Genomic DNA, 218,997 nt, shown 5'->3' with positions numbered 1-218,997 from the left:
CAAACTTCACAGAAGAACCAGACCAAGCTTTTTCTGATAGACTGAATACTTGCTGGGAGAATAAAATTAAAAAAAGTGGGAAATTACACATCTTAAAATCATAAGCATGTAACAATAAACAACTTTTGAACATGTTAGTGACTATGAGTACTATGGAGGGAAAACCCACAAACCTCAAACACAATTTCTGGGTGAGTCTAATGCAACAAGGTAGAAATCTGCACAAAAAAATTCTTTGTTTGTGCTTGAAAAATTGAAGTTTCTGGTGCTGGGTGTCTGCATTGAGAAGTACTATGACTCTATCAGAACTATTATATTCTCTTACAGAATTATGCAATAAAAGAATTCTGTAAGACCCTCCCCTTCACGTCCAGAGACCAGAACTCTCAGTTCTAAATTTCATGGAAAAGTTTGGGACCACAAAGCATCCTCAGTGTGTAAAACACAGAAGGCCCAACATCCACACTTTTAAAGACATGTAACTGTTCTACCCCCTTTGAATTGTTGTCTTAAAATCTAAGTCCCCAAAGTTACTCAACTGTAAAAACAGATCCTAAGAAAGCTTCTTGACTTCCTTTCCCATTCACACTGACTGCACAGATTTTTCTAGAATTTGTGGGCAAGATAAATTCCCTAACTTTGTTTCACAGCTTGCGATCATGACTTTTTCCCTCCCACATCATCAGATAAAAACACCATCACCTGGTGTCCACCAAATGCCTGGCCGCCTTGGCCAAAGGTCCCCCATCCCTTCTTCTGGGTGGAAGTGAACTAAAACACTCTTCACAGAATTCTCATGGTTGGAAAAGGTATCCAAGATCACCCAGTCCAACCACCAACCCAGAAAAAACCCCACGTGCTCTACAGTGGATTTTTGAATACTCCGGCACGTCCCTGAGCAGTCACTTCACACTCCATTCGCATTTTACCCAACTGTAAAAGTTTAAGTGTAAAAATATGAGCATCACATGCCACAAGCACAAAGAACATTCGACAAATGTGTTTGATTTTGAAAAATATTTAATAAAGTCCATAATAAACCAATGAAGATAATCCCTATGGGGGCACAGGGCAGCTTCAGCTCTCCGTGCTCTCTCCACACCGTAACGCGCAGTTTCACAGCAGCCCCCTCAGGAGGAAACTTCCCTTTCAGCCCAAACATTTCACCGTGCTCCCTCTCCGCTGCCGAGGCCGGCGTGAAGGCACCCGGCGGCGGGAGCACCGGCGCGGGCAGCTTCGGGCGGCGCGGGGCCTCAGGCAAAAGTCGCGGGAAGAACCCTCCTGCCCGGAGCCTGAGCTTCCCTCAACCCGGAGCAGGGCGGAGAGGCGGGATAGGCCTCAGCTCCCCTGGAAAGCCCTCTCCGCGGCGCCAGGCTCCCGCTCCCTTCGGGCCCGCTCCCCTCCCCAGGCCGCAAGCACCGACCCCCTCGCCGCCCCGCACTCGCAGCGTGCAGCGCAGTGCGGGACCCTCAGACCCGACCGACCGCGACCCCACCCCCCCCCGCCCCTCCCGCGCGTACGGCGGGCGCAGGGACTCACCTGCATCGCGCCCACCTCTCGGTGCGCACAGCCCCGCGCATGCGCTACCCCCACCCAACCCCTCACGCCCGCCCAGCGACCCAGAGCCCGCCCGCCCCGGCGTCCCGGTCACCCCGGAGACGAAGCGGGCGGGACCGAACTGCCCGCACCCAATGCGAAGCCGCGGCCCAACCCCCGGCACCGCAAGCGCCCCGGCCCAGGCCGGACTTTTCCCCGGGGCCAGGGAGCTGTGGGACGGCCGGGGAGCTGTGGGACGGCCGGGGCTCTGGGGAAGCTGCCGTCCCTGCCAAGGGGTGTGCGGAGCTCTGGAAGGAAAAGCTGGTGTTTCTGCAGGCAGAAGTCCAAACAAGAGGAGCAGTGAAAATAAGATTCCTTAATGAAAGCTGCAAATTCGCAGAGAAAGGGGCACAAAATGGAGAAAAGAGGCACTAGCCCCACAAGGGGTTGAAGTTCAGCTGTATTCAACTGCAAACAGTGCAGGGCTCATCACAGAGGTTCATTGCTTAGTAATTTCTTTTCAAACAATAAATAGTTCACTGAGAGCATTAACACATTTAAAATTACAAATGTACAAAGACCTTGGGTATGGGACACTTCCAAAAAACATTCAATGAGCTCGCATCTTCCTGTTCCCCATGGCACACACACATTGCCTACTGTTCTGAACACCTAAGGAACAAGGCACAGAAAAGCAAATACAAAAAGACTTTCCAAGAACATTCAGACCGTTCAAAACAATTCTTTGTAACAGCATAGGGCTTAAGAAAAGGCAAATAATAAAGTATCTGAAAAAAATTAGGTAACTGTTAAATAAGGTAACTAATTTGATATAACCCCGCGAGGCACGTGTAACTCTCCTGTAAGATGCTGAACATGCCTAAATGGTGCCAGTTGAGCATCTTTCAGGATCGGGCCCTTGCTGGAAAGACAGACAATTGTTTAATTTCATTTTACAAAATTATATTTTTCAAATTAGTGCAAAGCTTCGTGTAAAACTGTAATTAGTATGGATGTAATGGAATGCTTCAAAAATTCCAAAGTGCAAATATTAAATTGGTTAACTTAATCACACTTTAGAATTCTTCCAATAACTCATGCTTATATATTTTTCCTTGAAAATAGCAAAAGTAAATATAAGAACCAAAGTAGAGAAAAAAGTATGATGTTCTGCGTCACATAAAAATCTGAAACTTCAAAAAGTACACTGGATGTCAAAAATCCCCAGCAGAAATCATTAAATAGCAGATTACTGTTAGCATAAGACAATATTTAAAATAAGGCTTTGGTTAAATAAAAAGGTTGCTAAACTAGGAATGATGATAAAAGTGCAAAAGATTCATCAAATACACAACTTCATTTCCAAGGAAGGGATTATGCCTGCCATTTACAATGGTTTGCATTGGTTCACCAGCCTGCATTGTAACAGCTCAGATATCAATAGCCAAACATGGTTATTATAGGCAAATTAAATATATGGGGTCCAATCCTGTAATTTGTTTCACCCAGAGATGGACTTAATTATATCTGTGGAAATATATCCATTTGCAGCATCATTCCTCTGCGTACTTGTACATCTAAGCCCTACATCTGTAACATTTGATTATTACAGCAAGTTCGCTAATTTCTCAGCACTTCCTAAATGGAAGTCCACTGCTGGCAACTGGCTGCTTGCAGCTGGTTTTCTTACAAATAGAATTCTTGTAACACAGGTACTTGTAACAAGGACAATTTTTTAAAAAAGTGCTTAATATTGGTCCATAAGAACAGCATGTACATGTTAGCTTGAGACCAAACACTTCGCTGTGGTAGGCATCCTGCACCTGGCTTTTATTGGTGCACTGGTAGTTTGCTTGAGGAAAAGAGAGATCTCAGTCCACAGAGGAGAATGTCACCTTCATAGAGAAAATAATTTACAGTTTTACAGTCACAACACACGCTCCAGCTCTTCCCAAGCACAATGGTGCGACCTGCAAGCAAGAAAAAAAAAAAAACAAACAAAAAACAAATCAACAAAACATCAGTGTGAAGTATTTTTTCCCCTAAAAGTATCAGTGTTTAATTAATGCTTGTAATAATAGTTGTACAACTGCAGCAGAGTGGCAATATCCCCCAGAATTGTTAATATGTCTTTAGAAAAAAGCTAATTGATCCAAAACTTGGATAAAAACCACAGGATAGGTGAAGGTATTTCATATGATAGAGTGAGGAACTTTGAAAGCAATAGCTAACACCAAGAATATGAAACAATTCTTATTGATAATTTCAGTCACTTGGTATTACAGAAACAGGAATCTTTAGTTATGGTACAAACTGGACACCTGAGCTAGACAGTCTGACACCTTGGCAAAATTATACCTTTTTCTTTCAAAACAGAAAATGACAGATGTGACAGGCCTCTCCTTTTTATTTGAAAAATTTATAAAATTCTGAAAGCTCTTGAAATTTCCCAGTTTCTCTCTCTCTCTGTATATATATATATGTCTATATATATATATATATGTGACAAATATTTGACATGGATAATCATAACCAGTACTGCCCCTGAAGGCCCTATGCTCTGATGAGCCTCCCAGGTGCCTTGTGTTCTTGTAAGATCTTGCAGTAGGATGAAGTGGGGGGAAAAGGGAAGCTCAGTTTTCTGTGTTAGAAAGATTTTGATAGAGAGTTCAGTTCCTTTTCTGGATTAGCAATTTGGGGCTGTTACTGGGATAGCATATTCAGGAGGTCACAATTCAGCTGCCTAAATACTGCTGTCTAATGTTCCTCTTGAAGACCTTGGACATTCATGCTGGTGTGCAACTGGACTCCAGAAGGGCCTTTGTCTCCCATAGATTCTGTGCTGTATCTGCCAGCCTCCTATGCATGTAGATGCTTTAGGGTATCTCATATGGCAGTAGACACCAAAGGAGAGCCTGTCCAGGATGTCCTTATGTGTGCTCTTCCCACAGAGAAGCACTTTCCTGGAGCCACAGAGAAGTAAAAGTAACCAAGCTTTGAATTGACAGCCGTGGTTTCTGGTCATGAATTGATTTTTTTTTCTTTTTTTCTCCCCAAGATGGTTAAAGAGAACAGAGAAAAGGCTTCTTTAAAGTTGCACACACTGTGCATAGCACTCAGATCACAAGGAGATTATTTATGAAAAGACAACCAAAACTTTGAATAAACTGATAAACTTGCTGTGAGACACATTAGACCTAAACCTCATCATTTCATCATTTATCTCCAGAACGGGAAGTCATATAAACAGGACCCTTTATGCCAGTTTGGGAAACATATCAATGTATTTTATTAACAGTAGCTGAAATTGTCAAAGAAAACAGGCATACTTCTGCCAAAGAAAGAAAGGCAGTTTATTAGAACAGTTTATTAACAAGATAATCTGCTAAAGATAAATTATCTCAAGATGGTAGGCAAAGGGAAAAAAAAAGGGATACTTAAAATAGACTAGTATGAAAGTGCTTTTTAGAGGAGTATTTGAATTCTCCTTGTAAAAAAGAGGCACATTTGAAACAACAGGATAGTGTATGGTATCTTGTATGGTCGTGTGTAACAAGTAGTGAATGGGCTGATCAGAAACTGTACCTGTGTCCATTCATTTGTCTGGGGGTCGTAAGACTCCACTGTGTTAAGGTATGTTTGACCATCATATCCTCCAACAGCATACAACTTGTCACCAAGAAGACATACTCCCACTGCATCTCTGCTAATGCTCATGGAAGCCACAGCAGTCCACATGTCTGTTTTTGGATCATACCTAAAAGATAATTTGTGTTATGCTCTAAAACTGTTGCCAAAATTCAAAAGAAAAAATGTACCAGAAATTATGCTCTCAAGATAGTAAAAACAGGAATTAGTAGGACTGTACAGATTTGGGTGTTAATTGCAAATTACTTTTTCCCTCAACTACTCTCTTTAAACTCATTTCTTTAGTCAGCTACTAATATAGCCAGTACTAGCTACATACCTACTTTGTGCTGCTTTCCATACAGTAATACACATATACATACAGCTGCTCTTGCTATGTTTCTTACTGCATGTTTAAATGTACCACTCCAGAAACAGTTCTGCTGCTACACTGCAGTACAGCAAGTGCTTGCTCTAAGTGGTAACTACTACAGGCTGTTAAAGAATTCCCATGAAGAGTACCATTAAAACCAAACCAAAACAAAAAATCACTTAGAGAAAATTACAGGGGAAATGCAAAACCCTTAAGACAATTTACACTGTTTCCTTAATCATAGCTCCATATGATGAGGAGCATCAGCACAGTAAAAACCAGTTTAATTAAAAACATTAAATGTGATTCTGGAGTATTTTCAACATTCTTTACAACTCAAACAGTGAATTACATAGAAGAGTTCATGCTCTCCTTTTGTCAAGGAACGTATTTCAGCTTGACTGAGACAATGTTAAGATTACAGATGCTTACAACAGAAATGATGTAATCACAGCTCTCTGAAGAGCTTTAAGGATATATATGAAGAAAATATTTATTTGGTTAAAATCACACTTGCTAAAAGCAAGTTTGGAAGATGCTAGTCTTAATTTGTTTGCATGAAGAGTGTAGATACAATGAGCCTTAGCAATTTTATCTGCATTTCTCTACAGATTAAACGTACTTGAGAAATGCATGCAAACATAATCTTAACATGAAAACACTGCCTGAAGCACTTGTTGGAAATAGAAGTATAATGTAGTGAAATAGGGTGATTAATAAGCTACAGACAGAATTTAATTTTAAATGTAAGTTGTATTATAATTTATAAACCAATGTCTTTATCTGAGAAAGCAACTTTTGTTGCAAAATACAGTGGTAAACAAATATTCAGTAACTCAGTGTGGTTTTATGAAATGTCTTTGTAACGGAACTATTTCCATGGAGCTGATGGTCCTCAATTTAATCTCACTTAGAGGAAGGACAAAATGCATCACCAAATTATTCCTATCCATTAAAGTTATATATTCTGTAAATTTGTTTCTGAGAATACTGATGCAGAAAAATACATTGCTTTCTCTTGGGCTTCTAATTATCTGTATTCCTCTAAAAAATTGGTATTTGCTAAGATGTAGTTTCCTATCTGCAAACCTTTCTGGGGTCTTTTTAGTGCAACTTCCATATATTAAGTAGTATGGGTTCTGAGGTGTATTAGGACACTGAAAGTTTGAAAACTACAACTCTGTTTTATGGTGGGATTTTTTAAACTTGCTTTCATGTCTTTTGTGGTTGGTTTATTTATTTTGTTTTGTTGTGTGGTTTTTGTTTGTTTTTAATTAAAACATATTTCAGAAATACTTGAAATGCCAGCAAAGAGTTAATGTAGTGCTTTATGAAGAATTTACTATAATTTTAAATTATTTTATGGATCACACATGCTTCTGCAATTCATAATACAGTCATTCATTAACAACTTTACATAAAGACATGACAACTGTGGAATGACTGAACTAGATGCCAGTTTTCCAGTGATACCAGGATGTAAAAGAAAGAATGGGATATTTAAGAGTGCACAAACCCTATAAAAGTTGTACTATTAACTGATACAGACTTCTCATGTGAAAGAAGTTCTGTTCCATTTGTAAAAGCATTCAATGCCAAGTTGTTTGCAGTAATCAATCATAATTCATTCAATAAGATGCTTGAAAAAAATATTTTCTAGATGAAGTGCATAAAGGAGAATTCACTTTAAATAATCTGTACTGGCAACATTTAAAATCATATTATGACTACACAGTGTGTTTTTATACACATACTTACTCTGCTCATGCTAAAAATAATATGGCTATTGTATTTGGCTTCTACTTACAGCTCTTCCATAAATCAGTCTATAGACTAGCACTACTAGAATACTAGCAGGAGATGCCTTCATCAGAGTATTACCTTTCTACACAGTCTGACAGCCTGGATGTTAAGTTTGATGCTGGGGCATCATGACCACCTATTGCATATAAGAAACCATTCCAGGTGGTTACACCTACACCACCTCTTCGTTTTGACATCTGAGCACAGAGGGTCCATTTGTTTGTATGAGGATCAAAACATTCTACTGATTTAAGACAAGAACTTCCATCTCGACCACCAACTGCATAAAGCCTACAAAGTAAAAATAAATAAATAAATAAATAAATAAATATTGTCTGAACAAGAGAAAGTTTCCAGTGATGTTTACTGGAAAGTTTACAACTTTTTTAAAAGGGGAAGTTTAGAGGGAGACTTTCAATAAAATGTTAGAAAACTCAGATAAGACTTTGTCCCAATCTTTTCCAACTGTCATGATCAACACATTAACAACAATATCTCTAACACAACATTTATATTCTAACCTATGCCTACTTCTAACATTTTCAAAAATTTTCAAAAGTACTTATGTGACTTGAAAGACAACAGTCCATTTTCAGCATGATCCGAGGGTCGAATTCAGTAGTGGATCTGTGCATGCAACAACTCTTCCCTTGCTTCATCTTAATCAACCAGGAACATTTAGACTTGTTATGAATGCCAGTACTATGTTCAGTCCCTCACACCCAGTAGGTGGCCTAGTTTGCTCATTCCTAAGGAAAAAGGCTCCAAGCATTTAGTACTGACAAAGGATTTCAACTTTTTGGAATGGCTAAAAGGAAAAGGCTGGTTAAAGGAGCACACCACCACTGATTTATCTTTAAAACTAGCCAAATCATCAAAAGTGATAAAGAGTTTATGAGCAATCTATGCTTAGAAACAGAAATAATGCAGCACTACTATTTGGAAAGGTAGAAACTCAGAGCCCATTCTAAAAAGGAAGAAATACAACAGGAGCAAAGTCCAGTTTGAGAGATTACCTGAAATACCATTAATGAAATCCCTTCATAGCCTAAGGCACATTATAGTATGGTTAAATAATCAAATAGACAGTAGATGCTATATACAATGACTGAAAAATTTACAAGTTACTATTCAAGATTTCCTCAGTTTGGGAAACACAGTTTTGACTTTTCAAACATACTGACTAACAAACTTAAATACAAATATCTTGTAAGCATGATTGATCAAGTGGTTCTAAGTAATAATTTTAATACTGTTTAAACCCCCTCCAAACATTTCCTTGGAAGTTTCAGTTTTAACAGAGCTTGTTTAAGGTAAGGAATGTACTACAGGATATTGAAAAGTCATTTTGCTGTTCCAAAAAGTTCATGACTAAAAATCAGCCCTTTATGCAATACAGCATTTAAATGAAAACCCCTACATTACCTCCACCCAAAATGTAAGAGTTTCAATCACTTATACAGTAATTTCACATTTTGGACATGGAGCAATGCTATTAACTTCTCTATATCATGGTTTTGAAAAAAACATCATATCAAGTTACAGATAAGGATTACATGGAAGTCCTGAAGTTACTGCTCCCTCCTACTGAAATAGTGCGTGCACTTAAAGTGTTTTAGCCACAGGCATCTAGTGTTGCTGCCTACATTAAGAGCCCAGGGAATGTTCTATAATAAAAGAGAAAAGCGAGGCTCTAATTCCTGTTCTTTTCATCACAGCTGGGTCCCTCCACTGAATATATAGGAAGCCTCAGATCTAACATAAGCATCTGAGAGTGCAGATCCAAGGCAGGATGAGGCAATCTGCTTGCTGGTTGTTCCAAGTTCTTCCCTCCTTCCTGCACCCAGTGAGCATTTCCACTCATTCCTGAACTTGTTCCAGATCTCACAGGACCCTTTGAAGGTGCATTTCAGCTGCACTAATTTAGCAGAAGACTAACATTCCTGTCCCTCCTCCCAGTTAAAAACCAAAATAAGTGTGAAAAGATTTTTGCTATCTTACAATATTCAAACAGCTCAAGGGAGATGCATCAGAGAGTACATCAGCAGGAAGTGAAAATCTGTAGCTGAGAGTGTAAATATTCTGCTGCAACCACAGTACTACACAGCAAATCAGGTTGGCTTTGTCTGCTACTGTATTCCTGTAGCCACTCTGGCAAAATATGGTTTAGATAAGCTCACTACATGGCTGGTGGAAAACTTCATGGGCTACTGGGCTCAAGGGGCTGTTAACAGTAGTATGAAGTCCAGCTGGCAACTGGCTATTAGTGGTGTTCCTCCCAGTCTGATACTGTGGCTGATAATGCTCGTTATGTTAATTATCTGAAAGATGTAATGGAAATCAGTTTTAGCAAGTTTACTGATAATATCAGATTAAGGGGAGCTGCTGATGTACTGGATGGCTTGGTTACTATTCAGAGACCCAGACATGCTGGAAAAATGGGCTGGCTGTAGCCTCATGAAATTCAACCAAGGCAAACAGAAAGTCTCCAACCTGGGATGGCTTATTGCCATGCAATAGTACAGGCTGGGATCTGACAGGAGAGGGGACAGCTTAGCAAAAGCAGATTTGGAAAGACTGGCAGAAAACAAGCGAACAGTGTGCCCTGTAAGTAATGACATCTGGTTTCCTTTATTCAGTACATACAAGGCTGCTTCTGGATACTGTACGTCAACTTAACTTTGGGCTCCCAGTACAAAAAAGACCTGTTCTTCCTGTACTGGAGAAAGACCAGCTGATGGTCACTGAGAGACGAGGGAGCCTCTCCATCCTTGGAGAAATTAATAACTCAGACATGTTCTATGACTCTATGATCTGAGCTACCTCAGTTAACTTTGAAACAAGATCCAATTGGCTTTGCTTTGAGGTGGTGACTTCAGAGGTCCAATACAAATTATTTTATGATTCTGTGATTCTAATCTTTACTTTTTTAACAGCTTGATTCAAGTACCACTTGTATTTGGGGAAGCTATTGAAAAATAACGCTTCTCCAAAGGAAAACAATGAAAATCACTCCAATTCTAGGAATCAGAGTCTAGAAATAAAGACTGAAGGAGCTGGAGTTGTTCAGTCCTGACGACAGAATACTGAGGGGACATGTGTCTTTATATACAGAAGGCTGTAGCAAATAGAAAACATGCATCTTCCATGTTCATTTGGGATAGTACAAACAGTAATAACATAAATAAAAAAAAGGTAATCAAGGCTTAGGATTAATTAGGAGAATTCAAATAATTCTCCTAATAATTAGAATTATTAGGAGAAATTGTCAGAGGTATTAATAGTTAACCAGACTGCTTATCAAGGTTATGGAAACTATCACTGGGGGTAATGAGCAAGATCATTCTGGCTACGAGTGGTTTAGATATAATTGATTCAGCTTAGGGGTAGGAAAACAGAATAGGGAGCTCCTTGAAGCAATTTCCAGTAACTGCAACATAAAGTGATCTGAGTTGTCTGAGTATGCTTTGTATTAGGAATCGCACATACTTGTAGGAATTTCAGATACCACTCAAGACTAAATTCATTCTGCCAGAGCCTACTGTTCTGAGTTAATGCAATATAGCATGAGTACTCCTCCATGACTTCACAGTAACTCTGGAAGCTGATTGTTCAAACCACCAGAGTAAGAGGAAGTCACTGGAAGTCTCAGTGAAAGAGAAGAATTTGTTCCTTTCTGAATTAAGGAGATGGTAAGTACTTATTAAACCCATAGAGATGGTGTTCTGTGTGCTATGCTGAGGGGCACTGCAATGCTGTGGGAAAGTTTGCTTGACCCAATACAGTATCTTTTCTGTGAATTAAGGAACTTGTTTCTTAATGCTATCAACAGATATCTACCTAGAGAAATTAATAGTCAACTATGATGATCCAGTAATTACATTAAAATAATGACATAGAAAAGAGAAGTTGCCTACACATACTTTCCACTTAATATTGCTACACCAACAGTGCTCCTTGGAGTCGACATACTAGCTACAAAGTTCCACTGACGAGCCTGGGGATCCCATCTTTCTACTGTATTCAGGTAGCTCCAGCCATCATGTCCTCCTACAGCATACATGGGACCTTCCAATACAGCTACTCCTAAAAAAAACAGATATGAAAAAATTGAAAAAAAAGAAAAAGCTCACATTTTCCTAGTGAAAGTCTAGTGTGAATCACAAAATATTTGAAAACAAATAAAAAGACATTTCCTCTTGGTAGCCAGTGATGGATATGATCTAAAGGAGAAGAGACATTGAGTAAAAAGTTGGCAATAAAAGTTTCCACCTCTCTAAGCTTAATTTCTGCATGTTTTTTGACCAATCCTAAACCAGACAGCCCTTTAAAAATATGCATTCAGCCTTTACAGAACTCTACATACCAAGACCATGACGATGAGTGGACATAGGTGGCATTACACTCCATGTTTTTGTTCTAGGGTTATAGCACTCGACAGTATTCAATGTTTTCAGTCCATCTCTGCCACCAACAACATACAATTTATCATCTAAGACTGCAACTCCAAACTGTAATCTTCGTCCATTCATGTTTGCAACAGGAGTCCACATGTTTGTACGAAGTTCATACTTTTCAATGCTTGTAGCTCCTGAATGACAACACATGTAAGTTACATACACAAAATCCCCCAAAGACTGAATTATTAGTATAGTTTTTATTTCAACAACATGCTGATCACACAAGACAGCATGATATCCTGCAGCATGTTCTTAATCTTTCTGATACAAATAGTAGGGTTTTTTTACTTCCCTGGGAATAAACTGCACCATTATAAAGGAGGACTTTCTCAGTGCTTTTAAGAACAAAAAACATGATTTCTAACTTCTTTGCTGAATCAAGCTTTTAGAAATAAAAATGTTAGGATTACAAAACAACCCTTATGAAATGTAATTATATATTGAAATCAACTGTTCAGTAACATTAGGAAAAAAAGTCTGAAGCTATATGACATGAAGTGCTAAAGTGCTAGCTTTAAATAAGCATAAGAAAATGCTTTCTCTGCCATAACTTTTTTTGACTTACCAGATTCTTTTTCTAACTTACCAGACTACCATAAAGTGGTATAGAAGAACCTATTAATAAGAAAGCCCAAGTAGCTCTGACCATAGTAAAAAAGCCTATTTTTTGGTTTTTATTGCACATGCAGGTCACCTTTGTGCCCTTTATGTAATTTCTTCCATTTCCAAATTACTTCCCACTTGAGTCAATAAAGATTAGTTTTCACTCAATTTCAATTTTACCCAGAGATCAGATATTCTCTTGATAATTTCAAATCAATCATAACTCCAGCTTCTAGAATGTTTACCTACTATGAAAGTTACATAGGATTTTTAACCCCATAAACAGTGTATCTTGAAGATGTTTCATGTTCCGTACTGCAGAATCTTTGAATTTTAGAATTAGCAGGTTGTACAAACATTGATCAAACATTTCTTTTTAAAAGAACAGAAACAGCTTATCAACCAATCACTATATGAGCAAATACCTTTTGTTGCATCCATTCCTCCAACTGCAAACAGCACGCCCACTGTAGATTTTCTAGGTTTGGTGCGAGGACTTTGCAACATAGGTCGTCTCTCTGGCAACAGATGGTACTTCATTGCTTCCATAATGAGTTTTTGACATTCAATGTCATCCCTGAAGAGTGCATTATTTTCCATATCTGCCAGAAACTGTGAAAAAGAAAGAAAATTAAACAGCTGCATTGCTATAAACCACAAAATATAAACAAGATTACAAGAAGACATTTTATCCAAAGACTTTCACTGCCTGTTTTAAAATCTGTGTATTTTCAAAAATGATAATATATAAAAGACTAGGGTAAAGATAAACTTTTAATAAGCAAAACATTCAAATTTTAAGCTATGCCATTAAGTTAAACAAAAAAAAATAAAAAGGCCCTCTGATCTTAATGGATGATTTAAGCTTAATGGTCCAAAGGAAGAAAACAATGCTCTAGTGACACTACAGGCAGTTCAAGGAAATGGATTAAAAATGGATTCAGGCTCTCAGTATGCAAGTCAGTTTAACCTTCACACTCTTAAGCTCCCAAATCCATCCAATGTAGAGCTCTGTAAAAGGTGCTTCTGCTTCAGGCACAGGCAGAATATTTTAATATACAGTCTATTCCTCACTCTGACAGTGACCCAGTTCTCAGTATATCAATTAATAAAAACCTTTGTTAAAAAATTTAAGATCAAGGATGCAAGCAAATTTCACAAGTGTTAATTTTTAAATCTAACTCAAATAAAATTAAAATTAAATAAAGGTTACTAATAAGGCTGTTAAGTGTGAAGATTCTGGAATCTTTTATACTCAAAGTTTGTCAGAGTGCAGGAAAAATATATTAGTCGACTGAGTGTCCTAACTGCACTTAATGTAAGACTAGACAACTTGCATTTTTCTGAGCTACAACACATGGTCTAAGTAACAGAAAAAAGCAAGTGAAGTGCCCCACTGGGACTTGTACGTTGTCAGAACAATGAGAAAGAGGCAAACGCCTCCAAACTGCCAACACAAAATCCAAACATTTTGTAAATATCAGAAATATAAGTCTACAAATCAGGATGAGATGTTATTGTTGATCTGTTGACAGCCAGCTGATAACTTGTATAAAATTACTGTGAAAATAGTAATCAGGAGTACTAAAGCATGTGTTTTCAGCTGTGCACAACAGTGTGCATATCCCTGGCTTACAGTAGCTTTAGGAATGCAAAGTGGCAAGTGTGACATCCATGGTGCCAGAAGAGACACAGGCAAATACTGCTAAGACTGAACATCTCTGTTTGAGACAAATAAACTGGTCTGGTACCAAAAAAGCCCTATAGGCTCCTGAAACTAAACCTAAAGTATTAAAATTTCCTGTAAACATTCTTCACTCAAAGAACTTGGAATGGGCTCACTTAAATGAAAGTATTTTTTTTCTAAGTCCTGTTATTTACTTGTACTACTTGTACTATTTTACTATTTCCTTGCTCCTTGCTGCGTTTATAACAGCACCTACAAATGATGTGTTAGCATGAAATTATAGTAACTGGATACCTGATGAAAAGAAAGTTAATGCAGATACTTAAATACTAAGTATTTCTGTCTCAGAGAAAGCTGAACTCAGAAATTGCTTAATCGTATTTTTCATTATTTTTCAGAGGTAGAATACTTGCCACCTTACAGCTTAGGAAGATGGCAGATATTAATCTTTAGCCTTTTTAAGAGCAAACAGTGACTTAAAAATGCTTGGGACACTGCCTACTTTAACCAAGGAGATGACAAAATGCTGTGTGCAAAGAGATGTTTAAATGCATAACCAATATAACTGACAAGTCATGATGATTTTTTAATGCCAATGATAGCACTTCACAGTATTTCTCACAGGTTTTTTATAAGTATATGAATCTAATATTCTTTGCATCTCTGCTTGTAACGTTATTGATCTCAGCAAGGTGTTCAATGTTCTAATTTAATATCTTTTGAATAGCTTTAACCCTTCAACCGTAAAATTGGAAACCTTTTCAGTATGTTATGTTTGCTGTCAGATTGCCTAATGCCATCTGATCATGCAGCAAAACATAATTCTTAAAATATTAAGACTGGTTTGGGCACTGCAGAGCAATTACTCAATGCACTAATTGTTGCTATATAAAAATCCCAGCTTTAACATTTTAATTTGTTAAAAAACACAATCAACAAAAAAGCTACAGAAAACTATTATGTTAAAAATACAAATATATATTTGGAGAAGACAGAAAAAACTAAAGATAAAATAATGAGAGAAATATTAACTTACTTCTATGTTTTTTGTTTTTTCCTTATCAGTTACTCAGTGGATAATTTTATTTCAGCATTTATTTCTGAAATAAATTCTGTACTTTCAGTTTCTAAAGATGTTTCAATTACAGCCAATTAAATGGAAGGAATACAGCTGTGGTTACTTAGTTATTTTAGTTAAATGCCCAACAAAAGAACTGTTAACTGGCTTAGACTATTATGTTTCCAGAAACAGTGAATTACAAAGTCAAGGCCCCAATGGAGAAAATCCTGTGATTGCATATATAGTAATCAGTATGGAAATATTAATAATAAAGTGCTTGCTAGTGAATTTTCCTATCTGGCAAGAGGATACGAGATTAGAGGGAATACACAGAATGTTGTGTATATGACATCACTGTGAATGAACTGAACTCATACTTTGCTGTGTTGATCAATTCTACTTATTATTCAGGTTCCATAAAAATTCTACTAAAAACTGTAAAATGTTAAATATTAATGAAGGTCCAGTAAGGAAAGCTAGCACAAAAGAAGAAAGGGGTGGAAAAAATAAAATCAAGCCTAATTTACATATATGCTATCAAATATGATAACAAATATAATGTTACACAGAACATTAACAACAGAAGACATTCCTATAAGACTAGAAAAATGGTAATTCTCAACTATTTAAACAAACTGAGCTCAAGTCTTCCTCAACATTGTGTATAGATGTCCAAGAACGAGAAAAAGTATGGATTGGGAAGAACAAAAATTACCCAAAGATGGCTTATCAAAAGTTAATGGAAGAAAAATTGCTCTACATAATTTATTCAAGTTATATTTCCTAAATCTTAAGGGTAGCTTAATTTCCTTATATGAAGGAAATTTAATGAGCCAAATAAACTGTGCTAGTTCCATAAATAGGAAATATAAAAGGACCCACCTCCTAGTGATATATCCATAATGAGCATTTTTCTAGGAAATACAAGCAATTTTTTCCTAGCAACCACAGCCCTTCCTGTGTCCTGACTGATCTCAGGTTAGGATTAGAATATCCTGCAGTTCACAGACAAAAACTATAGAACACAGAACATGCTAAGTCCTTATATGCAGACTCCTGAAGCTTTTATAATTTGTCACCATCAGCATATCAAAGCTCTAGACATTAAGGCCACTGTAACCATGATATAGCCAGAGAGGAATTGAACAATTTACTTGTGGAGCAAGAAGAGGCAGTCTAATGTAAGCCAGGAGTTTACTGAGATCTTTCCTTCTCTGTTCCAAATCATGTCGAACCCATGTAAGTAGTGCATTCAGTATAGTTTCTTCATTAGGAATATTCATATCATCACTTGCTAAAAGCTTTGCAATTTCAGTGGCTGGCAACAAAAGAAACTCCTGGTTTCTAATTACTTCCATGAAGTTTTCCTGAAAAACAAAATTATTTTTAATATAAGTAACACCACACTTTTAAGACATTTTATGGAACTCCTATTGAATCTTCCCCTCTTTTCCCTCCATTCACAGCATCTCTCAAGTTGTGCCAGTAAATACCACTGGAGAACTGACCTGGGAGAAAAAAAAAAAGAGTAAAATAGAAATGTACTGAGTTATCTTGACATCTGAACATTTCATCAGATCTCTAATTCAGTCCCACAGATGTGCTGAAACAAATGAGAGGGAAATGTAGGAGCAACAAAGGAGCAACAGGTTGTAGCAGTTACTATCTTGGCACTGCAAACTGAAGAAACTTTTTGAAGTATAGTTTAAAAAAAATAAAAGGTGCAGTTTGTTCCTGTTGACAATATAGAATAGAATACAATGCAAGATGCTTTGTCAAGCAAAGAGCACAACATACTACAACTACTGGACACATCTAACCATTTTCATTAACCATTTCATTTTCATACAGTGTTAGGATTTCAAAGAAAATAAACACCACTAACAATTTTATTGTTGATTTAAAATGGATTATTTTAAGTTTATTTTACTATTTGGTAGGTTTTATACAGCTGATCTGATCCACGATATTGTACAGACCTTGCTTTATTAACAATATTTACTTTAATAGGACTCAGTTGTCTTTCATCCTGTCACTTCCAGCGATAAATGCTGCTTTGAAATAGGAAAGTCACAATATATAACATTTCCAACACTGATATCTTATTACCTCATAATACTAGAACTTGCAAAATATTCTGTAAGGATTCTCATTAATTTAGGCAGAATTAGGAGACAAGTATGTAGAAACACAGTCAGCACTTTGAACTTAGTAAGAAAGCTGAATGTACCAGAAAAGGGTGAGATCACATCTATCCTCTTGCCCCATAAACCCTTACAAGGCAGCATAGGAAAGAAAAGTAAAAGCAGTCAATGAATCACAGTATCTTCTTATATTTTGGTAGCTCAAAACCCAGTTAACCTCATACACCAAACTTAAAATAACTTCATGACAATAAAACAGTATTACTATTGATTTAGTAAATGCACTGCTAAATAGTTAGCCTGGTTTTGCTGTCATCACGTGTAGCTCCAAATCACCTGTAGGATAAGTGCATAAAATCTACAGAGTGGGCCTAGTATCAAAATTAGACTTAGTACCTTGTTTAGTTATTTTAAAAGAAACAATTACATGCTAATGGAAAAACTCTGGATTAGAAGCATGTACATTTAGGAAAAAAATTGGATTTTTAGGTCAAAAAAACAAACAGAAAGGTGGGAGCAGAAGCTGGACCTGCACTGCAAAATAGTTATGAATTTAGCATACAAAATGGCAACAAACACATACAGTACAGTTTGGTATTGCATATGCAAAGGACAAAATGACAACAAAGCAATAAAGGTAACACTTTTTCCTTTTTATTGCTTAGTCTAATAATTCCAAAACAATAACTCAGTACCAGAAAAATATTAACTGATTAAAGAATGCTGAGCAAAGAGGAAAAAACTAATAAGGAGCAAACCAGTCCACCTTACATGAAAGCCACATATGTGCAAGATAGCTACAAGATGTAAGGGGAAATATCAAAGTGGCTCCACTCCACAGGTAACTCTGGAGTTGAAGCTAGGAAAAGAATAGAAAGTGTTATCTGTGTATGTAGTTGTATTCCTGGATAGAATTTGGAAAGGAAAATTTTGCATTTAATGCCTGAAAAGCTCTTCTACTAGGGAGATCCAATTGACTACACATAAGTAGTTCTTCCAAGTGAAAACTATACTAGATTACAAGGGAGATAGAACTGTCTTTTCCTCTGTCATTTGTTGAACTCTATATTACAAGACAAAAGTTAAGAATATGACCAAATACAGGAATTAAAAACAGCAAAAGGACTGTACCATTATGTAGTAGCACTACACATGCACCACTGTTTACTTTACTCTGATTTCTAATACTTGGGAGAAAAATGTGAAACTGAAAAATAATCACCCTTATTTCCACAGTTTAAACATGCAGTTCACAGAAATTCAAGTTCCACTGAGACCTTTCTTCCCACTGCTGTTTTTTTTTTGCAGATTCTCATCCTAGAGAGTGTGCAAGCTGGAGCTGTGCTTTTAGTTTTGCTGAATAAACAGGCAGTGAGCACTGACAGAGAGAAAAGCCAACACTTACTACCTTAAACTTTCCATAGTGTCTATCCGGATCACAGGAAGAGGAAGGGAAAAACATGGAAAGTTTCCTTTGTCTCTGAAGGCAATAAGCTGATCTTGAGTAAGTCAGTCAGGGATCCTCTTGGGAAAGCTTTTTTCCAACTGGATTTCATCACTTCAACAGCTGTTGTGTGTAAAATGCCTGATATTCCTTCTTGTTGCTTGCAGACAATTGCTTTGTGATGGGAATAATTTCAATTTCCTCTTGCTCCCACTCTATTTTTAAAGCAGAGACTCCTTTTGAGCACAGTATCAAAGCATTCCACTGGGAATACAGCCACAATTTGGCCTACGTTTTGGTTATTTTATAATCAGAATCTGACATCCTCTTCCTCTACAGACAGAGATTCAGAAGACAAAAAGGAGGAGCCAGTGTATCTCCTAGCATTCTTAAACTCCTCATTAGCCTTTTCTTTCCTTCTTCTTGTGGGAACTCTCTGTGGAAGAACAGGGTATTTCAGAGAATAAACTGTCTACAGTTTCAGTCTCCTGCTTTCTGGTCCTGAAAGTAAGAAAAAAAAATTCCCACCCCAAAATTCACTCCTCAAAGAGCTTGGAAACTTTATAAAACGAGAAGCCTGTTGTTTATGCCATTAGCTACAACAGGGACATGCAGTCCCTGTGCTCAGTGATGTGCATTGCTCATTCACATCGAAACCTTAAATTCACCCTTCAGCAACCACTGACTGAATGTTGCTGACACTCTAATCCACGTTTCTGTTTTGGTCTTGATACAGAGCAAAAAATATTAGGAGCACATAAGGCACCATGATGCTTATTTCTAAGTGGTACTCCATACTCAAACTGGGATCCAGTGAGATGGTTAGCTTCCCTCTACCATGTGTCAGAAGGATTAGAACCTCAGAGAGCATCAGGATACCTGCAGGCTGAGAAGGCTGATACACTGAGGTGGCTCAATAGGCAGGTCTAACCACAGGATTCTGTTTAAACTCCAAATCTGGGCAGTCAAAAAGCAAGAAGTGCTGGACTCATAGGACTGAATGAGAACAAACAGGAAATGCAGGTTTTTCTACTGGCTGCTTCAGTCGGGCGGTCAACCGAGGTCTGAATTCACAGGAACCTTACCTCCTCACAAACTGTGGTCAGACAGATGCCAGATACCAGCTACTCCTAGTCAGCTCTGACTACTGCATTAAGCAATAAACCAACCTAATGCTTTTGGTATGCCCAGGATTTGTTTAGAGCACAAGTATTGTAACCTGACTCTTCACAGTTCATAGATTGCAGGCTGGGCAGCATGCAGAACATACTCAGTTTGCCAAGGCAGTACTGATCTGCTGTATGGGGCAGAATCAGGAAGCCTGAATTACAGAAATATCTTGGGTTTTCACACATGAGAAATAGTGCATAAGTACTTTCCTAGTCAGATGATTTCTGAGTAGGACTGCAATTTCAAATACAGGAATATAAAATCCTTCCTTTAGGAAATAACACAATCTTTGGGTCTAGCCTACTGTGGGCAAAACATTACTGAATTTTCTCTCCTTTTCATGATCTACCCTGCAAAGAGAACAAACTGTCCTGGTTGTTGCAAGAAAAGAGACAGATTAGAACTATGATGCTACCTCCCAAATCATAAACTCCATATTGGATGTTTTGCCATCCAAATCCTGCCTTACAGAGGAAAGATGTTTAAATGTCCCACATCTATTCTGCCAAATTCTTATTCTCTATGCTTGCCCTCAATCCACGATGCTGTCCAAAGTTTTTTTTCTTATAAACATCAATTCTCTATGTGCTGTGCTCAGAAATCATACAAAGTCCAAAATAAACTTTATTGGAATCCTGTAACATTACCACCACTCACATACTTTTGAACACTTCTTATGAAAATCAAAATGGCTTTTCACTCTGCTTTAAGCAAGTAAAGCTGAGCAACAAATATTAGCAAGGTATCTACTCAGGTATTGACTCAGGCAGTATCACATATAACATTTACAATGTCTACTTTCTCTTTTTTTTTGTGGTAATTAAGAAAGTAAAAAGCTGGCTATTGAAGAAGCTAATGACTTAGCTAAGAACACCTATACATTATAGATATATCATGTTCAGGAAATTACATAGGCTAGCTTTTTCTCATCTGAAATGTTTAAATTCCCCTTGATTTACTTTTTTTTGTGCAAAACAAGTCATTAGTTTTCATTCAAGGTACACTATAAACTGTTCAAAACAAACAAGATGACAAAAGGGGTGTTTCTTTTGACTTTAGGAACACAGCAAGAAAAATGCCCTAAAGGCATTTTCACAGAATCATAGAATGTCAGGTTGGAAGGGACCTCAAGGATTATCTGGTCCAACACTTCTAATATTATTATTTATTGAGATGTCTCAGCACCACATCAAGCTGAGTCGGGTCATCTCCACTTCTCCTGGGAGACCATTCCAATGTCTGACTGTCCTCATAGTGAGAAATGTCCTCTTATGCTCAACTGGAACCTCCCCAGGAGCAACTTGTGCCCATTCCCTCTTGTCTTGTCCATGTGACTGCTTGTAAATAGGGAAATAGGGAGTCTCCATCTTCTTTGGAGCCCCCCTTTTAAGTACTAGAACATTACAATAAGGTCTCCCCTAAGCCTTCTCTTCTCAAGACTGAACAAAAACAGTTTTCTCAGCAAAAAAAGAAGAATTTTTCACAAATAGGCTTATTCTGTCAACTGTATTTTAAAACCCTGTTGCATAAAAATCAGAGCTGCTCTTCATACAGCATTAAATCCACTACTAATCACTTCAGTTTATTTTGTTTCACTTAATGCATCCTGAGGATTTTTCAAGCCTTAGTTTGCATTTTCAAAAGTTGATCTGTTTTGATGATCACCTTAAAAATTATTCTCATCCAAACTTATCAACTGTCAACACAGCGACAAAGTAATGCAACATTTAAGTCTTTCTAGCATAACATATGTGTATGGAGAGCACCCAAGTATGAAAAGTGCAGCATTCAAATCCTTCTTATTAATTAATTTTTTTAAATTGCACTGGGTTATGTGACTAAAATCATGCCATAAACTGGTGCTAATGCTTTTTAAGGACACTAATGAACATTATTCAGACAGAGCAGGTTTTTTTACCAGGGATGATCTTACTGGGAAAACCCACTGATTGGTCCTTCAGTTTAACCAAATGCTGGTTTCATGTGGATATCTAGTCTTCATGTAAAGAACTCTTTTTTAATGGAGCAGGTAAGTTGCTTATCAAATTATAGCATGTATCATAAAAGCCTTTAAAACTGAGAAGCTGTTTTAATTGCAGAATAACAATTATAAAGCAATTTGATTTTTTTCTGTCAAAGGAAAACTCATAGCAAATAATGTATATAAATTAAGATTCAAGTATTTTGTATGATTCATTACCTTCTACCTCAAGTGCTTTAAATGAATCAAAATTACATGGAAACACCAGAAGTATATACTATACTTGGTGTAATCCCCTACTGTTCTATGCTGCATAGAAGTAATTCCTTGTTTTAACAGAATTTCCAGGTACCATAGGTGTGTTTAACCCTTAAAGTGTAATACTTCTTAATATAAAGAGCATCAAGTGGCTACCTCTTAATACTGTTGAACATTTTGTTTTTTCAAACCACTTTTAAACAAATGAAATTACTTGGGGATTTATTTTAATTGAAGATTCAAATGTACTAAATATTTCTATGCAGTTTCCATAGCAACATTCATTTCAAACTAAAGAAGCTTCTTCTCTATCACTCATTATTACTAAAATTCAATTTAATGTCTCTGTTGGAACTAAACAACATTAAAAGAGGCCTTAGGAAGAATCCATCTAGCACAACTAATTAGTTTTCAAAATAGCTTTTTAAAATCCACTTAATTTAAATTTCATCCACGTTTTAGCCTTAAAAGTAACGATTTTGCCACTGAAGTAAACAATGGTCACAAGATACACAACTATTTTCCAGTGGTCAGAACAAACGAAAGGTAAGTGCCATGGCTTTTAGAAAGTTCATAGCCCCTTTCTGACACAAGTCATGAATTGCCAGTCAAAATAGTAAGACTAATTCCTAACTTTTATCTTTAAAGATGCATTAGTCTTATTACTGTTCTGATATTGACAGTCTACTCATAAGGCACATGACAATAGCACAGACCAAAATACACACTTACTTTGAAAAGAACAAGTAGGTCAGAGGAGGGAGGTTCTTCTTGCCTCCTTTTTGTATTGATCTCTTGCTCAACATGAATTCTAATATTCCTCAAAGGCAAAAGCTACATTTATCTTTACTGTGTCATCTGTCTACCTAAATGCAGTCTCCTTGTTTTTGTTTTAGTAATAATGAAGATTAAGGACAGAAATATGAAAGATACAATCTGCACATTATTTATTGACCTGTTTGGGTAAATTTCAGCATGTACACAATTTTAAATACAACGGAGATCCACTCACTGAGGAAGGCTGTGGTATCACATAAAAAAAGAGCTATTTGAAACTGTTAGACATGCTAAGCTGTTACTTTAATCCAAGAAGAAGTATTCTTTTAAAAAAAAATAAGATTTTAAACCAGCAAAATCCAAGGTGGCAAGAGGAAAAGCAATGGATTTGTAATATGAACTACAAGACAGAAATTACACCTCTTGGAACTAAGCCAATATCTTAATGACAATGCCATGCCACACTACACAAGCAAATTAAGTCCTATCTTCATTCTCACATCTCTTCTGCAGAATCTACATGCCCTCATTCAGGTCCCAAGAGCTTACACAGGCAAAATTTCATCAAGAAGAGAAACAAATGCCTTACAAAACTGCGAAGCACAGATGAAGTGGCCTGACTCAGAGATAATTTTCTTGCCTTCTTCTGCTGAAAACATTACTAAAATATACTTGTGGGAAAGAAAAGAAAAACATTTTACATTAAAATAAAAGGATTACTATTAAGGGGATGAAGTTTAATTAAGTTGGCAGGTTAGTCTTTCTATAAATTAACTCTGAAAATATCATTGGCACATCTGTATTTAATCACATATAGCCTAGTCTAAGATTAAATTGATGCTATTTTGACATTCCACTGATAAGAAATTAAGGATAATGAGGAATCTGTAATGATGAATGCCCACATTGATACTCCAAGTGTAACTCTGAAACTGATTACTCCAGCTCATAAGAAAAAAGTATTCTGCAGTTTTGTTTAGTAATGTGTTATTTTGGACTAGATCATGGCAGCTTGCACACTGTTGAGTTTGTACTTTTTGACTGATAGAAATGAGAAGCTTTTGGATTATTTTATGTGTTCCTCACTATGCCATTACTGTTACAGGGTATTAATTCTTGCCTATTTCCTTCCAACCCTAAATCAGCAACTTTATAGCTTTTTTTGTCATTTCTCATCGTGGGAACATATGTGCATTCTTGCTTGAAAGATGAGCAAGGCTTTGTGGGGGAAAAACATTAGTATTTTATTCAGGAAAACATTCAGCATTTGTCTTACTAAGTAAAGTACTTAAAATAACACCATACCATAGTGTAATTGTGAGCCACCTTGTGCAAGTCAGTGCAACCCTGTGCATCAGCAAAAGATCGGATTCCAAGGCAATTGGAGGGGTGAAGCTGCTTCATTAGGAATTTACAGCAGGCTTCTACAACCTGAGAAAGCTGAAGAAGGCAAGCTGTAGACAACAGGCACTCAATATTATCTTCTTTTAATTCAAGGCGACCTAGTAACATTAAAAAAGAGATCACTTTAGTTTGCTCTTATCATTTGTTAAATTCCCTAAAACTCAAGAGACAGCAGAATTATTTATAGATTAAATGTTAGAATATAAAGATTAGCAGATATCAGCCTTAGCAATACATAATCAGTTTTTCAAAATCAGTAGCTATAATGATGTAAGGAAAGGGAATCCTGTAAGATTGCTTTCATTGTCACTCACAACACACTAAAAATATTCACACAATTTGTTAACTAACTGAATATGGTATTATCAGGGAAACTATATCCTATCAGTTTGCCTCAGGAAATGGCAATGATGATTTATTTTTATTTATTTATAAAGAATTAAATAATGTGAGTAATAATTTCCAAAGATCATTTGAAATCTAGTAATGGAATATAATGCTCATAGGAAAGCAATGTATTATATGGAATTCCCATTTTCATTCTAATTACCTGTATATGCATATTGAACCAGAGCCCACAATGCATTTGGCTCTACACCTTCCATCTTGATTTCCTCCTGTCTTGCTTCTCTCACATCATTAGTGAACATTGCTGCAAAGTAGTCCGAAACAGAGGAGAGAACCAACCTGAGTCCATCGTGCAGGCGAAAAGGAGAGAGGCAAAGAGGAAAACAAATTAACAACCTGATGCTTTTAAATTTATGATACATTACTTTGCCCTTCAAAAGAACACTTGACTGAGAAAAATATTTTTAAATTGACAAACTGCTCAATGCTCTGATTTCCCTCTATGAATAATGAAGTGTTATTACTGAATCTGCATTTGGTGCTCAAGTAAATGAATTATCCTTTCAAAGCCTGATGACTTTTAATAGCCAACAGGAACAGCCCTCAAAAACCACATAAATGGGGAATGAAATATAAACATACATTATGGAAAAAAATAAATTGAATTGATTTCCATTTATAGTATGTCTGTTACTTTTTTTAAACATGAAAGAATGGCTTACTAGTCCTTTTCAAAGTTCTATAAAATTCCTTTCCTCTTGGTGTACATATATGCATTAATTTACTGATAACAGACACAGGTACAGGAAACATGGAGATGGTACAGACAGAGTAATTTTTTTTAACCTTTTGTTAGCAATTCTGTGAATTTTAAGACACTAAGTTATCACATTAGTGCACTTCACTGTTGCCTCACAGGGAATTAAAATATAAATACACTTGCATAGGTACTGAGCTGCACAAACAGCAAGTCCCAGAATCAAGCCTACTGTGAATACCCTACACAGTCCATATGTATATATTCATTAAGTCTAATACTTCACAAAAGGTCAGTTTATTCCGTGACAAATCATTATATTGGCTTGATGAGATGACAGAGGTCAGGAACCACAAAGCAGAGTGAAATTAATGAAAAAGGTTGAAATTTTGAATTACAGCTCCCTTCCAGAGAAATCAAACCTTTCAAAATTCATTTGCTGTTTCTGGCACTGAAATTATTATTACAATAAGCCCTTTAATAAAACTTTTCAAAATAACCACACAGTAGTATCTTTTTAACACAAAGCTGTCACAGATCTTCTTACTTATATGCTTTTACTTTAAAAAAAGACACTGTGTTAAACTTCTATAAACATTTAGCTAGAACAAAAACAAAGAAAAGGCTACAGTGAAAGATTTTCAAACTAAAGCAATAAAGACTGTCAAAGAAAGGAAATGTTATTAAGCCCTATGGAAAAGAAGTAAAAAGATAAACAAGCCCCAAGACAAAATATGACTGCAAATCAGGATTTGTGCTCTTTCAGACAAGCTTCCTATCCCCTAGAATACATAAACTTCCACTTGTCTTCTTTCCTTCAGTCCCGTATCTTTCATATTTCCATATTTCAGTATCAACAGGAAGAAAGTTACTCAGATTGCTGGTTAAAGGATGCAGAGCAGGACATAAATCCTTTCTGCCCAGGAATTTACACACGTCTCTTTTCTTATTGTAATGTTATTATATTCAAATATTATACGTAATACACAAAACAATCTTTTATTATGGACATAGCAGTTAGCTAACTGTAATAAACAGGAATATAATACATGACCTAGACATCTGAAATTGCAGTGGACACATAAAAAGGATCCAATATGAAACATTTAATTAAATTTAATTTAAAGTCTGGCAAAATTTCTTTATGAAGCTGTAGGCTAAGGGAGTGGGACTATAAAGCACTTTTTCCTTATAGAGAACTTTCCCCTTTCCTACTTGATTCTCAATCTCCAAAATAAGTTCTTAGCTATAATTTCAGCTCAGAATGAGTAGATAAACACTCTTAGAACCATGGAGATCCACACAAGAAAATCATGACTACATGTGATACTCTTATAGTAGTAGAATCAAAGCCTGAATTCTTTGAATAGACACAAACCAAAACCCATCAGAATTTAACAGTAATATAATACCTATGGTTATTACTACTGCAAGACACCAAACTTACTGCTCTTTTCTCTACAAATATAACATCTCAGAACTTTCAAGTATCATCAAAAGTAGAAACTGAGAATTAAGCTAAGAATACAAGAAATGTTAAAAATGTCAAGTTCAAACAAGAAAAACAGGAAGCTCCCCTCTCTCTATAGCATGATTATTTATAAAAATAATAATGAAAAATACTTCTTATCAATTCTATGTAGCCACAACTTCTACAACTTTATCTTTCCCAATATGGGAAAGTTTGGTTTTCAGTGAGGTACTTTGGACATGCTGAAGACTGTAGTTATTGCTATACTTCTCGGTGAAAACAAAACAGTAAGAGAAAGAACTTGCTATACAAAAAGCAAAGCTCCTTACACTAAGTTGCTCCAACATCATAGAGTGAATTAAGGGTAGTCATAAGCTTCCTATCTCCTGCTACAAGCACAAGGTGTGCTTTTTTGGCTTTCACTTTCATGTGTATTTAAAACACAATATATCAACTACCACAAGATGTTATTCCTCCTGAGAACAGGTGGTAGAATAACTAACAGGTGGTATTGTGTGTCTAGTGCACTACAGAAACACCAGCAGAAACTGAAGGAGCTAAGTCAGTTATCTAATTGATAAACAGGTACAAATCACATTAAAGACCTTCTTAGCATGCTTGCCATTTATCTTGTTAAAAAAAAAAGAAAAAAACAAACCTTCCAGCCTTTAAATGATATTCATAGGTGTCCTCTGCATCCTTTCTACACTTAACTATTACATAAAACATACTCCAGAACTGTCTAACTTAGCCAGATAAGGAAGTAAAATAATTTCCTTTTTATAATTCCCAGTTTTCTTGTTTACAGAACTACAAAGCTCTTTGACTTCTAAATTACTTCAGTGGGTGCAGACCCACCAGACCTGAGTGCATTCCGTCTGCTTTGCTCTTTCCACAGGGGCTAATTTGAACAAACTGAGGAACAATCTTAAGCAACTCTGAAGCCACAGGTAAAGCCAAATTATCTTGCTCAGCCTACTGTTTCTGCAAAAGGATTAATTATCGTCCACAGCTAAATGGCTGTGTTCACAAAGGAATCCAGGTCAGGGGTTGAGTGGGGAGCAAGACCACTCATTTTAGCACCAATTGCAGTAAGATTTGGTTAATTAACTTGGAAAAATCAGGGATAGTCTTGATTGTTTAAAAATGAAGTTTCATAACACGAAAGCTCTGAGACCAAACTTAAGTTATGGAGTACCAGGCTCTCTGCTTCTCAAGTCTGTTCCCATCCCCATGCTATCATTCCCTCAGCTGTCTCAGCACCACAGTGTAGATGATATCTAAATAAAAGCAGAACTCTGGCTTTTTATGAACCAAAAAACCAAACAAACAAACCCAAACCAGCAACCTCTATCTTTTTATTTATATTATTATATTAATAATATTCCAGTACTGAGCTGCCGTTTCACTGTGGAGGTAGGAATGAACAATTAAAATATGAATGCTTAAGGCTGCTATTTTTGATGTAGAACTAATCTCATGAAACCACTACTTAATTATACTAGGTTCCTATTTGAACTATTAATACTGTGCATTAAATACTATAACATGCTTCAGTTATTAATACTTTTGTTTTGCAATCTTTGATATTTTCTTAGCTTTTAAGCAGCATGTTATATGATCTAATTACACAGATGACAGGGTAAGGTTTGATTTAATTTAGCCCTCATAACACTTACTGTCAGTGTTTAGTAGTCTGCTATCAAAGGATCCTTCTCACTCTGAGAGAAAACTTTATGCAGACAGAAGACTGTCCTTATTGTTAATTATAACTCCAACAACTTGTTAATACAAATTAAAAATTAAATCTAAGATTTTCTTTTTACAACATTCTAACATACAGAAGCCATTACTAATAATTTTCTGATGGTGAATTTGGGACTTTTAGGTTCTTGTTTTGCTATGCAAATATCCTACTAGATGATTGAAGACAAAAAATAGAAAGTGAAAATATCACAGTTAATTTTTATGCTATATTGCATACAACAGACAGAAACCAACTTTTAGTTTCCAAACAAATGTTAAAAAACATAAGCATGTTTAAAGTACTCTAAATTGTTTAGGATGTTCTGCCTTTTATTAAACAAAACACAAGACGGACTTTGAAGATGCATTTGCAAATGAATATGAAGTTATATAAACTATAATAAACTTACCTGTGAGCTGGAATTCTACGATCACCAGCAACTAACACCACATCACAGAGCTGTTTGTGCCTAAGATAATTCTCCATCTTCTTAAAAGTTTGTTCCGCATGGTTGAGAGCCTGAAAAAATTCATCTGAGGTACAGGGCTCCATAGCTTGACACGATGATAAGGTATGACTGCTGCTGGAGGTTCTGATGAACACAACAATAGAAATCTTAGTTCACACAATATTAAGGTACATCAATTCCACCTACAGGTGGTAAAACAAAAATCAGGTGATTTTAAAATTACTTATCTGATTAGTTCTAATATATATTCTCTTGCTATTTTCTCTTCCTAATCATACTTCCTCTCTTCCTCCAAAGCTAAATCCTTGTTTAAAAGGTATCATCAGCTAATGTAGAACTCTTCAACTAACAGACACACAAAAATTAGTCCAGCAATCTATACTGTTATCAGATGGTTGAACAGATATCTACCAAGATCTTCAAACTGAAAAAGCAATGGAAGGATGCAATGAGGAATCAAGTCTCTCCCTGTCACTTATGTTAAAGTCTTACTTCATTAATGTCTTGCTTCACACTTCGCCTAAGGTGCCTAAAACAAAACTCAGCATATATTGAGCTAGTAAAAGTGTGGGCATGTAGGAGAAAAGAACCATTAAGAACTTGCCAATGTACCCCTGCTCCTACTGCAAGAAGCCTTATGTGTCTAAAATAAGATTTAGCACAGTAGAAGCCAACACAACAGCAGAGTGGCTGGGGAGAAAAATTCTTCATGTCCATATACTCAGCAGCTTGGGAGGAAATAGGAACAGAGAAAATGTAAAAGGAATGCCTAGCCTAGAACATAAAGGAGATTAATCCTAATTATATGCACTGAAGGAAGCACCTTTTTTTGCTCACAGTTCTTTAACCAGCTACAACTTACTTTTCCACAATGTAGGAAACTTATACAACACTCTGGAACTACCTTAATATTTGGAAGGACACAGATTCACAAGGTCTGTATCCAGATCCCAGCTTTAAAAAAGATGTGATGAACTCAGGCAGCATGGCCAGGGTTAAATCCACCAATAGATTTTGTTCAGTCCTTAACCTAGGGTATTGATTTCAAGACAGAGCTCCTCAAAACAAAATTTTAAATTTTTAGCAGGAAATGGTCTGTAACAGTTTTTTGTTTGGTTTCATCTTTCTTTCTTGTCCCAGATAGCTAAAAAGGCCAAGCAATTTGGCCCTTAATTCAAACTGAAATCTAGTAATGGATCAGAAATTAGATCCCTGACTACCTAATCCCCTGGGAAGACTTCATCTTACATGTGCTCTCTGTAGCTGTGGTTAGCTATTTATTTAAGCCCTGTCAACTTCTTCTCATCCCCATGAATCTCTTGTTCTGCTCTACCACTGTGCCTCTGATAAGCCGGAACAAGCATTCTTTGTGACCATTTTGGAAACTGAAACAAGAAGCTGGTATATCTGAAAAATGTAATTACATAACCATAAAAATGTAACCATAAAAACCATTTTATTGACAAAACCGGATGGCATCCTCACAGTGACTGAGCAAAAGCCACTCAGAAAAAGCAACTCTTAAATCAGCAACCCTGCCAAAAAACCCCAACAAACAAGCAAAGCAAAAAACCAGTGCTGGTCAACAAGATACTTAGGAAATTCTTGTTCCCTATCACAATTTATTACATTCTCAATTGTGTTGATACAGGTTGTTTGGTGTCTTTGGGTTGGATTGGGTTTTTTGGTGTTGTGGTTGAAACATATTTTAACACAGATTCCTCAAAATTACCTCATTAGTGATGATTTTTTTTTTTTTAATTTACACTATATCAGGGATTTGATTTACATTACAACCTCCCCAAAAGTTGCAGATAGAACTGAAGAAGCAACAGACTACCATGGAGAAAGAAAAAACTTTCTAAGCCAGCACTTTGCTAGCTAATAGAGCTACCATCAGCCACAAGGCTGCACCCACGTGCATTCTGCACAGAACCAAGAGGTCATCACAACTGCAGTGACACCTGTTTCCCACTTATTATTAAATAAAGCACTTATTCAAGACACAGCAGAGTCAAGCTGCTGAATAAGTTCAACTCTGTGTCTGTCTTCTAGCTGCTAACCTACAAATTATTTTCCATAAGGAAGGAAAAGGAGAAGGAAAGAAAGATAGAAAGATTACTTCGGTGGTCCATAAAGAGAACATGAAAGATGCAGTCTAACAGATGAGGCACATGCAAAAAATGACAAGCTATAGCTTCAAGGGCTAGTTCTGCCTATTAGCCAATGACTGGCTATGAAAAATTCAAATCTCTCCCCTTCCCTAAACGATTTCTGAACCTGTTTCCCAGTGCAGTTTGCCAAAGCCAGAATACACACACAAGGGAAGAACAGAAGAAGGGAAGGACCTGCTTTTCTCTCTCTCAACCCTTGTACTGTCTTTACTGTCTTAAAAAACTTTTGGCTTACATCTTGTCTACCTAGAGAGAGGAAGCCTGGTTATCTAATGCAGACCTGCAAATCCTGTGCTCATAGCAACGCCCCAGCCATGAGGGCCACAGCTCTGCACATCACGGGGGCTCTGCTCCCTCTGGATTTGACTCTCAACTCAAATTTAAGCACAGTATCAATTTCCCCTCCCACAGACAAGAGGTATTGCCACTTCTGTACAACTCACACAGACTAGTAGGAAAATTATGCTAAAGACTGGGCTGTTAGCACATGAGATGACCATATCAAAGAAGCCTTTTGGTACACTCCTTTAAAATTTAAGATAGCGTTTTTAATACATTAAATATAATAACAAATATCTTGGGATATTAGTCAGTAGGGTTTCCTTTTTATATTCTTGAATTTCAATCACACTTTTCTTGGTCTTTATTTTCCAATCTATTTATGTAAAAAATATCCTGTCTAGCACTGAACAATTTTATGAAGTATGGTACAATTTCAGGTTGATTGTAAAAAATCTAAGTTACTCCAATGACAAGATCTTTCTCATGTTATCTACACATTTTACTACCCTGATGACAAGGATGCATACACAAAAGATGCTCGTTATCTTCAGCTTCAATAAGGAATTTATATGACTGCCTTTTGAAAACAAAATTATGCATAAGTCGTGCTATAAACTCATTCATTTTTAAAGCATTTTATTTCCTGTTTGGTTAAGGATCTCTGCCCAATGCAAAGCAATGAAGCAATTAACTGGGTGGTAAAGTGGTGATAAGCAGTTTTCAAAAAGTGAAAGCATATACGATGATACATGATGATGATGGTGACTGGAGAGCTGAATTCCTTCTGGTGTTAATTCAGGCTTCATTGTTGAAACTTAAACAAAGCCACAGTGCAATTTTCAATGTAAAAACAAACAAACACATACAAGATTTCTCCTGGTTTTTACTAAACTCTCAAAAGAAAAGCATCAGTGTTTTTAAAAAAGCACAACCTGTTCCTACTAACATGATTTGTAATTTTAATTATTTTAAAGCATTGGGATTAATTTTAAAGGAGATTAATTTTACAGCAATTACACATATTACTTAACAACTTATAAATTCCAATAAGTATTAACCTTGGCTATCAGAAATGTTGCAAAACTTTTTAAAAGCCTTTTATTTTATTAAAAATTATTTATTCAATTTTTTTAGGAAGGCATCTTTCAGCTTAAATACCTCTATGTTTTGTCTTTGAAATACACGTGCATCAATACAAACTTCATTATGACTAAGAGGAAAAACAAATACAGATTTCAAACTCTGCATTTTGGAACAGAGATAGAGGAATCCCACCCAAAATTTGAAACAACTAACTTTAAAATATTTTTTTCTGAAAAATTGTGTAAAATTCTGTCTTAAAAAATTGTATCTGAAAAGTATGTGCAATCTCAGCCATAGTTAAAACTGTTCTATTGTCACATTCAGTTCACCTAATTTTGCCGCAACTTCACCTGCACTTCTAAAAAAGGTCAACTTCTCCACAAGATAATGTAGTTGTACTGTTAGGTAAGAGTGACATGGTTAGGTCAAGGTTATTTAGTACAGATACTGATCTTCTTGCATTAAGAATTCACATTTCTTTTGACAGAAGCAACGTGTTGCAGTGCAGCTGGTTACTACAGCCTTGATTGCACAAAGGAGTCAGGTAGCATTATGATGGGATTTCTATCTGCAAAATCTTGACGGAGAAAAAACCTCAAATAGTGCTATTATGTCTGCTCAGCCCAGCTGGTTCACAGAATGAAGTGAACAAATGAAGTCTGCTTTTCCAAAAGATTTCTATGCTCTGTCTCCTTTTCCCACACCATCCACCACTTCTCCTTTCCCCTCAATCCCTCAAGGCATTGCCTCACCAGGCAAGAGACAGCCAATAACTTGACTAGAGGGAAGCTGTGCTCTGCTTTGCAGCAGATAAATTCTGTCCTTTTTCAGCAAAGACAGCAAGCTGGGTTTCTCTCCATTAACTAGTTGCCATCTGCAAGAAGTGACATTATCTTTGAGATTTCTGCCTACCCTCAGGTTAAGATAAAAATGGCCCGTGGGTTTTAAAGTGGGCAATGGCAAAGGTGATGCAGGAGAACACAGCTGCAGGAAAAGCTGATCCTCTTAGGAAACCAAAATAAAAGCAAATGTTTTATCTACACTACTGAAATTTGCAGGAAGAAGGGTACACCAGCCCAAACGACATTCATAAATTCACTGAAAACAGAGCAAACTGGGAACTGGAACAAGAATAACGTGCATAGAATTGGCTTAAATTATATTTTACATACATTTCTCTAACAGAAACTGGGTGCAGATGAAAGCATTAGAAGTAATAAACACTGGAACATCCACAAAGGTGGGAAAAAACACACACTATACTACTCACTACTGTGTTTCCAGTAGTGAATGGTGACACAATCATTTAAATCTGAATTCATGCAGAAGTATTCTCTTTAGAAATATAACATGTAAATAAACCAAAAATCAACAAAACAAAGAGAGACGTTTTGACATATACAGGTATTATAAAAATCATCATGACATTTCAAGCAAGAAAAATAGTGAAAAAATGTTAGTTTTATTCACACCTCAAAGAGGTTCAAAACACTAAGAGGTTCAAAAATAAGTGATCAAAATTATTAAGTATGAGCAGGAAAATGGGTGTGACTTCCTGGTGTTTAGAGAAGACAATGAAAGAAAAAATAACGCATAGCACCTCTGACTATAAATTACATCTGCTGTTACATTCTTGTAAACACAAGGATAATGTCAATGAAATCAAAGGACTGCTTTTGACTGATCAAAGCAGAACTCTGCAATCACAAATGAAACATATGGGATTTACTCTAGTGAATCACCTGTAAGCTCTAAGTTCCACTTAAAACCCCAGCAAAGGCCTTTCTAGTTTCACTAGAACAGACAAACCTGCTATAGCTGGAATTCCTAACTAAAGAAAAAAAAAAGTCTACACAGTGAGCTAATTGTCTTCTTTGAAAACAGGGCACTGCATTTGCTAGACTGCACAGTAAACTCATCATCAAGGTTTTTTTTTTTGGTAACAATGTAAGTAGAGGAGCTGCTCCAACTACAAGTAATCTTTGCCAGGGCAGTCAATCGTTTCAGTCCCACACATTACAGAAGACAGACTCTATATCCTCTTGGGCAAATTAGGATACATATTAAGATACATCTTTTACATTTTTTAACCAATCTTAACTTTGCAACTTTCTCGCTGCACTAAAATTGCTTCCTGCATTGTAGATTTTACATACAATGTTTCAAATTAGATTTTAAAATACTTTTTCAACAAATTGGTGGCTTATACTGCTGTCCCCATGCCAGCTGACATTTTATTGCATGGAGATCAGAGCACAACCTACTGAAGTAAGAATATGCCAGTTTTTATGCTAGCTTCCATGATCTTGTCTTATACTGTGTAAAGAGCAAAATATTTCCTTCTTTGAAGTCAGTAAGACAAGAAACTTACCAGCAGAGAATGGAGTTTGGTGGAAAGAATAAAGCTGAAATAATTCTTGGAAAAAGCAAGCAATGGTACAGATCAAGACACTCTTCCCAAAGTCTGGGAAGAGCATAAACAAAAGGAGGATGCCATAGATGGTAACAACACAGACTGCTAAAAAACCATGCTGTATCATAACTCAAGACAAGACAACGGAAGGGGGACAGAAATTACTGTGGAGAGACTGTAAGACTACACATGCATGTGAACTTGAGGGCTAGGATTTACTCTATGCTTGAGAAAAGAATTGTAGCAACAGCCATAATTACAGTCTTGCAATCAAAAGGCACAGATTCAAGCAAACCCAAGTATCTTTGCAATAACTGTAATCTAACTGGCATAAATTACAACAGACACAAGAAGCTGAAGCACAGACTCTACTGTTACCTATGCTAGTTCAACAAAGACATGTACATGCAGCCTGCTAAGCCATCTTTGGTTCTATTATTTATTTGTAATTTTTATAAGAAATAATGTGGGCTAATTTCATTGTAGCTAGACCTTTGATTAGATCTCTGAGGTATCCTGTCTTCTAGGAGGTGTCTTGGATTTACTGGAATGAATTCATATACCCACACACACCACCAGTAACATTCATTCTCTCTGGAAAATATTAACTAGACTACTCCATGATTTATCTACATTGCAGTGTGATGGAGAAGTGCAGTAGTACAAAAACAGACCATGCTTTAAATTCATCAAAGCATGTGATAATTACTCCAAAAAGGTGATCATCATGCATGGAAGCTCATTCCATCCAAATAAGTAGCTGGAATCTCCTGTGGCTTTACGAAGTCCATTCTGAAGCCTCTTGTTACCAATCTTTTTGCAATATTTACTGTTCAAGTTTACTAGATTAAATCTGCCTCAGATTTACATATGCTATATGGTTGTGCTGCTTTTCAAACGTGCACAGACATAACCCAAGTGAAGACATAATAGGCACAGAGGAAAATGAAAGAATTTCATCTTGGCTAGTATCAGGAATAGTGTGGCCAGCAGGACTCGGGAAGTGATTGTCACCCTGTACCCAGCACTGGTGAGGCTGTACCTGCAGTGTTGTGTTCAGTTTTGGGTCCCCCACAAGAAAGATACCAAGGTGCTAGAGAGAGTCCAGAGAAGAGCAATGAAGCTGGTCAAGGGTCTGGAGAAAAAGTTTGATGAGAAGCATCTCAGAGACTGGGGTTGTTCAGCCTAGATAAAAGGAGGCTTCAGGGACACCTTATTGCTCTCCACAACTACCTGAAAGGAGGTTGCAGTGAGGTGGCTGCTGTCTCTTCTCTCTAGTGACAAGGAACAAGATAAACAGAAATAGCCTCAAGCTGCAGCAGGGAAGGTTTAGATTTGACTTGAGAAGAAACTTGCTCACTGAAAGGGTAAACACTGGAACAGGCTGTACCTGTGGGTGGTTGTATCACCATCCCTGGAGGTGTTTAAACAATGTGTAGATGTGGTGCCTAGAAACATGGTTTAGCACTGGACTCAAAGTCAGGTTAATGGTTGGACTGGGTGATTTTAAGGGTCTTTTCCAACCAGAATGATTCTGTTATTCTGTAATTTTAGCAGTAGCATCAAAAAATGGGAAGGCTCATGATTTTCTGCTGTAAAACAACTTTTCTTTAACGTTTCTTATTTTTGCCTAATTCATGCATATATCTAGCAAAAATTGCTCTTATTACAGTTTTTCATTTAATTTCAAGGATTATACTACTACCATGCCACAATCAGGGAATCTATCAACTGTCCTTATTTGACAGTTTGCATTATTTTGTGATAGGAGATATATAGAAATACACAGCACAACTGGAGTCCGAAAGAACTTGCAGTCCCAAAGATCAGTAAGACTGAGGTTATGAAAAAAAAAAATTTCAATCTTTCAGTGCATGCCTGGTTGAAATGAAGTCAGCACACTGGGTATTTTCTGCTTGTTATCCACTGTGCCTTCAAAGCCTGTAGACTTCTGCTAAGGTACCCACAGAAAGTTAGGAAAATGTTTCTCTTACTAATAGGCTTGAATTTGCTATACAGGAGTCTGCACAGCTCCTAAAAAATGTGTGTACAAATCCAAAGCAATGACCATTGCCTCAGGAATGCAGGAGAGTTAACAAACAGCATGATTCAGGAAATGTAGGAGACAAAATCAAGCAAAAATTTCAAACCTCACTAGCTCAGTAAACAATATTTCAGGCTAACCCTGGTTACAAACACTACACAGGAGCATGAGGTGAACAGCATTCTCCCTGAATCTGAATGATCTGTTTGCATTGCAGAAGCAGCCTTTGTCAAAGATCTGGTACTAAACTTGGAATTTGCTTAACCCTTGTGCCACCAAGCTCTATATTAGTAACAAATTACTTCTACAGAGGCTCTACTCTAAATGAATCTCATAGTGATCTAAAACTTTCATAATTACAAAGATGTGATGTAAACCTTTTTCTACCTGTTCCATGTGATGGCAATGAGGAAGGATGACTGATACACACAAAACAGTAAAGCTGCTTCTGTTGCTATGTGCTTTTAGGGCTTGTAATTGCACAATGAACTATAGAGGAGTAAAGAATAGGGTAACTCCACAGCTTCTACGAAAAAAGTATGAAAAAAGGAAATTTTTCATATACACAATTTCTTTTCAATGGAAGGAACAGGGTTTTAAAACAGGAGAAAAGCCCTTTGAAATCTACATTGATGAGGGTGTTATTTTTCTCTCGAGTCAATAGATAAGTTATATTTTAGACTAATAAAAAAGACTATTTAATTAAGTTCTTAACATCAGAAAAATTCCAGATGTTGGGTAGATTATGTAAGTCTGCCTAACAGCTTTTGCATTTGTAACAAAGGAACAAAACATGATTTAAGTACAGTCTCAACATAAGACTAGAGATACAGATAACAACACAAAGCAGTTTCTTATTAATATTACCATTAGTTACCTGTTAAATTGTACCAACACTGAACTCAAAATTTACCTAAAATATTTATTTTAAAGCATGAAAGTGAAGCTGATGAATAAAGTAAATGTAGATGCTATAGATGATTAAGCACATAATTTAAAAGATAAATTTGAGATTCACTACATTCAAATCCTACGCACATTTTCTGTAGTACACAACTCTGCCTGCAAAAAAACCAACCAAAACCCAAAACAAATCAACCAAACAAACAAAAGCACAAAACCAAAACACAATGAAAACCAACCCAAACAGTACAGACTTCTCACACCCCATAAGTATCTGCAGCTCCCCAGTCCTAAAAATTAAAAAAATAAAATCAAGATTTGTCATATGTAAGCTGTTCTCCTACAATCAGGAACAAATTTGTAGTAATTTCAACCTATACATTTAGCTCTTAAAATTATACTTTTTCTGTGGTGACTGCCTTGCAATGGTGAGAATATCTTGTTTCGGGTAATGCTGTCCATAAAAACTTCACATCACAAGCAGATGTTGCTGAAATGGAAGGTGATGTTACACCTATATCATACAGTGGATATATACTATACATTACACCTACATCAGCCAGTGACACAGCTATTTAAAAATTCATAGTTGAATTATCATTTAAAATAGGACCTCTTCAGAGATAATTATTTCCAGCTATATAGTTGTTGCATCATGATAAGACTGCTGATATGAAGCACAGAATGCAGGGTTTCCTTTTCCTGTAATTTACTTTTGCTATTCAGTGATAAAAGCAAGTACACTATGTTGACACCTAAGCACTTTTACCCTCCCTTCTTCCCTTGAATCTGTTACATAAACCATAAACAGGCAGTGTTTGTATCATGGACTACTTAGCACTAACTGAATTCTGTGCCCACAGAAGGCAAAACACAAACTGCCAGACTAGGTTGATCTGTCCTTAGTAGGCTTTATTAAACAGCTTACCCTTTAAAATAGTAATTTATCCTGAAATGCTGTATCCTTGCAAAGTTATCTTAAAAGCAAAAAGCGAACATCATAAAATTTACTTAAAACAGTAACTATTTTACACACTATGTGCACTATAAAACAAGAAAAATACTTCTAGTGAAGAATGGCTGACTTACACAGTAAAAGGAAAAAAAATAATTAAATTGATACTTAACAAGAAAGATTAACTTTCATAACTTACAAGTAGTAAACAACTTTAATTTAAGAACAAATTTTGCAGTTTCATATTTAGTAACCACATATGAGAGAGAAATGCCAAAACATCTTTACAGACAATAATTTCTTCTTTTTAAGCTAATGCACAGTTGAAGACACCTAGAGAGACAACTGCAATCGCTTTAGAGCACAAGTTGGTTGGCTTTCAATAGATTAAATATTTTTCAAGTTGCATATGCACAAGAAAAAAAAAATCTTTGCTTTATAGTCTAAGTATCTTTTACAGTTTCATCTACCTCATCTATAGAAACATGTGGCAACAACAGATAAATGAAACAAGAAACTTGCATTTCCATAGTTTTCTCATAGCAGGCATGTGACCAATTCTCAGCATAACTAAACCTTCACTGTCATTTCTAAATAATTTAGAAAGCACCCTGCAACATTACCAGGCAATGGACAGTACCTTGTTCAAAGCACCGTGTACCTGGTACATCCACATTTGGGCTTTATTTATCCACACTAACTAAAGGTGCCTTTTATAAGGTCCTAGTAAACACTTAGAACTCTGATTATAAGTAATTTTCTGTTTCTGATGCTCAGCAGCTGCTACATTTCTGAAGCATTTTAATCTAGAATAGAGGCTAGCCTATACATGCATGCTACCTGTGAGCCTGAAATTGAAATGCATTTCTCACAATAGGAAAGTAACAATTAACCTGCATGAACTGCTGTCCGATTCATTTTCTTCTTCACTTGCTCTACCATCTGTTTCTTGTCTGTTAAGCCACCGTGCCCCTCCACAGTCTTCTGCTGAGAATTCAAACGCTGGGATTTCCGAGGTGGATGCCATTGGCCAGGGAGGTGAATTCTGGAATTCCTGTTGGCTGGACCTTCTGTAACCAACTGATGTTAAAGGTAGGTTACCTGAATCTAAAAACTTTGTGCCACCAGTTGTTACATTTTGTCCTCTGTTCCAGAAGTCTCCCTGGTGGCTTTCAATTGCAGAATTAGGGGCTGATGCCTGATGACCGAACCACCTCCATCTGATTTTTAAAATCTGCTTCACGTCAAACTCTTTACGAGACCCAGACATCCTTAGCGAAAGGCAGCGATCGTCTAGGCAACGGGGTAAGAAGCAGCAAACATAAAAGAAGATTTGTGCACTCAACCAAGACAAGTGAAACACATGCTCTGCCTGTCTGTGGCAAGCAGATTTTCTACTGAAGGAGGGGAGAAAGCACTGCATTCGCATAAAAAAGGCTTCTTAAACGCTATGTCATTTGAATACAAACAAAAGGCAATAGACGTGAAAAATCCTGAGATAAAAAGAGGAGAAACAATCACCTCAATCAGGAAAGACGCTGATGAGTTTACACTAAAAGCTCCAAGGCTGTTTCTGTTGCTCTTCTCTGACCATTAGCTCTCAAAAACACCAAACAGTATTCATTAAAGCCCTTTCAAGAGCTGAAAACCACCCCCTTTTCTTAAACCACAAATGACAGAGAACGTAATTCCCATACTGCATCTTAGAATCTCTGCTTCTTGTTCTGTTAACTCTTGCTACTACGGAGAGGAAAAACCCGCAAAAAGCAAATTAAATTCCTCCTGCACTGCTAAAGAATAAATTTACAGAAAAGACTTTTGAATCAATCCAAAGATAATTGATTATGCGGGGGAGAAACTGAAGTGTAAATAATTCTTTTTCCCATTACAGGACATGCACCAACTTAAAAAGGACAAGAACAGCCTGGAAGGCTCAAGGGACTAGTACTGAGTTATAAAGCCTTTCATCTTGATATGCTTTGATTCAAATCTAGGTCTGCAGTAACTGAAAATTTCTATCTGAAATGCGCTAATGATTTCTATTCACTTACACATGACTAAAAGCAAAAGCAAGAAAAGCTAATTGGTCACTATCCAGGACACTATCACCTACAAAACAGACAACAAAAGATGACTTTTCAAAAGGTTTCTTTGTCATCACAATCAGCAGTTCCCTTTAAAAGTACCCTGATGGAACAGTGCAAAAAGAGAGATGCATAGTTTTGAGAGAGAATCCCCTGTAGACAGGTAATTTAGGTAATGTATTAAAATAGCCAACCAAAGTTTTTACTTGAATGAGGAAGAGGCAGCCAAAAGGATAAAATACACAGTGACAAATTTACATTTCCTATGAGAAACAGCCTGCTTCCTCTACAACATCTGGAGCTAGTTAAGTATAAAATGCTGAGACTAACTGCAATAACGTGCAAATAGTAGTTACAATTTTAGACCAACACAGAGGATCTGGATTTTATCATTCCTTGATAAAAAGATCTATGTTTTAAGTCTTCACAGTTCAGTGAGGCTGTTCAACCCTCCAGGATAAACGAATGAAAAAAAAACAATAAAAAAATCCAAGTGCCTCTTTTCTGCCTACAGTTTTCATCAGAAGTAAAAGTCTCTTTCTCTCAGATAAACATTATGACCTACAATGTATGTGATCTTGTAATTAGGATACCTGCAGTATCCTGTTCTTTGAAACAGGTTACACACTGAGTCCACACGAAAACTTAACCAGTGCCCAAATTTACCACCCCAAAAACAAATGCTTCATTTCATACTCAATGCCAGGAGTAAACCACACTATTTTCTTTAGAACCACAATGCTGAAAGGGCTAGTTTTAATCTGAAAAGTAACCATTACTACTTTGAACACAATTACTTATGAAAGTGTATCTCACACATGCTAGCAAAGCTCAATTCTAAAGAAATAGAATTCTGGTTGCTCTCTACAGAGAGTTGCTGCATTTCAGAATGTGTACCTTGCCATCATCCTGGCTTACAAGAAGCTATGTATCAAAGCTTTTGCAGCATGTCCAGAAAACAGCTGAAGATACCTGGGAGGTAATACAATTAAGTAGATAAATATATAACTGTATATACATATATGTATATAACTATTTCTTTGCTGGTGATTTCACTTAAACACAGACAAACAGGGAAATATTTAAGAAGGATAATGATTTAATATATCAGCATAAAAATGTTAACCAAAAACAGTGTGACACGTAGACCTCCAGTCATCTGGTACAAATTCAGCAAATTTTTAAAAGCTTGACTGCATTGTTGAAACCATCATTTGTGTAACTGCAAGTTGGGTAAAGCTAAAGTACAGCTTAAGAAGCAGCGACAAAATGGCATCTTTTTATTTATCCTTCCTAACATTTTGTGTTGGTATTCATCAAGGGTGGAGAACCAGGACAAGCAGTTTCTGAATTTATTAACATGCATAACAGCAGTAGTGGTTAAATCACCTAATTAGCTATGAAAAGCTTTAAATACATTTATTTCTGCTCTTATGTTAAATCTGTTATACATACAGACTGACCTGGATTCTGTTTCTTGTATAACAGACTCATTTAAAATTCAAACTACCCCAGCAGAAGCCTACTAAGACAAAGGCAGATTTGCCGATTCTAGTGCTTTTTCAGCACTTCCTCATGACTTACTGGGAAATAGTCTAATTACTGCTTTTCTTCAGCTGTGAAGCTGCAGGCTCAAACAAATTAGAAAACAAAATGTGCTATAGTTTTATGAGACCAAAACACAAAGCCATTTGTTTTCTTACATTTTTCTAGATTATACAATCTCTTGCTCCTTTATGCACTCTCCCAAATTACAGTTCTAAGACAGACTGCATAAGTATCTAAAATATTTCTCTGTTTCATCTAAACCAGATACAAGTTTGTATTACAAGTGACAAGATGAGACAAGCATCACCTCGTTCTTCAGTTCAAACTGAAAACATTGCACAGAAATAATTGAGGATCTCTTCTTGTTCTGGACAATCATTATTACTATCAATAATGTGATAGCTTTTATAAGGTCACCCACTAGGAGTTAACAGACTTCTGAAGATACCTTAAATGATGATGTGTAAGGACTTCCACTTATTATGACCACTGAAACCTCATCTTTGACATCTTTCTTGCTTGGCTGTTGGTGCTCACAAATCCTAATGCCCACCTCTAGGACACAGCCTCCCATCGTATGTCTTTCTAATGCGTTAAAACACATTTCTGAGAACCCTGCTAAGAAGATAAGCTGAACAGTACCATCTTAGTCCAGCACAGCATACATACACTTTGCAAGAATTATGATATTTTTTTCATTTACTAAGGCAAAAGTTTTCTTTTAATGAAAAACCAAGAGTGCTTATACTATTTTTCCTGTCCTTTGTCACTGCTGCAGCTGAATAAACATTTTCTGTTTTGTGGTGAATCATAACACTCCAAATAGAGGAACACTGTCATCTTTGGGAACTTAATTCTGTTCACATTAAGGAGGTTGTGTAAGCCTGCTGTTAACACCATTTTGAGATCTCCAATTTTGACTGAGCAGATTGATATTCCTATGAGAAGAGCACCTGAGCATTTTAAGTACATAACTTCTCCTATGACCCATTCCATAAAGTAAAAAATTTCTGCAGTTAGCAGTGAGGGACAGTTTCCCAGATTCTGCCTCGTGAACAAAAGGAAAACATTCAAATGCATACTGTATGTTAAACCTGCAATTGTGCAAACAGGTTAAGACAAAGAACATAGCATGACAGCTTTATAAAGTGCTCATTTCAAGATTTTCAGAACAGTTTACCTCCAGAGAGATATAAAATTGTTTCTTTTACTAGCCAGAAACCTTACTACACTGATATTCTTTGATGTTCTATAGGTTTATTCATACCAGTGTTAAAGAAACATTGCAGCCTAGCATAACTAGCTAAAATGTAGACATTTTGACTCCTACGATAATTCTGCTGTATATTTTGAGGGAAGATACACTCTAAATACTATTAACTGCATCACTTGGAAATGTGGAAAAATAATAATAATCAAGTCTAAGTACTTTTATTTATTAATTATGACTTTTCCTTTATCACTACGTAGTCAAATTAAATTTTCAAACAAATTAATATGTTTACGGAATACTTTTTAGAGGCAGTCTTAAAATTTTAATCTCAACACTGCTATCAACAGTAACATTTTTCCTGTCACTGCTATGTTTTCACTACAAAAAACTATCACTACTCATCTTCAGGGCAACTCAGATACAATATTTTCAAGGTATTTAGTCTGTCAAATGGATTTAAAATTATCCATTTTTAAAATTAAGATTAGGGCATAAAGGCTCAGCTAATCCTTAGAAGATGTTAGTGATCCTTTTAAGTGCCAGTAAGAATGAAAATGTCAAGATAATAAAAGTCTTTGTTTTGACTGCAAGAGTTGTTTTTCTTGTAAAAAAATACTGCTTAAGAAAAGCAATAAATATAAAAAGTTGTACTTTAGACATAGCTAGACTCATTAAATGATACAGGATATATTGCCTGTGTTTAGCAATCCCAGATAAGCATTTAAAAGCGTAACAAAGGTTCACTCACCACAGATGTTAATCAATTAATCAAATGTACACTTTCAGCAATAAAAGGCATTCAAAATACAACAGTTTTTTTAAAAGGATTTTTAAACTTTAAAATATTAGTCTGAGGGATTAAAATAACTGTTCGAAGAAAACTGCTACAGACTAACCCCAAATTGCAGTTCTGCTTATACCTATGATTATTTTAAAATAAATGTTAAATGTTTTCTTATTTCTTCCCTAGTCTTGTGTTCCAGCCCCCAAATTACAGCAACAGCACAACAAAGAATTCAGGAATATTACTATGTCCATGTTCTGATTCTGTGAAACAATAACCACTTCCTAAGTTTTATATAAGTGTGAACACTTTTGGCTCATGGTTATGTGAAAAGTCCATTATAGCATCAACACCAGAAGAAAGAGAAGAAGACTATAGTTACTGACTCTATGTGCTTAAATTCATTGTTCTGACTGGCAGAAATGAGCTGCAGCCAAGTTATTTGCACAACATTGCAACTTTCTGCCACTTTACATGGCACATTTTCCTTGAGCGGTGCAAGCCATATGTTTAGAAATGCTGACTTCAAAGCACTCAGCTTAACAGTAGAATGAAAAGACCTGTACAGAGCTGGTTATTTCACTCAGATAAGGAAAGGGGGGGAAAGGGAGAAAGATTTCCATATGCAATAGAAGACTATGCTGTCAGAGCCTAGATTTTCTTTTAGCCCACACATCATACTAGTTCACAGAACTATAGTTGTGATCCAAGAGATTTACATTTCTTTAACAATAAAACATTAACATTGATTTCTGATTATCAAAATAATAACCAAATATTATCAGGAACTGTACCGTATGCAAATAGAACTGTAATGCAAAGCTATTCCTAAGAATACTGAGCAGCAAGCCCCCTTAAGCTTATTCACCCTGAAAGAAAATTGCAGTCTGAGACCATCAGGTCAGCTGTGGTTTTTTCAGTTAGAACTCATTTATAACACTGAACGGACAACACTGTGAAAGGCTAATCCCCTAAAACCAGTTTTCTGTTCAAGCAGCCACACAAAGATTATGACAAGCAAAAGGTTCCCAGTTCATACACTCATATACAGGAATACTGATACCACCTATTCTAATGAAAGCAAGGCAAAGTCATCAATCTAGAGACAATGATACTGCAGCACATACCATCTTCTGTAGAAATGTCACTGTTAAGGAAGAGTGGTAACAAAAACACTGTTGTTCAGATATTTAAAGAAGTCCTGCCAAAAGTAAAGTTGTTTTTTTAGAACCAGTTTAGGAAAGTACTGCCTAATAAAGATATAAAGGCCATATACCACATACTGAAGGATCATGGCAAAACCAGTAAACATGGATATAATTTCCTTTTATCAAATTAATATAAACATGGCTAAGGTCACTTTTGCAGGCAGATTTGCAAGTCCTCTGGAATATATATTTTTACATTTTTCCAAGAGAGCAGCAGCTTTATTTCACCAGTAAAGAACACTTCCATCAAGAGCAGAGTTGATGTTTGTTTGGTAAAAATTTACAGGTACTCATAGCTCTACATTGGGCACCATATAGAAAACCACCAGTGTACCATGCTGTAGAAGAACAGAGAAGAAGTAGATTTGCAAGTGATTAGGTAATACAAGATATGCTACAATATACACCTCCCTGAGCTAAAAGTTAACACTCTATTTAAATGTCAAGCTATGCAATGCCACAGCTATTGAAGCAAGGTATTTCAAGATAGAGGCTTGAGCTTCCTAATGAATGATTTAACACCAAAAGAAACCTCAAGAGACTCATAATTTATCTGTCAATGAGAACCTCTGTTTAATTAAACGCCCTCACCCTCCAATGAGACTTTGAGCTGCGTAAGGGATAATATCTGATCATATATACTTTATTACATGGTTATGAAACAAATGGTGTGTCCTCATCTGGAACTCCTTGTGTGCAATTGATCATTCCATCTCAAAAACAGTGTCGCAGAAAACAGGGTTCACAGAAAGGCAACACAAAGGATCCAAGTATAAAACTAATAATCATCACACTAGGAGGCAGAATGCTTAAAAGAATCATATCGATGTTTGTAAATATCCAAGTATTGTTTAAAAATTATATTAATGTCTCATCAACACGAAAAACAGAACTTCTATGTAGTTTTAAGAATTAACATTACACCTATACAAAACACACATGACATTTTAGGAACCTAGCTGTGTGTAACATCATATATGTCAAAAAGAACTCAAAAAACCCCATGCAATATAAAGAAATCTAACCCCACATGCCCATCTAGAGCTGAATCTCACAAGGCATGTCAAAGACAACACTAAAAACTTCTATAGGTACAAAGGTGAAAAAAGGAAAAGTAGGGAAAATGTGGGTCTGCTGCTGACTGGGGCAAGGCCCTAGAGAAATAGGTTACAGAAAAGGCTGTCTTTACTGGCAAGATGGGCCTCCAGAACTTCATGAAGTTCAATAAAGCAAAGTGCAAAATCCTGCACCTGGGGAAGAAAAAGCCTTTGCCAAAAATAACGTGGAGGTCACCAAGTTGAATGTGAGTCCTTGGAGTATCTGAAGAGGGGCTACTAGAAAGCTGGGGAGGGACCTTTTATGAGGGTATGTAGCAATGGAACTAAGAGGAATAGCTTCTAATTGGAAGAGGGTACATTTAAATCAGACATTACAAAGAAATGCTTTAGTGTGAGGGTGGTGATATACTGGAACAGGTTGCTCAGGGAAGTGGTGGATGCCCCCTCCCTAGAGGAGTTCAAGACTAGGCTGGAGGGGGCTTTCAGCAACCTGGTGTAGGGGAAGGCATTACTGCCCTTGGGCAGGGATCTCTAAGGTCTCTTCCAACCCAAACCATTCTATTATTTTGGTAAGCTCAAGATCAGAGAGACAAAAAAGAAAACATTTTTATCTCTGACAGTTTGAGGACACAATCCTTAAAAGTACAAAAAATGACTGCCACCTGCCAAGCATGGTAACTAGATGTACAGGAGGTGAGCAATTCATTTAATCAGTTCCATGCAACTGAATGGAAAAGTTGCTCCATGACAGGTTATTTCATATGTCATGAAATATTTATTGTATCTTTTATACACATAGACAAAAATAGTTAAGTACTTCACTTTTTAAAAAAATACTTCAGAAGCATTTTGTTAGAACATTAACAAAAGAATACTGTACATGCACGTGTCCTTCTCCCACCAGTATGGTATTTAGATATTCTGTGCCACCTCTAAATATCTATGTTTAACTTGAATACAACAGCATGGTACAGAACAGCATTTCTTCATCTCAGCTTGACAGTGATGATTGCTCTTTATACAGTTAATTGAACACAGATGAAGCAATGGCTATGCAAGAAATGCCAAAGAAATAACCTCAATTTCTTACAAAATACATGTATAATAGTAAAGGTTTTTAAAAGACCATTTAAGGGTTCATATTCCACTTAAGCACTTGTAAGATGAATCATCAATCAGTATTAAAGATTCTGTTTATATTTATACATAGTTGTAGCTGACAGATACTGTTAGAAAGTATTATCTTGCAGAATAGAAAACCCAACTCTTTCATCTTATTTCCCCATGACAAGTAACATTCACAGCAATAATTGGATATCTGAAATTAAGCACTGAAATAAGATCAATACCAGAGCGTGGTATCCATAATCCAAATAGTCCCAGATATTTAGATTGGATCATACATGTATTTGTTTATATATGTACATATTGCATATATGTTTATATATATACAATAAGATGCCCTGTATTACTTGCTTTAATTACAAGCATTGTATCTTGACAATAGGTCTTTCATGTTACAATAAGCTTCAAAAAGTTATAAAACCAACATGATTAAATTAGAGATGTTAATTAAAGGCTTCAATTGATTTTGCCAGTGATTTGGCTCAAGGAAGTATTATTAGGAAAAAAACATGCAGAACAAATCACAGTACATTCAATTATCCCATTCTCTCTAAAACAGAATTAGTCCTCTGCCTAGGGTCAATGTTGCTTAAAATAATATGAATCTGAGGCACATAAGGAAACAGAACCTTTAATTCTGTTTTTGAATACTACTAAATCTCAGATTAAACTATTTATCAAGTCACCATGTATTCCTAAATATAATAAGAAAACTAGTTTCTTATGTTCTCCCTTCTGTGTCTGCAGTTACATAAAGAAGTAATCTCAGCTTCCCTGTATTATTTATTTTACAAGCTCTTCTAACAATAACTCCAGTTGTCCTGCATGCTTCATCTCAGAGTCTACACACACACACACACACCTCCCTACTAAGTACCAGGATAGGCAAGATGAGCAAATCCTTTGTTGTATTCAGACCCAGAAGCAGACAGGCTCATCAGCTGGCACATCAAGTAGTATCACTTTCTTGGCCTTCCCTACCCATCTGTACTTTCATTAATTGAAACACAATAAGGGCTCCACTCTGTCAGAGCCTGACTGAAACTGGCAAGTAGACAGAAGTGTTATTAGGGAGAAAATGATAAAACAAATGCCAAAAGGCAGCTTTTCCAGGGACTTTACAGCTTCACAAGATGCTTATCTACTGCTTCTGAGTATGCACAACTGCCTTAGCTTCAGTTATCAGCTAAGCCCGGGATTTAGAAAAAAAGTAGAACAGCAGTCATCACAGTATCTGACTGACCATTCAAAGACAACTATGAGCTTCTAGCCTTCCATAGTTGTATGAAAGTGAAATTGGCTTGAAAAATAAAGCAGCAAAGCTAGAAATCTAGACAACCTATTAAAACTTTAAATCATTAAATTACTTGCAGAGTTAACTGTCTGGCTACCCTAACAGGCATACTGATCCCCATCTTAGCTGCCTCACCCTTGTTTCTACAAAAATCCTAAAACATTTCCTGTTCTGCAGAAAGTGAGAAGCAGACAACAGCAATATTGATAAACAATCAGGAGGAACACAGGATACTAATCCAAACTGTTAGCATTCCCAGGGCATGAGGCCCACTACTGAAGTAGCATGCTTAAAAAAAAGGGAAACCTCTTGAACCCAGATGGCTAAACTGTCAGAAGAAGGAATAACTGAGAAAAATTTTTCACTACTTGCTTAACAATTGGGTTTTTTCTTCCTCTGTTATCACCTCTGGTTAAACCTTAATAGAAATACAAAAATAACACGTTGTACCACTACATGCTGGACTCATCAGATTTGGATGGTCTGCAATATTTGCCCATATATCCTTCCCAATAGCTCAAAATTCTAGGAATTCCTAATGTAGCTTTCAGTATTAATAAAAAAAAAATATCTAATTCATTAAGCTTGTAAGTTTTCAAATAATACTGTTTGAGTATTTACTGAAACTATAGTTTAATCTCTTTTAAGCACAATTGTTCTTTGGTCAAAACATGAGTCAATCTCTTGTGCAAAGGTGCAATTTAAATTTGCATTTGTCAATGAAAAAAAATAGGTAATGTGAAGTGAGAGGGGGTACAAAAGAGCAAAATTTTATTATTTATCATTGGCCTGTTTACATGTTTATAAATGCATAAATTATAGCTAAATAACTTGATTTACTTGGAAAATACTTCCAAGCTTAAAATGCTTTGATTCTTGGTGAAGAGCTTGCCAAGCCTTATCAAGTTTTGGTAGCATCACTACATGCCCTACTTTCTTAATGTTTTAATTATAGTTTGACGGCACAAGCTCGAGATTATACTTACAATCAAAATACCACTTCTCTTAGTGCATTTAAAAGATCAAGATTTAAACTCTAACTCTACCTTCCAAGCGATTATTTAATATACAAAAGTACTTATTTTAGAATATATTTTAAAATATCTACTAGGCAAATGCAAATGGGTATAATGAATAATCAATGTAGACCACTATACTTATCTGGAAGGCAATTGTGAGGTTAATAGGTTTTTTGTGCAAAACACAACATAAAATGTCTACCTGGTAACAAGTAAGAACTTGCTTACAAACAATCCAGTCACCAAAACCACTGACAAAAACCTTATCTTCCTGTGAGCCTTTACTATCTCCTTGCCACATACACACTACTTGTAAACATTTAATTAATTTGATAATTCAGCCATGTTACTATTTGTATTCTTTACAGCTCAGGTTAGTAAACCTCTCTGGGCTTGATTATTGTCATACTGTACACTATGAATATGTGCAGTATTACATAGCCAGGTGCTGCTAATATTGCATCTGTTCTGTGGGTATACTTTTGTCAGATTTTGGCAAGTTCAGTTGGCTCTGAAATTGAGGCTACAGTAAGTCTAAGATTAGCATGCATTTTTTTTCTAATAATGAATGAAACTAATTTCACTTAAATCAACCAAAATTTAAAAATTTATACTAGACAGAGTATATCATCATCATCTTGCCAACATAGCTCGTATCAAAATTTTATCAGTATTTCCTCCTACAACTTCGTAACATTTTGGAGAAAGGAGAAGACAGAGATGGAAGACACATCAGAAAAAACACCGGAATTGAATTTTAAAAATAGCCTAAGAGAGGCCTGAGATAATGTAGTTCTCTTTTTTTGTTTTCATTTGGGATTTACTGGCTTTTGTTTTCTTTTGTTTTCTTTTTTTGTTTGTTTGTTTTGTTCTAAATACCTACGACTGCACATTAGCTTAGCATACTTTGAAATAGATTTCTGAGACCAGGATAACAAAAAGATCTGAGCACAGGCTTTTCTCCATCTTCATAGCTATTTCCCTCTTATGAACCACATATACAGAAAACGGATGCAGAAATGCAGAGCCACTCTTCTTACAGTTCTAATCAGAACTGAGATTGGAGGGGAAACATTTCTTTTTAACCAAATACAGAACACTGTAGGAATAAAATGAAGAGTGATGGAAGAAACAATCATTGTTATGGCCTCATAATATCCAGCATTTCATAAAATGAATTTTTCATTTAAGATCATCCTTTCCAATGGTACTGCTATAGTGTTTTGCCAAGGTGAGAACTGTTTTATTGTTGGAGACAGAAAGCCTATCTACCTGAACAAAAAGTCTGCAATTTCAACTCCAAAGAAATAATTAAGGAAAGACTATTAGAAAAAGGTTTGAAAAGATGAAGTTGTCCACAGCACTCATCTTAGGCTTTCATTCTTTTCAGGTAAGACATGTTCTGCTGCTCCTTCTCTCACCCATATAAAATCCAGTGAGTGTAAGCATGAGAAACTTCTTACATTTTCAATATGTTTTTCAAAGACTTAAAAGGCTGTAATTATCCAAAACAATTAGGTAAGCTGTGGCTTTTTGAAACTGTTAGGAGTGAAATTTCTCAAAATTAAAAAGGTATTTATCCCTTAAGTAGGAAAGCACTTAAATGCTCTATCTAAAAACATGCCTAGAACAACTAACACCCAAACTAATGAATGTGTAATACAGGGTCATTAATATTTTCATATAATGAAAACAGAATGTTGATTTAATTGGCAAGTTATTGAAATTGAAAGCATTGCAAATTTTAAGCAAGTTGGCTAAACCTTTGTTAAATTTTAAATAAAATGAATACAGTGCATATTGGCTATTTTGACAAAAGTATCAACTGAGGCAGTTGACAAGGGACAAGTCTATCCAGACACACTTTACAAGAGATTAAGCTGTACCTTAAGTTTCTTTTTTTTTCTTACAAAAATCTCTCGTACAATTTTATTAACAGTTTTCCATTAATTCTGAAAATCAGGTGGATATCTTTGGAAGAATAGAAGTTACTAATAAAACAAATTCTTCTTTCAAATATATCCTGTTGTTGTGTATGAAGACATCAAGATCTTTCACATCAGCTGCATTTAGAATTGCCAGAAGAGGTAATTAACTGGCAAAGTATTCGTCTGAACAGATTGAAATCAGTTTCTCTCTCAACTTGACAGAAATTTGTTTTCTGGAAAAATGCCAGCACCATCCGTAAGTCATAATTATTAATCAGCAGCCATGCTTGATAATTAGCCATACTATCTTTTCAGTTCCTTCTGTTTCGAGTACATTTTGACATTTGTTTTCAATTCTTTTTAACTTCCCTGACCACTAGAGAAAAAGGTGCAGACCAAGTCCAAAAATTCTGACAATCTGAGGGAGGTCAGCTATTTTAGTAAGTGGAGGTACCACATTTAGAAATACTGCAAAATAATGAAAGCAAAAAGTCTGTTCTCAAAGTAATCTCTGGGGAACCTTAGCAGTTCCAGTATTTTTCAAAGCTCAGAAAAGTGCTGATGTCATCCATGGTGGAAGATACCAACAAGTACATAGCCTCGCAAAGAAGGGAAAGAAATGGGAAAAGGGGGAGAGAGAGGGGAGAAACAGGAGAGGGGAAAGGGGAAAAGAGTAGGAGAATCCTCCCTGGAAGTAACCTGGATGGGGCTTTGACCAACCTGGTACAGTGGGATGTGTCCCCCGCCCATGGCAGAGGGACTGAACTAGATCCAAATCTTTAAGGTCCCTTCCAACCCAAACCATTCTGTGATTCTTTAAACACTTCCTTAAAGCAGTATTTTCTCTTACAGATTCAGTAGCAGCTTTTCCTGGTTTTCCTATCAAAAGGGTCAAAGTTAAGTGATGTCTCACAGATTTCCAAAAGATTAAAATTGAGCTTTATAGTAATACTGAAAGCCTTCTATAAAGCATGATTTGATAAACAGCAGAAGTGATTAAATCACACAAAAATGTTCCAAACACTAGCACGTGAAGTCCACAGTCATTTCCTACTTCTCTACACTTACCACAAAGAAGCCCTGACAAGATGTATGACACAAAAAATGATTAAATTTCAGGTATAAGGAAGACCCAGTACTTTTGTGAGCCAAAATCACAGTCCCTGTAGTATAACTTACTGTTAGAATTGAGTAAATGCAATAATTACCTGTAACACTGGAATGATCACTACATGTTCGAAGAATCATGTAGTTCCATTTGCCTTCCTCTTTCCAAAAATTTGAGGTAGCAGAAAAAATCTAGAGTTAGAAAAACAAAAGCGCAAACAAATAAGAACAAGCCATTAAAAGAAAAAAGCTATTTTTCAAAGCAGACTGCCTACTCTCTTCAGAGAGAACTTCCTTTTGTTTGTCCTGTGATTACTAAATGTTTTGAGAGGAAGGAGCTAAGTGTGTCACTGCTCAACTGTCACCTTAACTCCTTCCACAACTGCAAATTACATATACACCAAGAAAGAATCCAAAGAAAGAGAAAAAAATATTAGGACATCTGAAGGCATATACACTCTCGAGAAACACGGGGTTACAGAACAGTTTTGTTTTGTTTCAGTGCACTTTGTCCCCTACCTTTGCCTAGCTGTAATTCCATGAAGGGAAGAGCACTGAAGGATTGCTCTACTACATGAAGCACTTAAACTGAACACTGTTGCCAAAGAGCAACATTGACTGTGCTGGTGAATAAAGCCAAGTGCCACCACTGAACATGCTTCAATAAATGGAGCAGCTCTGTAAGAATTCACAGTTACTGTTACAGTGGTTCTCAATTCTTTCCTATATACAGGTCACAAAAAATTTTCCACACTTCTACTTAGAAAACCTAGTCTGCTGAAATACTATGTCTGCTTTTGGCTCAGCACCAAGAAAACTGAATATGCACTTTAAAGTGAAGGAAAACAGCCCCACAGGACACCTGCATGCATAATGTGATACCTAACATCTGACCTCTCATGGTCTGATTTTTTTACAAGCTGCAAGAACCTTCTAGCTGTCTGAATAGTACTATCAGCTCATTCTTGCATCTGGATTATGTAACCTCATCTCTCCCATATATATATATATTTTAAAGCTATACAGCCAATTAGCGCATATACTTGTGGTCAGCAGCTGCTTTGTTGGTAATTTTGAATTTTTTGTTCTTATGAAAAAACCCAAATGGTGGATAGTTAAGGTTGGCAATTAATCCATTCTTCTATTTGTTAGCACTGCTATAACAGAAGGCAATTTAACAGACAGGGGAAGAAGGAAACTTTCCCATTTTAAGTGTGTAGTAAGGGAAATGTTTTTAAAACCACATGGTAATTTCTTAGGAGATGTAGAAACTTTCATTACTGGGTGATGTGATGTTATGTCTGATTAGGTAATCTTCTTTACCACATCATGAAACACTTAACTGCGTGACCAAAACCACAAGACAACATCACAGCTTAAGAACAATCTTAAAAAGCTCTGGTGATACAGAAGTCCAGAGAGATGGACACATTCATCAATATGAAATTTCATTGTTGGCAACAGTTTTCAATTATGTTTGACGATAATGGTCTAATAGGAGATCTTTTAGTCTTCTCTCATTCTTTTCTATTTTAAATTTGCAGTCACCACATTTCTGTGAAACACGTGTTAAAATCTACTGCCAAGGAGTAAGGATGCTGGCTTTGGTAGTAGACCTGCCCATCCAGAGGGCATACTTGAAGAATAGTTCAAAAAAGCTAATCCACCAGAGGAAGGCCCTATCTCACTCAGAACAGGACTGTCATTATTGTTACTTGGTTCTATCCTGCTTTATGCTCTTTATCATTATTCATTAAGTGGAAAACAGGAAAAACATAAGATGAGAACACAATCTTCTATATCAGGAGCACATCTATTAAGATTTTTTAATATTCATCCACACATCTCTGGAAATTCTCATGCAAAAATACCTTAAAAAGAAACGATCAGAGATCTTTTCTAGCAATAATAAACTGGTCCTGAGAATACACCTTGTGATCTGTTTTTGAAAAGGTTCCATCCCCACAACACATAAGAGTACAAAGGCTCTAGATACAAAAGCAACACCAACATAAACCATGAGTTCCAATTTTTATTCCTTTTCATGCTAGTAAGAAGGCTTAATAGATAATTACCTGGAAATATGATTGCGTTTGTAGTTTAGCTTATGTAATTTCAGAATTAATTTTTAAGTAAAAGAAATGAGCAAACTCAAGCCTACTGTTTTTGTGATTCTGACGCTGCTGGCTAAAAAACTGACCTTACTGCTACAACACCCTGTGATCATGGGCCATGGATGGTTTGACTTCAGCTGGACTGCGAAGCTCTATCATTGTTCACACAGTTAAACAGGCGCGAGTTCAAACCACAAACAGGCTTTAAGAAAAAACATAAACCAATAATACATCTGAACAGCACCACTCAGACTCCGGGTTTTTTCTCCTCTCTAATAATACCACTCCCCATTTTGGTGATTCGGCAGCCACTGCTCTACCTCTGCTCGTCAAGACTCAAAAAAAAAAACCCAAAACCCAAAATTACTTGTTCACCATTTCATACTGCGATCGTGAAGGTTAAGAGACAAACGGGCAAAACACCCGAAAACCCAGCGTGTTAAGTGCACTTTTACTTCGCTCCGAACCGGGTCCGCCACAGGGGTTACCCCGCCCGCTCCCCACCGCCCTGCCCCGCATCGCAGCCCCCGGCCCAGCGCCCCGTGCCGCGCCTTGCAGGGACCGCTACCCCTCCCCAGCGCTCCCGCCGGCAGGCAGGCAGGACAGAGCCCGGCGGAGGGGAAGGCGATAGCCCGCCTCTTGCTAGCCCTCTCCCTCCTCTTCCTCCTCCTCCACTTTCTCCTCCCCCTCCCGGCAGCCACAGGCCCCCTCCTCTCACTGCCAAGCCCCGGCCGCCCTTCTCACCTCTCAAGGTCCGGGAAGGGGGCGAGGTTGGGAAGGGGCGGGCAAAAGAGTAAATCGCACAGGAGGCCCCGGCACCCCAGCACCCCCCCTCCCTTCCCTTCCCCTCCCACTGCGCCCCGGCGGCAGCCAGCACTCCCGCTCTGCCGGGGGAGGCGGTGGCGGGCACTGCGCGATCCCTCCCCGCCGCTCACGGGTTCCCCGCGGGCCCCGCTCCCGGCCCCTCCCCTGCGCGATCGGGCGGCTCCGGCCCCAGGGCCGACCGCGCGCGAGGGGGGAGGGGCGGGGGCAGAGGAACCCACGGGGAGGGGGCGGGGCTTGATAAGGAGGCCCCGCCCCTCGCTGCCCTAGGCCCCGCCTCTCGCAGCCCTCGGCCCCGCCCCGCTGCCACAAGGCAACCGCCAGCTGCCGCGCGCCCAACGGCCGGGGGAGCTCGTGGCCGCGCGTGGGGGGGCGGGGCGGATCCCCTCAGGCTGCGGCGGTGCTCGCGCTCCCCCTCCCGGCGGGGCAGGGCAGGGCGGGACAGGGCAGGCGGGAAGGGCAGGGCGGGGCAGGGCGGGGCGGGGCGGGGCAGGGCGGGACAGGCAGCAGGAGGCAGCGTCCCTGTGTACGCTGCGGTGGGGTTTCCTTTCTCTGGATAAACCCCACAAATGGCCTCATGCTGGCCCCCAGAGCCCTTGCCTGTCGTCTCAATTCCCCGGAGCTGTAGCTTCCTGCTCCCCCATTCGAGTGAAATAAACGGGCAGTGACACACACCGCCGCCCTAAGCCTCCTCTGGGATCCCGGGATCTCCGTCTGACAGGCAAACGCGCTCCAGCCTTTCCCGGCCTTGATACGCAACGCCCGGCGGGTGATCTCTGCCACCCGAAGGCAGAATAATTTTCCAAGCTAATAGAGTGTGTGGCAGTCAGATGTGCCTCTGACTGGTAGAACTGATTTAAGGGTGTGCGAGATCATTGCTGAGGCGTGGCAGCACAGGACTGATGCAGTAATGAGGTACAAAGTGCTTCTTCCTTTGCCTGACTAAGGATATGTGGCCTGTGTCGCTCTGTGCTTTGGCTGGCTGCTCCTTCTTATCCCGCTTGACTTTGCCAATTTCAACTATAATGGACAAAAGGGTAGGGGTTTCAAAGCTACTAATGGTTGCGGCTGTCTAAAAATGAATAGCTAGGTGGAAGGAAGCATGCCACCAAGAAAGAAAACTGGGTTTCATTTTAGTTTTCACTTGAGGCCACACACACACGCTTCAGCTAGTATATACACAAACATATAGATATATATATGCTAAGGGCAACAGAACCTAAAGCTGAGGGTGTCCCTGGGATGTGTGGACAGACCATATGTAGGCTCCTGAACTCAGAAACTAAACTGAAATGTGCTGTCACATTAACTCTGAAATAGATATTACTTAATCTGCTTATTTAGTTATCATTATTTCAGGCTAAACTCAGGTGGGAACCTGTGGAGTGATATCTCTTCTGACCTTAGGCACTACCAACCACAATGAAAGTCTGAACGTATCAGGAAAAGTAGAAACACATTACTTGATAAAATCCTCCTTTTATTTTCCAGTATTTTTCCTATTCTCTCTGGCAGAAAGGGTGGGAGGACATGATGCAACTTTGAAAACAGGAAAATATAAAGAAATTGTGTGAGAGATACTTAAGGGGCAATCAGGTCTCTCACGAAGTAAAGCTAATTTGGTAACAGATGACAAATACAGACTGAGCAGTGGGTGTATTTTACTTCTTAAATTCGTACCTATGATTTTTGTGTCCTTATTCTGTTGTACCATGCTTTAAAAAAAATCAGTTAATATTCCCATTGTTCTCATTGCTTTCATTGCATAAAAGTGCTTCATCTGAAAGAGTGTATTAACAAATTTATGTTCATTATAGTCTATTGAGTATTCCTGTACAATGAATACTGTACTTGCTCCCACCTTGCTTACTCATCTTCTGAGGTAAATAGATGACATGAAGGGCATTTCATATTTGTAGGACATCTCTTGTTTTAACTTCAAGAGCACTGATTCATCTTGATATCATGCAATACTTAATGGCTTATGGGGAAAACACTGTATCAGAACAGAGCTTTTGGAATTAATTAAATCCTTCCTATTGTATATACTCTCTACTTGAATCACATTGTTTTTACATATGCATTATTCAGAGTACTTATATTTGGAACTACTTTTCAGCAATAGTCTTTGCAGTCTTATCTGTAAGAATGATTTTATGGAACAGAACAGTGGATGTCAGAAAGACTTGGTTTTTTTAACTGGGAAATTTAGCTGAAAATTGTGGCTACAATGTATAGGAATAGTAACGGCTATGTCTGTCTTTTTTTCAATGTAAAGGATAGTAACATACGGACTGAAGACATCTGCAGATTGGGAGAACATCTGCTGTCTTTTCAGAATGCATCAGCAATGATAATATGAACATCTCACATTCAGTTAGTTCATTGTAGTTATTGCATCACTTATTTGCCAGATCAGAGACAAATCAAAATAATAAAATAATAATAATAATCAAAATAATAGCCCATTAAAGTTTTAATGATTTTTTACTACATAAATTTTTCTTCCCCCCGGCCCCAATGTATATGTATATAATGCAATAAAACTCCATGTTTGACTCACGTGGTTCTGACTCATCTTTATAATGAAGGTCTGTCTCTTTTTTTTTTTTAAATCTTCTTGGCCAAATGAGAATAAAATTCCTTCACAAGGGTTCCTTTAATGTTTAGAAGGTTTATGGAACTGTTCACCAGGGGATGATGTTCCTGGTGAACAACCTTCTGTTCCTGAACAGAACAACCTCAAATGAATAAAACAGTTTCTATGCATGATTTTTCTCTTACTTTTGTCATGGTACATGAATTTAATCTTCAGCATGTTTATTTGCATCATCTTCATGCCAGTGTAAGAACGGAACTTGTCTCTCTGCAACTTAATGAGAAGTAAAAAGAAAAGCAATATTAGCAAAAGGAAGTGAATAGATGTTGTTTTGCGTAGTCTGCACTAAGTTAAAAGCCAAACCAGGAAGGAAGTTGCCACCACTGTGCTTGATGGGAGCTCTTCAGTGACATGTGCTTGCTTTTGAGACAATCAGAACTCTTCAAATTAGCACTAGGAATAATTACCCTGTTTATTTTGTGCTTACCTGAATTTTTCAAAATCCATGAAGGTGAGTGATCAGCTTTTAAAATAGCCTTTTATTTATTGTCTGATTGTCTTTTATTTATAGTCTGATTGCCATCCAAAATTTGGCACGTGCTTTCATAAAAGTGATGGTTAGGATGCTGAACTCATATGGACTCTGCAGAGTATATGAATTTTTTTCATTAGATTTTTAGCTGACATAATCAATATGGTAGTTTGAAAGGAATTTGTTGTGCATTCACTTACACTGCAGAAGATTTGTAACTACTTCCATGCAATTGTACTTCTACTATCTTCAGCATGAGGAGAGTAGTGAAAATGTATGCTCTTTTATACCAGCTACTAAATGTCTTAAAAATAACTTTTCTTACAATTTCTATGCTTAAATGCCTGTAAAACTTTGCACAATTACTATCTGGCTTGAGATACTGTTTGAAAGAAATAGGCAGTAGTAACGTGACAAAAAGTAGAGCTAAATACATGTAACTGGGTGAAGCAAATCTTTTAACATAAATCCCAAGAACATCTTGGTGATCCTAAAGGTCAATACTGGATTTATGATGAATGCAAAATTTTTGTGTGGAAGTTCAGTGCTTTCTTAAAAATCTATAAATAAATTAATATTAAAATGGTTTTGACACATGTATTCCTAACTCAGCTTTTCAACAGATAAATGTTATATTGCAAAGCATCCCTTTGACAAATGGTGTGTGTTCCCAGCCACCACAAAATAAATTATTTATGAAGCATAATTTTCTGGGGAAAAAAATAACCCAGTCTGAGTTACGTACATTTAATTTCTATTTTAATTAACCACAAAGAATAAACAGGACAGTAAGTAGAATATAACTTATAGATTTTAGTATTTTATAAATGAACAAACTTGGTAAGTCATAAGTTTCAAATATTATAGAATCCCTGAGTCAGTTGAAGCTGTTGGAATAATTAATATTTCACCTCTATGCAGGGAAAATGTCATCTTTTTGCAGCCCTGCTTACAGTGTTCAACAATACATATCCCTCTCTAGAAAGCCCACAGTCCTGTCAGATGGAATAAACCAATGTGTAGCAATGCTAGACTGTAACTTGTGTGGCTTTCTCAGTAGAGATCATTGCAGAGGATGGTAAGCACCCTCCCTAACAGGACAGCATTCAGACTTTTTCTGCTCAGAGAACGTGCCTCTTGTGTACAACACGGCTCGCAGGCAGCTCTGGATCCTGTTTAGCTGTGTGTGAAGTCCAAAATGGGCTTCACAGTGCTGTACATAGTGTGCTGTCACAGCAGAGTCAGGAGATTCTCAAGTCCCTGTACAAGTTCTTGGGGAAGGGCATGTGGCAGAGAATTACAACGAGCTGACCTGGAGAGCTGTAGCAGGGGCTTCAGAGAGGCTGCCCAGGTGCACACACACCTTGGCATGAGAGCAGCACAAGCATTCAGTTTCTGCACCTGGCTCTGCACCTCAGAAGCTCTGCACAGGATGATGCCTCCTGCAGCTGGGAGAATTTCACCTCAGGAGCCTGCTCTACTCCAGCTTGTGTGGGTTAGGTTTTTGGGTGTTTTGAGGGAAATGTTTTGACTTGCCTCAGGGAAAAATCAAACTATAAATTTTGCCTGACCTTCTTCCTTTTTGTATTAAAGTGAATTATTTTCTTACCTGCATGGGACTCGTATTTCAAATTTCAATTAATTCAATTTTTAAAGGAGTTTATGACTCTCTGATGCAGTGTTAGCAAAGTGAAGATAATTGACTTTGGCATTGGACTTTTGGATTTTATTCCTGCATCCGGTCTGAAATCCTTCACTGAACTGTTTCTGAGGTCAGCCCGTTGTGATGTGAGCTCTGGGTGGCCTCTTGAAGCTGTCAAATTGTGGCTGAGCACTGGCGCAATAATGGGCTATGTTTTTCTCTCTGTAAGATTTATGAACATATTACTCCAATTACTCATAATAAGAGTTAGATGCAAAATTTCCTCTTCATAGAGAGGCAAGGGTACTACTAAAATCAGAAATTCTGCTGCAAAACCATAGGTTGGAGCTGCATCAGCTCCAGAAGTGGTTATCTGTATTCATAAATGCATATTTCATGTTGGGGTCAGGATTTTTTATTTTTAATTTTTTTTCATATTGAAAAAATAGTTCCAATTTAACTGAGATAAAAATGCTACTTGCCAGAACTGCATTAATGTACTTTTGCTACAGTAATTTGATACTGGAATTTGACAATGAACACCAAACCAAATGGTCATAATGAAGACTGATGTTTGTTGACTGAATGTAAGAGAATATGAAGGGTGTGGTCAGAGGATGCAGCAGCGTTTCTGTGTGTTTTCACTGTGCCATTTCAATGTCATTGCAAAGAAAGTTTTTGTTCTGATTATATCTATTTCACAACAAAATTGTGCTGATGCTTTGTGTAGTGTAACAAGGCAACCAGGTGCCCCTAATTGCCAGGGAGTGGGCATGAGCTTGTGTGAAGCCCACCTGTGCCTAATTAGGGTGGGCCCCCACTGCGCATGAGCAGGACCAGGGGGCCAACGCCCTTAATAGGCACAGGTGGGCTTAATACAAACTCATGCCCACTCCCTTGCAATTAGGGGCACCTGGTTGCCTTGTTACATTACAGCTTTGAAACTGCATCATCCCAGGGCTAAGTGTTGGCTCCAAATGTGAGTGCTTTCATCTTCTGCTCAAGTACTATCAAAATGGAGCAACTTTGAAACAGGAATGTGACTAGATACCACCACAAATGCAAGTTAGTGGTATAAGAGATGTCATACAATTCAACAATAAAATCCAGCACTGAGACTGTGGGAAGACTGTGTTTGCTTTCTCTCACTTGTTGGTGCATTCAGTGTGCTGCCATAACCTTCAAGAAAGTGCAATTCTTCACAAGATGATTGAAGGATCTGTTACATGATGCTTCTACACATATATTTGTCCATGTGTCCTATATGACTGTCTTATTAATATAGTACTCCTCTTTTTACAGCTAACACTGTAATCATGTCATGCACGGATACCTGCTCATCACATAACACCACTTTTCCACTTTGTACATTTAACAATTCTTGCAAAAGATCAGTGCAAGAAAGAGATAAACAGAACATTTTACTGAAGGTCACTGTAAATCATTCAAATTTCCAAAATATCCCATGTATTTGCCAGTCTGCCATGAGGGAACAGCAGTCCCATACTAAACACACAGAGTGTGAATCCAGGAGAAATGTCAATGTGGATCATCAAGGATCAGGGTCAGCAGTTAAAGAAAGTAAGTAGATGAAGAGAAACTTCATTTTGAAGTAGTTAATTACAACATAAAAGACATTTTAACTTGGTAATTGAAAGAAAATTTTAATATGCTGCTGGTTCTGTGTAGTCTTTGCAAACCTATGAAGAATGTTTTTTTAGCTTGTCTTTACATGGCTAGAAAATGCAGGTTTTATGCCAGATTCTCAGTGGCATTCATTCCCAGCTGTCAGTGAAACATGTCAGTAGCAAAGCATGGTTTCTTTTTGTTGAATATCTTGTATAAACTGTGGTGTGGGCAGGTGTCATTATCTTCAGAGGGCTTTGTATTGGTCTGGAAGTAGGGTGCTGTGAGAAAAGAGTACCTTATCCAGCAGCCACCTAGAACAGTTTTGTTGTAAATTTGACCTCTGCCATCTGGCTCTTAGGAATGCTCTTATGTACCTACCTTCCTACAGATTTTTGTCTGTTACATTTGACAACAGACAACATAGCAACAAAAAAAAAAAAAACAACAAAAAAAAAACCCTGAAAAGCTCTAAAGCTGGTAGTAAAGCAAAAAAGGGGCTATAATTTGCAGAGGAAGTATATTTTGTACAGATATGCAATATTCTTCAGGCATGTTCAGAATAACTTTTCATGGTATCCTTTGATTCATTTATCATAATAATGTAAAGGCCTAGTGTATGTTTTTGCAGATTAGACCAATAACTTATTTTGTTGTTCTTTGATAGCTGTCTCTTTGTGTATCACAGGTTTTATAACAGTTTTGGGTTTTTTTTCTAATTCTTATTTCCAAAAGCTAAAGGGTCGTTTGAAGTGAAAACAGAAGATGCTATTTATTTTTATAAATATTTTAATTTCACTACGTTTTCTGAGAAAGAAGTAGAGCATACTATTTACTACCTTCTGGAAATCCACATCAACAGTTCTATAGTTGGAGGAAGAAATGCAACTGAAGAATACTTGAATCATTCCTGCCTAGTGTCAATGATGGAAGACCAAAATGACTGCATAAATATTTCACTACAACTCAAGTCCTATGTGGAATGTAAGTTGGAGTGGAAATCAAAACAGAAACAATATCAAAATTGAAAAAACAAAATTCAGTTGGTAGTTCTCTGTTTTCAGCAGCCATTTGGAAGTATTTAAGTATTTCAGAAGATAATACAATTTTGATTATCCCTAAGTATAAAAGCATCTCTAGTACACAACTGACAGTTTTAAGAGTGATTTAAAGAAGGTTTAGCTGGGCCTTTTTTTTTTTTTTTTCCTGGAAGCAACACAGCAAAGTGTCTGTACTTCTGTTGTTGTTGTTGTTTAGCAGTGACAGACTCACAAACTGCTTGTATGACAAACCTTGGAATTACTTTTTTCCTCCCCTACCTGATAATGGCATAACCCTGTTGCCTTGGAGGTAAAATAAAAAAATTCCTCTTAACTTTTGTGGCAGAAGAACCAGGAGACAGGTTTGACTTTTCTTAATGTCATACTGCAATATCCTATTATACAGCCTCACTACAGAAGGCTTAAAAGAGAAATCTTCAGCTGAACTAGGCTTAGTTTTCCCAGAGGACAGGCTGTCAGCTTTTAAAATTTCTCTTTGTGTTGTGGGAGTTTTTTGGCTGATTGCCTGACTGTGATCAGGGCTTCCAGCCCGTCTATATGCAATACTTGCCATCTGGGAATTGTTGAATTATTACACTCATTTAGTTTTGTATGGGAAATGCATTTTATGCTTTACCTTAACTGAAAAAAAAGGTGTTGTGGAGCTGGCTAAGCCTATGTTAAACAAGTCCAGGTAAAATCCTAGAGAACAGAGGGCATCTTAGGTTTGTTTTTTTTTTTTTAAATGAGTAGGTTGAGCTATGAGAGTATAGTTTGTAACTTGCCCTGCTAACTCATGTCAAAACTATGGTGTAACCACCCTTTGCTAATGAGGATATATCTAGGAAGCAGTTATCTCAAATTAGCAATAAAGATTAACAATGTAATTTTTTTCTATTTGCCTCGAAACAAAGCTAGAGAGGTGCTCAGGGCTTTCAATAGGCAAGTGATGTACAAGTCATTACAAGTCACTGCAAGATGTTTTAAAGGAGCCCAAATGTCTCTCTAAAAATATAATTTTAGTTCTCAATTAGGAGGGATGAGGTGTGCTTACCTCAGAGCCATGGGATCATTGGCAGATACCTCCCTCATGACTTCGCAGTGGAGAAGATACAAAAGGGACATTGATGTAGGTCTAATTATACTATTCTGAGTCAAGGAAAGGAAAACTGTGGTTTGGCTATAGTATGTAATTTTATTTTATATGAGTCATAGTAACATAATTGGGTTTTTTAATAGTTATTTGACAATGATAAGGTGTGCATTAGCATGCAGCTCCTGAAGAAATTTGAAAAGTTTTTCAGACAACCAGGGAGGAAAGTTCTTTTGCTGTGGTATCTTGTCCTGACTTGAACTAGTTACTGTGAACTAGGTTCACTGTGGAACACTTCTGCTGCAGTTGTTGTCCCAAAGAGCAGCTTAACCTCCTACACACAGCCCCACATTGGTTCTCACCCAGGGTAACATCAGTTAAAAAAACTCCCCAGAGGGGTCCTCTTGGTGGCATTTCCTCACCTTTTGATAAGAAATCTGAAATGTGTAGAAGAATCTTATCTTCTCCTGCATATGAAGATGGACCAGGAGGTTGAAAATGCCAATGTTGGACCAATTCCTTTTGTGCTGCAGCCAGACATGCAGACAAAGAGGGGAAGAATATTACCCTCGTTATATTTCAAATACAAATCTTGATCTTTGAAGCATTTGCTTCCTGGCTGAGTTCCACATAATAATTAATACAAATAAGAAAAGTTTCTATTCACTTAGCTATGTATATCTATTTCAGACATGGGAAGATAGATACTGGTGAAAATTAAACTAAATTCTAGATAGGAAGGCTGGAAAAAATGCATAATATTATATTTTATTTTAAATTTTTATCTAGGGGGATAAGCATGGTCCAAAAACCCACCAAGAATGAATGTTGTGCTTTTCTCTGCCAGAGTTTTCTTGTTTCATTTTATCTCTTCTACATTTTATGGGCAGATCCAATGTGTATGACGAAGATCATTTGGCTCACTATGATTCCAGTAGTATTTGTCTTCACTATTTCAATTGTCATCTACAAAATACTCCAAGAACATGATCAAAACTGTAAGTAACAGAGCATTAATCTGCATGAATTTAGATGCCTATGCAGTAAGAATTTATTAATTTACAGCAAAGCTGTTAATTATTAATGTGGTTCAGACACCAATGTTTTAATTGTGATTTGGTAAAATCTTCTTGCAGAGGGAGTGAAATACTCCAGTGATTGATACTGTCACCTCTCATCTTTGAATTGTGGATACAAATCTAAGCTTGTTGATGGTGAATGAAATCTGGGGATGTTGACTGGTCCTTGGTGGTCTATGTTCCTCAGTGATGTGAACTCCTGGTTTCATACTGATTCCAGTAGATAAAACAATTACATTTGAACCTCATTGAAGATCTAAAGGCGAAATGCCAATGACCAATACAAGCAGATTGAAATACCCTTTCCTTCCTGAAGATCATTCATCCAGGTCATGGTCAAGAGAAATTTCAGGATAGATATGAGGAGTTATGTGCTCAGCTGTCTGTCCTAAAAACTGGTTATCTAAATTCAGCAGTGGTGTGAGCTCATACACATCAACCAAGCTATGCCTTCTTAAGCCCAGATCTGAGTCAAGCCTGATAGCACTTCTCTTTACTGTTATTTCAGCAAAGAAAATATTACTGTAATCTCTGAATCATCAGTATTGACTATTCTGAGTGATTGAAATTTTGCTATGAAAGAACTTGTCCTTAGTTCAACACTTATTTCTACTGAATGCCTTCACCAAGCAGGACCTATGCAATTCACCTGGGATAAAGCCTGAAATCAGGATTTACAGTATTTCTTCTAGCAATACACATAGAAGAAAGCAAGAATAAAAGTGTAGTAGTATCCTTGAATAAGCTTGAGACTTTTGAACAGTTGAGATAAAGTCATCTGAACAAAACCAATGCAGAAAATTGTCTGCTTGTCAGGTGCCCATCCTTGGGTTTATCCCAAGTCAGAGGTACACGGTACAGGAAGCTCCCTTTCATCAGTGTGAAAGGAGTGCTACTTAGCCTCTTACCCGAGACAATAGCTTTTAGATGCTTTTCACAGCAATTTCCTGAGACTTTCTGCCTGTGTCAGCCCTGAGTGAGCAGGATGCTTCGGGGCAACCAGCATTTGATTGTTATTACAGACAGATACCCATTCCCCTTGTAGCCCAGAAATGCTGAATGGAGACCTCGGTCACTGGGGTAATGAAAAAGTGATGAGCTGTATCCATTCCCCTCATCATCTGTACTGTATCCACAGGCAGCTTTGTAACAAAAAAGCAGTAGGAGCCAACTTTAATCATAACTGAACAGAAGGAAGAGGGGTGCCCCACACAAAATGTTTCTGTGATTTTTTTTCACAATGTCAATATTTTATGCATAAATAAGCAAAATAGTTGCTTAAAATGGGAAATCTGTGCCCCCTCACCAACTCCTTAGAAGATTTTCTTGTTTAAAATCTGTGATTTTTTACTTAATGCTAGACCCAAATTCTGAGACCTATTTTATGTATATAAAAAACCCACAAAGTGTAAGTTAGGTCTTTATAAGTGGGCTATTAAGTGTTCTAATTTAAAAGAATTTTTTTTTTTGTAGTTTCAAAACTACCTATAAATGTCATGAGTATGGTTTTCTATGCTGTGAGTCATAGCATCTCATTTTTAATGCAGAACTAGTAGTAGTTATGATTAATTAATTACTGCCTTTATTATCAAACACATTTTTATATTAAGTGCATGTTTTTTGACAGCTGTCATGGACACAAGCAGGGCTTCTAATTACTCATTTGCCTCTAGAATACAGTTTCTATTAGTATAGGAATAGTGATTTTATTAGCTACATTTACAATAGATAACAATAATAATAGATAATATAATAATAGATAACAATATAAACAGTATCAGTATGCTACAGACAACAACCCAAGCCCATAAAAATCAGATTTAAGGGTTGTATTTCTTACAGGTATATGTTATGATGCTACCTTTAATTTTAAGTCTATGTATATACTGCCCTTTTCAGGGCTACTCAAACATTACTGTGTGCCTAAAAGAGCTGCTAAAAATTTTACAGTTATAATTCAGTTAGTAGTTTTCCTTTTAATTTCAGAGCATGACTGAAGCCTGTTAAGAAATATGGAATTATTCATTTACTCTTGAGACCTTCTAATACATTCTGTTAGTCAGACTCTAGGACTCTCTGAAACATTAATGAAGTTATTTCCATGAGTGCATAAACTAAAATATCCAAATAAACTGGGTGGAGGTCACAACTGATCCATGACAAAGCAACTAAATAAGAAATTAGTCCTTTTGCCTTTCCTCTTCCACTCTTTTCTTACAGCCACCTCAGAGCTTCCTTTGACACTGTTACTGTGGGTGCTTAGGCCTTCAGTACTGTAGATCTCTGCTGGACATTGATAAAAAAAATCATGGCCTAAATAATGCTAGTTTAATGAATTTCTTAAAGATTATGTTTTCTAGTGTTCTCAAAAGAAGAAGATAAAAATCAATCTGTTACTCAGAATTGGAAGGAATCTGTCATCTGAAGCTGGCTGGGCCCTGAACTGTTATCTTCATGTAACAGGGCTGATCACAACTGATGCACCATCAGCTGCAGCAACCTCACCAGAAAACAGCATTAACAGCAGAAGGATGAAAAGACTGCAGAGTTTGTGATCTGGGTGCTGATGAAAGTCAGAGGTGTTCAACCCAGCTCTATCTTTCTCTCTGGGTGGTGTAGAGCTTGTCCTCAAAATGTGAGGCTGCATTTCATTCCGGAAAATAAGAAAGATCTGGGCCTAGATTTCTGTCATCACCTTTTCCTGTTTTGTCATTAAAGATGTTTAACAGTTTAGAAAAAGATGTCTACCAGCCTTCTGTCTGATCAGTGCCATGTGTAGTTCTATAGTTGAGGATAATACATTTTGTTTAAAACAGATTTTAACCACAGACTAGCAGCAGTTTTTACTATCCTGAGAAGAAAGACATCCAGACGCACAAGAAGAACCACACTTGATACTAAAATTCATCCTTTTCCTGGTAAGTAATATAACAGTAAAATAAAAATCCAATGAATCTTGAGGCATGAGGTGAAGAGAGACCTTTTAAGTGTTTCCTGTCAGAGGATGCTTCAGGCTTGTTTTAGAGTTACCTTGGTCCTACACAGATTTGATCTGGCTTATGTTATACAAGCATCTTTATATCCTAAATAATTCTGATGATGAAACTACACAGAGATTGATTTACATACATCATGTGGGAACGCTGCTTCCAGTCTTCCAAATGTATTGCATTAATGACCCTGTGTTTTTTTATCACCCTTTAATTTTTGGCCATGTTATGTCCTACATTTTAGGTTTGGCAGCTGAGTGCTTTGTTTGTTTATAAAAAATATATGGACATGTACACACATGCTCTATATGTTCTATTTCTAATTAAAATCATTAGGTAAGTATTTGAGCTCCTGATTCTTTCAGTCTTGGGGGCTGCCTCTCTTGGGTATTGGGGTTTCTTATGTGAAGACTTCCCTGTTACTATCTGGTCTGGGGCTCTATGATTAGATTTTTGAAAAAATCTGCTATCAAAATATGGAATGGGTGGCTAGCAGGCTCTGCTGGTGCTTTTCCACAAAGTACAATTTTTTTGTCTGATAGGAATTAAAATGTGTTTTTCTGACAGCGTAGTATGTTTAGCATAGATAAATTAAATGTCATGGTTAGACTCTAAGTTTTGGTTCCACAAATCTCTGTATGAGGAGAAATTAGGAGCTGTAATTCTGCATGTTACTGATATTGCTGGAAGAGATGTAAACCTTCATAAATTTCATGAACTCTGGTTTCATTAAGGCAGCTCTATCTTTAAAAAGACCTATAGAATAATAGCTCTGAATGTCAAACCAACCTCCCTGCAAAACAAGAACAACTACAAAGCCAGAAAATGAATAAAAATGTTTAAATTTGGCTAGGCTTGGGTACCTTCCTATTTATTTTGTCAGCTCTTCAAGAATAAAAAGACACTCAATAATTTCTCTCTACAACTCAGCAACTCGTAGCATTTCAATTTTACCTAGGAAAGAGTGAATAGCTCCCTGTCTGTCTCAGCTCTCCTGGGAGTACAATTTATGCTCCTGGCTTCTAAAGCTCTGGCAACCTCCAAGATGTATTTATGAGCTCATTATTTTCATCCTGCAGGAAAAGAATTATCTTTCTGACATCTTTTGTATTGAGTAGCTTCACTAATATCATACGTGTTTTATCAGCATGTTCATAATGGCATTTCTAGAATTGCATAGCCAAAGGCATTTTTGATAATGGAGTTTAAAGGAAATTCAAATCTAGTTTACTAGATATTGCTGAAGAGAATAGATATCCCATATCGGTCTGTCACTCTTATTTCTATGTTCGTACCACTTCAGTCTATCCATTTAACCCAGGAAGATGCTTAGTTGTATGAACTGCTATAATGGTTTTTATTTTAATATTAAATTCCTGGTTTCATACAACACAATTCTAGTTAATCCCTACTCCTTTATTCTAGACTCCTTTGACAGCCCTTGATAGTATTTTCCCTGTCATTAGTCTATAGTTTGAAATCTTGACACAAACCATTGAGAACCATTGAACACAATACAACCACCCTGGAAATACTGAAATGAGACTAAATACATATATATATGAGAGGATGGCACCATATAGATGCAAAGGTGTATATATACTACTAAAAGGTTATTGAAAGTTCAGAAAGGATGAGGGAAGAAAAAGACAGAAAGCTATATTTTGAGAATGAGAATTAGTTCCTAGGCAGGCTCAGGAAATTGCTCTCTTAATATCACCTGTGGTCCTACAAAAATATAATTTATGGCATGGATGCTAGTTTTGTGAAACTGTTAGTGCCTTTATGTCCATTAATCACTACCATTAATTCCAGTGGCCAGAGGAAAGGAGGAAAAATGTATAATATGTTCTCTAGGGTAGGATTAAAGCTGCAGCCTTCCAAATTGATGGTGAGGATAAGGAAGCTTTAAAGCATTCTGGTCATAAATGTTGACTAAATGTTGTCTGTGCTGTTAAGCCAAAAAAGTATGCACTAGAGAGTGGGCTGTACAAAGCACATTTTCTAGACTTTGGATCTGTTCCTGCTGTGGCATTTATGTAAAGCAGTTCCTTGAATGGTATAAATTCACAAAACACAGCTGCTCTTAAACGCAGACAAAAGAGAAGGGAAAAAGTACAGGGTGCTTTTTCTTCAGTGCGAGAACCAAGCATTCTTTTAGGGCTGATCTGTATTTCCAGGCACAGGACATTTTTGTATCAAATAGGACTTGACAGTAGTAGCACATGTAAAATCATCCACAGAAGAAAAGTCAGTTCCTTCCCTTTTGTTCATGACAGAGAATCATAGAGAGATTCCCAAAAAAGAGATTTTTATTTCAAGAACTTCCTTTGGGAGCTTCCTCAAATTGAAGATACAGTATAAGAAGTTTTGGAATGATTGAATAAATTAATAATAGCAATTAAAAGGAATATACAGTATTCACCACAGTGTTTTAAAAGAACTTGGATAAAAACTGCTAAACTGTCATGTGCAGCTTACTGCTTATATTGGCCTCAGCTGCAGAGAAAGGGAAGCAGCTGCACTTACCAGGTCTTATACCTTTCCCTTAGTTCACTTTCCCTAAATCACTTTAGTACCTTGTCCACTAATAGCAATTGATTAAGTACAGCTATTCTCATATAGCTGTATCCTAAAAAAAAAAAAGCCTGGGGACATGGCACAGAATTACCTGTTGGAAGCAAGCCAGTGTGTCTGAACTTTACAGTACATTATTAAAACAAAGAAAAAAAGAAGTTCCACAGGAAACATTGCATAAATGAGGGCATTTAATACCTAGGCTGAATTGCCAAGCAGGGTCTTTTCATACTGGAAATTTCATTAATATAAATATACGAGTTATACTTAAGTGTGAATTTATACTGCTGCAAGTTTATAACTATATTCCTATTTAGACCTTCTTTTCCTAGCAGGAGAATGACATTACTCATTTTTATCCTACTTTCAAAGAAGCATAAAGTCATGGGGAAAAAAGGCCTGCTACCTTCCCTGTGCTGTGAGGGGACCTTGCAGTCAGGGAATCATTTTGCTAATATCAGCCTGTTCTTACTCTACCACCCATGTTGGGAACTTGAGTTCCACCCCAGTGCGTTGCTCTGCTCAGCTCCAGTGGAATACTCCTTGCGTTCCTCTCCCGTTTTCAGTGAGACTCCATTGGCTCAGGGAGTCACTGTTTGGTTCAATACATTTTAGGCTACAAAACCAGGATACCTGGACTCACTTCTCTGACTCACAGTAATGCAAATTTAATTCTGATGAATGCTAATTTTATAACTCACTCTGAAAGAAGAACATTGTTCTATCATGATAACAACCAGGACTCAGAGAATAAAACCTCAGGGTTTTCTGGCCTGCAGTTGTTTTCTGGACTGTTTAGACTTTGTAACATCCCTAGCTTGACAGCTACAATTTGCACATAAAAAAGAACAAGATGAATTTCCTCCCATTAATTTGAATTTCTGTTTGTTTTGCTGTGCTATCCTATTAAAATAATAGCTAATCTCCTGCAATAGTAGATGAAGTAGGCACTATTCTGTCATCTCTCTGTAATACTGCTACAGCATTAGGTTAGTTTGACATCTTGGAAATTGAAGCAAACACTGGCTCAGTAGTGTCAGGGCTGCTATCCCACTGAATTCAGACTCAGTCCTCCATGTATTCTCTGACACATTTTCTTTTTAGCAGAGAGGACAGGCAAGATACATCTTCCACAGCAGCAAATAGATGCAAAGCCAGGGAGAATTCAATCTTGGCCAAGTGAAGCATCATGAATTTGGTGCTGATCCTTTTCAGTTCCTGACATAGCTCAATAGCTTTCTTTTCCTCTGTAACTTAGATGACTAATGCTAGTAAAAGCAAAGCTTGTCACAGTATTCAATATTTAATACAGAGTTACATGTTTAGAAGACACAACATTTCCAGAGAAAAATGTAAAGCCTGATTACCACTTTAGGTCTTCTTCTATGTTTCAGAAAGGAGGACAAAATCTATAGGATTCAAGGCATTTTAGGAGTTTTCTCTAGCCCCTGTATGCTTTCAGTAGAGCATTCCTGTGAGGGGAATATCAGCCTACATTCCAGTCCCTTCCAGGGTCACCCTAAGGGTGAAACAAGACCCATTGTTATTTTGAAAACATAGTTTTATTTTTACTTTGATTTTTATATTCACTTGCTTATTTACCAGAATCCAAACTCTACTTTTTAATTGCATTTTTAAAGAGGGGAGCCAAAATTATATAGTCAGTGGAGAAGGGATGTAGCTAGGCATAAGTGCCACAGTTCATTCTCTGGTTATGAACTGGGTAGAAACCCTGGGCTGCAGAAGTTATGGAGTTAAAAGACCATTGTAGTCCTACAGTAGTGCTTTGAAAAATGTATTGGATCAGCAGCTCTGCCAGGGTAGATGGGGCTTTGAGGACCCTGGTCTAGTGGGAGGTGTCACTGCCCATGGCGGGAGGGTTGGAACTGGATGATCTTTAAGGGTTCCTTCCAACCCAAACCATGGTGTGATTCTATGAGATGTATCTGCACCTCCCTAGGCACTGAAATCCGACTGAAAATCTGGCTGTCCACCTACCTCTGCCATGTGTTCAGATAGATCTCAGTTATTTTCAGACTTGCAGACTCAGTGTTCAACACTCTGCAGGTGTACTTGTTGTTTAATAATATGCATAAAAATTATTTTAACTTTCAATAGCAAAAAGCAGCAAAAATGGATTCCACTGACTGTACCAGAGAGATAGTGCCCATAATTCCTGAACACAAGAACTGTCATGTGGGTGCATCAACTGTAGAAGATAAGTAAATATCTTACAACTACAATTATTCTGCCTCATACTTTTAGAATAAATGGTATGCAATGTCTGCTCAAAATAAATTACTATTTTTTCTAGCCAAGCATATGAGATGACAAACTGGAAAATGTGTTTTGAAAGGACAAGGTGACAGGGAAACAAAATCAGGTTTCTTTCTGCTACCAAGAGTCATCTGTAAACTAATGTATTAGTCTTTAAAACCCTGTGTGTCCCTGAAGGTCCTAGTGCAAATTTTAGCATTATTTTTCTGGTGTAGAATATTGTGTCCTGGATTTCAGGATTATGCTGACATTTGTTTCTGACAAGGGCCAAGGAAAGAAATGATTTCCACATGATGCTTGAAGAGAATAATGTGTTTGAAATAAATAATTCACTAATCAAATTCTGCAAACAAAAGAAATCGATTGTGCTGTCATTATTTATGTCATTAAAGATAGAGCTGCCTTATTCAGAAGGAATGACAAGAACCTGGTTTATTTTTTGTTAGTTTAATGCTTGGAATTAAAATTTAGTCTCCCACTTCTAACTTTCTCCAGCCCTTGTAGTCCAATATTTTTATTCAGGAAGTCCAGATGTAAGGAAACAAGTCTGAGAAGAAATGTTCAGTGCCTCCTCCTGGCAATGCTTGTAAAACCTAGAAATGGAACAAATGCTACTTGAATAGTAGTACAGATTGCACCTGCCTTGGAGGCTTAAGAAAATCTGTCTCAACGTGTGATTTCTCCCTGTGTCTGTGTCCTGCCTTGTGGCAGTCTGTCTTCCCCAAGTGGTGGGGCCATGTGGACTCTGGGCAGACTGGCTGGGGAAGTCTTCCCGGCCTCTTCCTCTCTGGAGGAGCACTTCAATCTTAGAGTGATCAGAGCAGACTAAAAATCCTGTGTGTGTAGCATGTAGAATAACTGTGAGCCCTCTCCTGCAGCACTTCTGTCCTCTGCCTGCTTAAGGGGAAGCAGCATTGTATTCTCTGAATCAGAAGGAGCATTAATGGATTTTGTGAATGTCTAGGGACATGAAACTGTTCTCCCTTATTTGTGGAAATTCGAGACAGATAGAGATACCTGGTAGTTCCTGCATGAAGGGATGCCTTTTATGAGGAAAGAAAGAAGGAAAATTCAGTGTCTTAAAGCCAACTATTGTGGACTATTTTTTTTTCTGTAAAAGGTGTCCAGTGTCATGCTCTGAGCTGCTGGTAGATCAAATGCACACAAATTGGTCACTTTTACCCCAAACACCTTGTTTGCTGCGTCAGTCTCTTTGAAAGTCAGTGCCCCAAGGACAAAATGAAACAATCTGTGTGTCCTGCCTCCCATTAATTCTCTTAATAAAACGAGTGAACTTGTCAAAGGCTGTGTAAAAGCTAATGAAACATCAGCAATTGCCAGTGGATTTCATTGCACTGCCTTTCACCATCAGCACTCCCATCTCTCTTTGTAAAGAGGTTTGAGACCCCTGAACACATGAGGTGCTTCACATTTCTGTCTTCCTTTCTGAATGACAGTGTAGCTGTATAGTTAGATAAGACAAGTAGTTCTCTCAGTGAATATAGAATGTAAGTGACCATTTTATATTCAGGTGAAATGAATTATAAAACTGGAACATAAGCCAGGTAACAGGTAACTGACAGCCGTAACACACAGGGGAAGCATGTGTGAGGCTAAAAAGGTGAAAGCCTCTTTGACAGAAATTGCAAAATTAAAGAAGTTAATGGGTCCCTTTCCTCTCTTATAATCTAAACACATGTGGACATGAAGCCTCCCATGTGAGGTGGTTGGCATAAGAGACTACTAAGTAACTAAATATACAAGAGGCTGATGCCCATCCAGTTTTATTCAGAGTATAATCACTGCTGTCATTTTCTAAGGCTGCCCTACCCTAGCAATTTAGAAATTCAGTTGCAGAGATTCCAGTCTAATACCAGGAAAACTCAGTGCAGGTCCACCTAGGATATTACCTGGCCTTTGACTCAGGCCCCTGCTGCCTTCCTGAAGAAGTCTTTAAATGCCATCAGTGCAGAACTTAGCACAAACAGAAAGGACAACTAAAAATATTCCTTGCCTGTTTTTCCTTATGTCATTGTGGCTATATAAAAATGTTTTCATATTTAAATAATCCCTTGCTCATCTGTCTTGGAGCAAGACACCCACGCAAACAAAGAAAGATACAAATTATGCAGGGAAAGCAGTGAAACTCACAGTTCAAAACATTCTAGCAAAGACACAGTATCCGGAGTGAGAAAGAGATTACAGGTAAACTGCTTTTATAAATCATGCATGTACTTCCGAAGAACAGTAGGTGTGATTTTAAACTGCTGGTATCTTCCCAATTAGCCTTTAGACACTTTTTCTGAAAAGCATCATTTCAGTGCTCAGAAGTGGTTAAAGTCTGTGGTTAAAGTCATCAGAAAACTGGGTGTGATGCTGCAGGCAGACTTCCCTACTCATGCTGACATACTGGGTTTGCCAGTTGGTTGTTTTGGTAAGACATCATTTTTTATGCTTTCATTAATTCCTGTAGATAACTAGGAAAAAGGATTTATACCCACATGCAGCTTTAAATTGTTTTCAGATCTGTATGCAGTCACTCAATTAAATATTTACTTTCTAAATATCACGAAAGACAAATCCTCTTCTGTTTCTGCTTCCATAACAGATTCAAGTCTTAATCATACAATAAAATGAAAACAACTCTCAGTAGGAAAGAACTCACAGAATCAGATTGCTGAGAACATTCCAGAGTACTTGGCACAATTACTGGGCTCTGTATAAAATGCATGCCAGGATGTGTTTCGCAGGAAAACACTGCAAGGTTTTTGAAGGGAAGCAGTCCTGCTTGCTTGCAGAACTGGACTCTAAGGAGCACTGTGCAGGCTGTGTAAATCCCCTGTTCCATTACCCAGCATCAATTTTTGATGCATTGTATTCTGCCTACGCTTGTCATTTTCTAGCTCACTTCAGCAGCTGCTGCCTCCAGTTTGATTTCACAGCCAAGGAACACTTCTTATCCCAGCTCTGATGATGTAAAGGAAAAGGGAGACAGATGTTGTTGCTGGGCCTGAAGCTAAATGAACTACTAGAATAGGTGACAAGCTTCATTTGCTTTTTCACTCATGCTGAGAGTAGAAGTACAGAAGTCCTGTGCTTCCCCCATCACCCAGCACTCTATGGTTCCCAAAAAAACTAAAGATGAGCTTGGTTTGGATCTGGAAATTTTCATATTTCAAGGTTTCTCACCACATGTTACTCTGGGGGATGAAATAAAAATTTCAAAAGTCTCACTGCTGATTACTGAGGATCATTTTTTTCCTTTTGGAATGTGGAAAAAACTGCTTCTGAGACTCCTCAAGGACACCCAACTGGTGCCTGCAGCCAGGTGGATGTCTTGCATGTGCCCTAGGGCAGCTCCTGGCTCAGCCCGCTCTTAGGTTTCCAGGCTTCTCTGAAAGTAAGGTCCAGTGCTCCTCTCCCAAATTCCTGTCTCCTGCCCTTGTGGGGCAGGTACCTAAACCACCATCCTGGTGGTAGGTATCATCCTTCAGTCTTTTGCTCTGATCATGTGTATCTTCTATTTTGTCTGCCTCTTAGGTACAAGGTTTTCTCGTAATACTGCTTTTTAACCTCCTCTTTTTTTTCTGATTCTGTTTTCTTTGGTTTCAGATGTCACCATATGAAGTATGATTACTATTGGATGAAATAAGACCCATTATGCACACAGAAGAAAGCATTTCCACTTTCACTTTGGGAACTACCATCTTTTCATGAGAATGCCAACCACGCCTTTTAGTGCAGAAGCTCCATTTTATCTGTCCTCATAACTTCTGGGTATTAAGGAAATATGAATAGTGGACAATCATGCTTTTAGAAATAACTTCAGCATGAGAGTATAGTCTTCACATCTGCTTTTACTTCATTCAGGATTCATACTTAATTATATGGTTGTGAGATAAATCTTGAAATAATTTCATTTTTTTATCAGAGAATAAATTTATTTTTTAATTCTCGATTGTAAGTTAAGTCTGTTTAAAGATGCAAATTATCCTCTATTTTCATGAAATGTGCATGTTTTTCAGCCTATGTAATGGTCCAGGTAACTAAGATGCTTAAAAAATGCAATTTCTGGCTGTTGAGGAAGGTGGCTGAAAGATCACAGAATTAAGAGAATTCTGCAGTACATTTTCATTTCTGCAGTAAACCAAGAAGACCACCATAAATTCTGCAAAGTCTTAGTGGCTAAATAAAAAAAATGTAAGAAAATATTAATTTGGCTTCAAACCACAAAATCATTATTATTGTTTTTTAATAACTCATTAAGACACCAAATAGGTTTTGCACTTTTGATAAATCACATTTCTATCTTTCGTACTAGCTTAGGTCATTAGTATTCAGACTCATTATCTCCTGGAACTTTTCCTTACTTTCCATTTATTACTGCTCCTCTGAGTGTTATGGAGCTGTTTGGGCTGAGCAGGGTCCCAAACTCATTTGGTGCAAACACATTATTTGTGGGTACAATTTCAGCATCAATTACGAGGCATAGACAGAAATTGCAGAGCCAGGACTTCAGGCTCCCTAGTGGTAAATCCATCAGGATGAACAGATTGTAAACTGCCCATTGCAAATATGATATGCAGCAATTTAGCACCACGTTAATACTTTTAACTTCCATCTCTTACATTTATATAGCTTTTCCCTCCTGAAGCTTTTTCAAATTGCTTGTCAAGCCATTATACTGCACCAAGCAGTTCAGATTTAATAGGAATAGTTGTGAACATTAGCTTCTGAATGATTTGAAGCCATATGGATTTTTTTATATTTAGTTGGGTAAGTACGAAACATTTGTTTCTATTGTTTGTTACCATCTTATAAAAGAATTAGAGAAAAATACTGACTTCCTTGATTTGGGGGCTTCTGCAGCTTTAATGCTCATCTGGGGTAATAACTTAAAGCTCTTCAGAAATGGATTTGCTAACACCATCTATAAAACAAACCTTTTCCAATTTGTTTCTGGTTGTGGTTTTTTTCTGATTTTTTTTTTTCTTCTCATGAGAGAACATCCAACTTACAGATGAGGAGACATACCTATCTCACATCACTGCAGAACTGCTAAGGCCATTCTTGTCAGTGTTTAAATGCTTCAAATTATGTTTGGCACCATCTATCAGTCTTCCCTTTCAGTCACCCAGAGGTCTTGTTGATAGTCCTGCCCCTTGTGACCTCGATTTAATTTCTTCTTTAATTTAAATCCTTTATTCTTGCTGCCTATAACCTTTCTCTTTTCCTTGAATGGCTAAACTGTGACTTACTATTTTATTACCCACAGGCATGCCACAATTCTCTTAAGTGTTTGGTTTTAATACCCTGAAAGGTTCCATCTTCCAAGTTACCTTTAGAAACACCAAGATAAGTAATCCCAAGAGGCTTTTAATAAGATTTTAATCTCTGTTGAGTAAAGCTTACCTTGTCTTGCAACTATGATCCAAACAATGGGAACAAGGAGAGAATGGGGAGATGTTGGTAAGAATGGTAAGAAGGAAATGTGATCCTAAAGCTAATTCCAACCGAAATGGACCTCAAGCAGCCTCCAGTCCAACCTCCTTACATTGGAGGAAGAAGGAAGGGACTTAAAAGCAACCAGTTTAGTGTCTTTCCATTTTGAGAGGCTTCCCAAGGTGTTTAAAGTTGGTTTGAATTACCCAGGATTCTGGCTTTCATATGGGTGACACCATCTGCCTCCCGAGCTGGCACCTTTTGTCAAATGCCTTTTAGCTTCCACCCTGGAGTGTGGAAGAGAAATTGCACACATTTGTTCGAGTCGTGTCTTCATATCTGCTTCTTTACAGCAGCAGAAAATTCAGCTCACTAAGAATTATGAGCAGAGTTTGCTGCAGTGCTTTCAGGTTCAATTTGCACAATACTGTAGTGTTGCACGAGAGTTATTCTTTCACTCCTTAGGTAAAATGTCTGAAATGCAGAACAAATAGCTCAGGCTCTGCTTTGAGTCTGTTAGAGCACCTCCTCAAAAAGACTGTCAAGGGAAGCTAAGAAAAGGAGATCAAAGTGGAGAGACTAATAAGGAGTTCTTAGCAGATCTGTGCTCAGGGACTTTTGGGGTGTGGGCAACAAAGGGAAAACGAGAACTGCAGATCTAAAGTGATGAAATTAGCTGTCTTCTTTCCTTTGAGCTCTTCCTCTTTGAATGTTCTTATCTTTGACTTACTTCCTTCAAGTTCAGGCAGATTTCCATTTTGCTTCCTAAGAGAAATTATATTCCAGTTCTGTTGGAACTAGTCAGATGTCATCTCTTGTTTATTCTGAACAATGCTGAAAAATTCTTTTAGAGAGTCTTTTTCCTTATCCAACCTTAAAAATTGCTGCAATTTCCAGAAAGCACATCCCCCTCCTCTCCCCCTTTTTTTCCTTTGAAAACCATTTTCCCTCTCTCATCTTTTTAATGCAACTCAATTTTTTGACATTTTATTTTCAATTTTAAAATTCTAAAACTGCACACCATCATAAATTTGATAAATGCTGAAGTCAGAGCATGAAAAATACACAGGTCAAACACTAAAAGCAGCTGGTTATGTTCTCATATTCTCAGCAACAAAGGTTGACCTGAGACAGAAAAAAAAGTGTTTAAAGTCCAGAGGGCTTTCCAGTCATACTAAGAATTTCAAAGTAGGTCAGACTGGCTGATGGTGTCACGTTCAGCCTTGCTCTGAGATGGTTTTAAGAAGAACCCAGGAAAGTCCTTTTCCATTCCTTATATTCTTTTGAGACTAACAGAAAGGACAGGGCTGTCATTTGAAATAGAAGTGGAATGCCTCAAAGATAATCCTATGAGCCGGGTGACTGCCCGTACGATAAAAAGCACTTCCTTTCACTGAAAAAGGTGAAAATCGGTATTTGTCACTCAATAAAATGTGGCAATTCAGACTCATTAAAGTTGTTTTGAACCCTGAGTGATGGGTGACGCTGGAAACATAATTAAAAAGCATCTCAAATTGCAATGGTTGTGATTTTGTATTATATGACTGAGGTACCATTTAGAGGAACACATTAATGGCTGCAGTGGGTGATGTAAGCAGCATGAAAAAACTGGGAGAGACATTTCTTTTGTTCAGCTGTCTCAGGCAATGGATGCTGGAGTGTAGGAGCAAATCATGGGGAAGAGATGTTTACACATGAATAGACTATACCCTGAAAAGCAGCAAACAACTTACAGCTTGCTTTGGTTTTTTTGCCAAAAAAAAAAAAAAACCAAAAAAACCAAAAAAACCCAACCAACCAAAAAAAAGGCATATACCTGTAACATTTCAGTACAGCAAATAACTTGTCTAATGGTTTATTCTAGCTCACCCTTCAATGATGACCTGTAATAGTGGATCATCTGCCAGGCTGTAGGCATGCAGACACTGTTTTAAGTTTAATCTTGATAAATTTCTCAGTTCAGTGGGTGCAAAATCCTGCCTCCTTTGTGTCTGCAGAAAAAGGTGTGTTCATAAGTGAATTGAATGTCATGAAAAACAGATCTGCTGAAGTGAACAGGTAATTTTCACAATCTAGGTTATTTTTTAAATAAGTACTTAAAACCTAGCAGTTTGACAAGTGGCAAGGCACACTTAGTGCACTGACCTGGAAAAAGGCAGTGATGAAAGGAAGAACTGTCTCCCTTAAAAGTTTGAGGCAATGTCTGTTTTTGTCAGTAAGATCAAACTCATCATCCAAAGGTAAATCACAAAATCCAAACGTGAAAGACTTCACAGAGTGCATCCTCCCATCACATTATTCTTCAGAACATTCTTTTTTAGTATACTGTCTCAGTTCAGTATCTCAAATGATTTATTTGACTGATGAAAAAACACAAACCAGTATAAGCAAAATATTCTTGTTACATCCATACAGCATTTTTCTACTGAAATATTATTTTCCTGAAATTGATTTAAAGATACCACATTCAATTTTCCTAGAACAAGATGATTGCATCTTAGACCAGATGCAGTATCTCTATGTTCATATTCTGCCCTGTTTCCCTTCCTACATTGTAGGGATTTAAATACTTTAAGCCCACACATTATTTTTTATTCTTTCTTTTCTTTAGGGTAAAGTACTTTATTCAATACATACATAATTTAAACAAAACAGTGAAACCACTAATAAGGAATACCTCCAGACAAGCAATCTTTGCCTTAAGAATGCCTTCAATGAGCACATTATCCCCTGAGGCTACTAATGCTGTATTGTTCAGCTGCTGCTAAAAGGCACCACTATTGGTCAACACACCTTTCTGTCAGGTTCAACACTATATATTCTGCACTGCATTTCAAAGAAAAAAAGAAAGATCCATATGAAAAAGTAAATTAATTAATTTGTGCCTGAAAACATAGTCTCAGCATAGGAACCATGTGAAATTGCTGTGTTCTATGACTATGACAGTAACACCATGTTTACAGATACCTGATGCAAAGCTCTACTCCAACACAGACAAAAAGGCTTCTTGATGAAAAATTATGATGAAATCAAAGTAAAAATAAATCCAGGACGTACTGATTAATACGTGAAAACACTGACACTTTTCTTGCAGGTCTTCATTTGAAAAATAAACAAGCTTTTAACCAGGTATTATGTTTGCCACAACAGAACAATAGACAAAAAAATGCTTTAAACAAATACGCCTTTCTAAAAGCTACCGAATGGTTTTCCTGATGTCCAGGTCTTTAAAACTTAAAATCACTTAGGATGAAGTGTATTGAGTGAGTACATAGTCCTCAGTGATCTGCACTGAGGAGCTGTTCTTCTGGGCCAAGTGTGTACACACGAATGATCCCTGATAGGAAGGGTGTTTATTCCCCTTTGAAGTGTAAGAAGCCAGAGGAGCACTGGGTATGATGCAGTGTTTTGCATCAATTAAACATTATTTTATAACACAAAGATATACCACTGATAGAAAGGTTGTTGGGAGCTGTACTGTACCTTTGGGCTAGTGAGCCTGCCTACCAGTCACATTTTGCCACGTGCCTCTGTCTCTTGTGTGGCAGCAATGTTAGCCCTTCAAAATGGCATAAATACCAATGAATGTCAAGCCTTGTTTGCCTCTTCAGCTGCCAAAGGGGTTTCCTGGTTTTGCTCACATTGCTCTAAGGTTCAGGTTACGTTCTGTGCAAGTGGATTAGAAGACTATACAAGATACCTCAAATCTGTTAAACTGCAAAGTGGCATAAAACTGATTTTGTGTAATAGACCTCATTTTAGGGATAGTGAAAATTTCATCTCTAAATAAAAAAGATGGAAAAGTCACAATGCATGTGAAAGTAGAACAGAGACCACAATGGTGGAAGATACAAACAAACCTTTCTGTCCTGTATTATTTGGACTCACAAACGTTTCCCTGTGCAAAGCTGACACATGGTCTCTCATTCAGGATGGTATGTCCTCCTGCTCTATTTCATTAATTTTATGATGCATGAACTATGCTTCTAGAATTAAACATATTCCGATGATAACTACAATTAAAAAAGCATTTAAATAAAATTCATGAGTCTGTCAAGAGGAAAAAAATACAAATGAAAGAAATGCAATACACAATGAAAATCCAGGAGAACAGGCTACATAAAATACTGGAAGGTTCTTCCTGCCTGTGAGGTAAAATAGCCTAAACAAACCCTGAGGTTCATAGCTCAGGACTTTAAGCTAAGGATATGGAAAAAACATCATGGTTGATGATGTTATTATGCAATGTCACTCCTGCTGCTCATTAGAGCTACTGCCTCAGAGAAAAGGTGATTGCTCTGATGTATGATCTTCCCACCCAAAGCAGTTGTCTCATAACTTCTTTTCACAACTTCTTTTCTACATCCAAAACCTGTATTTCTGAATTATCACTATGAGTAACTCCATTTGATAAAAAGGTTCATAATGTTTAAAGCACAAATTAAGCCCCAAAATGCTAACTCAATAACACACCTAAGAGAAGATTATTTTGGGGGTTTTTCAATTGCCCAACAAAAGTGAAATTTTCTATTCCTTGCATATTAAAAAGATTACTTTGGCCTGCAATGTTGTCCAGCCACTGGAATTAAAACCAGACATAAATGAATATAAAATTAAGGGTCAGCAAATACAGAGCTTTACCCATACTCTGAACTGGCTCAGAAAATTCTGTATGCATACCATCCATAACTTTAATTTAGCAAAATTAATGCTTATTACTGTACAACTCCTCCAACACAAAGTGTTATGTAACAGGTACAGATTATTATTATGTTAACATTTGCTACTGTAAATAATATTTAACAAGCAGAATACTACAATAATTTGTTCATGTTGGCTAAAATTAAGTACTGAAACCAACTTTTGAAATTTACATTCTTAACTAACAGTTATGATGCAAACAATAGACCTTTTTTAAAACTTTACATTCTAATTTGCCTCACATCTTGTCTCCAACTGAAAGGGTTAACATTTAGAATCCATGTTTAAGTCAATGCTAATATCAGTAAACTTGAGGTTAAATTAATGTAAAGGATATACTCTAATGGAAAAGAAATTACTCACTTTACTACTTCTGAAGTCTAAAAGTCCAAAAGAGCTTTAAAATGTTGTCCAACATTGTATGTGTAAAACTGTGTTTAGTGTCTTCAAAGGACTCTAAGTGGCCAGACAGCTCTCATCTCTCAGCATCTCCTCTATCTACATTAAAAACATTGCATCCCTGGCTTCTGTTCAGCCCCGTGGTGGCAACTGCTGGGACTCTGTCACTCTGGTGCTTTCAAACAACTGGTCTGGATATGTGAAATCTGCAGAACTGGAAGCAATAGCTGGAAAGCATCCTGAATATATGTAGTACTGTTGCAACCCTAATGGGAAGAGAAAATATGATTCATCAGTATAGCTGTCATGTATTTAAGGATTTACATTGTACATCTAAAATAAACAACATTTTTTTCCCCCCACATCTGCAGCATGCTGTATTAGCATATGTATTCACACAAGATTTCAGAATCTGGAGATAGCAAAAATGGGAAGTTACAACAGTTTACAGCTGATAAGCATAGCCTGAATCACTATGTAAAAATCTGATTTCCCCTCATCTTGCACTCTCAGAGAGTTCTGTTTGTAATGTGAGCAGAATAAATTGCCACAGTGTTCAGAAGCAGATCTGACTTTTTAAACACAAACCAGCTAGTGTCTCCATCAACAGCAAACAAATTTTGAATTTCCTGTAGGTGGGAGAAGTATCACTGATAGTGAATTATTATAATGGTTTTAACACATTTTTGGAATTTCTTACACTAAACAGTACAGCAGCTTGAAATATTCCATCAGCCCAGGCTGCATTAATACATAATTGTACACAAATACGAGATTTAAGAGATATAAAACATGACATTCCACAGTTCTGGACATTCTCGGATTTAGCAGTTCTTGGAGCACAGAAAGATATACCAGCTACAAAGCAAATTTACCCTATAACAAAAGAAACCATTTAGCAATCTTTACTACAGCTCTACTCAACTTGTCATGATTTTCCTTAAAGGTTTTGTTAACTGAGCACAAAATTGCTTATTCTAAAAAAGTTTTTTCCTCATTTTAAGGAACAGCAGCTACTGCACAAAGAATGATAATTTGTAGTCACTGTTACATGTTTATTTGCATTTAAAGAGCTGTGAACTAGTCATCAGGGTTCAAACAACTTGTGCTGCAGATAGTACACACTTTAGTACTTCGCAGCATATTACTCCTTCTTGACCTTTTTTCTCCTTAGTAAAACTGAGACACATTTTACTTACTGTACTCTTCCAATTAAAAATATCTCATGGTGCCCTATAGAAGAAGTCACTCATAGATCATGATGTCTAATAAATCACTCTTGAACATTCTGGAAATTTCTGACACATGGTTATCTATGCACTGACCAAGGGGCTGATAGACCATGACTCTGCAGAAACGTGGATGGAAAAACAATGTAACACCCCTGAAACTCAAATTTTAAAGAAAAGCATAGTCTGAAACTATCTGTGAATAAGAAATATTTTGCAAGATTTGAAGTAGGTAATGGAATAGTAAGAATAGTTATCCTAAGCAGTCTGCAAAGAGGATAAAAAGTGCTAAACAGCACACTGCAAATTGTCTGACCAAAACAGCAGCAGAATTTAAGAGCTGGCCAGTATCACTTCAGTCATTCAGTTCTTAAGAATCAGCTAATGCAACTGTGGGAGAGGCTGAACACAAAACCATGAGGTTTATAAGCTGACAGAAAAAGATACTGTCATTACTTGTTATATAGCTCTTTCTTCAGATATAAATGTGGCTGTTTCAAAAGTAAAGTCTTACCTCTAATTGCACACTGTCAATTATGGGGTTAAGAACCTCTGCCTTCAAACTGCTCTGTAAACCAGAAAATGAAATGAAATTTCAGGATAAGAAATACATTCAGCTGAAATATATTGATATCTGAAAAGCAGTTTTATGAACAGCTTCACCTGGATTCTTATTCAGACTTCATTCCAGTATCCCTGATAACTGTGTCCACATTTCATACACACTTCAATAGACCCTACGTATTTCTATAAGTGAGTACTAAGATGAACTAGGATGGGCACAGGGTTTTATTTTTTCATTAATTCATGTACCACAGAATTTCAAACTGCCTGGTTTCCTGCGGATATGAAATTTATGTGTTGATATTGGCTGTCCATTAGAATTTCTTAGCTTAGAATCTCTTAGCTGATTTCAGGGAAATTAGAAGAAGAAATAGAGGTCAGAAAGATAATAAAGTTATTAGAATCTTACTGAAAATCTGAAATTAGGTGGTAATGAACTGGAGGCAGTACACATTGAGCTGGACAGCACAGACTGGCCAGTACATAAAGCTCAGCATACTTGGCATTCTTCTCAAATGACAGGTAGGAATAAAAATGGGTACAATGAATTGTGACATTACCAGAGGCTAGAGAAACCAAAACCCTAGAAAAACAGAACAGGTCAGCTCTTCTGCTTTTTAAAATGGCAAAAGTTCTTTCCTTTTTTATTTCTCTCTGCCCTTTGCATTGTGGTGTTTCAGAAGGACATAAACCTCCATCAGGAGTTGCTTTTTTTCCAATACCAAACAATGGACCTTATTAGAAAGAAAAAAATACAGTATCATTTAATTTAACTGAAAGAGGTCCACTTAAAACCCTGTAGCTTTCGTATTACAGATTTTAAAAAATATGAAACACTTTAATTTTTCTTTTGGAGAAAGACGGACAACAAAGGGAATACAGTTAGAGAATAGGGCAATTTTACTGTTAGCTACTGGAAAATCCATTACAGCTTGCACTGTTTAGTTGATTGTCATTAAAGTGAAACAGAGAGCAGTATCAAATAAAAATCATTGACTTTATGATTCAGTAAGTTAAAGTTTGAAAGAAATTTTACATTGCAAGCAAAGCTAATATTTTTTACTTCTGCATTACTGCTCACTCAGAAGCATTGCCAACATCACGGACTATGTACAGCCAGCCCTACAACTGATGTCTGAATTACACAGATACAAGTACAGGTATGGCATTCTGTTTGGAAAGAACAGTATTTTCTGCTTTAAGCCATCCCTCAGTTTCCCACAAATTAAGGCATTTTCAGTATGCTGGAATGTGTTTGTGAACCAAGATGCTGTTGGCAGGTTAAGGAGGAAATGGAACCACAGGGACATGCAGGAAGATGTAACTTTTCTACAGTCTTGTGTGATACGTTCTCCTTATATTCCTACTGATCATAATAAGCAGAAGACCTGCATCTCCCTCCAAAAGCCTACAGAAATGGGACAGCACATAAAGATCTCCCCTACTAGAACTCTCTTGTAGACTGCTATGGCAGTAGGAAATGTCCCTGTGCTCTTATTTCTTATGTGTACCACATATATCCAAAACAACTGAGTACACAGTTGGTAAGAACAAAACCTCAGACAAAGCTTGTGAAAGCTTTAGTTTCCAATTTTATAACCTGGGCCAGCTTAGTATCTCATTTGCAATTTATTTTTATATGTCTTGTGAGTGTCATACAAAGTTATGCTAAAATACAGTACCAAAATGCAAAACAAGCAGCTTCTCCCAGAGTAATGGGAAAGAATGTTAATCATTCAGGAAAAAAAAGCAACCTAATGCATCATATTTTCTACAAATAACTCAAAAAAACACTTGCTCAGAAATGTGCTGGAATAGCTCATGGGAAAATTAGGGAAATTTCCTATGATGTACATTCATGTTTTCATGGGGTAATCAGGAGAGCCAGCTTTTACTCTTCTTTGAGGTTTACAGAGTATTTTCAGCAACAGCACAATTTTTGCCTGTGGATCCTGCTAGAATACTCAGATGTCAGTCATCTTTGAAACATCTTGAAAGGCAGGATACTATTTCTAGCAAAGATTTTCACAGATGAATGGTTGTTCCTAAGAGCAATATCTTGAGATACACGACAGAGGTTTGTTTGGTTTTTTTAAGACAGACAGCCAAACAGACTTTTTAATCTCTTAAACCTTTTGAAAGCACAGTGGCCCTAGGCCATGGGATTTAACAAAGGCTACAAAGACAGCTTGTGAAAACATTTTAAGGTACTGGAAGTGTTATTTCTTAATGACTTTTACACAAAGGCATTCAAAAGATATAGGCTGAGTAGGAGAAGACTGGGTCCCTTCCAGTATGAGAGGATAAGAAGTGCTGAGTGGTCATCAGGAAAAATGGAAAATGGAAAGAGATTTTACAAGGCAGGGGACATGATGCAATCTATCAAGGCTTATAAATTTTCTCTGCAACAGGGAATATGAAGTGAAAGTGCTCTGTGTGCTTTATCTGGGGAAAGAAGTGCCCTCTTTGCTGGTCTCTCATGTAAAGCCACCCATACAGAGTAGTAATTTCTGTTTCAAGAAGTGAACTATGTTTAAGAAAGCCCAAATGCTACAGAAAATGCTGTTATCTTACCCCAGCTGCTGTTAGAGAATCAGAAAACTTCTTTGTCAAAGTTGAAACTTCATTGCACATGGCACTTGTTAAGCTGGTTTTAAAAAAAGAGAGACAGATATAAAAATACATCCTTGTCCTGCCAACAGATAAAAACTCTATGACTGTACCAGGCATAAACTTCATCTTAGAAGCCAAGAAGGTTCTTATGGCAATTTTATTTCTTTTAAAATATTTTGGGGTAGATTCTCTTCATAATATAGTTTTTATATTCCTTCACTGACAAATCCATTGCTGACTACAGTAGCAAAATTATCACATTGGCTCAAAAAAGCAATGTTTCATTTTTTTTTAAATTAAAAGCTTCTGGTTTAACTATTGTTTTCCAGATGAATGCAGCAACACAACTCCTAGAAATATTGTTAGAAATATATCAAACTTTAGTGAGAACAATGAGAAGTTTCCTGTGTAAGCAACTAAACATCTACACTGTACTAAAAAAGGAAGTACCCCTGTGGTTATAACAGGAGATCTGGTTCTATTCCTAGGTCTTTCACTGTTCTGCTAAACATTCCCAAGTGCACCAGGTAGAACCTCATCCTGCAGGGTGCACCTTAGCTCTAAACCTGAAACCTTGTTCCAGGACTTTGTTTTAGACTGGAGTGTCCCTATGGAGTTTGTGATTGCTATGAGCATTCTTAAGGATAAACACGTGCTTAAATACTTCACTTACTTAGGACTGGAGTTCTTACATCTTAATGCAAAACCCACTGAAATCAGTAGAACAGATTATGAAAGAGTGCTTGAGACCTGAATTTTGTGTCCCACTAGATAAACTGACTTCTACAATTTATTTATGCTTTGGTGTGGTTTACTATAAAAATGCTGACAATATGGTCTTATTGTTTAGAATGGCAGATTGGCTCTTGTATATTTTTGGGCAGATAAACACTAAATAATGACACTATCAGCAGATAATAAGACTGCATTATGCATTATCAAAGCAAATCCTACTTATGCTAGCACAGTGTCTTTTGCAGAGGAAACAAGAAATGCAACCCAAAGTAGCATGGAAATTCACATGCTGGGGCAAAATCAACTTTCAGCCCATTAGTAGGCCATGATTTTGCAGACATACATGAGCTAGCCCTGCCAAAAAATGACAGGTAGACCACATAACTTAATTGCAATAGAAAATATAGCACCAGGTCCCCTAAAGCCAATATTGTTTGTTAATCCACATAACTTTTTTTTTTGTCACTATAAGTGACAAAAGTTGAATGGAACTTCATGAGTTTTAAACAAATGTCAAATGTTCACTATGAAGTAAATAATACTCACTTAGTCAGTACTTTTGCTTGATCTTGAGCTGTTTTTTCCACTTCCTGCCCATGCAGAATCAGTTCTGCTACTTTATGAAGCTGTTCAATACAGCGAGCAGTTATCTCAGCCAGACTTTCAATGGATAGCATGTAGATTTTCTTAAATTAAAAAAAAAATCAACAAAAACCCCCAAACCAAATATAACAACAGATATATACATATAAAAGAATTTGAAACATAGGAAACCTCTCTGCCTCAACTGGAAGTACCACCACATGCATAGAGAAGTATTATAAGCCATAATGTCATCCTCACAAACAATACTGGAAAATGAAATATCCACAGATTAAAAAATACACACTTCATACTCATCCTGAAATATCAGTAAGAACAAGTCTACCATTTCTTTGGATGGGAACTAGATCAGGGTCTCAGATTTTCTAACACAGCTCTTTTAAACCTAGTCCTAACAAATACAAAGACCTCTTCTAGAAGAAGCCATTTCAGATGGAGCCAGAAGTACCAAGTCATCCCTGAGCTGAAACTTTAGACCAGAAATGGATAATAATCCCAATTTAAAACATGGCTTTTATCAGCAGTGATAAAAAATTCTACCCAGCATTATGGAATTAAGGCTTTCACAAGCTGATTCCAAATGAAAATCTGCAATCACATAAAAATCTGTAACACATACAGTGTCACTGTGTCTCCTTCTTTGCACTATTTTTTGTAAGAAAAGATGACAAGTATTTTCTTAATTAGAATTCATTCAAAAAATCTTGACAAAGATACCAAACATATTTAATATTGTTGTAACTTGGTGTAAAATGTTAAATCACATTTAAACTTAGCAATGAGGGACTGTCTAAATGGACACAATACTTTTAGCCTTAAGAGCTATGTTTCATAAGGGAATGAACACTTGTGAGTCTGTTTTGCTTGCTGTGATTTAAACTGTTTAAGAGCTCAAATAAAATCTGAGGATTTTTTCCATGTATTGTTATAGAGATAAAGAGACACCAAAGTACACTGAGATGCAACTTTCAGTGTACTGTTGACATGAAACCACAGAGTCCTCCAGCTGATTCTATGCTGTGTATTCACATGTATAAACACAAAAGCACAGATTATAAAAAAAACCAAAACCAAAACCAATGCAGTAAGCAGAGGACCTGCTACATTTGACATTTCCTTATGGGAATAGGCTGAAAGTAAAAATATTTCTGTAAGTTATCTTCCTACTGAGTCTACAGTGAATAGCTGTATATTAGTATTTCTTTTTATTTATTTATTTATTTTATTTATTATTCTTGTTTCTTATTTATTTCTTTTTAAAAAATAAGGACAAAATATAAAACCAACAAAGATAAAGAAGTAATCTTATCAAAGTATGACAATTTAATGAAACTTATCCTCCAAAAGCTTTTTTACCTCCACAGTTTTGTTTTCATCTACTTCTGTTTTATCACTGTCTATTTCTTCTTTCTTAATCTTTTCTTCTTTCTTAATCTTTTCTTCATCAGGTTCTCCAGGTTTTTCTTCTAGTTTTTCTTCTATGTCTACTGGGGTGGAAAGAGTGGCTTCTTCCAGCCATTCATGAGCTTTCTTCCTAGCCTGCAAAACAAAAAAATGAACCCCAAAGTTCAGTTCAAACCCCAAATGTTCCTGAACATTAATTAACAAGATATTTAATTATTTCCTTTTTACATTCAGAGACCTAAACATATCAAGCCTCTGCCTGGCATTTAGTTAAGTGTTTAAGAAACTGTAGGAAGAAGTTATTTCTGACTCCATAAAGATGGATCAGCCAGGGATAATTTCTCTATAGGTGTGATATTTCTAACCAATACACAGAGTTGGCATTAATATTGAAGTTATTAGGATTTTAGCTTTATAAGGTATCTTTCAAAGGACTTTCCAGAGGAATAATTTTCCCAAATAAAAAAAATAAGAAGATGGCATAAGAAAATAAATATTGGAGAGGTAAGAGAGATATAATAAATTCTTAAATGAAAAATAAATAAAAAATCACTGTATCTTCAGCTGCCTCTCCAGGCATGAAAGTAGATCAAAGTGGAAAAGCCTTGAAATTTTCTACAATTTCAGACTACTGTTACGGTTAGTACAAAATTTATGATGTCTCTTTTTAATATACATTCAAATTAAAATGTTAAGACTTCAGCCTAAGCTAGTTATCCACACTCTATATATGTAGCTAAGAGAGAGGCAACCATCTGACCCTAAAATCAACAGATGAATCACATTTATAGGGGCCTGATGAAGTTAGATAGAATAAATACAAGACTTTGCTTCTAGCTAAGGTCTGGAGAAGTCCCTCAGAAGAATAAACATGATCAGCAAGGAAAAAATTCTGAACCTGAGGTTTTTTTCCCAGTGGGCAAAACCAAACTGGCTCTGCTGTTCTGCTGAGACAGGTTCAAGGCTTTCCACCACGGCCCATTGTGCAAGCTGGTCACTGCAGTCACTGCAGCTGTATTGCCTTACTCACCTCACTTCTATAAAAGCTTTTCCATAGTCATCTTTTTAGTCCCACCATGCTGCACTTTCCCTCCTGAACTGTCTGAACTGAGCTTTGTGTCAGATTTCAGAACAAAGCCCTCTCTCTTTGGCTTTGTCCAAGACACAGAGGGGAGCTGACTAATAATTGCAAACCTTATTAAGTTTGTCAGGTGTAGCAGCAACGTGCAATTCAAACAGCAGTTCGGTCAGCATGCTGACAAACTCTTCTCCCATATCTGCTGGAAGAAAAAGAAAAAACAAACCAAACCAATTCTTGTTAGGATATTATCACAAAAAATCTTACCCAATCAAATGCATCCTGTCAAACACCTTCCACAAGTACTCTAGCACTTGAAAACACTGACAGTGATACAAGAAAGGTGTGTGTGTGTGCCCTCAAATAAAGAGGATAAACAACAGAGATACCTGTACAACCAGACATGCTACCCTTCCACAACTTCACTTTGACTGCTCTTTCCACCCCCTTCCAAACTCCACTAAGTTTCACAAAACAGGTAAGAGGAGAAGCAACATGATCCCTAGCGACCTGATAAAAATACATGACCCACAAAATAATCAAAGACATACTAACCTATTCTTTCAAACCAAGGTATAAAAACTGCAGAAGGATCAGATACAAGTAAGTTTCAGAGGAAATACACTGGTAAACATGCTCTCCCTGTTGCTCTGTCTGCAAACTGCAGCTAAGAGGTGTGTTTTCTTTCTGTTTTGAGATTGAGCTTTGCTTAAGTGAATAATGTTTTCTGTTCTGCTTTGGAGTAATGAGCCTTAAAGAATCTGCACTTTTATTTCACAAGATTTGCAAGCAGAGATAAATAACACTAGGATTTGCACTTCATCTTTATTGTATATATTCCTTTGATTACTTGCAGTTGCCATCTTCTAACATGCTGTAAGTTCCTAAAATTTGGTATTTTGATTGGTTCTGTTCATCTGGACTTTCTGAGTTTGGAATCTTCATTAACATTTCCTGGTGAAATGTGCAAAATATATTCTTTTTAGTCTGATGACACTAAAAGGTCGAAGTGCCCATATAGCCCCCAGTAATGAAAATTTCCATTTTTATGAAAATCTTCAGTATTGGCCTTAAAAGCACAGGGCCATTAATCTTCAATGAGTACTGGGACTTTTTAGAATGGTTTACAGTCCACAGTACCTTGCAACATGTGGAAAGGTGGTGGAATCTGACACTCAGATCATCCTCTCCTTGAGCAAAGGACATCTCACCCTTGCTTGTAAATCCAGGATCCATCTTTAGCGATATAAAATAAAATTAGTATTTAGGATGAAGAACTCTTCACCTGCAATGACCAAGAGACTGAGCTTTTCTCTTAACACCAGGGCAACAGGTCAAGAAGATTGTATTCTGACAGGCCAAAGACATTCATTTCACTGCTGCCTTTATCAGTAAATTTTGGCAATAGGATTTTCAGCACCTCTTGGATACAATGAATTCACTTGTTCTTAAACCAATGCCAAATTGTTTTATAAACTGCAGCATGCTGAAAACCAATAAAGAGTTCACTGATTCAATGCAGAATTACCAAAACTGTCAATAATGGGCACATTCAATTCAATACTCACTTTGGTTACCATCTCCCTTAACCTCACATATGAAATTTTTGGTGTTAATGCTTTTCAAAATGTAGGTAAAGCTATTTTTTCAGATATTCTCCTCTCATTATTTCATATACAACTGAAAAGAAAAAAAGCTGCAGTGAAAAATACATGAAAGGGGTGCATAATCAAAGTGTGAGGAAACATTAGAAGGGAATACGTTTGTCTTTCTCATACTTGTGTCAGAAAATATCTTCCTTTTCTTTCTTTTCATATTGATTTTGTACCTCTCTGACTGTTAAGTAAAGGCACAAAAACCCAAAGATTCCAGGTTCAAAGTTGCCAAGAACAGAGCTTAACCCAAATTCTTTCACAAAACAGTCCTCCAAAGATCACTGCAGTAATTTCTCCTTGTATAGAACTGAAAGTGTTTATGGCAGAAACTAAAAGCAGCAATAATATATCTAATGAGATCCTGAGAGTCTAGGATGAGAAGGGATTCTGAGAGTTTATGTAAAACAAGCAGCCACCTTTTTCAATCCCTTGAAAGCAAAGTATTGGCCTTTCTCCCATCTAGTCTTTTTTTTTTTTTTCTGAATATATAAAGCATTGACAAATGACACCACACAAATAATATTACCTTGATGACAAGAAAGTGGTCACAAATTAGCAATAAGTGGTAATTATTTTCAAATATTGCTGAGTGGCTAGCTAAGATATATAATTTTCAAACACCATCAGTTAACCTCTACCTTTTATAGGGGAGTGGCTTCCTTACATAAAAGAAAAAACCCTTAAGTTTTATTGAGCTAGGAATCACAAATCAAAATCCTACTGAAGGCAAATTAGTTGTAGCTTTAAACTGTTTAGCAAGCAGGATTAAAACACAACATTCCTCCACATAGACTGCTACCTCTTGCTGGATTAGCTATCTTAACTAAAAATACATAATTCTGTATTAAAAGTATGCTATTAAAAAGAACATATGGTCTACTGACTTAATTTTATAAGTGTAAACCTATTAATGTGCTTAACAGGACCTTAGTTGTATTAACTAGCTTGAGCTAAGAACACAAATGATAATGAAGCCTTCTCTTCACAGAAAGACATTTAATCATGAGATGCATTTAATCCTGATCAGCCAAACTGTTGTTAAATTTATCTATGCTGGATGCCAAATCATGCTTAAGATCATTGGTAACATCAAACCAGAACATTTTATTAATGTAAATATTAACTATGCCACAGTAGTATGTTTAAGGTCCCAAGGAATAGTTTCAGGTAAACAGTTCCAGTTTAAAGAAAAAACAACCCAAACAAGTCAAACCTAGACCCTAGAAGATCAAGTGTGCTCCTAGGTGGATATATATATCGAAGCCTCCCTGAAAGCTGAACTTCTTTGTAAAATATGACCAGAATACTAAGCATAGTCAATAGTGAGTTACTGGAACTCAGCTTAAATTATTGTAAAGACTGGGAAAATAAAGGATCCATGAAACATTAGAGTGTTCAGTGGAAGTCCACTCCATGAGGGGAAACAGACATGCAAATCACATACAAGACTACATGGAAAGGTGCTGGATATTTTAAATCTAAAAATGGCAGACAATTGTCATGTAAAGGCCTATTAATGGAATTCCTTTAAGCTTTTCAACTTTTTACACATTTGCTGTGTAAATGCATGTAATAAAAAACCACTTGAGATCCTATGCAAAATTCAGGAAAAGGTCTGTTTTCCCTGACTCAGGGGGCTCATAAGGAGCCTTCATTCACCCTGATAAGATTTTGATGAAGATCACACATTTTTGTGTCTGGGAAAGGCACCCAAACTAGGACTCTGTCCAGAAGGAACATGTCAAAGCACTATACATTGTTGAGGGCACCATCAATGCAGTGTTGGCAAGTACACCAGATTCTAGGTGAGGGGCTGAAGGAAGAAGCAAAGGTCACATGTGCAAGGTTAGGAGACTGACCAAAGCTCTACCAGAAAGCTACTTTAGAGAAGTGGTTAACCTTCCTATTGTTATGGTGACCTTCAGTGGAATTTAAATGTATCCAATTTAATACTAATAAATGAAATTTATCTGTAGTTCATATACTAATAAATCTTGAACCTGACTGCACTGTGGGATGTGAGTAATTCTGAACTGCAGCCTGAAGTGACAATCATTCATCTGTAAGATGGAGAGAACACGTGTGTGGTTATTATTTCTGCTGCTCAGAGAGGAGGATATGTTCCAGTGCCTACTGGTTTGCTTTTGCAGGGGAAAACCTGCAGCACAGCCTGACTTGGTCTTTTTTTTGTTTGTTTTTTAAGGTGCTCATTGCCTTGGTTCCAGCCAGTTAATGTTTCAAGGAGCAGGATCAGCAGATATGCTTCCCTGAAAAAAGAGAACTTATGACCACCAGAGAAAGCATCACTTTGTGCAAGAAAGAGAACTTTAATTGGGGCTGTTTTCAAACAAGGAAATATTTCCCAAAGAAATTAAGGAACAACAGGCATCTCATGAACCCTCAAGCAGGTAATATGCTTTTTTTGACTTGTATTTTTTACAGTTCCACAAAGGAAAAAGGTGTGAAAAAAACCTACTACCATACTAAGACTTTACATGAACACTCACTGTGTCCCCCAAGAAGAAACAATAAGCTCCCTGCATGAGACATCAGGCACACTGAGTAAGCACTGCTAGAAACAGCAGTCTGAGGGGAAAAGACTTTCCAGTTATAACACATGGATGTTCACACTGTTTTGCTAACTTTTCTGAAGGCAAGAGAAATCATACCTTGTCTTGCAAAATGCAGATTTTCTGGACAAAGCATCCCTGAGAAGATCAAAAGGATATGGAAGAAATATCTTTTTATATTTCTGTGTTTCTGAAACACAAAATATGTCTCAATGGCATCAGCCAGTCTTCAGACAAGTCAAGGGGATTGTTTCTGTTAGCTAGAAGAGGTTGGGTATGGATCTCATAGGCCTGGAGACATGAACTATCATGGCTGTAGGCTAACTTCTTATCCTTCAGTTCTCAGCCTCTTCTGGGGAATGCCAAAATTTCTGACTTATTTAAAACACCTACTCTGCCCCTACCCAAAGCACACACCTGTTTTATTGTAACTTTTCTGAGCTGAGCTATGGTCCCACTCTCTTCATTGCTGCGCACTATGTCAGAGTGACAGCATGCTTCTGCTATTTTAATTGCTTTCCCACACTCCATGGGCCATGTCTTGCCAAGCAATACCAAAAAGCAACTTTGCAGCTATTTTTCAAAGTAATTTTCCTTCAGAAAGTTCCAGGTTCTTACATCTCTTTATAGCACTCAAATCTTTTCCCTATTTAGCACAGGAGGGTGCAAAGTGATGATGAAGTTGCTAAACAAAAAGTGCTTACCGGCTTCCAGAACTTTCAGAGTATTAATTTGAGTGACTACCTTATGAAGAGTATTAAGACATCAGAAACCATAGTTTAGATTGTAATTTTTAAAAATTACTTTGCACAGAAGTAACAATTATTCATATGGTTAAACCTTTGTATTTCTAATTACCTGTCTGTGCCTGCACCACTTCTTCATCTAACTCCTTTGGAACAAAAATATGTTTTATAGCAATTAAATCATTTTTCACAGTCTCCAGCTGCTCTCCATCAAGTGTTGCTAAATATGACTGAATCTGCAAAAGAAAGGTCAGTAAGCATTTCCAACCAATACAGAGCGTTTCTTAAATTGCTAATGTATAGTGATATGAAAATCAGTCAAGAACTGGAAATTTCCATTATGCTCAGATCTTGTGCCTAGCCTTCTAATGTGGACACACTCTTAGTTTTCATCAACAAAATTTGCTGAGTATCATAAATTTTACACCAGCCTTGCAAGATCATTGGGTCTCTACCATCTCCCAGAACATTAATTATGAATTATAAATCTATGGTTTAATTGCAAACTCTAATAAGCAATTTGGGATTGCTTGTATGAAGACAGTAGCAGGCAAAAAGAGCACAGGCAGAGTTCATGCTTAGTCTGAGCACTCACAGGAAGAGTGTGAAAACGAAGCCTGTTTGCCCTCCTTCAAAATGCAACCAAAATTATTGCCAGCCTACCTGTTGTGAAAAATGTATTTGACAGGTCTTTGAATGTCTCAGATATCTGCAAGGCCTTGTAATATCTAATCAGGGTGGCACACCAGACAGGGATGGGTTCTTTGAATCACTGTTTGCATTACAGTTGTGTGATGGCATGACTGTACTCTGCCTACTAAAGCCAAGAGAAATCCCTTTTCTCCCTCTGATGGAAAATTTCACTTTCAGGTCTGTTTCAAGGTTTCTTTTAGAGTTTGCTAGACAGACATGCAGACTGACTTTGTGAGAGACTGGGGAAAGACATTGTTTTCCTATGTCCCTCACATGTGGAGGGCATAAGATGTGTACAGCTCATATACTCAGAGTTAAATGCAAAATAAAGTTCGGAGACCCAGCTGAGGCTCTGAAGGCCTACCCAGGGCTTTCTGGCCCTCTCTGTAGCATTTTCCATTTCATAGAATCATCTGGGACTTTTTTTTAAATGAAACCCTATTAAGTAAAAGCTTTATAATGTTTATAAATCCCTGCTATTAGAAGGACATTAGCAATGCCTCCAGTCTCTCTTATGCTCCTCATCTGGTCCACCCAAGTGTGGCTTTTGGGCTGTTATTACAGGTCTCAAGATTACAGTACTGTAAGTGAGGGTTTTTTGTGTGTGTTAGTGTCTCTGGTAATTGGGACACATTCTGTGAGTCTTTTGGAACATGTATTAGGGAATTCAACTTATTTACACAGACATCTGCCTTCAATCCTATTGGAAAACGTAGTCCTATAAACCAGGGGCTGCCTAGGACATAACAGGAAGCACATCAGAAACCTCATGGTAACAAGCTGCACAACTCCTCCTTATCTTGTGGTATTTAACAGTGAAAGAAAAATAGTCTAGACACATACCATTAGCCAGAAGTTGTTTTCTACTCATCTCCTTCCTGTTTTGTGTGGTTTAATTTTATTTTTTTTTGCAAAAGCACACCCTTGAACCTTACATGTGGGTTTTGAACTTAGAATTTTGCATTTTGACATAATTGCAAATACAAAACCCAACATGAACAGTATGTACCTAGATGTTATTGAAATAAGCTGCTTTTAATTGTGTCAGTAAATAACACATTAAAAAGGGGATTATTTTTATAAAAAATAACCCAGGGGGTGAGAAGTGCTGATTTTAAAACAAAAAAGATGAAAACATGTATTTTAAGAAATTCATTCAGAAAACTGTCCACTCCAAAAGTTCTACTCATGCATTGTCAGAGGAATACTGATAGCTGACATGAAAAAATATATTTATCAAATACACCTTAGTGTATTCAGCATGCTCTTCAGAGGGACACAGAGCATTTGTATGCTCCCAGTAATATTTTTTGGTAATTTTATGTCAGTTTAAAAAACTAACAAAATAAAGAAGACTTACGAATTCAGTAAGTAATCTTCAATTCATTTTAATACACCAGACTCTAGATTAAGGTCTGGAATTCCTGAATATAAGTATTGGTGCCTGATAAAATACCAAAAGACATCAACCTCCTTGCAAATTATGGAAAGACATCTGCATAGTGTCACAAGCTGAAAAAGCCATACTACATATGGTCCTAACAAAAAATAACTTTCAGTTGTGAAGCTGTTTGTTTTGAGTTAATCTTGGAGTTAAATTTGTGTGTACTGGTACTGATTTCCTGAAGCCAAGGACTGGCCCATGGGAACAACTCATCCTTCTCTGACGTTGATGAAACACTGTTCATTTCACATGTACCTGCAGAGCCAAAATTTTTTACCAACCATTTTGATTCATACTGTCTGCACATGGTACCTGGGCTTCACTTTCATTTGACAGGATTTCCAGAGCTTCCAGATGAGACAGACCCTGGAACTCATCAAAGAGTAGTCCATAATGTGCTGTTCTTTCCACTGTAACTTGCTGGGCCCGCCTCTGTTTCTCTTTTTCTTTAGCTTCTCGCAGCAGCTGCAAAAACATACAACATTCCTCTTGTTTTATAGCTAGTGTTGGAGGTATGACAGATTTTATTACTTTCTGCTTCTGCCTGTCTAGGACATATAATAAAATTTGGGACTGTATCACACCTGCAGAGCTGAAATTTTATAGCCAAAATACCTAACTTCTTTTTTTTTATAAATGTCTCTAATAAAATATTTAAGTAGTATTCTATGTGTAGCTTTTCCCAATGGTAATTGCTAACCATTTTTTTCTAAAAAAAAAACCTGAACAAACAAATAATCTTGCTTACCTTCTCAAAAGCAGTGTAAGCTATGGGTACCATAAAATAAATTTAGCCACCAATTACAATGAAAGAAAAGTAAAAAGGAGTATTTCATATGCAGCTTTAAAGAACTATACAATCCATTCCACAGTCCATAAAATGAGAAGAAAATTATTTTTGGGACCTACCTACCCATGTGCATATGCACCTACATAAATACTTAGAATAAAATATTTTTATCAGACAGTAAAGTCAGTTTTATACGACAATAGGAATGACAACAGAGATTGGCCTAATAAGGTATGACCTCTACCAAAGGCAGGGCAGAACTATACCCTGTATACTTGGGAATACTTTGGATTGATCTCCTTATACACCTCTATACGTGTATGAAAAGAACAGAACAGTGTATGGAATAGGATCATCTATTCCTTCCTTCTGTTCCCAGAAAGGAACGGCCTCTCGTACGGATTTGCCACAGTAAAGCTTGTAAATACAGCTGAACTGCATCTGAGGTCACAATAAGCCTCTGAATGCCAGTCCATCATTCAAAATTTCTATGCTACTGTCTTAAGTTATTCATTTGTTTAAAAAAGGATTATGATGGCAGATTTTTCAGTCTCTACCTTCAAAAGTCACAGTACAAAATGACAAATGTACAAATGTACAAATGACAAAAAAGGAAATGCTTTGCTATGCAGCCATCAGAACTGACTTATGTCACTTTCTGTCTCAGATTTTTTTGTGGATATGGACATATTTTTTAGGAAGGTAGTCTCAAAAAGCTCTTTTTGACCCTCATTTTAAGTCCAACTAGAATTAATTTTGGCCTGCTACAACAGTATCAGTCTGTTTACACTTAAAATGACCAACATTAAAGAGGAATCATCTTGTTAAAAGAATACTCCTCTCTACAAGGAAATAAATATGTAGTAAAATTACAGTCTTTTAAAAATGTCTATTGATTCCACAGACTCCCTCCCCAGTGTGTCAGCAGAGCTGAAATTATTTTGTACTGACAGCACTTACACTTCTACTTTGTTTTTATCATGTCTCTGAATTTTTAAACATGAGTTACGAGTGTGTAAGGGTACCATTAGTTTAAATGGACATTTGGATAGAACTTTACACAGCTTTATTTCCTAATGAAAAATATGTCATATTCCAGTATTCATTTCCAATGAAAGTAGTGTAGTGATATTTATGCTGGAAGATATCTATCTACAGCTGTCACAAAACCACCAACTATTTCATTCTGTCTCCAGAGTGTAATGATTTATCACCACATATACTATCTTATAAAAATCAGTTACTCTGCATGTGATTATGCAGAAAATATGATTTTACATTATTTTTGTGGTTCTGTGAAGAAAAAGAAAGAGGAGCAAATATAAAGCATAATATTTATTTCAGACACCTAGACAATACCTACTGCAATAAATAAATTTGCTCCCTGAGGCAGCTGAAATTCTGGAAAAAACATCTGAAAATGCACTGACAGAGCTGTATTTAAATTAATCCAACCTGAGAGAGAGAAACTGTCCTTGCCATCAATGTTTTGGTTCTCTTAAATCCAGGATCACTTTCTGCAAGTACATTCATGGTTTTCTTCCCAATAAATTCCAGAGCATCTAAACCTCCAGATAATACACTCTTCCCCTGTATAAAAAAAAAAACAAAACAAAAATGTGGTTATTTTCTTTCCACTTTATGCTAATATGAACTGTAAAGAATATTGCTTTTGCCAACACCATCTCTGAACATTCAGACTTCTGGATTTTCTATAGTGTAATTAACAACAGTTATGATTGATAAGTTTATAAAATAATATAACTTTATTATTATGAATGCATTTTTAAAAAAGAAAAAAATGACAAGTATTTTTAGTTAATTAAAATACCCCAAAGGAAATATAACACGTGTTACAAATAAAAAGATTCTTAATAATACAACTTTAATTTTATCCAAAGTAGCATCTAGTCTGTGGGAACATATGGTAGATACAAATAACAAGGAACAAAAGTCCATAATGAACAGGGTGACTCTGCTTTACCTAACTATTTTCTAAGATGTTGACACTTGTTATGACTCTGAAAGTGTCTACTGAAATAAGCTTATACATTTATCAGATACTCACATGCTGATGTAACCTGATACATAATAGAAAACCCTACCAAAGTCTCAAATGGCATTACAGGCAACTTACTGAGACCTTAAGTTATTCTTTTTGTTTGGTGACATTCAGCACTGTGGCATAGTAGCCTCTCTAGATCTACAGAAGAGTATATTCTCTTATTTGAATATTAAGGTAACCTTAATGGTGTCCAGCTCTCATGAGCCCTACAATGCTCCAGACTCTGTAGTACCAGTCTTATGAATAGTTCATAGGAATCTCCCTCTGTTCCCAAAATCTTTGATGGAGGGCTCAGAGTGAACTAGATATGCACTAAAAAAGAACTGCTACTTCATAAAGCATGCATACTGGGGAGATAGTCTTCTATGTTTTCTTAGCTTAAAGTCTTTGGCAATATCAAGGGAAACACCACACTGAAAAGCTCAGAAAAAAAAACCAACAAACTATGGTAATAGTGTCTAAAAAATATTGGGGAGGAAGATGACACAAAAATTGATTTGGAAACAGTATGGTACAGGGTTTTCCAAAAGCTGAAACACAGAAAACCAGAAAAGGATGAAGTGCAACACACAGGAAATATATGAAGAGTGTACTAGGAGAGAACCATGAATAAAAGAATTTACCTCAGTGTGTCTACAGTCAGACCACCTTCTGGGAAGGCTAATATGAAGTGAGAGACCAGAAAAAGAAGTGAAGGTAAGGGTCAGGGACTAGCAATACAGAGGCTAGCAAAAGACTTAAAATTAGTAAATGCAGTATTTTCTTATTTTATCTGCCTTCAAAAACGGCAACAAGTTTAAACATACTTTCCCTGGAAGCACTTAACTGTAAAAAAATTAGAAAATGGTACCACCATTATAAAAAATACTTCCCAAAACTCTGCAAAATTCTATATATTTCTGTACAAAACTGTATTTTTCATTTAAACTGGTACCAAAGTAGCAACTTACTTAGTTGTGTTGTTTTAATTTGATAGTTATTTTGCCATGGAAGAGACTCCAACCAGACTTACAGCAGAACTGTTTTTACCAAGACCTATGACTTAACAAACTCTACCTTCAGTAAAGCTGCATGTAAAAACGATGAAGAGTAAATAGAGGAAAAAGGCTGCTAAAATGACTCACAGTGTTCTGCACAGCATTCGTGATAGCTGACAACATTCCACGAGATCCAGATGAAGGGGAAGAAGGAATAGTCTCAGAAGAGCTTTGATTCAGAGAATCTTCTGCTTCTAACAAAAGAAAAAACAGAGCTACAGCATACTTCCAACTTTACAAGTCCAAAAGTACAGTAAACTGGGATGTCTCATCCAAATTTTAATATTTTGCAAATTGGACTAATTTGGCAGTGCCAAAGTGTTTTGTCCAATTTCAGTAAACTTGAACTTACGTATCACTGGTGTTTCAGCTGCAGGAGGCTCTGCTGTTTCTGAAGATGCTGAACTTGGGTTATGAATTCTCAGAGTAGTTCCTGCTTTTTCCTTTACTGCTGTTATCCCATGACCTGTTGCAGGAGCATATTTTCAATGATATGATTTGAAAGCATATTACTAACAATGTGTTGTATTCTTATACTTCAGGAATTGTAACAATCAGAATAGCTATTAAATTTATCTCAATTTCTTAGTTTTTTCTAGGCTAATAATTCACTTTTCTACTATATCCAGTATATTAATTGACTAGAAAGTATAGATCTGAAATCTAATATGAATTACACTGGAACTGAAATGAAAAACTTGTTTCAGTGGAACCCATAAGTTTAGTTCCCTGCTTTTCAAAATGCTAAATTTTGTATTACAGTTAGTTTAAACAGAAATTTAAATTAAGAGGAATTAGACACTCCTAATGTCATAGGCTTTGGTCTCATCTAGTTTTCGGAAATCTAAAACAATTATCCCACAATTAAGGGGCTGAGTGACCACAGGGCTAAGCTAAGGAAACTGTCCTTCAGTCTGCTGCATAGGTTCTATGTTAGTTAAATGTTTTTGAAATACTGACTAAGGTCCTCAACTTATTGCAGGATTTAAGCTCCTCCGTTGTTCATTTGAATTTTAAATGCATCTCTCCTCAAATTTTAAAGTGTCTCTCCTCAAAGCTGCTGTTTAAATACAATTTGTAAAGTCTGTTGCTGTCAAATGTCATAGAATTACTGTTCCATTGGTAGGTGATCTCCTACAAAGACCTGACACATGTGTAGTGACTCCCTAACTCTCTATCCTATTAAAATGATCTAGTTTAATGTAAAGGATGTATGTCTGAATACTTTAGACAGAATAGGACTGCTCTGATGCTTTTCTACTCAGAGTTTATTTACAACAGAAAACCACATGGACTGGTAATACCTGGCTACAGGATAGGGTGGGATTGCCTGGTGGTCAGCAAAAGAAGGCAGTAACTTCCTAATCTGCATCAGCTCTAGCTGAAAAAAGAGTGCCCTTAAAAAGAGACTACCCTCAAATTGTCTACCTATTCTGCTCCTCAATCTCTCTCTCTCCCTCTCTATCTATCCTGTCTCTATCTTTCAGGGCAGACAGAGACAGAGGGGCCTAAAGGAACACTGTACAGAGACGTTTTACAAGGATGTGTAGTGATAGGATGAGAGGGAGCAGTTTCAAACTGGAAGAGATTTAGTCTGGATATTAGGAAGACTTTCTTCAGTGTGAGGGTGGTGAGACACTGGAACAGAAGCTGTAGATGCCCCCTCCCTGGAGGTGTGACAAGGGCAGGATGGATGGAACTTTGAACAATCTGGTTTAGTGAGAGGTGTCCCTGCCCATGGCAGGGGGGTTGGAACAAGATGATCTTTAAGATCCCTCCCAACCCAAAACCGTTCTATGTAAGTCCATTCATGATATGCCTCTCTCATCACAAGTGATGCAGATAGCACATCTTCCTTAGCTGGAAGTCTCTGTACATCAGCTGAGAAACACTAAGTAAAATCCAACCAGGCGAGCAATATTTCTTTCCAATGCAAAATGAAAGGGCTTCACTGACTCTACTTTTTCTTCTCCAGTACATCATTTCTGCACCTCACATAAGGGTAATCACTTCTAGCAGCAGGACAATACAGAGGAACTAAATTATCTGGCTAACTATTTCTGAGGACTAGAATTTCCTACTTCGTTGCTTTGGTACTTTAAACTGAACTGTAAACAGCTAAACTATTTCAGAAAAGCCATTAATACAGATGCTCAGGCAGGTACCTGGACATCTAAGTCATGAAGTCACACAAAACAATTAAACGTTTCTGTACTTTCCCACAATTGTGTAATCTATTAGAAAAGTTCAAAACATATTTTCTGAGTTTTATTAACTACAGCAAAATAGCCTATCATTTATCAGTTTTCTTCAGTGTTATGAATATAAATATATTTATACACATACAGTTATATGTGCATGGAGTCATACAAATATGCTTTTGAATATATGATTAAAGATACAGCAAAACTATTTGAAATGTAATTGAAAGAAGGAAAGCTTGGATTTATGACTCCATGATTTTCAGATGGGTTGCACATCAGGTGCTCTATGCATTCAATATTAAATATATTCTAGAAAAACACACATGAAGCAGCATTACTGAAAGATGACATAGAAGAAACTGGAGTACCTGGCAGCAAACAAGAACAGATGTCCCCTGAGGAACAGATGAGCAGAACAAGTAATATGACAGCATAAGCTGCATGGGGTACTGATGTTTTACACTGAAACAGAGAGACTAGCCAGGTGAATGTTTTCAGCTGTCTGAAGAAAATATGACCTTTGTCTATTTTATCTTGTCTTACAAAATGCATTGAAAACATCAGCATGAATAGAAAAAGGTCCAAAGAGTTGTTCTGAATGGAGTTAAATCCAGGTGGCAGCTGTCACAAGTGGTGTTCCCCAGGGTTCAGTGCTGGGACCACTCCTGTTTAACATCTTTATCAATGACTTGGATGAGGGGATAGAGTGCATACTCAGTAAAGGTGCTGATGACACTAAATGGGGTGGAAGTGTTGATCTGCTAGAGGGTGGGGAGGCTCTGCAGAGGGACCTGGGCAGGCTCCATGGATGGGCCAACTGCTGAGTTTCAGTAAGGCCAAATGTTGTGTCTTGCACTTTGGCCACAAGAACCCCCAGCAGCACTACAGGCTTGGATAGGAATGGCTGGAGAGCTGCCCAGCAGAGACGGACCTGGAGGTGTTGACCGACAGCAGCTGAACATGATCCAGCAGTGTGCCCAGGTGGCCAAGAAAGCCAACACCATGCTGGCCTGCATCAGAAGCAGTGTCCAGCAGGACCAGGGAGGTGATCCTGCCCCAAACTCTGCCTTAGTGAGGCTGCACCTCGAGTACTGTGTGCAGTTTGGGGCACCTCAGTATAAGGACATGGAAATGCTGGAGAGGGTGCAGAGAAAGGCAACCCAGCTGATTAGGGATCTGGAGAACAGGTCTGATGAGGAAGAGGCTGAGGGAACTGGGGCAGTTCAGCCTGGAGGAGGCTGAGGGGAGACCTCATGGCTCTCTGCAACTCTGGAAGAAGATGGTAGTGGGATAGCTGTTGGCCTCTTTGCTCTGGTGACCAATGACAGGACAAGAGGAAATGGGGTAAAGCTCCACCAGGGTTGGTTCAGGTTAGATATTAGGAAAAACTTCTTCACAGAAAGAGTGGTGAGGCATTGGAACAGGCTGCCCAGGGAGGTGATGGGGGCATTCAAAAGACAGGTAGAGATGAAGAGCTACAGTGGATGGTTTAGTGGTCAGGGGTTGTAGGGTGGACAGTTGTACTTGATGATCTTTTCCCACCTTGATGATTCCATGATTCTAGTATAGAAGAGCTATGAATGGGTATTCTTAACTTTTTGAAGAAAGTATTATTTTTTCCCTGTGTTGCTTCTGTTGTTTTTCTTGCCTTCATGATTTTTTTTCTTTCTGTTGGCTGGCAATTTCAGCAGAATATTGTTGTTCATCTTGGTAGCTGAAATCTTTCACTTGAAAAGGAAGATTTTGCAAGCAGTTTCTGAAAATGTGGCCTGCCTTGGCATTTGCCTGATCTGCTCAAGGCCACATCAACAGCACTCACAAATGCTTTAGTCAGAAACATCCCACTTGGCTTTAGGCACTCTTATCTCCCACCTCCCAGCTTACTAGCTATGGATTCCCTGTAGAACTGGAAGAGGCAGACAGACACCTCCGGAGGGCAGCTCAGCTCTGTCTGAGATCTAAACCATTCTCTGCAGGAATCTCTGCCACTTGTCAGTCTAGGACTCCCAGGCAATGGACTGCCTGCTGCAGTGGTATAGATAGGGAGGGTGAATTTGAGATCTAGCCCCTGGCTGTCACACAGTTGTTGTCACCAGTGTTGCACCATGGGGATGTTTCTGATGAACAACTGATCAAAATTCAACCTAGTAAAATGATGAAGCCTCGGGTGTTTCAAGCTAAGGACAAAGATCGAGGCCTTAAATTAGCATCTGACACTGACTGAGAAATAGAGGAATAAAAAAATGGCTGGTGTGAGAATCACCCCACTGGATGAAGTACAGGTATGTAGAAAAGGCAACTGTGCTCTGGTTTTGTACACTAAAAAGAGGGACCCCATTTTGCTCACTTTGAGGCTCTCCTGTCAGCATTCCATTCCCTCAAAGTCCTTAGAAAAACATCTGTTCCTTGCAGTTAACACTTATATGGAGGGAAGCACATCCATACAGTCTTTGCTTGGAAAAGCATAACTTTAGCACCTTACATGCTTATATATTATGAATGCCACAGTTCATCCATACAAAACAAATCAGCATAAGAAAGGCAAGGGCTGCAGGAGAAGGCAGTAACTGTCATTAAGCTAGCAGATAGTTAGTTGGAAAAAACCCTGAACAGACAAGCTTTCAAGCTGTTTCTAAAAACAGAAGTCACACGCTTCAAATACAGGCTGAGATTTTGACTCATTTAAGCCCTTTGGACAAAGGGTTTGCTGTTGCAGCTAAGGTGACTCAATGGCTTCTTGGTGCTGCTCTGCTCCTTTCACGTTCTATATTTGTCCCTACTCCTTGCCCTGGTGATTATCTCAGTGATTTGGTTCAAGGAACTGAAGAGACAGAAGAATGGATTTTTCTTCCTCTAGAGTTATTCTTTTGTCAGTTTTGCTTTCTGAACTGGATTGCTGGGAGCTCAGAGGAGCATGAGGGCTGGCACAGATAAGAGAAAGAAACATGTAAGGAAAAGAGAGATGCAGGACTGCACATTTCAGTGGCTACTAGCCATGAGACTGGCTTAGTTGCAACTGAATGGTGTAATTACTGATTTACTAAGAAATACAATTTTAAAGACAGTAAAATAGTGACAAAAAGTACAACAGGTTGTGTCTCCACACTGAGCCTACTTTCTCCCATCCCATAATCCCAGCAACTACTCCAGTGGATCTACTCCATTGTGGTTCCACAAGGAGGGAAACCAAACTTCTTGCACCTTTTAAAAACGAAAACAAACTCTTCATTTCATTAATGAGGCAGAGTCAGTAACTTTCTTAGTGTGACATCTAGTGTCAGACACAAAGCATGGTTCAGTGACTGCTACTAATCCAAACACATCACAGATTCTGTTGTGTAAAGGAGTATCACATCTATGTTGTGGCAGGGACCTTGATTCAAATAATGTCAAAATCAGTTCAAAGACAACAGATACTTTCTCTAGAATACAAAACCACCAAAACAATCTGGTTATATGTACACAGTGACTTAGAGATAAGATATAACTTACGTGGAAACTAACTCACCATTAGATCCTAAAATCATAGAATCACAGAATCCTAGAATGGTTTGGATTGGAAAGGACCTTAAAGATCATTTAAATCCAACGCTCCTGCCATTGGCAGGGACACCCACCACTACACCAGATTGCTCAACGTGGCCTTGAACACTTCCAGAGGGGGGGACAGCCACAATTTTCCTGGGCAATCTGTGCCAATGTCTCACCCACCAACATGAATCTACCCTATTTCAGCCTAAAACTGTTCTCTCTTTTCCTGTCACTCCATGCCCTTGTAAAAAGTCCCTCTACAGCTTTTCTGTAGGCTCCCATCAGGTACCTGAAGGCTGCTCTCAGGTCTGCCTGGTGCCTTCATTTCTCCAGGCTGAACAACCCCAACTCTCTCAGCTTGTCCCTAGCAGGAGAGGTGCTCCAGCCCTGTGATCATCTTTGTGGTCCTCCTCTGGACTCACTCCAGCAACTCCAAGTCCTTCTTATGGTGGAAACTCCAGAACTGAACACAAGACCCAGGTGGGATCTCATGAGAGTAGAGCAGAGGAGGAGAATCACCTCCCTCAACCTGCTGGCCATGCTTCCTTTGATGCAGCCCAGGACATGGTTGACTTTCTGGGGTGCAAGTACACAATGCCAGTTCATGAGTTCATCAACGAACAACCCCAAGTCCTTCTCAGGGCTGTTCTCAATCCATTCTCTGCCCAGCCCATATCTGTGCTTGGGATTGCCTTGACTCATGTGCAGGACCTTGCACTTGGCCTTGTTGAACATTACTCTGTTTGCACAGGTTCACCTCTCAAACCTGTTCAGCTCCTCCCTTCTGTCCAGCATGTCAGCCACAGCACACAGCTTGGTGTCACTGGCAAACTTGCTGAGACAAAGATATTACACAGCACTGGTCCCAGCATCAGCCCCTGAGGAATGCCACTCATCACTGATCTCCACTTGGACATTGAGTCATTGACTGGAACTTGCTGTGTGACCATCCAGCCAATCCCTTATCCATGGTGTGGTCCATCCATCGGGTCAGTGTGTAGTGAAATGAGGCAACCAGGTGCCACTAATTGTGCCTGATTAAGGGATGAACTCAGGACTGAGCTGAGCCTGTGACTCAGGCCTCACCTTTTATTGGCTCCCTAATCCTGCTCATGCACAGTGGGGGCCCGCCCTAATCAGGCACAGGTGGGCTTAACACAAGCTCATGCCACTCCCTGGCAATTAGTGGCACCTGGTTGCCTCATTTCACTACATCAGTGTCTCTCCTATTTAGAGACATGGATGTTGTGTGGAACAGTGTGGGACAGTGTCACTTACTTTGCAAAAGTCCAGCTAGATGACAGGAGTGGGTCTCCCCTTACCTACCAATGCCATAACCCTTACACAAAAGGCCACCAAATTTATCAGGCACAATTTGCCCATAAGTGAAGCCATTGTGGCTGTCACCAACCACCTCCTTATTTTCCATGTGTCTCTGCACAGTTTCCAGAAGGATCTGCTCCATGATCTTGCCCAGCACAGAGGTGATACTGACTGGCCTGTAGTTTCCTAGGCCTTCTTTTTTTCCTTTATAAAAAAGGGGGTTGTTTCCCCTTTTTCAGTCAGTGGGTACTTCACTGGACTGCCAAAATCAGCTATCCTGAACAAATTATAGCCATGCATTAAAAATGCTCATCTCTTTGGGAGTATTAAATCAAGGTTTGAAGGACAATTAATATGATATCCCTCGAACAACCAGTTCAGCTCAATCTTACAGAGAAAGGAATGTAAAAAAGAATTTTTTACAGTAAGAACAATCACTCACTGGAACAACCTCCCTACAGACATGATAGTGTCCCCACTGTTGGAGGTTTTCAATATGTGACTGGACAAGGTGCTAGATAATCTCATCTGGGCACCCTTTCCCACAAAAGCCTGGACTGGAGGATCTTTCATGGTCTCTTCCAAGCTTGGCTATTCTACAATATTTGTTAAAAGCTGAATGCATTTAGTTAGGCCTTTAAGATGTTACCTGGTGCACCTCAAACTGTTTCTGCTGTTTTTACAGAGTACAGTTTGGAAGGAAAATATTTTTCATACTTAACCAGACAAGCAGTTGTATCATACAAATTACAAATTACATACAAATTACAAATAACATAACAACAGAGCAGCAGAAAAATCACATACTGAGGTGTTGGTGGTAAGTCTAATTCCAAGAAAGAACATTTTCTTACACAATTTGTTATACTGAAGGAACAAGCACATTAAAATGGACTGGATTATGGCAAACCTGTTTTCTAATGTAGAATAGGAGATGAAGTATAAGTTCAACTGCTCAGATATTACATGGAATAACTTCAAAGGGAATAATAAATATTTAATAAAGGGAAGGCTTACAGAAATTCCTAATAGCTTTAATTTTCCCCTCTCTCTTTTGCTAGGAATTATACTGAAGCAGATATATCATATATGCAGTCTAGATAAAAAGTTATTAGAAAGTAATGTGGGAACTCAATCTTACCCTGACCTCAGGGTCAGAAGTCTAAGTTGTAGATTTCAGGAAAAATGGGAAGAAAAAATAGAAGTGCTGCTTTACACACATCTGGTTTCAGGTTCTTTCCTTCCTCTTTGTCACTGCCAGAAACTACATAGCAGATGGTTCTTCAGTTTCAAATAGTGCAACCATTCTCATGTAAAATTAAAATTAATTTAAAATTTTCTTCTTTCTGTTATACACGTGGATGCTGCTTTGCCTAGATAACTATGCCTGTTACAACTGTGTGCATTTTTAAATAATCATAGAAAGGTTTGGGTTGGAGGGAACCTTAAAGATTATCTAGCTATTCTTAAAATATTTATACATGGTGATGATATGGCTATTCAAAATAGACAACACCACACAACCTTATCAAGTCATGCTGCTTTAACAACATATTTGTTCCCAAATTTACTCTCTGTGAAGAAGTTACGATGTAGCTACAATGCTGATACAGTTAGATGTTAAAAAGCCAGTATCAATTAAGCAAAAATGTTTAATGTAAATGAACCAATTTGTCATATGGCCTATACAAAAATGAGATTACATCATTTAAAAGTCCATGGAAAGCCACTGAGATACAATGCTGGCAATAGGTTTTATAGATAAAGCAACAAAGAGCTGTAAGATCTACATAAGGACATTTCATACTGACATACTATCAGAAATGGGAGTAGAGGAAGCACAGGGTCCAGGTCTCAATATGTTGTTTTACTCTCTGAAGTCTGGTGTGATAGCTTAACAGTTTCACCAGGTCCCAATTAAAGCTGGAATGATTTATAAGAAGAGAATTCATACTGTACAGACATCAGTCATGGTGTATAAACCTCAATAAATGGATATGAATGAATCTGGGCTGGAGTGCTCTGCCTTCAAAAAGCAGTCAGCCTGTCTGATGGACATTACATCAGATTATGTTTTTTTTCTGTGAAGAAGCCACAATGAAGTAATTCACTAACCTTACAAACAAGCCTAATACCTTGTTCATAACCTGACCTGAAGAAATTTTTATGTGCTTTGACAGAACATTAGGAAGGTCTTTCTTCCTATGAAAAAAAATGCTTGCCAAACATATCAGAATAAAATTGTTTATGGATCTTTAAAATACAAAATTATGACTTATTTCCATTCACTTTACTGACTGAACACTTACCCACTGTGGCAGAAGCTGATGACAGGAGAGACTTCCCCCAGGTACCCCAAGATCCCCATCTACTTGCTTTAGATGAGGATTCTGTATCCTATAAGAACAAAAAATATTACTGCACTAAAATTTATGTTACCCAAAGGCAGGAGGAAACGCGAAGAATTTGTTAGGCAACAAAATCCAGCTATGTAATAAATAATGATATAAGCAAAAATGTTTGTGCCACTGCTTAGAAGGGTGTGCTATCTGAAAACAGGCACTTTGTAAAGTAATACCTGGCTTCCCTCCTCATGGTGATGCCTTCTGAAGAATGATTTTGGACAGACAGAGTATATATGGAAATAGCCCAGAATGATGATTGGCAAAGCCTGTACCAACCACCTCCCCTGGCAGATGCTGAAGCTCTTGTGCAAAGTAGTTCCTGCATGACAGGTGTCATTCTTACAGTACTCTGGGGTTTTTACTCTTCTCACCTCACCTTTTCTTCCTCCAGGAGGAAACCATGGTCATCAGCCTCACTCTGTGTGTGTGAGTTAAACTATCCTTGCAGGCTTTGACTGAAAGGCCCCATAGTAGGTTCTGCAGGCTCTACTGCAGAGCATAACTTCTAGCTGAGTAACTGGAACACCTGGTTGGGAAGGTGCTAATACTGGTGCACACATCCGTGTAGTGAACATATGAGCACAATTTCAATGTCAAACAAGAGCATACATATGGAAAATCAGTTAAGAATTTGGTGTCACACTAAACTAAAGCTTATTTCACATACAGTACCCCTGGGCAGACATGCCCTTCTCTAGCTTCATTATAATCACTAATTTGTATTTCCTTTGTGGTCGAAGTTTGGTCACTAAGGTGTCACTAACGTGTCACTAAGGACACGTTTTTTAAGGTCTTTTCATTCCTAAAAGTGCCACAGATTCCTAACAGAATCCTGAACACTTACAGGTGTTATGTGGAGTTGAAGCTTCTCTGCTCAAGAAACAGGATGGGAAGCTTAGTTCAGATCATCTATTTTTGAAAGCACCTGAAACTCCAGAGATATTTTACAGATGTCCTAATATTTCTTCAGGTACATGATTCTATAAAAACATACAAGTTTATTAGGGCTATTATTAAGGAGATGCAGCAACTGGACTCCTTCCTGAGTTCTACCAGGAGCTAGAGTTAAGACACTTCTCTGCCTGAGTCCCCTCAGAGGTGTAGCCCAGTAAGATGTATGTGCACAGGGAACTCTTAACAACTGAGTTAAATGAAAACAGAGCCACAGGAGGTGCTGGCTACCTTTACATTTATGTGTGGTATTGAGTACCAGTATTCCATACCTAAATCATAGTAAGAAACCATTATCTTGAGAAGAAAGTCTCTCAACTCAAAACCAAAAGCTGAAGTATTCCAAGACAGCTCTGCATTGTGCAGTGTGCAGATCCCCTGTCACCTTTTCTAGGTAGACCACAGTGTTTTAGCCTCTCTGAATTTGTGGATAACTTCTTGCAATTACTCATAGGACTCCCAAAGGTCTGGATCACAAATTGAATACTATTGGCCCAGAATAAATAAAAAACTACCAGATGTTACACCCAGCTTCATGAAACCTACACTGTTTTTGTAAAGTCAATATCTTGAAAATTAGCAAGTACAGGATTCAGCAATACAAATGCAGTTTCAATTATGGCCTCTTCTGTGAACAGAATGAAGCAGATTTGTACAGAAAGTCAGATAACAAAATCACAGGAGTATTAAGTATATAAAAAATGGACTACATTCTTTATAAGACATAGGTTTTGGTATAGTTTCATTGCATCCAGGCTAGAAATACCAAATTAGTATCATACCGGCAAACAGAAATTAAACTGTTCTTAGATTCCAAAAGCCTGGTGTTGCAATTTAACTTACTTCATTCCTTTCTTTTTATTCCTTATTTTTGTGATAAACAGGATGTACATTTTACAAAATTCTGGCTTTAGAAAACCAGGTAAGGGAGGGCTTTTAAGGAAAAGACGGTATTACTTACCTGACTGTTCTGTTCATGCAGTTTTTCTTCAGATTCAGGTTCTGCATCAAGGCTTACAGTCTCATTGCACTCAGTGGGCATCTCTTCAGGTCCCTCTCCATTGGAAGGCAGACTTTCAATTATTTTTTCAGTCAAAGGGTCTTTGTTAATAAATATGTCTCCTTCCTGACCATTACTGATACTCTGAGCGGCCTGTCCATGTTCATCATGTGGTGACTCATGCAAAACCTCAGTTTCCACAAGGTGTGGTACAGACTTGGGAGGCAGTATCTCACTGCTGGGCATTTCCATTACTTCAGGCTTTTCTTCAGATGGGATGCCATCACTTACGTCTTCAGACATTTTCAATTCTGCATAGAGAAAATAAATTAAAGCTTTTAGGTTCCATAAGTATTTCAAAGACCATAAAATACACAGCTTTTACTATAAGTTCTTGCTAAAAAAACAACACAGCCTTGACGTAAGGCTTCATGAAGTAGGGAACCCTGTGGCACATGCATCATGCCAACACTGATATCACAAGTATAGCACTCAAGTACGAAAAGCAGCATTACTGTTTTCCAAAATATGGCTTGGTGAAAGATAAAGGATGTTCATTTGTCTGGAGAAGTCAAATATAAGCACTTCCACATGGTTAATTCCTATGTTCCCTTCTAGATGTATATGAAAGACCACTGGAGAACAGGATAATCTGGGCTGCAACAGACAAACAGCTCTTGGTCTCCTTATCATTTCCACGTACATTTTACTACAGCCTGATAACTGAGAGTAGAATGACACAGTGTGACTAAAGCTGTGGTGATATTTATGTGTTGAAGAAAGGAAATAATTTGAGAACATGACAGGTTCTGGACCCTGCAGACATTTGATAGACAAAAATCATTCACTGCTCACACTGTTTCTGCATCACTTGTTTCAGAGACTTACTGCTAGGGAATAAACAGTAAGTAAACGTCTCACCTAAAAGTACAGACGTCAGTTCAGGAATTAAGTTGTGTGATTAAACTTCAATTCTGAAGTGAGAGTAAGTTTGCATGAGGTAAAGTTTCTGATTTGTATTTATTGTAAGTTACGAGCACAGATTCTCTTATTTACACCTTATCTTCTAATGCAGCTTTCTTTTTCTTAGTGTTTTCCACCACTGTGCAGTCATTAGGCTCACAATCCAGGAAGGGAAAGAAATGGCCATTGAATGAGCTCTGCAGATGATTAAGGAGTGGCACTGGCAGAGTCCAAAAGGACTACAGCACAGGGGTAACTTGTTGGCAACAATGGTATGCCTGTCACTCCAGTCAGATGATCCCTGATGTGAGTTGTAATTTCAAGCTCTTGTTTATATACAGAGTTGCACTGCACAAAATAAACTTAGAGCCTCTCCTCTGCAGATGCTGTATTTTCACTGACTCCCATATTAATTAAATACAGTTCAAAGTTTTGCACCTGTTAAGAGTGAATGATGTTCTAAAAGAGAATAAGAAACATAAAAAAAAAGCAAAAAAAGCATAATGTAAATGGGATTTAGAAGAAGCCTGTCTAAGAAATATGTATTAACATTAGTATTTATTAAAGTCTATAGAATCATGTACACTTCTGGCTTTAGCTGCCTGCTCATCTCATTTGAATGTTGATCAGCTGCTTGAACAGTTCCAAGAACAGCATTTGGGATCAGTGAAGAAGAAATTAATAAATAAGTACTTGGTGCTACTTATATTACTTAGCTTAGCCTATAGCTTAATGATGCTTAGAACACATGCATTTACAACTCAGAACCTTTATATCTGCCACATGTATTTGCAATTTGCCATTACAAATATAGCAAAGACTATAGAGTGCTTTAGTGTGGGTAAACACAGACACTGTTTTAACAGCACTCACAGTGTGATGGGCAGCACCAGCAAAATAATTTTTTTCTGTTTGTAAACCAAATCCCACCATCAGCTATGAGGATCCTCTACTAAAACCTGTAAAACCCGTACATCCATGCACTGTCATGTTGCGTGGGTCCAAAAAAGAAAATGCAATTTATAAAGGATCTCACATATATGTGCACATAAACTTTTGCAGGACTGGGTCATCTTTGGGGACCACTCAGGCCAAGGTCCTTGCAGTTGTCACCTGAACCTTCCTCACGGGTGCAAATCACGTAACCCCAAGTTACCACTTCCCTCAGCAACCACAAGCCGTGCTTGACCCTTGGGGCATGGCGCCGTTCATGCTGGCATCCTCTCTCGGATCTGGATCAACACCTACACTGATCAAACCCAACCCGGACAGCTCCGCCCAGCGGGACCGATTCTCCACTGGCGGTTCATGTGGCCGATGCCAAGGCCAGGGCCGGGCCGGGTTGGTTCTCTCCAGCCGCCCTCAGGCGGGCAGCGGCCATCGGCCGGACGGACCCGCCGGTCCCCAGGGGCCGGGGGTGGCGGCAGCTCCCGCCCAAGCTCGGTGGCACCTGCCAACCCGCCCTGTCAGGAGTTTAATCCCGTTTCGAACCCCAAAACCAGCCGCCGAGCAGTGCCTTTGGAGACGGATCAACGCCCCCGTGAGGGGTAACTCTTCCGGCCGGCCGGCCGCACCGCGCTCCCCTTTTTGCTCGACGCCTGCGGTCTCTTTTCCCGCCGCGGGACGCTGCGGGCCCGGCGGGCTGAGGCGAAGCCTCCGTCGGGTGCCCCTCGCTGCCGCCGGCAGCTCCCTCTACCCCGCTGCCACCTGCCCCCGGCCCGGGGCAAAGCGAGAGCATCCGGAGTGCCGCTCCCTCAAACCCGCGGCGGCCACAAATTCCCCCCTTTTTTTTTTTTCTTTTTCTTTTTGTTGTTGTATTTTTTTTTCTTTTCGCAATCCCCTCTGGGACAGAGTTATTACTGAGCAGCCCGCAGGCAGTTTCAAAAGCGGGAGAAAAAGAAGAAATATCGCTGTTATCCTTACCGCTCAGCAGTCCCCTTCCCGGCGCCCCCCCCCCTCGCTCGTTCCCCGCCCCGCCACGTCGGCAGCAGCGGGGGGAGGAGGCAGAGCGGGCCGGGCAGCTGCGGGCCGGCCGGGCTGAGGGGAGGGGGGGTGGGTTGACTCTTCTTCCCTCGCTCTTCCGCCGTCTCTCAGAGGAGGCCTTGTGGTGCTGAGTGGACCTCGGGCTGCGGGCCGCGGTGGTAGCGCTGACCCATGAGGAAGAGCCGCCCCGGCCACCATTATCGCCCCTCACGGCCCTCAGCTCTCTGCGTCCCCGCTCAGCAGCGGGGCGCTGGCTGTCGGGCACCCGTGGGACATGGGGGTCTTGTGGCGGGGAGGTTGTCCCGGCGCTGGGGAGCCCGTCAGAAGCGCCGGCCGGGCCGGAGCGGGTGAAGCAGGGCTGGCCGCCCCCCGCCTCCTCGCTGATAGGGGTAAATCTGGCAACGCTGATGAGATAACGTTCATTCAGAGGCGAGTTAGGTGTAAATGAGTCCAGTTTCTGACCTGGGGTCAAATTGCTATCTATGTATTTATTTAAAAAATGAAACTCTCCTGCTGAAGTGCGTGGCTGCGGAATAAAACAATTGAGATTTAGCTTTTTTAATGGCCACTTTCCCCCTTCGTTAAATCTGCGTTTACGGGAAATGCCGCTAAAACAGAGACACGGGGGGGCTGTCCGTAAGTCAGTGTCAGTGCCGGGCACCCGCAGCCACGCGGGAAATACGTGGCCGGACAAGGCTCTTGCCCAACAGCCTGTGGTTTTTTGGTTCCTCATACCTTTTCCTTTTTTTTGCCACTTCATTTTAAAGCGAAGCATGCTTTTTTTTTTTTTTTTGTGATAAGAGGCAGTTCCACAATCCATCCTGGCATCCTTTTTATCACCAGTCTTTATTTGACAAAGAAAGAAATACTGTTGCCACAGGAAGCAAAACAGTAAAGCCCCAGTTTTGACCCAGCGTAGTGCTTCACAAATACAGACTTACAGACATGCTTATCAGGCAAAAGGCTCTGAAGTTTCCAATTCAGGCAGGTGGTATCAGAACAAATGTGTGAGTCACTAAACAAGTTTACGTTGAAGGTGTTTCAATGGGAATTTACGTATCAGATCAGGCTGGCAGTCACTGCATCTTTTTAGGTTAATTTATTACTGTTTAGATGTCTATTGCAAATGAAATCTAGAGTGGCCTTAGGGTTGCCCTCTGGTTTTCAGTGGAGCATGTGGAAAAGGGCAGAGTCTTAGGAGGGATCATGACAGACGAAACTCAGTCGCTAGGAATTGTTTTTCCCTGTGGGTGGATGGTAATTTTGACTGTAACGTGGATCTTACACTGTCAGTTTTGCAGATTCTGTACAAGATGATGCATGATGAACTACAAGACAATATTAATCTCTTGTAATATAAAGGTATTACCTCAGGATGAAAGTATCATTGTAAATGCTTACATGTGTACATCTGTCTATTGAGATAGAAGGATATATTTGTTTCCTAAATTTCTGCCTTGAATTTAGCACTTGCATTTTCTAATTTTATTTCATTTTCAGTCATTAATTTCACTTGTATTTTCTCACTATGGTAATACTGCAAATGGTTTTGCAGTCAATGAACAACAGAGACTGAACACTCATATTTCACTCGAGTTTGTTATTACTCAGAGTTAAGTCTCATTGTCTGCCTAATGGATTTCAGAAAAAATGCTAGCCTTTTAATAAGTAGATAAATATACTGAAAAGAAAAAATACGTTTGACTTTTTAACAAAGCACAGAAATATGCATAACACTTGAGGAATGTATTAATTTTATTCCAGTGATTGCACAGGTAAATATCTGGCAAATATAAAGGCTAGTGGCATGCAATTAATGGTAAGATTTGGTTCTGTATTCATTAGAGTAATAGGTAATTTATAGTCAAGAACTTAAAATGCTTTATTCAAAATGAATTAATGTTTGGTAGAAGCAAGGTCTTACCTTAGAGTTTTATCTCATCCTAAGGATGTGTAGCAAAGTCTTTCCAGCTAATGCTGGAAAGCTCAGGAAGTTGAGAAATGAAATACGGTGTAAAGAATAAGCTTTTAAGTGAAAAAGTAATTTTTAAGGTATTTCCTCTGCTTCCTAAATAATTGTAGTGTTGAATAATTGAAATATTATATGTTATGGTATGCTAACCTAGGCAAGTGGATTGTAGTGAGACAGTTCTGTCTTTAGATCTCATCTATGATGGAATTTCTGACCAAATTATACAGAAATAAACACAGACTGGTTTATGCCTTTTTCAGAACAGTAAGCCAAATGTTTAGGCATTTGGTACTCAAGTTGCTGCTCTGTTTTAGTTTAAAAAAAAACAACAAAAAACCCAAAAACCCCACCTGCTGTTTCTATGTCCACTGTTTAACCCAGTCACAACAGTGCTGGAAGAGGAGAGATATTTTTTCCATGCCCATTAAATGCAAATTAAAATAAGACAAGCAGTATTTTTATAAACCATCCCTGATAAGAACTTGGCATCCTAATTGATGTAGGTAAATGAAGAAAAAAAAAACCAGAATAGTGCATACAGACTAAGATCATTATTAAGTTCAAAGAGGAAAATGTTTGAATTTCAGTGTAAACCTTGCCCAAAAGATGGCAATTCGATGAAGATGGAAAGTTGGTTAAAAGATTATTTTTTCCCCTGCTTAATCTGGTTCAAAGCACAAAAGCACATGATTTAATAATAACTAAATAATGAGGAAATTACAGTAATCATGTATGTGGAAAATACATCTGAAGGAAAGCAAATGCCATTTCATAAGCTGTCAGTAGATGGCACAAACATTTTCATTGAAGGTTTGGGCGTTGCTAAACAGTAGGATAGAGTTACAGGAAGTTTTCTTTTTGTATTTTTACTGAGTACTTTTTCGGCTTTTTCGGAGAGGAGGGATTTCTGGTGAGAAACTTTTCACTTCATTGATTTTATGTGGTTGCTACTTTGCTAAAACTGTTTTACATTCTACGTGTTACTTGCAAATGAGGCATGTTTTCCATAGAGGGTTACTAGCAAGTACTTTGAAGTGTATGAGTAAGAAATGAGAATAAAGTTGCTTATGTTCAATAAAATTATACAAAAAACTGCTCAAAGAGCAGTCTGTTTGTATTAGCACTGCCCCCATAGTTAAAGGGGTCACAGTGACTTAACAGAAATGTTTTTTATACAGTTCAAAAATGGGTCTAACTTGATATACTTAATCCATGTGAAAGACATAGTTTTAACATTTGAGGCTTGTATTACAGCTATAGCTTGTGAAGTGTGTGCCTTAATACTGAACTATCATAGCTCAATGAATTCTGTACATTTCTTATATGAAAGTTTAGTCAGATTATATTTGAAAATCTATTTTGATTTCTTTTCGAGCTCTTAAATGATGTGGTCTTGGTTTGCTTACCATAGTGTATTGCTTCTCTGCTTATACCTTGATAATACTTTTTTGTCAAGCTTGAAGACCTGAAGATACTTTTGAATTAATAAGGATAGGACTATAAAGGATAGTTTCTCCAGTGTTAGCTCTGAAATGGTGTGTCCTATGTTGTAACAGTTGTTAATTTTGTTAGATAGGATATTCTAGAGGAAAATTTGAAAGTACTCGTAAATTATTTGACTGAATGCCAGGATACAGGAAAGAGAAAAAAAAATAAGCACATGTGGAAGATCATACCCTTTTTTCACCTAGTCCCAAGATATTGCTGAAATTTTGTCCCAGAAAAAAATAGTGATTGGAAGACAGATTTTTTTTTCCTCCAGGTTTCTAATGAAGTTGTGTATTTTGTTTGATTATATACACATTACTAGTGTTGCCCAAACAACTGGAAAAGCAGAATAGAGGATTCTGATTATTGATTTTGTTTTCTGTATATGCTCAAATGCCAGATTCTGAGGGCTATGATGGTAAAGCTACATATAATTTTTCAAAATCAAAGTCTGAAAAAAGGCTAGAAAGGTTTTGCCATATTGCCTCACTAGTTTTAGCCAATTTCCAAGCTTAGTTTCGTGCAGTCTTTTGAAAGCAGAACTCAGTGGACTTTTTACTGTTGTACTGCTGAGTTTTTGCAGTAAGCTGTGTTAGATCAAGGAGAACGTACATTTTGGATCCAGTAATGCAGTTCTAAGAAAGCTTGTGATACGGAAGATGTAGTTGTTGAGGTTGTGTTTTATTTCAACATGGGACAGGTATTACTGTCTCGTAGACTCACTAGAAATCATTGTAGGGTCAATAGAAATGCAAACTCACAATACAGCCCTTTCAATATCAAGGGAAAATTGAAAGCCAGTGCAGTCATGAATAAGCAGTATGGAAAGCTTGCTTCAGACAACAGCCCCAATTTAAAAGTAATGGGAGGAAGAGGGGAAGAATATTCCAAAGGAAAAAACCCAAGATTTCAGAAATCTGGAAAACTTTAATTGAAGATCCACACATTTTAAAAGTTCTTACCAGTTTCTCTTTCAGAAGGGCAGTCTAATGGATTTGTGGTGATATCTAAAAGGAGATTTAAGGAGGAACTTACAGTGGCTGACTTAAAAGGGGGCTGGATACCCTATACTTCTCCATTCAGAAATTAAAAGTGTCCTCCATCAGGGAAACACAAAACCAAGTCACAGATTTTTCTCTAAGTTGTGTTTCAATAAGCCTCTCTTTCACAACTGTGACATTTGAGATCAACATCCTTTAGAACAGGGCTAGGTTTTGTGCACAGAAGTCCTGCAACTGCTATTTTTATGTGTAGAATGTAAATATTTTCAGTGTGTACAAATAAGATATGGGGAGGCCTCACTTGCAAAGTCTAAATTCAGAAGATGCTCAAGCCTAGGCAAGAAATGAACTCTTCTATGTACTTCCCTGTAGCATAAATATAGAACATTCTACCCCCCACCCTATTTGCCATAGTTAAAAAAAACAACACAAATGACCAGTCACAGCAACCTGAAGCATTCAGATATCTTGAACCTCTGTCACATGTTTCAGTCCAGGTTTTATAGTCACCAGTCTATTCTAAGTCTGGGTCATATCATTCAGGAGAGAACCTGAGGAACAGATGGCCGTACTCATCTCAAATGATAGAATGGAAGGGGGCTGGAACAGACCTGTGGAGATCCAACCCCATTGGACTGTACTTTCATTTCTTTACAATACTGTATTTTCTGATCAAAGTGCATTATACGGTTGTGGGAAGCCTTCATACGACTTTGAATCACAGAAATAATTGTGTAAGTAAGCAGCAAATTTTAGTCACCTGTGAAATCAGACATGTTTTGTAACAAACAGATTCATTAGATATTAAATAAGGCGTATTTGCCAAATAAAAATTTCAGTAGTGTTCTCTTAAATAACAATGCCTCAGCTGAGCGATGATCTGTGTCTCCATTGCTTTCTGGGTACAAGGGAGATATGAGAAATTAGAACCTTACAAGTTCAGTCCCTGTGATGATTCTTGCATAGCCACCTAATGATCCAATCTGCTTTTGGGTTTTGTTTGTTTTCTTTGCTACAGGATTAAACAGAAGATGGACAGATAAGAAAAGTATTGAGCATCTCCAGGGAATCAGAAACCAATATGAGAGAAAATAAGAGAACTCTCAGAAAATTTTTTATTTACAAGTGTCTGTTGGCATTGACTTTTTGGAACCAGGTCAGCCTGACTGTGGAAAATGAGGTCTTTACATCTGCTTCTAATGATTTTCCAGAAGATGGTTCTGACAAAAAAATCAAGACACTGCCTCTACTGTATGGAAAGAGTAATCAGTACAAAACTAATTTTGACTGGGTTGTTATTCAAAATACTACAGAAAGCCTGTCACTGTCAGAAATCACAAATTATAATGTAAAATTGTTAGTAGCTTTGTTATCTGGTTTCAGACAAGGCTCCAGCTTACGAAATCTGACACTGACCAATGTGTTGGTGGACTGGGATGCTCTTATTGAAATTTTTCAGACTGTATGGCACTCATCCATTGAATACTTCAATATTAACAATATAACACAATTGTCCGACATTACACAGTCTGACTTTGACTATTCAGGTACCTCTATGAAAGCACTGACAATTAAGAAAGTTTCAATCACAGATCTGTACTTCATACAGGACCACTTATACAAAATATTTGCAGACATGAATATTGCTGCCTTGACAATAGCTGAATCAGAGATGATACATATGCTGTGTCCTTCATCTGGCAGTCCCTTTAGATACTTAAATTTTTCAAAGAATGATTTAACAGATCTTCTTTTTCAAAAATGTGACAAATTAACTCAATTGGAGACATTAATTTTGCAGAGAAATAAATTTGAGACCCTTTCCAAAGTAAGCCTCATGACCAGCCATATGAAATCACTGAAATACCTGGACATGAGCTACAACTTGCTGAGTCACGATGGAGCTGACGCGCGATGCCCATGGGCTGAGTCTCTGACAGAGTTGGACCTGTCCTCCAACCAGCTGTCGGATTCCGTGTTTGAGTGCTTGCCCGTCAACGTCCAGAAAGTCAGCCTCCAAAGCAATCAGATCACCAGTGTCCCCAAGGGGACGGCTGAGCTGAAATCCTTGAGAGAGCTGAACCTGGCATCCAACAGGCTGGCCGACCTGCCGGTGTGCAGTGCCTTTTTGTCCTTGGAGTTCCTGAACGTAGAGATGAACGCGATCCTCAGCCCGGCTGCCGACTTCTTCCAGAGCTGCCCAGGGGTGAGGGAGCTGCAAGGCGGGCACAACCCCTTCAAGTGTTCCTGTGAGCTGCAGGACTTTATCCGCCTGGAGCGGCGGTCTGGGGGGAAGCTGTCTGGCTGGCCAGGGGCCTACCTGTGTGAGTACCCGGAGGACTTGCGAGGGACGCAGCTGAAGGACTTCCACCTGAGCGACCTGGCTTGCAACACGGCGCTCTTGCTGGGGACGGCTCTGCTGCTGACGCTGGTGCTGGTGGCTGTCGTGGCCTTCCTGTGCATCTACCTGGACGTGCCGTGGTACCTGCGGATGACGTGGCAGTGGACGCAGACGAAGCGGAGAGCTTGGCACAGCCACCCCGCAGAGCAGGAGAGCGTTCTGCAGTTTCACGCCTTTGTTTCCTACAGCGAGCGCGATTCGTTGTGGGTGAAGAACGAGCTGATCCCAAACCTGGAGAAGGGGGAGGGCTGCGTACGGCTGTGCCAGCACGAGAGAAACTTTATCCCCGGCAAGAGCATTGTGGAGAACATCATTAACTGCATTGAGAAGAGCTACAAGTCCATCTTTGTGCTGTCTCCCAACTTTGTGCAGAGCGAGTGGTGTCACTACGAGCTGTACTTTGCCCATCACAAATTATTCAGTGAGAATTCCAACAGCCTGATCCTCATTTTACTGGAGCCAATCCCTCCGTATGTTATCCCTGCCAGGTACCACAAGCTGAAGGCTCTCATGGCAAAGCGAACCTACCTGGAGTGGCCAAAGGAGAGGAGCAAGCGTGGCCTTTTCTGGGCTAACCTGAGGGCAGCTATTAGCATTAACCTGCCAGTGACTGATCGAAAGAGTTGTGGGGAAACAGATTATGAATCATTCTAATGGAGTTTCTGTTTTTTTCTTGGTGAAGAAATAAATGCTTTGATTTTCACTGGTTGTCAATGTATTTAACTTCTTGTTACATACCCTGTTTTCTACTCGGTTGTTTGTGCTGCCACCTAAGTCTAGGTAGAATTCTCCTCACCTTACCGGAAGTCTTTTGAGATTGATAGTTGAAACATAGGTAGCAAATCAGAAACTAGTTTGGATGTGGATTTTGAAATGCAGATTGAAATACTCTAGTGAAATTCTCCCAGCAGAATAAAATCTGGAGCAGTTGGTATAGTCATGTGGAAGAATGCTTAGGTGGTTGGAGAGTTTGCAGAGCTTCATTAATAAGAAGGCTTAGGCAGCTTGGTCACAGGACCTCTTTTGCTAAAATTAGTTGCAAGAAAGAAAATTACCCATCCTGAGAATGTGTCTATGAGTCCAGAGGCTGAGATAGTTTCTCAGTTGTGTTTTCACAGATTTAGTGTATCTTTAAAGGGCAGAAGTCAGATACAGAGCTTTGTGAACATGCAGTACTGGTGAACAAAGATGGCCATGCCACAGGAGAGGCCTGAGTGAGGAATAAAAGTTTGGGGTAAAAATAAATAAATAAATAAATAATAAAAAAAATAAAGGCACTAAATAAATAAAAAGATGACCTACTTCACCTTTTGGCACTGCTGTGAGGGAGAGGCACTGAACTGAAAATTTAGAGCTCTAATTCCCATCCTTTGATAGAGTCCTGGTACCATTTTGATCATGAGCAGTACCCTGACCAGAGGGACTGACAGGGGGTCTGTCTGCAGTAACATCTATAATACATCTGTCTGTCTTTATCATCACTGGCTATGTCTTGAGAAGCTCTTGAATTTTCTGCATCATGGGTGTTCTTTATCTTTCCATTTTTTTTTCCTTCTCACACGTGTATCTTACTTGGTTATTATTAGAAGAATCTGTCCTTTCCAAGCTGAATCTGTACCTTTTGCCACACAGAATTAGGTCTCTTGGCTTGAAGTCTTGAAACTTAAGCAACTGTTTAACGATCTGTAGGGAAAAGATCAAATTTAACACCTTTAGTTCTCTCATCCCACTTAGCCTCCAAATTAATATAACACATCTACCATCAAATTGCAGGCATTTCACTCAGAACTGTGGAAATAAATGTTTGTTGTGCTTCCTCCTTCCCCTCCAACTAATGCTTCAGTGAGTGACTCACTTAACCCTTAGAAAACTGAAGATGAGCAGACTTGATTTGCCTCTCCCTTTCACACAGCCAGAGACATCTGGATTGTTTTATAGTGGATAGTGGAAAGTTTTAAGTCAGTAATACAGTTGGACCTCTGCTGTCTGTGGAGCTATAAGGACTCATAGGCTTCTTCTCTTGGCTGGAGGAAAGAGAAACCTTCTGAAAGTCAGAGAGTGCACAGCTGCCAGAAATTAATGATTTCTTTCAGGAGTGGAATTTTTTAGTGGGGAATTACTTGGAAAGTATTTGGGAGCTATGTGACCTCTGGCAATGTAGCTGATGCAATCATAAGCAGAAACTCATAATTACAGGTTTCTGGTATATGTCCAAAACACTTTTATGATTAATATTGGAAACAGATGCTTGTAATGAGCATGGGGATCAATTAAAACTTGTTCTTTCAGACCAGAAGCCCACATATTATCAGTTTTTTGTCCATGCTGTGTGCCACAGATCTGAAAAAACAGGTAAACATGCAGTGAATTACTGCATTGAGTTTCTGTGATTCAGCAGAAAAAAAGGAGATTCTCAAGTGATGTGTATCAGAGTATTTTAAACATTTCTTTTAGGCTTTGCTGTACTCTGAACACTTTCTATAAAATCAGTTTTCGTCCAAGAAATTTTTCCCATGTGGGGAAGCCAGGGTGGGGGGGGAGGAACTGTTAAGTCTCTCAGCCTGTGTCAGGCACTTTATCTGCACATTTTGGAAAGTAGCTGTCCTTTTCTAGGCACCCTGGCAATGTGAGTCGGCAATTGGTTCTGCACTGAACACTGTATGCACTCCAGGCATCAGGAAAAGGAAGTGTGTAAATATAGTCTGGTGTTCGATACCGTATCAGAGCAGATCCCTGGCATTTGACAGTCATCCTGGTGACTAGCAGGAATGCTATTTTTATACACATAATAATATCAACATAAAAAGCTGATAACTTTTGTAGGACTCTGTAAAACCTAGAAAATGTGCAGAATGAAGTGAAAGTGTTTTTAGATACTTTTAATTAGTGTGTAGCTTAAAGAAATGCAACAGAATAGGAGTCCTGATGCAGCAGAGGTTGCCCTGCTGAGGACTTATCTCCTTTTTAAGCTTTAGAAACATTACAAAGCATCAGCACTGAAGCTCGGCTGCAGAGGGTTAGAGCAGGGAAAGGTGCTTGAAGTAAAGAACGGGATTCTGTGGTAGGTGTGATACTCTGCTGGAGGTACAAAACATCTGTGAAAGCTGTGTTTTCATTTAGGGCTTGAGTTTGTCTCGTTTTTCTTTCAGAAGCATTTACCAAGACTGACCATAACTCTCATTTGTAGTTCCTGTTCTGGCAGGAGGAAGCACTTGATAAATAAGAAATGAGAAAGTTCTGTATTTTGCAAGGGGCTCTGTCTTACCAGCTGGATCCCCACAGCTTTGTTCCTTGTGTCTATTTATGCCCCCCAAAAATAAGCTTGGGTGTAAATGCAAAACAATCTCAGCTCACTTTGACTCAGAGCAGCATTTAACACCTGTTTTGCCTCCTTGCCACACAGGGCTAAGCTGTGATAAGGAGAGTTGAGGATAAGGTCTTGAAGACAGGCAAACACTGGCTTTGCAACCTTTAATAACTGTATTAACTTCATGAGTGCTTGGATGAGTCTGTCTGCTCTGGCAGTGTTGTAACTCGGTGCTTCACACAGAGACGTTCCCCTCTACAGTTCCATCTGGAGAGATTCTTCACACCCTGGGGCACAATGCTGGTCCTGAATAGCTTCTGATACCTGGCCAAGTATAGCTGCAGTTCCTGTCTGGGTAAGTAACCAAAACATTCAGGCAGGAGTGTGAAATGTACCTTGAGGAAAGGCTGTTTGTGAAGATAGTTATTCATTGATAGTATCAGCTACAAAAAAAACCCCAGGAATGTGAACTTCAGAAAGGGATCAAGGTATATAAATGAGCGTACACCCGTGGCGTATGGAAAGTATGGCATTTAGCAGCTCCATTCAGCAGGCATGAACAGAAATAAAATGCTTTTTACTTTTTATCTATCATGCAAAATTATTTAATTAGTAAACTGAAACAAGTCCCAAGCAAAGTTTTGCTGAGCTGTTTGGTAAAAACATTATTCAATGTTCCTAATGAATAAACAAAGGTATTCAGGCCTATCAGTTTCATTTTAACTAGTTGCAAATTATTTTTTTATGTCAAACTGTTTATTTGAATGAACTTTAAAGTAATTTGTGACTGCCCCCTCCCTGGAAGTGTCAAAGGCCAGGCTGGATGGGGTCTTTGAGCAATCTGGTCTGGTGTAAGCTGTCCATGCCTATGGCAGGGGCATTGGAACTAAATGATCTTTAAGGTCTCTTCCAACTCAAACCATTCCATGATTCTGTGATAAATGTGTAGATACTTTTGTATTTTACAACTGTGTGTGCATTGGAGTCAGTTCTGCAGAAAGCTGATGGTGTATTTGATTTTAACCGTGCAACAAAGCTTTTCCATGGATTATATTGGAAGTAAAACTGCCAGTGGTTGACATAATTTAGTTCTTGGTTTGACTGTGATATTATTATTTTTTAAAAAGTGTCATAGCCTATTAATTTTCATATAAACAATAATATTAGAAGGGTTGGACCAGATGATCTTTGAGGTCACTTCCAACCTTGACATCCTATGATTCTGTGATTCTATGGATTAATGCCCAGCAGTGGGAGCTTCGCCTTTCATTTGAAGAAAAGACAGTGTCAGCTATGATCAGACTCTTGCTGCTAATTGTGAAACATTCATGATCCCCAGTCTTGTCTTAGGGCACAGATGTCTCACAGTTTTCTGTAACGCGTTACTCAGATTTTTCCGCACAGAGGAAATCAGAGTGGTTTCAGTTTCTGTTCAGACTTATCAATCTCAAAATGAAAACCAGACATTTTCTTTCAGCAAAGCAAAAGGTTAAATTCTTCTTTACAAAATTGAAAAGGTAATTGCAAAAGGAAGTCTGAAAGGGATCTAATGCAAGCTTGAAAAAAACTGGGACTGCTATCTAGAATAAATCATCATACTTTTCAATCTCTTTAGCTGAATCCCTTGCCTTTCACTCCCCTTCAAGGCTCTGTTTTACAGGGTGGAGTAAGCTCTGGACTGAGTCCAGAATGTGCCCAGGTGCCCCCTCTACCCCTACTTTGCTCATACTTGAATAATTTGTTACATACCTCATTAACTTAATCTTAAAACTAATTAAGATTAAATAAAACAGCACTCATTTATTCATCTCAGCTTCCTCCATGCTAATCAATGTTACTGAAGCATGTTGTATTAGTTCAGAGCCTTATGGGAGTCAGGTGTTGGTTTTGCTTCTTTACATCTGCTTTTGCAATGCTCACACTCTCTGCTCTGTTGATTTGCTCACCGGGCTCCTGTCCCTGTTCAAGACATGAACTGAATGGCAGCTTTGTTGGATTCCTCCATTCCCAGATTACCTTTTCTTGCTGTGTTCTTCACGGCTTCATTACAGCTTTCACATAATAGCAAATATTCTCTACTGTTCATTTTTATAATTTTTTTGAGGGAAGCTACAGCACTGAGTGTCCCTGATAACCCTCTGAGGTGTCTCTAGTATAAAGATGACTGATCTGTACAGGTTTTGAACTGTGCCAATTTGCCCCTATTATCAGCTTTTGAGATCAAAGTTTCTGCAGGTTGTCAGTGTCCTCCATTTCTTAGTCTGCTTGCTGAGGAAAATACCTTTGTGAGGTAGAACTCTGTGAGAGATTTTAATATGAATAAACGGTGGTTGTGAGGGTTCTGCTTCCTCTTTTTTGTGAGTGCCAAATAGGAGATGAAAAATTTCTAGAACTTCTGTGTAACCCTCAGAAGCAGACATGCAATTTGATACGCAGAATTATTTAAAAATTTTTGCCTTGGTGAATATTTTGTACTCCATCTAGGTTTATTTCTTCCTAAACTGTACAGTAATGTAAATATTAGAGAAGTAAATGTACTTTCATCTGGACTTTTAAAAGTTTCCTTTCATTGTGCTCTTAATACATGCACTGTAGGAAAATTCTATTAATTATTAGAATCATATAGCCTATATAAGAAGATCCTGTACTTTACACTTCCTGAGGCAGTGATTACAAAGGAATTAGCAACTCCTGTCAGATCCTCCAGCTTAAAAAGTATTTGTTTGAACTCTGTTAACAGAGTATGTAGAGGTTTTTTGCTGGTTCTTTGACTGGAGATGAATTCCACGCACAAAAGGTGAGTTATATTTTCTTGATTATTTATATTTTTTCTTTTTATTGTACTTATTTTGGACTCCATGAAATCTTGGGTGGTGGTGTGTCTTCACTAGTGAGAGATACTCTTTCATTTTGAAGCTTCAGTGAAAATGCACTCTGTGTGTTGAATTTGAATTAATTTCTACTTAACTAAGAAAATAATGCAATGAAAGGATGGGGTTGAGGAGGCTTGATGAGAACTTTGAAAAAGAGCATGTAAAAATTAAAATTTTTATTACATAAATCTTATATTTATTTTCATTTCAGCAATAAAAAGCCAATTCCACAGTTCGACAATTTTGGCAAAGTCCATGTGTTTTCTTTTCATAGGGCTGGACTCATCACTGAGACATATTGAAGAGAAAACAAAGATATGCCTCTGCATTTCTATAGGAAAACAAGATAAACCTGGAAAGCATAATGAGACCCCTTACAAATACCTATGTCTTTGCTTGTGTGTTTGCATCCATGATGTGGAATAACATCCAGACAACTATGGGAAATGAATTTATTGCAAATTATTCAGGCAGCTTGCTAACTAATGTTCCAAAAAACATTCCAGTACATACTCATGTATTAGATTTATCACATAATAGGATCTCTGGACTTAGTATTTCTGAATTTATTTTTCTTTCTGACCTTCAAGTGTTAAATCTTTCTTATAATCTAATTGCGGAGTTTGACTTCAGTGTCTTCATTTTTAATGAAGATTTAGAATACTTAGATTTATCTCATAATAACATTTTGAAAGTTTACTGTCAGACTCTTGCATATCTTAAACATTTAGATCTGTCTTTCAATAAGTTTACTGCCCTGCCCATCTGTCAGGAATTTGGGAACATGTTTCATTTGGAGTACTTAGGATTAAGTGCCACAATGATACGAAGGTCAGACTTTGGGTACATCACACATTTGCAGCTGCACACTGTCCTCCTGACCTTAGAGGACTTTGATCTGTATGAGCCTCAGAGTCTGACAGCCTTGAACACAAGGAGTCTCCACATCATTTTTGCAGCAAACCAGAACTTCACTTTTCCCCTCTTGTATGATGGAATGAGCACTTCAGAAAATTTAAAAATAGTTAACGTAATATATACTCTGAGCAACAAAGATTTTCCTTCTCCTTCTTTCACGCTTCTGAAGAAAATCAAGACAACAGCTCTGATGCTTGACACTGTAGACTTACAATGGCCTATCATTTTGCAGATTTTCCTGCTAATTTGGTATTCGCCTGTGGAGCATTTGATTGTGAGAAATTTGACTTTTCGGGGATCAGTGAAGGTGCTAAATGAATATGAATTTCTACCCTTATTAGACCCTCTGGAACAATTGATCTCTTTGGGCAACTCGATGAAAGTGTTAACGTTGGAGCACGTTCGTAATAAGGTTTATTATTTCAACCAAGAGATTCTTTACAGGGAGTTTTCAGAGATGAATATTGCCAGTTTGACAATATATGATGCATATATGCCTCATATGCTTTGCCCCAATAAAAAAAGCTCATTTCAGTATTTGAATTTTTCTCACAATGCTCTGACAGATGAATTGTTCCAGAACTGCAGCACTTTGACAGATCTGAAATTACTTATTTTGAAGAGAAATAAATTTGAGACCCTTTCCAAAGTAAGCCTCATGACCAGCCATATGAAATCACTGAAATACCTGGACATGAGCTACAACTTGCTGAGTCACGATGGAGCTGACGCGCGATGCCCATGGGCTGAGTCTCTGACAGAGTTGGACCTGTCCTCCAACCAGCTGTCGGATTCCGTGTTTGAGTGCTTGCCCGTCAACGTCCAGAAAGTCAGCCTCCAAAGCAATCAGATCACCAGTGTCCCCAAGGGGACGGCTGAGCTGAAATCCTTGAGAGAGCTGAACCTGGCATCCAACAGGCTGGCCGACCTGCCGGTGTGCAGTGCCTTTTTGTCCTTGGAGTTCCTGAACGTAGAGATGAACGCGATCCTCAGCCCGGCTGCCGACTTCTTCCAGAGCTGCCCAGGGGTGAGGGAGCTGCAAGGCGGGCACAACCCCTTCAAGTGTTCCTGTGAGCTGCAGGACTTTATCCGCCTGGAGCGGCGGTCTGGGGGGAAGCTGTCTGGCTGGCCAGGGGCCTACCTGTGCGAGTACCCGGAGGACTTGCGAGGGACGCAGCTGAAGGACTTCCACCTGAGCGACCTGGCTTGCAACACGGCGCTCTTGCTGGGGACGGCTCTGCTGCTGACGCTGGTGCTGGTGGCTGTCGTGGCTTTCCTGTGCATCTACCTGGACGTGCCGTGGTACCTGCGGATGACGTGGCAGTGGACGCAGACGAAGCGGAGAGCTTGGCACAGCCACCCCGCAGAGCAGGAGAGCGTTCTGCAGTTTCACGCTTTCGTTTCCTACAGCGAGCGCGATTCGTTGTGGGTGAAGAACGAGCTGATCCCAAACCTGGAGAAGGGGGAGGGCTGCGTACGGCTGTGCCAGCACGAGAGAAACTTTATCCCCGGCAAGAGCATTGTGGAGAACATCATTAACTGCATTGAGAAGAGCTACAAGTCCATCTTTGTGCTGTCTCCCAACTTTGTGCAGAGCGAGTGGTGTCACTACGAGCTGTACTTTGCCCATCACAAATTATTCAGTGAGAATTCCAACAGCCTGATCCTCATTTTACTGGAGCCAATCCCTCCGTATGTTATCCCTGCCAGGTACCACAAGCTGAAGGCTCTCATGGCAAAGCGAACCTACCTGGAGTGGCCAAAGGAGAGGAGCAAGCGTGGCCTTTTCTGGGCTAACCTGAGGGCAGCTATTAGCATTAACCTGCTAATATCCATTGAAGGAAATGAGGAACAGAGTGATGCTTCTTCTGCTAGTAGTGTAAATCAGTATGTGAATGACTTAGAAGTCTTACATTAAATTTCATTAGTGTTCCTCGTTTCTAGCTAAATGTAATTGTGATACATACAGAAATTGCTTATTCTAGTAATTAAAGTAGTCACAAGTCTTCTGTTTTTGTTTATCAACAACAAAGGGAAAGAGAGAGAAATTCCAACAGTGATTACACTGATTTTTTTTTAGACCTTGGTTGCCTTTATTTTGGATGTTTCTCATTTGTTATGGCCATATTCAAAAGTAAAAAAAGTAACGGGTGGTTCAATGTCATCAGGACTGTCCAGGCCTGCATTTAAACTTTGTTATGACATGGGTGTTGTGTTGTTAAGGTGGAAGAGATCTGCTTCCTTGGGTTTAATTAAATAATATGAAGAAGAAGAGTGCTGTTGTTTATATCCTTTCCTATTCATTGATATAGATGACAAGAGTACAGTATCACTGCACCTTCAGACCTCACTGGGCCTTCTTACAAGTCAGCTTTTCCCTCTTGGAAATCTTTCCCTTCATTACAGACAGAGGATTTTCTGGGTAAGAGCTGAAAACTTGAGCCATTAATCCCTATTTAATATTCCTCTTCCTTTGCTATACTAAAATTTCCCTCCTGTCTAGATTTACCTACCAAGTCATGATTTTGTAGACTTTGCTTTTTATTGTTTTCAGAATGGTAGTTCATATCTGAACTTGTAACATTTTTATAATTTTAGTGTTTTTTGCTATGATCCTATTAGGCTATATTAGGTTGCTTTTTTTCCTCTTTTCTAAATGGAGTTATGTATTTCAATACAGGGTTTCTCTTATTGAGAATTCTTTCAACTGCAAGTGAGCGAAGTAAAATGAGATGCCTCAATCTGTTACCATTTCATTACAAAAATTTCCCTTGCTTGTGCTATTGCAATTCTTCTGTTAAATTATAAAATATACTTTATTGCTATCTCTGTGCAGCAGCTAATAAGTAAGCTATATTAGAATGGAGTTTTGTAGGTATTTAGAATACATTTTACATGATAATAACAGGAAACCCCCTCATATTTCTAGAAAATATGCAGTGCTATAAGTGAGCAGTAGGAAACAGAACTTGCACAACAATTGAGAGAGTGGTATTACTAGAACTGAATTAGGTCACTGAATTAAGTAATGTGTCAACTGTTATAACTCAGAAGACTGATGTTTGGAGATAAACCTCCTTTCATCTCCTGACTTTCACTGAACTCTTTTTTAGCACATGCTGAGGGTCAATATGCAGGTGAAAAAGGAGTAATTTTCATTGGGAAGTAACTTCTTTGCTGATGTTAAATTGATTAGACTAATGGTATTTGTTGATAGGAGGCATCTAATAATATGCTGTTCTTGGATTTAATTTGACAATATGATAAAACTATTTGGTTTTATCTGTTATTAAATTTATTGGTATTATTTCACTGGTGATGAGGAGCTGTGTAATTATACTTAGAGCTGAATCGCAATCAATGCAAAGCCCTCTGGTTGCAGTGAGGAGCAGCACATGAGGTGAGGAAGCCAACAGGAGGATGTGATTCTTGCCACTTGCTGAAGTGGCTCCTTCCCAGGCCTTACAGTCGAAGGGCATGACCAACAGTCAGACTTAATGGCAACGTTATAATGGGCACATGTTCTGTCATGTTTACCAGAAAAGAGAAGAGGAAGTAAAGTTTCTCAAATCAGACGTTCTGGTCTCTGAAAATGCAAGGCATCAGCAGCCTGGTTTTTATGTACTAAGTAAAGTTCAGGGTCTGGGCCTTGGAACGGTCCCTCACATTTAAGACTGTTCTGAAAACTTAGTTGTAGGTATGTGTGAACGGAATAACTTGTTTTCTAAAGTCTGCCAACTAGACTGCTTTTGAATATTTATCCTTTAACATTCTGTTCTTCCTACCTCTCAAATCTTTTATACACATGGCATTTCAGTTATTTACTTACAGCACAGTACCCTTAACTCCTTAAAATGTGCTTCTGAGTGCCTTCCCTCACCTCGCCTCGCCTCGTCCCGCCTTGCCTCACCTCGCCTTGCCTCCTCTCGCCTCTCCTCTCCTCCTCTCCTCGCCTTGCCTCACTTTCCAGTAAGCATTTTACAGTGGTTCTCATGACTTTTCTGTTGAAAGTTCCATTTCCTTCTTCCTGAAACTCAGTTTCTTTTCAGAAGGTACCTTAAATACTATTTTTTTGTTTTGGCCCAACTCATAGAAGTTTTTCTTGAGAACTTGTCAAGACTCACAGGACATGAATACTTTTTTGAACACTTGTAGTACTGTTGTGCTAATGTCCATAATGTCCAAAATGATGTCAGGTGCTGCTCCCACTGAGCTTATACTCCTGGAAGCAAACATGAAAGCAATATTGTTATCAGCTTTGTTAGGATTTAGGCAGATTAGTGTTACCTGAAGAAGGTATGTTGAATGTTTCTATGGCTAAAAGTTGCAGTAAAGGCACAAAGATCTTGACTCCTTTGGAAGATTTTGTTGCATGACACTATCTGACTTAGTGATAGAAGGTAAGACAGGGGGAACAGCCTTATTTCTTAATGTCAGAACATAAATATTTTCTCACATTACAATCATGTAAACTTGAATTTTGCCAGTTTCTTAAACCAAGGATGACACCCAGTGGCCGATTGAATTATCAGCGATTATTTCCTGAAAATGACCACTCATGCTAGCATACAATGCATTTTGCCCCTTAGGAAAACAGAAATAATCACATTGGCCCAGCAAGTGCTGGAGTTTTTTTTTTTTGCAGGAGTGTGGGTGAGAGAAGACAGATCAGGATGAGCCTTTCCTTCTGGCAGCTCCTGCACTGGGTCAGGGGCTCTGCCTTGGTCCCCTGCACCATCAGCCCCTCCAGCAAGTGGCTGTGAGGCACAGGTTCACTGTGACTGGTTCACTGACAAATGAACTTTATAAAGCAGCATGATGTGAGCACTGAGTCTTGCTTTATGATGAGAAGTCCTTACTTTCAGGCAGGAGGCCAAGATATACAAGCCAGTGATTTTCTCTCATTTTGTTTGCTGTTTGTATGGTTTTATTTTTAAGATTTTGTTTTTGTTTTGTTTTGTTTTCCTCCTTCTGTACTTACTTTCCCTTCTGCACACCACTATGTCATTGTAAGGTGCCACCAGGCTGACCTGCTGGACCGCAGCAGGACACCATAATTCCAAAGCCATTACCTCAGCAGGAATGGAAGGTGTTAAGAGATGAATAGTGAATTCAACTGAACTCACTCTTTTAAGGCACTTGAAAAGGCGTGAAGAAATAAAACCCACTTCAGCCCACCCGTCACAGCATCATCTCTGAGCCCTGTGGCAGGCAGGGCTGCTGCACATGGATGCCCTGTTGTCTGCATCTGCTCTGACACCTCGACCTGGTCCTCACAGATGTTTTGAGAGTGATGAAGAGATGCAAAATTTCATGTCTGATGCTCAAGACCTGCCAACAAACTGTGTGGTGCCCAGATTAGGAGCAGGTTAAACTATTTTTTTGAGTTTGGCACCAAGTGCACTGGTGGGCACAACTCTTCTCCAGTGTAGGAGGTAGAAGTGCAGTTGCTTCCAAGGCTGGTGCTCCTATCCTGCCTGCTCCTGTCCTTCCTGCTCCTGCCCTGCCTGCTCCTGCCCTTGGCCCTGCCTGTGGGTACACACAGGAGGTGTGCATGGGCACTGCATGGCCCACCCAAAATCCCCAGGTCCTACCCCCCACCCTTGTACCCCTGTCACTGCTCTTTGAGCACAGCACACGAGGATGTGACCCCAAACAATATTCTGAGGGTTTTATTAACGAGTATGATACACATGTATTGTATACGAAATATAGTATGAGGACTGTACAGTACAAATGCATGTTCACAGTTTGACATGACAAAATGTCATTACTGAATTCCCATTGGACTACCAAAATAGAAACAGTGAAGGTACATTAAACATTCACATCTTTAGTAAGAAAAGATATAACCAGAATGTCTCCATATTTGCAAGTTATAGTAATGCACGCTAGAAACCTTTAATTACCCATTCTGTCTTATTAGCTTATAAAATATATTACATTTTATTTTAAAAATTCTGCATAGTTCATACAAGTATTGAAGTAAATATTTGATCCCTGCTGTATTTGCAGGTGAGAGATGCCAAGCAGGAAGATTATTTTGACCCTCTAATATTTAAAGTACATTAAAAAAGTGCTAGTATCTGTAAAATAGAATGAAAACTGGTGTAGCCCTCTTAAGATATGTAAAATGCTTTGTTGTTAACCTTGACAGAGACAACGTATTTGGAGATGTGGCAGTAGAAATGCCACTGCAGAACAGTGGTGTGGATTTAAATAAATCCAAATGGTAACACCTGCTTAGTTGTTTGTGATTATCTTGGGAACTGGTAATTTATTATAGTCAAATGGCTTAGGCAGGCACATTTTAGTAAAACAGTATTACCTGTTGCACACTGCACAGTGCAGTACTGCTACAGGAAAAGGTGGGCTTTTTTCAAATATACACAGTCTGCAGGATTAAGGTTTTTTAACTTTGTATTTAAACTGGATTCTCCTTAGGGCAAAAATTGAAGGACTGGCTTCAAGAAAGTATTAATTGTGTTTGTTTAAAAATTACAAGAGACCCCTCAAATCAAAATTTGCTAAAATGAATCAATGAGCCATTTGATATAAATTCACATCTTTGGCTGAAGGATGCAAGTGAATTTGTTCGTGACTTTGATATCTCACAAGACACCACAGACAATAATGAAAATTCCTGTAAGCAAGGCATTTCTGTGAAATAATCTCAAATATTTAAATTTTTTTCTTAAATCCCAATGCACATTGATAAAGGTATTTTAAATTTCTGTTGAATCTCCACTGTATATGTCCTCACCATTAGCAAAAATATTTTCAATAAAAAGGTACATAAGTTAATGAATGAACACGGCAAATAACTGAGATCAAATTCTCCAAAGTAACTCTTAATTACAAGGAAGTTCTGCTTGTAGGATACTTGATTTTAGATTTCAAATTATAAAAAAAAAAAAAAAAAAAAAAAAAAAAAAAAAAAAAAAAAAAAAGATTGTGCAAGTCTTAGAAACAGCACTGGGAAGAAATGTTCCTTAAACACCACAGATTTTATGCATTTGCATTTGTTAAGCTAAAAATGGAAGCAGTTACCATAAGCTAGTTATTTTTATAGGATCTCATCTGTTTTTTCCTCTTATCATAGTGAATTATTTTCATCCCAGGATCCTAAATGTCTATAGATTTGTGACTGATGCTACAGCAGCTCCATGCAGCCTCTCAAGACAGTGATGAGTCTGCATTTATGGAACTACCATTAAAACCTAAATAAAGCCTAATGAAGTTAGTGCGGGCAATAAGGATATCCAACAAAAATCCCCACTCTAGAACAGCTGTTCAGTGTTTTACTTCTTTCTCCAAGTTTCTCAGCATTACTAACCCAGCCAGTTAAAGACAGACCAACTCCTCTCCCAGGTTTTTCAGCCCCAGAGATAAGTGGATGAGGTCCAGTTACAAGTCAGGGCTGGTGCAGCTCTCCTCAGTGCTAGTGAAGTGGTGAGAATGTACAGTGCTGTAACAGAACACACAGGGACCTTCCTCACAAAAGCTTTGCAACATTCCCAGCCCCACTTTGCAAACCCCTGTCCTCTCCTTTGCTGAGCACAAGTTTGGGGCTACTCCTTAAATAAAACTGCCAGTTCTGTGTTCCCACATTTGCTTTGTTACACATCTGGAAAAATACTTTGTATTTTACAGCGAGCGCTGTAGGAACCTTCTTCTCTGAGGAGCACAGATCCTCTCCTCCTCTAATTCTACGGGTATGTGGATGTCAGCAGAACAGCTGGTAAACTCTATCACCAAGTGATGTCTCTTCATGGTCAAACTCTTATATCTGCAAGATGTTCCAGTTTGCCATTGGACTCTTTGGGGTGTAGAAGCAGCCTGCCTGCTCTGTAAGCTCGAACATACCCACCCGCAGATGGACACTCCACCTGCCTCCTCCTGGAGTTTTAGGGAACAACTTCCCACCTCAACCTACCATTTTCCATCAGGTTTTTCCAAGAGAAACAAAATTCTGACTTCAGTATGTTTAATTTGCTTGTTTGCTTGTTTAATGGTGTTTACCTAACTTAGGTGAAACAAGAAAAACACACTGGTACCTGAGAACCTGGAGAAATATATCCTGTTCCCTTGCAGTGCCATAAAATCTGACAGCTAATTAAGGCAGAAACCAGCCTTTCAGTGGGATTCTACACAGGAGTATTTCTAGGTTGCTAAAATTCAAGTTTATTTTACCCTATGGCATTTTGTTCTCTAATTGATATGGGAGCTGAGAATTGTTGATGTGATGTTTTAATGAACTAGACGCATCCACAAGAACTCTAAGGCTACCTAGCGTTGAGAGACTACCAGAGTACAAATGAAGAGTTACCAAATGGATGATTTGGTTTGTATTTATCCAAACCAGATCTGCGACCCAATTTATCCTTAGAAGTGCTTCATACCTGATGCTATCCTCTCACAAAAACGTACTGTGGATTAATAATTTTAAATACTGTAGTGTATTAAAAGTCACACTCGCAAGAATGCAGTTTGAAGCATTTTTAACACAATATTTGCTATTTTCTGAGGTACAATAAAAGGAAAAAATATTTTGAAGTAGAGGAAATGTAGGGGAGTGACTGTAGAGGGATACTCTGTATCCCTGAAATGAGGTGTGGTGGTTTTCTTTGAGTATCATTTAATGCCATGATGTAGGAGAGTACCGTGTGCATTCCATCCATACACTTGCACAAACACCAGACATTCAGCCTCACACAAGGTCTTCACTTAACCAATGCACCAGGGCTGTAAAAACAAGGACATATACTACACTATAATACAGAGGACAAATGACACTTGTGTAGATGCACAATATTATGTATAGACCAATTCCTGCCAATTTTTCTTCTTGGCTAGAGTAAATGACACTGTGATTCAATCTTTCTGTAAAGTAATTGTATTGCTTAGATTTATTTCTACAGTGTCACTCACTGTTCGCACAGAGGGGATTTATGAATCAGGTGCCTTTCTAAAACTGTTACATTAACCATACTGCAGAAATCAGCATGATTGGGAGCATCCATTCATTGCATTGTTGAGAATAAAGTGAGTGTATCCCCTACAGGACACATAAATAAAAGTCTCTGGCAAGGACTAGCACTGTGGATATTCAGTAACATTTACTACTTTATCAGTATATGCTGGGTTGATTATATGAAGAAACCAACAAAAGCTGTTAGTTTACAAGTTCCCTTATTCACAATGGAATACATTAAACATACTGTCTGCAGAAAGGGCTTACTTAGCACCCCCAGGAGGCAAAAATAAAAGTGTTCACATTCTTTAGGTCTGACCCGTGGCAAGGACATAGAAGGGTTAGATAACAACTGTTACTGACCATATGTAAGCTTTTAATGGTATAAACTCGGAGATTCAGACCAGCTGAATCCAAATTAAAATGTATGTGTGAAAAAAAAACAAAAATGTGACAGAAGTCAGGGACAGAAGACATTCAGACTAGCATGTGGCGTTTTCTGTGAAGGGCAAGATGGTCTGAACGTGAAAAGCTACGGTCACAGTCTGGGCACTGGAAAGGTTTGATTCCCGTGTGCTTGCGGAAATGCCGCGTTAGTTCATCAGAACGAGCAAACTTCCACGTGCATCCCTCCCAAGTGCATTTGTATGGCTTTTCACCTGGAAAAAGAAACACAGAAGTGGGGATTTAAGGCATAAATCAGTTAAATATTGGATACTTAATACCAGTTAAATATTTGACAGATCCTCCTGCCTTGTAAACTTGCAGGCAGTACTTCAATCCTTACTCAAAAAGCCTCCAGACAGCACTGGGCTGCAGAGAACCCTGCACCAGAAGCAGGGTTAACACAGCAAAATTGACACAGCAAAAACTTATTTCCTGCCACAACTTATATTTTTTATTATTTCTCTTCTCTCCTCTCTCTTTCACATTAGCATTTGCTTTGTGTCATCAAGCCCAGAAGTGTGAAAGTTTAAGCATTTGCTCAAGTATTTTCAAAGCCAGGGCCTCATAATCGGCTGGGGGAAAGGTCTGGTGCTACTGTTCTATCTGCACAGCAGATAGAAATCTGGTTGTGACCTCTTAAAGTTATTTTATTATAAATGACTGGCATCACTGCACAATTAACTCAGCTCTCTTCATCAATAATGGATAGTTTGTGATCCTCCTTCTCCTTAACACCATTATGCTGCCCATTTATGAAGAAATGTAAGACAGACATGAACTGGGCTCCATTTTACCTAAAAGTGTTCCATATCTTTGTAAAGGCCTTGGATACACATACATTTATTCAACGTGCCAAGATGAACACTTCTGCAGAGAACAGAGATGGGGATACGTTTCTTGGAACACTCACTCCGTAAAGATCACAATCAGATCAGTGGTTAGCATGTCCACATGAAACAGATGTGTTTATTTTTAGCACGCGGTTCAGACTTTTGCAAATGGGCTACTCCCATGCAAGTCTCAGTCAAATTTAAGAGTGATATAAGAGGTGAGTTGTTCAGTTTGAACTGATTTGGCGTTTACAGGGTGTGCAGAATGAGTAATGTGCAAGTAAGTGTACAGAAAAAGAGCAAAGAGCCAGTGAATGTAAAGTATATCAACATATGCTATGATCCTGCTTTGGCTTACAGTCTCTTGTGGGTCTTTCCTGCTACATTCTCTATCTTTTTGTTGAGCCTATAATTATATTCAGAACAGAGCCTATAATTATATTCAGAACAATGGCAGACCTAACTTCTGTCATTTTGTTATTTACACCTGTGACTTTCTGTCATTTGTTAATTACACCAGGTGATCCTGCTCTGGCAGGGGCATTGGACTTGATGATCTTTCCACCTACCTTCCAACCCCTAACATTCAGTGATTCTTCAATTCTGTGGCCAGATGGCCATTAGCACAAACTAAAAGCTTAGTCTACCATTTTTCAATAGACTTGATGAAAGAAAAGCACAGCAATGCACAAACCTGTGTGGGTCCTTCTGTGAGCTTTCAGATGGGAGCTTTTAGTGTAGACTTTGTTGCAGCCTTCATAATCACATCGATGTATTCTGCGTTTTCTTTGTGTGTCTGGAGATTCTACAGGTAAAGGTCTCTTTCCTGGCTGAACTATAACTGAAGGATGATTCCTGCAAAGTCAAATTGAATGTTAAGAACGAAAACCATTTGGCACCACAAACTTCAGCTAATGTGATTCATGACAGAGCCCTTTATTCACTACCACTCTGTCTCTTGGCAGAAAGAACAACATTACATACATGTCGAAAAATTCAAGAGGGTTTAGAAAATTTCTTGTACTCTAGCAGTAATATTTTTAAGCATTTACTCACTTTGTGGAATGATGTAGCCATTTTTACTACTCCCTAGGTTGTTTTTTTTTAAACTTGCAAAGGAAAATCTCCCTTCAAATTCCTGTTTTTCAGTCAAACCCAGATTACTCAACTTTGAGTTCAGAGCGAACTCTTCTTGCCTTTGTTGGCAATTTTTCTCTTCCTTCAAACGTAACTAATTTGCTTGTAATTGGAAACAGCTTTTCTATATTATTGAAGAAATTGTATCTTTAGGGTTTCAAAAGCAGAACTCAATCTTTATTGTTCCAGCCACTCCTTCAGCACATAATTAAGAATTTCCTGTTTGGTGCTGGCAGGAGGGTGCGGCCTCCCCATGCCACTGACGTCAATTCCTAAAAGTAGAGTTTAGCCCGGGTGGCACACCCACAGGATGTCAGAAGTTCTCCCTCCACCTTCATAAGTATAATTTTTAACTTTTGAAGCCCACAGGTACAGTGCAGGTAGGACATGTACTAACTGCATACGGGCTTCTACGACAAATAAAAATCTCAACGTTCATGCGTGTGGAAACACGCCCAGCTTCTAGAAAGGTGGCATCGACCGAGGATATTTAGCTTTGAACAACACCCCTCCTGCAGAGTTGGGGAAAACCTTAATTCTTTCTCCCATGCTAGTTTTATAAAAGGAAATAAATATGTTCTTAAAAAAGGTAAGCAGCATTACAAATCTTGCAACCTCACAAACTTCCATTTTTCAACCCATTAGCACACCCATATTGGAACTTTTAATGCATTTTTTAGCTTTTAACACTAACTTAATGTATAATGTGAAGATATTAGCATTACTTGTTGCAAAACCAGCTCCTCCATGTGATAGGAATAAGCTTTCTAGAACTCCCATCTGTCCTCAGCTACTGTATTTCACATTTCTTTACTGATCAAATTACATTTGGTAACACCAGGTTATACTAGTTCCTTAAACCAAGTTCCTTTAGGGCCTGATTTTCAGGAATGCTCAGAACCTGTATTTCTTATAAAAATAAAGGGCATGTGCTAAAGGTCTTTTGTTTAGAACAACAACAAAGAAAAGGACAGTTACAAGGCAGGTAGGTGTGTGGTTTAGCAGGAAAAAAAAATCTATTACTCTCCACAGCAGCAGGATGGGAATTACCAATGTGGGAAAAGTCTCATTCTGTATTAGAGTTACCAGCTTGAAATTTGGAGACAAATTCTCTTTCTTGGGTGTCTCTGTGACTGTTGAGTGTACTCCTTAGGTATGCATCAAATTTAGCTAAAAATATTGTAATGGCAGGAAATCCCAGATAGTGATGTTAGGCACAGGTGTATATACTCATAAATAAACAGGAGGCAGGCTTTTAGCTTTGAAAGAAATGCTTCCCTAAAGCAATGCTCAGTTTGAACACTGCTGCAGTTTGAACACTGCTCTTTTTGGAGAAGCTCTGGCTTATGACAGCACTAACTTGGTTGACAACTCTGTGTGTGTGTGGAGGGTAGTCTTGAGCATCATAACATCAGAGAAAAAAGATACTGGTTGTGCCCCATTTGTGATGGTTTTCAACCTAAGATCATGTAAATAATACACTGAGGTTTTTCTTTGTCATTTTTCCTTCAGGTCTGTAAAACTAAAGAGTGTTATCAATAATCAGATGGGGTGTGGCAGCTAAAAAAAAAGTGTCAAGGTGGTGTCAAAAAACAGAGGTAAATATTTATTAAGCAAGTGCCAATAATGAAAGCACAGCCCTAATTCTTTCATCCCTCTTACACAACCGGATACAAACTCATGTCAGTCTAACCATGTAAGAATCAGTCTTTAACAGGTAAGAGTGTCTTCCAAAAATCACATTATACTATCAACAGTTTTTTGTCCTTATTTACCAACAGACCACACAATGCTGGCAGCATGAATTAAGACTGATACTTGCACTTGCACCAATACAACATGAATGAGGCTTCTTAGATTTGTTCAGAGATTATTGCTTCAAGTTTGATTATAAAAATAACTGCAAAGTTAAGTCAATTATCAGATGTGTTAGAAAGTCTGGCAATCCCTATGGAAACATCACCATCACCATGTATGTTATGTGTATGCCATAAATCAATGCTAAAGCAAAATCAGTCACTTAAAACTGAGACTGAGGGTCTTCTATACCCCACCAATGTGGCTCAGGTATCTGAATAGCACACTTTAGGCAGTTGGAATCTATGAAAAATGATAAAAAATGCAGAGAGAATCTGATGAAGCTCTGAGAATGCAGTCATTTTATAATGGCATAGATTTCTCATTTGGAAACATGGATATTCAAATGTTTTTTTGTTACAATGCCACTTACACATTCCACTAAATTTTATATTCTTTGCTCAGAGGATGGGTTTCCTGTGGAAACTGCTCTCATTGGGAAGTAATTAATGCAAATCACTAATGCAGGTGACAAGTCTGCAGAAGTCTCAGCCCTGGAGGAAGGGTGTGGTATCAGCCAGGAACAGCACTTACTGGTTTGCTCTTGTTAAAGAGGCCTAACAAAAAACAAAAGTAAACTGCTTCATTTGATAATCCTGACCTAGCAGAAGTTGTTTCTATGTACACAAAGACCTTCTAATTAGTGGCAGGCTCATTATGAAGGTAAGTAACCACCTAGTAAACATGGATCCTTACTATTTTATGTTTATTATAATAAAACCTATGAAGTTATTCTTAAATAAACAGCATACTGTTTATGAAAGCTTGTTGGCAACTAGTCTAACTCTGTCATTGTGCCCAGAAATGGTGGAATTACTGAATTAAATGTCAATCATGGCTAACTGCAAAGAGCCTGCAGCCTGGAACCTGCACCCAAGCTGGTTAGAGACTTGAAAATGAGGTGGGGTGCCCAGAAGAGGCCATGCAGAAGGCAGTCAGCCTTCTGGACTTGATGATCCAGAAGCTGCAGTGTGTAAACCTGTGAAGAGTCACCAGCAGGAGGGAGAGACTGCCTTCTGGTGGGAATGGAGGAGACCTCCTGTCCTGTGCCTTCTCTCTCTGAATAACTCTGCACGTGAACACTGCTGGTGGGAGTGTGGCTTGGAGCCCTTCTTCCCCACTCTGGGAGGTGAACACAACCGTGCAGATGGCAAACAGAAAGAAAGGGCAGAAATGGGTTCTGATGCCAAGTACCATGAACCCAGCTCAGTCCCTGACTCCAGCTCCTGCCTGTGCCGTGCCAGCAGCCTGCCCAGAACACTGCCTGCTGAAGGATGAGCCAGGCTCCACGCTATTCCATGATTTAGCTGGCAGAACTTCTAGTAAAATGAGAAACAGCAGGGTGCTCAGGGCTCCTCAGGTGTTCCTGAGAAACTTTTATTATTTCCCATTAAAAAATTTCTGCCTCATATCTCACTTCTTCCTAGCCCTTCCTCTGTCTTCTGCAAACATGACTGTTTTAAACCCCATTAGATATGTGATCCAGTGGCCACAATCACAGTTGTACCAGCACAATGAATTGGCACTGGGAAGGAAACAAGTGGCTGGGTGGAGAGCAAGCTTCAGGAACTACCTGAGCTAAAAAAAAAAAAATCCCCACCCAGAGAACAATGGCCTCAGGTACACATGGAATTTCACTGGATATACACAGAACTTGTAGGCCTGTGGAGGTTCTTTACACCAAGTAGCCCAAATTTTTTACAAGATAAAGTGGTCCTCCAAGAAAACAAAGTCACAAGAATCTTTCTGAAGTGTGTAAAAACACAGATCCATGTGAAGTATCTTTACATTATCTTTCCAGTCTGCTGCTGGCTACACATGAACAGGTATCACTAGCTTTTTGGAAGCTCTAATTTTAGTTAATTGTAGGACTTGAAGTGGCATTATATAAACAGCAGATTTATGTGGCTGTGATGTATAAATATGTATCAATTCCTGTATTGCTGAAGTGTGAAAAAAAAAGTTGAAGTATTATATCTCAGTGCCAGTGGGGGGAAGGATGTTTTTCTATATTTTAGCACATGTCCTAAAGCACAGTGACCCTCTTCCCCACTCCTTAAAACTAGTAACTGCTGCAATGAAAAACATTTCATTCCTCTGCTGATCTTGGGACTGCTGTTTGTTACTTACTCTTGCAACATTACTTGCTGGGGAGACAATGAGGTCATCATTGGAGGTGACATTTGTTCAGGATAGAATTCAGTTTTCAATGGTTCACTTCCTGGCTCTACTTTGATTGATTTCTTCAATGTAGGCTTCTCGTAAGACTCAATGACAGGCACTGTATTGGGTAGGGTAGCAGTGGGAAGACAACACATTAAAAATAGGGAGAATTATGGAAATAAAAATATATGTAAAAATCTATAGTTAAAACAAAAGAAATCCCACAGCTCATATATATATATATATATGTTCAACAATTTATGATAAAATACATAACCTCCCAGTTTTAGTCTATCTTTTGATGAACTATCACTCAGGAAAATTGTATTCCTTTTCATCACTCCCATGTTTTTATCAGCTCAAATCTCAGCAGACAAACAGCTTTATGCAGGTGTAAATCAAGACAGGATATGACCTTCCTAAGTTTGGTATTAGTATTTAAAAGTAAATTCTATGCCCATGCATTTTAGAAGAACAGGAGTTGTTTCATTTCCTAAAACACAAAAAACCCACTAGGAAGTGTCTGGATATAGCTATTTTCCCTGCATGAGAGGGCATGAAAAAATAAACTCCGACCACACCAACCTTGCATGCTACTTGGAGTTTCCATCTCATCTGCAAGAACTGTGGACACCATGATGGGCTGCTGAAGATGGGGAGCATACATAAAAGGAACTGGCTGGACCACAACAGGCTGGATGACTGGGAGTATTCCAGGGCTTCTCAGTCCGTGGCGTGAAAGAGCAGCAGCCATTACAGGTGGGATTGTTATTGGCATGGAAATGGGCTGTACTCCTGGGGGTGATGGTGTGAATTTACTGAGAGGTGAGCTGGGTGAGGACAGAGTCAATCCAGGTGAAGTTCTCCTATGCACAGTCTGAAATTTTAGAGGGGAAGGAGAACTTCCAGTTGAAGGTGGTGAGCTCCGTTTGTTCACTGTAAGGTCTACTGGCTCCATCTGGATTCCATTTGATAGTCCTTCAGGGTTTGAGTAGAATTTATTGTGCAACATGCTTGGTGTAGAATAAATGACGCTGTATTTGTTTGTCTTCAGCTGGTCCATGTAATTGGATGGGTAGGACTGTCAAAAGGAGTGGAAAAAAAATTAAGAAAATCAAATAAGACACCATAACACAATCACTGCTGAAAAAGAAAGGTGGCTAATAAAGCTGAGGCAAAATGAAAAAGTTTTAAGAAAGCAGCTTAATGCGCTTTCTAAATAAAAGTGAATTAAATAAAGCCTAAGTTTTCACACAAAGAAGCTATTTAAGTACTGATTCACAAACTGTTTCAGAAGCAATGTAAAACAGGTGATGAAAACAAATCCTCGTGGCTTAGTCAACTTTTTTTTTTTTAGTTTTTTTTAAAGAATTAACATTCCTGTAAATTCTGCTGTCTTAAACATTCCTGTACAGAACAGTATGTCACTACAGTAGATCACTACAGAGATGTAGATTTGTATTTCACCACATATTCCTTTACAGTCTCCACCCAGACATTTTTTGACACAATCATTTTTCCTCTTTGGGCCTTAGAAAGCAATTAATTTACCTTTCCTTGCTATCTGTCTGCAATAAAACCCAAAACACTGAAGCTACTTCTAGTGTTTTATTCCATGCGGCTCCAACAATTAAATCAGTAAATCCAAAAGGCCAAATAATCACCATGCTTTTCTTCTTGACAATCTATCAGAAATAAAGACTGGTTAAGTATGTCACAAGCACACCTATCACCACCCAGAAGACTGCTGCTTCCACAAGGTGACATCATTCAGCACTAATCTGATACAATTTGCTAAATTCTGTTATATTGCTAATGTAAGGTGTCCCTACCCATGTCAGAAGGGTTGGAACTCGTTGATCTTTTAAGGTACCTTCCAACCCAAACCATTCTATGACTCTTTGTTTTACAGTTGAACTGTTTTTTTAAACTTTTATGAACTACGTAACCAGATGAATTTAACTTCAAAATTTAGACAGCCTCTTGGAAAAACAGAAAAAGATGAAGAACCTACTTATATTCTCACACTATTTGTCAAATCAGAATAGGATTTAATGCAAATAGCTAATACATGAAAAAGCACTCAATTTGTATTCCAGTACACTACTTAAGACTTCAAACCCTCACATAGCTATCTAAAAACAGGTGAAACAAGTAGTTTTGAGCTGATGGAAGGGCAGAGAAAAAATGTTTATTTAATTTCAAAGAAAGGTGGTAACATTAAAAAAAAGCAACTTCTTTCATTAAACTGTTATTGTATTTGTCTAAATGTTTATAAAGTCCTTGTAGCAAATAGGTAGGACTCAGATGACTCTGTCACAAGTTCATTGAGAACTATCATAATAAGTGTTCAATAATTCAGCTCAATAAGTACTGTGCACTGTTGGCAGTGATGAAATACTGTGGGTGTCAGCTTCAGTCATCCGAGAAGTCAAGTTAATCCTTCCAGCCACACACCCTGAAATACATTACTCCAGTGAGTATGCACTTGGGTGAGAGTGTACTTGGGTGTGTACCCCAGTGAGTGTGTACTGCACTGAGTGTGTACTTGGGTAAGTGTAAGCTCCAGTGAGTGTGTACTCAGGCGAGTGTGTACTCCAGGGAGTATCCACATCTTTACTAGTTGGAGGCTGGGGCCATAGAAGAGTCTTTATGCAGACAGAACCCAACTGCCTGGTTTCAAAATGCAGGACCTGAAGTATGCTGCTGTTATTCTTCAATTCTAGAGGCAGATAATGTCATCTGTAGGTATTTGATATAATTAATTTTTAAGGTAAAACCATTGGAACTGAGCACTGAGCAGCTTGGCTTCCACTTGCATTTCTGTCTTTGCATCTGCACTGGAGCAGACAGTCACCAGAGTGCAGACTGATCTGAGTTCACACTCACTTCAGTACAGAGTGAGTGTACACAGTGAGCACAGACTCACTGGAGCACACACTGAGCAGAGCTCACACTCCCCCGAGTGCTCACTCCCTGGAGTACACACTAGCACTGAGCACCTACACAGAATCAGCCACATCATCTTCATGATCTGACAAAAAGATAAGGGTATTCTGCCCATTCAACAAACGGATCCAAAGGATCAAAATCATTCTGTGGCCACACAATTGTTCTGCCTCATACAAAAGAAGAAGAAAGCTGGAAAGGAGGAAGGAAAGGCTGAACGTTCTCTTTCAGCAGCACTCTGCAGTTGAACAGGTAAAGCACACACAAAACTGCTTCCTAAAGCTGTATTACCCTGGCAGCCTAAACAAGTGTTAATTCCCACTGTCCCCCTCCCAGCTACACATTCCTGCTACTCGTGCTTACCAGACTCTTCTCTGAGCTGACCCTATACATCAAGTTGATGAAAGATGAATCCAACTGAAATGAGAAGTCTCCCCTTCCCTCTTTTCCCACATTCCTCCTTCCACTGCCCTGGTTATCCTCTGTTAACATGGTAAGACAAGGAATGCACCCACCTCACCCAGCAAAAAGCTATTCCCTTTTTTGTACATATTAATTTGCTGCTGTTTAGAGTGCCAAGTTAAGCCCAGGCACATGTTGTCAAGACCAAGACAGAAAGAGAAAAGTGGATGGTGGGAAGCTGTGCATCTAGTTCAAAGGTGTAACATAAAAACCACAAGCTCTTGCTGCTTTACTGTGAAGTCAGGCAACTTCATTTCAAGCCACCTCCATCAGCAGCATGAGCTACAGAGACTGCATTTGCACAGCAGTGGCTGGGGAATACTTGGATAGTCTCCCTTTGCTCTGGGGATGGAAGCACTGGCAGAACTAATGGGGTAGTTCATTTGCAGGCAATAAATTCAGAAAATACAGATTTTTTTTTTCCCAGAATGTGAATTTAACTACCCTAAAAGCAAAATACAGCTTCACAGCCTTTCCTTTCCTTTCCTTTTCTACAGCTTAAGAGAAATCTTGGTATAAATGTAAAGATGAAAAAATTATAAAGTCATCACAAGGGCTAAAATACTTTGTAAGTCTTACCACTGAAACTGGGTCCATGGCTTCTTGCTTGATAGGGACTGGGTCAAACATTAGCATCTTCTTTATTCACAAGCTCTAATGCCTCTGATGTCCTGGCCTGCAGGGGAAAGACAAGGTATTGGAAAGCTGTAGGAATTCCCTTAATCAACTTTCAGAAATGTATAGAACTTACTATTTGGTCAGATTAATGTGAATATCCATCTCTAACATAGCTTCTTAAATATTGATTTGGCTTCATTTAAATATTTTTGTTATTTTAAGATTCTTCTTTCCCAATTGCTACTGAAATAAAGGAATATCTGCTAACTTTCATTGAAGTTGAGTATTTTTTGTGTGTGCCAGCATATCAATACCACAGAATTGTCACTTTCATTAGCTGTCAGTGCATAAACACCTCACAGTTTACACTATGCATTTCTCATTAGCACTGTAACTTCAGAATGATCTTGTTTAGCAGTAAGTTGATTCTGGAGAGTATCTCTCTTGTCTAAGAATCACAGAATTATAGAGTGGTTTGGGTTGCAAGGGACCTTAAAGATGTTCCAACCCTCCTGCCATGGGCAGTACTGGCAGAAAAGTTTAAACTTTTGATGTTCAGTGGCACTGAAATCAATGCAAAAGAAAAGATTTTTAAAAATGGGACTAATTTGAAGAGGTACATTCAACACGCTGTCATGGCTTAACTTGAAAAATGTATCAGTTATTTTGCCCAGATGATAGATTTACTGACGATTCAACAAGTATTTCTGGTAACTGTATAAAAGAAAAGCACTTTAAAAATCTACTGTATAAGAGAAAAGCACTTTAAAAAATTCTGTACAAGTGGCAATTGTTTTTTTGACAGTGTTCAATATCACCCAATTTTAGCCCCACTCAAACTACCTGAAATGGAAGTATTTAGCATAAAGCATGTCATAACTTAACTGTCACAGAACACATTTGCCGTGAGCGACTTGGAAAGGTGCTGTGAAGGAAAGATGCAGATACTTTTTCTGGGGTAAGCCAGAAGGCATAGAGAAAGTTGTTCTCAGTGACCTTTTGATGCTGGCAAGCTTTTCTAAATCCCTTGAGCTTCTATGTTGTATGACTCACGTCAAAGGAGCACGTTCTCACCACACACTGCACAGAGCACAGCCTTGCCTGGAAGTAGTATGACCTCTATTAAGATGTGAGGGCAAAAAAACCCATTCACACAAATTTAATTTTGACCAGTAGATGGCACTGGAAAGAAAAGAATGGAGCCAGGATGCACTGTCTGGACAATTGCACCCTGAAGAAGTAGGTTAAAGGCCCAAGAACAGATATCCAGTTGTGGATAGAAAAATTCTCCAGGAGATTTAAGTGAAAATTTTATGATGTTAAAACAACTTTCATAAACCTACACTAATGAACAATTTTGCAATTAACTATCGCATTTCATTTTAGAAGCAGCTGTGTAAGATGGCACTATTTGCTACAAGTTGTGATAATTTTGTAAATACTTCAACTATGTCTGTGAGAAGGCTATTAGCTATAGCTTTTTCTTGGAATCATTGTCATGTTTCACAAATGAATATCTTTTTCAGGCTTTTTGGCATTTCACATAGCTAGAACTGTCTTCCCAGAAATATAATATGCACATATTACACAGATTATTATAATTAAATATATATCTTTATGCATGCATCACTCAAATTCCCACACATATATGTATGCTGTGAAAACACATAAAAGCTATACTTTTAGACATTAAAAATGTTTACAGTAAAATATAGTATTTCAGACCTCATATATAAGAATTTGGACCTACTTGCTTTCAGTTTTTCAGAAACTTTCAATTTCTAGTTTATGTGTGCATAATGTGACACACCAATCTGTACTTGGGGGAAGGAAGGTAAGAAATAGTGAGTGAGAAAGAGTGAGAGAATGAAAGAGAGTAACAGAGAGAAAGAGAGTGAGAGAAAAAGAAGGACGGGACAGAGAAATGGAAAAGAAGAAAGAACAAACGACAAATAAGGAGAGAGAGTGGAAGAAGGTAAAAGGTTGCTTTAAGTAAGCATTTAATGCTCCCAGGCTACTCTGTTTGTCATTTTTGTTGTTTTTAAAATTGGACTGCCTTCAGTTTAAGAGCTACTCCTTTTCACCTTTAACTTCAAGAAAGTGTTTGAGAGATTTGATACACATTTCACATGTTATGCTATACATGAGCATTTCCTGAGAGGGATCTAAATTACTGTGCAGGAATAAGACTGACACAGACAGCAGAAAGTGTAATGCCCTGAATAAAAAAGTAACTCTCAGTCTTTCTCAGATGCAGTGATCTAAGAACAGCAGAGGAAAACAGTACTTTTATTGCTGCATCATAGTACAGAAACTGAGCACTTCCTTATCATGTATACTCAAGTCATAAGTTTATTTTACCCATTTGAAAGTGGCTGGAAATAAATTTCCAAGACAGGAAAATTGATTAATAACTAACTCTTCATCCTGTCAGTCCCAATCAAAGGATCAGATTCTTATTTGGTGGAAACTAACAGAGCTGCTACAGAGTCAAAATAAACCAGCTTTGGGTCTGGCATTTAAAATTTAGCTCAGGACACTTCCCTAAGGGTGCAAATAACTTTGTGAAGTAATTCTCTTTGTATTTAAAAATAATGTTCCAAATTGTTTGGGTCACATTCACAGACAAAACACATTCATGCACACTCACACACAAATAAAAGTATGCTACTTCCAGTAAGAAGTTAGTAGTTCTTCCTGATTTATTTGTAGAATCATGCCTACCAATATAAACCCTCCCAGTCTCCCTCTCCTAAACATTTGAGAAGGGGGCAATAGGGAAAGTAAACAGCCTTATCTGTTTCTGTTACAGAGGAATGAAAAAACAGTTGGGTTCTACTTTGCACACTGATTTCATAATGCACTTGTTTGAAAGCCCACAAGTTATTTAGTAAATACAACTAATTTCTGGAAAATAGAAATACTGTTTCTCATTCCTGAGGTACCCTGAAAAGAACAATGAGAAGTCAACAATATACTCTTATTAAGCATATTAAAAAATAAGGGCATTTGTTTTTCACGTTATTAGATAAACCACTTTGCATTAAAGGGTTATTTTTCATGTGGGTTAAAAGAATTTAAAATGCATGTTATCTGAGACTAAATAATTAACTACAATCCAGTACCCAAACATTCCACCCTCTTTTTTTTTTTTTTTTTTGCTCTCCCCCTCTTTTTCTGCTAACAAGCCACCCAGTTTTACTTTCTTGCCTCCTCCCATACACTCCACCCTGTGGACCTCTGCCAAGTCAGTCCAACTTGTCCAAACAGGACACAGCTTTTGATAAGATTTTGCTCACACCCTCTACTTCTGAAAGACAAATGAAGCAACTGGGTTTTGTATGCAAATAAGGACAGGTGTAAGGTAAAGTCCAGGCAAAGTCCTTCAGTATTTTTCTATCTGAAGTCCAGTGAAGACAGCAAGCCAGAAAAAATACCCTGCCTCATGATCCAAAATGCAGCAAGTATCCCTTCCAGAAGGGAAGCTCATCATCAGTCGAGTTCTTAGCTTTGTGAGGATTGAAGACGTGATATTAACTTCCTGTCAGGTATGGTGTACTGTTTCAGAGACATAAATAAAAGTAAATGAATGCTTAAAGGTATTTAATGTGTATTCTCACAATAAGGACTGCATAGATTATTTACCCTGGATTAAAAGAGCAAAGTAGTTAAAAGAATGCACTGAGACTACATATCCGCACTACAGAACAGCTGGAGAAAAGCACTGCAACTACCCCTAGCAGCTCTGTACATCTACCTTCAAGGTCCACCAACTCTGCAGACCAGTTAGGAGAGGAAAGGGTGGGGTTGAGGACCAGTTTTGACTGTGCACTTTCTACAAAGCCTGCCTCTAACAGGGAACCTTTGCTCTCACTATCTGGAAGCACTCAGTGATCTGACTCTTGTTTCGGACAGGATGGTGGCAACCAGAAATTCTGCCTCTCTTCCTCCTGCATGGAAGCATGCATGGTGTTTGTTTGCTTTCTCAATCTTTGTGCCTGGGGGAAGCAAGGAATGCTGCCCCACGGTACAGCCTGGCTTTGTCTAAAAGCTTCAAGGAATGATTGTTATTGTTGGTGTAATTACAGAATACTGCAATGGTATCTGCTAAATTAGCACTGCATGAGTGCCCTCCATAAAGATACTGTAGCTCTTGCCACCCTGTTGGTATCAGGCAGCCTTGGTAAATTGTGTGGTCAAAGGTCTTCAATCCATGTCCTTTGGGACTTGGGCTGTCGCTCTGAAAATACTAGTTCTGTGAGCCTTGACTATAGCCTCCTCTGATACTAAGGAGAAGTGATAACATCAGAAGATTCCACTGATGAAATCCAAAGGGTAGGGAGGTTTTCTAAACCTGGGTGAGAAGTCTTCTTCATTGTAACCCTGGAAGAGAGTTTGACAGAGAAAAAACAGTTTCTGAGAGCAAGACTCCCTAGCAAGACTCCCTAGAAAAGGTAGAAACTGTGTTTTTCAGAGCTAGTAACACGATGTGCTTGCATTTACCACACCAGTCGCTCATCAAGACCTGAGTCAGCAAAAAAGTGCTCCTGAAGTTCCATTAACTTTAATGGGAAGTAAGCAAGAGTGTAACTGCTCTCGGCCTCAAAATAGCAGCAAACGAAGAAACTCTGCAGCTCAGCACAGCAGCCAAGACTCGGCCAAAGCAAGCAAAGGAAGGAGCACAGGCTCAGACACAGTGCTGGGGGAAGGGACTGGAGCAGCCAGTTCACAAAGAACAGCAGGGGGAAAATCATGAAGAACCACTACACCAAGAAAATGTTTTATTGATTGACAGCACTTTGTGTTTGTGTATTCACTGGATTTCCACTGGAAAATGGTAATAATTGTTGAAAAAGTTAGGATATAATGTAAAAGGAGATTAGTACCTGGGAACAATTCTACTTGATAAGCATGAAGAAAAATAGTATTTCTGTAAGATTCTGCTATTCAGTACTTCAAACTATTTTTTCTTTTTCTTGACATGAAAATCTTACCTTCCTTCTTTCAGAACTGCAAACATACTGAAAAATCTGTTTTTTTGCACAGCTTGTGCATCGTAACTCTGCTGATGTCACTTAGAACTGGTTTGACATAATCATTTATAAGCTGTGTAGCAGATTAATCAATATTTTCATTAAATTTACAGTAACATCATTGTAGGCTCTTTGAAGCCACATGTCTGGAAATGGCTTTCTTGTATGTAAAAATTTGGGGCAAAAATGTTCTTGTAGTGCTCATTATGAAAGTAAGTTTTCAAGGGAAAATGGAGCCAATGTAAACCCTGCTCAACCATCAGCTCTTACATTTACTGAACCTAAGGGAGAGAGAAAGAAAAGCTCTTGAGGCACCTCTATTAGACAATATTCTCCCTTATCAGCGCAGACTGCTGTTTGGTTTCCTGTCTCAACCTACTTCTTAGAAGGAGAAACAGTCTAGTAAGGATAAAAGATCAGCGTTTTGAAAACAAGTGAAGTATGTGGAATGGTATGATAATCTTTCCCTTCCAAACGGAACTTTGTTTTCTTGTTGTGTTTTTCTTAAGAGGTTAATTTTTAAGATAACCTAGAAGGAGAGATATAAATCCTATCTTTTTATTATGAGGGAAGAATGACAAAAAATCCTGTTTTCTTACATAAAGGGTTCTGCTATTTTATGCAACATTTATGAAACTAAGATTCAGTATTTGTGATAGTACGAAGAAGAAAAATACAATTTTAAACAAAGGAAGTGCACATCTATGCATGATAGCCTAAACAATTCATTTGAATGAGGATTTGAATGCAGGGCAAATGTCAATGAATTCCTGTGTACCTATGGACATGGGAAAAAAACCTCAAACAGCAAAAATAGCTGGATAGTGTAGTGGGTACAAATGAGAGTTACCAAAGCAGCATAGACTCTTTAGAAGTTCAGAAAGTCTGTCATGCCTTCATGGATCAAGTCAGTTTGTTGGTAACACACGCCAACTGCATGATAGGCCCCACATTTTTGTTTCTCCATTCTGACTTAGTTTACTATTAAAAACCTGTTGGAGCTTTATCTTTCCATTGGTTGATCTACACTTCCTTCCCCTGGGAGATACCTGCTACAGCTACAAAACCCTCAAAGGCAGGCTCTGCATCAAGTGAATGTGTAACAGGGAAGGGTTAAAGCTCTCCCAAACCCAGCTCTGCCAACTTCATATTCTGGATTGGAAGCAGCTACAGCCTCAGAGTGGAAACACAAAGCTTCAGTGCTGACAGCATAAAAGAATTCTAAAAGACCTCCTGTTAGTGATGTTAATTAATATTAAAAAGTTGGTTTACAAAACTATTAAAATTTTAATGTCAGTCCCTGATTTATGTAGAACTTCTGGCTACAAGAAGATGTGAACCGCAAAATTTACTGCATTTATTATACACCATTTTCCAATATTAAATGCAGTTAAATGCAACACCTTTCCTCTGCTATGGGAAAAATAAGATTAAATATGCTGGAAATCTTGTGCAAATAACAGGACCAGAATTAAGATACTTAATCAGGCTGTAATGGATAAAGTCATCCATGGTATTCTAAAATTAACAGAAAAACAACTAAGTAAAAGCAACTGAGAGTAAAAAATGATAACCAATAAGCAACTTACCAAAACTGTGTGGCCAAATACTTCTTGTTATCTGGATTTCTGGTCAGACAAAAAAAGAATTATGTAAGCATGTGCACATAATACAGTAAAAGGTACTTTCCACATATAATTAAACCTTGAAAGAAGTTTAAAGCACCTCTTTCAGATACTTTTTAACAGATACCTGCAATGATCACAAACAACTAATTTTTAGCATCCAGAAGAGCTAGATTACTTTCAAAATGAGTGAAATAAAAAATAAGTAAAATGAGAGGGTGGAAGTAATTTTAAGTGTACAGAAACTGCATATTCTGGTCCAGAAGTGACAGAGAATAAAGACCCAGCCTTGAATTTTTATCCAGGGCCTGATTCAAAATCTAACAAAGTTCATGCAAGTCTTTATTTCAAGGAGCTTTGGTTTGGGCCCTTAAGCTCTTCTGTCATATCCAAAGCAACAGGAAGATTTGTTCTTTTTCTCAGTTTCCTCTTAGTGTTTACCTATTTCTGCCTGCAACAGGGTGGAGGGAGAAGACAAATTTAAAAATAGGAGTAAAAAATTTATTTTTATGCCTTCAGAAGTGCAGAATGTGGCACAGCCATACCCATGTATTCCAAATTAATAAAAGTTAGTCAGTAGTGCCTCGTTTTCTGTACAGCTAGCCAGCAGTGCTTCATCTGGAAGATGGCAGATCTTTTTTTTTTATATGGAGAAAGTATCTACTCCTTTTGAGATCTGGAAATACCAAGTGTTTACTGTGGGCCATTCAGGTTGGGTAAGGTCAGAAGCCAAAACCCTCTTTAAGCATGAGCCTACAGATATGGACTCTCTTCCCATTTACACTTTTTTTTTTTTTTTTTTACATCATCTCTGTGACTTAAATGGAGCTATTCCAAATCAGCTGATGAGCAAGCAAGAGCAGAGAACTGGCTCACAACTTTTTGGACACTGGATGACAAGTTTTCAGGGAAGGGAGCAAAGCTCTCCAGTTCACCTCCCCCCAGAGTATACTGGAGTTGAGAGTGCACGTTAAAGGTTAACTTGGAAGCCTCGTTATGACATAACACAGGCATCTTAAGCAATCGTGAGTGTGTGGAGACATGATAACTCATTGGGTGGGGATTGGGAGTTGAGGGGCAGTGACAAGGGGCCTGGACGAAGCTACCGATCTGCCAGAAAAGAGCCCGAAACAGGAAAGAGCACCACATATGACACTTGGAATGTGTGACGCAAACCCCAGCCTTGAAACAAAGAACAGGAAACAGCTCTGCTGGCTGTGCTGGGGAGAAAGCACAGAGAAACATTTAGGCGGCCCTCCCTGACCCTGTATTCATGAGCAGCTGGAGTCTTTTAAAACAACAACAGTGGGTGGAGGTGTTTGTTCATTGGGTGTGAATAAAAACACTGTCCTTATGCCGGGGACCTGCCCTATTTACAAACAGGCTCCCTGAACATCAGGGAGATTTTTATACACCACAGGTCAGGGCGATTAGCTGAAACCTACCCCAGGACCAGTCGGCTTATTACTGAATTTACAGAACGCCAGGAGCTAGAGAGAGCTACAGCTGCACGGCACCCAACAGGCAGCAGCAACAGCTTCTCCGCGGGCAGAGGAAAGGCAGCGGGAGCGGAGCGGGAGCGGAGCGCTCCGTGAGGCGAAGGAGCGAGGGGGCGGCTGCCAAGCAGTGTCTCCCCGGTACTGCTCAGCAGCTGAGCACCAGCATCGCTCAGTGCACCCAACAGTGTGTTTCTCAGCCGTCCCGTTTCACATGCACTCGGGCTTCATCTGAGGACTTGATTTTCCGTGGGTATTATACTTCTATTTTTGAAAGCTGCACTGCACAAATGAAATAAGCTGGCAACACAAGGTGAAGAAAGGCACATCTTGTCTAGATGGCAGGCAACAGAACAACTTCAACATTCGTTTTCCTTCAAAGCTGTGGTTTCAAATACTCTCTCTTCTCTTACCTACTTTTCACTGGTTATTTATAAACCACGGGTGGGACATCTAATATTAACCAATATGAGAATGTGTGGAGGCAAATTACGTGGACAGGTACCGCAGTAACACCAATAACTGCTGTGGGATTTCATGGCTGAAGTTCAACAATGCACACGAGGTGACAACCGGCTGGTACAGCATCTACACAGCAAAGCGTAGGCAAAGGCTTCATGCTGATAGCATCAGTTCCTCAGTGTATTCATATTGAATATCTGGAAATATAAATAATCTGGTGGTTGTATAACTTCTGCCTTTATTACCTCAGAGCCTTTCACTAATCTCAGTCAGATTTACATCATTATTTTTCTGAAGACTTTTGCTTTTGGCTAAACAGGTGCGGCCTAGGTCAAATCCTCACAGTACCTAAGGGCTTCCTTGCAGCTCAGTTACAGGAAGTTTTGCTTGGTTTCTCAGGGAAGGGAGAGACCATTCAGTAACTTTTTTTCCCCCTGTCTTTACTCCCATTCTCCCTAGTGGTCTGTAACACATTGTACAAGGGAAAAAAAAAAAAAAGACGTTTTTACCAGCTTGGGAAAAAATTAAAAAGGTTGCTCAAGTCAAATTCAGGGTTTTTTTTGTAACTTGGTATTAGACAAAAGGAAAGTTAGTTTGAAATAAATTTCCTCTGTGTCAGGCAGGATTATCAAATCCAGGTGCAGTTCCTCTCACACTTTTTTCTATGGAAAAATATAAGTGGTCAGCCGTGTAATCCTCAGATTTCAATACAGGTAACGAAAATGTATGACTCTTAGTTCAATAGTTGACTCTTCGAAGCTCTCCTCTCAGCTACCCAAATTCAGCTTTTCCAGGAGTTCAGCCCCACAGTGACACTTCCTGAATTTTTAAAAGTGAGGAAGCAAACAACACAGCAGACAGTGTAGGTACAGAACTCAAATCACCAGCAGAGTACACAAATCAACTCCTATGCATTTTTTTTGTATAACCCTTGAACGACCACTGAAGAGCTATTCTGACATAGGTCTTTCTCCAAACCTCCAGTTAGGTGCTATGACCTCCAAACACAGGCTCCTGTTGCTGACCCTTTTCCAAGGCTCCCTTTCTTAACCTGTGCCAGGTGCCCACCTGACAAAGATCCAAAGCTAGTAACTCCTATTCCCATTTCGGCCTTAAAAAAAAAAACAAACCAAAAACCAAATAATGGTCTCCAGAAAAGGGAGGATTAATTACGGTCGTTATTTCTTTAACTCCACACTTAACTGCCGTGCTGTCCTAGGCGCTACGCCTTTTAACTTTGTCCACATCATGGCTAAGCGGTGCCAAGCTTAGATGACAATACAAGGAGAACATTTTAGCGATCCGGTCTCATCCTTGAGTTCAGCGGGAGTTAAACTGGGGACACGGCGCTGCCCATCAACTTCGCGCTACTGGTGGGACGCGGCCAAGAGGAGAGCCGTTCCTGCCATGGTACTTCCCCCACAGCCCTCGGAACCGAGGGAAGCTGCTACACTCTTCACCTCGGCTCGTCCTGCCGGCACCATATCCCGCGCGGGATCCGATAGCATTTCAGTCTCTCACAGAAGACGAGCCCGATACACGGCGGCGGGAAGCCAGGGACAGTGGCCCCGCTCAGCTGGAGGGCGGCTCCGAGGGGCGGGCGGGCGGCCAGCAGGCCCCCCCGGCCAGAGGCGGGAGGGATGGAGGCCCCAGGCCCCCCCCCGCGGGGGGAGCGCGGCCAGCGGGGGAGGGCGCCGCGGGGGAGGCGGCTTCGGCCCCGGGCGGCGCCGGCGGCCACACAGGTGCGCTGCCCGCCCGGACGGGTGCGGCGGACAGCGGCAGTGTCCCCCGGTCCGGCCACCCGTGGAAGTTTCACAAACCCGCGGAAGGAGCCCCCGAGACCGGTCCTGCTCCCCCCTCCTCGGCAGCGGTGGGGACAGATACCCAGTCCCCGCAGCCCTACTGCCTGGCCGCGGCTCCCGCTCCCCGGCTTGCCGGCGGCGTCCCACTCCCTGCCACCCTGAGCTCCGCGCCGCTCGCAGCGCTTGGAAACTTTCCTCCTCTGGCACCTCTATCCCGCAGCCGGCACATCCCGGCTCAGCCCTGCCCCCCCGCCCTCACACTTACGCTCGGCGGGAGGTGGGTAGCGCGCCGGGCCTCCGTCGGTTCCCGTAGTGCCGGGGGTCGCGCTGGGTGGCGGGGGCTGCGGGCGCTCCGGCAGCACCGAGGCGCGAAGCCGGCGTGTCCGACGTCCCGTGTCCTGAAGGCTGAGGCGCCTCAGCGGTGGCTCCGAGTCTGTGTGCGAGGAGGAGCTGCCCGCCCGCCGCCCAGCCTCCCGCCCTCCGCCCGCCTTCCCCCCGGGCTCCTGGCATCGGGCCGCGCTGTCACATGACGCCGGCGCCGTTCGCCCTGCCAGGCTCCCCAGGCCGGCGGGGTGAGTGGCGGTGGGAGGGTCACGGCGGGGAGCGCGGCCGGGCGGGCCGGGCGGTTCCCCGCCCGCGGGGTGGAGGCTTTGCCGAGGGGCCGGGGCGAGTCACCGCGCACAAACAGCCGGGCACGCACTGACTCCGCGCCTCCCGCCCTGCCTCCCGGGGGCAGACAGACTCGTACAGACACTAATTATCCTCAGCAGCCCGGGAAGGGGAGGGGAGCGGGGCAGCCACCGCCCCGTTGACAAACCTGCCGGTCCAGCTCCTCCTCCCCGCCCGTGTGTCAGGCAGAGGCGTGCGCCTGGCACCCGGCCCCATAGCTCAGCGCACTCCTTCCCCTCCCTCCCTCCGCGCCCACCCCGGCCGACCTGCGGCGGCGGCGGCAGAAAAACAACAGCAACACCCAGCACCCGGGGGGAAGGAAGGGAGGTGCTCACTCTGGGGCGCTGCCGCCGAGCTGGCTTCGCCGGCGGGGGCTGGGAAAGGGAGCGGAGCGGCACGGAGCCGGGCGGCGGTTCTCTCGGCCCTGCCGCCGCAGGGCTGCCCGCGCCGCGCCCCGTCGCGCCGGGGAGGTGGTGGGGCCGGGCCGGGCCGCAGCGGGCGAGGCGAGGCGGGCCGAGGCGAGGGCCGGCGGGCGTGGGGCAGAGGTACCGGCCCGCCTCCGCCCCGGCTTGGCGGATTGCCCGCCAGGGCCGCCGGGACTGCCGGCTGACTGAGGCCCGTGCCGGGGTGTTCTCTTAGGGCTGCGATCTTGCCCGGGTACGCTCCCGGCAGAGGCGCTGCCGGCTCCCTTCGGCTCGGCCTCCCCGCGGCGCAGGCGGCGGACCCGGGGCGGGTCGGTGTCCCCCGCGCCACCCCTGCCTGCCCAGCCCCGCGGCGGACACCGGCCGGGGGCACGTGTGTGTGTGTGTGTCCCCCAAATCCTCTCTCGCTTCGGGCTCCTCTCGCAGCGGAGGAGCAGCTGCGGCAGCGGTTGCCACCGAGCCCGGGGACCGGCTGGGCTAAAGAGGTCCGGCCCGGCCCGGTCCCGCTGCTCCCCGCGCTCCCGGGGCCCGCCGTGGAGACGGTGAGGCGGAACTTGCCCCAAGACTGCGCTTGATGCTTGGGACAGAGTTGTGAGGGAGGATCACTGCATGTACCGCCCGTGAAACGGGAGGCGCTTAACTCCATACCCAGGGATGGACCGAGGGACTTCACTCGTCGCAATGCTTTAAAAAAAACCACTAATCCTGGCCTGCTGCCTCGGCTCTACTGCTTAGGGAATGGTGCTGCCACTAATTCATCTACAGTTAAAGCAGAATCGTATTGAATGGTTTGAGTTGGAAGGGACCTTAGAGATTTTATGGTTCCAATCTCCCTGCATGGGCAGGGAAACTTCCCACTAGAGCCAGTTGCTCAAAGTCCCGTACAGTCTCCCCTTGAACACTTCCAGGAATAGGACTTAAAAGTCCCTTCACAGCTTTCCTGTATGCCCACTCCAGGTAGTGGAAGACTGCTATAAGAGCCTTCTCAACCCCAGTGCTCTCAGCCTGTCTACATAGGAGAGGTGCTCCAGCCCTCTTGATCATCTTTGAGGCCTTCCAATGGATTCCAGCAGCTCCATGTCCTTCTTATGTTGTGAACTCCAGAACTGGACTCAGTACTCCAAATGGTATAGTATGGCATATAAAATAATGTTTCCTGATTGATACATGGTACTAAAAAATGACACCAAGCAAGACGTAAATGGTGCAGTTGGCAAGGCCCTGTCTTGCAGTGCATACTGTGTGGATGGAGAAAAGCCAGGGATGCTGATGCTTCTTGTGGATGGAGAGGTGACCCTGCAGGACTCTGATTAAACGCTTCATCTTGCGGGCAAAATCAATGGTAGGTACTGAGCATCTCCAACTCCCTAGAGTCTGTCAGTTTATTTAACTGCTTGAATAGGACCCTAAGGTAACACACTGGGTTCTGCATATTTGGGTGGTTTCTATTCTCCTTAGCCGAATGCTATGAAAGCAAAACAATGAGGGGAGGGGAAAGGATTGGGGAAGTGTATTCAAATACATGGCTTTGTGCAGGTCCATGCTTGGTCTATGTTTTTATTTCTAGGATGTTTTAATGCATCCCTTCACTTAGCTTGCTAGTCTGTATGGCTTTTAAAAGCAAATTCAGGCACCAGTCTGGCCCTGAAGGGTATGACTCAATGACATAACAATAAATTGTAGTATTTCCTTCTAAGTAATTACACTGTAATATGTCACAGCAAGGTATTGTTGAAATACTATCGTGGAGCTCATAAGGTGTAATTTTTTTATTATAAGCCCATAAAATAAACAGAATTGTTGTTAGACCATACACACAGACACAATATATTTCAATAGGGCTGTGAAAAGATGCTGCTGTAGTTTTCTTGCACGAACATGCTCAAGATAAAGTAGTTACATCCCAGTTTTGTGTTCATGTATTCTGGGAACTAGCAGAGGTTACACAGCTAGCTATGTGAGAGGTAAAGCTAGTTTGATGTCAACTAATGAGAAATGCCAAAATATTAATAGTAGCTAGCATGCTGCTCTTGGTATAATCACCTTGCTTTCCTGTTAACTATTTTCTAGTTCTGGCCTCATGTAGATCTGTTTTAATCTGGTGTAATCTTACTGTCTTCTTGTGAAGTCACTTTGGATTAATATTGGCAAACGAGGAGAGAGAGGATTGTGAATGATGCTTTTGCAGTGCCTAGCTCAATTGTACACCTGTCAGCATTTCATTGCCTTCCTGTGTTTGGTTTTCATACTTCAACAATTCAAAAATTAGAGGAGATGTTCAAATTTTGAAGGGAGCAGGATCTCACTGATTTTAATGGGAAGTGAAAAAACAGGAGGGAGAAGCTGAAAATGCAAAGAATCCTTGCCATCTGGTTAGCAGACCCAGCAGTTTTAACCAGATCTGGAAGTGTTTTTAGATCAAAGGGCTGGCTGATGGCAGCTCTTAACATCTTCCAGCACAACACCTTCTCCATTCCTGCTCTGCCCATCATGCCCACAGCACTTTAAATGCTGACTTGTTGAATGACTTCTATCTCAAAACAGACAGAAGAGTAGTGGCATGTAAGTCCTTGCTATTGTAAGAATAAAGAACTCTTTGGGTGTTCTTTGGTTTGTAGCACATGGCATGAGTCCTTGCTATGAGATGGAGGATTTGACATGATGGGGCCTTGAGGATCCATACTCCAAAGCATTACAGAGAGATAATATACACGTACAAATTTCTGGTGTAAAGAGATAGGAGGTGATACATAAAGTGGATGGAGATGAACATACCAACTTTTGTCAGGGACAAATAATTATTAAACAAAAAAGTGTAATATATTCAGATGTGTGCTAAAGGACCAAATCCAGCTATGATGAAATCAACCCTTGCTATGTTCACCTAAATTATCACTGTGATTAATTTTACTTCAATTGTACACAAATTTTACTTTTAAAAGCCATATTCTGTTTCCCAAAAATCAGTGGGGAAAAAAAAGGAAGTAGTTAAGATTTTTGTATATTTTTTCAGTCCTTAATTTAACTGAGGGCTGCAGTGTGAAGTTGGAGTGGTTTCCTGGTCCCAAGCACCAAGTTGCTGTGTTACAGAATGTGCTATATAGTCAGTAAGTGGTATTTATGCAGAGGAAATGCCCACTGGAATCAGTGGACTTTTCTCATGTTCTACAGGTACAGGGTAAGGTCTAGAAATGTTTGAGGTATTTGAATATCTGTGTATAAATGTGCTGTATTCTGCAGAGTTTCAGGTCAGATACCAACCTGGTACATTTGTTACCCACTGAACTGCTTTGGGAATGAATGGGAGAGGTGGTTGTCACATAGCCAGCAAGTCATTATTTTTGTTAAACGCAGTTCATATCTTGGAAGAACCATAACTTTCACACTTAGAATAGTAATTACTTCTTGCACCCCAAGTGTTTAATCTCAGCAGTACAGTGAATATACAGGTCAGTGCTGTAATTCCAAGTTTTTAGAAATGTGGAAGTTTAGACACTAGGAGTTTAAATAATTTAAAAGCTTAGGTATGTCTACACTGCAGTCACAGACATACCTGGGCTGGTTTTAAACCAGTCAACTGGAGAGCTGGTAGCACTCCAGCTGTGGCAGTGTAGAACTCAGAGCTGGATGGAAAACATGCCCCAAAAGCTGGGTAAATACTTGAGTGTTTAGGCTGCCCTGAACTCAATGGCTAGAATACTACTGGTGGCCAAACTAGCTAATTTATAGCTTGCCTGGCTATGTTTACACTATTGCAATCAATATGACTGTAATACAGACATACCCTCCTCTGAATTCTGTGACTCAGCCCCATCTTTTAGCAAATTATTCTGGTGCTGTTCTGGGAGCTGTGTTGCCGGTGGCAATTCACTGGTGCTCAGGAAAGGCTTTTGCAGGTATTAAAATCCTTCCAGTATAGCACAAAACCCATTTTTATTGAATTGAAACTTCCCATATTGGAAAGGTGGGCTCTCATCTTGTGGTCACTTGGGCACCCGAGCCACCCCTGAGACAAGCCGCATGTTTGCATAATTGGAGCCTTATTGTTTGCTTGGAGGAAGGGCAAGGCAAGTACCTGGGCTTCCCAGCTCTGTCATGCTGGTGTGGGCAAGAGGAAACCACTGGAGGAGCCTGAGGACCAAGCCAATTGCTGTAGTTGCTCACATCTGACAAGAATTTTTATTTTGTGCAGAGACAAATTTCAAACACCACAACACAAAGCTTGTCTGTGTTCACAGCCTCACACAAGCAAAGGAGGGATGGCTGCTCTTTCTAGTGAAGACCATCAAGTCACACATGAATGACTGCATTTAATAAAAAAGCCCTCTGAGGCTCAGCCCTCAAGTCCACTGCAGCAGTCAAAATCACAGAGACAACATCTGGGGACTGGTGTGTGTGTGTGTGTGTTGAATTTTCTGTTACATGTTGATATTTTTGAGAACATGCATGGTTTTGTTTCAGGTGTAACTGCTCCTGCTGGGCTTGATTTCGTTATCTGAAGCATAAAATTGTTGTATTAAATATTGATGCCCAAGATGTAGTTGAAGGATACTTGAGATTTCCATTACAGAAGGAACAGCAGAAATTTTGGAAGTAATAACATATATAGATGTGTAAAGATTGTTGGGTCCAGAGACCAAATTCTCATCACATTTATGCTGACATGAACTCAAGAGGTGTGGATGTTGATGGAAACAAAGAGTCTTTCCATCTGTGTGGTTGCTCTGTCTCTTAAATATGTTCTTGAGCTTTTTTACTATAATGGCATTGTCCTCAGTACTGAGAATTTCTCCTGAGTGTAGAACAGGAAAGAGAAAGATGATGTGATTTGCTCATACCAAAAATATATGCAGTCAGTGCTTTGGTTCTGAAAGATCTGTTGCATTTAATCTCTGTCCACTCTTACTTACCATCAGAAAGCAATAGGAAACACATGGACAAGAAGTGAGTTACTCTGTTCACTGTATATAAAATGTAAACTAGTTTGCTTACATAGCTGTGGACTTACACTGTACAAAGATTTGCTCTGCATTCCAAAATAGGCTGTGAAAGTCTTGAAGCAATGGGAAGTCCAGAGAAGTAATTGTGCTCTTTGCTTTTTTAAATTGTTATGCTCTGGTTAGACAGAAAGGTGAATCATTAACAAATGAAAGTTGGCTTTGCTGTGCAAAAAGTGCTTTAATTGCATCTTTTTATATCTGTTGAGGGTCCCTATATTTTAAAAGTCAGATTGGCTTTGCTCAGTTAGGCAATTCAATGGATACAATGCCTAATTCCTCCTAGGATAAAAAGAGATCTTGGATCTTCCAGGATATAATTAAGGCTATCTAACTATAGCAGCCTATAGTTAAGGCTGTTATACCTTCAGTTAGTACTTATTTGCTTGACTGATGGAAAAATAGATAAATGTTAATATATTCTGTTAAATTTTTTTTGTTTAATCAATTTATTTCCCCATCTTGTCATGGTTTATTATGTATGGCTTCAGCTTTATATAACTTGATTAGGACTCAGATTGACCCTTGGAGGTCTCATATATCCAGAGATCAGAGTTTTTTAGGTGTCCTGGAATGAGGGAACAACTTTGGGTCTAATTTGGGTGACATAGAGGCACTTTCAGATATGGAAGACACTAAGACTCATTTTTGCTTTTTTTCCTCTCTTTTCACATTTGAGGAGTTTGTTTGCCTGTGCAGTGCAGGACATACTGTCAGAACTTTAAGAGTCCAATTCAGGTCTGACATAACTCCATTGACTTACTGGAATTTCTACAGTCACAAGTGACTCATAATGCTCAATATTAAAAAAAGTCTCCAAAAGCATGCGGTTTTGGAAAACAATATTTTTTTATTTGTTTTCTCATGTAGAGCCAGTATTGCATGAAAAACATACACTAGGAGAATTTGAAAAGTAGAAATGAAAAATGTTGTGTCTCTTCAGTGTCATTAAATACTTACTGAAATGTTAGCACGTTTCTTTGTTGATTTGTGAGGTCCTGAAATAACACATCAGACAAAGCACAGAATTTAATTCCTTTGTCTGAAGGCATGTACTGAAGCTGGAGTGATATTGGTTCCTTGCCCTGCTGTTTGAAAAAACTGCAAAATCTGAGCAGTTTGGACTAGCTATCATTTTTAGATAATTTTTTAATATTAAAAATATGTGTCAGTATATTAAAAACCCCAGTACATTTAAGAAGGATTTCAGTAAAGGCTGTGACAGCCTGGAGAAGAAATGGATTCAGGCTCTCCAAACAGGGTGTCCATCCCCTCCCTTCCCAGCACCTACAGGGAGGTTACTGAGAAGGTGAAGATGAAGCTGAGGAGCAGTGTGATAATGGGAGACAGTGGGCATAGAAACAAGGGAATGGGGGGAGTTCCAGCCAAAACAAGAAAAAAATTTGCATTGCCATGAGGTTTTGGAACAGGTTGCACAGAGAGTCTCTTAAATATTTTCAAAATGTTTTGGGGATCTGACTGGGCAAAGCCTAGTCAATCTGTTCTGAAATCAGAGCTGAACCTACTGTGATCAGGGGATTGCAATAAACAAAAAGATTGATGTTCTGGGTTATACCAGTTGTGGTGTGAAATATAGCACCATTATAGGAAATGTATTTCTTTACCTTTTACACAGACCAGTAATACCATTATTGCTCCACCTATTTTAATGAAAAGTGATTTGTCAGGATAGTTTAATTACATTCTTAGCAATACAGTTTCTGTAGTAATGAAAATATATCTTTCTATCAGCAGCACAAGATTCTACACTCATAAATTAATGAGAGGAAACATATGTTAGATGACTGTTTCTTTGACCACCAATGCCTCACACTTCCAACTACAGTATGAAGTGTAGTTGAAATTTCATGAATATAATATGGGCAAATACTTTGAGACAGTACAGCCAGCAGAAACTTGAGATGAGGATTATCTTGTAGGTCTGGTTTTTCATCCTAGCTAGGGTGTGTTACCTTAATAAGTAAGCCAAATAATTACTTATTTACAGATTCAGCAAATGGTAAGGTCACACTGGCATTTCTGAGCAAAGAACCACACTGAACTGATCAGTTAAAGGGGCCTGAATTTCTTTGAAATACTCTGATAGTAGCTGGAAATTAAGTAAAGTTTATGGCCTTGTATAAGAAAAGGTACTGGGATAGAAAGGGTTGTGGCATTCATAACATCCAAAGGCATGGGGGGGGGTGGTACCACATAGGTATCCTGCCTACAGCTCAGTTTATTGTTCAGGAGTTCAGTAAGAAAGATTGAGTGACATTAAAATGACACAAAAGCAAATAAACTTTTTCACAATATGTGCAAGTCTTCCATTTTTTCCCATACAATTTGTATGGGAAACAGTTTTTTCAATACAATTTGTACAGTGTGTTTCACCACCTTCGTAATTTTTCATGAATCGGATAAAACTAGCACAAGAAAAAAACATGTTACAGTCTAATCTTCAAGGGAAGATCCACCATTTCTGTTTCTTAATCTACAACACTTTGTGTTAGTATTATATTTTAAAAAATGACCTGGTCCTTTTCAAGTACTCAATTTTTCAATGTGTATCCTGAGACACTTGGGAGGGAATTGGATTGTCAAAAGTGGAGGAGTCAGTGCAGCCTAGAAATTGTTCTCTGTTGGCATTTCCCATGGACAACATTTCTTAAGGCTCAATTTTTCTTATTTTTCAATGTTTTAAATTTTGTTGCAGGTGTCTGAAGGAGGAAATCGAACTGAAATGTCTGCATATATATTTATGCACTACAAGCGAAGGACTAATGACCACCTGCTTGCCTTCTCAGTGCTGGGTCCCTTAATATCACTCTTTATATTTACATAAATATTATATTTTAAGTGTGCAAATGCAATGCATCTCTTTCCAAGATGCTTAACCTGATTTAGGAAAACCCTACCTACTTAAGTGGGGTAACTTATTTAAGTGGAGTATACTTATTTATAATGGTGTCAGAGACTATTTCAAGTACAGTACTGCAGAGTTAGCTTGCAAGTTAGCTTGGGTCATTGTAAAGTATCTAAATGGCCTTTGTTCAACTAAAAAATGTATGTGTGTTAAAAGCTCCAGTATCAGTATAACTGGCACTTGAGGGACTGTAGAGTGGTTTAAAATTGGAGTGGCAGGTATATGCAAAAAAAAAAAAAAAAAAGGTGAAATAGGAAATAGGGCTTCTGTTCACAGCATCTGCCTACTTGTATTGCTGTATGTTAATTAATTCTTACTCCCTTAAGGTCCTAAATGACTGTGTCTGATGTCTCTGTCTTCAGCTCTTGACTTGTTTCACTGAAGAAGCACTGGCAGCATCTGTACTTGTTGTAAATGGAACATTTGTAGTAGTTGTCAAAAAAGGCAAGTAGTTGTCAAAATTACAACAGACAGTAGTCTAAATGAAAAACAGTTGGGCATTTTATATGCCAGCAATGCAGGGAATCTCCATTTCAGCTGACTTTTTCTTCAAACTTTAGTGATAAGCATCACATACTCACTAAAGGAATTTCTTTTTGCTACACTCCCTGAAACAGGGAGGCATGATCATAATTCCACTCATGGAATACGGAGATATTATTAGCAGGGAACAGTGAAAATTACAGTGTCTGAATCAGTAGATTTTCTGTTAAATGTTCAAATGCTTATGTCATTTTGGAAATACAGACTTAGACTTTGATGTTTCAAGGAGTCAAGAACTGAACCTGGATTTCTTGAAAACATTGGGAAATCAGTGATCCATCCTTTGCCTTCTTACATGCAGGTGTTTGCTTGAAATTCAGTTTGATTTGGTGGAGCAATAGAGAACTGATAGGCTTTGAGGACAGTGTACTTTTTCAAAGTAATTTCAAAAATTGTGAACATGATATTGAAAAAGCAAAATGCCTTTCAGCATTTACAAGTTGGTTTAGAAGCTTCTTTTTTTCCTACCATGCAATAAAGAAATACTCATGAGCAATAGAAAAATGCCTGAGGCCATGGGTATGCCACCATGGATAGGTAACTTTGCCCTGAGTTTGCTCTGAGCAAGCTGGTGACTTTTGAACTGTGCTTATGCAGCCACTTCTGCAGGTCTTGGGCATGAAGGCAGTGATGACATGACAACTGTTTAGTTCTGCTTTTTGGGCTAGTTAGCAGGGTTGTGTGGCTACATTGGCACTCTGGGCCAGGAATTAGCTTTTTCCGAGGTGGGTTTGTTTCAATGCACATCCCTGTCCTGCGTGGCCTAGACAAATGCAATGTACCTTCTGGTTTCCAAGCTGTGGAATGTCTGCTTGTGTGTGTTGCTGTGTCTCAACATCTGAACAAAATCTGCTGTTACCCTTTCAGTGTTTGTCATGACTGTCCTATGGTTGGTTTCACCCAATCGTTCCCAGATGCTTCATCCATGTTCAGTCCCTGTGGGCCCGAGGGCAGGCACGCAGCCCCCCAGGCTTGGAGAGGGGTGTGAAGTGGATCCTTCCCTCCCAGCACCCTGGCACTGAATGCTCTGCTCTGCATAGGGTTCACACAGGAGGATGTTATGTCCCCCCTGATGTCCTTGCCTCTGCAGGAGCTGGTTGTGTAACTTTGCAAGGCTGAATTCCGGTATCTATAGTAACATTTAAACAGAAATAAAACAGTTCCCAAAACTGGAAAAAGTTACTGAAAACTGTCCAGAAATGAGATCTTACCTCTCCTGGGTCACACAGGCAGCAAAACGTGAGTTGCTGGATCTATATAAACCCTTATTAGGATATAGAGGAGATCCTTAGCCCCATTATCTCCTTTCACAATATGCAAGAGAGAAAGAGGTCTTTGGAACGGAGACAATTAATTGACCTGGAATGGGAATGGGGGAGGACAGCTGTGTGGCCATGTTCCAAAGATGCTTTCGGAAACTTGGTAAGAGGCTTTTACTAGGGATGGGAAGAGCCATGGAGATGTGAATAATGGCTGTACTTTGAAGTGTATTGGTGATAGGGAGAGCTCTGCTGCTCAAGTGCCAACTGGAGAGTCTGTCTGGGTTATCTGAATGGCATGGGACTGAGGAGAGCAAGTTTAGGAGAACATGAAGATGACTTTTCAGTCAAGTTTACTCTCCTTTGTCTACACTGAAGGCATGCTCTCTTCAGCCTTCTTTGGATCCCTTATGAACAGCAAAGCTACCCCTATGGTGATTACCTCTCAAAAGCACTCCCTCCCTTCTGGTGTAGCATGACCAAAGCAGGTTCACATCAGTGGAGAAATTCTGTCTTTGGTGAATATTTAGTGATACCGTTATAAAAATATCTTGTAGCAATTCTGAAGCTTGATTTAAAGCACTTGTAAATGCTCAGTATTCATTCTTGAGTACAGAAAGTTGTCCATTCACATTTCTTCATGCTTATCCTGTGAATATACTTTCAAGGGACACTTATGCTTTATTTATTACTTCAGGATCCAGTGTGCTCTGCCACCTCTTTTGGGCATCCAATATCAAAAATCTCCTATCCTGCTGCAATCGTGCCTGCATCTCTCCACTCTATGAAGCCTTGGCAGAGAGCATCAGGAGAGGACAATATACTGTGCATCATTCTTATAAAAGGCCAAGACAAATTGCTACTGGTCAGCCATGCATCCCATGAATAGCTGGAAATTCAGAGTTTGGGGCTTGTGAGACTTCCATTTTTGTACAGAAAAGATGCATTTTTCTTGGATAATCCTAATGGTTCTTGCTTTTAATGCAATTTAACAACAGTTTTTTCCTATCATGTCTGAATTCTTGACTTCTGAAAAGGAAATGTGATATTATTGTAGGATTATATCCTGGCACAAAATTACATTTCTTTATCTAGTGTGCTTATGGCAGGAAAGATGTGTACATTCTGAATAGAGAAGTCTCAAATAAAATTTTTTACCCATTGGATTTTAGTATAATAATAATATATATCACTTATTTAAGAAGTAAAGTGAAAATAGAGAAGATGATTAAACCTAAGGATCAAGCTTTAAGGAAATATTATTTTTAAATTACAACAGGCAAAATAGCATTCATATTCAAAAGCAGTTGAATTTCATTGCTTTGGGGAGAATAATCATATAATTAAAAATGCAAATCAAGGTTTTTCTAAAAAAGGGCTATGCACTAATTTGCCACTGAGTCTGAAGTCTTCAAACCCTCAAATCTTTCCAAAGAAAATTTTTGCTAAAATAAATGTCAGTCCTTTGGGGCTGGAAGTTCTCAGTACTTGTTTGTGCAGTACTCCAGAGACTGGTTACTCTGTTAACAAAGTGGCTTTTAGTTACACCAGTAGTTAGTAAAAGGTCACCAATCCATCTAAAATTTTTTTAAAGAGTTACGATCTGGGCTGGGGAAGAAACTTAGAGGTGGATGAGAAAAGGATCAGATGTGGAATATTTTGACCACAAAGGTCAAAAATCTGACTTCAAGTGTACGAAAACCCCAAAACTAACAACAGAGATTTTGGCAGGTACTAATGAGGAATTGGGAGGATCAGAAATTTGAGAGAGTAATATCAACGTACACACCCACTGAATAAAATTCACCCATGTGTAAACAGCCAGCAACAGTCTGTTTGTCATATAAACCCCATTTACATCCTTAAGCTGGTGTAAATGTTTAGGAATAATTTGAAAAGCATACTTGAGAAAAGAGAATTTCAATCTGTGAATGAACAGGTATCCTGGATTGTGTTACAACTTACCTAATGTACTGCAAATATTTCTGGTATAGTAACTAATAATGTGTAAACTTAAAATGTTGGCTCTAAAGGTCAGATAGAATTTAGACCTAATCAAAGAAATGTAAGACATGAAGAATAAATCTCTTTTAAGTATGTGTCAACAGTTACAGTGCAGTTAGAGTACTCAGAGGACTTTATATATCAAAAGTACTGTATGAAAAATGGTCTAAATTCAAAATGCCAATATTCATGTCAATGGTTCCAAGGAAATGCAAGGGGCTACTACAGTGGGGTTGCTGTTCCAATCTGAAGTCATCAACCCTTGTCCTGTCTCTCCACGCCCTTGTAAAAAGTCCCTCCCCAGCTCTCCTGTAGGTCCCTTTCCGGTACTGGAAGGCTGCTGTAAAGTCTTCCTGGAGTCTTCTCTTCCCCTGGCTGAACAATTCCAGCTCTCTCAGCCTCTCTTCATAGGAGAGCTGCTCCAACCCTCTGATCATCTTTGTGTCCCTTCTCTGAACTCATTCCAACAGCTCCATGTCCTTCCTGTGTTGGGGGCCCCAGAACTGGACATGGTGCTCCAGGTGAGGTCTTGTGAGGGTATAGCAGAGGGGAAGAACCACATGTCTAAACCTGCTGGCCACGCTTCTTTTGATGCAGCCCGAGATACAGGTGGCTTTCTGGGGTGCCATTGCACATTGCCAGCTCATGTTGAGCTTCTCAACAACCAACATCCCCAGGTCCTTCTCCACAGGGCTGTTCTCAATCCGTTCTCTGCCCAGCCTGCATTTGTGTTGTCTTGACCCATGTTCAGGACCTTGCACTTGGCCTTGCTGAATATCGTAATGTCTCCATGGGTCTACCTCCCAAGCTTGTCAATGTACCTTCCCTTCAGCATTTCTGCTGCATCACACAGCTTAGTGTTGTTGGCAAACTTGCTGAGGGTGTACTCAGTCCCACTGCCCGTGTTAATCCCACAACAATGTTAAAAAGCACTGGTTCTAGTACCAGCTCTTGAGGAACACCATTCATCACTGATCTCTACTTGGACACTGGGACATTGGCATCAGTTCTTTGAGTCTGACCATCCAGCCAATTCCTTATCCACCAAGCAGTTCATCTGTCAAGTCCACATTTCTGCAATTTAAAGGCAAGAGTGTTGTGTGGGACAGTGCCAAATGCATTGCACAGGTCCTGGTAGATGATGAAAGTTGCTCTTCCCTTAGCCATCAATGCTGTAACCCTTCCATAGAAGGCCACTATATATGCCAGGCACAATCACCTCCGTATTTTTCATGTGTCTTAGCTCAGTTTCCAGGAGGATCTGCTCCATGATCTTGCCTGGTACAGAGGTGAGACTGGCCTGTAGTTTCCTGGGCTTTCTTTTTTCCCTCCTTTTTAAAAATGGTTATTGCATTGCTTGAATTTGCATTGCTTGAATGTTGCTTTGTTGCCAAGCAAGGATCATTTGCTTTCAGAAACTGCTATATCAGCATTGTATTTTTTTTTTGTGACATGTTCTGTCATGTGACATGTTCTTCACCTCAAGTGGTGGGCAATTAATTGGACTGTTTTGCAAAATTCAATGTTTGAAAGCATAGTAAAGTCTATCTGCCCATCAGCACACTCTTTTCAGGCTAAATGATTCCATTCCAAATAGCCCTCTCCCAATCTTTCTCTGTTGTGTTTTTTTCATTATAATTTGATTTATTGCTTGAAAATCTGTCAGTTTTACAGGCTAGAGCTCCTTTTTCCTGTACAGATAGATAAGAGGAACACATCGAAACAGCATTTCTTTCAACCTTAAAAATGGTTTGTGCATCTCAGTGGATAGAGGAACACTAAGTCCCCAACAGATGAGTGGAAAAAGTAACATGGAAATAATTAAAATAGGGATGGTCTGTCTGCTTCAGAGGACTTCAGTTCTTAATTCTAAAATAGGCACAAATCCTTAAAAAACATTAATTACTTGAATGCAGAAATACAGGCTGAATTCCATGCTCACTTCAGCTGAGTTACACCAAGGAGTTATTTGCCCCTGCGTAAAGATGTACTGGGGTGTGCCCAGTGATAACTGGAATTGTGAGAAAGAAAACCAAAGCAAAGTAGGTCCTGTTTTATGCCAGTGGCTCACACGCTGAGGAACCTTGAAAACTCTTGTTTCTCAGGCAGGGTATCTGTGGAATTCCTGCCATCTATGTGCAGTGAATTCAGACAGATCTTAAAATTGGCTTCCTTCAATTGAGTTTTGTTGTGCACTTGGCATGCTTTCACACCCAGTCCTCCCATCTGTAGCCTGCACCTGCATTGCTCAATATTTAACTCAAAGATCTCTGAACTTCCTGGACTATTAAGGTGTCTTTTGGTTTGTGGCTTGCTGGCTGGGGCTGTTGCTTACTGTAAGAAAGAAGTTTAGATGCACAATAAATAATGTAATTTCTGGTTTCCTCAGTTTTGTTTCTGATTGTTGAAAAAAGCTTCTTTCTGGCATGCTGCAGCTTTTCCTTGGCATGAGGCATAGGACATGAAGAGCACGGTATAGCATTTACAACCTGAAATTAAAATGCTATTGATTTGCATTCTTATGTTTTCTCTTTCTGCACAGTAACAAAGTGCAGGATATACCGCTACCTTTACCACAAACAAACCCACTGTTTTCTGCTCTCAGTTGCTGAACTATTAAAAAAAAAGAGCGAATCCTTCTCTTTTTTTCTTGTGACTGTTTCTGATAATGTGGCAGTAAGAATTCAGGATTCCCATGCAGCCTGAGGGGCTCCATGGCATCCTCTCCCCAGACAGAGGGGAAGTTGGCAGCTCAAGGGTCACAGCAGGTGAGGAGACACAGCAGGTATTTGCTCAGTGACTTTACAACTCCATTGCACCACTAATTAATTATTCACCCTGTCTTTATATCCATATCTCTCCCTTCCTGGTCTTGAGGGTCTCTTCAGTGCTTTAAAGGCCAGGTCTAACTTGACAAACTGTAAAAAAATCTCTGCAGGATTTCCCTGTAGGTTCATACAAATTTCTGGTATACTTTATTACTAAGACCAAATATTTAAATATCAAAAATGTGTTCCATAAAAACTATAATATTGTATGTGTGTGCACATGCAAACACTCTTGGGTACACACCAAATATCCATACGTGCATATATTACTACAGCTACACACATAGATGTGTATTTATAGTGGCTTGGATAACCTATGGACTTGAAAGTTCATTGGCCTGAATTTTATGGATGGGAGATTATATAGCACCCATGAAGATTGGAGGTCTGATCCATACTAGAAAATATGCTCGGAGCTGGCAAGTCTTTCACAGATGTGATCTGCAGAAATACTGCTTTTGCTCATATACCATCTTTCCTGGGGGAAATAAAACAACAAAAGAACAACTTTTCTGGTACAACTGTGTTTCCACTGGACTTCTACCGATTCTGGAGTGGCAAAGCATCACTTGGAACTGCTCTGATGCTGCACTTGTCTTCTTTTTTCAAGGCAGCTCGAAGGGTCAGGGGACATGAACTAGACACCCAGATCTAGAGAATCCTTTGTGTGTGACCACTTTTTATTGCTGTTCAGAGGTAAGGCACTACAAGCAATTAATAACCCCTGTAAAACTGCTATTGAGATGTTTGCTGGCCACAGGTAGAAACATGTTTGTTGAAAGAGGCTTGGTTTAATGGGCCTAGCACAGCACTGTGATTGAGGATCTTCTGTATTGTTTCTGTGATTTTGACTGATCACCAGTCTGGCTTTTGAAGGGTCATAGATACTCTATGTGCTTCTATTTACCTTCTCTGAAATGGGCTAGAATGTTTTACTTAGCTTTGAAGAGCAAGAAATAATCAGGTTTTGTTTCCAAAATACTGTCAGGACATAAAACATCAATCTTCAGTCTCATCTACCTTTAGTTTTCTAAGTGTTAGGTGTCCTAGACAAGCTTTCCATTCAGTGGAGAGAGACCTCTCCACCCATGTGTGTGAGAAGTTTTCCTTCTGAAATGAGTTTCCCCTTTCTAGACTTTACAGAGGGAATGTAGATGGCTGAGTGAGGCTGACTTTTAGATGGCTGAAGAGAAGTGAAATGAATGCCAGCCTGGATTCTGCATTTAGGTTTGTTTGTACACTCTGCAAAGCAGACAGAGCTTGCTCTTAATGTCTCTGATCTCTGGAATGAAAAGATTTGCATGAACGAGAGTGTTTCATAAGGCAATGCATGCAAAAGCAAGATTCTAACCCAAATCAGAAATGGTTTAAGTAAAACCTTCCAGTGGAGTTGTTGCCATGTGTTTACATGAGTGGGTTACAGGGCTGCTTGGAGCTTCAGGAACAGAATGGGGACATAGGCTCACCAAGTATTTCAGTAACTCAGGTGGCTGCCTAATAGAAGATACAAGGCAAGAAAAATAGTAATTATAGATATTATCGTTGCTGTGGGACAAGGCCAGTGCAATAGCCCAATGGCAAGCAGAGTGTATCACTGGGAAGCTGTACAGAAGGAGAGTTTTAGGCTGTCCGTCCAAGTGGACCAGCAGACAGTCAGTGCTCAGAAATGATCTCAACTTCAGGAGGCAAAATGCCAGCCACATTACTAACACAGTCTCCTTTGCCAGATGATCTCTTTGGCAGTATTGGTGTCAGCAAAGCAAAACAAGGCTTGATGAGATTGCAGGAGGAATGGCAGGTGACAGCTGTAGATGGGCAAGGCTTCTTTTCAGCACCCAATAGCCACAGTTTTCCAGCTGTGGTCACAAGGCTGCAGATGGGCTAGAAATCAGCCCTTGGGTGGGACTACCCCCTCCACCTGAAAAGATGTTTTTTGATGAAAACAGGCTGAAGTCAAAAAAGCTGGGCTTGGAAAGCTCTGGGATCCATAGCTCATGTTAACAAACTGTCCTCTTGCTGAGAGACAAAATTTCCAAATCTTGGCTGCTTGTACACTGCTAGTTCCTCACACAGTCCTCTGGATTTACTGCAGGCTTCTGAGTGCCTGTGCCTGGCAGCTTGCAGCAGGGATATGTCACTGGGCAGGGGGGAGGATGAGACCCCCTGCAGACAGGCTGCTGTCACCTGTGACCTGGGAGGTGCTTTTAGCAGGGACAACCTCTGGCTGTGCTTCTGGAGCTGTAGTAGCCCAGAGCATTTGCAGGAAAAAAGTAAACATGAGTAGGCATTGTCTGAGAGCTCTCCATTTCAACTGAAAAGTGATTTTCAAGGGGTAATTCCTGTCGTCTGCTGCAGTCCTTGGAAGACTGGTGATGCCTGATCTTCTGCAGGAACCCCAGACAACCTGTGGGCTATACCATCCCTATAGGGTTAATAACTATCAGGTTGGAGGATAGAATTCAACAGGACGTTTTGGATGTTCAAGCCTGTGTCTCTCTGGTTGTGTCATACAATCACAAGTTAACTGAGTTTCTCTGTACTACTAGTCAGGTTTCTTTTCCCACTTTTCCTATTGTCTGTTTCAGAACCCCATCACATTGCTGGCTAAAAATATAAATTATGGTGTAAATTTATTAATCCAAATTTCCATCAAGTGCCACCATGATCCAGTGGCTGAAAAAGCTATTTTAACTTTCTGGTATTTATGTGGTATCCCAACTTGACCTTTATTTCACTCAGTTAAACAAATAAGGCTACTGTATTCTTATGTGGGGTTGTCTATCCATTCTTTGTCTCATGCCAGTCATCTGCACTGTCTTTGCATCCTGAATTCATCCCTCCTGAACACTGGGTGATCAGAATTATATACAAAATATTCCAAATGAAGATCAGTGCTTTTATTGAAATGAAGGTCAGTGCTGTATTATTTCCTAATGGAAACATTTTGCCTGAAATATCACAGGACCACATTACTTAATTCATAATTACCTCTGGATCTTAATGGGCCTGCTGTGGTCCTGGTATCCTCAGCCTTCTGTGTTTTCAGTTGATAACCTACACTGTGCTACAGAAATTCTTGTTTCTAATCCCTCAATGCAGGTATTAATACTATTACATTTCATTTAATTCTAACCTACGGTAACACTTTGTTCAATGATGAATTTGTAAAGAGTTTATTGAAATGTCAAGTGTTTGATATCAATGCAGATATTAAATTTTTTTATTACATTTCATGCAAAACAAAGAAAAAATTGGATGTTCCCAGAATTTATGTTGCTCAATTTATGAGAGCATTTGGGTGGGTAAAAAAAATATTACAAATAATATTGAGTAATAAAGGGAGATCTTTAGTTTAGATTTCTAAATTCTTGTCACAGCTGTGCACAATTTAATACAATTTAATTGTATTTCATAGTTTGTCTCATTGCAAAGAGTACATTTGCTTCATTTTTTGTTCTCAATGAATTAAAAACTTTTCCTCAGTTATGGCACACCTTAACTAAAGATAGTTGAGCATTAGGACAATTTAACCAAACTTGGCTTAATTGATATACCTTTGTAATTAAAGTAGGACAGGGCTGCAGAAAACTGGCTGAGATGAAGTCCTCCAGTCTATAGATCTATAAGGGCCAAACATTTCTTTTAGTAGAGTGTATAATGTTGTATTGTACAAAAAATGGTTTTAATTATTTGCGCTGTTAGAATCAGTTATATTTCTTCAGTTCATTTCTATATTATATCCCATGTCTTAGAGTGGGATATCAGGAGAATAAAATTCAGGAAGGGCATTTTAAGACTACATTTTTCTGCCTTTGAAATGTTGGATTTCTCAAGACTGTTATTTGCATTAATGGCATTCTTTTTCTTGACGTCTCTGTGTATTTGTTTGCATGTGTACTTTGTATATATTACATTCATGAAGATGCAAAATTATTAGATACATAGTGCAAGAAAGAGTCATCCATTGTCTTGTTATTACTGGCAGTTCTTGAGAAATGGAAAACAGTGCTTACTTTTTTTTTCTTTTTTTCTTTTTCTTTTTTTCTTTTTTTTTTTTCCCTCTCTATTTCAAGCCTACAGAGATGGGGCCTTAGGGAACTACAACATTGTTTTTCCTACTTAGAGGAGAATGTAACTGTCATCCAGCAGTGCCTTATCTGCCACATTTTCTCTGCTTGAAGTAATGTTTTATAAAAGTACTTGGTTATAAGTGTAGAAAATCTTTGGCTTCCACATGCCCTCTGGCTTTAATAGTTATTCCTAGGAATCTGACCAGTCATACCTCTTTAAAAACTAAGGTGGCAGGTCATTTTGGTGCTAACACTGTTTGAAAATAATGATAAAAAGCTTTACATAAAGAAATATTAACCAGAGCAAAACAATGCCACAGTCTTCAGGAGCATTTCATGCTCCATGTGAGTTTGATGTTCACAAGGGAAGGAGAGGCCTGTGAGTAAATAGAGGGGTTTTTTTCCCAGCTCTCAGTACAGTGGGTGGCAAAAGCCATGATCCTGATGCCCCAGGTGTCAGCCCATGTCTTTCCTCTGGCTCCAGTGGGCTTTGGGTTTTATTTTTATATTGGGATCTTTGGGATCTGTTATATGCAAATACCACTTGTCTCTCTCAGGTATTAGAAGATTTGATTAATCTGTTTAAAGAATATTAAAAGCTGGTATAAGGGTTGCTGTAAAAACTCTTACATATTAATATTGGTTTGGATTTTCTAAGGTAGCTAAGGTGGAGCTACATATGCTAAAAGTAACAGGAAATTTAGCTGTTAAAAATGTTTTTTTTTTCTCCTGGCTATCATTGCTGCTGTATGCAGAGTGCACATGTGAATTAAGATATCTCACATATAGTATGCTAACAGTTAAAGCCATAAATGTCAGCTGGTACAGCTCACAGGAGAATAAGGAAGCTGTGGGTGAAATATGGTTATGCCATTTGATAAAAATTGAAATTGTATCAATTCAAAAAGAAGGACTTAGGAGGAGTACATATTGCTAAAGGATATTTTCTTCCATAAAAATCTCACCTCATCTCAGAGACAACATGTGAATAAACACAAACTTTGTCTTTCTCCTGAGTCTCTTTCTTTTGTTAGTGAATGTCTGATATGCCATGCCAAAGAGGATCACTATGTCTTTTAAAAGAGGAATAGGATCAGAGGCAGAGAAAAGCAGGGGCTGACTTGCCAGCTAACCCCTGCTGCTCTCACGGTGTGCAGCTTTAAATTAAAAAAGTGTCTTAGAGTTGAAATTCATACTGTAGTTTGAAAAGAAATAATGAAGAATGTGTTGGGGTTTTTTTCTTATCTAGTGACAAATCCAGTTTCTCCAAGTTTGAGCTAACCTGTACTATTTTTACAGGGAAAACATCACTCCTTACCCTCCAATAACCTACAAGCAACCCCCAATCCTGCTAGCTACTCTGGGGGGCTGAACTCTGATGTCCCTGTGGAGCCTCAAGGTCAGAGCCTAAGGGGAAGAGTAATGGTAGAAGTGCCTCCAGGATTACAGCATTTTGTCAAGAGTAGCAAAAGAAACAATAATGTTTAAACCAAAAACCAAAATTCAAATACCAGACATTTTTATTGAGCAAGTGTACAGAGACCAAAACAAAGTCGTCTTTGCATTTACCCTCCCCTTTTTATCATTTTCTTTGAAGTTTGTTTTCTGTTTAAACGAACTTGCTTACTTCCCAGAAGTTCATTCCCCTTTCTATAAGTAGATTCATGAAGAAATTATATCTTTATGTTACACAAACTCCACACCCTTTGTGTTTTATTGCACTGCCGGTAGTTTGGTCTCATTCAGATGTTTGCTTACAATGAGATATGGGGCTCTGGTTGTGATAGTAATTTATTATCAGTTTTATCATTGCCATTTGCCCTATAAATTTAAAGGTAACCTGAAATTATTTTCTAAGAGAAGTTTATTCTCGAACTTGTGTCCCCATTTCTCTAGGATGCTCAACATCCTCAAGCTCATGTATACCCAAGTGAACACCAAGTACATTTAACATAATGCTGATTCTGAACCAAATGCTGAAAGCGGGCAGGAGCCCTTCTTGCTCCTAGGGCTGATCCTGAGGCCTCGGGGCTTAGCCCATTCCTGGACGATGTCCTAGGGCTGTTCCTGGGGCTCCAGGATCTACCCCTTCTTGCCTGCTCCTGGGGCTCCTTGAGCTGTGGGCTTCTCCATCCTCAGTGAAGAGTGAGAGCTGTCTCTGTGGGTGTCAGCTGCTCTCTTATTGGCCCCATGCTCCTGCACATGCTCAGGAGGGAGGCCAGACACAGGTGAACCCACTCCCACTCATCAATAACTCAGGGCACCTGGTCCTGTCTCACTACAGCTGAATGCCTCACAAAAAGAGAAATTAAAAAAATAAAACTTCACCTTAACTCAGCTTCTTCCAAGTCTGTCAAAGAATTTGGTTAATGTTTTAACTCAGAAGATGCTTCCCAGCATTTACTGTGTGGGTAATGTCAAGTTGCTGTGTGGTTCGCTATGTGAGCAGTCATGCATAGATCCACAAATTCCCATGTCTGGGACACAGAAGAAAAAAAGCATTATAGGTGCCAGCATAATGCCCTGGAGACCAGCTTCAACTTCCTGGGCTATGCCATCAATTTTGGAAAAAACACTTCAGAAAATTTAGAGTACTTTGATTGCAGGCCTGGGCTGACTGTCATGCCCCAGCTCTGTCTGAGTCCATACTCAGCCATGAAGGGCCCAGCTAAGATTTGTCACTGTAGCTTCTTGGACCACTTCAGCAATGTAAGTAGATCTGGCCAGATAAAAGGTCCTAAAGGCTCTTCCCAGAATTGTTAATGAGGAATATGACTGGATGTCAGCCAAACTGCTGTCAAGGGAACATGATTGTGCTGTACAACCTACAGGCACCCCATGGCTGGTAAGAGGGGTGCATGAGGTGCAGGGAATACACCCCTGCTGCAGGCTGATTGCTGGCTGAGCCCTCCCATCACCACCCTGCTCTGCTTTCTGCTTTTATTTATTTATGTTCTGCAATTTTTGCCCCATAATACAAGCAAGCTTTAGTTGCTCCCACCTTAAAAACATCTCCACCTTCAGTATCAATTGCTTCTGCAGCTACTATGCCTGCTTTCTTCTCCTTTCCTTGAAGTTTCGAAACACTTCTATGATTCCTCTCTGCTTTGTAAGAGACCCTGTTCATCCCACAGTTCTGTTCACTGCATCCCCATGCAAGTCTTAGCTGAATTTCAGATCCAGCCTGCCATTTCCAGCCTCTTTATTAGGTATCTCTGGCAAAAAGTCTGGGTTCCCCCCAAGTGTTTCTGTAGCATAACCATCAGTGCTTTGTCTGGGTCTCTTTGGAATCTGCCCTTGGCCTGTGTGCATTGCAGCCTTGCACAGATCTGTGTGCAGACCAGCACAGCAACACCTGCACCCATGGCTGTATGTGCAGTTTTCACATGTGCATATGATAAGTGGGTAAATAAAAATGTGGATAATAGAACAGAACAAAATACAAAATGACATTGTGTTGGGCACGATAATTTCGCAGTTTCTGCCATGTTGCCTTTGTACAGGCAGTGGCAAGGTGCTTTTTTGCACGTGCCTGGGTGTACCTCTCTTGTTTGAATAATGACCTTTATGGTTCTGTGAGGCACACTGGGAGTTGCTTTCAATGGTAAATACACAAGAGATGGGAGGGAGAGCAGTAACACAGAGCAATTTCTTTTAAGTTCAACAGCCCCTTTGGGTCTGGCTGGTCAAGGAGATACCGTATGTGAGGAGGTCTATAACAGGGTTGTTTCAGTTTTATTCCTTACAGCTTTTACATTCAGGTCAGGTCATGTTAAGTCATCACTTAGCAATGCAACATGTTTTTCCTTCTGTCTTTCTGTAGTACAAAGCAAGAAAGGGTTTCTGATTCCCTTCTTTGTCAAGAATAGCAAAGCTGAAATGGTAATATTCCATGTGTGTATCCTTCTCATGGTTGGAGTAAGTGCCACATTTAGGCCAAGACTTCAGTTTTGATATGAGAGCCCTTAAGAGCCAGAGAGGTGTCACTTGTACTTCTGCTTGGGGCTGTTACCCCAGACTTACATCACCTCTACAGTGGCACATCACCCTGCCAGCTGCCTAAAATACCTCACAGGTGGAAGCAGTCAGGTGTTGTTGCTTCCAAGAGAAGTGCCAATCAGCTCCAGTTGCAGAGCTGCATCACTGATTAGGATGGGAGTGATACCATTTCAGCAAGTCTGCCTGAAAACCAAGATTTATTGGAATAGGCACATTGCATGCTGACAATCTCCATGGCTTCCACATCAGAATGGGCTTTTTATGTCCTATCTGATAGAAACATTGACAGAACTATGCAGTAGTGTCCCCTTTGTCCCTTTCTCAATATTTCTTTCTTCTCTCAGCAGTCATCTGGTCCTCTCATCATTTTGCTTCTGATTTCTATCCTTGTGTTTTCCACTTACTCTAAATACCTTAATTTCTCCAGACTTCAGGAATCTCAATCTGAATTTTAGAACAGAACTTCATCTGAGGCTGAGCTTCCCAGGAATGTGGACAAATCTGGATTTGAACATCATAAGTTGGATGACATTTTCCCTTGGAGTTGACTGAATTGGGATTATGGGTCTGGGTCTGAGTTTATATTAAATAACATTTGAACATTGTTTTGGAAAGCATACAAAGATGGAAAGGTTAGGTCCAAACTCCTAATCCTGGATTTAGGTGCAGTTGTATCCAAGGTTCTGGTTTCCCATAGCAAAGAACCAGGAAATTCAGATCTACAGTTTTGGCTGTGGCCTATTTCACAGTTTTATTCCATAAGGAATGTCTCACAGCGTAAATATGCATCCCTTCCTTAATACATATTCATAGGCCTTTACCTCTCTGTCCTTCTGCAAAGGTATCAGATCAGGTTTCAGCTTTTTAAATGTTGATATTGGGTGTGCCACCTTGTTCTGTAAATCATTGTGCTTGTCACACTTGCTGCACAAGTCACTGAATCACATACTCAGGGTTGAGCTGCCTGGTACCGGAGCTGCAGATCCAAATTTTCATGTGCCACATTCCAAAACAGCCAGCAGGAAATACTAACTTGCCTGTACACATCTTTCAGGTGGTTTTGGGTCTGATTTGATTCCCATGAAAGTCAAGGAAAAAAGTTCTTGCTGATGTAGGATTGGGGGTCTCCTTAAAATTATGGTCTTTCACTAAATGTTTATACAATTATAATAAAGAGCAAAACAATCCTTTTTTTTTTTTTTAATATAGATGAACAAAGCAGATATTTGGGAAAATATAGTGCATAGAATGGAAACAGCGGCAGAAGAGCAATTGAGGCTTTTTCATGTCACAGGTCTCTTAGGTCACAATGTTGAACAGGCAAACTCCTCCCATCAGGCACACCCTTGGGACTGCAGTGGGAAGAAATGCCAGGTTGAGGGTCATGGCCAGTTTCTGGCATGGGACTGACAGCAGTGATCTCTGAGGGAAAAAGATACAGACCTTGGAGATAGGAAAAGAAAGACAAATGGGGACCTGAAGTTACTAGGATACCCTGACATTCTGGTGAGCTTGGCTCAGCTGTTCAGCCTGAGCCCCATAATGTGAATAAAAATCAAATCCTAAATTTTGGGATTTATGCAGAAAAATCTTCGGAGAGCACCAAACAGTGATGAAGAACATTGAATCCTTGCTGTACTTAAAACAGCAGCTGAAATGTACATCCTGAAGCTCTTTAAACATTTGTTCAGCCTGGAGATGAGGAGGCTCTGAGGAGACCTCAGAGCAGCTTTCCAATACCTGAAGGGGGGGTACAAGAAAGCTGGGGTAGGGCTTTTTATATGGGTGTGTAGCAGGAGGACAAGGGGCATTGGTTTAAAACTTGAAGAGCAGAGATTTAGATTAGATATTAGGAGGAAATTTTTTACTAAGAGGGTGGTGAGACACTGGAACAAGTTGCCCAGGGAGGTTGTGGCTGCCGCCTACCTGGAAATATTTACAGGCAGCTTGGATGGGGCCTTGAGCAACCTGATCTAATGGGAGGTATCCCTACCCAGGGCAGTGGGGATGGACTGGATGATCTTTAAGGTCCTTTCCAACCCCAGCCATCCTGTGATTCTACAGTTTTTATTTTTTGAAAACTGAAACTACACTAAGGATAAATTAACCTTCCTGCTTTCCAGCAAGCTACCAGGAATTCCACCACATTGTTCTCATTTAACATTTACCTACAGAAATGCAATAATTATGAGGCTGCATTTTGTTTAAGAGTGCCATTTTGTGATGGCATGGTTTGACTTAACAACTAAGAAAACTCCTTGAGATTTCTAGAGGCATATTTTGTAGGAATTTCCTGATGTGAAAACTGCCTGTCTTGACTTCATTTGAGTGCTAGGGAAACCGGTTGCTCCCTAGATGAGACTCAGCGTGCCAGATTTCACCCTTGATTGTGTTGGGAAAGGCCAGGTATTGACAGCTCTAGACAGTATTTATAAGAAAAGAATCTGGCCTGGCAGCATGGTATACTCAAAGGCTATATGAAAATCAGGTGGCTACTTCCATGAAAACAGGTGCCAGAGAAACCATGGGGAATGCTGTTTGCATAATTGGAATTATGTTTAGCAAAATAAGAGATCACTTTCCATTCCTTTTGCCATCAAAGCCCCCTCACACTGGGAGTGATCTGCAGTCATCAGTGAATCAGCCAGCTAAGACATTGTACCCAGGGCATGTTGGGTGTCTGGGCACTGTCAGAGATCACTGATTTTTGGAGAGGTGCTGATCAGAGGGGGTTGGAATCAGGAGGGGAGAGAAAGTGGAGTTAAAAGCATAGAGTGACAGTAGGAAAAGATGATGAAGTAATAACTTTCATGTGCCATATACTTAGAAAATATGTGATAATATTTCATCATTAAAGGATTTCACAGTTTTCCTGTGGAAAGTATTTGCCTTTTCTTGGATGTAGGTATCTTTTGCAGGATCCTCTCACAGGAGTGGGGCTTTCTGTTAAAAGTGCCTTTGTTGCTCTAAGACCAAAGCTGGCATTGGCCCTCTGGTACTGTAAGCACAAATTTTTGGAAAGGTCCTCCTGTGTCATTGACTTCTGAAGCACAAAAAGCCTCTCTAGGTGTCCTCTCCCAAGAAACTAATCAGCTAAACAAGTACAACATGGGCTAAAATAAATAAGGATTTGTGTGTATATCCATTAGGTAGTTCATATAGTATAGTGCCCTGACTTTGTTATTTGACTACACTATGCTGGAGAAAGAGATTAGAAAAGAAACCCATGAGAGTGTTGTGCATGGGAATTACAGGCAGAATAAATGAAATTCATGGGTTGAAAGGCTGTGTAGGTGGCTGTCTGCTATGTCTCCTTTGCAAGAGCTGGAGGGATCCAGCTGCACAAAGAGTTTGGCTGTTCGGAAGCTGTGGATTTTCTTCCTCAGCTCTGCTGCACTTTTTGTGTGTTAAAGCCAAATCAGTTATATGAGGTTGTATTGCTTGAAAATGATGAAAATGCTATAGCCAGCCATGGCGATAGCAGTTCTTGCTTAACCTCCTACACCAACATGCAGTTCCAGTTTTGCCATCTGATTTATGTATAGAGATATGAGCCAAAGGGCTCTCTGCATGCACATGCAGCCAAGACCTACAGAAAAGTTTGAGATTCAGGAATTTCAAAGAAATTCCTAGAAAATTTGGCCCTTTCATACAAATGTGTTATTCCACATCAAGTTACTATAAGTTTGTCTTCCTGCTGGCTTGTACACCTAATAAAATCTATTTATATTCTTGGGCACATTTTATTATAACTCATTAGCATATTTTTAAAAATTCTATAGCTGTTTGAGAGTATGCAACTTCAACTGAAGTGCAGTAACAGGTAAGTTATTTACCACCTTAGTACCCTAGAGCCAGAAAATATGAACTGAATTACAATACCTGATGACTAAACAGGCCTGCTGTTGAAAAAATGGCAAATTTGTACATCCATATTCTAACTTGGTCAGAGAAGGACATAGGAAGCCTTCTTCCAGCCATCGAAGTTAAGTATCTTGGTTGAGCTCCTACTAATTTTGATGTACAGTTAATTCTTCTTACAAGATAATAAAAATAATAAGTAAAGAGATCATAACATAAGCCTTGGAGGAAGGTTGAAGGAAGAGAAATAAAAGCCTATAAACTCTAGTCTTGAGCTCTACTGATGTTAAAGAAGCTTAAAGAAGATCCTGCTGAATCCAATGAAGATTATAACAGGAAATCAAAAGATCTGAAAAAGCAGCTGGTAATACATAGATTTGAAATGGAATCATCGGGAGAATGGGCTTAGCTTGATGCTCAAACCAGGGCAGCTGTCAAGATGCAACAAACCCTGAGGCAATTAACTTCATAAGTTCAGAGGTGTGGATGAGTCAGGTTTCATAAGGAGGGGCAGGGACTTTACCTTGAGCAGTGTATGATACTGCAAACTGGGGATGGAACTGCAAAGATCAGAGGGAAAAGTAGGAATGAGGGGAGGGGAAAGAGGGGTGTAACATCCATAGCAAAGGTAGGGCGACTGGGACAGGGAAACAACAGCAAGCAGCAAACACGTTTTCTGAGAAGCCCAGGGAGCTGAGGGCTGGGGGTGCAGCGAGCTGGCAGGGAACCAACAGCTGAGGAAATGGTGAAGAAGGAAGGGTTGAATTCGTGGAAAATTAGTTTTCTTTCTCTGGGAAAGACGTTATTTTGGTTCTGACAGTCTCATTTGAACAGAAAGAGGAATTTGCCATCTGTGGAGACTCCACTTCCAGAAAATCTTAACCTTTTCCTGACCGAGTGTGGAGCAGGGGCTGCCTTACACAGGAACTGTGGCAGGCCAGAGCTGCCTCATTTTTCACTGCCACCAGTTTAAAACAGCGGGGTTCTTTATAACTTTGTAACACAGACTTCTTTGGTTCTTCTAACCTGACCTTTAGTACAAACCTCTTTTCTTGGCCATAGCTTACCTCCATAGATGTTATGTATTTATACCCAAGAACCTGATGCAGAGTGTCACAGTGAAGACTGATTGCTGGGAAGCTAATCTTACTACTTCTCCTTTGCATTCTGAAGTAAGAAAATTGTATTATTTATGTTCTTTTTGTTTGTGTCTCTCTGGGGTACTCAAATAGCCTGAGTGGTGAAGGACAGAGAAATAGGGAGGTATTATTTGTGGCATACTGTCAGGTGTACAGAGAAGCAAACAAATAGTTAAATTTGAATTGCAGTAAATCATGTTAGTGCTGCACAGGAAAATAAAAGCCAGCAAGAAAGGCTAATTCTAAAAATAAAGCAGAAGTTGTTTGTTAGGGTGGTCCGGAAAGAAACAGGGCAGTTAAATTAGTGGATGTCTTTTATAAAAACACTAGAGGAATGTGTAACAAACATGGGGAATGTGCTGCCTTACTGTAAGGAAAAGAAAATTGTGGCTCAGGAACAATGAAGATGTACCAATGAAGAAAGCCCATGTTTCTCAAAGGTACTGGCTTTTAGAAAAAATAGCTGAATTGATACAAAGTTTTTAAATGGACTTTTCACCTTGGGCAATGTTGCTCTGCCAGATGCAAGATGTACTTCATGGAGTGTTGGAAATGGCTGGCTTTTTGAATGGGAAAATTTTAAAAAAATTCAAAATTGACCTGGGAGATCCCATTTGAACATCCTCTTTTTGTTTCATTTTGATTCTGCTGTACTTCTGTTCCTGAATGTTCAGTGTTGGTATTCTTGCTGCATTTAATTATTTAATTTATGTGTGTGAATGTATGTGCCATGTGTGTGTTATGTGATCATCTTTTAACAGTATTTGTATTTTTTATTAATTGAAATAATCTGAATTTTTTCTGTAAATAGATATAGTCTCTATTTTTCTCTCAAATGTGGTTGAAAACAGACTCTGGTGTGCTGGAAATTCCCCTGCTCTAAATGAACTGAATTTCCTGAGGAGCTGTGCTGCTAGCTGACAATTTCTTTGGGGAGCACCTCACCAACCTCTACATTTCTGGTTTCCTTTTCTGAAAATGGTTATTTTTTTGTCCCTGAAATTTCATCAATTCTTCATTGCTACTTTCCCTTGATGGTTACAGAGATGTGAAAAAATCCCCATAACTTGATAACCACCACTCCCTCTGCTAAAATACAGTAAGTGGCCATGAACACCGAGCATCACAGGATAACTGAGGTGGGAACTCTGGGGAACATCCAATCCCCCTGCTGCAGCAGGTCAGCCTGGAACAGGTTGCTCAGACCATACCCTCTCAGGTGTTAAATACCCCCAAGGATGGACACTCCACAGCCCCTCTGAGAAACCTGTGCCAGTGCTCAGTCTCCCTCATAGTGAAAATATTTTCGTTCTATCTAATTGGGATCTCCCACATTCCAATGTGTGTCTCTCATCCTTTCCCCTGCACCTGTCTGTCCTCTCTGCACCCTCCTCAGACACAGCTGCAGCAAGTACTCAGCTAATGGTTTAAGTGCATCTGTTTTCACTGGGCATCCCAAGCAGCTTGCAGCACCCCTGCTGCTGCCTTGCAGCCTGCACAGTAGCTGGTTTGGGGTTGTGCTGAGAGGTGTGGAGTGGCACTTCATGAAATACAATAATATGATCACAAACACGTGCCAGATTATATCATCAGCTCTGCTATTATCTCTTACAATATAGTGAAAGGTAAACCTTTATCCATGGTCCAAATCTATTGTTTTTTACCCAGTATGATGAGGGATTTCAGGTGGTGCTGTGTTTTGTGAATGCTGTGTCTGTCCCTATCCAGAGTATGGTGGCTTACTATTTGGGGTCACTGGCCTTTTCCAAGAACCTACAAACTTAAGCAGCTAGTAATTATTACTGAGATTCTTCATATTTTTAATCTGAGGGCTTGGTAATTTAAGAACAGTGCATGTACTTGACCTGAAAGAAAATGTGTACACAGTAGGGATTGTCACCTGCTAATCCTACCCTGGTGAAAAGGAACATTATTACAGCTGGCTGATCTGATTTGCTAGTTTATTATATACTGGGGTTAGAAAAAGAGAGGGACAGTTTTATGCTGACTGGCAAAAGGCTTTGCTGGGCTGTCAAAGGCTCATGTGGAGCCCTGCAGAGTGGAGCTGGAGTGATGGTAGCACAGATAGGTGCAATGGCTGGCAGGAAGCACTGTCCTCAGAGTGCTGATTCAGCAGCCAGGAGCTAATTGTGCAAGAGGAACTGCACTTTTAAGGTGTTTACATTCTCTTATCACACCAGTCAGTGTAAATAATGCCTTTGTCAGCAGTATGCCTGTGACCAAAAAGCTCTGGGAATGCAGTGTAAGAATTGCCTGGACCTCTTACAGTAAGGGAAATCATGCTGTTGGAGCCCTTGGAAGACCTTTGGAAAGGGACAGGAGAGTTAGGATTCTGCCATGGTCAGAGAGTTGCTTTATCCTGTTTCAACTAATTTAAACCAGCATATCTCCATTAGATTCAGAGAACCTATGCTGATTTAGGTCTAGTTCAAAGTACCTGAATGCTCTGTGATAAGAAGTGACAACACTATGCAATATACCCTTGTATGGAGGCTATATATGTTATAACCCATTTCATAAGGTGAAAACCTTTCCTTACTGTGTGATTATTACAATTATATAAATATACGCACATATATATTTGCTTAATAGAGTTCTTTAAGATTCTGTTTCTGGACAATAACAGCAACAGGTTGTGTTTTTAGCCTCTTGGAGTCAACAGAGAAATACCAGCAGGAAATAAGAGGCAGGGGGGAAGATCTGTGACTTGTAATGTTTAAACTTACGAGGAGTTATCTTTTCTGCCCCATTCTTACATAGCAATCTGGAGAAAAAAAAATTACATTTTTTTACCAACCAGAGATGAGTTATCAAACAATACAGACTCAAAAATACTTAGAATTCCATGGTAGGGCAATTAGATTCCCCCAAATCAGTAGTCAGACTTGGGAAACTAAGCTCGAATATCAAGTCTCAGAAGCAGTGGGAGGTCAATGAGGTTACAAACAGGCTTACATTTACACTTTTGTCATTATTTTTCATCTTTCCAAACTGTAATTAAATTAGTAGCTGAAGATACTAAATTGCTCATAGCAGTAAAACTACACCCCTGTATAAATGGGTGATACACTCCTGCTCTGAATACTGTTTGCTGTTCTCAAAAAAAGTACAGTAACATTATACAAGGTATAGAGAAGTTCAATAAATATCATTGAAGATATGGAAGAGGTTTCCATTTGAAAATTAGACCAAGATTCCTGAGCCCAAGGAGAGATAACTGAGGGAGGATAAAACAGCAATTAATAAAAGGACCAGAAAAGAGAAGCTGTGGGGGGTTGAACTGCTTACTGTTTCTTGCAGTACAAGAATAGGGACATCAAATGAAATCATCAGGTGGGAAGTTTAAACAAATAAAAGATGATACTTCGTGCAACATGTTAAAACAGAATTCATTGGCATTGGGTATTGTGGATACTAGGGGCTTTTGTGGTTTCAAAAAGTACTTTAAGTAGGAAGTTGAGCACCAAGTACATTGCAAGCTCTGAAAAGATGCAGTAAGCCAAAACAATACTTAAGAATTAAATCCATTCAGTAGAAAAAATGTTAACATAATTTTCAATAAAAAGTTTATTCTGTTTTCTCTCTTCTTCATTAACTGTACCACCTTGTGTTTTTAAATTGAGCTGCTCTAAGCAGGGACTTGTTTGTTCAACACTTCTGCATTTATGTTCTGTACAGTAACAGGTATTTTTGTGGTGATTTCTAAATGATAAGAATACTGACAAGCTGAAGTCTCTCAGCTTGAGCCTGACTGGTGTGTACCGAGCTCCTTTTCAGAAGGAAAATACCTGAAGTTAAAATACCTTTAGCAGAGTCAAAATCAGATCTGATGAACAGTTGTGTCCCTGCTACATTCACTATCTTGGTGTGCCCAGTGAGCAGAGAGCTGGCTTGAAATGAGATGTTACTGTGGCTTCTGTGAACTGATGAACCATTATGCCCGATGCAAATAACTATCTTGCAACTTTTGCTCAAATGAGAGCAAGAGAGTGGAGCTACAAACCTTGTAATGCAAATGTAACTTTCAACAGAAAAGTATCAGTTTTACAAAAATAAAGCTTCCACAGAAACTCTCCCAGTGCTGGGTGCTGCCGAGGTGCCTCTGGTGGCTTAGGTGGAAGACAGAGAGCATCTCTAGGATGAGATGAGACTGACACAGATCTATAGCCTAAGCTGCTTCACAGGGCCTTTGCTGTGGCAGCTGCCTGCCTGGAGTAGCCAATTTCAGGTCCAGCCATCTAAAACCCTGTCCAGGAGCGGCAGATGATCGACACCTCCTCAGACTTATTGAAAAAAGACATAGAACACAAATAAACCTTACTCACACACTGGCAGGCAGGCAAGCTACACAGAAGAAAATGCTCTCAATGAACACTGAGAGCTTAACCTCTTTTTTGGTAGTCGTACATAGGCCTTGTAGCTGTACTGTTGAAGATGATTCATTAATTTTTTGTTTCACCCATAAATTAGGTTGTTCTTTGATCAAAAAGATTGGGGAAGTACTATTTTAGTGTTAAGGACATTCAGGTCTCATAGCAAGCTGTGGTGCAGGGGTCTGAATGCCTGTTCTGCTACAGGTATGTGTTTAGAGGGTGCCTGCCATGGCAGCCAAAATGATGGAGCTCAGGAATGAAAACCACTTATGGCAGCATTACCTGAACATACCAATGCTGTACCTGATTCCTGGCAGGGGCCGTTCATGCTTAAAAAGCTAACAGAAATCCTCCCCTTGAGCAGGCAAATCCCCTCTACCCCCTCATGTTTTATTTTAAGAGGCAGCAAATAACTAGTGATTGTCAACAAACAGAACTGTCACTGAGAGCCAGTATATTGCTTCCCTGAAGGTAAATAATTTACTGAAATCTTGGCTTTGGACAGATAACTTTACAAACTGCAGTCATTATTTCTTCAGTTCAGTATACACACATCCACTGTGGTTCATAGTCTGGGATGGCATTATTGTTTGCATTACCCACATAAATCTTCTGGCATCTGTTTATTTCATAAGAGAGCCAACATTTCTGTCTCTTACATGGACTTGACTATTGTAATGAACTCATGTTATGACAGACTGTAATTACTGCAAGCAGTCTCCCCAAAGCCTACAGCCAGGGTGTTGCACTCAGGCAAGAGCATTCCCAGCAACCTGGAGAGGATTAGTAGATCAGGATGCACAATAACACGCTTTTCACCCATTCCGTGCTTTGCCGGGGAGTTTGCGGGGGGGAGAGGGGAGGGTGCTGGGGACCAACAGCCCCACACCCCAGGGCTAAGCATGCTGCTGCCTTTTGCCCACTGCCTGTGGATAAGGTCAGGGAGGAGTTCTCTGGCCCCGGGACAGGCGAGGCTGTTGCAGAGGGAGGGGAGGGCTGTGCTACGCCCTTGGGTGGCTGCGGTGCGCACACACCCTGCTGCACCCGCCCTGCTGCTGCTGCGGGCTGAAACCTGCTCCTGCCAGCCAGCAGGGACGCGGGGCAGGGACGGGGGAAGCTTTGGAAAACATTTTTTTTCAAGTCGCTCCCCAGAGCATTGCTGAAGCTGGCGAAGTTACTCTCAGAACCGCTCAAGCTGAGCGCACAGGAATGCCCCACAGATCATCTGCAAGCTCTGCCCGTGCTGGTATTTAAAAACTGCAGGAAACGGAACAGGGAAACTGTTTCCATCGCAGCTGTAAATAGTGGAGGGGCTATTGGGGCGGGGAAACAGTGAGCAGCAAGGAGAGTTGCTTAACTTGGCTATGCAGCTTTATGGTAGCTCGTTTTCAGTTTGATCCTTACATTCCAAACTAGGAATTGGACCCCTCATGCTATCTTTTAGACTTCTGAAAAGTGGTTTTCCCCTTGACAATGATTGAAAAAGTGCCTCACAGGAAGGCCATACAATCCCATTGCATTAGGTGAATTAAAAATTGCATAACTGATAGCTCTAGAAGTGTATGATTTTACAGGTTTTGCTGTGCAAACAAGCAATTTGCAATAATGGTTCCTTTTGCCTTCAGTTTCCATGAATCTCTGATAATTTCCTGGCCCTGTAGTTTTGCTTTTTTTTTTTCCCCTCTGGAAACTTCTCGGCCTGTAAATCCATGACTATCAGTGTTGGATCTGTGTATGACTGGATCTCCCAGAAGTACATGTTTGATTCAGGTCAGGTGTGGCACATGATCACATTTCTGTGTAATCATCCAAAGCCCATTTCTGGTGCCTCTGCATGCTGGCCTGGCTGGTGAACATTTGGAGGGGGGCCAGGCAGGTATGGTAATGGATCAGGCATAAAGTCTGGAGATACCAGTCAAAGTGAACACAACCCCTGAGACTTTTTCCTACAATTTGATGTGTCAGAGTGAGTTTGTACTTGATTGGTGCATTGCACATGGGGTTTTGGTGGTTTTTATCCAAATCAATATGCTTCAAATCTAGCTTTGTGTAGCTTTCACCATACCATCAGTAGCAGCTCTAAGTGCAGAGGCTGTATTTGTCAGCTCCCTGGTTTTAGGATGAGGTTGGATGCAATGCCTGGTCCTGCCATGGCAATGTTGTACAAGAGCAAGCCACTCACTCAGCCCAGCCCTGCACAGAAAATACGCCAGCAGCAATGCATTTGCCAGATGTTGTCAGTGAAGTATCACAAAGAATGCAGAAAATAAATAGTTTTCCTCTTTGCTCATTTTTATTCTTCTAATTTTTATTAAGTGGGACTACATTTTCAAAATACCACACTGTCAGCTCTTTCTCCCATACTGCTCTCAGAACAACAAAGAAGGAAAACAATCTCTCCCCCAAAGCTGTTGATTCTCCAACAAAGGGAAAGTGGCTCTATGTCATTTATCTGTTTCATGGAAATTATATTCCCCTGGTGTTCAGCCAGGTAACACACAAAAGAGATGCCACAGACACGGGAGTGGGAATGGACCAAGCAGGAAAGAGGTGGAATATGAATGGAGAGGAGAGATGGATGAAAGTTAGCCTGTTCCTAGTGAAAGCTGGGGACTGGGTTTCCCCCTGGAACTTCAAGTTCAGCTTCTCTGTGGTGAAGCGGTACCTGTGACATCAAACTGGTTCCTGAGGGGGGCTGGAGAGATGGAGAAAGGAGCAGGAACCCCAAGGGGTGCCAGGTCAGGAGCTGCCACCCACGCTTCTCCACACCTGCCCAGGTGAGGCGTGGCTGGGGCAGGGAGCTGGGCTGAGTCAGATCCACCCTCTTTTTCTAATAGCTACATGTGCCTCTTCATTATCCTAATGTGCTGCTTATTCCATTGCAATGTGCAATAGCAGCTCCTTCTTGCCTCTTGTGCTCCAAGATGCTTTTTAAAGTCTGTCACCAAACTGTGATTTTAAAAAAATCAGTCCCACCAGGAGAGGAAACTATCAAGGCAGGGTGGGGTGTTGGTTCTGAACAAAGAGAATAAAACATCTCTTAATATATTTCTGGGGAGCTAGAGCAGGAGAGCTAGAGCTAAGCCAAGGTGACAATGATGTTGCACAGATATGAATTCTTAAGCAACAATTCATAGAAAATATGTATTAGTTATAATAAGTATGACTTATAATGAACATCATTATATAAGTAACAAAATTAAGGCTATTACAAGCTGTTTTTTTTTTCCCTAAAGGTTGTTTGACAGGAGGGTTCAGCCTTTACAAGCACATTTTCTTTCTTTTGTGGTTGTCATGCTTGTGCTGATGAAGGATTGCTGAGAAATTTTATTGTTGGTGTACATGTATGAAAGGCATTTGGAATACTGACATATATTTGTGTGCCAAGATACTAGTTATGCTGTTTCACTATGAAATTTAAATATTAATCATACAATCAATTATGCAATTATACAATGTCATTTATTCAGTAAACATACAAACACACACACATATAAATGTATATATATATCAAAGTATATATATATATATATCAAAGTATATATATATATCAAAGTATATATATATCTATAAAATGAATATATATATATATTCATTTTATATTTCCAAAATGAACATTTTGGACAAAAGGAGTAATTTCCTTTGTGAGAACCTAAATCAGATCTGGCCACAATCAGTAATGGTAAAGAATGCTCTGCCTGTTTAAAGCTGGCTTTTTGAGGTCAGAAAAGACATAAAAAACATAATGAGATTCTCTTGCAGCTCAAATATAATTAAATCCACAACTGCTACTGGCGTCACATTTTCAAAACAAAGTGAAAGACAGATCTGTGTTCTGTCATAGCACACCAAAGTGGAACTGTGAAAAGAACCATATTTCTTCTATTTCAAAGGAAAAGCTGAGTCATGTTTTTGTTCAGGCAGGAAGGGCAATAGCTGGGAAGGAGCTGAAGCAAATGCAAGCCAGGGAAGTTCCCTACAGCTGAAAGGCTTCTCACAGGCAGAGGGGAGATGTGGGTGTGGGGAAGTGAACTTGAGTCGGTGTGAACATAGGTGAGCTTTCAGATGTTTGCTTTGATGTCCTGACTGATGGCACCATCAGCCTGTCATCCTGCAGAGACCCCCCCTCAGGTGAGGGTGCTGCAAGAAATCTGCATTTCAGATGCATAACAGTTTTAGGGCGTTTAAGTCTCATGTGGGTAAAACGCCTGATGATGATGACGAGGAGGAGGAGGGAGAGGGAGAAGGAGAAGGAAAAGTAGATGGATCCCTGGGGTGAGTGGCTGCTGTTATCAGCCATAGGCTCCTCTGCTCAGGTGTGCCTGAGCTCTGCCTTGCCCCAAGCTGAGCAGAGCTGTGGGAGCTGCTCACAGGGCAGGAGGGGCTTGAAGGCAGTCGTGATCCCTGAGGTGTGGGAGGTTAGGGCCACCAGCACCTCAGGCTCTCTGTCCTGCTGCAGGGCTCCTCAGCAGCTCCCCAGGCAGGCATTGCATCTCCTTGCAAATGCCAGCAGCAAGCTCTGGGCTGTACTGTAATGCATGAAGTGCATGGAAGTTTTATGCACTTTATCCATAACCCCCTCTTTGTTAGTGCTCTCTCTATCCAGTGATGCTTCTGTATTACTGTGAAACTTGATTGGCAAATTGATAAAGCAAGTCATTGAGAAATACCAGGTTTCATAATGAGAACAAAGACTCCATGTCAAAGAAGAATGAGTTAGAAAAAAGGCTGTTCACAGCACAATAAGGCTTTGATTTATGTTGATGTGATTTATTACCTGGATATATTTAATACCTGATATTAAACTTACCTATTCACTACACTATAAACACAGACACAAACTCCTTTTTATTTTACATCCTGGAAGCTGTCAATTACATCTGAATTGCCCACATACATAAAAATTCTTGCATCTGTACTTCATCTTTGTGATCTGCAGGGCCTTCTCTCAGACAGGAATAAAGAACTTTAACATGCATGGGCAGAAAGACAGCACACATGTGGCAGATGTTGCTGGGAAGACAAGATCAATGTCCAAATTTTTTTCCCACAACATCCTCATCTGTGGGCAAAAAAATCAATGAAGTAATTAAAACCCATTTTTTTTTAATAGCACCTTGATTGTTAAAACAATGCAATGTTTACAGATATTCAAATGTTTCTTTTTCCATTCCTTTCACACTTGCAGTCTACACAAATATGAAGCAGTTTTGCAATAGAAGAGATTGTCAAAGTCACCAATTGTCCATGTCACTAATTATCCATACTACACATGGAGTGTTACATTTCTTAGCTAAACTTGATCTCTTTGGGGCAGAAGGCAAACTAAGGAGGATTTAATTTTCTCCCAAGACATATGACTGTTTCCACCCTCCCTAATTTATTTTCTGTCTTCCAGTCCCTTACTGCCTTAAGGAAAGGCTTGAAGAGGTGTTTTCAGCCTTTTTCTTCTAACCATCCAGCTTTCCACTGTTTCTTCCAATCTTCCTTCTCTCTCCCACCCTCTGATTAATAGGAGACTACTCAGCTGGGGGGGCTTCATTGGGAGCTTTGTTCTGTTTGGTGTAAACTACATAGTCTGGAGATGTGGCCAAAATTTCATCTTCATTTTTCTAATAGAGGAAAAGTTTGTATATGAACCCAAGAATAAAAAATCAGATTGTGAGGACCAAGAACAGAAATGTAATTTTGCTCTGAAATCTTGTGATTCTTTAGGGCCTGACTCATGATGCTGGTGTGCTGGGATTTGGCAATGTTCATTTTTTCCTCTCTGTTCTCTATGCTGCGATCCTCAGGAGTATTTCTAGAAAGAGCTTCTACTTTTCCACTGTGTCAGATCAGCTTTCCCACCTCTTCTGGAATACCCTGGCTTTGGTGGCTCAGTGGCCACCTCTGTGTGAGAAGAAACATTACCATGTTAATCCTCACACTGCTGCTGGTTGGGGGATGATCACTGCAAGAGGAGTGGAAGCAGAGGGGCTGTGAATTCTCTACCCCCACAAGGTGGGTTCTCACATAGCCTGGGACAAGGGTCCTCCAGCAACAAAGCATCTCATGTTCACACTCTCATTCACACTTGTGGTTGGCCTGAGCTCAGGTAGCCCACAAATACCATCTGCACATGTGGCAAGACACATTTCTGTTTCACTCCAAGTGTCCTTATCCACCTGGTAAAGGTCACAGGATATGTCTGCAAGGGTAGATGTGATAGGCAGAGGCTTCACAGAGTCCTGGGAACTATTTGAACTGCATGGGACTAGGCAAGCCTTTGAGTGCTCTTCACTGCATTGAGTATACTATGAGTACAGTGAGTACCAGATGGGGTGCTCCAGAACCTGCCCTGTGGGTGCTTCTGCAAGCAAGGTGGATAGGAGGTGAGTCTGGCCTGGAGCCTCATCTTTATGATGCTGCCATACCACAATGGAGATACACTCTGCAGATTAAGGGCTAGATTAGCATTTGGCTAACCTGATGCTCGTGTGTTACTGAGATCATGGGAACCCCCTGTGCAAGATAGAAGTTTAAGTCCTGATCTGATTTTGCTGGGCCTAAACCCAGTTTTCCTATAAGAAGTGCCTGATTCAATAGACTAGAGGATATTCTTCCATGGGCAGCAGTTCTTCAAGTTTGTATAAAGTACTTAAATATTCACTGGATGAGAGCAGGAATGTTCACCCCAGATAACTAACACTAGGGCATGAGAACATATTTTTTCTTTCTTGACAAAACACTTAAAAAACACTGTGCCAAGCAGTGCACTTTACACTGAAAAGCCTGGGCAATAGATGGCTTGCATTCAGAGCACTTGTTTGAGACAGAAGACCTGAAACGAAATGCATGCTCCAAGTCAGAAGAGAAGGCATCCAAACCTGAATCTTCCACCTCCTGGGTGAGTTCCTTTACCCCTGGGCCATTGGGTGTCATCTCTGCCACTACATTCTCCTCCTTCTCTCTCCATGTACAATCACTGACCTGGTTTAGCTTGCCCCTGTTTGGACAAAGGCATCTATTTGCAGCCTGGACTCAGGAACTGGCACTTTAGCAGAAGCCTGGCTTAGTACTCATCCCTCTCCTGGCATTTCCTAGGTCATGCTCAGTGGCTTTGCACCCATGCTGCATGAACATCTCATTCTCCTCACAACGTGAACAAAGAGCTTGTGAAAGGCAGTAGGTGCCTGCATGCCAGAGGATGAGAATGAAACCTACATATTACATATTTATCCCTTAGTGATTTGCCTGTGTCTCTGAAAGCGGAAGGAACTTCCAGAAGTTTTCACAGGTCCTATGCTCATGTCTGAACTGGGACCATCTGTCTCTCTCCTGTCTCTGCAGATCCATTTCTATCTCTGATGCTTTCCTGTGCTGCTATAAGCCCATCCCCATGCCTGGATTATGTCTCTCTTTCAGTTTGTCATTGTAAGCCCTTGGGCAGGATTTGCATCTTCCTTTTTGTCCTACTTTTATGGTGCTATCAACATATCCTGATTTCAACAGGACCTGAGGGATTCTTCTGGGGTATGTTGGAATTCTTGCAGGCCTTGGATAATAAGTGTATGTGGACACTTACTCACTTGAAGCTGACTGATTACTTACTGTAATACCTTGATCATCCCACATACATCTACTTGACAGAAGCAGAGCTATTGTTAACTTGGCAATATTGCTCAGCACAATGTCATGAATAGGAGATTTTTAATGAGACTTGGGTATTTCTGTTCTTGAAGACAATCCTTCACAAAGGAAAGAGCTACATTTCAGTTTGAGATTTCTACTGTGGGAGGGAAACCTAATGAGATGGGAGATAAGGTCTATGGGGTAGGGAGTCTCATTGTCTCTCGGGGAGGAAAAGATTAACACCCCAGTGCCTAGAGCAATGATTTATTAAGTGAGCGATGGCTGCAGGGTCTGCAAATGGTGCACATCCTTCTCATGTGCATCATCCTTTTTTAAGAACTATTTGTGAAAGACTTCTCAGGCAAAAGGAACTTGCAATTAAAGACACCTAACTTCTGGTGGTATGTAGAGCAGGGCAGAGAGAAAACTCCCTGTGGCTTCCTCCTTAGCATCTACTGTGAACTCCACCAGTTCAGGAGAGCTGAAGAGCTGTGTTGCAGGGTGGCCCTGTACTCTGAATGCTAACTAAAAATCCAAGTGGTAAGATTGGCTTGGGTAGAATTTCTTTGTAGGGAGATGACAGATGATGAGTGCAAAATCACAATTTTTTTGTATGAGATAACTGGGATTTGAAACACACCAGGTGGCTGCAATGTAAAAGGCCGATTTGCCACAGGATTGACCATGAAAAATTAAACCAGCTTTTGCAACTAGTAGTGAGATTATTTAATAGTTTTCTCACAAGCTTGAAATGGGCATGATGAACATAATTTCTAAGCTCAGTTACCAAACTGCAGTGCTGGCTACTCAGCTTACTTTCAAAACTAACCAGCATTTTAGCAGGGGAAAAAAAAAAAGCAAAAAGAGAACAAAAAAAGATTTATCTTCTCTTTACTGCAGTGCTATAAATGGGAATATCAGTTGCTCTTTTTTCAGTAGTCAGTGTGTCAGTTTGTGGTGTTTTGGGAATTTTAGTCCACTGCCTATACTGACAGATGATATAAGTGGAAAGCGGGGTGCTGGCATTTGGCTGTGGATGCACCACAGGTACTGACAAACATTAAGTGTGTGGAAGTGTATGGAGACAGTGAACGAATGACTTGCTCACTCAAAAACAGAGTAGGCAGGCAAAAAAGAAAAAAAATCTCCTTTAATTTGTTGGTAGTGGATTGGCCAGCAAAACAGATAACATTTGGGCTATGTGTGACAAATGCGGCTTTTTTATATGCATCTTAAACCAAGTAGTGGCTGTTTTAAGTGCATGCAATTAATTAAGAAGGTTTTTTCTTAGTTACATGAAGAGCAAGGAACATGTAGCCCAGTTATGTTGTCCTTCCCCCTTGCAGCTCTTGAGGAGGCTTAAACACATTTACTGCCCTGGGTGGAGAAGCGCTTTGTGGAGGGGCCAGGGTTGGGTTACTGCAGCCCTGGGGGTGGCAGAGGCAGAAAAAAAGGGAGAGGCAGGGACAGAAAGGCCCAGGGCAGACTGGCAAGCAGGGCAAGGGCTACTCCCCAAGGAGGAGGGAGTGGCGGATGGGCAGCAACTCCTTGGGCAGGGTGGAGTTCTGGGTGGGGTCCCCCACAGCCCCAGACAGCAGCCTCAGTGCTGGACTCCACCCTGGCCCTGCCTGCCCTGATGGTGGAAGGCCTGGTTTAGGCTGGCATTTCAGGAGGACTACATCTCCTGGGACTCCTGCCTTGGCAGCTGCCTGCTGGCTGTGCCCAGGGTTGACCCCAAGAGCTGCCAGAGGCACAGGGGAAATGGTGGGCTTCACTGAACATTTTATTTGGGAAGTTGTCAAGAGTGGCATTCTCATCAGCAGATTGGGATGAAATAGTTTCCATGAGGAACTGGAGAAGTTAAACATTAAGAACAGATCATCCAGATAACTTGCATCCAAACGTTTAACAGTTGTTCTGAAGAGTGTCTCATTATTCACGGCTGATGTTCAGTGTCTCCTGATATTCTGAAAGAGCTGGGAATCCAGAATAATTTAAGGCAGATACAGGAAGGCCAATTATCAATCATGAGCAGAAGAAGGAACAGCTGATTAGGACTAGATTAAAGAAAAATTAAAAGAAAAATACAATTAATGCCAGTCAACATTACTGCATGCAAAATTGATACTGCAAGTCATTTTTGCAAAGTTTTTTGATGAGACAGCAAATTAGTTTGATACGGATGATGGAAATGACCAAATTCAACCCAGCACCACATGAAACTTCTCCTAAGAAAGCCAAACAATATAAAATTAACATGACACATGTACATATTGATTGAAAGCTTGCCAGCTGACATGTCTTGGAATACAAATGTAGAATCATCACAGAATCATTTAGTCTGGAAGGTACTTCTGCAGGTCACATATCCCAGCCCCTTGCTTGAGCAGTACCAGCTTCAAAGGCAAATCAAGCTGCTCCAGGTCTTGTCCAGCTGTGTTTGGGATGTCTCTGCAGGTGATTACACAATCTCTTTTCCAGTGAGAAAGTTCCTCTTCCTAAAGGAGACTTGTTTCAGCAGATTTCTTTGAGATATGGTTCCTTTATTTCTGGTTTCAGTACTTTTTCCAACTATATGAGAGAATGCACAGAATTAGTGCAAATAAAGTTTGTACAGAACATTAATCCTGAAGAAGCTACCAAATGTCAAGGGCCAGTATTATAATTCAAGGGCCAGTATTATACTTCAAGTGCCCTTGGATTGCTTGTTTTAACATCGTCATTGGACATAAAGTCACTGGAGAAAGAACAAAAATCATAAGTCATAGAGATGGAATGGACAAATCTGTGCTGGGGAAGAGCAGCATTCAGAGGGACATTGTAAACAAAGTGAATAAGTGTCTGAGCATGAGTTGCTGGTGTGGGTCAGCAAAAAACAAACTTCTGTGATCCTTGAATTTAAAAATATGAGGAAATTTGTTAGAGAAGCTTACAGAGTCTGTATCTATTCTAGTCGGTAACGTGGGCCAAGTCCAGTTCTCTGTGAGGGCAAGTGATATAACACATCTTGCCTCCATATACATAGACCCCCTCAAACACAATGGCCTCACTCATACTGATTGTTTGAGCAACTTGTCTCATGCTGTCCCTCAAACCATGGTTACGGATGTCTGGCAGAAGCCTGGTTCACATAGTCCCAAAAAAGTGAACTAATGGTGACTAGTGTGAGCAAATGTGTACCCATACTTGCTCCAGTGTTTAATTTTTGCAGGCAGACACTGCTGTTAGTTTTTTGTGTTTATAGTGACTGGACAGGAAGAATGCTATTGTGTTAGCAAGGGGGCAAACCAAGTCCTTAGGAATGGCGAAATGTGCCTCGTAAGGTTCATATTTTACTGGAGAGAAGGTAAAGGAGGGACCTGGTTGTAGTCTGTGAACAGTGCTTAATATACAGAATTCCTCACTGTAGCAGAAAGGCAGGAGACTCTGATGGCCAGGAGAGGAATCAAAACAAGCTTTGACAAGAAGGAAGCTCTCAGTTTCATAGTTCTGGTCTTATAAGTATGTGTTTTCCTAGTAGACCTTCTGTAGTTTAATATGGGTTTCATGCAAGTTCTATGGCCTGTTCTATGTAGGAGGGCAGGTTAGATGATCACAACAGATTTGTAATCTTTGAATTAATGAGATTTTGAGATGAGAATGAAAGTTTGGCTCTTGGATTCTGTTTTTGTGCCAAACAGGGAGCCTCATAGAACTTTAAGGCTTCACCTTTCATCATTACCTTATATGACTGTATACTGACTGGGATGCTTCCCAGCACAGGATAAAAGATTTGGTTAGCACTTCTGCCTTTTGTGTACTTCTACCAATAATTTTACCACTCTCATCTTATTATATGTTATAGAGGCACTGTAGAATCTATTAATTATAGAAGATTTTTCTATCTTCATCACATACTATTTTTTAAAATAATTTTGCTTTTATTTCTCTATCAGTGCCTATCTTCTGTCTGGTAATAATTATTATCAGCTTCCTTTTTGTCTCCATAGGGGTTCATGTAATGTCTGCCCTCACATTTGCTTCCTAAGGGAACGGATGGTTGCCCTTGGCATTTTGGAACTGTGGCTAATTGAACATCTACTACAGTTTCTCAAGAATTTCCATTTTTTTCCACATATTTTTGTTTAAATTACTTATCTAATTCAGCTAGTAACCATTTTCTATTTAGTGACATTTGTATCACAGAATCACAAGCTGATTATATTACTGGTTTGGACTTCACTGTCTCGACCTGTAACTCATGGTATATAATCCTTTGTGCCAAACATACAGTTCTGTGATCAAACTATCTTTAACCAAATTTTAGTATGCATTTACCTTACATCAGATGCAACAATCTTCAAATTAGGAAATAATTACCTGTACTTCTGCATTTGTGTGGTAGCAACAGAAGACATCCAGCATGCTTCATTCAGATTTGAAGATCTGATAATGTGATAATGCATTCTGTACTCGGGCACCACAAGACAGATGATTATGGATCTTGTCATCTCACTGATTGATTTGATTTGATAGTCTGCAAAACAGACCACCTGCTCACTCATCTTGAACTTCATAAGTGGCAATATTAATTCACAAGCTTTCAAGGTAATTTTATTTCTCAGTGCCAGCAATCAGAGGTTAGTTGCAGGGTGTACCCCTTTGGCAGGTCTCCACAGAGCAGCTTGGTTGCAAAGAGCCCGTTGTGGCAGGGCTGCATCCATAGACAGAATGGGCAGATCTCTGCTCTGCTTTTTAGCTGTGTGTGGTTTCTGAGCTGCACATGTGTAATGATGTACCTTATGTGACATGCAAGCCCATCTTACCCATTCCCTGTGCCTCCGTAAATCCTAGCAATTTGCTTTAACATACTCGTCCTGCCAGGCTCTGTAACACAGTCCCATTGCTTGTAGTTGGGTATCTCCAGTCCCTCTCATCTATTGTCTAGCTCTTGGGGCTAATGGTTATATTTTTCTTCTTTTTATGTCCCCTGGCTTCATGAATTTTGTTCTCAACATCTTGATTTTAATGACCGTTCTTGGAATCTCACTTCTCACTAGCTCACTTTGAAATAGTTTTACACATTCCTAACTCGTGCAGTGTGTATTTGTCTCTTAAAAAGTAAGGTTTTCTGTAGGTGCAGGGGCCTGCTGAATGCCCAGCTCTTTCTCCTTCTGCTCCACAGTTTCAAGCCCACATATTATTTATCTCTTCAAACACTGGGGAACAGTTTGTTGTCTATTCTCCTTTGGGCACGAGACATCAAGGATTTATAGAAAATGCAGCCTCCTCTGGTATATCTATCTTTTGTACAACCTCCTGAATTGACAGCAAGGCAGTCCCTTTAGGATGGGATAGTGAGAATTGCTGGCAATTAGTGCTTGCAAGTTATAAACAATCATGCTCATGTGCTGAAGGGACCTAACTAATGCCAGCCAACTAAAAGCAATGAGAGGAAGATGAGAGAATGAGAGAAGTTCCTGGGCTGGTGCAAACGCCAGTAGCCAGTAAACACAACTCTTTGCCTGGAAGAACTGAACTGACTAAATTTGCTTTTACTAATGTTACATGACCTCTTTTGAATACTGCCAGGTCTTCTAAGGAGTCACAGTTCTCACTTAGAGACTCATTACTGGAGAATCATGAACTTCATGGGAGACTTGTCATTAGCAGGAGAAAACAAATCAAAGAGGTGGCTTAGTCCTTGTTAAGGAAATTATATTTCTGAAATATATCTGAATCGTAAATCATCAAAGGACTTCACAACAGACCCGTTTTCCTCTTCACACACAGGAATAACAATTATGTCCCATATATCTTGGTAGAACTCTCTCCTTTCCTAGAAAGGTATTAAAAATCATCTGCACTGCATTGATGAAGTGCCAGTCTGATTCCTGGAGTGCCAGTCTTGCTGGAGAAAAAGAAATCTGGGGAAGCCCTAGCCCAGTACACACTGCTGCTGGCAGTTTTGAGGATAGTGTACTTAAAAGAGGAATCCATGAGTGGAACTGCATGTGACCTTTTTCAGTAAAGCTTTTCAGATTGGTCCTGCACCACTGAAATCAATGGGACATTCACAGGACAGGATGGAGCTTTAGTGGTTTGTTGGCTGGAATTCTGCAGTGACATTTTCTGGGGCTGCCTGAGGTCAGTGCTGTAACTAAGGATAAAGAGTAGTAAACTTCAGCTGCCTAACTAGCAAACGTAACTACATTTCACTTTAAAATGTATTCATTTTGAATATTTAGAGAAATTGTACACTGACTGTAAGTCAAGTTTTTGCTCAACAAATTTATTCCTTGAACTGTTGCTAGGTGTGGTTTCAAAACAGTTCTAATTCCACCAATATATCCTCTTAAATAACAATAAAACATGACTCTTTAAGGACTTAGAAATGTGTTTCAACAACGTCCCTTAGCTTTGTTGGTTTGTTACATTTGGATGAATACTGTACATAGATACAAGGCAAATACTCTTCTTATATAAAAATATCAGGAAAGACATTTAATACAAATCATATCAAAATTCTCCATCACATACTGTCAATCTCTAGTGATTTCATAAAGTGCCCATCATCTGCTTTGTTCAAGCTTACAAGTCACAGCCTGTATGCATGCATTTACCAGTAAGTTATTGCACTGAACTGATGAGGCTAATTACAATTTAGCACTGCAAATTATCTGTGGGCCATCGTTTCTCAAATATATATTCTCATTGATACACCTGTGTAAATTTAGAATTTTATACTACTAAAATAGTTAAAAACCTGTAATATATGGCAAATACAGTGAGTCCATAAAGGGACTTTTAGAGAGTAAAAGTCCCTTTTAGAAAGAAATTATAAGTCCAAAAAGGGACTATTTTAAATCAACAGTAACACTGTGAATAAAATAGCTTAGCATATTGTATAGGAAAAATTGTTAGGCAAGTAATTCTGCATTTAGTACTAGATGTGGGGTTTTAAAACATTCAGAAAATGCAAAGGCTAATATTATATTTTCAGTAGCTAATTTTTATTCAATTATCAACAAATATTTTCTAGCAGAAAGTTTCAGTTTACTGTAATTAATCTTAGGGGTGTGCGTGGCTGTAGGTCTGAGTGTTTTGCTGCATATTATTCTATAAGGTGATACCAACCACTGTGCTCTCCCTGGATCACAGCTTCATAATTTGAGGTTGTTAAAGAAAACAATGCAAGATAAGATCAGATTGAGGCCTTTCCTACACCCAGAATACCAAAAAATCAAGACAGTACTATTTAAAAATAAACTTAGACTTGGCTTGCAGTGTGGTAGGCAGCTCCTAGATTGCCTCAGAGCAGGAAGGGATTAATATTCTCTCCCTGGAGGTGGGAAGGCAAGTTGCCACCCTCCCCTCTGTACCTGCCAATGCAACCCAGAGAGGAGGGAGGGAAGGGTATTTGGTTGGGAGAAACAAAGAAGAGAGAAGTCAGGGCCAGAATTGTGCTGCTGTGTGGCGGGATAATGGATGATGTCTAGGACAGAAATGACCTAAGGGGAGGGCCCCAGGCTATGATCAGACTTGTTAAAAAGAAACATGGGGAGTGGGCTGAGTCTGTTTATTTTTCTGGCAGCAACTGTAGGAGTTTTAACATGATCTTCATTTATCTTTGGGGTTGCTGATTTCAACTATATCTGAATAATTTAGCAGGTGTGCCCACCACTCCTGTGAATAATTTTTAATCCTTTTTTAATTTTCTTTTTTACACTAGAAATTTATTCCAAAAGAGTTTTTAAAAATCTGACTCTTGTTACTTATTATTTCCCCAGGGGTGGTGGGGTGTGTATGTTGTGTGTCCTGCTTTGGATTCTTTGTGTACACTTTATGAATGCAAACTGAAAAAAATTTTCTTGTTTTTATTCTTTGCACAGCTTAGTTTTGAAAAATTATGGCATGCTTAGGACATCTCAGGGAAAATTTTGGTCATTTTGGAACGTCATATTGATTTCTTGAACCATGAAGGGTACATCAGTGAAAGGACATGCCCCAGACATGCCATCTGTGGCAATCTCCACAGAGGAACTCTTCCCCTGTTAGCTTGTTTTTCCTGTCTTGGGAGAGTTTCACAATGCACACTTAATGCGAACAAAAGTGATGTAATCAGGTACATTTGGCTGGACCAGGTCTGGGATTACAAGAGTTTGATGGAGTGCTGGGGCCACAGAACACATGGAGGCTGAGAAGAAGTGCATGGGGTGCAATAAAATGCCAGAGATCTGAAGTGACATTTCCAGCCCAGTGCCTCAAAAGCCTTCTGAAAAGTTCCTTAATTCTGGACTTTTCTTCTGGATTCCACAACATTTCCCCTTCTCTGCTGGAGAGCTGCAGCCATGGCTCTTTATTTCTCCCCAGTGCTGCTGAAGGGTGAAAGCACAGCTCCTCCCTTGACAGCTAATCTGGAACCAGGGGATCAGGAGGATAGATTCTGAGCACCATTTTGGTCCAGCTGGTTTAATCCTACACTTCTTATAGTGTATTGTTGATAAAACTCCAAACTGCTTTCCACCAGCTCCATGCTCCCATGCATGCTTTCCCCAACAACATTTGACTGTGACCATTAATTTTGTCTTGATAATGAAAAGTGTGAGTAGGATTTTTTAAAATAAGTTCCCCCTTTTTTTTGGTGTACTTTGAAAATGTTTTAAACAATTTTACAGTATGTTTTTATACCATATCAACTGCTTGTATGTAATCTGTTACATTCCTCTGAAGTTGGCTTCGTATTTTACCATCTCTGCCAGATGTTCCTTGTGGTTTTCACTTCTCTCTTGGTATAGCAGCATCCTAGAGCTGCAGAGATGTTTTGAATACAGTCATGGTGATGAGACCCAATTTAGGCAGCTGAATAAATATTCTGTATGGTCATGGCCTATGAAATCCCTTTGATTTCGTTGCTATTGGCAGGTGCTTGGAGTATCTTCTGTGGGATGTGACCTTTGTGTGGATATTTTCAATTTATTTTCTTACTTTCTAGAGACAAATACTGAGTACGCACTGCATCCAGCAGAGCAATATGAATACAACTGAAATAAGCATTCAGTAACAAAACACATTCTGCAGTAAATCTGGTGAGAAATCATATTAGCCAACTCACTGTGAGTAGATTTCATCTTCTTGTAGATGTGCTTCAACCTGGATGCTGCTTTTTCTACTTATTTAACTTCTTTTCAAATTTGTGTTCTGTGCACATTCATAGCCATGCCCTGGGGTGTTTGCACAAATGATGTTTTAGACATGTAAATCTGACTAATAACACACCCACCCATGGCTGGCAACTGAGCACTGCAGCCTGACACTGAGAGATGATCTAATCCCAGGAGGTATCTCTGGCCTGGAGGAAAGCAGGGAGTGAAGGGTGGCTTCTCCAGTGGGTGAGCCACACTCTATGTCCCTTAACTTAGAACTTGCTCATCCAGCAAAACACTAGGAGAAGTGTGTGCCTTTCAGTAGCCATGGTCTGGTTTGTGAAACACCTCTAGTACCACGCCTGCCTGCACTGGTAACACACGGTGAATACAATCCAGTCTGACACTGCTCTTTCTGGGTTTCCAAAGATCTCTTCCTTTTGCATAAATTCATGCAGGTTTATGGGTGGGCCAGCTTAGAAGCTGTCTTTCCCAAAGATTACTTTTTTCCTAATGCTTTGCCAGTTGTTCCCTGCTGGTCAGGAATGACCACCGCAAGGGGGATGTGGTAATTTGCTCCAGCAGACACCTGTGCCACTGTAGGAATTGTCCTTGGCAACACCAGTTCCTACCGGTGAAGGTGGTGCCTGTGGAAGAAAAACCCTGCCAAGAGGTGACCAAGCACGTTGTGTGTGCAAATTGGGAATATCTCCATGAAAGTTAAAAATCTCAAGCCTTAGTAGGGTCACATCACTGCCTCCACCTCCCCCACATTCCCTTCACCCCAAATCCACATCTGCACTGGTAGGGAAGAGACACCGTTTCTGGTTCAGTTTCTTGGTTTCAGAAATGAGCAGTACAAATGTATAAATGTAGGAGAATTTGGAAAAAAGGACCCATGAGTAAAACCAACCTCTTGGAAAATTTCTTCCTCACTTCCATCAGTGATGGGTTGTCCTGTGACATGAAGTGAATATACAGCCTTCCGATCTCTTATGAAAACTCTTCTCTACTGCAAGTCTGGATCCATCTCTGCTCAAGACAGGTTTGAATCCTTTTAAAAATCCTGCCAGGCTTTTGCTTTCATTGAAAATAATAACTGAAGCTGCACTGCAGTAAGTGCAGTAAATGAATACCACTGCCTGTTTATTTATTTGTTTATGGACTGATGTGTGGTATCATGTGATATCTCCTAGGAAATTGCAGATCTCTGGGAACCTGGCCATGTGTATAGTGAGCTTTACTTGCCTAGCCATTTCCCTCCTTTTCTTGGTTTTCCCTTCATGGGCATTTTTTTCCAGGTTTATCCTCTGAGCAGCAGGCATGGGTGCTGGGCGGGAAGCTGGCCCCAGGGATTTGGGAGGGGATGGCTTGGGTGCAGCCTTTCCCTCCCTCCAGATCTGCTGTGGGCCCTCCCTCCAGAGCTGATCCCAACCTGCAGGCTGGGGTTTGGCAGGGCGAGGCCTCTGCTACACCCTGTTCCTGGCGGGTATGCTCTCCCTTAGGGAACATGGTGCCTCTAGCTGTGCCAGCAAACCATCCCTTCCCCATCAGCAGGCAGCAGCAGCCTTGGAGCTCTGCCTGCCTCCTCTGCAGTAATGCAGAGAAAAAAAGGGCTCCCTGGTTTGTTTGCCTCTCTTGTTTCCTTTGTAGATGCTCTAACACTAAGCCAGACCTTATTTACATGTAACTCACTGCACTTATCCCTTTAAATTATAAAGGCACACAACTGTCTATAAAATGCCTTAGCAGGGACTGATCATGTATAATTAGCATTGCATGGCCTCCTCATCTGTTTGTTAGTGGGCTGGTACAAACAAGTGCAACCTCCTGAATAATGGCACCAAGCATGGGCTTTGTCTGAAGAAGTCAAACAGTGCTCCTGGGGATGCCTCCTGTTCCTTGCAGACATGCTGTGCAGGCAGAACTCAGGATTTTTTCAATGGCCCAGGGTTTCTAGCCAGTGGGCAGCCCTGCTGAGAGACTGCCTGATAGATACTTGCCTGAGCCTCCATAAATCAAGGAATCTGCAGTGTTTCTGCAGTGTGTGTACAGATTAGCCACCCACCATGTGCACAGCCAGCCTGAAAGTCATGAAGATTTCAGACAGTGCTGTTCTGCTTGTATGCACTGATAGTATGGTAAGTCTGAAGCATCCAGGATTGTGGATTTGCCATGCTCACTCACATTATTCAGCTGAGTAAAGCATGCATGCTAACTCAAACCTATTCCCCAGCACTCAGATTTACTGAGCTGGGCCAGATCTTTTGTACAAAGCATGTGCAGTCAGTCTGGATCCTTACTGAAATGTCAAGTTTGTAATGCCTGGTCTATAGAGCTCATTTACACATATTTCCATCTGGGAAATCCCAGAGAAAGTGTTATGACAGCCTGACTGTTAAATTAATTTAATTTTCTATCCTTAAGGAATTTCAACTTGCCAGTAGTCCTGTCTTTATCCTCTGAAAATAAATTCTGAAGTTATGCTTGACTAACCCTAATTATTTGGCAATTTATTGTTTGCATCCTCTTGTGACCTGCCTTCAGAGCAATTGATATGAGCCTACTTTTAAGGGCTCAGGAGTACCACCAGGCACTCAGAGGTAAATGCTTTTCTGGTTCTGTTCCTCATTCACTTCGTATCTACTACTAAACTTCCTTTTTCCCTTGAATTTACTGGACCCATTTTCAGGTTGTCTACCAGCATAACAGTGGCCAGAGTTAGGTGGGATACTGCTGGAAGTGGACACTTGTGATGGGAATGGGCAGTCACTTGTGAGGCCAGGCTTGGTTGGTGGCACCACAAACAACAACCTAGAGAAGCTCGCTGCCTCATCACACATGGGGGCCTGAGGAAACAGGACAGTTTCCAGTGCTAAATGTAACATGGTTGTGCATTCTGTCACACAGCACAGAGCATGAGTCAGGCCATGGAGGAGGAGGAGGAAAAGCCCCTGTGGGTGTCCTTGGGAAGTGGCTCCTGAGGGACCTGCTGCAGGTGCAGTTCCATGCTTGGGCACAGCATGAGAGGAAAGTAGGTTGCCTAAGGGAAAAGGGGGAAGTCCTGGGTCTTGGTGGGTGTGTTGGGCCAGGCAGAGTGCCTTGCCTGCATGTCCCTGCCTGTGTACCTGGGGATGTGGATGTACATGGGCTGCACTGATTTGGGAGGGGTCCTGTGTTTGATGTGGGCAGGGGTCAGCCCTTGGTGAGTACAGGAGCTGTTCAGCAAGAAACTCTCGGGTGTATCACAGGAGATCCCTGAGAAAAGTGGAATTTCTCCTTGGCAGAGGAGGTGGGGGTTCCTGCTGGAGAGTCCCATGGAGCAGCACCTCAGTGCCAGTGTGGGAAGGAAGGGGAGGTGGTGGTCCGGGGGGAGGTGGCACCTCCACCCACCTGTCACATGGAAATGGGAGCTCAGCTTTGCTTGTGCTGTGTGTTTAGATTTCAGGCTTCCCAGGCAGGCACTGTCCCTTACTGTGTGTACAGTCCTTGGCCCCGTAAGTCCTGATCTTTGCCAGGACACCCAGGCACCTCTGCAGTAGTAATGAGCAATAACAAGCCCTGCCATATTAACTCTTTCTGTGTTCTCTACAGCATCTTGAATACTGTGCTCAGTTTGGGGCCCTCCACTGCAAGAAAGATATCAAGGTGCTGGAGAGAGTCCAGAGAAGGGTCTGGGGCACAAGTCTTACGAGGACCATCTGAGGGAACCGGGGTTGTTCAGTCTGGAGAAAAAGAGGCTGAGGGGGAGACATTACTGGTCTCTACAGCTACCTGAAAGGAGGCTGTAGCAAGGTGGGAAGTGGTCTCTTCCCTCTTGTAACAAGAAATGGGACAAGAGGAAATGGACTGAAGGTATGCCAGGAGCAGGCTTAGATTATATATTAGGCAAAAAATCTTCACTGAAAGGGTAATTAAACACTGGAACACTGGAATAGGCTGCCCAGGGAGGTGGTGGAATCCCTGGAGGTGTTTAAAAGACATGTAGATGTGGTGCTTAGGAACATGGTTTAAGCACTGGACTTGGTATAGTTAGGTTAATAGTTCGTATAGTTAGGTTATGGTTGAACTTGTTTGTTTTAAAGGTCTTTTCCGACCAGAATGATTCTGTTAATCTGTTTTTCTGTGAAGAAGATGAGCAATGGGTAATTCTGTTCAGCTAAGGAAGAAGGGATGTGAGTGCCCAGCACGCAGCCACTGCAGGCAGGAATGGTGGCAGAAATGAGTTTCCAGGAGGCAGCTGAATGAGATCTGACCAGTGACTTAAGCACAATGTGGAGATATTTGTAGGACAAGAGGACAAGAGGAATACCTGCAAATTAGTTTCTAAGGGTCCATGTAAGTCCAAGAGTTTTTTAAGCACTAGAAAGTTTATATCTGGAAGCGTAAGAAGGGGTGGAAATTTGGCTGAGGATTGAAAGTGGAAGTGAGGAGGTTTAGGAGCCTACACAGTCAGGGTATCATCTCTTGTTCTGAGTCATGGTTCTATAAAAACGGGTTGGTTTTATACCTCTCAGATACCAGGTCAATTAGATTCATGATATACTTGAAGGGAGCATGAACTCTTCGCAGAAGGAACACCAAGCCCTGACTTGAAATGGCCTTCAAGGGCAAGTAATTACACTTCACTCAGTTTATGTGTCAATATTTCACAGAATTAATGAGATAACTCTTTACGGAGTGTGTAAGTACTCTGCCCTTTAAGATTATCTCAGGGGAGGACTGATTGCCTCTCCTCCCAAAAGTTCAAATTCCCCAGTACTATCAGAGGGTCTTTATTTCTCTTCTAGGTGAGCCGAAGTGGTACGAGTTCCGTGATCAACACTGTGACACTCCCCAGTGCTATTTTCAGTCACTTTCCAGATTAGATCAAGTTGCCCTTTCTTTGAAATGAAAGTAATCCATTTTTATGTGTTTGTTGCAGTCTCTGTGTTACTAACATAAGAAAATCAATATCAGGGCAGTCAGCCATTCCAGTGCTTATTATGGGTAATGCACTGCATTCTGTTGTTGAGGGAGTTTGGAGATGTGAATTCTTGAGATGCTGGAGATAGAGGGCTCTTGAGGTAAAAGGTAAAGAGTAAAGGATCAGAAAGGAGGGAAAATAAGGCAAATAAAGTCAGGTTCTGGCACTATTTGACATAATTTTTACAAGTAATTTTTTGATCAAGCAGAGCGTTTGGGCACTGCTGATAGCATTCATTCTGTTCTCTTCTTCATACACACATCCATCCATCCTAAAGTTTTTTCTGAATCTATGTACACATATTTTTTATCTGTTGTTGGCTTGAAGATGTGCTCATTGAAAATATTTTAAAATCCACTTATTAATCTGTGAAAAAACCTGATAGCTTTGATCCACTGGAATAATCTGGAATGCAATTCTCCATTCTAGTGTCTCAGAGAAAGCTTTTGGGATGCTTTGTTATCCTAGTCTTTGGTTATGTATTGGGTAATGTCATTGGCTTTTCATTACAGATACCCCATGTTCCCTGATTCCTTTTCCTTTTAATCTCACACCCTGGGCGTGGGACCGTGTTACTCTCTTGATACTTGTGATTTCCCCAGGCATGTTGTGTGGTCCTGCTTTGGATTCTTTGTGTGCATTTCATGAATGCAAACTGAACTGATTTTTTTTTTTTTTTAATAAAATATGAGACAGGGGACAGAGAGTGCCTGGAATGTCACTCTAGACATGGGATAAGTCCCTGCTTGACCCAGGGGGCTGCCCACTCATCTCCTGTTTTTGGAAAAGATCTGTTCACATTTTCCTAGATTATCTGTTCCCTAACAGTGTTAACAACTTAGGGTGCTACAGAATGATGTACAGCATTGATTATTCCAGTTAAGTTTACAGCATAATTGTGAGAGAAAAAAAACCAACCAACCAACCAACAACAACCAAAAAAAACCCCAACAAAAACCAACCAAACAAAAAAATCTATGCCCAAATTCAGAGTTCCTTGGGTGGAGAAGCAGCCTGGAATTCAAGATTCTTGTAAAAGCAATAAAGATGTCATGATGTATTGCAGTGGCCCTTCTTTACATCTGTGCTGTTAATCATCTGTCTTTTCCTTTTTCCTTTTCATAAACTCATTGGGCAATCTGATGGTTTACTCTTGTTATCCAGTGTTCTTTGAGTGGAAGGCAAAGTTCAGCTTTCATCTGAGGATGCTAGGTCCTATTTCTGTCTCTTTTTTCTCTTCACATCCTTTAATACTACCTGCTGGTTGCTATTCCTTATTCTCTTTTCTTGATTTTTTTGCTTGTTTCCTGGGATACTTAGTTCCTTTTGATGCAGCAAAGAATATCCACTGAAGTGTTTGGATTTAGGTGTTTAAGGTCACTTAATATAGACACATGCAGTAATGTTTATCAGCAGTACCTTGTTTCTAGCCAAGAGAAGAAACTTCTGAAAATCAGCTTTTTACATTTAAATAGATAATTTCTACTCTCTGAAAAACAGGTATGTGCATCTTCCTCATGAGATTACAAGGAAGGAGATGGGTGTGAGAGAGAAACAGTGAAGAGAGATTTAAAGTAAAGTCCATTCTTGGCTTTTTTTTCCCACACCGCTACCTCCCCAACCAAATAAAGAATACCTAAATGTGAAAAGTTTAATTAAGATTTAAACAGCCATATGTAGTTTATCTGAACCAGCACCTAGGTGCAGAATTCATCTCTGACTTCTGATGCTTTGACCAGGGGATGACCAGCAGTCTCAGCTGGCTCAGCTCTGCCCTTCAGTGTTAAAGCCTCTGGGACAATGGTTGCTTGGAACACTGGGGCCATACTATAAAATGGTATTTCCACCCTAAAATGGGTATACCCAACCTATATGCCTCCAGCTTCTCACCTTCAGGATGAGTATATTGGGTGGCACCAGGGACAACCACAGAGCAGAGTGGGCTGCATGAGCTCCCTGGAAGAGCAGGTAAGAGTCCTGGGGTTGGTTGTGCCATGCCAGTGGTGCCCCTCACCCTTCTGTAAGGGGTGTGTGCTAGTCCTTGTGCTGCTGGCTAAAGCAAGGTGATATGCACTGCTCATCCAGCCCCATCAGGCTTCTCAGTACCTCAGCCCTGTGCCTGAATGTCTTCTTGTGTCCACACCATTAAGTTATTTACAAGCCTGAATTGAGTGTGGGTCTGGATTTGTGCTGCACATGTTGAGCAAAGGTAGCATTGGAGCACAGACTCAGAGTGGGCACTGAACTCTCCCTGCAGAAATCATACTGAGGAGGTCAGCAGGGTCCTTTCTTCTCATATGCTTGTTCCCTAAAGCTAGAGGAGCCATTGAGATAGAGTAAAGAAAGGGTTAGGTTAGGAGAAGGCAGAAGATGGTACAGGAATTAGTTGTCACCTACCATTAGGTATGAAGTGATGGGGCATGATGAGTATGATTAGCAGTCTACTATGACAAAGGGAAGGAAGTAAGGAAAGAGGTTACAGTGAGATGAGGAAGTCTTGCAGTTT

The 218,997-nt window shown here is 39.4% G+C and overlaps 6 protein-coding genes across 12 annotated transcripts; 3 read left to right on the top strand and 3 right to left on the bottom strand.

Moving 5' to 3' along the window:
* Positions 1–1,977: 1,977 nt before the first annotated feature.
* Positions 1,978–56,399, bottom strand: KLHL5 (kelch like family member 5). Of its 6 annotated transcripts, none has more exons than XM_030450074.1 (14): positions 56,200–56,271; positions 55,542–55,657; positions 53,443–53,533; positions 39,867–40,266; positions 29,060–29,242; positions 24,878–25,014; positions 24,229–24,425; positions 16,304–16,516; positions 12,828–13,014; positions 11,706–11,930; positions 11,263–11,425; positions 7,418–7,630; positions 5,122–5,293; positions 1,978–3,506 (listed from the first exon to the last, which is right to left on the bottom strand). In XM_030450074.1, the coding sequence occupies exons 2-14, from the start codon at positions 55,566–55,568 to the stop codon at positions 3,450–3,452; spliced, it is 2,265 nt and encodes a 754-aa protein (XP_030305934.1). In that variant the 5' UTR covers positions 55,569–55,657; positions 56,200–56,271; the 3' UTR covers positions 1,978–3,449. The 6 variants fall into 6 exon arrangements, with proteins under 6 accessions (XP_030305934.1, XP_030305936.1, XP_030305935.1 ...); XM_030450076.1 differs by having other exon boundaries at positions 39,867–40,053; XM_030450075.1 differs by lacking the exon at positions 55,542–55,657 and having other exon boundaries at positions 56,200–56,277.
* A 2,888-nt stretch (positions 56,400–59,287) lies between these two features.
* TMEM156 (transmembrane protein 156) lies at positions 59,288–70,323 on the top strand. Its single transcript, XM_030449950.1, has 6 exons — positions 59,288–59,387; positions 62,353–62,631; positions 63,403–63,660; positions 65,700–65,807; positions 68,705–68,806; positions 70,304–70,323. Exons 1-6 carry the CDS (start codon positions 59,288–59,290, stop codon positions 70,321–70,323), a joined length of 867 nt encoding a protein of 288 aa, XP_030305810.1.
* Positions 70,324–81,513: 11,190 nt separating this feature from the next.
* On the bottom strand, positions 81,514–117,979 carry FAM114A1 (family with sequence similarity 114 member A1). Of its 2 annotated transcripts, none has more exons than XM_030450049.1 (14): positions 117,801–117,979; positions 114,876–115,225; positions 112,868–112,955; positions 103,853–103,966; positions 103,588–103,694; positions 101,854–101,988; positions 99,921–100,073; positions 97,584–97,707; positions 92,617–92,702; positions 91,375–91,557; positions 89,962–90,101; positions 88,642–88,714; positions 86,018–86,071; positions 81,514–84,540 (listed from the first exon to the last, which is right to left on the bottom strand). In XM_030450049.1, exons 2-14 carry the CDS (start codon positions 115,215–115,217, stop codon positions 84,439–84,441), a joined length of 1,701 nt encoding a protein of 566 aa, XP_030305909.1. In that variant the 5' UTR covers positions 115,218–115,225; positions 117,801–117,979; the 3' UTR covers positions 81,514–84,438. The 2 variants fall into 2 exon arrangements, with proteins under 2 accessions (XP_030305909.1, XP_030305910.1); XM_030450050.1 differs by having other exon boundaries at positions 92,617–92,699.
* Positions 117,980–118,162: 183 nt separating this feature from the next.
* LOC103526763 (toll-like receptor 6) lies at positions 118,163–125,425 on the top strand. The gene is made up of 2 exons (XM_030450048.1): positions 118,163–118,249; positions 123,340–125,425. Exon 2 carries the CDS (start codon positions 123,403–123,405, stop codon positions 125,374–125,376), a length of 1,974 nt encoding a protein of 657 aa, XP_030305908.1. The 5' UTR covers positions 118,163–118,249; positions 123,340–123,402; the 3' UTR covers positions 125,377–125,425.
* Positions 125,426–131,266: 5,841 nt separating this feature from the next.
* Positions 131,267–133,756, top strand: LOC103526762 (toll-like receptor 6). The gene has a single exon (XM_030450047.1). The coding sequence runs from the start codon at positions 131,267–131,269 to the stop codon at positions 133,736–133,738; it is 2,472 nt and encodes an 823-aa protein (XP_030305907.1). The 3' UTR covers positions 133,739–133,756.
* A 6,675-nt stretch (positions 133,757–140,431) lies between these two features.
* Positions 140,432–162,119, bottom strand: KLF3 (Kruppel like factor 3). The gene is made up of 7 exons (XM_030450052.1): positions 161,941–162,119; positions 157,880–157,918; positions 151,219–151,315; positions 147,814–148,309; positions 147,196–147,346; positions 142,766–142,926; positions 140,432–141,453 (listed from the first exon to the last, which is right to left on the bottom strand). Exons 3-7 carry the CDS (start codon positions 151,273–151,275, stop codon positions 141,272–141,274), a joined length of 1,047 nt encoding a protein of 348 aa, XP_030305912.1. The 5' UTR covers positions 151,276–151,315; positions 157,880–157,918; positions 161,941–162,119; the 3' UTR covers positions 140,432–141,271.
* Positions 162,120–218,997: the final 56,878 nt, after the last annotated feature.

Source organism: Calypte anna, chromosome 4A (assembly GCF_003957555.1).
Source record: "Calypte anna isolate BGI_N300 chromosome 4A, bCalAnn1_v1.p, whole genome shotgun sequence".
In the NCBI taxonomy this organism is placed as follows: Eukaryota; Metazoa; Chordata; class Aves; order Apodiformes; family Trochilidae; genus Calypte; species Calypte anna.
The sequence above is the reverse complement of the archived record's forward strand: the minus strand, read 5'-3'. Positions and strand labels throughout refer to the sequence as shown.

What these genes read in the sequence shown, in the direction of transcription:
- KLHL5 (XM_030450074.1), bottom strand. Translation starts at nt 55,568, where the DNA reads ATGATCACAGGGTGTTGTAGCAGTAAG. An exon ending in CGTAGAATTCCAGCTCACAG is followed by an intron (nt 25,015 to 29,059) that starts GTAAGTTTATTA and finishes CGATGGACTCAG; the next exon opens with GTTGGTTCTCTCCTCTGTTT. An exon ending in GTAGCAATATTAAGTGGAAA is followed by an intron (nt 7,631 to 11,262) that starts GTATGTGTAGGC and finishes TTTACTTTGTAG; the next exon opens with GCTTTATGCAGTTGGTGGTC.
- TMEM156 (XM_030449950.1), top strand. Translation starts at nt 59,288, where the DNA reads ATGTGCTTGCTTTTGAGACAATCAGAACTCTTCAAATTAGCACTAGGA. An exon ending in AGGGTCAGCAGTTAAAGAAA is followed by an intron (nt 62,632 to 63,402) that starts GTAAGTAGATGA and finishes TCTAATTCTTAT; the next exon opens with TTCCAAAAGCTAAAGGGTCG. An exon ending in CCAAGAACATGATCAAAACT is followed by an intron (nt 65,808 to 68,704) that starts GTAAGTAACAGA and finishes TGTTTAAAACAG; the next exon opens with ATTTTAACCACAGACTAGCA.
- FAM114A1 (XM_030450049.1), bottom strand. Translation starts at nt 115,217, where the DNA reads ATGTCTGAAGACGTAAGTGATGGCATCCCATCTGAAGAAAAGCCTGAA. An exon ending in TGCATGAACAGAACAGTCAG is followed by an intron (nt 112,956 to 114,875) that starts GTAAGTAATACC and finishes TTGTTCTTATAG; the next exon opens with GATACAGAATCCTCATCTAA. An exon ending in ATTCTCTAACAGCAGCTGGG is followed by an intron (nt 86,072 to 88,641) that starts GTAAGATAACAG and finishes TCTGGTTTACAG; the next exon opens with AGCAGTTTGAAGGCAGAGGT.
- LOC103526763 (XM_030450048.1), top strand. Translation starts at nt 123,403, where the DNA reads ATGAGAGAAAATAAGAGAACTCTCAGAAAATTTTTTATTTACAAGTGT.
- LOC103526762 (XM_030450047.1), top strand. Translation starts at nt 131,267, where the DNA reads ATGAGACCCCTTACAAATACCTATGTCTTTGCTTGTGTGTTTGCATCC.
- KLF3 (XM_030450052.1), bottom strand. Translation starts at nt 151,275, where the DNA reads ATGCTAATGTTTGACCCAGTCCCTATCAAGCAAGAAGCCATGGACCCA. An exon ending in CCATGGACCCAGTTTCAGTG is followed by an intron (nt 148,310 to 151,218) that starts GTAAGACTTACA and finishes TCCTTTTGACAG; the next exon opens with TCCTACCCATCCAATTACAT. An exon ending in TCACAGAAGGACCCACACAG is followed by an intron (nt 141,454 to 142,765) that starts GTTTGTGCATTG and finishes TTCTTTTTCCAG; the next exon opens with GTGAAAAGCCATACAAATGC.